This window comes from Schistocerca cancellata, chromosome 1 (assembly GCF_023864275.1).
Source record: "Schistocerca cancellata isolate TAMUIC-IGC-003103 chromosome 1, iqSchCanc2.1, whole genome shotgun sequence".
Taxonomy (NCBI): Eukaryota; Metazoa; Arthropoda; class Insecta; order Orthoptera; family Acrididae; genus Schistocerca; species Schistocerca cancellata.
In genome coordinates this window covers 476126518-476414875 of record NC_064626.1, presented here as the reverse complement: position 1 = coordinate 476414875, position 288358 = coordinate 476126518, and the positions used below count along the sequence as shown (strand labels likewise).

At 39.8% G+C, this 288358-nt stretch overlaps 1 protein-coding gene and 1 long non-coding RNA gene across 2 annotated transcripts; one reads left to right on the top strand and one right to left on the bottom strand.

Moving 5' to 3' along the window:
- Positions 1-79793: 79793 nt before the first annotated feature.
- LOC126177352 (pleckstrin homology domain-containing family D member 1-like) lies at positions 79794-280056 on the bottom strand. Its single transcript, XM_049924449.1, has 12 exons — positions 279871-280056; positions 270194-270380; positions 267270-267346; positions 266985-267076; positions 266843-266895; positions 253939-254115; positions 203974-204146; positions 175984-176074; positions 135739-135925; positions 121234-121383; positions 116056-116178; positions 79794-80051 (listed from the first exon to the last, which is right to left on the bottom strand). The coding sequence occupies exons 1-12, from the start codon at positions 279972-279974 to the stop codon at positions 79972-79974; spliced, it is 1494 nt and encodes a 497-aa protein (XP_049780406.1). The 5' UTR covers positions 279975-280056; the 3' UTR covers positions 79794-79971.
- Positions 280057-280212: 156 nt separating this feature from the next.
- LOC126177341 (uncharacterized) lies at positions 280213-281083 on the top strand. The gene is made up of 2 exons (XR_007535811.1): positions 280213-280414; positions 280832-281083. It is a non-coding gene; the product is annotated as an uncharacterized LOC126177341 (long non-coding RNA).
- Positions 281084-288358: the final 7275 nt, after the last annotated feature.

Below are 288358 nucleotides of genomic sequence, written 5' to 3'. Positions count from 1 at the left end.
AACTTTGATGTCCTCAGGGGTTGTTGCTTCAGAAAGTCCCAGCATTTGGCGATGCTGATGTATTAATTTTTTAAAATAAAACACAGAGTATATCACTTTTCCTGCCTTATATTGTGACCAATTGCATGTTCATTGGTGGAATAGACATTTCTCATCTGACAGCCTCGAAAGAGTCTCACACAAACTGCTTCTGGAAGACAATAATGCAGACTGACTGACTGACTGACCGACTGACTGAATCACTCTTTCTCTCTGCCCTCCTACTGACTTTCTCTTGTGGCTCATGCATCACTTCCTTTTATATTAAACTAAACAATCAAATACATTGTTAAGTATAAGATTTACAAAGTAACAATTATAAGCCATTAGATGATTTCAGTTAGTTACATCAAAAAATGGGCCACATATTGCCCTACATGATCTGATGTACAATTTGGAAAATGTTGCATGATTTCATATAAAATTCCAATGAATTTTACAGTACACCAATTTAAATTTCTTTTTAGTTAATTATAAATAAATCAATTTTGAATAAAATATTGTTAACAGTATTTTGGTTTGCTCTCAAATAGAGCTATCATTTTAGAGACCTCATTTTATTCACTAGAGGAATTCTTTCAGAGAAATAAGTAAAACCCAGATTGGAAAGACGTTTTTAAATTTTTTGACACTGTTTACTGTTAAACTAATGTAATAATGCCCTAATGTAAAAATTCCTGTTTTTCTCATTTCCATTTTTGGGTCACTTTTAAACCCAAAGTGGGAAGTTTTGATTACTGTTCAAGGTTAAAATAGATGCAATAATGCCCTAAATATGAAACTGCTATCTTCACATTTATGTTGACTAGTTTTTAAGCTAATAAGTATGACTTTTGTGCACTGTTATTAATACTATAACAATGTCTTTATTCTATGTATTTTATTATGTACATTGATATGTTCCACTGAGTGACTTGCTCACATGTACAGATCTATGGAACAAGTATATAAATAAATAAATAATAAAATAAATAAATACTCATAATGAATAAACATTGTAGCTTTTTGGAAATAGAGAAGAAATAAATTTGAAGATTATGTGGTGCAACATGGCTGCATAGTTTATATCACAAAATTTCAAAGTTAGATTATTAATAAATGGATTACTCCCATTAGTTGCTAATATAAATCAGGTAATATATTAAAGTGAAATTTAATCCGAGATATTAAACTACTTGGTACCAATTTTTTAAAGAGCAGGAACTGGGTGTACACATAACTGTATAAAGTCCAGAAAGTTAAAAATTAGAGCTAAATTGACCTCTTCAGAGAATGTTGATATGAGGAAGGAGTTTCAGTTAGGGATGCAAAGGTAGACCCATTTCAGTGTTGTCTAACAAACACTTCCTACCTAAGCGAACAAAGACCTCACAGCGGAGGGGAAATATACATCCCGCCAGCACTGTTGCTGGCAGTCCGCTAGCCAGGTGACAAACTTCCTGTCAGGCAGCTGTAGGTTGTGTTAAGGATTGATCATCCCACATATAAGAATGAATGGTTTTAACTGTCTGTGAACTGGTTTATTTCCCGTTATTACAACATGTCACACAAAGGACTAATCATTATCAGGAATATTTTATTTATTTTAACATTATTTGGTCCATGTGATCTGATATTACACAGTGTGAAACAGAATTTTTTTTTTTTTTTTTTTTTTTTAATTTACATGTCAAGTTCCATAGGACCAAATTGAGCAGCAAATTTCCAAGGTCTGGAACGTGTCAGTACATGAAATTACAACATAAAAGTAATAACAGATAAAAATAATTGTTTATGAACCCAAAAAAAGTCAGTCCATAAGTTTAAGTAAACACCATCAACAATACAATAAGATCAGCTTAATTTTTCAAGTAACTCCTCGACAGAACAGAAGCAGTGACCCATGAGGAAACTCTTCAGTTTTGATTTGAAAGCACATGGATTGCTGCTAAGATTTTTTAATTTGAGTGGTAGCTTATTGAAAATGGATGCAGCAGTATACTGCACGCCTTTTTGCACAAGAGTTAAGGAAGTCCGATGTAAATGCAGGTTTGATTTCTGCCGAGTATTGACCGAGTGAATGCTGCTTATTCTTGGGAATAAGCTAATATTGTTAACATGAAATGACAGTAAGGAATATATATATTGAGAGGCCAATGTCAAAATACCAAGACTTGTGTACAGGAGTCGACAAGAGGTTCATGAACTTACACCACTTACTGCCCGAACCACCCATTTATGAGCCAAAAATATCCTTTTAGAATGGGAAGAGTTATCCAAAAATATAAAACCATATGACATAAGTGAATGAAAATAAGCAAAGTAGACTAATTTTCATGTCAGATGATCACTCACTTCTGATACCGTTCGAATAGTAAAAATGGCAGTATTAAGCCTTTGAACAAGATCCTGAATGTGGGCATTCTGTGACAGCTTACTATCTATCTGAACACCTAGAAATTTGAACTGTTCAGTTTCACTAATCATATGCCCGTTCTGTGAAATTAAAATGTCAAAGTTTTGTTGAATTGTACGTTAGAAACTGTAAAAACTGAGTCTTACTGTTATTTAGTGTTAGTTTATTTTCTACAAACCATGAACTTAGGTCATGAACTGTACTATTTGAAACCAAGCCAGTGTTGCACCCTACATCCTTTACTACGAAGCTAGTGTCATCAGCAAACAGAAATATTTTAGAGTTACCCATAATACTAGAGGGCATATCATTTATATAAATTAGGATCAGGAGTGGCCCCAACACTTATCCCTGGAGCACCCCTACTTGACAGTACCCAACTCAGACCCCACATCACAGCTGTTATCAACATCATGAGTAATGACCTTTTGCTGCCTGTTGCTTAAGTAAGAGGTGAAACAATTGTGAGTTTCTCCCCGTATTCCATAATGGTCCAATTTCTGGAGCAATATTTTATGATCAACACAATCAAATGCCTTAGTTAAATCAAAAAGTATGCCCATCCAGTACCTCACAGAGAAAAGAGATTATAGCATTTTCAGTTGTTAAACAACTTATAAAGCCTAACTGTACATTTGATAGCAAATTGTGTGATATAAGATGATCAATTATCCTTACATACACAGCCTTTTCAATAACTTTTGCAAACAATGATGGCATAGAAATAGGCATAAAATTATCTACATTATCCCTTTCTCCCTTTTTATAAAGCGGCTTTACTACTGAGTATTTTAATCGCTCAGGAAACTGACCATTCCTAAAGGAAAAATTACAAACATGGCTAAATACAGGGCTAACATGTGCAGCACAGTACTTAAATATTCTGCAAGGCACTCCATCATAACCATGAGAGTCCTTAGTCTTCAGTGATTTAATTATTGCCTCAATCTCCCCCTTGTCTGTATCGCAGAGGAATATTTCAAACATTAATCTTGGAAAGGCATTTGTCAAGAAAGTTATATGATTTCCTGTAGAAACTAAATTTTTATTTAATTCGCCAGCATTTCTCAGAAAATGATTGTTTAATACTGTCATATATCTGATTTTTCAGTAAAAGAAATATTTTTACTGTGAACTGACTTTATATCATTGACCTTGTGCTGCTGACCAGACACTTCCTTCACAACTGGCCATATGGTTTTAATTTTATCCTGAGAATTAGCTATTCTATTTGCATACCACATACTCCTTGCCTTCCTAATAACGTTTTGAAGCACCTTACAATACTGTTTGTAATGGGCTACTATAGCTTGAATGTTTTATTTAGTCGTATGGTGATTTTATACAGTATACAGTTGAAATAAGGCAAATGATTTTATACAATATACCTATGATATAAGACAAGATTAAACCTTAAAGTCCATGTTTTTTAACCAGTTAATTAAGCTGGGTGTGAGAGTGAACAAATCATTGGGAATTCCAGGGTATGAATGAAGTGGACAGCGTTAGACTAAATGTTCAATTGTCTGCTCTTCTTGGTTACATTCACACATTGGTGAACTGACCCAGCCCCATTTGTACCTGAAGTAGCTACAACAACCATGTCCAGTCCTTAACCTGTTGAGGCGGCACCAAAGGTTCCTCGGTAGGTCAAAACCTTTTGGCTTGTTTGTGGGATCAAGGTGATGGGTTCTTGTTCCCAGTGTTTTTGTTAACCATTCATGCTTCCAGCTTTCATTTAGATCAAAACCATCCGTGATGAGTTGTCCTGCAGTAACACTTGGTGGTCTTCTTGATCGCAATTGTTGCTGTGGCAGATGTCAGAATTCCTGGTGCAATGGTAGAGAGGGTGATGCAGAGATTTTCTTGGCCTCCCTCAGCAGAGCTTGTTTCCACCTTAAGTGAGGTGGATGGATGTGACTCAGGACAGGTAACCAGTGGCATTGGGTTGCTTTGATGGAACCAGTAATGCAGTGCATTGTCTCGTTAAGTTTTGTGTCTACCTTCTTCATATGTACACTTTCCATCCAGACAGGTGCATAGTAGATATAACCTAAATTACCCTACACGTGACCCCTGGGTGGTGCTAAACGAGCAACAGTGTCATAGGTGATATACAATATGCACAGAAACATGACTAATAACTGCCCTTTTCAGGATCGTCCAACCACAGCTTGATTGTAACTACTTCTAACATTTTGATATAATTCCCACTTTGTTCTACAAGATATCCTTATCCCACTAGTCAGCCACCCGGGCTGCCTATTACTGCTAGCACCCTATATAGAATGTTCTAATGGAAAGCAACTCTCAAAGAGCATGAGAAATGTGTTAAGGAAAGCATTGTATTTATCATCTATCTTATTGGCACTATAAACATCCTGCCACTCTTGTTCTTTGACAAGGTTTAAAAATCTCTCCATTGCTGTTGGATTAACTTTCCTACATAGTTTGTAATTAAATATGACATTGGTTTGAGTACAAAAGCCTTTTAGTGTTAAATTTGTGCACCATGGTCTGAAAGGCCAGTCATGCTTTTACTAACAGATGTCCATCTAGTAATGAAGAATGAATAAAAATATTGTCTGTGGCTGTGCTACTGTCCCCCTGCACACTAGATGGAAAAAACACAGTCTGCATCAGATCATATGAATTTAGAAGATCTACCAACATCCTTTCTCTTGCACCATCATAAACAAAATTAATATTGAAGTCACCACATATAACTAATTTCAGAACTTCCTACAAAGCAAGTCAAGAACCCTCTCTAGCTTGAGCAGAAATGCTCTGAAGTCAGAGTTAGGGGACCTATAAACAACAACAATTAGAAGTTTACTTTCACTAAATTCAACTGCCCCTGCACAACATTCAAATATCTGTTCAGTGCAGTGTCATGATATGTCTATGGACTCAAATGGAATACTGTTTTTTATGCACGTAGCCACTCCCCCAACCTGCAAGGAACTCATTGAGAAACAGCCAGCTAATCTATATCCTGGCAAAGGAAACCTGAAAGATGTCAGATGAAACTGTGTTAATATTTAGATTGTGGAGATTATGGCTTACAATACATTGCACCAAGTTTATATAAAATTTGTGTCATGTTTCACTTAGTCATATCCAGGAGATTCACTGATCTAGGTATCCTTTTGTAGAGTGAAAATACTGACATAGTAAATTAGACTTCACAGCTTTACAAAACTGTGCATTGTCTTCATCAGACTTTGTACTTATGGGGAGCTTACTGAAGACACGAAGGCCTATGTGGTATATTCACTTTTGACGAAATTGTGTATCAATATATAACTTGTGCATCTTGATTCTAAAAGTTCTAAGAGCAGCTGCAGAACTACACCAGAATGTCAGAGATTTAAATAATGTATGATGAGTAAACAAAATTATTTACATAGTTAAGGGAGATGAAAATTTATTGTGATGATAGATTAGAATCCAGTGGTAGGAAAGGGAGAATATGGATGGGGGGAAATAAATGGGAGAGCAAGTCAGTTGCTAGAATTTTATACACAGCATAATTTAATAATCGCTAACACTAGTTTAAGAATAGTGAAAGGAACAATGAAAGAAGGTTGTGTATATGGAAGAGATCTGGGAAAACTGGGAGATTTCAGATTGATTATATAATGGTAAGACAGAGATTTTGGAATAAGATTTTAAACTGTAAGACATTTCCAGGGCCTTGCATTTAGTCCAAAACTTAATTTCAACCAAGATGGACTAGTAAAGGACATTCTTTCCTTTAACCATTCTTTGTAGTGGAAACAATTTCTTCGCCACACAGTCCACTAACAACAGCCAACCAAAACTCCACACAGAACCTGTTTAAAATAGTTCCAATCTACCTTGAACCATGATCCTCCTCTGCTTCCACCCAGTCATCCCCTGGTAACCTTTCAGGAATTCCTCATTTCTAAACTGGTCTCTCTTTCCTTCCTTTCTTAAACCCCCCACCCCTGTGAGTCCAACATCACTCCTCAGGAACACACAGCTATCCATCATAGCATGAAAACTAATTTAGACTGTACCATCCTTCCTGCAGACAAAGACTCTACCACAATGACCATGAAACATAGTGACTATGTGGCTGAGGGTCTCTGTCAACTTTCTGACACCTCTACATGCAAATCTTAAATTATGCTCCCATCTGAGAAGTCTAAAAGGACCTCTGGCATCTCATCAAGACCTTAGGTCCATCCCAAAACCTGACGCTTGAATCCATCTTCCTCCTCCTATCAGTAACTCTCCCTCCTTCCCCCCCTCAACCTTCCCCCCCCCCCCCCCACCCACCTCTCCTTCCTGCACTACTATGTTTTACCTACTCCATAAACCCAACCCCACAGGTCTCCCTACTGATCAGCCTCTTGTGGTTGGGTACAATGCTCCCACAGAATGAACCTCTGTTTTTGTAGACCAACACCTCCAAATTATTATCTGTAACTTCCTATCCTATCCTACATTCAAGACACTGCTCACTTCCTTCGCCATCTCTCCACGGTTCCTGTCCTGTCTCCCTGTTGGTCACTGTGGATGCAACATCATGTAAACCAACATCTCCCATACCCATGGCCTTGCAGCCATGGAACACTACATTTCCCAATATCCTCCTAATCCCAATACTATCTCTTTCCTAATGCTCCTAGTCAACCACAACCTGACCCACAATTATTTCACTTCCAAAGCCCAAATCTACAAACAAATCCATGGTACTTCCATGGGTACTTGCATGGCACCATCTGGAGAAATCTTTCCTATCCAGTCAATACCTAAACCCTCTTACAAAATTCAGCTTCATTTATGACATTTTCATGGTCTAGACTTACAACAAGGACAATCTTTGCTCTTTCCCAAATCTGGTCTACCTGGTCCTTCTCAACTCCTCAAGCTACCTTTCTAGATGTCATTCTATACCTCCTCTTGTTGTTGTTGTTGTTGTTGTGGTCATCAGTCCTGAGACTGGTTTGATGCAGCTCTTCATGCTACTCTATCCTGTGCAAGCTTATTCATCTCCCAGTACGTACTGCAGCCTACGTCCTTCTGAATCTGCTTAGTGTATTCATCTCTTGGTCTCCCTCTATGATTTTTACCCTCCACGCTGCCCTCCAATACTAAATTGGTGATCCCTTGATGCCTCAAAACATGTCCTACCAACAGATACCTTCTTCTAGTCAAGTTGAGCCACAAACTCCTCTTCTCCCAAATTCTATCCAATACCTCCCCATAGTTATGTGATCTACCCATCTAATCTTCAGCATTCTTCTGTAGCACCACATTTCGAAAGCTTCTTTTCTCTTCTTGTCCAAACTATTTATCGTCCATGTTTCACTTCCATACATGGCTACACTCCATACAAATACTTTCAGAAACGACTTCCTGACATTTAAATCCATACTTGATGTTAGCAAATTTCTCTTCTTCAGAAACACTTTCCTTGCCATTGCCAGTCTACATTTTATATCCTCTCTACTTCGACCATCATCAGTTATTTTGCTCCCCAAATAGCAAAACACCCTTACTACTTTATGTGTCTCATTTCCTAATCTAATTCCCTCAGCATCACGCGACTTAATTCGACTACATTCCATTATCCTCATTTTGCTTTTGTTGATGTTCATCTTATATCCTCCTTTCAAGACACTGTCCATTCCGTTCAACTGCTCTTCCAAGTCCTTTGCTGTCTCTGACAAAATTACAATGTCATCGGCGAACCTTAAAGTTTTTATTTCTTCTCCATGGATTTTAATACTTACTCCGAATTTTTCTTTTGTTTTCTTTACTGCTTGCTCAATATACAGATTGAATAACATCGGGGAGAGACTACAACCCGGTCTCACTCTCTTCCCAACCACTGCTTCCCTTTCATGCCCCTCGACTCTTATAACTGCCATCTGGTTTCTGTACAAATTGTAAATATCCTTTCGCTCCCTGTATTTTACCCCTGCCACCTTCAGAATTTGAAAGAGAGTATTCCAGTCAACATTGTCAACAGCTTTCTCTAAGTCTACAAATGCTAGAAATGTAGGTTTGCTTTTCCTTAATCTTTCTTCTAAGAAAAGTCACAGGGTCAGTATTGATTCACGTGTTCCCATATTTCTACAGAATCCAAACTGATCTTTCCCCAGGTCAGCTTCTACCAGTTTTTCCATTCGCCTGTAAAGAATTCGCGTTAGTATTTTGCAGCTGTGACTTATTAAACTGACAGTTCGGTAATTTTCACATCTGTCAACGCCTGCTTTCTTTGGTATTGAAATTATTATATTCTTCTTGAAGTCTGAGGGTATTTCACCTGTATCATACATTTTGCTCACCAGATGGTAGAGTTTGGTCAGGACTGGCTCTCCCAAGGCTGTCAGTAGTTCTAATGGAATGTTGTCTACTCCCGGGGCCTTCGACTTAGGTCTTTCAGTGCTCTATCAAACTCTTCACGCAGTATCATATCTCCCATTTCATCTTCATCTACATCCTCTTCCCTTTCTATAACATTGTCCTCAATTACATCGCCCTTGTATAGACCCTCTATATACTCCTTCCACCTTTCTGCTTTCCCTTCTTTGCTTAGAACTGGGTTTCATTCTGAGCTCTTGTTATTCATACAAGTCGTTCTCATTTTGCACTTCCTGTCGATCTCATTTTTGAGACGTTTGTATTCCTTTTTACCTGCTTCATTTACTGCATTTTTATATTTTCTCCTTTCACTAATTAAATTCAATATTTCTTCTGTCACCCAAGGATTTCTACTAGACCTCGTCTTTTTACCTACTTGATCCTCTGCTGCCTTCACTACTTCATCTCTCAAAGCTATCCATTCTCCTTCTACTGTATTTCTTTCGCCCATTCTTGTCAATGGTTCCCTTATGCTCTCCTTGAAACTCTGTACAACCTCTGGTTTAGTCAGTTTATCCAGGTCCCATTTCCTTAAATTCCCACCTTTCTGCAGTTTCTTCAGTTTTAATCTACAGTTCATAACCAATAGATTGTGGTCAGGGTCCACATCTGCCCCTGGAAATGTCTTACAATTTAAAACCTGGTTCCTAAATCTCTGTCTTACCATTATATAATCTATCTGATACCTTTTAGTATCTCCAGGGTTCTTCCATGTATACAACCTTCTTTTATGATTCTTGAACCAAGCGTTAGCTATGATTAATTTATGCTCTGTGCAAAATTCTACCAGGCAGCTTCCTCTTTCATTTCTTAGCCCCAATCCATATTCACCTACTACGTTGCCTTCTCTTCCTTTTCCTACTATCGAATTCCAGTCACCTATGACTATTAAAGTTTCATCTCCCTTCACTATCTGAATAATTTCTTTTATCTCATCATACAATTCTTCAATTTCTTCATCATCTACATAGCTAGTTGGCATATAGACTTGTACTACTGTCATAGGCGTTTTCTTTCTTTTGATAACGATGTCCTCTTGAGTAGTCCCCGCCTGGAGATCTGAATGGGTGACTACTTTACCTCTGGAATATTTTACCCAAGAGGATGCCATCATCATTTATCCATACAGTAAAGCTGCATGCCATACCTCCTGTATGGCTCCATAAATACATCTGTCCACATAAAGCACACCAACCACCAACAGTATCTCCACTTTGACAGCTGTCACCCATTCTATATCAAAAAGTCTCTTCCTTACAGTACCACCACCTGTGGATGCTGCATCTGCAGTGGAAAGCAGGAGTCATCAAAAATATTGATAACCTTCCAAACAATATCCTATCCTCCTCATCCATGAACAATACTCCCATTCCATCTTGTTCTCTGACAACCATAAGCCTGTTAACAAATAGTAAACCAGCACTCCACTGATCAACTAGTATCACCCTGGCCTTAAAAAGCTCAGCCGCATCCTCCACCAGGGCTTTGACTACATCTTATTATGCCCTGGGATTAGGGATATACACTCCTGGAAATTGAAATAAGAACACCGTGAATTCATTGTCCCAGGAAGGGGAAACTTTATTGACACATTCCTGGGGTCAGATTCATCACATGATCACACTGACAGAACCACAGGCACATAGACACAGGCAACAGAGCATGCACAATGTCGGCACTAGTACAGTGTATATCCACCTTTCGCAGCAATGCAGGCTGCTATTCTCCCATGGAGATGATCGTAGAGATGCTGGATGTAGTCCTGTGGAATGGCTTGCCATGCCATTTCCACCTGGCGCCTCAGTTGGACCAGCGTTCGTGCTGGACGTGCAGACCGCGTGAGACGATGCTTCATCCAGTCCCAAACATGCTCAATGGGGGACAGATCCGGAGATCTTGCTGGCCAGGGTAGTTGACTTACACCTTCTAGAGCACGTTGGGTGGCACGGGATACATGCGGACGTGCATTGTCCTGTTGGAACAGCAAGTTCCCTTGCCGGTCTAGGAATGGTAGAACGATGGGTTCGATGACGGTTTGGATGTACCGTGCACTATTCAGTGTCCCCTCGACGATCACCAGTGGTGTATGGCCAGTGTAGGAGATCGCTCCCCACACCATGATGCCGGGTGTTGGCCCTGTGTGCCTCGGTCGTATGCAGTCCTGATTGTGGCGCTCACCTGCACGGCGCCAAACACGCATACGACCATCATTGGCACCAAGGCAGAAGCGACTCTCATCGCTGAAGACGACACATCTCCATTCGTCCCTCCATTCACACCTGTCGCGACACCACTGGAGGCGGGCTGCACAATGTTGGGGCGTGAGCGGAAGACGGCCTAACGGTGTGCGGGACCGTAGCCCAGCTTCATGGAGACGGTTGCGAATGGTCCTCGCCGATACCCCAGGAGCAACAGTGTCCCTAATTTGCTGGGAAGTGGCGGTGCGGTCCCCTACGGCACTGCGTAGGATCCTACGGTCTTGGCGTGCATCCGTGCGTCGCTGCGGTCCGGTCCCATGTCGACGGGCACGTGCACCTTCCGCCGACCACTGGCGACAACATCGATGCACTGTGGAGACCTCATGCCCCACGTGTTGAGCAATTCGGCGGTACGTCCACCCGGCCTCCCGCATGCCCACTATACGCCCTCGCTCAAAGTCCATCAACTGCACATACGGTTCACGTCCACGCTGTCGCGGCATGCTACCAGTGTTAAAGACTGCGATGGAGCTCCGCATGCCACGGCAAACTGGCTGACACTGACGCGGCGGTGCACAAATGCTGCGCAGCTAGCGCCATTCGACGGCCAACACCGCGGTTCCTGGTGTGTCCGCTGTGCCGTGCGTGTGATCATTGCTTGTACAGCCCTCTCGCAGTGTCCGGAGCAAGTATGGTGGGTCTGACACACCGGTGTCAATGTGTTCTTTTTTCCATTTCCAGGAGTGTACTACCCAAAATCCTAACTGCAACTCCCAAAGTAGTGTTCTGCCACCCACACTACCTACAGAACATCCTTCTCAATCCCTATTCTAATCCTGCTCCCAATCATGCACCTCATGGGTCATTTTCTTGTCACATATACCGTACTTGCCCATCACCTCATACCAAGATCCAAGCACAGACATTTACTACTCAATAAAAGGTAGGGCCAAATGTGAAATCTATCATGTTATACAGCAATGCTACAATTACTGTACAGCATTCTATATGGGCATGAAAGGTCATCACCGAACTGCACACCACGATACAAATACTTTGAACACTACTACCCTCCAGCACAAGCTTCTGTGAACTACACAAATGGGAATTCTGTCTCCAGCATATCCTACACTCTTGCGATCTCCCTGGCCAAAATCTCTAACTGTTCCCACTGCCTCATCTTACTTTTTCCCTTCTCTGCAGTCCACACCACTCCTTCTCCATCCAGATCAGGTATCGGGCACTGCCTTCTCCAACCACACACCACTCTTACCCCCCCCCCCCCCCCCCACCGCCACACACTGGCACAATCTCTCTCCCCCCTTTTAAACTACTCCCCCTTTCTCCTTCTTTGTCTTCACATTTCCCTCTTCCCCCTCCCCCCTCTCTCCCTGTGTCTACAAATCTTTTTGCTCCACCCTCTGTACTCTTTTGTCTTGTGCGACAGTGGAGTCATCTGTCCAAAGGACATGGCTCTCTCCTGTCACCCTCTCCTTGCCTCTTTCCCTTTCCCTTATCCACCTTATTCCCTTATCCCTTCTCCAACTCAGGCAACAACTTTCAATACGTGAGTATCAAAAATCAGTCTTGCTGTGGTCACATGAATGTGTGTTTGGGTGTCTGTGTGGTTGTGTGTGTCTGTCTGTGTGAATGAGTGTACCTTTGTTAGAAAAAGGAGTTAGTCTTGAAAGCTAGTGTGAATGCTGTTTTCTGTTACATGTTTCTGTGCTCTGTGTATTGATCCACTATAGGTGATCAGTTGCCTTTCCCTTATTTACCTATTATTCTGACAAGGAGATTCTATTTTTGTTTGTGTACTTTACAAAAGTAGTCAGCAGTTGTTGCCTCTGCTTGTTAATGTATAACTTGATTCAATCCACATCCACAAAAGTTCTACAAGATGGGATTTACAGAGCACAGTATATGAATAAATGAGTGCAATAACTCCACATATCCTCACAATGGTATGGGACAAGTTTAATTATTGTGTAGATGTCTGTCTTTTGTCATGCAGATGGTGTACTGAATATTTGTGAAAGGTAACTGAAAACTTTAATCCTAAAAGTAAGTATAAAAAGTACCTCATGTTGTATGACCATGTATGTGAGAGATCTGCCTTTGTACCCATGCTCAAGTTAAAATTTACTTCAAGTTCCAGTCTTCATATGCATCGAAGATGTAGTCTTGTGAAGTCAGATGTACTGTTTTTTCAAACTCCCTGCACTTACACAAATTAGGTACAGAAAAATGAAATGCCTGGTAGAAGCCAATCTGGGGTAGGTCAGTATGGATGACAGAGAGATATTGTAACATGTGAGGCAATACTGACCCTATGACTTATCATACAACGAAAATCTCTAAGCTTGAACAGGAATTCGGTGTTCCAGTTGTATTTAGAAGCTTAACATACCACTGTGATTAGAATGGTGAAAGCATTTGATTATGTTACTCTTTGTTTGTCTACTATCAGACTTTAAAAATGTACATGATGTTCCTCGACAAAATCCATGAAACAATATGCAGAATGACATTCTTGAGTTGCAAAATCAAATGCCACATGAATCACATTCTTGAATTCCACAACACATGCAGGAGTATTGCACCCAGATGGTTATCAATAATAGAATGCATTTTCATTATGAATATTCTGTTTCCTAATTTAGTGTCGAATTCACTACAGATAATCTTTACAGAGTGTTATCTTTCTTTCATATATTTTATATTTTCAGGAGATGTAGGGAAGCAGCCTACTCACGCTGTAATAAATTCACATCAGTTTCCATTGTGTGCCAGCCAGTCTGCTGTAACTAGCTCTGACGTCATAAATGTTGCGCAATACCTTAAAATTCAAGCAAATGATCTGAAACTTTTCCAGCATGTAAGGAATAATACTAAATTAATGTGTAATAAATATCAGTTCGATAACTTCAGCCATTTTTGTAATTTGGACGTTTTTCTAAAAAAATAATTGGCGCAACAGAAAGGAGCTAGAGACTTCAAAATTTATATTTAGACTCATCTTTCATAATGATTTAATAAAAACAGTACTTTGGATTTCACAGGTTAAGACCTTAGTGGAAATTCATGATTTTCTGGTTTTCATCTCAAAACTGAAGGAAGCAAGATAGATTAAGTAGGCTAATGAATAAGACTAGGATGTTTAGATTTAAATAGGTTGGAGGTCCGCTATGACTATGAAGATGTGAAAAGTTTCTTTTGAATACCTATAAAATTATAGCGATAGCGGATCTCAAAAGGACCAGTTCAGAGCTCATCGGCTGCGTGCAGCGTAACTTAATTATTTCTCTCGCCCAAGATATTTAACTTAGCCACGTCATACTTTTATTATAAATACTTACCTGCGTGCTAAATGCACGATTAAATTAACAGCTTCATAAGCCATCAGCAAAAGAAGCTATAAATTATTATGTAACTTGAAGTGGTGCGTTACTAGCCCAGCGGCCAGTCGTGAGAGCCAAGTTAGAGCCGGCGTTCTCTTAGCCGTCCGCACCGAGGCTATATATATAAGAGCACTGCGCGAGTAAGGAAGGCCCCAGTTCTCTCCAGACGCTGAATAGCACGTCAGCTGTGTCGGGAGTCGCTTCGCTACGGTAGCGCTACTACAAACAGCCTCGGGTGCCGTATTGAGTTACGATGTATACGCGTAACTGTGAAAACATTTCAAATGAAGGATTATTTTTGGAATGATTTTCATTATCTAGCTTCAGTTTGCGTGTTGTTGTATTTTCACGTGCCGTCGCGGGACAGACATTCTACCAATCATTTTAGCGTGGCGTTTGATGAGATTTTCTCATCAAATTTTGGCGAGCATTCTTTTGACATTCAATTCGGACATTTATAGTTGCATCAGCGAATTAGACTCTGAACTGCTCTGTTTGTTAGGCTGTTGGGATAATTGTGATGTTATCAGTGAATTTCAGAATATACTCAACTATTTTGGAAAATTGTTTTTGATTAGAAATCCCGAACAATCTCCTACTTCTTCAGAGCTATAAGCTGCAGCTATAATAATATTCTCAGGTTAAGTGGGCACTAGGAACTCTCATTACAGGCTCCACGTTTCGTTAAATCACTTTCTGGGTGCTAAAAAGTAAAGAGAGAGCCAGTGTTGAGAACGGCGAAAGACAGCATTATACAACATTCCAAAAGCCGGGAAGTGCAGTGTTTTTCCCACGTTTAAATAACAAACTTTATTTCACAAGCAATTTGCTTATACACACTCGCCGCCCCACATATGGTGCATCGGCCGGGAAATCAACTAAGTGAAAGTGATTTTTAACTATTCGGATTCGCGAGTGAAATGCGACACGCAACTGAGTAATGGAACAGTGAAAGTGTGACAGGGGCAGGTGGACAACGCAGTTGAATTAACAACGCATCTAGATTGACGGAGCTGGCACTGAGTCTAGCGGTGCTGCCGGCATCGCGAGAAGCCAGTTTCGCCGTACCGCAGTCGTCCGCCGTAGCAGCCGTAGCCGCGCCTGCAATTGCGGGCCACGCAATTGCACCACAGCCGTCGGAGTGCCGTCTGCAGTTCAACGTGCCACGTCGCATTAGGAATCCTGGTACGCCGCGCCGGCAACAACAACGTCGTGCAGAAGGAACTAAGTTAAGTGAAAAACTGTTTAAAATTTTACTAACCTGCACTAAAAGACTGTCGGCGATGGAACCGCCAAAAGAAACTGGGGTTAAACTTAAATCAGAACCTATGTCTGCTGAGCAAACTGTAAATCCAGACAACGTTTCAAGTGTAAATATGCATAAAAGTGGTAATGTTAAAGTAAAATATGAAGTATTATCTCCTGACAGTAGTGTGGGAAGGGGTAATGATTCAATAATAGAGACCCCTGTAGTAAAGCAGAAAGTAGAAATTGTAAATTTATTGGATGATAGTTTCTCTGGTGAATTAAAAATGAAACAGTCTTCAGAGATGGTAGAGTTTAAGAAAGAACAGTTAAATAGGACTAATCAATCAGAAGTTTCATTTAGTTTTGATGATTCTGGTATTGGAGCTAGTTTTTCGTCACCTGAGTGTGATAAAAAGCCAGCTCGGGAGCAACCCAAAGGTACTGGGGCTGTTGATTTAAATGTTATATTACAAGCAATAGCTGCCAGTCAAACAAATTTTAATATGCGGTTTGAGGCAATGGACAATAAATTAGAATCCAATAATGCTGAATTAAAGTCTGAAATAACTGAGGTCAAAAATAGTAATGCAAAAATAGCTGCCAGTAATGCTGAATTAAAGTATGAGATTATGGCCAGTCAAACAAATTTTAATAAAAGATTGGAGGTAATGGACGATACCTTCAAGGCTGGTTGCAATAAGTTGAAAGAGGATCTAGACAGTTTGAATTGTAAAATTGATTGCAATCATGAGGATATTAAGAAAAAGGTTGCTCAACAATTTTCTGAAATGTATAAAACAGTTAAATCCGAAGTTGCTGAGGTTCGCAAAGACTTCCAAATGGAAGATGCGAAGCTGGAGCACAAGTTAACAGAAAAGATCGAGGCGGAATCTGAACTTTGCTCAGACAGATTTAAAGATGTTAACATAAAAGTAAACATATGTCAAGCAGACGTAGATGCAATCAAAAGTGATACTACTCATATTGTACAAAGAGTAGATAATGTTGAAATGAAAGTAGAAAATATCAGTACTAACATTGCTAACATTGAGAGTAAAGTAGCTTCAGCAACTTCTGGTAATGGTAACATACAACAAGTTGTAGCTGCAAACGCCGCTTTTATCGGGTATCGGCAGTTCTTGCGTTTTGATCCAGATAAGAATATCCACCCGCTGGATTTCTGGAACGATTTTGAAGATGTAATTCCACCAAATTGGTCTGAACGAGAGAAAATCTCATTTATTAAAAGCCATTTAGCAGGTGACGCCTTGCGTTGGTCCGCTGATGTTATGCTGAAGTGTAAAACTTTAGCGGAGTTTAAAACATCTTTCATTAATGAATATTGGTCTAGCAATAAGCAAAATGAAGTGTTAAGAGAATTTTGGAGTGGAAAACGCTTCGGTGCAGGCAAGGAATCAATTAAAGAGTTTGCTAGGTCATGGATCTCACGTTTGTCACATTTGTCGGAAAAGCTAAAGCCAGAAATGATTATATTAGGTCTTGAAGCCAAACTGCCATGGTATTGGCAAACCAGAATTATATCGGCCCCTAGAGACAATCTTGATCGTTTCATTGAATATTTGGAACGTGTAGAACGTGTTGCTGCTAATGAGGAGCAGGCACGTAATAACAGAAATGCCACTAACAATAATAGTAATTTTAGGAATGAGCAAAATGGTAATGTAAATATCAGAACAGTAGGTATTCGCCATCCTAAGAGAGGTAGGAATTGGGGAAATAATTATCAGAACCAACAATGGCGTCCAAGAGATAATAATTTTGTTCAAAACAGAAATATGCATGTAAACAACAGTACGGAAAGTAATGCTGTGCCAGTCGACTATAATGAAACTAAAGAAAACAGCAATAGGCCGAGGCAGGAAAACTAGTTCCCGTCTATGAGGACACTGGCGCTCACCAGGCGGTTACTTTTCCTAAGCCAGTAGTTAAGGGAATTGGTAAGACAGATCAGAATACTCAAACTGAACATGTGGATGAAGTGTCGGTAGCATCTAAGGATACAACAGAAATATTAGATCACTCACAGTATTTAATAGATACCGTGTTAGAGACGCTTTCTAAGTGGGAAGAGAAAGAGAAAGCGCAGCAGTGTAACAATAGGGAAGAGCTACAAAATATTGAATTGACAGGTGAAGAAGCAGAAGAAATTCATGCTTATATTTACGATGAAGATGATGTGCTCTTATCTAAAGTGCCTGTGCAGGATGTTGATAATGTACTAATAGATTTAGGACGGGAGATAAGTGAGAATGTAGAGGGTAGGCTGTTGAGGGTCGATGAACCCAGTAGCTGTGACCAGTTGTCACTTGAGAAGGAAACCGACGATAATGGTGAAAGTGGTTTAGCTGTAACTAGTGCTATGCCCGGTCTGGAGACGCAGAATCGCTCAGACTACAGTAATTTGGGTTATGTTCAGCAAACTAAATGTAATGAAGTTGTGCAGTGTTTCGATTTAAAATTAATAGACCGACTGGAAAAGGCAGCTGAAAATGTAATTCAGGAAACCCCTACACACTGTGACCTAAATGTAATGAAGACAGATGTCAATCACTTTAGTTGGAGACAAATCCAAAAGGAACTACTAGATGAATTTGAGGAACCACCTGTACAACCTAGAATAAGCCACCCTATAATAATAGTGAATATGTTGGGTATCAATGTACGTTGTCTCTTAGACAGTGGAAGTGAGGTGAGTGCAATATCTCAGTCCTTCTTTGATGCTTTACCTGGTAAAGACAAGCTTACCGTAATGAGGGTATCAGGACTAAGAATAATTAGTGCTACTGGCAAGGTTTCAAAAACGGTAAAGCAAGAAGCTTTACTACCCTTTAACATTAATGGTAATTTAATTGATCATCCATGTTTAATTGTAAACAATCTCAGCATTGAGGTTTTAATTGGCATAGATTTCTTGTCAAAATATCAGAGTGTTGTGGACTTTGAGAACAGCCAATTAAAAATGGTCTTACCAATAACCGGAGTAATTATAGTACCTTTTAGTGATAAGCATGTAGTAACTGATCATGAAACTTGGGAGTTGCCTATAAGAATTTTGAAAAATAGGAGGTATTGGGACGAAGGTGTTAATCTTAGTAACAATAAGCTGAACACAGAAGAAGAAGAAGCAATTATTTTGGACAAAATAGAAGCTAAATTGCAGGAAATAGATAAGATTTCAGACAATCAGAAGGAAGAACTGAGACAGGTTCTAAAAAGGCATTATAAGGTATTTTCAGATCGAAGTGGCGTGGTCAAAGGCTATGAATCAATGCTGTAGGGAGGAGGTTGTTCTGTAACCTCTACACAGTGTGGCAGCTGTGCAGTCCCAGCTGTGTGAGGTCTTCTTTCCCTTTCAGGTCTCACTCATTCTTCCTCTTGCCTGTCCTCAAAAATTTCGACCTTTTCTTTCCAAATACTAAAATTTTCCGTTATGACTATCAAGCCAGCATTCAGCCAATGAATGCTGTAGGGAGGGGGTTGTTCTGTAACCTCTACACAGTGTGGCAGCTGTGCAGTCCCAGCTGTGTGAGATCTTCTTTCTCTTTCAGGTCTCACTCATTCTTCATCTTTCCTATCCACAAAAATTTCGACCTTTTCTTTCCAAATACTAAAATTTTCCGTCATGACTATCAAGTCAGCATTCAGCCAATGAAGGCTGTAGGGAGGAGGTTGTTCTGTAACCTCTACACAGTGTGGCAGCTGTGCAGTCCCAGCTGTGTGAGATCTTCTTTCCCTTTCAGGTCTCACTCATTCTTCATCTTTCCTATCCACCAAAATTTAGATCTCTTCTTTCAGACATGAAATTTTTCTGTCATGACTATCAGGCCATGAGTTATGTTACCATTCTATCTACCGATCAGTGAAGAAAGATACCTAATGTGATAAACTGAATAGTGACAAACGATAGAGAAGTATGACGTAATTAAGATACAAATGTATTTGAGTAACAATTATGTGTAGTACCCTGGTAATATAGTAAGTACAAAGTGTTGTTTGGTTGGAAATGGTCCATCAACAGTAATTTACAAAGATGTATGAATTCGTGTACAAGCAGAATCTGAAGTGGTAATGAAACCTAGTGGATACATTAGAGCTAACTAATAAATAATAAGAAAGAGATTGCTAAGTGTTATGAAAAATATGCAGATAAGTTGTAAGTTTAAACTCACCTGATGTAGCAAGGAAAGGCAGTGTAATAGAAGTGAGCAGTGTTTGTGGTTGAGTCGTGAAGGACACGTCCCTGAAGTATTTATAAGGTTGGAGCTGGCCATTATTTTAGTGTAGTGTGTGACAGGATACACCTACGCGTATTGAGGTTATGAGTTGGAAGCGTGAATGCGACCATAGGTACCCGTATGTTAGATGAGACAGAGCAGCTCATGGTGTCCTATAGGTTTAAGGAATTTAGCATTATGCTCGTCCATAATTATTTGATGCACTTTAGTGGTAGGTCCGAGAGAGACTACCTGAGGTTTCAGCATCCGATCGAGTGGAAATGGATTGCCACGTGAGCAAACTAATCAGCCGCAATACACTATGAATATGAAATAAATGTGCTATCCTATGCTTTAAATATTAATAGAGTGAGTGGTAAATAAGTACATACACTAGCAATATAAATAAGAAACATAATAGCAGACGTGAAACAGTAATTTTAGCTCAGCATAAATACACTTCAAAGTAAGTAAGACCCTAATTGCAGATGTGGAACTGACAACAGCAGAGGACCAATAAGTGGATTTTGTAGGCAACTAAACGTAGTGTGTTTTGAACACTCAGGACTGTACTATTACCAAAAGTTACTCACATGTACAAAGAAGCTGAGAAAACAACCACTAATCATACTCATACTATCTCTAAGAATAAGGTAATCTAAGATGAGTCAGTTAAGTGCTTAATATACAAATGTGTCAGGAATGTACCGAGCATTGGTTCAGTGTTCCGGCCCAGAAATAATAAATTGATGTTAAATAGGATTCATGATTGTATGCCCTGAGCATAGATTTTCTCTAGTACGTGACTAACGGCGTTTTGAGCCATTTGTTTACCGATTTTATGACATTTAAGTAACCGCGAGAGTAATGTTGAAAAAGTTCTGTTAACTTTGTTCCAGCAAAATATTGAAGGATAAAATGTATATATACCCATTTCATTGTGACCCACCCTTAGATATTAAGTGAACAGAGTCTGAGGCACTCTTTTTGTTTGTTCTACAGGACAAACCAGATAATGGCAGCCTGGTAGCTGCGTGAAAGCGTGGAGTGACTTGGACACAACTCACAGTGACCCCTCCCCTTTCCCCAGGTAATTTAGAGAGAACGTGAAGGACGCACACCATAGCAACTTCCCCTCCTCTACCCTTGTGAATGGAAGTGTAGGATGCCAGCCAAAGCGGCTACAACCACGTGTGTAAAAATTATTTGTGAACTTTTCTTTCAGGTTTAGAAAACACTGCTAATAGATAATCATCTGTTTATGTATCATGTTATTTTCTTTGAATTTGTGTATGTAAAAATGTATTTAATGTATTTAATGGATCTAAGATTTTCATAATTTTTCAATTCGTATGTGTTTGTTTGTCTAAGGCAATATGTATGCCAAAATATTTCATTGACTTTGCTTAAAATTTTGAGTAATGACATTGTTTAAAAGGCAGTGACCATGCCCACAATTTAAATAATTAATTTAGGTAATCAGTTTTCTTTAATGTTTCTACATGTTTATATTTCAATTTTGATTTTTTTATAGGGAGTTAAACTGTACTCTTGCTTCCCTTTTTGTAATTAAATTTTTTTTCATTCATTAACATTCATAAACAAAAAATTTAAGTAGAGGGTGATGTAGGGAAGCAGCCTACTCACGCTGTAATAAATTCACATCAGTTTCCATTGTGTGCCAGCCAGTCTGCTGTAACTAGCTCTGACGTCATAAATGTTGCGCAATACCTTAAAATTCAAGCAAATGATCTGAAACTTTTCCAGCATGTAAGGAATAATACTAAATTAATGTGTAATAAATATCAGTTCGATAACTTCAGCCATTTTTGTAATTTGGACGTTTTTCTAAAAAAATAATTGGCGCAACAGAAAGGAGCTAGAGACTTCAAAATTTATATTTAGACTCATCTTTCATAATGATTTAATAAAAACAGTACTTTGGATTTCACAGGTTAAGACCTTAGTGGAAATTCATGATTTTCTGGTTTTCATCTCAAAACTGAAGGAAGCAAGATAGATTAAGTAGGCTAATGAATAAGACTAGGATGTTTAGATTTAAATAGGTTGGAGGTCCGCTATGACTATGAAGATGTGAAAAGTTTCTTTTGAATACCTATAAAATTATAGCGATAGCGGATCTCAAAAGGACCAGTTCAGAGCTCATCGGCTGCGTGCAGCGTAACTTAATTATTTCTCTCGCCCAAGATATTTAACTTAGCCACGTCATACTTTTATTATAAATACTTACTTGCGTGCTAAATGCACGATTAAATTAACAGCTTCATAAGCCATCAGCAAAAGAAGCTATAAATTATTATGTAACTTGAAGTGGTGCGTTACTAGCCCAGCGGCCAGTCGTGAGAGCCAAGTTAGAGCCGGCGTTCTCTTAGCCGTCCGCACCGAGGCTATATATATAAGAGCACTGCGCGAGTAAGGAAGGCCCCAGTTCTCTCCAGACGCTGAATAGCACGTCAGCTGTGTCGGGAGTCGCTTCGCTACGGTAGCGCTACTACAAACAGCCTCGGGTGCCGTATTGAGTTACGATGTATACGCGTAACTGTGAAAACATTTCAAATGAAGGATTATTTTTGGAATGATTTTCATTATCTAGCTTCAGTTTGCGTGTTGTTGTATTTTCACGTGCCGTCGCGGGACAGACATTCTACCAATCATTTTAGCGTGGCGTTTGATGAGATTTTCTCATCAAATTTTGGCGAGCATTCTTTTGACATTCAATTCGGACATTTATAGTTGCATCAGCGAATTAGACTCTGAACTGCTCTGTTTGTTAGGCTGTTGGGATAATTGTGATGTTATCAGTGAATTTCAGAATATACTCAACTATTTTGGAAAATTGTTTTTGATTAGAAATCCCGAACAATCTCCTACTTCTTCAGAGCTATAAGCTGCAGCTATAATAATATTCTCAGGTTAAGTGGGCACTAGGAACTCTCATTACAGGCTCCACGTTTCGTTAAATCACTTTCTGGGTGCTAAAAAGTAAAGAGAGAGCCAGTGTTGAGAACGGCGAAAGACAGCATTATACAACATTCCAAAAGCCGGGAAGTGCAGTGTTTTTCCCACGTTTAAATAACAAACTTTATTTCACAAGCAATTTGCTTATACACACTCGCCGCCCCACAGAGAGATATACATCCAAAAACTGTATATATTTTATTTTGGCAGAATGATCATGTGTTCCACATATTTACCAGCGAACAATCATTTTCTATTGTTTTATCCTTGTGCGCAATCCAGGAATCACAAACTTCTGGCTATTTGCAACATTGTCTTAACAACATTCATGAAAAAAGATTTTAAATAGTCTTTTGACATTTTCCCTCTTGTGGTAGCCTGCAGACGTATGTTGATGGAAGATTGTCTTCAATGGCCTTTTTAATTTTTGGGGCAAAAGTTTTATCCTGAAGTCAAATATAAAGTTTTCTTTTGTTAGGTGTCCACTCCCTGGAGGTCCTGTATCTATTGTATAACAATGAATTGTATTGTGTGCAGACTGAATCAAGGCAACTGTTGATGTTTCCTGTTTCAGATAGTTTCACATCAGAAGTTAGTTTGTAATTAAATCTGTTTTGATCACTGTTCCACATGAAGTGTGGCTGTATCTAGAAATTTGCAGCTTTCTAGTTTACTTCTTCAAAAAAACTGTCTCCAGACTGGCAAATATCTTGGTCTTCCTATACATCACAACATGTATTCTTTCTTTAGGTGTGCTATGAAAGCTGCAGAACATTTAAATTTGCATGCCAAATTTCTCCTGATTTTCTTATAGCCCAAAATTTCAGGTACCAATGATGGACACATTTTCCTTCATTAATTGCTTTGCCACATTGGGATAGAATGTGTTGTTTTGTATTCTGGTCTTTGATTACCTTGTTCCCCCAAAATGGATGTTCATTACATATTTTATTTCTCCGGATCATCAAATACTACTTTGACATTTGATGTGCTTTTTATAGATATATGCCTCTTCAATAACAAGCTGTATGTTGCAACTATATGTGGATATGTATGATAATCATAAATACATTCATTAGATTAGATTAGATTAGATTTACTTTCATTCCAATTGATCCATAGTGAGGAGGTCCTCAAGGATGTGGAACATGTCAGAAAAACAACAATACATGACAAATATTTACAATTCAAACAAATAAGCTAATGTACCATTCCACAGGTCCCAAGTGGCGTGGTCATCATTTTTTAATGAACACTATATGAAAGAATTATTTTACAAATACTAATGCACTGAATTTAAAATAAAAAAGTTTTTATTTATTTATAAGGTAATAAATGTGTAATACAACTACTATAATACTTATTTACAATGGACACATTATTGCACTGAACTGGTGCAGAAGTTAGATTGTACTTACACACACACACACACACACACACACACACACACACACACACACACACACACTTATTTACAATGAACACATTACTGCACACACAAATTGGTTGTTAAGCTTTTTATGGCTGCTGGCAAGTTATTGAAAATGTGTGTTCCAGAATAATGCACACTTTTTTGTGCAAGACTAAGTGACTTTAAATCCTTGTGAAGATTATTCTTATTTCCAGTATTGATTCCATGAATTGAGCTGTTGGTTTGAAAAAGTGATATATTTCTAATGGCAAATTTCATTAAGGAATAAATATATTGGGAAGCAGTAGTTAGTATCCCTAGTTCCCTAAACAGACTTCTGCAGGATGTTCTTGAGTTCACACCACATATAATTCTTACTGCATGTTTTTGTGCCTGGAAAACTTTAGCTTGGCTTGATGAATTACCCCAAAAAATAATCCCATATGACATTATGGAATGAAAGTAAGCATAGTATGCCAGCTTTTTCATTTTTATATCCCCCATGTCTGACACAATTGGCATTGCAAATAGAGATTTGTTAAGACGCTTCAGTAGTTCTGTGGTGTGCTCCTCCCAGTTGAATTTATTATCAAGCTGTAATCCCAAGAATATAACACTGTCCACTTCTTCTATCTGCTTGTCATCATATGTTAGGCATATACTCGTGGGATACCCCTTACAAGTTCTGAACTGCATGTAGTGTGTTTTTTCAAAGTTTAGTGACAAGGAATTGGCTAGGAACCATTGATTAATGTCCACAAATATTTTATTAACTGACCTTTCTAAGACTACACTTGATTTGATATTTATTGCAATGTTTGTATGATCGGCTAACAAAACGAACTTGGCTTCAGATAATGTTACTGATGAAAGGTCATTGATATACACAAGAAACAGTAATGGCCCTAAAATGAAACCTTGTGGGACCCCACATGTAATTAGTTCCCAATTGGATGATGCCTGATAGCTTGATACATGTCTCTTTCCTAATAACACCCTTTGTTTCCTGCCAGAGATATAAGATTTGAACCATTTTGCAGCATTTTCTGTTACACTACAATATTCTAATTTACCTCAAAGGATATTATGATTTACACAGTCAAATGCCTATGACAGATCACAAAATATACCAGTTGCCTGCAATTTTTTATCTAATGAATTAAGCACATTTTCACTGTAAGTGTAAGCCTTCTCAGTATCAGAACTCTTTAGAAATCCAAACTGTGGCTTTGACAGTATGTTATTTGAGATAAGATGGTTATAAAGCCAATTGTACATTACTTTTTCTAAAATTTTTGATAATGCTGGCAAAAGTGAAATTGGACGGAAATTTGATGCTGTTTCTTTATCTCCCTTCTTAAACAGTGGCTTAACTTCAGGATATTTCAACCATTCAGGAAATATTCCACTGATAAATGACTGGTTACACAGATAGCTTAATATGCTACTTAACTCAGAATCACATTCTTTAATTAACTTTGTTGATATTTCATCATACCCACTAGATGTTATTGATTTTAAAGATTTTATGACAGATATTATTTCTGCTGGGGTAGTGAGGGTCAAATTCATATTATGGAAGTTACTTGAAATGTCTGGTCTGAGGTATTCCATAGCAGCATCTACAGAACCTGACAACCTCATATTGTCAGTAACAGTTATAAAATGTTTTTTAAAAACTTCTGCAACACTATACATATCTGTCAGTAATGTATCATTTACTTTTAATGCTATTTGTCCCTCTTTATGTCTGGTTCTACTGGTCTCCTCCTTCACTATATCCCATATAGTCTTTATTTCGTTATCTGATATGACTATCATTTCCTTGTAATATATTTGCTTTGATGTCCATATTACAGTCTTTAATATTTTGCAGTATTTCTTGTAACGTGTTATAGCATCAACATCGGAACTGTTTCAGATTGAGAGATACAGTTATCTTTTTGTTTTACAAGATACCCCTATTCTTTGAGTAATCCATGGCTTCTTTGTAGACTTTGCTCTAACCTTGGTAAGTTTTGGGGGAAAACAGTGTTTGAATAAGGTAAGCACGTTATTACCAAAAGTGTTATATTTTTCATTCATGCCATGAGCACTGTAAACATCAGTCCAGTGAATGTCTCTGAGGAGTGTCCTAAAATAATCAATTTTTGGCTTATTGGTTACCCTCTTGAGCTCAGATTTAACAGATTTTATATCCTGTTCAGTATTAACATTTAACAGAAGGAACTGCATCTGATGATCTGAGAGGCTATTAACTATTTGTTTTGTAATATAATTTTGTTCATTGGACTTTTCTATAAAGATATTATCAATGGCTGTTTGTGAGCAATTGGCTACCCTAGTGGGGAACTTTACACTGGGAATTAAGTTGAATGATTGTGTTACTAACTCAAATAAGTTCTTATTGGGAGAGTCTTTAAGGAAATCTACATTGAAATCACCAGGAACCACTATTTCTTTGTTTTTTGTTGTTAAATGGGCCAGTACAGGTACAAGGTGGTATACGAACAGATTAAAGTTGTACCATTAAGTTTCGGGTGTGTAGCTGCAAGAAATCTCCTTCTTCTTCTAATATTTCAGCTGTATAACATTCAGCCATCTTCAGAGTGAGCCGCAAGACTGCCGCTTCAGTGCTCGCTTCGTCCCTTTATACTGTTGGACCGCGTGACTGCGCATGTGGCCACAGATGCAAATGCACCAGAGACGTTGGTCGGCAGCAAAGACATGCATAATGCGCGAGTTGTATCTATGACTCCGCAGTTGTTCTGTGTTGGCATATCGATGTATCATTGTGAGCTGCACTGTGACGACGTCTTTGCGAGTTTATTACAGCAAGTGCCGGATTCCAAGCTTTATCAAGATTGAAACCACTATCTCTGTTAATTAAGTTCGTCGTCAAGTGAATTTCAATTGCTTCCTTTACTATCGAGTCCCAAAAGTATGATGTAGTTGCCAAAATTTTGACATTGTCATACAACATACTGTGACCATTATCAATACAGTGCTCTGCCACTGCCGACTTGTTAGCTTGTAAACGTCGTGTGTGGCTCCGGTGTCCTGTAAATCTTTTTTGGACAGTACGAATTGTTTGTCCAATGTAAGAAAGGCCACATTCACATGGAATTTTGTAAACTCCAGATTTTCAGAGCAGCAAATCATCTTTGACGGAGCCCATGAGTGCAGCTGTCTTGGGTGGAGGACGAAAAATCACTTTTACTTTGTGTCTGCCGAGAATGCGTCCTACTTTTGATGAGAGACTACCCACATATGGCAGGAATGCCATGGATTTAAATGTTTCTTCATCTTCTTCTGCTTTCTTTGTGGCCTCTTTCGGTTTCATTTTCCGTGCCCTCTGTATTTGTTGTGGAGAGTTCCCATTGTCTTCAAACACTCTTTGTAAGTGGGAAAGTTCATATTGCAGACTGCTTTCGTCAGAAATAATATGCACTCTGTGAGTCAAAGTTCGGAGAACACTCATTGTCTGGGCAGGATGGTGGCAGCTATTTGCACGTAAATACATATCGGTGTGCGTCGGCTTCCTATACACTTCATGTCCCAAAGTGCCATCCTCTCTGCGCCGAACCAAAACATCCAAGAATGGAAGGCATCCCTTCTTTTCAATTTCCATTGTGAACTTTATTTGATCGTGGAGGGAGTTCAGATGTCTTAAGAAGTCTTGCACGTTGTCTTCACCATGGGGCCAAACTACAAAGGTGTCATCAACATACCTCCAGAATACCGTGGGTTTCAAGTCAGCAGATTCAAGTGCCTTCTCCTCGAAGTCCTCCATAAATAAATTGGCCACCAGAGGGGATAAGGGACTACCCATGGCGACTCCGTCTGTCTGTTCAAAAAATTTGTTGTTAAATAAGAAATATGTGGAGGTCAGAACATGTTTAAATAAAGCTGAAATCTCTTTGTCAAAACGTCTTTCAATAAGTTGTAGAGATTCTGGAAGGGGAACCTTTGTAAATAAAGCCACCACATCAAAACTGACTAATATATCAGACGGGTTCATTTTCAACGATTTCGGTTTACTAACGAAGTCAGCCGAGTTTCTTATATGGTGAGTACATTTTCCCACAAGAGGCCTCAACAATGATGCCAGATGTTTGGCAACGTCATAGGTCGGAGAGCCTATGTTACTCACTATGGGGCGTAGAGGAACATCTTTTTTGTGGACCTTTGGTAGTCCATAAAGTCTAGGAGGCACCAGACCACTTGGTTTCAATCTCCGAACAACTTCTGGTGGAAAGGGAGAATCATTCAGAAGTGAAACAGTTTTCTTCGCCACTCAATTAGTGGGATCCCTGCTGATCTTCCGGTACATGCTATCACTCAATAAATTGTACATTTTATCATGGTATTCGTCCTGAGACAATAAAAAGTAGCATTACCTTTATCTGCTGGGAGTACCACCGTCTGAGTATCCAGGCAAAGCTTGCGTAGAGCAGCCCTCTCTGCCACAGATATATTGCTCCTTTGTGGGCGAGCCTTCATAATTGCACGGCATGTTTCACATCTTATTTCCTCTGCCGAATCAGAGGGAAGTGGTCGAACAGCTTCTTAAATGGCGCTGATAAACGAAGGCAATGGCAGAACCTGTGGCGTGCACACAAAATTCAGTCCCTTACTCAAAACCATCATCGTAGCATCGTCCAAATCTCTACCTGTCATATTAATAACAAGGCATCGAATAACCCTTTCTCACTGCGATGTTGTCTTCAGTCGACTAAATTTTGCAGTCTGTCGGGATGTGGCCACCTCACAAATCCAGTCTGATTTGGCCCAAGTTGTACCATCAATCCAATTCCAAGAATCATACGGTATCTCCACAGACATCTTCAGGTGCAGGCGATAAAGTTCTTCAGAAAGCAGGTCTAATTTTCGGCGAGTAAAGTGGATCCTCTCCTTAACAATAGCAGAACCAGCTTTTGTTAAAATCTTATTCATAGACATTGTTTTTATAAAATGAACTAATCTGCCAAATTTCGGAATTATGCCCTGGTCACGGCACCTTAGTAATCTCCCTCTCAAGTGTCGAAGCTTATCCAATCGTCGAACACATAAAACCATCTCCTCTCCGCAGAGGTACTTGATGTGAATCTTCAGGTTTTGGCGACACAAACACTGTTCCATTAAGTTTTTGGTGTGCAGCCACAAGAAATCTCCTTCTTCTTCTAATATTTCGGCTGTATAATGTTCAGCCATCTTCAGAGTGAGCTGCAAGACTGCCGCTCCAGTGCTCTCTTCATCCCTTTATACTGTTGTATCACGCGACTGCGCATGCGGCCACAGGTGCAAATGCGCCAGAGATGTTGGTCGGCGGCAGATATGTGCATAATGCGCGATTTGTATCTATGACTCTGCAGTTGATCTGTGTTGGCATATCGATGTATCATTGTGAGCTGCACTGTGACGACGTCTTTGCGAGTTTATTACAGCAAGTGCCGGATTCCAAGATTTATCAAGATTGAAACCACTATCTCTGTTAATTAAGTTCTTCGTCAAGCGAATTTCAATTGCCTCCTTTACTATCGAGTCCCAAAAGTATGATGTAGTTGCCAAAATTTTGACATTGTCATACAACATACTGTGACCATTATCAATACAGTGCACTGCCACTGACGACTTGTTAGCTTGTAAAAGTCGTGTGTACCTCCGGTGTTCTCTACATCTTCCTTGACAGTACGAGTTGTTTGTCCAATGTAAGAAAGGCCACATTCACATGGAATTTTGTAAACTCCAGATTTTCAGAGCAGCAAATCATCTTTGACGGAGCCCATGAGTGCAGCTGTCTTGGGTGGAGGACGAAAAATCACTTTTACTTTGTGTCTGCCGAGAATGCGTCCTATTAAAGTTATCTGCAGGTGCTCGATATACACTTAATATTGTTGTTGTTGTTGTTGTTGTTGTTGTTGTCTTCAGTCCTGAGACTGGTTTGATGCAGCTCTCCATGCTACTCTATCCTGTGCAAGCTTCTTCACCTCCCAGTACTTACTGCAACCTACATCCTTCTGAATCTGCTTAGTGTATTCATCTCTTGGTCTCCCTCTACGATTTTTACCCTCCACACTGCCCTCCAATGCTGAATTTGTGATCCCTTGATGCCTCAGAACATGTCCTACCAACCGGTCCCTTCTTCTCATCAAGTTGTGCCACAACCCATCTAATCTTCAGCATTCTTCTGTAGCACCACATTTCGAAAGCTTCTATTCTCTTCTTGTCCAAACTATTTATCGTCCATGTTTCACTTCCATACATGGCTACACTCCATACAAATACTTTCAGAAATGACTTCCTGACACTTAAATCTATACTCGATGTAAACAAATTTCTCTTCTTCAGAAACGCTTTCCTTCCCACTGCCAGTCTACATTTTATATCCTCTCTACTTCGACCATCATCAGTTATTTTGCTCCCTAAATAGCAAAACTCCTTTACTACTTTAAGTGCCTCATTTCCTAATCTAATTCCCTCAGCATCACGCGACTTAATTCGACTACATTCCATTATCCTCATTTTGCTTTTGTTGATGATCATCTTATACCATCCTTTCAAGACACTGTCCATTCTGTTCAATTGCTCTTCAAAGTCCCTTGCTGTCTCTGACAGAATTACAATGTCATCAGCGAACCTCAAAAGTTTTTATTTCTTCTTTGTGGATTTTAATACCTACTCTGAACTATTCTTTTGTTTCCTTTATTGCTTGCTCAATATACAGATTGAATAACATTGGGGATAGGCTACAACCCTGTCTCACTCCCTTCCCAACCACTGCTTCCCTTTCATACACCTCGACTCTTATAACTGTCATCTGCTTTCTGTACAAATTGTAAATAGCCTTTCGCTCCCTGTATTTTACCCCTGCCACCTTCAGAATTTGAAAGAGAGTATTCCAATCAACATTGTCAAAAGCTTTCTCTAAGACTACAAATGCTAGAAACGTAGGTTTGCCTTTCCTTAATCTTTCTTCTAAGATAAGTCGTAGGGTCAGTATTGCCTCACGTGTTCCAACATTTCTACGGAATCCAAACTGATCTTCCCCGAGGTCGGCTTCTACCAGTTTTTCCATTCATCTGTAAAGAATTCGCGTTAGTATTTTGCAGCTGTGACTTATTAAACTGATAGTTCGGTAATTTTCACATCTGTCAACACCTGCTTTCTTTGGGATTGGAATTATTATATTCTTCTTGAAGTCTGAGGGTATTTCATCTGTCTCATACATCTTGCTCACCAGACGGTAGAGTTTTGTCAGGACTGGCTCTCCCAAGTCTGTCAGTAGTTCTAATGGAATGTTATCTACTCCCAGGGCCTTGTTTTGACTCAGGTCTTTCAGTGCTCTGTCAAACTCTTCTTCCATTTCATCTTCATCTACATCCTCTTCCATTTCCATAATATTATCGTCAAGTACATCGCCCTTGTATGGACCCTCCATGTACTCCTTCCACCTATCTGCTTTCCCTTCTTTGCTTAGAACTGGGTTTCCATCTGAGCCCTTTATATTCATACAAGTGGCTCTCTTTTCTGCAAAGGTCTCTTTAATTTTCCTGTAGGCAGTATCTATCTTACCGCTAGTGAGATAAGCCTCTACATCCTTACATTTGTCCTCTAGCCATCCCTGCTTAGCCATTTTGCACTTCCTGTCAATATCATTTTTGAGACATTTGTATTCCCTTTTGCCTGCTTCATTTACTGCATTTTTATATTTCCTCCTTTCATCAATTAAATTCAATATTTCTTCTGTTACCCAAGGATTTCTACTAGCCCTCGTCTTTTTACCTACTTGATCCTCTGCTGCCTTCACTACTTCATCCCTCAGAGCTACCCATATTTCTTCTACTGTATTTCTTTCCCCCATTCCTATCAATTGTTCCCTTATGCTCTCACTAAAACTCTGTACAACCTCTGGTTTAGTCAGTTTATCCACGTCCCATCTCCTTAAATTCCCACCTTTTTACAGTTTCTTCAGTTTTAATCTACAGTTCATAACCAATAGATTGTGGTCAGAGTCCACATCTGCACCTGGAAATGTCTTACAATTTAAAAATGTATACAACCTTCTTTTATGATTCTTGAACCAAGTGTTAGCTATGATTAAGTTATGTTCTGTGCAAAATTCTACCAGACAGCTTCCTCTTTCATTTTTCTCCCCCAATCCATATTCACCTACTATGTTTCCTTCTCTCCCTTTTCCTACTCTCGATGATGATGATGATTATTAGTGTTTTAGGGCGCACAACAACGAGGTTATCAGCACCCGTCCTACTCTCAAATTCCAGTCACCCATGACTATTAAATTTTCATCTCCCTTCACTACCTGAATAATTTCTTTTATCTCATCATACATTTCATCAATTTCTTCATAATCTGCAGAGCTAGTTGGCATATAAACTTGTGCTACTGTGGTAGGCATGGGTTTCGTGTCTATCTTGGCCACAATAATGCATTTACTATGCTGTTTGTAGTAGCTTTCCCATATTCCTATTTTTTTATTCATTATTAAACCTACTCCTGCATTACCCCTACTTGATTTTGTATTTATAACCAAAAGTCTTGTTCTTCCTGTCACCGAACTTTACTAATTCCCACTATATCTAACTTTAACCTATCCATTTCCCTTTTTAAATTTTCTAACCTACCTGCCTGATTAAGGGATCTGACATTCCACGCTCTGATCCGTAGAACGCCAGTTTTCTTTCTCCTGATAACGATGTCCTCCTGAGTAGTCCCCGCCCGGAGATCTGAATGGGGACTATTTTACTTCCGGAATATTTTACCCAAGAGGACGCCATCATCATTTAACCATACAGTAAAGCTGCATGCCCTCGGGAAAAATTACGGCTGTAGTTTCCCCTTGCTTTCAGCTTTTTGCAGTACCAGCACAGCAAGGCCGTTTTGGTTAGTGTTGCAAGGCCAGATCAGTCAATCATCCAGACTGTTGCCCCTGCAACTACTGAAAAGGCTACTGCCCCTCTTCAGGAGCCACACATTTGTCTGGCCTCTCAACAGATACCCCTCTGTTGTGCTTGCACCTACGGTACGGCCATCTGTATCGCTGAGGCACGCAAGCCTCCCCACCAACGGCAAGGTCCGTGGTTCACGAGGGATTTTTTGTTGAAATTCTACTTCTGTTGCACATGCTTGCATATGCTGTTCTTGGCAAAAATTTATGAGTGTCTACGTTCTTAAATTTATGACAGTTCCTGATGAATGTGGCAACTCCTCCTTTCTCCATTTCTGATCTACAAAAGTGAGATGCCATCCTAAACCCAGTAACACTTAAAAGTTCTATACCAGTGGTCATATGATGTTCAGAGAGGCAGATTATGTCAGCTGTGTTTGAAGACTCTAATTCATCTATGCAGATAATTAATTCATTAATTTTATTTCTTAGTCCAAGAAGTTCTTTTGAAAATTTTGTTAAAATACTAACAGTGTTATTTTTGGGTGAAGGTTCACAGTCACCAGAACTGTTAGTTTCTCTTTGAGGAGTACTTTCTCTGTCACTGCCACTAATACTACAATCTTGAACATTATTAATCGTGTCATCATCTGTGAAGTCATTTTCTTGATCCACTATCCTATACAGTGTAACTTCGCCTGAACAGTCAAGTGAATGCCCATGTTTCTGAATGATCAAATCCACCAAAAACATTACGAAAATGTCATAATACTTTCCTACAGTGTCTTCTGTTCGATAATACTTCCTTAACTTGGATGCCACAATATTTAAAACGTTCCAAACATTAATGGTTTGATTTACTTTTGCTGTATTTCTATGACAATAGTGACACACAAGTGCTAAACACGTCAACTGCTTGCTGAAATGACTGATTACTGACATGTTAACCCTCACCCTCCCCACCACCTCCTCCAATACTGGGTACAAACCAAGGGCAACACAATCACATCTTGTTGCAGGTGTGGTTCGAAATGTTAGACAGGTATCTGTAGAACTGTTTAAATACAAATTCCTGTTTGAACCAAAAGACTTCCCTTGGTAGAAGACAAATAGACAAATTAAAGAAAGACAAATCTGCATTTATAGTACTAGTAGATTTATAAAATCTTTTGACATCATTGACTAGAACACACTCCTTGCAATTTGAAGTTATCAAGGATATAATACAGAGGGCAACAAATTGGAACAGGAATTAAAGGTTAGGGAGAAGAAATTGGGACTCAAAGGTTCGCCAGTGACATTGTAATTTTGTTTTGACAGCAATAGACTTGGCAGATCGATTGAATAGAATGACTAGTGCCTTGAATAGATTTTATAAGATGAAAATAAATAAAAGTAAAACAAGGGTAATGGAATCATGTGGCACTCTAAGATGTAGACCGACATTACAAGTCTTGTTAAAAAAAATAGAAAAAGGTTAGATTTGGAAATGAGACGCTGAAAGGAATGTGAGAATTTTCGTATTTTGCCAGTGGAATGCCTGGTGATGGTAGAAGTATAGAAGATATAAAACAATAATGGAAATTCATTGGTGGAACTATACATAAAAGAAGGGAAAGATTACCACTCACCTGTATCAAACTGGTGTGTGGTGTATGGACACATTACCTTTTGAGCTCTTGCTCTTTTTGAGGAAAATATGTACATTCACACACAACCACAAAGACACCCAAATGCACACTCCTAAACCCATGAACCTCCTTGTCCATTCAGTTTGGATGTATCGAGGCCTCATTCAACATGTTGAGGAGACTGTTCTCAGCCACTGAGCAAACAGGGCGCAACCAGCTGCAAATTGTGACATACATTGTAACAAACAATGCCTGTCATCTGGTCTCAGTCTACAAAGAGGATTACCCTCCAGTGATCCATCATGAAATACTGCTCAAAATCCAAATGGCCGTAGGCTTTTCAGGCCCACAAGAGAGTGACACAGAAATGCTGAAAAACCTGAGTTGGTGGATGCTTAAGAATAGGTGTCAACTATTCCACAAAAGCCTACTTGCTGTTTCAAGACCTTGTATTGAGTGAGGAATATATAGAGCCTCTATTGTATCACTCCCATAGGGACACAATGACAAGACAAGACTAATTACAGTGTGCACAGAGGCATTTAAGCAATTATTCAAATCAAATCCAACTCCATATGCAAGTAGAATGGGAAGAAGAACTAATATGTGGTACATTGGGAAGTATCCTCTGCCATACACAGTGGTTTGCAGAACATTGGCTCCATCTAGATAGGAAATTGGCACTAACCCTCTTCAGCATCCACTGGTCAGCCGAAACATTATGACCACTGCGCCCAGCACAAGACTGAATTGTTCTTGGTGACACTGCAGTGATGTGATGTGGTAAGAAAAGTATATAACTGGAGCAGAGACAAATGGAAAATCATTCTAGCAACAACACAGGCTGCAAATGGGGGAAATCCACTGACACAGGTGGCTTGAAAACACGCGGCAGGTTGTTAAGACCCAGCCCCTGGGAGTGAGCGTCTTAGAAGTGACAGAGATGGTTAACTGTTTGATGATACAGTTGTGAGCATCTATGGAAAATAGTGACAGGGAAACCATGAGAAGATAACAAGATGTTGGACAGCCATGCCTTGTCACAGAACGTGGAGGTCGCAGTCTTGCCTGCTCGGTAAAGCAGGACAGGCAGCGATACGTGGCAGATCTGATGACATATTATTGATGCAGGAACAAGGGTTTTGAAGTAGGCCATTCAGTGCACATTGTTCAGTGTGGGGCTCTACTGCAGATAAACCCCATGTGATCCCATTTTGACCCAACATCATCATCAACTAAACTGCAGTGGGCGCATGATCATCGAGATTAAACTGTGAATTAGTGAAAATGTGTTGCCTGATCACATGACATACATTTGTTGTTGCACTAGGTTGACAATTGTGTCTAGATATGCTGTCATCCACGTGAACAGCTGCTTGAAACACATACCACACCGTGGACTCATGCTAGTGGGGACAGTATTATGCTATGAGGAATATTTACCTGAGCTTTAATGGGAAATGTCATAGTAATCAAAGACATCATGACAAGTGCGGACTATGTGAACAAACCGAAGTATATATTTTCAATCTATTGAAATAGTCCTAACAAACTTCCTCAACTTAATATCTGCATATTGTATAAGAAAAATTCAGCAAAAGCCCGATTACCAGTAAACAGAGATTTATTCTTTCCTCATGAGGAACCAGGAAGAAATTTACAGAAACTATGCAATGACATCAGTCATGGGAATTGCATGCATGCACTGCGCTCTAATTTGCAGGCGTCACTGTATCAATATCTAACACACAGTACAGGGTGTCGACAAAGCACAGCTATAACTTAAAAAAAGACATGTAACTTGGAAACAACAATATTATGAAAAGTATATATTGCTACTCACCATAAAGGTGACACTTTGAGTTGTAGACAGGCACAATGAGAGGACTTTACACATTTAGCTTTCAACCAGAGCCTTCTTGAGAAAGAAAAACACATGATTGGGGCAATGAAGGGGGAGAGCAAGGTACAGGTGAGGAGGGGGGAGGAGTCAGCAGTGCCTGGTGGAGCACGAAGCATGCAGGGACTAGATGGTGGCCAGATAAGGCTGCCAGGTGCAGAGGGTAGAATGGGAAGAGGAAAAGGAGAGGGGCAGAAAAGGAAAAAGAGACCAGAGGGTGCACTGGCAGAGAGAGGCACACATTGAGCATGAGGGGACATACACTGGGAGGAGGTGTGGGACAGAGGCATCAGAAACTGCTGGATGGAGATTGCGGGAACAGTAGGTTATTGTACATTGAGGCCAGGATGATTTCAGAAACAGAGGATGTGTTGTTAGAATAACTCTCATCTGTGTAGGCAGCCATTGAAATCAAGCATGTAATATTCATCTGAATGTTGTGCCTCAGTATGATCCAATTTACTCTTGGCCACAGTTTAGCAGTGGCTGTTCATCCTGGTGGGCAGCTGGTTGGTAGTCATACCAATATAAAAAGCTGTGCAGTGATTGCAGCAGAGTGGGTATATGACATGGCTGCTTTCACAGGTAGCCCAGCCTCCGATGGGGTGGGATAAGCCTGTGACAAGACTGGAATAGGATGTGCTGGGTGGGTGGATTGGGTAGAGCCTGGCACTGGGAATGGCATAAGGGTGGATTTGAATATTGTGGAGGTTGAGTGAAAGCCCTGGCAAAAGGTGTGGTTAAGTTGTTCCAATTCACACTGTTATTGAGTGACAAAGGGGGTTGCCCCTATGTACCTGGTTCTTGTGGGTGGCAAGAGGATTAGAGATGTGATACATCATGGGAAACCTGTCTGTGGTCTAGGTCTGGGGGTAGTGCCTGTCTGTGAAGGCCTTTGTGGGACTTCAGCATACTGGGCAAGGGAGTTCTTGTCACTGCAGATATGCCATCTCTGGGTGACCAGTCTATATGGAAGACATCTTTTGATGTGAAAGGGATGGCAGCTGTTGAAATGCAGAAGTGTGAATGGGCCCATGAGAGAGGAGGATATCAACCTCGAGGAAGGTGGCACACTGTATTGAGGAGACCATGTGAACCGGATAGGGAGAAGATGTTGAGGTTATGAAGAAATGAGGATAGGATTTCTTGGCCCTGAAGTTCTGTTTCATTGATGGTATCTTCATGACCAGACTCAGTGCCAAGACACTCTATCTTGCTCTTTCATAACTGATGCATCCTGACTGATTTTACCACAGACGTAATCAACTCCAGCAAAATCACTGTCTGGTCACTGAAGGAAGTATGCTCCATGGTGAGAAAAGGCTCTTAAGCAGTGCACTGGACAAAAACCGGGAGGTTGGCAGAAAGCTGGAGGTGGTGTGGAAGACTGTGGTGCCAGTGGCGGCTCTGTGTGTGGCAGTCATGGGAGATTGGTGAGACGATGGGAGTCAGCAATCACCAGGGGGTGGATTAGACACCTTGTTTTGATGGGAAGCAGTGTATCCTCATCTTGTGAGGTGCAAGGCATTCAGTAGCATTTTTTGACAGCTGTTGCTACAGTCAGCTGGAACTTTGGCCTACAGGAGACATTGATTGATTGATTTATTGATCCATTTCATCTGCAGCTGCACAATGTGCAAGAGACATTTGGATTTTTATGTTAATATTAACAATTTTATATATATTTATACCATTGTACATAAAATAACACACATTAGGATATCAATTAATAATGAACACTTTAAATAAATGTAGTTATGCTATATATATGGAGAGAATATACAAATGTTCTTCTGTATGAGACTACATTGGGTTTAACATAGAAAGATTTGTTTTTTTAGATATTCATTTACTGAGTAAGAGCAGTGATCAGCCAAGTATGACTTCAATTTAGATTTGAAGAGACCAATGTTCTGTATGTGTTTAATGATATCTGGTAATGCGTTGTATAGCTTGATACTAGTATGGACAAGACTGTTTTGGCCAGTTATGGACCACATACAACTTAAGACTTATGGTGTTTCTTTTTCTTCCTTTCTTCCCAGTACTTCTTCATTTCCCCTCCAACTGCTCATCTCTACTCATCTGTCCACTTTCTCATGGGTCGAGGTTTTGGCTCACCTTCTTCATAGTTTGCATTTCCTATCAGTGGCCTGAAGTGATTCCTGTCACATATTATTTCTTTTGTAACACCTATTTTGTTGGCACCTTTGTTTACTGCTTCTATCCGTCCTACAGTTTTTTTCCCCCTTGCTAACACAATTAAAAATTTTCTTTGTAATCCGTGTTTCTTCCATTCTTTTTAAATGTCCATAAAATTTTAGCCAATTCTTCCTCATTGTATCTATGATCTTTTCTGTATTTTTGTATAAATCTTCATTTTTCCTTTTAATCCACCTGTTTTCATTGTTTTTCTCAGGAGATAGAGTTTTTCTTAGTATTTTTCTCTCTCCCTTTTCTAGTTCTCTTAATTCGCCTTTCTTATTCAGTGTTAGGCAGTCTGAACCATATGTTGCTTGTGTCCTTATAGCTGAATTTAATGTCTAATCTTTGCTTGTATGAATATTGATTCCTTATTGTAATAGTTTTGTGTTAATTTATATGCAAAATCTAACTTTTATATTCTCTCTTTATTTGTTGTGTTATCCAGTCCATTGGCTTGGATCCATTCTCCAAGGTATTTGAATTTATCAACTCTTTTAATTTTTCCATACTTTGTTTTCATAAACTTTGCTGTATTATGTTTGTGTTCTATATACTCAGTTTTCTTACAGGATATTTTTGGCCCAGTCTCTTCAGCAATCTTGTGTAACAGATCAAGCAATACTGTTGTGTCTGTTCGGTTTTCAGTTATCAATGCCATATCATTTGCAAAGGCTAAACATTTCACTTCAAATTTGTTCTTTCTTTGGCCCATGCTTATACCCTTTGTGTCTTTGTTTTTTAACGTGCTTTCCCTTGTTTTTACTATTTTATCTAAAACCAAGTTAAAGAGAATTGGGGACAGACCATCTCCTTGTCAAACTCCTGTTTTGATTTTGAATGGTTCAGAAATTTCGCCTTGAAACTTAATCTTTGATATTGTATCTGTGAGTATTTGTTCAACAAGTCTTCTGGTTTTTTTGTCTATCCCTGATTCGTAAAGTATCTGGAATAGTGTTTGTCTGTCAGCTGAGCCATAGGCCTTCTTGAAGTCTACAAAAATAACTACTGTATTTTTATTTTGTATAGCTCTCACTCCCAAAATTGTTTTTATATTAAGAATCTGTTCTGCACATGATCTACCCTTTCTAAATCTTGCTTGATAATCTCTTATATTAGATCCTGCTTGTTCCTCTATTCTATTTAAAAGTGCTTTAGCCAGTATTTTGTATGTTACTGGTAACAAGGATATAGCTCTGTAGTTATTGGTGTCTGTTTTATCTCCTTTTTTATGGAGAGGATGGATTAATGCTTGTTTTCAGTCACTGGGTATGATTCCTTTTGTCCAAATGTCTTTAATTACTTTGTGAATTTTCTGCCATGCGGATAAGCCCCCAGTTTCCATATTTCTGCTACTATCCCATCCTCTCCTGGTGCTTTGTTATTCATCAATGCTTTGATAACCTCTTCTATTTATTCTGCTGTAGGTGGTTCCAATGGTGGATTTTCATGTTGTGGTTTTTTGAAATTGTAATCTGTTATTAGGCTCTTCACAGTTTAATAGATTTTCAAACTATTCAGCTAAAATTTGGCAGTTCTCTTTATTGCTTAAAACCATTTTTCCATTTTTACCTTTAAAATGTAAACCTGGTGACTGGAATCCTGTTAAAACTTCTTTAAAAGTCTCTAGTGTTGTTCCTTTTACAGTCGGGATCCATTTCTTCTAATCTGTCTGTGACATGTTTTCTTTTCACTGATCTGATAATTTTTGCTGTCTTTTTCCTTTCTTCTTTAAACTCTTCCCAGTATTTATGTTTCTTATTACTGTTCCATTTTTTCCATGCCTTCAGTCGACTGTCAATTGCTTCATCATACAGCTCATTCCACCATCTGTGTCCTGGTATTATTCATGGTTGTCCCAGTTCTTTAAGTGACTCTAGCATTGTTTCTTTAATTTCTTCCCAATCATCAATTTTTCTTGTGTTTAATATGTCACAGAATGTGTACTGATTTTGTGTGAGAAATTTAGTTTTTACTCTTGGAAATCTTTTTGGTTTTGGTTTATGTTTGTTCGGTTGCAACATGGTCTTTATTTCAGTCAGATAATGGTTTGAGTCTATGTTTAGGCACTTCCTCACTCTGACATCTAAGATTTCCTTGTAGTTACAAGTCGTTATTGCCACATGGTCTAATTGATATTCACCTTAATTTGGATTTGGTGATACCCTCTTTTTTTTTTTCTTTCTTGCAAGTTTCCAGAAAAATGTCAACATTAGTTTTAGATTAAATTGCTTACAAAAGTCTATGAGTCTTTCCCCATTTCTGTTGGTTCTTTCAAATCTCCAACTACTGATTTAAATTTTATTTCTTTGCCAGCTTGTGCATTAAAGTCTCCTACTAAAATTGTGATATGTTATTTTGGTAATTTGGATGTTTCCTATTCTAGCATTTCCCAAAAATCTTACACATTTTCAACATTTGTTCTGTTATGTTGGTTGACAGGTGCATGTGCATTTATAATGGTGTAATGTTTATTGCCTGACTTGACTGTCAGAAATGAAATTTGTTCTGATGGGGAGCTAATGTTAGTTATTGATTCCGTAAGTTGGTGTTTGACCATAAATGCTGTCCCTAATATAGTCGTAATATGTGAATTTTTAATGGCTGGTTTTCCTTTATAGATCCTGTACCCACCTATCTCAAATGCATTTTCGTCCAGATACCTTGTTCCTTGAAGTGTTAATGTAAGTATGTTGCATTGATTGAGAGCGTCCATTAGGTGTTTTAGTTTTCCAACTTTCATAAGTGTGTTGAGGTTCAGAGTCCCCAGTAGGTGTTTTTTCTTGGATCTTATCTTTGAAGAAGTTCTGGGAAGCTCCAACTTTTCCTTACATGATGTTCTAGGCTCTCCAGAATCCAAAGGCCTACCTGCATCAACATTAATAGTGATGGAAGATTGGTTACTTCCTGGAGTAATTTTCCTTTTGTAATTTACCTTCGTGTCTTAGGTTAAAGTTAAGTTTGGGGAAAGGTAGTTGAACCTTTCCATGATCAAAATTCAAGCATTAAGTGAGGCCGCCACTAACATGTGGAACAGATGTCTTTTGTAGCTGCCTTCTGTGGGAACACGTGCTACAGTCTTGTGATTTTATACAAAAGCCTGCCTCTTCTGCCAATCCCCCCCCACTCCAAGGTGCAAGGAAGAGGCAGGATCATCCTGTTTTGAAAAATGGTCTACATGGTTTGCAATTATCTAGCCCCTCCATTTTTTATGGCATCTGCAGAATTTTCCCCAGAACATAATCCCATACTGGAGGTGAGATTGTATGTCTGCATAATATACACACTGAAGAGTGTTGCAGTTGTACAATTTTTTAATGTCCGCAACACAAAACAAGAAGTACTTAATTTTTTATTCATTTGCTCAATATGTACTTTCCATTTCAAGTTGTCCTGTAGATGAAGTCCAAGAAATTTGGTACAGGTTGGTTTGGTAATTGTCTGTCCATATAGCTCTAGACTGTGTGACAAAGCAAGCAGGGATCTTTTTACTCCCTCTCTTGTTTTGCCATCTGCCTCCTAAATATTCATTTTCGCATTTTGACAAATTATCATTAAGATACATCAACATAATCAGCATTTTCATAAAAGAGAAAGGTTGGCTCTCAGTCTTAAAGAATATACCACCAAATCTAATTTTGTGCTTAAGTTTTACATATGTAATTGATTTTCTAATTTATTTCAACTATTCCCAGTTATACTTTTGCTATAGGATGAAATCAGTAATTGTTTCATAACTTAAATTCTATTGTTGACTTACAAGCAAATATAAATTCTGTAATAAAGATAAACATTTGCGAAAAGAATCACTATGATTCTTAATGTATTTATTTGGCTCTGTTCGTAAACATTTAAGCAAAGCCAGCTCTTAATGAATTCCAACGTAATTACCAGTTTAGTCAAAAGTATTGTTTGTGTAACTGTATCAGTTAATTTCATCATTTAAACAAATAATTCAGCTTAACCCTCATGGTATAAGAAACTGTTAAAAACAACAAAATTTTTGATGTATTCAGTTAATTTAATGATTCAGATTTTAATTGTAATTAAGTAAACATCAAACAATGTATAGTTTCAGTACCTATTATTGCGATGATTTATAAAGGCCCAATTTTTGGTCTCAAGACAGTCAGTCCACAGCCAATTTTCAGGCAAGCATGCTTAGATCAACAACAATGTGTCAACTTAAACGTGAAATAATTGTAACACAAATTGGCCATGTGTTAAAACAATGACAGTGTCTGTTCAATTTATTTGAATGACTGTTAATGTTTGGTTAAGTTTTTACTGCTCATAGAAGTTCAACTGCAAACTATTGTAGCAATATGCTGACGTATGGCTGCAAACTATTAATGAGGCTTACTGAAAGTTAAACAATAGTTGACTGGCCATATAACTGTGTATTATTGGGGGAAGGGGGTGGGGGGTTGAACAGAAAAAGTAAAGAACAACTATGAAATACAACTGTGCAACTGTTGGCTACATCATTTATAGTGGTCAGTGTGGACCTTCCACTCCCCATTTTTCAGCCAGTATCACAGCGCAGAACATCGACACTGAGCACCATCAACGAAGAAATAAAACAGGTGATCATCATAACTGGGTGATATCAGATTTTTTGTTTGAGCTGTGTGTATAACCATAGCTACAGTTTTCCTGATGTTTGTTATTAAGTCATTGTTATCAAAGTAACGTGTTAGCCTGTCAGTGCCTTCTCTTATGTTTTTACAAGGTTTTCTGTAATTATAATGCTTTATCATCAGCATACTGAAATAACGTATTTACTCGAATCTAAGCCGCACTCGAATCTAAGCCGCACCTGAAAAATGAGACTTGAAATAAAGGAAAAAAAAATTCCCGAATCGAAGCCGCACCTGAAATTTGAGACTCGAAATTCAAGGGGAGAGAAAAGTTTTAGGCCGCACCTCCAAATCGAAACAAAGTTGGTCCATTGTAATATGAGACACAATTTAGGTCGAATGAATGACGATACAGCTACAGTAGTTTGGTTTGAGTTGTAAGCTTAGCAGTTAAGCTTTACCAGGTAGCCATTGCTATGCGTCAGGCGCTCCGTCCGTATTTATACGGGTACCCCTCCTTTTTCACGTGCTTCGGCTGGTATGAATCGATTGTTTATTTTGTTTTGATTTGATAAGTGCCGTTTTCTTTGTTATAGGTGTTTGCGTCACTCTTAAGCTGAAAATGCATTACTGCACTGTGTCATGCATTGTTTGTCGCATTCTGATAGTGCGTGTTTACGGCCTGTTGCGGCATGGCTTGCTTTTGCGCGCGCTACCACCGCGTACCCCCCATGAACCATGGACCTTGCCGTTGGTGGGGAGGCTTGCGTGCCTCAGCGATACAGATGGCCGTACCGTGGGTGCAACCACAACGGAGGGGTATCTGTTGAGAGGCCAGACAAACATGTGGTTCCTGAAGAGGGGCAGCAGCCTTTTCAGTAGTTGCAGGGGCAACAGTCTGGATGATTGACTGATCTGGCCTTGTAACATTAACCAAAACGGCCTTGCTGTGCTGGTACTGCGAACGGCTGAAAGCAAGTGGAAACTACAGCCGTAATTTTTCCCGAGGACATGCAGCTCTATTGTATGATTAAATGATGATGGCGTCCTCTTGGGTAAAATATTCCGGAGGTAAAATAGTCCCCCATTCGGATCTCCGGGCGGGGACTACTCAGGAGGACGTCGTTATCAGGAGAAAGAAAACTGGTGTTCTACGGATCGCAGCGTGGAATGTCAGATCTCTTAATCGGGCAGGTAGGTTAGAAAATTTAAAAAGGGAAATGGATAGGTTAAAGTTAGATATTGTGGGAATTAGTGAAGTTCGGTGGCAGGAGGAACAAGACTTTTGGTCAGGTGATTACAGGGTTATAAATACAAAATCAAATAGGGGTAATGCAGGAGTAGGTTTAATAATGAATAAAAAAATAGGAGTGCGGGTTAGCTACTACAAACAGCATAGTGAACGCATTATTGTGGCCAAGATAGACACAAAGCCCATGCCTACTACAGTAGTACAAGTTTATATGCCAACTACCTCTGCAGATGATGAAGAAATAGATGAAATGTATGACGAGATAAAAGAAATTATTCAGGTAGTGAAGGGAGATGAAAATTTAATAGTCATGGGTGACTGGAATTCGTCAGTAGGAAAAGGGAGAGAAGGAAACATAGTAGGTGAATATGGATTGGGGGGAAGGAATGAAAGAGGAAGCCGCCTTGTAGAATTTTGCACAGAGCATAACTTAATCATAGCCAACACTTGGTTCAAGAATCATAAAAGAAGGTTGTATACCTGGAAGAATCCTGGAGATGCTAAAAGGTATCAGATAGATTATATAATGGTAAGACAGAGATTTAGGAACCAGGTTTTAAATTGTAAGACATTTCCTGGGGCAGATGTGGATTCTGACCACAATCTATTGGTTATGAACTGGAGATTGAAACTGAAGAAACTGCAAAAAAGTGGGAATTTAAGGAGATGGGACCTGGATAAACTGAAAGAACCAGAGGTTGTAGAGAGTTTCAGGGAGAGCATAAGGGAACAATTGACAGGAATGGGGGAAAGAAATACAGTAGAAGAAGAATGGGTAGCTCTGAGGGATGAAGTAGTGAAGGCAGCAGAGGATCAAGTAGGTAAAAAGACGAGGGCTAATAGAAATCCTTGGGTAACAGAAGAAATATTGAATTTAATTGATGAAAGGAGAAAATATAAAAATGCAGTAAATGAAGCGGGCAAAAAGGAATACAAACGTCTCAAAAATGAGATCGACAGGAAGTGCAAAATGGCTAAGCAGGGATGGCTAGAGGACAAATGTAAGGATGTAGAGGCTTGTCTCACTAGGGGTAAGATAGATACTGCCGACAGGAAAATTAAAGAGACCTTTGGAGAGAAGAGAACCGCTTGTATGAATATCAAGAGCTCAGATGGCAACCCAGTTCTAAGCAAATAAGGGAAGGTAGAAAGGTGGAAGGAGTATATAGAGGGTTTATACAAGGGCGATGTACTTGAGGACAATATTATGGAAATGGAAGAGGATGTAGATGAAGACGAAATGGGAGATAAGATACTGCGTGAAGAGTTTGACAGAGCACTGAAAGACCTGAGTCGAAACAAGGCCCCGGGAGTAGACAACATTCCATTTGAACTACTGATGACCTCGGGAGAGCCAGTCATGACAAAACTCTACCATCTGGTGAGCAAGATGTATGAGACAGGCGAAATACCCTCAGACTTCAAGAAGAATATAATCATTCCAATCCCAAAGAAAGCAGGTGTTGACAGATGTGAAAATTACCGAACTATCAGTTTAATAAGTCACAGCTGCAAAATACTAACGCGAATTCTTTACAGACGAATGGAAAAACTGGTAGAAGCCGACCTCGGGGAAGATCAATTTGGATACCGTAGAAATGTTGGAACACGTGAGGCAATACTGACCTTACGACTTATCTTAGAAGAAAGATTAAGAAAAGGCAAACCTACGTTTCTAGCATTTGTAGACCTAGAGAAAGCTTTTGACAATGTTAACTGGAATACTCTCTTTCAAATTCTGAAGGTGGCAGGGGTAAAATACAGGGAGCGAAAGGCTATTTACAGTTTGTACAGAAACCAGATGGCAGTTATAAGAGTCGGGGGGCATGAAAGGGAAGCAGTGGTTGGGAAGGGAGTAAGACAGGGTTGTAACCTCTCCCCGATGTTATTCAATCTGTGTATTGAGCAAGCAGTAAAGGAAACAAAAGAAAAATTCGGAATAGGTATTAAAATTCATGGAGAAGAAGTAAAAACTTTGAGGTTCGCCGATGACATTGTAATTCTGTCAGAGACAGCAAAGGACTTGGAAGAGCAGTTGAATGGAAAAGACAGTGTCTTGAAAGGAGGATATAAGATGAACATCAACAAAAGCAAAACGAGGATAATGGAATGTAGTCAAATTAAGTCTGGTGATGCTGAGAGTATTAGATTAGGAAATGAGACACTTAAAGTAGTAAAGGAGTTTTGCTATTTAGGGAGTAAAATAACCGATGATGGTCGAAGTAGAGAGGATATAAAATGTAGACTGGCAATGGCAAGGAAAGCGTTTCTCAAGAAGAGGAATTTGTTAACATCGAGTATAGATTTAAGTGTCAGGAAGTCGTTTCTGAAAGTATTTGTATGGAGTGTAGCCATGTATGGAAGTGAAACATGGACGATAAATAGTTTGGACAAGAAGAGAATAGAAGCTTTTGAAATGTGGTGCTACAGAAGAATGCTGAAGATAAGGTGGGTAGATCACGTAACTAATGAGGAGGTATTGAATAGGATTGGGGAGAAGAGAAGTTTGTGGCACAACTTGACTAGAAGAAGGGATCGGTTGGTAGGACATGTTCTGAGGCATCAAGGGATCACAAATTTAGCATTGGAGGGAAGTGTGGAGGGTAAAAATCGTAGAGGGAGATCAAGAGATGAATACACTAAGCAGATTCAGAAGGATGTAGGTTGCAGTAGATACTGGGAGATGAAGAAGCTTGCACAGGATAGAGTAGCATGGAGAGCTGCATCAAACCAGTCTCAGGACTGAAGACCACAACAACAACACCGCCGCGTACAAAAAAAGAGAGAGAGAGAGGAATCGTCTCATTAGTGAAACAATGGCAAGAGATGTTACTTACACTGCTGCTTTCTTTGATAATGATCAACAAGAATCAAATAATAGACTGCGTATGATGGAACATGTTCTGAACGAGAGTTAGGCGAAAATTTTCTCCCTTTGAAAATCTTTGCGGCCGCTTCTTTATTACATCAAATTCTGCACAGAAATTTGAGTCATCTTAGATTTAAAAATCTAGTCACTTGCCGTGCTTCATTTCTGACTGTATCACTATTAGGCATAAGAATAATACGAATATAAACATGACACGATACGTATATTCTTTCGCGTTTGCTGTTGTCTCACTCTAGTTTCGTAGTTTATTAGGCAGAAGGATTTAAATGAGATAGCAGCAAACACGAAAGAATACATGGCAAAATGTTTAATTCGTATTATTCTTATGGTGAAGAGAATACTGTATGTGATTCAAATTTCATCAGGTTCCTATTAGCAACCATCTCTTCTCACAGATAGGAAAAAATTCAGAACATAGAGTTGGCCATATTGACAAACATCCCAAACAGTCTTGCCAGTCAGATTTTCGTAGTACACTGAAATTGTGCTACATTCGAAGATGAACAACACGGAATTTGTATTTACTTTGTTGGATAATGTATGAAAATGCAGTGGTCGGAACTCGCAGCGGAGAAAAAAAGCTCGTCTTCCACTTTTTTTAAAAAAAATTATTTACTGACACAGAGGTTTTGGCGCCAGTATTTATCTTTGTGCCTACAAAGCATGCCCGCGTAGCGCTACATATATTCGACGGCAGAAGTTAGTTGTGGTGGCACGTACCAACATTTTTCATAACTTCCGCTTGCTTTGCACTCGATTCTAAGCCGCAGGCGGTTTTTTGGATTACAAAAACCTAAAAAAAGTGCGGCTTAGATTCGAGTAAATACGGTATTTTACTGCTGTCATTGGTTATTTTTAGGTAATTTACATAGAATAAGAACAGAACATGACCCATTACTGATACCAGTAGCACACCATATTTAACAGTCAGTCGCTTGGAGTTATCCATTTCCTGATCTATTTTCACATATTGTTCCCTATTTTTAAGATAAGAGCTGAACCAGTTGTTAGCTGTTCCTCTGATGCCAAGATTATCCAGCTTGTATAGCAATTTATCATGATTTATGGCGTCAAATTCCTTTGACAAATGTAAAAAATATGCCCATGGTAAGTTTTTTTTGTTGTCTAATTCTAACAATGCCTAAAATAGAAGGGAGTGAACTGCCGATTCGGTTGAACAGTTTGCCCTAAATCCATCTTGAGAATCTGACAGAATGTCATTAACCTCCAAGAAGTCTGTTAGTGCCTTATTGAAGAGCCTTTCATATATTTTTGGGAAAACAGACAAAAGTGCCAATGGTCTGTAGTTCTTGTGCATTTGCTTTACTTTTGCTATTTTCATACACAAAGGAAAAGTTCCTATAGCAAAAGATCATTTAAGTAGGTGAGTTAAGGGCTCAGTAATTAGGTCCCCAGATTTCTTTACAATAAAATCAGGTATATCATCTACTCATACAGCTTGTTTTATTTTGAGACTTTTTATTGTGAGCTGTACTTCTACATTTGTTGGGTACAAAAACATTGATTTCCTTGAGACTTTCTTTCCCTGTTTCTGTATGCTGTTTTCTATTGGAGTTCTGTTGAAGTAGTTCCTCTGTCAAAAATAAGACAATGGAAAACTGATGATCGAATGTAACAATATTATGAAAAGGAAAGTTGCATCTAGGTCTGTTAGAGGGGTATGAGCCATGAAGTATGGGTTTGGGAGCAGGGGTTGCTTAGGGAAGGATGAGCATATTGTGTGGCTCAGTGGACAGTAGAATACCACTGTGGGAGGGGTGGGAAGGATAGTGATGAAGCCATTTCTCATTTCAGGGCATGACAACAGGTAGTCAATACCCTGGCGGAGAATGTAATTCAGTTGCTCCAGTCCTGGGTGGTACTGAGTTAAGAAGGGAATGCTCCTCTGTGGCTGGACAATGGGACTTTGGAAGGTGGTGGGAGACTGGAAAAATAAGGCATGAGAGACTTGTTTTTGTACAAGGTTGGGAGGTTAATTACAGGATCTCATATGCCCCCCATAGCTGACAAAACCTGTCTCGCAGCTCTACTACACTTACCCCACCCTCCAAAACTCCCTCCCACCATCACAATGAATTCAGAACCTAATCAGACCCGTAACACAATCATGAACCTTTGGTCCAAAGCCTTAGCTCCACTGAATATCAGTCCTTTCCAGAGGCCTCACCTTTTGCCCCTCCCAAATTCAATCATGCATCAATCAGCCCAGAAGTTTTAACTGAGGACATGCATGGCTTGTTAAAGATCTTCTCTCCTCCTCCCAGTCCCTACAATGGAAACACATTTTTGCCACCAATGCTAACAATCACACTCAGCCTCAGACGAATATTGAACCCCATGTAACTCAGTTCACTCTTTCATCCAGCCGTAATCCATGCCCCACTGCCTCCAAATCACACCCTGTTAATTTTCCAGAATTTCTTAAACTTAAACCTTGCCTCACCATCATTTCCCAAATCCCTCAAAGATATATATATACAAAAATAAAAAAAAATGTTGCATCATCTTGGTTTTGAGAGTTCTGGAACCTGTGCAGAAAATTGGAATAGAGATCAACATAAACATTATTTCCGCCCTTTTTATTGCTCATGAAAACCGCACATTGCATGTTGTACCACCATACAGCAAGACCTTCAGAGGTGGTGGTCCAGATTGCTGTACACATCAGTACCTCTAATACCCAGCAGAACATCCTCTTGCATTGATGCATGCCTATATTTGTTGACGTACTATCCACAAGTTCATCATGGCACTGTGGGTCAAGATTGTACCACTCCTCAATGGTGGTTTGGCGTAGATCCCTCAGAGTGGTTGGTCGGTCACATCATCCATCCATCTATCCCAGGCATGTTCGATGGGGTTTATGTCTGGAGAACATGCTGGCCACTCTAGTCGAGCGATGTCGTTATCCAGAAGGAAGTCATTCACAAGATGTGTACGATGGGGGCGTTGAATTGTCATCCATGAAGAGAAATGTCTCGCCAATATGGTTGCACTATTAGTCAGAGGATGACATTCACATATCTTACAGCAATTACGGCGGCTTCCATGACCACCAGCGGCGTATGTCGGCCGCACATAATGCCAGCCCAAAACAACAGGGAACATCCACTTTGCTGCACTTACTGGACAGTGTGTCTAAGGCGTTCAGTCTGACCAGGTCACCTCCAAGCACATCTCCAATGACTGTCTTGTTTGAAGGCATATGCGGCACTCATCGGTGAAGAGTATGTGATGCCAATCCTGGGCAGTCCATTCGGCATGTTGTTGGACCCATCTGTACTGCACTGCATGGTGTCGTGGTTGCAAAGATGGACTTTGCCATGGCTATCGGGAGTGAAATTTCACATCATGCAGCCTATTGCACGCATTTTGAGTCATAACATGACATCCTGTGGCTGCACGAAAAGCATTATTCAACGTGGTGGCATTGCTGTCAGGGTTCCTCCGAACCATAATCTGTAGGTAGCAGTCATCCACTACAGTAGTAGCCTTTGGCAGCCTGAGTGAGGCATGTCATCGACAGTTCCTGTCTCTCTATATCTCCTCCATGTCCGAACAACATCGCTTTGGTTCACTCCGAGATGCCTGGGCACTTCCCGTGTTGAGAGCCCTTCCTGGCACAAAGTAACAATGCGGATACAATTGAACCACAGTATTGACCGTCTAGACATGATTGAACTACAGACAATATGAGCCGTGTACCACCTTTCTGGTGGAATGACTAGAACTGATCAGGTCTCAGGGACCTTGACATTGGTGGGGAGGCTTGCGTGCCTCAACGATACAGATGGCCATACCGTAGGTGCAACCACAACAGAGGGGTATCTGTTGAGAGGCCAGACAAACTAACCAAAACGGCCTTGCTGTTCTGGAACTGTGAAAGGCTGAAAGCAAGTGGAAACTACAGCCGTAATTTTTCCCGAGGGCATGCACCTTTACTGTATGATTAAATGATGATGGTGTCCGCTTGGGTAAAATATTCCGGAGGTAAAATAGTCCCCCATTTGGATCTCCAGCCGGGGACTACTTAAGATGATGTCGTTATCAGGAGAAAGAAAACTGGCGTTCTGCGAATCAGAGCGTGGAATGTCAGATCCCTTAATCAGGCAGGTAGGTTAGAAAATTTAAAAAGGGAAATGGATAGGTTAAAGTTAGATATAGTGGGAATTAGTGAAGTTTGGTGGCAGGAGGAACAAGACTTTTCATCAGGGGAATTCAGGGTTATAAATACAAAATCAAATAGGGGTAATGCAGGAGTAGGTTTAATAATGAATAAAAAAATAGGAATATGGGTAAGCTACTACAAACAGCATAGTAAATGCATTATTGTGGCCAAGATAGACACAAAGCCCATGCCTACCACAGTAGCACAAGTTTATATGACTACTAGCTCTGCAGATGATGAAGAAATTGATGAAATGTATGATGAGATAAAAGAAATTATTCAGGTAGTGAAGGGAGACGAAAATTTAATAGTCATGGGTGACTGGAATTCGAGAGTAGGAGAAGGGAGAGAAGGAAAAGTAGTAGGTGAACATGGATTGAGGCTACGAAATGAAAGAGGAAGCCGGCTGGTAGAATTTTGTGCAGAGCATAACTTAATCATAGCTAACACTTGGTTCAAGAATCATAAAAGAAGGTTGTATACATGGAAGAACCCTGCAGGTACTAAAAGGTATCAGATAGATTATATAATGGTAAGACAGAGATTTAGGAACCAGGTTTTAAATTGTAAGATATTTCCAGGTGCAGACGTGGACTCTGACCACAATCTATTGGTTATGAACTGTAGATTAAAACTGAAGAAACTGCAAAAAGGTGGGAATTTAAGGAGATAGGACCTGGATAAACTGAAAGAACCAGAGGTTGTAGAGAGTTTCAGGAAGAGCGTAAGGGAGCAATTCACAGGAATGGGGGAAAGAAATACAGCAGAAGAAGAATGGGTAGCTTTGAGGGATGAAATAGTGAAGGCAGCAGAGGATCAAATAGGTAAAAAGACGAGGGCTAGTAGAAACCCTTGGGTAACAGAAGAAATATTGAATTTAATTGATGAAAGGAGAAAATATAAAAATGCGGTAAATGAAGCAGGCAAATAGGAATACAAAAGTCTCAAAAATGATATTGACAGGAAGTGCAAAATGGCTAAGCAGGGATGGCTAGAGGATAAATGTAAGGATGTAGAGGCTTATCTCACTAGGGGTAAGATAGATACTGCCTACAGGAAAATTAAAGACACCTTTGGAAAAAATAGAACCACTTGTATGAATATCAAGAGCTCAGATGGAAACCCAGTTCTAAGCAAAGACGGGAAAGCAGAAAGGTGGAAGGATTATACAGGGTGTTACAAAAAGGTACGGCCAAACTTTCAGGAAACATTCCTCACACACAAATAAAGAAAAGATGTGATGTGAACATGTGTCCGGAAATGCTTAATTTCCATGTTAGAGCTCATTTTAGTTTTGTCAGTATGCTCTTCCACCTACGCTCAATGGAGCACGTTATTATGATTTCATACAGGATACTCTACCTGTGCTGCTAGAACATGTGCCTTTACAAGTACGACACAACATGTGGTTCATGCACGATGGAGCTCTTGCACGTTTCAGTCGAAGTGTTTGTACGCTTCTCAACAACAGATTCGGTGACCGATGGATTAGTAGAGGAGGACCAATTCCATGGCCTCCACACTCTCCTGACCTCAACCCTCTTGACTTTCATTTATGGGGGCATTTGAAAGCTCTTGTCTACGCAACCCCGGTACCAAATGTAGAGACTCTTCGTGCTCGTATTGTGGATGGCTGTGATACAATACGCCATTCTCCAGGGCTGCATCAGCGCATCAGGGATTCCATGCGACGGAGGGTCGATGCATGTATCCTCGCTAATGGAGGACATTTTGAACATTTCCTGTAACAAAGTGTTTGAAGTCACGCTGGTACGTTCTGTTGCGTGTGTTTTCATTCCATGATTGATGTGATTTCAAGAGAAGTAATAAAATGAGCTCTAACATGGAAAGTAAGCGTTTCCGGACACATGTCCACATAACATATTTTCTTTCTTTGTGTGTGAGGAATGTTTCCTGAAAGTTTGGCCGTACCTTTTTGTAACACCCTGTATAGAGGGTGATGTACTTGATGATAATATTATGGAAATGGAAGAGGATGTAGATGAAGATGAAATGGAAGAAGAGTTTGACAGAGCACTGAAAGACCTGAGTCAAAACAAGGCCCTGGGAGTAGATAACATTCCATTAGAACTACTGACAGACTTGGGAGAGCCAGTCCTGACAAAACTCTACCGTCTGGTGAGCAAGATGTATGAGACAGATGAAATACCCTCAGACTTCAAGAAGAATATAATAATTCCAATCCCAAAGAAAGCAGGTGTTGACAGATGTGAAAATTACCGAACTATCAGTTTAATAAGTCACAGCTGCAAAATACTAACGCGAATTCTTTACAGATGAATGGAAAAACTGGTAGAAGCCGACCTCGGGGAACATCAGTTTGGATTCCATAGAAGTGTTGGAACACGTGAGGCAATACTGACCCTACGACTTATCTTAGAAGAAAGATTAAGGAAAGGCAAACCTACGTTTCTAGCATTTGTAGTCTTAGAGAAAGCTTTTGACAATGTTGATTGGAATACTCTCTTTCAAATTCTGAAAGTGGCAGGGGTAAAATACAGGGAGCGAAAGGCTATTTACAATTTGTACAGAAAGCAGATGGCAGTTATAAGAGTCGAGTGGTATGAAAGGGAAGCAGTGGTTGGGAAGGGAGTGAGACAGGGTTGTAGCCTATCCCCAATGTTATTCAATCTGTATATTGAGCAAGCAATAAAGGAAACAAAATCCACGGAGAAGAAATAAAAACTTTTGAGGTTCACTGATGACATTGTAATTCTGTCAGAGACAGCAAGGGACTTGGAAGAGCAATTGAACGGAATGGACAGTGTCTTGAAAGGAGGGTATAAGATGAACATCAAAAAAAGCAAAATGAGGATAATGGAATGTAGTCAAATTAAGTCGCGTGATGCTGAGGGAATTAGATTAGGAAATGAGACACTTAAAATAGTAAAGGAGTTTTGCTATTTGGGGAGCAAACTAACTGATGATGGTCAAAGCAGAGAGGATATAAAATGTAGACTGGCAATGGCAAGGAAAGCGTTTCTGAAGAAGAAAAATTTGTTAACATCGAGTATAGATTTAAATCTCAGGAAGTCATTTCTGAAAGTATTTGTATGGAGTGTAGCCATGTATGGAAGTGAAACGTGGACGATAAATAGTTTAGACAAGAAGAGAATAGAAGTTTTCAAAATGTGGTGCTACAGAAGAATGCTGAACATTAGTTGGATAGATCACATAACTAATGAGGAAGTATTGAATAGAATTGGGGAGAAGAGGAGCTTGTGGCACAACTTGACAAGAAGAAGGGATCGGTTGGTAGGACATGTTCTGAGACATCAAGGGATCACCAATTTAGTATTGGAGGGCAGCGTGGAGAGTAAAAATCATAAAGGGAGACCAAGAGATGAATACACTAAGCAGATTCAGAAGGATGTAGGCTGCAGTAGGTACTGGGAGATGAAGAAGCTTGCACAGGATAAAGTAGCATGGAGAGCTGCATCAAACCAGTCTCAGGACTGAAAACCACAACTACAACAATATCATAATAATAAGTTATTTTGTACCAGCGATAATGTTGGGTCACAAACAAAACAATTAGAGATGCACTCTTCAGTTGATTAATCTCTGTACCTTCACCTGTTTGTCTCTATAAGTGGTAGCAAGTGGATGTATTATGAGTTCTGCCAGGTTAATATTGTTCAAAAAAAGTATTCTAACCGTATGTTAAAGAAGTGTTTTAAAAGTTATTATGAAGATGCAACTTATGTATGGCTATTTATATAATTATACCTAAAAACAAAGATGATGTGACTTACCAAATGAAGGTGCTGGCAGGTCGACAGACACACAAACGAACACAAACATACACACAAAATTCAAGCTTTCGCAACAAACTGTTGCCTCATCAGGAAAGAGGGAAGGAGAGGGAAAGACGAAAGGATGTGTGTTTTAAGGGAGAGGGTAAGGAGTCATTCCAGTCCCGGGGGCGGAAAGACTTACCTTAGGGGGAAAAAAGGACGGGTATACACTCGCACACACACACATATATCCATCCACACATATACAGACACAAGCAGACATATTTAAAGACAAAGAGTTTGGGCAGAGATGTCAGTCGAGGCAGAAGTGCAGAGGCAAAGATGTTGTTGAATGACAGGTGAGGTATGAGTGGCGGCAACTTGAAATTAGCAGAGGTTGAGGCCTGGTGGATAATGGGAAGAGAGGATATATTGAAGAGGAAGTTCCCATCTCCGGAGTTCGTATAGGTTGGTGTTAGTGGGAAGTATCCATATAACCCAGACGGTATAACACTGCGCCAAGATGTGCTGGCCGTGCACCAAGGCATGTTTAGCCACAGGGTGATCCTTATTACCAACAAACACTGTCTGCCTGTGTCCATTCATGCGAATGGACAGTTTGTTGCTGGTCATTCCCACATAGAATGCATCACAGTGTAGGCAGGTCAGTTGGTAGATCACGTGGGTGCTTTCACACGTTGCTCTGCCTTTGATTGTGTACACCTTACGGGTTACAGGACTGGAGTAGGTGGTGGTGGGAGGGTGCATGGGACAGGTTTTATACCGGGGGCGGTTACAAGGGTAGGAGCCAGAGGGTAGGGAAGGTGGTTTGGGGATTTCATAGGGATGAACTAAGAGGTTACGAAGGTTAGGTGGACGGCGGAAAGACACTCTTGGTGGAGTGGGGAGGATTTCATGAAGGATGGATTTCATTTCAGGGCAGGATTTGAGGAAGTCGTATCCCTGCTGGAGAGCCACATTCAGAATCTGATCCAGTCCCGGAAAGTATCCTGTCACAAGTGGGGCACTTTTGTGGTTCTTCTGTGGGAGGTTCTGGGTTTGAGAGGATGAGGAAGTGGCTCTGGTTATTTGCTTCTGTACCAGGTCAGGAGGGTAGTTGCGGGATGCGAAAGCTGTTGTCAGGTTATTGGTGTAATGCTTCAGGGATTCCGGACTGGAGCAGATTCGTTTGCCACGAAGACCTAGGCTGTAGGGAAGGGACCGTTTGATGTGGAATGGGTGGCAGCTGTCGTAATGGAGGTACTGTTGCTTGTTGGTGGGTTTGATGTGGACGGACGTGTGAAGCTGGCCATTGGACAGGTGAAGGTCAACATCAAGGAAAGTGGCATGGGATTTGGAGTAGGACCAGGTGAATCTGATGGAACCAAAGGAGTTGAGGTTGGAGAGGAAATTCTGGAGTTCTTCTTCACTGTGAGTCCAGATCATGAAGATGTCATCAATAAATCTGTACCAAACTTTGAGTTGGCAGGCCTGGGTAACCAAGAAGGCTTCCTCTAAGCGACCCATGAATAGGTTGGCGTACGAAGGGGCCATCCTGGTACCCATGGCTGTTCCCTTTAATTGTTGGTATGTCTGGTCTTCAAAAGTGAAGAAGTTGTGGGTCAGGATGAAGCTGGCTAAGGTAATGAGGAAAGAGGTTTTAGGTAGGGTGGCAGGTGATCGGCATGAAAGGAAGTGCTCCATCGCAGCGAGGCCCTGGACGTGCGGGATATTTGTGTATAAGGAAGTGGCATCAATGGTTACAAGGATGGTTTCTGGGGGTAACGGATTGGGTAAGGATTCCGGGCGTTCGAGAAAGTGGTTGGTGTCTTTGATGAAGGATGGGAGACTGCATGTAATGGGTTGAAGGTGTTGATCTACGTAGGCAGAGATACGTTCTGTGGGGGCTTGGTAACCAGCTACAATGGGGCGGCCGGGATGATTGGGTTTGTGAATTTTAGGAAGAAGGTAGAAGGTAGGGGTGCGGGGTGTCAGGAGGTTGATGGAGTCAGGTGAAAGGTTTTGTAGGGGGCCTAAGGTTCTGAGGATTCCTTGAAGCTCTGCCTGGACATCAGGAATGGGATTACCTTGGCAAACTTTGTATGTGGTGTTGTCTGAAAGCTGACGCAGTCCCTCAGCCACATACTCCTGACGATCAAGTACCACGGTCGTGGAACCCTTGTCCACCGGAAGAATGACGATGGACCGGTCAGCCTTCAGATCACGGATAGCCTGGGCTTCAGCAGTGGTGATGTTGGGAGTAGGATTGGCCTGAATTTTGACCGACACCATGATAATTGTTTTGTTCCCTTTTTTGAAAGTTACTATTTCCCCAATTTTGACCATTACCTTTCTGAGTAAACCCACTGTGTGTGTGTTGTTGTTGTTACCCTATCCAAGTTTTCAATATAATTGAGAAACTACTCTACATTACTATCAGGACAATGAACTAAACTCAACTGCATTGCTGATGGCAATCTTCTCTTTAAGGTATCAATTTTGATCAAGTCATCCAAAGGTTTTGTTAAATGAATAAGTTTTTGAAGTTCACTTTTGCAAAATTGTTTCATGCTCCCATCTGATTCTCTATAGATTCTCCCATTCAAAAATTCACTTTTGATTCTAGTTTGTTTAAGATCATCCCAAAAATTTTCCAGAAATTTTGATTCAAATTCTGAAAAGGTCATCCCAAAAGTTACAATCTGGTTTGCCCAAGTCAAAGCTTCCCCTTCCAAGAATTTTTTCACAAATTTAATTTTGATATCATCTGGTGAGTGAGGTAAAAACAATCCTTACAATACTGTATAAAATCAACGGGATGTAAGGGTCCATCTACCGAAAAGTGCTTCACTGGAATATTAGATACAAGATTGCATGTGTTGACATTGTGATTTTTGCTTTGAAATTCAATGTCAAAACTTTCAATTTTTTCGCTAATTTCTTAGACAGATTTTTTGTTTTCTAAATCATTGCACTTTACTTTTTTTTTCTAAAGTAACCAAACGATTGTCAGTTTTTTGTTCTACATTTTTTACTAAAACTTTTGTATTCTCATCCAAATTTTTAATTTCCCCTTTTATCTCATTAGAATCAATTAAATCTATTTCCCTATCTGCCAGTAACTCATCTTTTACAGTATTAGTTTCACCGCTCAATTTAGCATCAATTTCATTTACTTTTGCTTCCACAGATTCAATTTTTTCCTCAACACTGCCAACTCTGTTCGAAAGATCACCCACTTGGGTATTGACTGCTTGGACTTGCAACAAAATGTTATCAATTTTTTCATCCCAGTAAGTCATATTCTCGTCAACTGATTGTTTAATTTCTTTCGTGAAATTTATAAGAAAACTTTTTAAATCAAATTGATTGGTTCTTTCTGTTTCATTTGACCTGTCTTGATTTTCAAAGTCTATTAAATTACTACTTTCTACTTTAGGCACAATACTCTCGAAAATCTCTTAAGTCATTGTGAAGAAAAATATTTATACACAACAATACAAAACAAGAGAAAAATATTGTTTTAACAAAATACGAGGGTTTCGTGACTTATCTGGAGCACTCTTCTACTGTTGCGAATCCACATTTTCCATCCATGTGATTCTTTACCAAAATTCTTGAAATTACTTCTTCTGTCGAAAATTATATTTTTCGCCGAAACATTTCTTCTCCAAAACTTTTACTTCCCAATGAACACAAATACCGTAACACACATTCTGAAGAAACTGGTATTAACACACACAAATTTTCCTCCTCGTAGCACTGTTGAAGATCTCGTGAACACAATATCCCGGCTGATGCCCCCAATTGAAATACGGCATCCCGGCTACAGTCCCCAGTTGAAATATGTTTTCCCAGCCTTAATCCTACTCCCAACATCACCACTGCTGAAGCCCAGGCTATCCGTGATCTGAAGGCTGACCGGTCCATCGTCATTCTTCCGGTGGACAAGGGTTCCACGACCGTGGTACTTGATCGTCGGGAGTATGTGGCTGAGGGACTGCGTCAGCTTTCAGACAACACCACATACAAAGTTTGCCAAGGTAATCCCATTCCTGATGTCCAGGCAGAGCTTCAAGGAATCCTCAGAACCTTAGGCCCCCTACAAAACCTTTCACCTGACTCCATCAACCTCCTGACACCCCGCACCCCTACCTTCTACCTTCTTCCTAAAATTCACAAACCCAATCATCCCGGCCGCCCCATTGTAGCTGGTTACCAAGCCCCCACAGAACGTATCTCTGCCTACGTAGATCAACACCTTCAACCCATTACATGCAGTCTCCCATCCTTCATCAAAGACACCAACCACTTTCTCGAACGCCCGGAATCCTTACCCAATCCGTTACCCCCAGAAACCATCCTTGTAACCATTGATGCCACTTCCTTATACACAAATATCCTGCACGTCCAGGGCCTCGCTGCGATGGAGCACTTCCTTTCATGCCGATCACCTGCCACCCTACCTAAAACCTCTTTCCTCATTACCTTAGCCAGCTTCATCCTGACCCACAACTTCTTCACTTTTGAAGACCAGACATACCAACAATTAAAGGGAACAGCCATGGGTACCAGGATGGCCCCTTCGTACGCCAACCTATTCATGGGTCGCTTAGAGGAAGCCTTCTTGGTTACCCAGGCCTGCCAACCCAAAGTTTGGTACAGATTTATTGATGACATCTTCATGATCTGGACTCACAGTGAAGAAGAACTCCAGAATTTCCTCTCCAACCTCAACTCCTTTGGTTCCATCAGATTCACCTGGTCCTACTCCAAATCCCATGCCACTTTCCTTGATGTTGACCTTCACCTGTCCAATGGCCAGCTTCACACGTCCGTCCACATCAAACCCACCAACAAGCAACAGTACCTCCATTACGACAGCTGCCACCCATTCCACATCAAACGGTCCCTTCCCTACAGCCTAGGTCTTCGTGGCAAACGAATCTGCTCCAGTCCGGAATCCCTGAAGCATTACACCAATAACCTGACAACAGCTTTCGCATCCCGCAACTACCCTCCTGACCTGGTACAGAAGCAAATAACCAGAGCCACTTCCTCATCCTCTCAAACCCAGAACCTCCCACAGAAGAACCACAAAAGTGCCCCACTTGTGACAGGATACTTTCCGGGACTGGATCAGATTCTGAATGTGGCTCTCCAGCAGGGATACGACTTCCTCAAATCCTGCCCTGAAATGAAATCCATCCTTCATGAAATCCTCCCCACTCCACCAAGAGTGTCTTTCCGCCGTCCACCTAACCTTCGTAACCTCTTAGTTCATCCCTATGAAATCCCCAAACCACCTTCCCTACCCTCTGGCTCCTACCCTTGTAACCGCCCCCGGTATAAAACCTGTCCCATGCACCCTCCCACCACCACCTACTCCAGTCCTGTAACCCGTAAGGTGTACACAATCAAAGGCAGAGCAACGTGTGAAAGCACCCACGTGATCTACCAACTGACCTGCCTACACTGTGATGCATTCTATGTGGGAATGACCAGCAACAAACTGTCCATTCGCATGAATGGACACAGGCAGACAGTGTTTGTTGGTAATAAGGATCACCCTGTGGCTAAACATGCCTTGGTGCACGGCCAGCACATCTTGGCGCAGTGTTATACCGTCTGGGTTATATGGATACTTCCCACTAACACCAACCTATATGAACTCCGGAGATGGGAACTTGCTCTTCAATATATCCTCTCTTCCCATTATCCACCAGGCCTCAACCTCTGCTAATTTCAAGTTGCCGCCACTCATACCTCACCTGTCATTCAACAACATCTTTGCCTCTGCACTTCTGCCTCGACTGACATCTCTGCCCAAACTCTTTGTCTTTAAATATGTCTGCTTGTGTCTGTATATGTGTGGATGGATATATGTGTGTGTGTGCGAGTGTATACCCGTCCTTTTTTCCCCCTAAGGTAAGTCTTTCTGCTCCCGGGACTGGAATGACTCCTTACTCTCTCCCTTAAAACCCACATCCTTTCGTCTTTCCCTCTCCTTCCCTCTTTCCTGATGAGGCAACAGTTTGTTGCGAAAGCTTGAATTTTGTGTGTATGTTTGTGTTCGTTTGTGTGTCTGTCGACCTGCCAGCACCTTCATTTGGTAAGTCACTACCTCCTTGCTTTTAGGTATATTTTTCCTACGTGGAATGTTTCCTTCTATTATAACCATATTTATATAATTAGCCGCATCTGTTCGTCATTTCACCCGTGCTGAGAATCCTGCATCAAGAGCATTGAAGCAGACAAGAAGAACTTGCATGAGCAGAGGAGGGGTGATCCAGAACCAATATTGTCATACCAAGCTCTATGCACACTAGCGGTAAAACAGGAAAAAGAAGTACATAAATTGAAGTGACAAATGATCATCTAAAAATGTATTGAATATTGAAGGTCTGTTGATAGTAATGCCAGTTAAAGTTCACCACTCAGGATATGTGTACCTTCCAAATTATTTCAATTATTCTTTAGAATTTTTTAATTATTCAAGCAGCAATTATTAATCAGTTTCCATTATATATTATGACCTCCCCAATTCTAGCCACAATTCAAAAGAACTGCAGTCCACCGTCTAACAACTGATTCTGACCTTTTAATCCTATCTGGAGACAATAGCTCCACCACTTTTGTTTTGAACTGCAAGGATTACCTGTCAGAAGGACTCCGCCAGCTGTCAGATACTTCCACCTACAAACCTTGCCACTATGACCATAATCCAGAAATCCAGCAGCATCTCCAGCCACTCCACAAATCCTTAGGCCCATCCCAGAATCTTTCCCCAGAGTCCAATCTCTCTGCTCACCCCTACAGCTCACCGCATTCCTACCTTCTACATGCTTCCTAAACTCCATAATCCCAACCAACCAGGAATCCCCATTGTGGCTGCTTACTGTGCCCCCGCTGAGGGAATATCTGCTCTCTTAGACCAACACCTTCAACCTATTACCAGTAACCTACCATCCTACTGAAAAGATGCCAACCATTTCCTCCACTAACTCTCGACAGTCCTTGGCCTTTTACCACACAGTGCCCCGCTACTCACTATTAATGCCACCTCCCTTCACACTAACATCCCTAATGCCCATGGCCTTACCACTATTGAACACTACCTTTCCCAACTCCTGATTGATTCCAAACCAACAACCTCCTTCCTAGTTGCCATGACCAGCTGTATCCTCACTCATAGTTACTAGAGGAACCCCAGAATCCTAAATCCCTCACCTAATCCAGAGTCATCGATGACATGTTTGCAATCCGGATTGAGTGTGAGGACACCCTATCCTCATTCCTCCAGAACCTCAACAACTTCCTCCCACCCCACCCCCCTCCCCCATTTGCTTCACCTGGTCCTACTCAACCCAACAGGCCACCTCCCTAGATATTGACCTCCACCTCAAAGTTGGCTACATAAGTACCTCCGCCCATATCAAACCTACTAACCACCAGCAATACCTCCACGTTGACAGCTGCCACCCGTTCCATACAAAGAAGTCCCTTCCATACAGCCTAGCCACCTGTGGTCATCGCATCTGCAGTGATGATCGACCCTCTTGAAATATACCGAGGGTCTCACTGAAGCCTTCACAGACTGTAATTATTCTCCCAACCATGTACAAAAACAAAATCTCACATGCCTTATCTTTCCAGTCCCACTGTCCATCCACAGAGGAGCAATCCCCTCATAAGTCAGTACCACCCAGGACTGGAGCAACTGAACTACATTCTCTGCCAGGGTTCCAACTACCTCTTGTCATGCCCTGAAATGGGAAATGTCCTGCCCACCATCCTTCCCACCCCTCCCACAGGGGTATTCCACCGTACACAGAACCTACACAATATACTGGTCCATCCCTACACAACCCCTGCTCCAAACCTCTTACCTCATGGCTCTTACTCCTCTAATACATCTAGATGCAAAATCTGTCCCATACATCCTCCCATCATCACCTACTCCAGTCCACTCACAAACATCACCTAACCCGTCAAAGACAGGGCTACCTGTGAAACCAGTCGTGTGATATACAACCTAAGGTGAAACCATTGTGCTGCATTCTATGTGGGCATGACAACTAACAGGCTGTCTGTCCACATGAATTTGTGGCCAAGAAACAAGTGGACCATGCTTTTGCTGAGCATGCTTCCAAACATGACATCCTTCATTTCAATGACTGCTTCACAGCCTGTGCCATATGGATCCTTCCCACCAACACCAGCTTTTCTGCATTGCGCAAGTGGGAACTCTCCCTGCAATACATCCTTCGTTCCCGTAACCCTCCTGGTCTCAACCTTTGTTAGCCACTGTCCTCACTCATTCAGCCCCTTTCCTGTTCCCTTTCCAGCACTACACAGCTCTCATTCCACCATTGCACCCAGTCTTTATACTTCTCTCCTTTTCCGCTACTTCCCTCTCCCCCCCCCCCTCCCCCTTCCCACCTCTCTCTGACCGCTGTCTAACCTGCAGCACTTCACTGTGCACCACCCCTGCTCTACTATCCCTCCACCTCCCAAATCCAGCCTTCTCCTTATCCCCACCCTGTTGCCACTCCCATCATGCAGTGGTGGTGCTGCTCCCAGTGTGGTTTCAGTTGCCTGAGAATGCAGTTGTGTGTGTGTGTGTGTGTTTGTGCACGCGCGCAAGTGTGCGTGTGCATATGCGCACATGTGTGTGCCATCTATTTTGGTGAAGGCCTTACTGGCCGAAAGCTTAATTTGTGACAGACTTTTTATTTTGCCTATCTCTGATTCAGCATCTATGCGATATGGTTTGGTCCCTCCCCCCCCCCCCCCCCCCCCCCCCCAGACAGCTTTTCCTGAATCCTAAACCAGTGTTATTTTTGTAAGTTACTATTTTCTAATACATCACTGTACTCAATTTCCTTTCTTCTTTCTCTTCTTTCTGTGTTTCTCTTGTCGCCTGCCTTACAAACCTCACTGCATGCTCTACATACGAGCCACACCGTATCAATCGTCTCAGCCACACACAACAATTGACTACTAGACCACAATGATGGTTGGTGCAGTGTCTTATCTCCCACAGTATTCCCACCAGTATCACTAATCCTAACCTTCAAACTGAATTTTTTTCCTCCACCATGGATTCTTGCTCCTTCCATCTGTGTCAGTACAGAAAAGTTTCCTTGTCCCTAGCCAGAACACAGTCCCACATTCTGTTCACCCGTCATTGCTTGGCTCATGGAATCCCCACAAATGGCTTTACCATCAAATTACCCATCTCCGGCTGCCACCCCTTCTTCCTCAGTGACCTCCACCTCTTCAGCTTCCACCAAGCCTTAGCCCTCACCAACATAGTCCTACAAAACCATATCAACCAAGTCCAAACTTACTTGCAGTACCTAGCTCTCCATCTGCAAAATTCTCCTTCTATGAAATTCCAAATTCTTGGACCCAAACACACAATGAAGCTCTTGCCATACAGAAAGTAGAGCAACATGCACAACGCCACCTCAAAAAGCTGTCCACCCTGCTCACTTCTTACTCCCAACCTTGGAGTACCACTGTCCACCACATCTACATTACCCTCCAAACATCCCATGCACCCCCTCATAGCTGGCAAACCCTGTCTCACAGACCTACTACATTTACCCCATCCTCCATAACTCTCTCCCCCAACACACAGAGTCCAGAACCTAAACAGATCCATAACACAGTCATGAACCTTTCCCCCAGAAGCCTTAGCTCCACTGAAATATCAGTCCTTTCCAAAGGCCTCACCTTTTACCCCTCCCAAATTAAACCCCTCCCAAATTAAATCATGCAGGACTTGTTAAAGACTTCTCTCCTTCTCCCTGTCCCTACAGTGGGAACACTTTTTCACAACTAATGCTATCAATCACACTCAACCAAAGACGAATATAAAACCCTGCATAACTCAGTTCACTCCTCCATCTGACCATGATCCACCCCCACTGCCTCCAAATCACACTCTGTTAATTTTCCAAAATTTCTTAATCTCAAACTTTGCCTCACCGTCTTTTCCCAAATCCTGCACCATGCAAAGTAACCTTACATCCACAGAAAGACCTGCAGTCCACCATCTAAAAACTGATCCCAACCTTATAATCCTACCTGCAGACAAAAGCTCCACCACTTTTGTTTTGAACTGCAAGGATTACCTGACAGAAGGACTCTGCCAGCTGTCAGATACTTCCACCTACAAACCTTGCCACAGTTACCACATTCCAGAAATCCAGCAGGCCCTCCAGTCGTTCCTCAAATCCTTAGGCGCATCCCAGAACATCTCCCTGGAGTCCATCTCTCTCTTCACCTCTACAACTCACCGCACTCCTACCTTCTGCATGCTTCCTAAAGTCCATAAAGCCAACCACCCAGGAAGCCCCATTGTGGCTGGTTACTGTGCCCAACTGAAAGAATCTCTGCTCTCTTAGACCAACACCTTCAACCTATTACCAGGAACCTACTCTTGAATAGAAAAGATACCAACCATTTCCTCCACTAACTCTCCACAGTCCCTGTCCTTTTACAACGCGATGCCCTGCTCCTCACTATTGATGCCACCTCCCTTTACACTAACACCCCTCATTCCCATGGCCAACTGTATCCTCCCCCACAATAAATTCTCCTTTGAAGGCATTACCTACAAACAAATCCAGGGTATGGCTATGGCCACCTGGATGGCACCATCCTATGATAACCTCAATAACTTCTCACCCATTTGCTTCACCTGGTCCCACTCAACCCAACAAGCCACCTTCCTAGCTGTTGACCTCCACCTCAAAGATGGCTACATCACTATCTCCATCCATATCAGACCTATTAACCACCAGCAATACCTCCACTTTGACAGCTGCCACCCGTTCCATACAAAGAAGTCCCTTCCATACAGTCTAGCCACCCATGGTCATCGCATCTGCTGTGATGATCGGACGTTGTAGAAATACACCAAGGGTCTCACTGAAGGCTGTTAGACTGTAATTATCATCCCAGCCTTGTACAAAACAAATCTCCCATGCCTTATCTTTCCAGTCTCCTGCCACCTCCCAAAGTCCCACTGTCCAGCCACAGAGCAGCATTCCCCTCGTAACTCAGTACCACCCTGGACTGGAGCAACTGAATTACATTCCCCAACAGGGTTTCGACTACCTCTCATTGTGCTCTGAAATGAGAAATATCCTGCCCACTATCCTTCCCACCCCTCCCACAGTGGCATTCTGCCGTCCACTGAACCACACAATATACTCGTCCATCCCTACACAACCCCTGCCTCCAACCCCTTACCTCATGGCTCATGCCCCTCTAACAGATCTAAATGCGAGACCTGTCCCATACATCTTCCCACCACAACCTACTCCAGTCCAGTCACAAACATCGCCTATCCCATCAAAGGCAGGGCTACCTGTGAAACCAGTCATGTGATGTACAAGCTACACTGCAACCATTGTGCTGCATTCTGTGTGGGTATAACAACTAACAGACTGTCTTTCTTTATTAAAATCAAACTCCTCCAGCTGTTCTTAAGATTTTATATTCACTTGGCTACTAGTTTCGACGTTGTGTCAATGCCATCTTCAGGGCTGTACACTTTGATGAAATCAATTGTGTGTGGCTCAGTACTAGACTCCACAGTGAGACCAACATGTGCTCCACATGGATGGCAGTAACTAGTTACTGGCTACGGCTTGTAGTAAGGTTCATTTCAGTAGTCATCAGAGAGCACCAGATAACAGGCATCACCACACTTTGGCAGCTGCTATGATGCAGGAAAGCCCGTATGTTCGTATGCGTAAAACACTAAAAGATCTTACATTATGTCATAAAAGACAAGAGACAGAGGATACTGCAAGAGCATCGGATTTTCGTGAACCATACTAAAATGGCACATTTAAAGTGCATACTTAAAGAGCACATTCATATGTCCAGATTCCCAATGAAGCAGGCCTCGACCTGATATTAAGCTTTTCAGTGTGGGTTTCGGGATGTAAATTTTCTTGGAGTACCAGTACTGTATTAACTCATTTTTGATTCTTTATTATGGCACAATGCCATATGTATTTGAAGATGAAAACATGCACTTGAAATGCAGCGAGCAGTTGAATTTAGCCAATAGTGTGGAGCTAAACACTTCATTTCAAACACATTGACTGCCTCAATGTAAAAGATTAATAAAAACCAAATTTCTTTAGCAAACCGACAAAAATAACTTCATTGTTCTACAAGGCGATTGATGCATGGCTGTCAGAAAAGTGGAAATAAAATGAAATATGAAACTAACAAAGTATATTAGCCTTCCGTAATTATGTGAATGTATTTTAATTCACTTGATAGCTCCTGGCCACAGAAATCCATTTTATTTTCATTTGATGTGAGAACAGTAAACGAACAGGAAACAGCATAATCACTAAATGTAAACACGGGTCACATGGAGACTAAACACTTCCCCACTACAACACAGACTGCTCTGAGCATCAGCCCCAGATCTACGATATTTCTGAACTGGAGGAGTCTGATACATAAAACATATATGTTCGAGGAAATGTAAGACATGTTATTTGGTCTTAAGTATGCCAGAGTGCATTGCCACCCCTCTTCGCACAGCATTCTTCTATCGCATGTCACTGTATTTCCCTCCGTGGAATTGAAGCATGTATATTTTGTACTGGATGCCATTAAACTATATTCACTACAGTGGAAATTAAAATGTCCTGTGGTGCCTCTCCTGCTCCCTTGTAATCAGGAGAACAAGAACTCTTCAGAAAATTTGCACTCTTTATTGCCTGTTAGCTAATAAATTTCTGTTTTGGGTGACATAAAATTAAATATAGGGTACGTAAAACCAGTAAAGACAAGAGACAAGCAATACAGTAGACATTTCTTCAATCCTTAGCTCCTAGCATTGTTTTCTCTCTAATATTGCTACAGCTTTACATGGCGTGCTTTTCTTTCTACGAAAGAATCTATTACCTCATCAAACATTTTGCTACATGAAAAATTGAAATATCGTTGACTAATACTGCGTAAGCTGTTAATACAAATAGTACTCAAGACTGGTGTGGTTTCTCGATTTGATTCCGTCTATTTTGGTTAATGTCTGCTAGATAAAACAAAATAGGCCTTTCTAACACTGCAGAAATTGTAAAACATACACCAAATACCGTAAACGAGACTGTTTTGGGACAAATGGTCATTTTTATAACACGACAGAATGTAATTCACGAAGACCAACATAAAATTCCTATTAGGCCTACTACAAGCAAAAAGCTTTATGTTAGAAAACAGCTTCACATTTCATTCATACGCTCCAGTGTCTCGAGCACGAGATCGAAAATGAGTAGTACGAGATTTTTATATAAATTTGGAATCGTCATATTCTTCCCTAATTTGTGTGATGTCCCCGTTTCTTCTCCTTCCTCGTTCCAACAATCAATCTTGTCATGACTAATTCTGGAACTATTCCTGCCTTTGTCAAAACTTATTCGCCGATTAACTTCACTAACCCTGCCAGAATCACCGGTTTAGTTATCCCTGATTATTCTCTGGTTAGGTGTTGTTATGTTCGTACAAACCATTTTCCGTGCTACTTCCAGAATAGAATTTAAGCAACTGTTAGACGGGGTCTGTACAACTGGCCCTTACTAGTGTAGCGACCTGGCCAAAAAATTTCTGACAAAATTTCGTTTTCCTGGATACATCGAGAATATAATACGTAATCTTTCTTAACTGTTATTCCTGTTAGTCATTTATTTCCACTCTGGTAGTCTGAATCTATGGATTTCCCTAGTAATTATAACAATGCTGATTATTCGCAAACCCAATCAACAACATAATCAGACAGTGATTGGCGTTCACTCATTCAGCTTTACTCCGCTCAGCTTGTATAGCCCAGTCCCCTTTTGCCAGCAGGAAAGTTTATTTCTAACTGTGACGAGAATTCCCCTGACAAAGACATCACAAACACTATGCACCCATTCAAAAATCAACTTATGATTTTTTTTATTTATTTAACTATGGAACCAAATTGCTTATGTCATCGGTCCCTAGGCTTACTACTTAATCTAGCTTAAACTAACTTACGCTGAAGACAACAAATATCCCCAAGCCCAAGGGAGGATTCAAACCTCCGACGGAGGGAGCCGTGCAAACCGTGAAAAGTCGCCTTAGACCGCACAGCTACCCCGCGCGGCTTATGATTCATTCAGAAATCAACTTACAGAAGGTGTTCAGAAACCAACAGGGATGCGCATCAAAATCATATGAGTAATCGATAGACCAATGTGCGCTGGATGCTAGGTGCTTTGTGAAACAAGGTTTTTTCTCCACAAGAATACGTATTTGGCGTCCCTACCCCCCCTCCCTCATAGATCCGGGCCAGCTGCGCGTGCGTGAATCTGGCAACTTGGGCGCGTCAGTAAAATTTTTCCCAGATGCATCTAGCTGCTTGCTGCGACTGTTTACACAGCCAACAGCCCCATTTCTGTAGCCAGAAACGGAAGAAGGTACTACTCATACGCCACTCAACTGCGCAAGTGCATGAGCCTGCTCATAACTGCTAAAACGAATCTAAACAGTTGTGACGTCACGCTCATCAGAGGCAATTTGTTGTTATGAAGCATTCCATAGTCTTTCTAAATACTATGACACTTTTTGCTGTTGGCAGACGCTTGTATGAGCACTGTGTTTTGTTGTTGTATATGGCACATTTCCTTTGCGATTTATGTTTTATGTTTTTTTTTTTTTCTCATTCACATTTTATTGTTGCAGTATTATTCTGCAGTTGTGGGATACAGTAATATCCTTTGTTAGAGTATCCATTCATACCAGTCAAAACTACAAAAATTTAACTGAAAACTAAAACAACAAAAAATTCCCGGAATTCTAAAAAATTCCCCATTTTTTCCCAGATGAAAAAATTCCTGGGTTTTTCCCGGATCTCCCGGGTCATATACACCCTGAAAGTCCAAACTGACTGTCCGCATGAATGGCCAACGACATATGTGGCCAAGAAACGTGTGAATCACCTTGCTTTTCGGAATTGCGCAGGTGGGAATTTTCCCTGCAACACCATCCTACATTCCCATAACCCCTCTGGCCTCAACCTTTGTTAGTCACTGTCCTCACCCATCCAGCCCCTTTCCTGTTCACTTTCCAGCACCACAGAGCCCTCATTCCACCACTGCACCCAGTCTTTTTACTTCTCTCCTTTTCCACTACCTCCCCCCCCCCCCCCCCCCCTCACCCCGACCACTGTCTAATGTGCAGCACTTCACTGTCCGCCATCCCTCCCTTCCCCGCCCCAGCCTCCTCCTTACCCCCACCAAGTGACCACTCCCATCCTGCACCAGTGCTGCTGCTTTCAATGTGGTTTCAGTTGCCTGAGACTCCAGGCGTGGGTGTGAGTTGGTTTGCGTGTGCGTGTGCGTGTCTATAGTTTCTTTGTTACATTTATAAAATGGTTACTAAACATATTTGCTACTTCCTCTGGGTTATTAATGTTTTCCAAGCCAGCCTTTAATATAATTCAGATTGGGTTTGTTTCTTTACAACTTTCCAGATTGCTTTGGTTCTGTATGAAGGATTTTCTATGTAAAATCCATTGTCTCATTTCTTAACCTCCTTTATTATTTTATTTAAGATAGATTTATATTTTTTGATGTAACTACCAAACTCCAGAGTTGTGTTTCAACATCTTGCAATTTTGGGTAGGTACCAATTTCTAGCACACGATTTCCTTGTACCACTAGTATTCCACTTGTTGCACTTAGTAGTTTGAGTTGTTTTGGCTTTCAGAGGAAAAGCAAGATCAAAATAATATTGAAATATATTTATGGAAGTCTGAAACTTATCAGACATATTTTCTGTACTATACTCTAGCTCTAGCTTGTTGGAGATAATTCTGGAGAATTATACACAAATTAGTGTTTACACAAAAGCTTATAGCCTGCACATGATGGTCTGCCAGTCCCGCTTTAATTACTACAGATTTATATTTTGTTTTGGAGCTAATTGTTGTTTGGTCAGACAGGTTATACAGTGCCTTCATTGTAATTGCTGGATTTTGATTTTATATCCTTGTGGGCATTTCAAAATATTAATTAATAGCACTAAACTCAGCTCATGCTCCATTCAATTGGACGTTTGCACACTTTTTCGCTAGATGTTGAAATTGCCAAAGAAGCTATTCTGGAAGTGTTGACATATTTTATTGTCAAGTATGACATTTGTGAAAGACCCATTTTGGACTCTTGTGTTCTTGTCCATTGTTAACATTGCAAGCGCCAATTAGGCATGCATATTGAAGTGTATATTATTTGAGTTAACTAGTTTTACTTTTCTGTTTGTTGTAGAAGCCTGAATATATTCTGTGCACTAGTTTTCTGTGCTAGCACGGGATTGGTTTGTGATTTGTGTACTCTTGTCCAGTCAAATGGATAGTGCATATTCTGGCTCTGATCCTGACATGTTTAACTGATATGGTGGTACATAAATTCTTCCTAGCTTAAACTTACAAGGATATTTTTCTTTTTTGTTCTGTCTTAGTGTTATTGTACCCAATGGCCAATGATCAACTATTGTTCGTTGATGACACCATGTGGTTCTTAAATTGGAAGTTATGTGATTTTGTTATCTCCTCTAATGTACTATTAGAAAGATGGTTAAAGTTGAGCTTATGTGGTCATCTATTAGTATATGTTAATGATAAAAATTTCTGGTAAATACTTTTGAACTGCCTTTAATAACTTTATATTTTAGGAAAGGACCCGTCGAGATTTGTTTTATAGTGTACTATCATATAGTGTTTGATGTGGAAGGGAGTTAAATGAAACTGTTCTCTTTTAAAACTTAACTTTAGGTCATTAGTTCCCATTGACTGTATCATTCTGTTTTACATTAATGTTATTTGTGTTCGGACTTGGTCACATGTGTCCTGGCTTTTAAAGAATAATATATTTACAGGTTAATTTTTATCAATGTGTATCTTGCAAGTACCAAGAATTGAAAGCTTTTCTGTAATAAAGTTTGTGCTAATAAGTCTATGATTTTGAGTGAATTTTCAGCAGCTTTCCACTGATGGAACCCTGTTTCCTAGACAGCCTGCTCAATTGGTGCAAAACCGTGCTAGAAAATGTTTTCAACAACGTCAACAACTTTTCTCCTATCTGCTTCATTTGGTCCTCCTCAACCCATCGTGCCACCTTCCTGGACATTGACCACCTGGTCTGGTGGCTCCATCCACACCTCTGTCCATATTTAAACCCACCAACAGTACTGGCAAGGAGGGATAGGAGGGTGGGGGAAGGTAAAGTGTTGCTTGTTGGAGCATACAGGACCGAGGTGGGGAGAAGGTAGGGTAGCTAGCTGCTGTCATGCTCTTGTCTCAAGCAGATGTTGGCAGAGTGCAAGCTGCATTTCAATGCAGCTTCCAGAAGTCAATGCATCGTGCATCACACAATTTGCAGGAAGTGACATAAACTGTTACATAAGCTGTTATGACTTTTTGCGTACAACATATATATACAAGCACTGCAGCCCAATAATCATCCTCTGCTTTATGCATTCACATGTTCCACGCTGTCCACCATATGTCCAGACAATGACTACCTGAAAAAGTGCCTGTTTCCATATGAAACATATCTGGACATGTGAATCACAACATTAACCCACACTACACTCCTGAATGCATCCATCATAGCCCAAAGCTTTTAAGGTGGTAGACCCATTATTCTTTATCAGAAATCTGTAGTGGGGAAATGTTTGCTTTGACATGCTTGAACAGATCCTGCTACCAGACTGAAGACTTGCAGCCATTTGTCATCTTACAGCAGGCTGGTGCACCCCTATATTGGAGTCTGAATGTGTCAGATGTGCTAAATGACACGTTTCCCATGAGGTGGATGAGCTGTGATGGTTCCATTGCACGGCTGCCATAGTCTCTAATGTCATGCCACTAGACTTCTTTTATATGAAGATTGCATGTTCATAATACCAGTCACTTTGTGGAAAAATCAATGAAGGAATCAGAACCATTGCTGCTGAATGGTGACCCATACATGAGCAGAACTCAAATATGATGTTCGAGTCACAAGTGGGTACCCACTAAAATTCTCACATAGCAGAAAAAACTCTGAAAGCTGCAAGAAGTTTCACAACAAATCACAGAGCTACAGTACCTCATCTCTAATAGTGTCCAAATTATGATTTTTCTGAAATGGTAGCACAACTTTATGGACACCTTCTATTTACGAAGAGCAGCAACAAGGTGTCAGTGGAGTGTCCAAGTGACAGCACATGCACCCTATTCCACATACATACGCACATGCAAGCGCCTCCTTTCTCTCTCTCTCTCTCTCTCTCTCTCTCTCTCACACACACACACACACACACACACACACACACACACACACACACACACACACAGACACACACGATCGCATGCGCAAGTGCAACACTTTTAATTCAGTTTCACTATAAAAGATAGAATTACTTGGCAGCAATTCTCCTCTGGCACGGTTATGTCCATAAGGCAAGGGAAATTATTCAAATGAATGAACATCAGCTGTCACACAGGCAATGGCTTTCTCCAGTGAGACTGGATAATCAGAACAACTAAGCTATTTGAGAAGTTCTGTTAGCTCTAACTGCAGTCCATTTCAGTTCTATAGGGAAGAAGTAGGAATATCCCAGAAATGTGGACATCATCGTGACACTGCTTACAACTCAGCATGAACAGCAACAGATGTGTAGAATTGAAAGGACAGGTTTCACAGAGGTGCTGGGAGATCCAAAGACAGTCAAAGATGATGATGTTTCTTTTTAAACATAGCTCCTTGTGACCCTAGAGACGTATGTACCACCTCCCATAAGCTCCAGTGCACACAGTGCTTCACACCTTATATTCACAAGAGCAAAAATGCTGCATATGTGGCCCATTACTGAGTGAAAACTATTTGATTAAGTAATTTAGTATAGTGTTATTTGCTGTTTCCCTTTATTTCTGTTGTATTTCTATAGTGTAATCTAAATTAGTTTACTGTTTACTTTTGTTCTGTCACTTCTTTACCTTGTGATCACCACTACTTATTTTAATGTGATAAGTCTTGAAATATATAAAATTTCATCTCTCCTTCTGACATGAATTTTTAAAAAAGTGCAAAGATGTATCTAATGCTACAGTATGACCTTCATCTGATATTCTTGGAACTCTTGCTTCACTATACTGAAACAACAGGAAAAAGGCGACAAAGAGGCAGCCCCTCTATCCAAGAATAATTGCATTTGCTGTCTATTATGTATATTGTATTTAAACTGAAAGTTAATACATTCTAATTTGTTAACTTTTGCAATATACTGTTTTCTAAAATAAAAGGAAACAATCAAGGTTTCACAAAATGTACTGTATTTTACAAATGAAATAGTAATTTTTTCACAGGAATTAATTTTTATGAACATGGTGAAATGAAACGGCCACATTTTCAAATTACGGTAAATGTAAAACTACGTTACTGAGCTATATATGTAGACTTAACAGTGCAGTGGACCACATAATCTGATTGTACTTAGAGTACATGCATTTCCTATTAATATTGAAGAAACTATTTCAGAACTATGCATTATTCTAAAAATTTATACAAGTACAATAACTGAAAATTATAACATATATATTTAACATTACACTACAAATTCTGTGTAATTCCCTAAACACCTAAACCTACCATCACTGACAGATCCAAATGTGTGAGAAAAACAAAGCAGTTTATCTGATCTTAATGTGGAATTTACCTTTCAGCTGAGAACTCATTACACTAATCTTCACAGAAAGTGCAGAAATTAAGTGGTACAACGTTAAAATAAAAAGGCATGATGTCAATATGTCTTTTCATACTGTAGTAAGAGATTTATTAATAATATATTATACGCAATTATTTCAAACCATATTCCATAACTGTTACAAAAAAGTTTAACATTGCATTTTATTGTAATGTTTTATGCTTTTATAGTGTACATTATTATATACTTCTTGTAACAGTGAACCCCATGATAATCTGAATCTATGAATAACCAATAACAGATCGAGAGCTGAGAGGTACCAGCCTTACATCACAGAATATATCACACATAGCAATAGTCAATCAGTTTTTGAAAAAGATCAACTGTTTGATAATATGGTAAAATACATCACAATTCTTAGCACTTTAATTATATATGGAACTCTATCACTGAAGGCACAAAGAAAGTTATTGCAAACAACTGCTCCAAGTCATTTGTTAATTACAGCACAGTACAAAGCCTATCAGTGTAATTGATTTATTTCTCTATATAAAAAAGATGAAAAGCTCAGATTTTATTTTCAAGAGAAACACATCCTATCACACCACTCATACACAGACCAGTATAGGGCAGTCAGTCATTTTTTCTCACTTTGTATGTGAATCAAAGACAAAATGGAGCAACCAATGCTGTCTTCTGTGATTACTCCAACATTGAAAGAGCCATAGAGTTCTACAATTATCAGAGGCAAAATATCAGTGACAAAATTTGAAAAGTACTGCCTAATTGTTAACTTGCATAAACAGTAAACAGCTAAAAGCAAAAACCAGGGCACTCATCTCCGTGGTGCCAAATTCGTTGATCTGATCTCAGTTTTTATGTTTTTGTTTTTTTTTTGTATTCATTGTATCAAAATGAATGTTAAAACAATTACATGTCTTATCACACGGGTCTAGAGATAAATTACAATATTGCTAAATAGAAAATAGCCAATCTTAGATCCCATTTCCCTAATCAACACCACCAGAGTGGGAAACAGATGAAAATTTCAAATTCTCCATGCAACACTCCATTAGTATAAAGATATAACCTCCTCTTCAAAGAAAAGTGGGAAGAGCAAAAAAACACAGAAGCGTGATGAGAAATGCAACATGTGGGTGATAGGAACCATAATAAGGACGTAGAGGTAGTAAATGTAGGTTTTCATTTGACTACACGGAGAAGATAACAGAAAAATAGTACTAAATAGGAATGTTCAAATAAGAAACTAAATCATGATAGGGCATGGCAGCTATGTTCTTCTAGCATAGTTTTGAATCACAGTACTATGAATGTTAGGTGTAAACATTTTATCTCCATTCATGTATTCTTTCATCTTACTCAACACATATTTATCTTCAGGTCACATACTGTATTATATATTTTCATCACAATGGAAAGTAAAGTACAGACTAACACATTATAACAATATAATAAAAATTTCATCACAATTATTTATCCATAAATGTTTTTTGCCTTCCATCTTTGACGTCCAAATTTCTTTCACTAGCAACCTGTATCAATATTATCCCCTCTTTGAGCGTATTATGTGCCTCTTGATACATATCCTGAGCAATTTATCCTTTCCTCTGTCACCTCGCAACAGTTTTTTCTTAATTTCCCCTCTTTTCAACTAGCTCTCAAAGTAACATATGTAGGTCCTTGTAACATTTTATTTTCTTATTTATAAAGACTGTGTTAATTATAAGCTCATAAACTACTGCAACAAAATCACTCCACCACAAATAGCTCACATGGCTGCCAGACACTGTATGCTGCTCACAACTTTGTTCCAGCAATGAAGTGAAGTGTCAGGAAACCACAGTAACAATTTTTTCTCTGCATCTAGTTAATATAACAACATTAGGATTATTATTGCAGTGTTTTAGAAGTTTGTGTCTGCATACAAAAGGAAAGTCAACTGAATGTACGAGTTATGAATACTACAATTTAGAGGGTTAATTTTTTCCTGATATTTTTGACTGGAATGTAGAAACAGATAATTTTTTTTCAGTCTTGTTGAAAATATCAGTACTTTACAATATTATTATCCATCATGTCATTTCTATAAATTTCAATGTATTTCCTGTGGCATTAAATTGTTACATACCTCTCAGATACAATTTGATTCTTTTCATAATCCTGCATTCACATAAATATTCAAAACTTTAGATGCCCAAAGGATGATAGCTTCATTCATCATATATCCTCTGAGAACCATTTAAAGCACATGTAACATACTTAAACATAAAAAATATTAACAACTACAAAAATAGCTGCTCTACATCATTCACAAAGATTAAACATTTCATATTTCAATGATGGATCTAAAGACACACACTTATATCACAGGCTGTTTTATATAAATTGTCTTTTTAATATTATAATTTCAGATGACCAATACTGGAGTATTCTAAAACTCTTTACATTTATCTTTTTATGGAAATGCAAAGTATATAATCTCCCAAATTCTTAATTTCTTAAAATTATTGTTTTAGCATTGTTTAAAGCATTTTTGTCATGAAATAAATGAGTTATCACATTTACATACAGATTCACATGGAAAAGAATGTTTTACAATAATTTGATGGCAACAAAAGACCCATGAAACATGGCTGCAATATAATGGTACAGATGAAAATTATTTTATGAGGAACAATTAATTATTGTTGTCAGAAACAGGCCTACATTTATATGATGTTCCCACTTTTCAACTTGAGATACATAGTTTGCATCATATTCTTTCAGGTTGTAGATCATATCACACTGGAAGGAAAATTAAGTTTTCAATCACAACTGTAAGAGGCCTTCATTGGAGTATGTAAGGACAACTTAAAGGCCACTTGCAATAGTTGTCAAAATGTAGATTTACTTTACAAAATGACATAATAAACAACATAGAAGAATTTTATCAAAACTGACTTTGGTCATGTAAGCCTATGCACATACATCTTTACAAAATATTTCATAAAACTGATAAATAAATTCTCACAAAGAAAAGTCTACAACACAGCCATAATGGAATGTATCAGCAGAATTAACTTTTAAATATGATGTGAAAGGGTAATACTTCTAGTGGAGTACTTGTGTTCAAGCAAAATGCTCACATAGTTATAGAGAAGCACGTAGAATGTATTAACCTTTGTACTGTGGATCATCAATATTTTTGATGAAATGTACTACAGAAACTACAAAAGAAGAGACAAAAGAAAATACTGGGTAAGGGCTGAATGTAAAGAATATAAAAGACATGGACATCCAATATAAATCCTAGACGTGGAGTGGCTTGATCTAGGACAGAAAGGAAACAATGAAGTTACTTCAAGTCGAACCCACACAGAAAGTGTGCATCAATATGTTGGTGATGGTTGCGGGTAAAGGTATGAGAAACCATTCAATAATATTTCATACCTTCACTAAATGCTTGAACTTGCCTGACAGTAATAAAGATAACAAGAAGGTAAGCATGAATAAAACAGTGTCCTCAACTTGTGGTAAACTATGCTCGTATATTTAACAGTTTAGAATAGAAATATTATAAGATACCCAACACTGAGATGTCAAAAATGGCATTAAGTTAGCAAATCACTATAGGACTGCAATTGCACCATCTGCAATTTGCTATTTTTATAGTCTGAACATGCCTCACATTCTTCCTAATATCTACTAAGTACCAACCAAAGACATGGAATAACAAACTAAAATAAAAAGTTCCAGAATCCACAAAAATAAAAATAAAAGATCTATCTAAAAACAAAGATGATGTGACTTACCAAATGAAAGTGCTGGCAGGTCGACAGACACACAAACGAACACAAACATACACACAAAATTCAAGCTTTCGCAACAGACTGTTGCCTCATCAGGAAAGAGGGAAGGAGAGGGAAAGACGAAAGGATGTGGGTTTTAAGGGAGAGGGTAAGGAGTCATTCCAGTCCTGGGAGCGGAAAGACTTATCTTAGGGGGAAAAAAGGACGGGTACACACTCGCACACACACACATATCCATCCACACATATACAGACACAAGCAGACATATTAAAAGACAAAGAGTTTCAACTCTTTGTCTTTTAATATGTCTGCTTGTGTCTGTATATGTGTGGATGGATATGTGTGTGTGTGCGAGTGTGTACCCGTCCTTTTTTCTCCCTAAGATAAGTCTTTCCGCTCCCGGGACTGGAATGACTCCTTACCCTCTCCCTTAAAACCCACATCCTTTCGTCTTTCCCTCTCCTTCCCTCTTTCCTGATGAGGCAACAGTCTGTTGCGAAAGCTTGAATTTTGTGTGTATCTTTGTGTTCGTTTGTGTGTCTGTCGACCTGCCAGCACTTTCATTTGGTAAGTCACATCATCTTTGTTTTTAGATATATTTTTCCTTCGTGGAATGTTTCCTTCTATTATAACCATATCATTAAAATAAAAGATCTTCATCATAAATCTTTGTAGCTATATTTACACAATTGCTCTCTCTCTCTCTCTCTCTCTCTCTCTCTCTCTCTCTCTCTCTGCTGGTGAAGTAGCAACAACAGAGAAAATAAAATGCAGCACAGTTAATCCCTTTTCTCATGTCTAAGTACTACCATCTGCTTTGGGCCTTGATAAAGAATCTTCTTCTAGTCCGTCAGAGCTGGTTGAATTTCTGAAATAGCCTGCAAAATATAAAGTGCTGTCAGTCATGCACTAACAAATATGTTAATATTTGCATTACAGTATCATGTTACTGTCAAAATAAAAATGTTATTGTTTTACAGCCTTATATTGCCAGTTAGTTTTCTTATGTACCAATTACAATCTTTTATTTGCAACCCTGGATCAACTCAATCGAAATAAATGAAATAGCATGTTGATGACAGTGGTTCCTTTTGCTAGTGTGTGCCCAGTTGTCAATAAAGTACCAAGCAACAGATTTCTGTGTTTCATTACCCCACAAAATAAATAAATAAATCCTCTTCATTGCTTTACATGTTTAAGTCATTACCTTCCCAAATTCCCAAAAATAGCTTCCTGGCATTCACTCAACCTCTGTAGTATACTGGTAAGGCTATACAACATACCTTCCTGTTCTGATTCCATACAACATACATTTCTTACACTGTAAAAACTCATCATGCAAAATTTGTATTCTACAGCTTCAACTCTGAAAAATGAAGCTATCGTCATCTAGGAAGAAGAGCGTGTCCATGGTATACTTATCATTAAGATGTTAAAGAAAGGGAAAGAATTGAAGGAGTCAACAGAAGGGAGTGCTAACTGTCAATTTAACTAGGATTAATCAACCCAAGTTAACTGTTGGTTTTCAAATGCAACACTTTCCTGGTAACAAGCAGTTTCATATTTAGTGATAGACAATAAATCTACTAATATAAACTGCTCAGTCTTATTGTATTTATGTTCTTGTCTTTGAATTTAGTGAAAATATAACACACAATTACAGGAAATAAGCTCTTGTGGGTAAGCACTACTTCTGCTGATCCCTACAACCAGTCACTGAGAATGGTGAAGCAAATATCCTACTTCATGTGAGAGATCGAAGCTACGATCTAAAAAGCAGCCTGAAAACATCACAGAATCACATCTTTCACAAACTGTCAGTTCAACACCTCATCGAGTTGTCAGCGCATTCAGTTTATCGGACCATTTCTGGAGTGGGGTGAGAGTGAGGGGTGGGCCAAATGGCAACTTGTTGGGCCATGTTAGCGTGTGTCTACTTTCTGTGTTGTTTGACCCGCAGCAGACGCAGCTCTACGTGCCACTGTGGGCGACAGCCTTTCGTAAGGTACCTCACTTCAAATGTCCGTAGCGCACAGCTTCTTCTGCAATGTTCCCTCGAAAACTGGTCGAGATGTACCCACATCCGATGACAGCAGCTATATTTGTAAGATTTGGATCCAACTGTCACTGATGAGGCATCTCCAGTTACTGTCAGTTGAGATGTTTTTATATCTGCTGTTCTTATGTCATGTTACATACCTGTTGGTGGTATGTCATTCCTTGTAGATAGGTTAGACAGTGTATATTGAGATACCAGCAAATTGCACAACTTCATTTGCGGTGTGGTCATACGGGTACATCCAAATATGATGACTCCTTTCTGCCATTCTCTCCCATCTTCACATCAGACCACCTTCCTGTTCTGATTCCATACAAACAACTAGTATATGCTCACCACTTTACTGCCACAGTTTATGCCAACAGTGGAGGTCCACATGACTGCCCGGTACCAGTACTACACTACTCCAGCACTCCAAAGTGACTAGTGTGCTCTTGTAAAAATAGAATCAAGATTTTATCTGGAGAGCTTCTGGCACTAATTGAAGGCTGGCTCTGAGCACTATGGGACGCAACATCTATGGTCATCAGTCCCCTAGAACTTAGAACTACTTAAACCTAACTAACCTAAGGACAGCACACAACACCCAGCCATCACGAGGCAGAGAAAATCCCCGACCCCGCCGGGAATCGAACCCGGGAACTCTAATTGAAGTTCCAGGATGCAAATAATAAATAAAAATGAGGAAAGGCAACCTTTCAAATGCAAACACTTATGCAATAATATTATGTTGAGCTAATGACAATCTCTTTTAAAGGTCTGTTCAGGAACCTACTCTTACTTGCTGATACATTTATTCTATAGAGTTACTCACAGCAAATAACAAATATCAGTTTCAAATGAAGTATGCTTACACGTGAATGCAATAGAAAATGAAAAATAAATTCCATACGGATAATGTACCCCATGAACCATGGACCTTGCCGTTGGTGGGGAGGCTTGCGTGACTCAGCGATACAGATAGCCGTACCGTAGGTACAACCACAACGGAGGGGTATCTGTTGAGAGGCCAGACAAACAAGTGGTTCCTGAAGAGGGGCAGCAGCCTTTTCAGTAGTTGCAAGGGCAACAGTCTGGATGATTGACTGATCTGGCCTTGTAACAATAACCAAAACGGCCTTGCTGTGCTGGGACTGCGAACGGCTGAAAGCAAGGGGAAACTACGGCCGTAATTTTTCCCGAGGGCATGCAGCTTTCCTGTATGATTAAATGATGATGGCGTCCTCTTGGGTAAAATATTCCGGAGGTAAAATAGTCCCCCATTCGGATCTCTGGGCAGGGACTACTCAAGAGGATGTCGTTATCAGGAGAAAGAAAACTGGCGTTCTATGGATTGGAGCGTGGAATGTCAAATCCCTTAATCGGGCAGGTAGGTTAGAAAATTTGAAAAGGGAAATGGATAGGTTAAAGTTAGATATAGTGGGAATAAGTGAAGTTCGGTGGCAGGAGGAACAAGACTTCTGGTCAGGTGACTACAGGGTTATAAACACAAAGTCAAATAGGGGTAATGCAGGAGTAGGTTTAATAATGAATAGGAAAATAGGAACGCGGGTAAGCTACTACAGGGTGTTTCAAAAATGACCGGTATATTTGAAACGGCAATAAAAACTAAATGAGCAGCGATAGAAATACACTGTTTGTTGCAATATGTTTGGGACAACAGTACATTTTCAGGCAGACAAACTTTCAAAATTACAGTAGTTACAATTTTCAACAACAGATGGCGCTGTGGTCTGGGAAACTCTATAGTACGATATTTTCCACATATCCACCATGCGTAGCAATAATATGGCGTAGTCTCTGAATGAAATTACCCGAAATCTTTGACAAAGTGTCTGGCGGAATGGCTTCACATGCAGATGAGATGTACTGCTTCAGCTGTTCAATTGTTTCTGGATTCTGGCGGTACACCTGGTCTTTCAAGTGTCCCACAGAAAGAAGTCACAGGGGTTCATGTCTGGCGAATAGGGAGGCCAATCCACGCCGCCTCCTGTATGTTTCGGATAGCCCAAAGCAATCACACGATCATTGAAATATTCATTCAGGAAATTAAAGACGTCGGCCGTGCGATGTGGCCGGGCACCATCTTGCATAAACCACGAGGTGTTCGCAGTGTCGTCTAAGGCAGTTTGTACCGCCACAAATTCACGAAGAATGTCCAGATAGCGTGATGCAGTAATCGTTTCGGATCTGAAAAATGGGCCAATGATTCCTTTGGAAGAAATGGCGGCCCAGACCAGTACTTTTTGAGGATGCAGGGACGATGGGACTGCAACATGGGGCTTTTCGGTTCCCCATATGCGCCAGTTCTGTTTATTGACGAAGCCGTCCAGGTAAAAATAAGCTTCGTCAGTAAACCAAATGCTGCCCACATGCATATTGCCGTCATCAATCCTGTGCACTATATCGTTAGCGAATGTCTCTCGTGCAGCAATGGTAGCGGCGCTGAGGGGTTGCCGCGTTTGAATTTTGTATGGATAGAGGTGTAAACTCTGGCGCATGAGACGATACGTGGACGTTGGCGTCATTTGGACCGCAGCTGCAACATGGCGAACGGAAACCCGAGGCCGCTGTTGGATCACCTGCTGCACTAGCTGCGCGTTGCCCTCTGTGGTTGCCGTACGCGGTCGCCCTACCTTTCCAGCACGTTCATCCGTCACGTTCCCCGTCCGTTGAAATTTTTCAAACAGATCCTTTATTGTATCGCTTTTCGATCCTTTGGTTACATTAAACCTCCGTTGAAAACTTCGTCTTGTTGCAACAACACTGTGTTCTAGGCGGTGGAATTCCAACACCAGAAAAATCCTCTGTTCTAAGGAATAAACCATGTTGTCTACAGCACACTTGCACGTTGTGAACAGCACATGCTTACAGCAGAAAGACGACGTACAGAATGGCGCACCCACAGACTGCATTGTCTTCTATATCTTTCACATCACTTGCAGCGCCATCTGTTGTTGAAAATTGTAACTACTGTAATTTCGAAAGTTTGTCCGCCTGAAAATGTACTGTTGTCCCAAGCATATTGCAACAAACAGTGTATTTCTATCGCTGCTCGTTTAGTTTTTATTGCCGTTTCAAATATACCGGTCATTTTTGAAACACCCTGTACAAACAGCATAGTGAACGCATTATTGTGGCCAAGATAGATATGAAGCCCACACCTACTACAGTAGTACAAGTTTATATGCCAACTAGCTCTGCAGATGATGAAGAAATTGAAGAAATGTATGATGAAATAAAAGAAATTATTCAGATAGTGAACGGAGACGAAAATTTAATAGTCATGGGTGACTGGAATTCGAGTGTAGGAAAAGGGAGAGAAGGAAAAGTAGTAGGTGAATATGGATTGGGGCAAAGAAATGAAAGAGGAAGCCGCCAGGTAGAATTTTGCACAGAGCACAACTTAATCATAGCTAACACTTGGTTTAAGAATCATGATAGAAGGTTGTATGCATGGAAGAACCCTGGAGATACTAAAAGGTATCAGATAGATTATATAATGGTAAGACAGAGATTTAGGAACCAGGTTTTAAATTGTAAGACATTTCCTGGGGCAGATGTGGACTCTGACCACAATCTATTGGTTATAACCAGTAGATTAAAACTGAAGAAACCGCAAAAAGGTGGGAATTTAAGGAGATGGGACCTGGATAAACTGAAAGAACCAGAGGTTGTACAGAGTTTCAGGCTAAATTTACACTGCCCGCGATGCGATGCCGAGCCGAGCGGAGCGATGAAGCGCTGAAATCGTGTGACAATGGGCAGTCTTGGTTTAACAGTGGCAACAGAGCGGTGCCCGTTTAGACTGCAGGCTGGGCCGAGCGATGTGATGCGGTGCGATGCGATGACTCCGCTGTAGTCGCAACCGAGTTTGCGTTTCGCGCGAGTGTTTGGAGCGATTGCTTGTTTGCGCTTGCGTCTGAAGTAATTGATTGCTTGCAATGGACATCGAAAGACTAATTAACAGTGTGCCTGAACGCTCCATGTTGTGGGAGGAGAAAAATAAATATTACCACAATAGGGATTTTGTTCGTCAAGCATGGAATGAAATAGCTGAAGATTGTGGAACAGACAGTAAGTACAAAAAAGTAAAATAAATAGCTACAAGACTCCAAGAAATAAGTAACACAAACAACTTCGTTTATTTTCTAATTTTAATTGTGTATAGATACTATTACAGTATTTTGATAATGAAATGACGTTCACAATAGTTACAGTATTTGATAATTTCGACATGAAATGTATTTGCGTTAATGACTGTTGACGTAGTTTTTGAAGGCCTCTCCGACACTCCTCGCTCTTCTTGAAGCACTACTGTTTGCTCTGTCATTTTGGAATTTCACGTCAATATTTTCAGGCGAGGTACTGAAGAATAAATGGAAGAACCTACGTGACCCTTTCCGCTCTGAACTCAAAAAAACCCGTGCTGAACGTTCATGAGACGAAGGTGGCATGCCACATTTCCAATCCAATTGGCCGTGGTACGAGCTAATGACCTTCCTGACTGACATAATGACACCATGGAAGACCAAGACTGATGTTCATCACAGTAAAAGAACAGCATCGCAACATGACGACGTACCATTTTCACCAGCTCTTACAGAGAAAGAGAGTGTTTCACCTGATGAAACCAACCAAGCCAGGTCTTCAAGACTGTCTGTAAGTTCAGAGGGTAGCGTTTCGGTGCCTCCTCCCTCACCCATACTACACACAAACCAAAACAAGAGATCCAAGAAATCGACAAACTCTGAGTTGCTAAATATAGAGAAGCAAAAGTTGAAGCTAACTGAGCAACAAACGTCGAAATCAGAAACGCAAGATGACAGCTATCATTTTGTAGTGAGTTTGCTGCCAGCAATGCGAAAACTATCACCAGCAGCTCAGATGAGAGCCAGGATAAAAATTCAGCAGTTTCTTTTAGAAGAATTGGAACAATCAACCAGTTCCACTGCACATTCGTTGATGTCACCCTACGCACCTGAAAATCCAGTTGAAATCGTAATAGCTAGAAATCCGCAGAATAAAATAGTCATTTCTGAAATTGAACCTGATGACATTGTTATTTCAAGCCACCAAAATTCTGAAAACTTTGATACTTAAGTGAGTGAACTGTCATGGATTTTACTTCTCATTGTCAACTATGTCAAAATTTATTAAAAGAAAGTTTGAATCTATCACAATTTGTAAATTTTTCATAATAAAATGATTGCTGTAAACTTAATATTGTACTTACCTAATGGTGATCATAACTTTTTTAGGGGTAATAGCCATTCTGAAATTTGTGTTTTGCTTCTGTAATCTATTTGAAACAGACGGCACTATATAATCAAATGTCTCTGTACTCATTCTGGATAACTCCAAAATTTATCCTCATCTTTTCTCAAGTCACTGTACAAATGATGAAATTCTCCTAAAGCCCTCCTCTCCTTGTTGATTTCATGCACCCATTCATGACTGCGTTGAATTCTCAGAGCACTGTTTTCTAATAAAAAAGAATTTACTGGGTCGAGGAAACACGACATCGTGCCGAGACTGCTCAATTGCTGGCCAGATCGAGCGCGCGCGAGCCCGCGCGCTGTATCGTGTGCAATGTGAACGCTCCATCGTATTGCATCGCTTTGGCCATTATGCTTCGCATCGCGTCGCGTCGCAGGCAGTGTAAACACACACTCAGGGAGAGCATAAGGGAACAATTGACAGGAATGGGCGAAAGAAATACAGTAGAAGAAGAATGGGTAGCTTTGAGGGATGAAGTAGTGAAGGCAGCAGCGGATCAAGAAGGTAAAAAGACGAGGGCTAGTACAAATCCTTGGGTAACAGAAGAAATGTTGAATTTAATTGATGAAAGGAGAAAATATAAAAATGCAGTAAATGAAGCAGGCAAAAAGGAATACAAACGTCTCAAAAAAGAGATTGACAGGAAGTGCAAAATGGCTAAGCAGGGATGGCTAGAGGACAAATGTAAGGATGTAGAGGCTTATCTCACTAGGGGTGAGATAGATACTGCCTACAGGAAAATTAAAGAGACCTTTGGAGATAAGAGAACCACTTGTATGAACATCAAGAGCTCAGATGGAAACCCAGTTCTAATCAAAGAAGGGAAAGCAGAAAGGTGGAAGGAGTATATAGAGGGTTTATACAAGGGCGATGTACTTGAGGACAATATTATGGAAATGGAAGAGGATGTAGATGAAGATGAAATGGGAGATACGATACTGCGTGAAGAGTTTGACAGAGCACTGAAAGACCCGAGTCGAAACAAGGCCCCCTGAGTAGACAACATTCCATTGGAACTACTGATAGCCTTGGGAGAGCCAGTCCTGACAAAACTCTACCATCTAGTGAGCAAGATGTATGAAACAGGCGAAGTACCCTCAGACTTCAAGAAGAATATAATAATTCCAATCCCAAAGAAAGCAGGTGTTGACAGATTTGAGAATTACCGAACGATCAGTTTAATAAGTCACAGCTGCAAAATAATAACACGAATTCTTTACAGACGAATGGAAAAACTAGTAGAAGCCGACCTCGGGGAAGATCAGTTTGGATTCCGTAGAAATACTGGAACACATGATGCAATACTGACCTTATGACTTATCTTAGAAGAAAGATTAAGGAAAGGCAAACCTACATTTCTAGCATTTGTAGACTTAGAGAAAGCTTTTGACAATGTTGACTGGGATACTCTCTTTCAAATTCTAAAGGTGGCAGGGGTAAAATACAGGGAGCGAAAGGCTATTTACAATTTTTACAGAAACCAGATGGCAGTTATAAGAGTCGAGGGACACGAAAGGGAAGCAGTGGTTGGGAAGGGAGTAAGACAGGGTTGTAGCCTCTCCCCGATGTATATTGAGCAAGCAGTAAAGGAAACAAAAGAAAAATTCAGAGTAGGTATTAAAATCCATGGAGAAGAAATAAAAACTTTGAGGTTCGCCGATGACATTGTAATTCTGTCAGAGACAGCAAAGGACTTGGAAGAGCAGTTGAACGGAATGGATGGTGTCTTGAAAGGAGGATATAAGATGAACATCAAGAAAAGCAAAACGAGGATAATGGAATGTAGTCGAAGTAAGTGGGTGATGTTGAAGGTATTAGATTAGGAAATGAAACACTTAAAGTAGTAAAGGAGTTTTGCTATTTGGGGAGCAAAATAACTGATGATGGTCGAAGTAGAGAGGATATAAATAGAGACTGGCAATGGCAAGGAAAGCGTTTCTGAAGAAGAAAAATTTGTTAACATCGAGTATAGATTTAAATGTCAGGAAGTCATTTCTGAAAGTATTTGTATGGAGTGTAGCCATGTATGGAAGTGAAATGTGGACGATAAATAGTTTAGACAAGAAGAGAATAGAAGTTTTCAAAATGTGGTGCTACAGAAGAATGCTGTAGATTAGATGGGTAGATCACATAACTAATGAGGAGGTACTGAATAGGATTGGGGAGAAGAGGAGTTTGTGGCACAACTTGACCAGAAGAAGCGATCGGTTGGTAGGACATGTTCTGAGGCATCAAGGGATCACCAATTTAGTATTGGAGGGCAGCGTGGAGGGTAAAAATCGTAGGAGGAGACCAAGAGATGAATACACTAAGCAGATTCAGAAGGATGTAGGTTGCAGTAGGTACTGGGAGATGAAGAAGCTTGCACAGGATAGAGTAGCATGGAGAGCTGCATCAAACCAGTCTCAGGACTGAAGACCACAACAACAACAACATCTAAGCTACGAATTAGTGTTCTTGATTTTGGCACAAAAATTTGAATTTGCCTACAAATGTCAGACTATGAACTGGATATCTCCAGGAAATATAAAAACCTATACTATTAGCCAAGACCTTGATAAATTATCTAAAGCCTCAGATTATTACGTCGTTCAGAAAGAACTGCTTATAGCACTTCGAGAGTGAGATATTTGCCACCGCTTATAGACACACATAAAAGTGAAGGTTCATTACATTAGCTTAGCTTTGAGAACTACTAGTTTACTCAGTGGGGAAGGAGAGCAACAGGTTGGGGAAAGTTAAAAAGAAAGGGCAGGTCAATCAGACTACAGTATGAGAGGAACTCACCTGTAGTGAGGACAAAGGTAGACAAGAGACATCAGAGAGACTGAGAGTCAGAGAGAGTACATTCAGAAGACAGAGAGAATTGTGTACTTTTATTTTTGTATGTGTCTACTGGCAACACTAAATATTTCATCTCCTGAAACTGATCATTTCCCAGCAATTTTGGCTTATAATTAATGGTTTTCATGATAGAATTTTTCTTTTCAGTATTTGGATTCCACTTTTTAAACCCCTTTTAGCACTGTAGGGAACAATTTTCACTGTAAATAAGCTTCTGTTGTGCATTATATAATAACCATTATTGTTTAACAGTGATCAGTATACTCACAAACATGCCGAGTATCTTATAGATTAAAATCAGCAAAATAATATAATCTGAAATAACAGGCAAATTGCAGTATCTTTAATTCAGCTAACTGAACATATGATGTTACAAATTTCACACGTGAATCTTTATAAAATATTTATTTCTTACAATATAATCTAATATAACTGGATAGGTAAAAAAATCTACTTACCAAGCAGCGGCAGGAAAACACATATATGAAAGAGCTTTTGGAGCCAGAGGCTCCTTCTTCTGGCAGAAGGGTGGAGGGAAAGAAGAGGGATGAAGGAAGAGAACTAGTGAGGTTTAGGAAAAGAGGTAAAGTTTGGAGAAGTCACCTGAAAATCTGGGTCAGGGAGACTTACCGGACAGTATGAGAAGGAAAGACTGATTGTTGGAGACTGCACTGGGTGGTATTTGAAAACATGAGAGCTTAAAAGTGTAAAAAAGGGTAATACGCAAGACAGAGATTACTGCTGAGATCACGCATGAGTTAATAAGAGCAAAAAGCTAAGTATCTGATAGAGATGGAGGAGGATGTAGAAAACTGAGACAGGATGAAGAAAGAAATAATTACTGTGAATAAATTAAAATAAATTAAGGCCAGGTGGGTGGCGAGAACCGAGGACATGTTCTAACGCTAATTCCCAGCTGTAGTATTCTGAGAAACTAAGGTCCTGGGGAATAATCTAGATTGCATGCATCTTGAAACATGCACCAGGGTCACGACTGTCATGTAGTGCATGCTCTGCAACAGGATATCTTGTGTTTTCGGTGTACACTCTCTGGTTAGGCTCGTTCATCCTAACTGATAACTTGTTGGCAATAATGCCGATGTAAAAGGTCGAAAAGTGTTTACATAACATCTGTATATGATGTGTCATTTCACAGGTGGATCTCTCTTTGCACAGCATGTACAACAACATGACAGTAATGACCCTGGTGCACCTTTCACCACAGGTGCAATCTGGATTCTTCCACAAAATACCAATTTCTCAAACCCCAAAGGTGAGAACTGATGCTACAACATGTCCTTTGTTGTCTCCATCCACCTAGCCTGAATTTATGTTAATTTCCTTGGTCTCAACACTTTTTCACAGTAATGATTCCTTTCTTCACTCCATTTTAGTTTTCTACATCTTTCATTTTCTGAACCATTTATCTCCTTTCCACCTCTACAACCCACTTAGCTTTTCACTCTTATTAACTCATGCATGAAGTTTTAGCAGTAATCTCTGTCTTGCAAATTATCCTTTCTTCCACCTTTAAGCTCTCAGGTTTTCAGGTCTCACCTGGTGCAGTCTCCTACAGTTTGGCTTTCCTTCTCTTCCCATCTGTAACGTCTCCATTTACCTGGGGGGTTCTAGGTGACTTTTCGGAATTCTACCACTTTTCCTAAATCTTGTCAGTCCTTTCGCCTCACCATTCTTCCCTCTCCTTCAACCTTTCTGCCAGGAGGAGGACCCACTGGTTCCGAATGCTTGCATACGTAATACTTTTATATGTGTGTTTTCCTGCTGCCGCTTGGTGAGTTTTGTTTATCTATCCAATTACAAGAATGTTTGCAAACATTGATTTCTTTTGTTGTTACAATGCAGTCTATCACCTCTAATTTAAACTCAGGCTTACAAACTGTGCAATTCCCACAAATTTAAACTAAGGCTTACAAAGTGTGCAATTCCCACAACATGAGCATAATACAAGATGGCTAGTGGATGCACTGAATACATCCTGCATCCAGATCAGTGGCAAAATGGCTTAAGGATGGAAACATTAGGTAGATGGGCTTTATTCAGCACACATTTGTTTGTAAAACAGCTCAAGATCACTTTCAGCCCGCACTGAAAGACAAGGAACTTGTCCACTAATTTTTTTCTTATACCAGTACTCCTCAGGTATTCAATAATGTTTCTTTAGCATGTCTATTGTATCCTGATTTAATGGAGTAATCCAATGCCAATAACCCCTCTTCCCTTGGCCACTCCATTTCTGTGGCTCTAACAGCTGTCATACATTTCCTTTGACGAGTATTTTAATCACTACTTGCAATGATGAAAATAAGTCTGTCAGAAGAGAATTGTCACTATACTTCTTAAATACAGATATAAGAGAAGAAATTAGAGATATTCAGATGTTTCTAATGCAAATGAGATTGTATTGATGAGTTGTTAATTGGCAGCTTGCAACTTCTTATCCCTCACCAGTAAATTTATACACAATCATATGAAATGAACGTCACCTGTAACAGAGATTCAACTGTCTCTTTAGCTGATTCTGTTAACTTACTGAAAGCATCAATATGTGGTATGTGTATTCATTTCAAACGGATTTAAGTTCTCTTTATGTGAACACTAACTGAAACTAAAAGCTATGCTTCAATGATTTTAGAAAGGTAGGCTGAGTAATTTTAAGGCATATGTACAGTCTTAGACATAAAAACTGACCGCCGGCCGGCCGCCACAGATACTAAGTCCAAGTCGTTTACTTAAGGTGGCCAATAAAACTGACCGCCCCTGACAACTCTAAGTCCAGCCATCTGCACAATCTGGCAACACTGTAAGATGCGGAAGTGTTGTCTACTTCCGAGTTGATATGGCTAGAGTGAGCCCGTGGTCTTGCGGTAATCGTCGTACATTCCAAACATAGAGTCGCATGTTCGCGTCCAACTGTTTTTTGTTTTTGTTTTTTGACACATTTCGGTCTAAAGTTATGAGTCTAATTGAACATCTAAGACAATTCGCTTAACATTCTATCCACCCGCAATAACAAGTATTCCAGAAACAATTCCGCAGGACAGCTCGTCACTGCGTCCCGATCATAACAGCTTACGCTCGAGCGTTTCCTCACGCTGCAGCGGCTACCGGCCACCGGCCAGACGCCACCCGCCGCCCGCCGCCTGAAATCCGGCGCTGCCCATGTGAAGGCAGCGCCACGCAGTCAGTGTATGTATCAATGCCATTTTCGAATTTGAAGTTCTAGTTATCATCTTGCAGTTAAGCATTGGATTTTGCATACTTGAAAATCATGAACTACAGTTAAGCATTGTAAAATTGAGTCACAAGTGGAAAAAGGTGTAACATCTGCAACACAACGTTTACTTTTGGTATAACAGAGGGGTGAATGTAGAGGAGGCAGCTAGAAAGATTTGAACTGTGCGTGGAGCAAGTGCTTTTGGGAAAAATACGCCAGAAAAAGATATTCTTGTTTCAACAAAGATCGTTCTGGCATGAATGATTTTCCACATTAAGGAAGTCTCGACTACTGATATATGTGACATTTTACCATTTTACCATCATGCGACATTTGCATTCAACAGGCAAAGTTCAGAAGTCTGTTGTAGGAGTACTGCATGCTCTAATTCGAAACAACCAAAATCAAGGGATGACTATTATTGAACGTCATCAGGTGCTCATTGAGCATTCCTTTGCAGTACTGTTACTGTTGACGTGTTATGATGCCTTTATCGTTAACTTCCTAAGAAGAAATGAAAGGCTGAGCCCCACCAAAAGACGTAGACTAGAGCAAAGAGTAGTGTGTACATAATATTTTACATTTGATAGCTCCATAAGTGTGTTTTGGACTACGAATTCTGCCCCAAGGGGTGTGTGCAACACAGCTGGAATTTGTTGTCAACAACTGAGACACCTTTCGGTCGCAGTGTAAAAAAGTCGAGCAACAAAACTACATCACCTGTGCTACTGCGTGATAACTCACGCTGTTGATTTGAGAAACAAAACTACCCAGGAAATTGATAGGAAAGTCGTCTCTCGGACACTTGTATTGATAGGGAAGTCCTCTCTCAAGCACTTGTCCCTCTCGTCATATATTCGTAAAATATTACCTTTCCCGCTCTTGATCGATCAACCGTCAAGGCAATTCATTTCTAGACGAAAATACTCTTTAAAACTACTATGGTTTAATGACATCGTGAAAACAAGTAGGTTTCTACGGGCGTAGAAATTGTAAACAACTGTTGCATTGTCAGACTGTAGATCTCGTGAAAGAAAATTCAGCTGCTGATTAATTTCTCTTTGATGATTAATGTTGCGATTAGAAAACTAATGGAAAATGCAAATAAAATATTCACTGTGCCAATGCAAATTAAATTCAGCTTACTACAGAAACATCATGACGGCAATCTATCTTAAGAAAACATTATGTGTCTGTAAGACGATTGCGCCTATTTTAACACGAATTAGTAGAATATCACCAACTTTTGACTTCGAAACGATCCGTATTTACTTCATTTCCTGTATCACTCGCAAGTATTATGAATATGTGGCATTTCATAGATAAAATTATGTATTCACAACAACAAAAAATATGTCGGCAAAAAACAAAAGTGGCATTATGAAATTGGCAGTACCGTAAGGTTTCCGCTCTGACACTATGGGTTACTGTAAGTAACAAGCCGAATTTTGCTCGAGTGTTGTCTTACGATTCCCTTACTGAGTTTGTATCTGCCTGCTTGTAGCTCAGCTGCAAAAGAATTAAAAATCTGGCTTTCAGTAAGTCTCGAAAGGCGAACGAAAGCAGATTGCACCTGGCAGCAAAGCATGTTACCTGGGAACTGGGTTTTTCTAAAGTGGGAAGACATCCTTCTGTAGTTGAATTGTTGGCAAATATCAGTCAGAATTGTGCCGTTGGTCTAAGCGTTTTGGTATGTTGAATTTTTACCAATGATTTTTCTACAGGTTTTTATGTTCCAAATAGAGAGTTGAAGTCTCCCATTAGTATTTTCATGTCATCTTGGTGAATTTTGCTCATAGTATTTTCGAGTGTGTTCCAGAATTTTTTGACATTTTTGGTGTTTTTCTTATTTTCGATGTTGGTGGGGGCATCTGCATTGATGAGTGTATATTTTTTACTGCGGCTCTGAATGAGCACAGTCATATTTATATTGTTGATGGGTGTGAATTCTTTGACAGAGTTGATGATAGATCTGTGTTCGAGAAAAGCAATGCCGAAGATTGGCACGCCTTTAGCTACCTTTTGTTGTATTTTGCTCTTGAAGATGCAATGGTTTCCATAATGCAAGGTTTCACTGTCAGTTAGTCGTGGTTTGTTAAGGGCAAGGATGAGAATTTTTTGTTGGTCGATTTCTTTTGTGAGGTTATTTAGTTTTCGTGCTTGGATCAATGTACCGATATTTATTTTTCAAATGCATGTTTTCTGCTTGTAGGGAAATTTACCAGAGATCTTCCATATTCTCTGCCGTGCTAACTTGGACTCCCCAGAATCCGAAAATCCAACTGCCGCCTGTCGACAGCCAGGTTGTGTACCACCTGTGGTAAAGTTGACTTTGCTTGCACAGTTCATGTTTGCTTGTGTTTCGTTGGTTTGGCTTGGGTGATACCATGACCGGACAGGACCAGAGGGTGTTGAAGCCTTTGGAAGCAAATATTTTCAGCCGAGCTCATTGAGCTAACAGACGGTGCCCAGAGTAGCGGCGATTTTCACTCACACGTGCGTGGATTTTGGGTTCAACGGATTGAGTAGCCATTAAGGATTGTATTAGTATTTGGTTCACCCCAAGTATTTGATTTCCTCGGTATTACCCATATATGGGAGGGTATCCCCTATCGGCCCCACGGGATTATTATTATTATTTCCTTCCTTTCTCAGACGTTATGTCTGGTTAAAAATGGAAAGTGACGAGGACCTTGATCAAACGTGACTTCCTTTTAACTATACGGTATATGTTACATTGCATTTAGGAACTTTCGGGTAATTGAACATGTATCAATAATTACAGATTTCTGTAGTTGTATATATATGTTTGGATGTAGCTGTATTGTGTTGATGTACTGGTGGATATTGTGTGGTATGACTCCTGTAGTTGATAGTATAATTGGTATAATGTCAACTTTATCCTGATGCCACATGTCCTTGACCTCCTCAGCCAGTTGGATGTATTTTTCAATTTTTTCTTCTGTTTTCTTCTGTATATTTGTTGTATTGGGTATGGATATTTCGATTAGTTGTGTTAATTTCCTCTTTTAATTGGTGAGTATGATGTCAGGTTTGTTATGTGGTGGTGTTTTATCTGTTATAATAGTTCTGTTCCAGTATAATTTGTATTCATCATTCTCCAGTACATTTTGTGGTGCATACTTGTATGTGGGAACGTGTTGTTTTATTAGTTTATGTTGTATGGCAAGTTGTTGATGTATTATTTTTGCTACATTGTCATGTCTTCTGGGGTATTCTGTATTTGCTAGTATTGTACATCCGCTTGTGATGTGATCTACTGCTTCTATTTGTTGTTTGCAAAGTCTGCATTTATCTGTTGTGGTACTGGGATCTTTAATAATATGCTTGCTGTAATATCTGGTGTTTATTGTTTGATCCTGTATTGCAATCATGAATCCTTCCGTCTCACTGTATATATTGCCTTTTCTTAGCCATGTGTTGGATGGGTCTTGATCAATGTGTGGCTGTGTTAGATGATACGGGTGCTTGCCATGCAGCGTTTTCTTTTTCCAATTTACTTTCTTCGTATCTGTTGATGTTATGTTATCTAAAGGGTTGTAGAAGTGCTTATCAAATTGCAATGGTGTAGCCAATGTATTTATATGAGTGATTGCTTTGTGTATTTTGCTAGTTTCTGCTCGTTGTATAAAGAATTTTCTTCAATTGCCTACCTGTCCATAATGTAGGTTTTTTATGTCAATAAATCCCCTTCCTCCTTCCTTTCTGCTTAATGTGAATCTTTCTGTTGCTGAATGTATGTGATGTATTCTATATTTGTGGCATTGTGATCGTGTAAGTGTATTGAGTGCTTCTAGGTCTGTGTTACTCCATTTCACTACTCCAACTGAGTAGGTCAATATTGGTATAGCATAAGTATTTATAACTTTTGTCTTGTTTCTTGTTGTCAATTCTGTTTTCAGTATTTTTGTTAGTCTTTGTCTATATTTTTCTTTTAGTTTTTCTTTAATATTTGTATTATCAATTCGTATTTTTTGTCTGTATCGTAGATATTTACAGGCATCCATTTTTTCCATCGCTTCTATGCAGTCGCTGTGGTTATCCAATATGTAATCTTCTTGTTTAGTGTGTTTTCCCTTGACTATGATATTTTCTTACATTTGTCTGTTCCAAAAGCCATATTTATATCATTACTGAATACTTCTGTTATCTTTAGTAATTGGTTGAGTTGTTGATTTGTTGCTGCCAGTAGTTTTAGATCATCCATGTATAGCAAATGTGTTATTTTGTGTGGGTATGTTCCAGTAATATTATATCCATAATTTGTATTATTTAGCATGTTGGATAGTGGGTTCAGAGCAAGGCAGAACCAGAAAGGACTTAATGAGTCTCCTTGGTATATTCCACGCTTAATCTGTATTGGCTGTGATGTGATATTATTTGAATTTGTTTGGATATTAAGTGTGGGTCTCCAATTTTTCATTACTATGTTTAGGAACTGTATTAATTTAGGATCTACTTTGTATATTTCCAACATCTGTAGTAATCATGAGTGGGGTACACTATCAAAACCTTTTTGGTAATCAATGTATGCATAGTGTAGCAACCTTTGTTTAGTTTTAGCTTGATATGTCACCTCTGTATCTATTATCAGTTGCTCTTTACATCCTCGTGCTCCTTTGCAACAGCCTTTTTGTTCTTCATTTATATTTTTGTTCTGTGTTGTATGCGTCATTAATTTCTGTGTAATGTCTGAAGTTAATATTTGTATATTGTTGGTAGGCATGTTATGGGGCGATATTTTGCTGGGTTTGCTGTGTCTGCTTGATCTTTAGGTTTCAGATAAGTTATTCCTTGTGTAAGTGTATCAGGGACTGTGTATGGGTCTGCAATGTAATTGTTAAATAATTTAGTTAGATGTGAATGTGTTGAGATGAACTTCTTTAGCCAGAAATTTGCTATTTTATCTTTTCCAGGGGCTTTCCAATTGTGAGTAGAATTAATTGCTCGGGTGACTTCATGTTGCAAAATTATCACTTCATGCATCTGTGGTGTCATCTTGTATGAGTCTGTTTCTGCTTGTATCCACCATGCGTGTCGTATGTTGTACCGGGTTTGGCCATATGTTGCTCCAGAAGTGTTCAATGTCTGTTATGTTTGGTGGATTGTCTATTTTATTGTGTGTTCTATCTATTGTCTGGTAAAATTTCTTTTGGTTTTTGTTGAATGTTTGGTTTTGTTTCCTTCTATTTTCACTTTTTTTGTATCTTCTAAGTCGTTTGGCCAATGCTTGTAATTTCTTCTTCTTTTCATGTAATTGCTCTATTGCTTCTTGTTGTGAGATTTTACCTCACCTTTTTCGTTTTTTGTCTGATATTTCATTTCTTATAAATTGTGTTAGCTGTCCGATATCTTTTCTCAGTTTTTCTATTCTGATCTGTATCCTGTGTTGCCATGCTTTTTTTGTGGGTTTCTTCTGTGTGTTGGTTGGTTCTGATCTCCGCCTAGTGTTTAAATTTAGAGTAGTGAGTGCTCCTACATAAACCAGAAGTTGTATTTTCATTTATTTTGTTGTGTATGATTGTGTTGATAGTTGTTATTGTTGTTCCAACTTGTGGGTTATTTGGTGGTCTATGCAAGAATGGTCTAATGTCTGTATTTGTGTCTTTGTATTCTATATATATCAACTGAAATTTTTCTTCTATATCTAACATGTGTGTCACTTCATGTTGTATTTGTGCTTGTTCTGGTGGCTGTCTTAAGATTTCGTTTTCCTCCGACTGTTTAATTGATGCGTGTTGTTATTTGTTTGTTTGCTCTGGGGTGTTTGAGTCCATTACTGTATTTTCTTCTTCTTCTGATTGCACATTATTTTGTTCCAGTATTTGTTGTACTTGTTGTTTGATGTTTTCTAATTCTGACTGGGGTATCCTGTTATTTTTGATTATTTCACGAATCTGATCAGCTAGTCGTTGTTCTATTAAAAATTTTAATTCTAGGTACCTGGTAATAAATGTTGTGTATACTTGTGATCTGTATCCAGTTGTGTTGGTTCCTAAGTTTGTTGCTTGGTAATAACAGAACATGAAGTGTCTGTCAACTTCATCTGACCATCTCATCCTCTGTCTTTGTTTTCCTTCTAGAGTGGTTGCAGGAAGCATGTCCTGAAAACACCTCTATTTGGATTTAAATCATTTTCCGTGTGGCTAGCAGTGTCGTTACCATTGTGGACGGGCATAGGGTTCAAGCGTTGTCCCCGACCATGACAGCGCTTGTCCGAGGCTTCATTAGTTCTGTACTGCACCAAAAAATCACACTAAAAGGGGGGTTAGCCCTATTAGTGGTTTGTTCTCTTCGTCGCCTTTTACGACTGGCAGAACATACCGAAGGCCTATTCTTTTCCCGAGCCTCCAAGGATTATATTACTATTATTATCATTTGTGATTGTTGGGTTCAAATTAATGATATGAATATAATAGAGGGAAACATTCCACGTGGGAAAAATATATTTAAAAAGAAAGATGATGAGACTTACCAAACAAAAGCGCTGACAGGTCGATAGACACACAAACAAACACAAACATACACACAAAATTCTAGCTTTCGCAACCAACGGTTGCCTCGTCAGGAAAGAGGGAAGGAGAAGGAAAGACAAAAGGATATGGGTTTTAAGGGAGAGGGTAAGGAGTCATTCCAATCCCGGGAGCGGAAAGACTTACCTTAGGGGGAAAAAAGGACAGGTATACACTCGCACACACACACATATCCATCCACACATACACAGACACAAGCAGAAACACACGTGTGTGTGTGCGCGAGTGTATACCTGTCCTTTTTTCCCCCTAAGGTAAGTCTTTCCGCTCCCTGGATTGGAATGACTCCTTACCCTCTCCCTTAAAACCCATATCCTTTTGTCTTTCCTTCTCCTTCCCTCTTTCCTGACGAGGCAACCGTTGGTTGCGAAAGCTAGAATTTTGTGTGTATGTTTGTGTGTCTATCGACCTGCCAGCGCTTTTGTTTGGTAAGTCTCATCATCTTTCTTTTTAAATATATCATCATCATTTGATAGACTGGGTAAACCACATTCTTAATCGGACGGTTGAATCTAGATCACTTATTTATGACAGGGCCTGAATTCTTAAACACTGTGGAAAATAATAATACAATGTGCTTATTACTAATATGTTATGTAAATATAAATATATGAATAAATGAGATAACAGTTTATTTACAGGAGCAGAGCCCTATCCATCATAGCAGTGCAGTGCGAGATTGGTTTCAGGGCCAAGAGAGGATAAAGCTGTTGCCGTTTGTTCCACGATCACCTTACATCAACCAGGTAGAGAATATGTGGGCAGAAGTAACAAGGTCATTGCCATGTGGACCTACAAATGCAAGCGACCTTTGGACGAATATAGAAAACGTATGGTGGGAAGTAAACCATCACGCTACACTGTCAACGACTTAATGAAATCAATGCCCCTACACCTTCGAGAAATCTTACGTAATGATCGTGTGCGAGTTGGTTACTAAAAGTATACTCGTCCACAAAACCCATGTGGACAATTATCTGATAGTTGGTCAAGCTTTGGTTTGTCACAGCTGTTTAGATACTAGTCCATTTACTTTCAGTCTCCTCCTTACAACTCTTGCAATGCAAGGTAATTGAAAAATCTCATCCACTCGACGCCAACTGAGGAATTGGCTGCTGCATTTGTTCTTCAACACACAGTAGTTGTCACCCTCACTCGAATCAATGACTGTGTGTGTGTGTGTGTGTGTGTGTGTGTGTGTGTGTGTGTGTGTGTGTTTTCGTGTTCACGCACAATATGAATCAATACTATTAATATTAGAGATACAACCAACAATAAATATTGCATCAAATATGACTGTAAAGTATTTTAATGTGATGGGAAGTTACAAACTGAATTTTTACCCAACCCACGACGTGCACATTACGTTACGTTAAGTAAGATGTATTAACTCCATAGTATCGTTAGCAGAGACAGTGCGCTCTTGTTGTCGAGGCTCGCAACAAGTGCCGTGATCTGTTTATGTTGGCTGAGCGTGCACACTGCAGCAGACGCTTTGCCATAAACAGAAAGAAATCACCTTGGCTCTGACTGCAGTGAGCGGATATAACTGCCTGCGTGTTCTTATAGTAACCAATGTGAGACTCTACTCACACGTGCCATGGAGCAATTGCAACGGGTATCATGTCATTAGTCACCAGAATATTAGCCAGTGATGAAATGTCCACTCTGTTTGAATCCCAAGAAAATAGGGACCTTCTCACAAAGGAATGGGAGGTGATATCAAAATTTATCCAACATACAAAAATTAACTGCAGGGCTTTCATGTATGCAGTAGTAGCACACAAGGAAATATTATGTCTTGGAAGCGTATTTTTCATTCTCTCTTCTCAAAGTAGCGCCCTTGTTTTAGTACGAAGTGAGAAAAAAACACGAAAAACTCAAGTTCCTGAGAAGCATATCAGTCATTTCCTCTTATCATATCATAACTTTTATTTTAGTATGAAGTAAAAAAAGAAACAGTTTAAGGTTGTGAAGCATACTTGTATACTTCATAAAAGGTCCAAATGGCTCTGAGCACTATGGGACTTAACTTCTGAGGTCATCAGTTCACTAGAACTTAGAACTACTTAAACCTAACTAACCTAATGACATCAGACACATCCGTGCCTGAGACAAGATTCGAACCTGCGTCCACAGCGGTCGCGCGGTTCCAGACTGTAGCACCTAGAACAGCTCGGCCACCCCGGCTGGCATACTTGTATACTGACCATTCGTTATTTGACTAAATATGAACTACAATCTGATTCTTATATATATGACATGGGTTAGTGCCGGCACAAAGCAATGACTAAGGGTTGGATGCCGTTGAAGTCCCGTTACACTGATGGCAAGACAAATGTTCGCAAATCACCTCTATTGCCTCAAAAAACAATTGCATCTTAAATATCGAAGGACCGACGTCCACACTGTCACAGCGCGTTGAAATACAGCTAAGACGGCAGATGAATATTTGTGACCAACTGGGCTTCGAACCTGGACCTCCTGCTTACTAGACAGACGTGCTGATCACTGCACTATTATTATTTTTTTTTTTTTTTAAAGTTTGAGAAGACTTTCAGCACCAGGTAGGCGGAGGCAAAGAGGGCAGGGGTCGAAGATCCGAGGCCTGTCCTCAATGCCTCCCCCATACCTGTCACTGAGCAGCTGCATTATTCCCGTGTATTCCATGTTTGCACCCATATATACCTTTAAATTGTGGAACAAAATTGAAATAGTAATTAAGGTAAAATAAATTAGATTGCCGCCACCAGTGGCGCACGTTCCTTGTAGAACATAACTTATAACAGTGAAAAGAGTAACGGAAAAATACATAACAAACATTCATTCAGAAATATATTCAGAATTTAAGATATTTTGCACTGGATGCATATGAGGTCTGTAAGGAAGCCATATATTTTTCCACAAACGAAAAAAATTTCGGAGCCAAATTAGAACAGTTCTGATTTTAGAACCAACGTAAAATAATATTCCAGGAATAAAAAAAAGTGAATGAACAGTATTCTTTCTAATAAAAAAGACTGTCCACCTCTTCGTAGTCCACATAAAGCAATAGATAAAAAAATTTGAAACTATTCCTTATATTTGTTATTCTTCTTCAGCGTAAAATATTCTTCTGCAATATAAAACATGTACTCTTCTAAGTTCTGTTTGTACAACGTAAAACACAAACTGTCCCAGAAGCCACGAATAACTGTTATTCTTTGCAGACGGGTAACATTTCCAGTCGGGTTGTAAAGCTTCAGTTATCGGTATATGACTTTCTGCGGTTCTGTTGATAGTGCTAATTTCTTCCTAGTCCAGTTCCAAATTCTGATTCTATTTTCACATGAGAAGATGTGCGCTACAGTTTCTACAAGCCGACATTTGTCGTAGTATGGAGATGGTCTCAATTTGAATTTCCATAATCGTTCCGCTGAGGATATGGTTTCGTTTACAACGTCGCACCATACGGCACTGACTCTAGTTGGTAGAATTTTATTGCTGATATTTTTCCAGATGTTCCTCCAGTTTTTTGTAGGTTAATTTACCTGAATTGGTTTGTGAAGACAATGTGTGGTAATATAATCATAGACGTTTCTAGTGTTGGTTTGTGCTGGTGGAAGTCTTATACAGCTCCAATCGCCATTGTGCTTTCGGACGTAATCTAGGCTGCCAAGCTACATTAACAGGAGCGTTTCTATCCCCAGGATCTAACGAGAGGAACAGAAGTTTCGTGATGCCTGTCATAGTGGCATGTATTAGTTTAAAAGCACGTCTTTAATTCCGAGTCCTCCATTTTGCCTCTGGAAAGTCGCCGTGTGGAGGGATACTTTGAAGATATTTTGTTTCCACACATACCAAGAGGCTACAGTTAATATTTTATGTCCAGTGACCTGCAGTATCGGTAAGACTGCTGCGACATGATATATTTTGCTAAGTATGTATGTATTTATTAAGTGAACTTTCTGCAGTCGGTCTAACAATCGCATGTCATGGTCCTTCAACAAGGTTCCGATGACATTGCATTTCCGCTCCCAATTGTTCGTGGCCATGTGCTTGGGATTCGCCCTTAACCTCAAGCCGAGTTGGAGTCTCTCTTCAGTTACATCCAACCAGTGCGCACCTGTCGCACTATTGTAAGAACCGAGATGCAGGTTCATTTGGCTACAAGAATGTGTATGTTCCTCCAGCATAACGGGGCTCCTGCACGTTCTAGTCGTCAGGTGACAGATTATTCAAACCTAACATTTCCCGGAAGGTGGATCATTAGATATGGGCACTTTTCTTGGCCTTCAAGGTCCTCGGACTTTATCTCTTTGGAGTTTTGCCTGCGGGGATGGTTAAAGGGGAAGTCTACAAATAAAAAGAAAACCCAAGAGCCGATTTGATCGTTCGGGTTATGAATAGCACAGCCCTCATAAAAGAACGCAAAGAGGACCTCAGTAAGGCTACACGTGGTGTTATCAAGAGAAGTCAAATGTGCATTGAAGTTGGTTGGTGAATTTTTGAAAATCAGCTTTGAATGTCCTCATTTGCCTTTGCTTTGAGTTTTTTTAGCATTACGTACTAACAGCTGTATCTCTGTACTGAATAAAAAGTGGACGCATTTATATGGAATTTTTTTCGTCTGTACTACCACCTGCTAAAATATGTGCTATTCCTCCTGAAACACCCTGTATATGGATATATGTGTGGTGTCTGTTTTTCGGACATGTCCGAAAGAGAATGCTTCATGGCATTCTGCAACGACCTTCGATCTAGTTGCAGGGGCTGATACAGATTTCAGAGCAGCTTGGCTGTCTGAATAAAAGTAGATGCTACGATTTTTGTAGGGTCTACTCTAATTTTTCTCCGTGCACATGCTGACAGAAAAAAAACGTGTAATACTGTGGCCATCTTCCCTAAGAGATTCTAGGCAGTACACCAGACCTGGTACTTTCATCTGTTTTCGACCTGTCAGTAAACCACTATATTATGTCTCCTGCACGGTGTTGTGGTTCGTTTTTCCACTGCTCCCTGCTTCCAACTGTTACATGACAAAGTTTATTGAAACAGCTAGAAGTTATTGTGTAGTTAGTCGGCATTTCCCCAGCCATCACCTTACTGATTTGGGATTCCGTATATTCTAACTATATCCAGTTATTTCCAATTTTTAGCCTTTATGTCCCTGCTGCTGCCTCCATTTTAAGCCACAGGTGTAAGGCAGGCATGTCCAGCATAATATCCATTCCAAGAGTGGATGTCCTGCTAATTCCATCTGTTTGTGAAAGCAGGCCAGTCTCTGCACTTTGCCAGACTCCCTAGCAGCCATCTTCTGTTAGACTTTGTTCATATTATAGGTCAATAAATCATCATTGGTCTTTTTTCAGGGATGTATATCCAGTACGTACTGGGTTTATACCCCAGTTTACCCTACAGCAGCTTCTAGTGCTTATAAGATTATCTTTCGCAGTGGAACATATTCTTTATGCGAGATGTTCATAATACTTTCCATCCAGGGCTACCTCTAGATATACTACAACACTCTCTAAAGTTTCATCGAGAAACATGATTTTTCAGTATGTGTGCTGGACATGCTTCCCCATAAATAATACTACACCAATTTTCGTGGGGCTCACCTTTAAATACTTTTTCACAATGTTCAATGCACATAGGTTTAACAGTACTAGCAAATTTTCTGTCATACTGTGAATAGATCGTCTACTTTTTCTTTTCAAGAGTAGTCTCCCACATTCATCTCATCTACGAGTTCATTTACCACTAGGTTCTTCATCTCTAACCATTTACTCGAAGATCGTATTACTCGACATCCAGGAAGAGACAGAGAGCATCCAGAAAGGGTAGTGCTTTTTCCACCTTCCCAACAAGTTAGTGAAGTGTTACTTCACATGATTTGCTTCGCAAGTATTATGAAAATGTGGCAGTTCATAGATAAAATTATGTATTCACAACAACAAAAAATATGTCGACAGAAAACAAAAACGTGGCATTATGAATTTAGCAGTACCTCAAGGTTTTCGCTTTGACACGAAGGGTTATTACAAGAAGCAAAACGAATTTTGCTAGAGCGTTGTCTTAAGATTCCCTCATTGAATTTGTATCTGCCTGCTTGTAGCTCTGCCACAAAACAATTAAATATTTAGCTTTCGGCGAGGCTTGAAAGGCGAACAGAGGCAGCATACAACTGACAGGCAAGCACGTTACCTACGAGCTAGCAAATAGGCGCGGTGTCTGCCACTTACTTATTGACTCAGTAAGCGCTATGGCAGATAAACCGCAACATAAGAGGCGACAGTAGTTGTATTTCTCATGTGGAACGACTTTCATGGACTCACAAGGATTAACTGATATCCTTATGTCATGTCTCAAGCGAAAATCACTCAGTAGTAAATTGAAATAACACGATAATATCAAGTGAATTTAGCAGAATAGTTCTGTGCCATCAAGGAAGTAACTCGTCGATCACAGAATTGCCAAACATATTCTGCACTGTTGCCAAGTTTCAGTTATACCACCAGGAAGGATACCAGCTGATGTGTTCTGTGAGTGACCTCGGAAGTGCCTATAGCTTCGTTTCAAAGTTGCGGGTGGCAAGGGCCGCAAGATCCTCATTATATGTCAATGAGTCTTATTCGCATTTCTGTAACTAGGTTTAGGGGCTAGAGTGCAATTACTTGTAATACATCGATGCGCTGAATGCAAACTAAATGTCATAAATTAATAACTGCGGCAATTATTTGTGTTTTACTGACTTAATTGGACAGAAACCTTGAAAGCGTATTCACCAGACGCGATTCACATTTTTGGAACTTCTCCAGTGGTTGAGTTGGCAATGTATATTTGCTGTATTGTTATTGAGATCACTGTCATTGGCACATCCACCAGAAGACAGGCATGGCCTGGCTTATTGTTGTCAGCTTTCCTGACGGATATTCTGCCTTTGTTCGAAACGTGAAGACTTAGGGTGAATTCGAACATTCCATATGGTGAAAATTTGATGTTTCTATTCTTCCAACTCTAACATTCAAATAACAGTTACAATAAGCGGCAGAAAAGCACCTGTGAATCAATAGTTAACAATGCAATCATAATTAGTGGAATCTGACAAATTCCATCCGTCATCTCATAATTGTGAAAAACTACTTTTTTCATCTTCACAGCACCACAGTATGAACTCAAGGGTTTCATAGGATACCTATACTTAATTTCGTTGTGATCGTTTTCAGTGACAGTATGGGAGGAGCAAAACCATCTGACTTGAAACATACTTTTCCAGAGGGATTTGACTCTCTGGCTACAGTTGCAGTAGCACGTCCATTGAGGTATCAAGAATGTGAGCAATCACTCATTTGCTATACTATAGGCTAGGGCAGAGAGAAGCAAGTTTCCGACAAAGTAAACGATGAGAGACACTGTCGCTGTCACTTATTAAACAGGAATTGTTCAGAAAATTACAACTATATCTAGTGAAATGGGTAGGTTGATGCAGCTCCAGTCCGGCACTATCACTGAGTTGCCAAACATTTTCTCCGAAAATTGTGTGTGTGTGTGTGTGTGTGTGTGTGTGTGTGTGTGTTCTTTCGGACATTTCCGAAAGAACAGACACTACGAATCGAAATAGACAGCCTTGTTAATCAATTAAAGATTGAATGACAGATGTACAGGCTGTCATGGGCATTAAAATAGAACAACGGCGTCAAATGAAAATTTGTGCCTGACCAGGCTCGAACCCGGATTCGTAGTGTCTTTCCACTCGGACATTCCCGAAAGAACCGCACATGTGGTATGCAGCAAAGATGAGAATTCGCGTCTGACGAGGAGCGTGTGTAGATAGGTGTTGAAACGAGGTTGGCTGCTGCGTCCCGACAGTGCCTACCATTGGAGGTTCGAGTCCTCCCTCCGGCATGGGTGTGTGTGTGTTGTCCACAGCGTAATTTAGTTTGAGTTAGATTAAGTAGTGTGTAAGCTTAGGGACCGATGACCTAAGCAGCTTGAACTCATAAGTTCTGACAATGAATTTACAAAATTTTAAATCCAAAACACTGCATCTCGATTCTTACAATAGTGCAATAGGTGCGCACTGGCTAGCTGTAACTGAAGAGAGACTCCAACTCGAATTGTGGTTAAGAGCATATTAACTTAAATTGTGAATGTATTTCTGAATAAATGTTTGTTATGTATTTTTCTGTCACCCTTTTCACTGTTATAATTTTGTTCTACAGGGAACGCATGCCACTGGATGTGGCAATCTGTAATTTATTTTACCTTAATTACTTCTTCAATTCTGTTCCACAATTTAAAGGTATATATGGGTGCAAACATGGAATACATGGGAATAATGCAGCTGCTCAGTGACAGGTATGGGGGAGGCATTGGGGCCAGGCCTTGGATCTTCGACCCCTGCCCTCTTTGCCTCCACCTACCTGGTGCTGAATGTCTTCTCAAACTTAAAAAAAAAAATAATAGTGCAGTGATCAGCATGTCTGTCTAGTAAGCAGGAGGCCCAAGTTCGAAGCCCAGTCGGTCACAAATATTCATCTGCCGTCTTAGCTGTATTTCAACGTGCTGTGACAGGGTGGACGTCGGTCCTTCGATATTTAAGATGCAATTGTTTTTTGAGGCAATAGAGGTGATTTGCGAACATTTGTCTTGCCATCAGTGTAACGGGACTTCAACGGCATCCAACCCTTAGTCATTGCTTTGTGCCGGCACTAACCCATGTCATATATATAAGAATCAGATTGTAGTTCATATTTAGTCAAATAACGAATGGTCAGTATACAAGTATGCCAGCCGGGGTGGCCGAGCTGTTCTAGGTGCTACAGTCTGGAACCGCGCGACCGCTGTGGACGCAGGTTCGAATCTTGTCTCAGGCATGGATGTGTCTGATGTCATTAGGTTAGTTAGGTTTAAGTAGTTCTAAGTTCTAGTGAACTGATGACCTCAGAAGTTAAGTCCCATAGTGCTCAGAGCCATTTGGACCTTTTATGAAGTATACAAGTATGCTTCACAACCTTAAACTGTTTCTTTTTTTACTTCATACTAAAATAAAAGTTATGATATGATAAGAGGAAATGACTGATATGCTTCTCAGGAACTTGAATTTTTCGTGTTTTTTTCTCACTTCGTACTAAAACAAGGGCGCTACTTTGAGAAGAGAAAATGAAAAATACGCTTCCAAGACATAATATTTCCTTGTGTGCTACTACTGCATACATGAAAGCCCTGCAGTTAATTTTTGTATGTTGGATAAATTTTGATATCACCTCACATTCCTTTGTGAGAAGGTTCCTATTTTCTTGGGATTCAAACAGAGTGGACATTTCATCACTGGCTAATATTCTGGTGACTAATGACATGATACCCGTTGCAATTGCTCTATGGCACCTGTGAGTAGAGTCTCACATTGGTTACTATAAGAACACACAGGCAGTTATATCCACTCACTGCAGTCAGAGCCAAGGTGATTTCTTTCTGTTTATGGCAAAGCGTCTGCTGCAGTGTCCACGCTCAGCCAACATAAACAGAACGTGGCACTTGTTGCGAGCCTCGACTACAAGAGCGCACTGTCTCTGCTAACGATACTATGGAGTTAATACATCTTACTTAATGTAACGTAATGTGCACGTCGTGGGTTGGGTAAAAATTCAGTTTGTAACTTCCCATCACATTAAAATACTTTACAGTCATATTTGATGCAATATTTATTGTTGGTTGTATCTCTAATATTAATAGTACCGATTCATATTGTGCGTGAACACGAAAACACACACACACACACACACACACACACACACACACACACACACACACACAGTCATTGATTCGAGTGAGGGTGACAACTACTGTGTGTTGAACAACAAATGCAGCAGTCAATTCCTCAGTTGGCGTCGAGTGGATGAGATTTTTCAATTACCTTGCATTGCAAGAGTTGTAAGGAGGAGACTGAAAGTAAATGGACTAGTATCTAAACAGCTGCGACAAAGCAAAGCTTGACCGACTATCAGATAATTGTCCACATTGGTTTTGTGGACGAGTATACTTTTAGTAACCAACTCGCATACGATCATTACGTAAGATTTCTCGAAGGTGTAGGGGCATTGATTTCATTAAGTCGTTGACAGTGTAGCGTGATGGTTTACTTCCCACCATACGTCTTCTATATTCATCCAAAGGTCGCTTGCATTTGTAGGTCCACATGGCAATGACCTTGTTACTTCTGCCCACATATTCTCTACCTGGTTGATGTAAGGTGATCATGGAACAAACGGCAACAGCTTTATCCTCTCTTGGCCCTGAAACCAATCTCGCACTGCACTGCTATGATGGATAGGGCTCTGCTCCTGTAAATAAACTGTTATCTCGTTTATTCATATATTTATATTTACATAACATATTAGTAATAAGCACATTGTATTATTATTTTCCACAGTGTTTAAGAATTCAGGCCCTGTCATAAGTAAGTGATCTAGATTCAACCGTCCGATTAAGAATGTGGTTTACACAGTCTATGAAATGATGAAATTCGTATTCGGATATCCACATTAAGCCTGACTGGCTGTATCTGATTAGAACGATCTGGTATCGAAATGAAATCACAGAAATCGGATAATTTGAACATCTGTATTGCAACAATGCTGTGCACATAAATTACTATGATGGAGTAACAGGTAGCAACTGCCCAAGAAACAGTGAGAAATATGTCTACCAGCAGCAATGTAACATAATTATAACCCATATTTATGTGATGGAAATACTGAGTCGAACAATGCACATCTATTTCAGTGGTGGGAGATGCACCATATTGGATTTGCTGATGACATATTGACAATAATAATAATAATAATAATAATAATAATAATAATGCCATGGGACTGATAGGGGAAACCCTCCCCCATATGGGTGGTACCGAGGAAATCAAATACTTGGGGTGAGCCAAATACTAACACAATCCTCAACGACTACTCAATCCGTTGATCCTAAAATCCACGCATGTCTGAGCGAAAATCACCGCTACTCTGGTCACCGTCTAGGAGCTCAATGAGCTCGACTGAAAATATTTGCTTCCAAAGGCTTCAACACCCTCTGGTCCTGTCCGGTCCTGGAATCACCCTGGCCAAACCAATGAAACACAAGAAAACATGAACTGTGCAAAATGTCGACAGGAGGCATTTGGAATTTCAGATTCTGGGGAGGCCAGGTTAGCACGACAGAGAATATCGAAGATCTCTTGTAAATTTCCCTACAAGCAGAAAACATGCATTTGAAAACTACATGCCGCGCGGGATTAGCCGAGCGGTCTATGGCGCAGCAGTCATGGACTGTTCGGCTGGTCACGGCGGATGTTTGAATCCTCCGTCGAGCATGGGTGTATGTGTGTGTGTGTGTGTGTGTGTGTGTGTGTGTGTGTGTGTGTGTGTGTGTGTTTGTCCTTAGGATAATTTAGGTTAACTAGTGTGTAAGCTTATGGACTGATGACCTTAGCAGTTAAGTCCCATAAGATTTCACACACATAAGAACTTTTTTTTATAACAAAACATCGATACATTGATCCAAATACGAAAACTAAATAATCTCACATAATAAATCGACCGACAAAAAATTCTCATTGTTGCTCTTCAAGAGCCACAACTAACTGACAATGAAACCTTGCATTACGGAAACCATTGCATCTTCATCTTCAAGAGCAAAATGCAACAAAACGTAGCGAAAGGCATACCAATCTTGGCCATGGCATTTCTCGAACACAGATCTATCATCAGTTCTGTCAAAGAAATCACACCCGTCAACAATCGACTTATGAGTATGCTCATTCAGAGCCCCAGTAAAAAATAAACACTCATAAATGCACATGGCCAAACCAACATGGAAAATAAGAAAAACACTAAAAATGTCAAAAAATTCTGGAACACACTCGAAAATACTATGAGCAAAATTCACCACGATGACGTGAAAATACTAACGGGAGACTTCAACTCTCTATTTGGGACAGAAAAAACCTGTAGAAAAATCATTGGTAGAAATTCAACACACCGAAAAGCTTAGAGCAACGGCACACATCTGACTGATATTTGCCAACAATTCAACCACAAAAGGATGTCTTCCTACTATAGGAAAATACCATTTCTCAGGTAACATGCTTGGCTACCAGGGGCAAGGTGCTGTTGTTCGCCTTTCAAGACTCGCTGAAAGCCAGATTTCTTTTATTCTTATATAGTAGAGCTACAAGCAGGCAGATACAAACTCAATAAGGGAATCGTAAGATAATGCTCGAGCAAAATTCGGATTGCTACTTACAGTAACCCTTAGTGTCACATCGGAAACCTTACGTTACTGCCAATTTCATAATCCCACCTTTGTTTTCTGCCGACATATTTTTTGTTGTTGTGAATACATAATTTTATCTATGAAATGCCACATTTTAATAATACTTGCGAGTGATACAGGAAATGAAGTAAATACAGATCGTTTCGAGATCAAAAGTCGGTAATATCCTACTAATTCATGTTAAAATAGGATCAATCATCTTACAGACACATAATGCTTTCTTAAGATAGATTGCCGTTGTGATGTTTCTGTAGTAAGCTGAATTTAATTTGCATTGGCACAGTGAATATTTTATTTGCATTTTCCATTAGTTTTCTCATCGCAACATTAATCATCAAAGAGAAATTAATCAGCAGCTGAATTTTCTTTCACGATATCTACAATCTGACAATGCAACAGTTGTTTACAAATTCTACACCCGTAGAAACCTACTTGTTTTCACGATGTCATTAAACCATAGTAGTTTTAAAAGTATTTTAGTCTAGAAATGAATTGCCTTGACGGTTGATTGATCAAGAGCAGGAAAGGTAATATTTTACGAATATATGACGAGAGGGACAAGTGTTTGAGAGAGGACTTCCCTATCAATACAAGTGTCCGAGAGACGACTTTCCTATCAATTTCCTGGGTAGTTTTGTTTCTCAAATCAACAGCGTGAGTTATCACGCAGTAGCACAGGTGATGTAGTTTTGTTGCTCGACTTTTTTACACTGCGACCGAAAGGTGTCTCAGTTGTTGACAACAAATTCCAGCTGTGTTGCACACACCCCTTGGGGCAGAATTCATAGTCCAAAACACACTTATGGAGCTATCAAATGTAAAATACTATGTTCACACTACTCTTTGCTCTAGTCTACGTCTTTTGGTGGGGCTCAGCCTTTCATTTCTTCTTAGGAAGTTAACGATAAAGGCATCATAACACATCAACAGTAACAGTACTGCAAAGGAATGCTCAATGAGCGACCTGATGACGTTCAATAATAGTCACTCCGTTGATTTTGGTTGTTTCCAATTAGAGCATGCAGTACTCCTAAACCAGACTTCTGAACTTTGCTGTTGAATGCAAATGTCGCATGATGGGAAAATGGTAAAATGTCACATATATCAGTAGTCGAGACTTCCTTAATGTGGAAAATCATTCATGCCAGAACGATCTTTGTTGAAACAAAAATATCTTTTTCTGGCGTATTTTTCCCAAAAGCACTCGCTCCACGCACAGTTCAAATCTTTTTAGCTGCCTCCTCTACATTCACCCCTCTGTTATACCAAAAGTAAACGTTGTGTTGCAGATGTTACACCTTTTTCCACTTGTGACTCAATTTTACAATGCTTAACTGTAGTTCATGGTTTTCAAGTATGCAAAATCCAATGCTTAACTGCAAGATGATAACTAGAACTTCAAATTCGAAAATGGCATTGATACATACACTGACAGCGTGGCGCCGCCTTCACATGGGCAGCGCCGGATTTCAGGCGGCGGGCGGCGTCTGGCCAGTGGCCGGTAGCCGCTGCAGCGAAGGAAACGCTCAAGCCTAAGCTGTTATGAACGCGACGCAGCGACGAGCTGTCCTCCGGAATTGTTTCTGGAATACTTGTTATTGCGGGTGGGTAAAATGTTAAGCGAATTGTCTTAGATGTAAAAAAAAAAAACGCGAACATGCGACTCTATGTTTGGAATGCAAGACGATTACCGCAAGACCACGGGCTCACAACAGCCATTGTTGTTGTTGTGGTCTTCAGTCCTGAGACTGGTTTGATGCAGCTCTCCATGCTACTCTATCCTGTGCAAGCTGCTTCATCTCCCTGCTACCTACTGCAACCTACATCCTTCTGAATCTGCTTAGTGTATTCATCTCCCTACGATTTTTACCCTCCACGCTGCCCTCCAACACTAAATTGGTGATCCCTTGATGCCTCAGAACATGGCCTACCAACCGATCCCTTCTTCTAGTCAAGTTGTGCCACAAACTTCTCTTCTCCCCAATCCTATTCAATACTTCCTCATTAGTTATGTGATCTACCCATCTAATCTTCAGCATTCTTCTGTAGCACCACATTTCAAAAGCTTCTATTCTCTTCTTGTCCAAACTATTTATCGTCCATGTTTCACTTCCATACATGGCTACACTCCATACAAATACTTTCAGGAACGACTTCCTGACACTTAAATCTATACTCGATGTTAACAAATATCTCTTCTTCAGAAACGCTTTCCTTGCCATTGCCAGTCTACATTTTATATCCTCTCTACTTCGACCATCATCAGTTATTTTGCTCCCCAAATAGCAAAACTCCTTTACTACTTGAAGTGTCTCATTTCCTAATCTAATTCCCTCAGCATCACCCGACTTAAATTGACTACATTCCATTATCCTCGTTTTGCTTTTGTTGATGTTCAACTTATACCCTCCTTTCAAGACACTGTCCATTCCGTTCAACTGCTCTTCCAAGTCCTTTGCTGTCTCTGACAGAATTACAATGTCATCGGCGAACCTCAAAGTTTTTATTTCTTCTCCATGGATTTTAATACCTACTCCGAATTTTTCTTTTGTTTCCTTTACTGCTTGCTCAACATACAGATTGAATAACATCGGGGAGATGCTACAACCCTGTCTTACTCCCTTCCCAACAACTGCTTCCCTTTCATGTCCCTCGACTCTTATAACTGCCATCTGGTTTCTGTACAAATTGTAAATATCCTTTCGCTCCCTGTATTTTACCCCTGCCACCTTTAGAATTTGAAAGAGAGTATTCTAGTCAACATTGTCAAAAGCTTTCTCTAAGTCTACAAACGCTAGAAACGTAGGTTTGCCTTTCCTTAATCTTTCTTCTAAGATAAGTCGTAAGGTCAGTATTGCCTCACGTGTTCCAGTGTTTCTACAGAATCCAAACTGATCTTCCCCGAGGTCGGCTTCTACTAGTTTTTCCATTCGTCTGTAAAGAATTTGTGTTAGTATTTTACAGCTGTGGCTTATTAAACTGATTGTTCGGTAATTTTCACATCTGTCAACACCTGCTTTCTTTGGGATTGGAATTATTATATTCTTCTTGAAGTCTCAGGGTATTTTGCCTGTCTCATACATCTTGCTCACCAGATGGTAGAGTTTTGTCAGGACTGGCTCTCCCAACGCTATCAGTAGTTCCAATGGAATGTTGTCTAATCCGGGGGCCTTGTTTCGACTCAGGTCTTTCAGTGCTCTGTCAAACTCTTCACGCAGTATCATATCTCCCATTTCATCTTCATCTACATCCTCTTCCATTTCCATAATATTGTCCTCAAGTATATCGCCCTTGTATAGACCCTCTATATACTCCTTCCACCTTTCTGCTTTCCCTTCTTTGCTTAGAACTGGGTTTCCATCTGAGCTCTTGATGTTCATACAAGTGGTTCTCTTATCTCCAAAGGTCTCTTTAATTTTCCTGTAGGCAGTATCTATCTTACCCCTAGTGAGATAAGCCTCTACATCCCTACATTTGTCCTCTAGCCATCCCTGCTTAGCCATTTTGCACTTCCTGTCGATCTCATTTTTGAGGCGTTTGTATTTGTTTTTGCCTGCTTCATTTACTGCATTTTTATATTTGCTCCTTTCATCAATTAAATTCAATATTTCTTCTGTTACCAAAGGATTTGTACTAGCCCTCGTCTTTTTACCTACTTGATCCTCTGCTGCCTTCACTACTTCATCCCTCAAAGCTACCCATTCTTCTTCTACTGTATTTCTTTCCTCCATTCCTGTCAATTGTTCCCTTATGCTCTCCCTGAAACTCTGTACAACCTCTGGTTCTTTCAGTTTATCCAGGTCCCATCTCCTTAAATTCCCACCTTTTTGCAGTTTCTTCAGTTTTAATCTACAGTTCATAACCAATAGATTGTGGTCAGAGTCCACATCCGCCCCTGAAAATGTCTTACAATTTAAAACCTGGTTCCTAAATCTCTGTCTTACCATTATATAATCTATCTGATACCTTTTAGTATCTCCAGGGTTCTTCCATGTATACAACCTTCTTTCATGATTCTTAAACCAAGTGTTAGCTATGATTAAGTTGTGCTCTGTGCAAAATTCTACGAGGCGGCTTCCCCTTTTCATTTCTTAGCCGCAATCCATATTCACCTACTACGTTTCCTTCTCTCCCTTTTCCTACACTCGAATTCCAGTCACCCATATCAACACGGAAGTAGACAACACTTCCTCGTAACACTTCCGCATCTTGCAGTGTTGCCAGATTGTGCAGATGGCCGGACTTAGAGTTGTCAGGGGCGGTCAGTTTTATTGGCCACCTTAAGTAAACGACTCAGACTTAGTCTCTGTGGCGGCCGGCCAGCGGTCAGTTTTTATGTCTAAGACTGTACATTCCACAAGTAAATCTGTTTCAGTTACAAATTACATAACATATAAAATCTTAACTCAGATATTGATGGATACTAACACAATATTAGAGAAAGGACATGTGGCCTACAGTGCTGTGGTTTGGAAAGAACAACTAACAGACACACATGTACTTGCATTTCCATTAGCTCTCCTGCTTTTTCTTCCAGTTTTGGGATCTTTTAAGCAGATGCTTTGCGTCTACCTCACAATATTATTAAAATAAATACTCACCATTATTCATTCTTAGTGATTTTGATCTTGTGAGCTGTGGCTTTAAACTATTTTTAGAAATCATTATTGACAGTGATCTTCTGAGGGGTTGATCAGCAGATGGAGAGTCTTCAAAGTTGAGCCCTAAAACAGTTTTTCTGTAAAGCTTCACAGAAACATTTCCTGGCTATCACACTACAACACATTTAATATTATTTAACTATGAACACTATCTGTGCCAAAACTTTACAAAGGGCTATCTACACACTGTACTGTTTTGCAGTACAGAACCAATATTAGCAATTCATCTCTGTATTACGTTGGGAGGCAGCCAATGGCATGTGGTAGCCAATGAACAGTTGTTAACCAAATACGTCTTTATGCTGCTAATTTATCACTTTTTGTGAACGACCATTCCTTCATATTATGCTTTTGCCTCAGTTGATGTTTGTGCTATGGATATACAGGGGCTGGACAAAAATATAAGAACACTGCAAGAAATATGTGCTTGAGCATAAATCCAGGTGCAAATGTCAGTTGTGGTCAGAACAGTAGGTAGTTGTTGAGTGCATTATGTCGGAGATAAGTGAATTCAAATGTGGGCAAATTGTTGGTGCTTGTATGGTGGATTCTTCTATAAGCAAGGTACCAAAAATGTTTGATGTTTCAAGAGGCACCATAATGAAGATTTGTACCGTGTACAGAGAAAGTAGAAAAACATCTTGAGCTAAGTCACAATGAGGACAAAAGTGCATGTTGAGTGATCATGAGAGACAGTCATTGAAGAGGATTGAGCGGAAAAATAACACGATGACAGCTGAAAAAATCACTGCTGAATGTTGCACACGCGAACCCTGTCAGCACAAAAACAACCTGAAGGGAGCTCCATAAGCAGCGAATTGTAGCGTGAACTGTAATTCCAAAACAATTAATCAGTGATGCAAATGCCTGTAACAGGAAAACATGGGGCCAAAACCACAAAACCTGGACTATTGGGCAATGGAAGAAAGTAATTTGGTTGGATGAGTTTTGCAGCACACTGTTTACAACTTCTGGTTGAGTTTATGTCCCAAGAGTGAAACTTAGAGGGGGTTTGGAGATAATTAGTTTGGTGATGATTTGGGCATCCATACTGTGATACTCATGTGCCTCATGGGTACTCTGCAACGATGAATTACTGCCAAGGATTAGGTGACCATTTTGGTTGATCAGGTCCATCCCAGGGTACAATGTGTTCCTCATCACTGATGCTATGTCCCAAGATGAAAGGCTCCTGTTCACATAGCTTGTATTTTCCGAGAGTGGTTTTGTGAGCACAAGGGTGAATTATCAAACTTCTCATGACCACCAAGTTGCCAGAACTCAATTATTGAACCTTTGTGATCTACTTTGGAGAGAAGAATGCATAATCACAATTCACCTCCATGACTATTACCTGAAATCACTATTATTTTGCAAGAAGAATCATGTAAATTTCCTTTGAAAACTATGCAGGACCTGTATTTATCCATTCCAAGACAACTACAAGCTGTTTCAAAAGCCAATGGTTTTGCAATACCATACTGGGCATGGTAATCTGTTGTTTTTGGTGTTTCCAAATTTTTGTCCATATACATATATAGTGCATTTTCACTTCTATGTTGAAATATTATTGATGATTTCATCTTAATGGTGGAATCTATGTAGTACTGACAGACTGATCTGCAGTGCGCCTGGTGGCATACACTAGCTCAGAAGCTGATGGTTTCACTTCCCAGTGTTTCCTTTTATTTGCACCAAGAGTTCTGCAATACACATGTTAAGCTCACGTTTAGTATATTTGCTTGTGCAAATGAAAGTTTCCCTCTGAAAATCCAGTTTCATTGCACTTTACCTTTTACTATGTTAAAATTGTTGGTTAAATATTTCTCTCTGGACTGAATAGAAAAAATCCTTACATCATTAGCTATGCAAATTAGCTGTTCTGCTACCACAACTTCTCTGATCACCTGTGACAAAATTTACCAATATACATTTTGATATTAAAGAGTGAGAAGCCCCTTGTAATGGTTTATTCTATACGTTTACAAAAGAAACACAGTGTCATTACAAATGTGGTTAAACAACAAACTGGAGCTTGTTTCATTTCATGTGTCCAGCAGATGTAAACAATAACAGAATACCAGTACCAATAACAAATTTCGGACAGTCCAAAAGCACAAAAAAATCTAGAATACATTCAGTAAGACATTTGCCATGCAGGAACAGGCGCCTTCAAAAGTGTTAATAACATTATGAACTATGGCGTTAAACACTTAAGTATAACACAACTGTTCATTTGTGGGTAACAAGAAAGTTATTAGCACCCTTATACATATTAAAATAAACAAATATGGATAAACTGACTAAATTGTTGTCACACAGTGAGGAGGAAATCTGTGAAATGATAGTTATTTACTCTCTTCCATCTCACTCGCATTGACCCACACAAAAAGAACAATGGAAGGCAGTAACTAAGCTTTTAGACAACGTCCTCCTCAGAAGGTGACAGACAAAATAAAAAAAACACACACACACACACACACACACACACACACACACACACACACACAGAGAGAGAGAGAGAGAGAGAGAGAGAGAGAGAGGGGGGGGGGGGGGGGGAGATCTGCGATTTGAGTGGGATTAGAGTTTTGTTGAACTTCGGAGATGGGACCTATAATACATCTACATGGTTACTCTGCGACTCACACTTAAGTGCCTGGCAGAGGGTTCATTGAACCATTTTCATACTAGTTCTCTACCATTCCACTCTCGAATGGCATGTGGGAAAAATGAACACATAAATCTTTCCATTTGAGCTCTGATTTCTCTTATTTTATTATTATGATCATTTCTCCCTACATAGGTGGGTGTCAACAAAATATTTTCACATCCGAAACTGAAAGTTCGCGATTGAAATTTCACAAATAGAACTCACTGCAAAGAAAACCGCCTTTGTTTCAGTGACTGCCACTCCAACTCGTGTATCATATCAGTGACACTCTCACCCTTATTGCGCAATAACATGAAACGAGTTGCTCTTGTTTGCACTTTTTCGATGCCGACCATCAATCCTACCTGGTACGGATCCCACATTGCACAGCAATATTCCAGCAGAGGACGAACAAGTGTAATGTAGGCTGTCTCTTTAGTGGGTTTGTAAAATCTTCTAAGTGTTCTGCCAACAAAGCGCAGTCTTTGTTTCGCCTTCCCCACAATATTATCGATGTGGCCTTTCCAATTTAAATTCCTCATAATTGTAATTCCTAGGTATTTAGTTTAATCAACAGCTCTTAGATTTGTACGATTTATCATATACCCAAAATTTATCGGATTTCTTTTAGTAGCCATGTGCATGACCTTACACTTTTCTTTGTTTAGTGCCAATTGCCACTTTTCACACCATACAGAAATTCTCTTTAGATCATTTTGTAATTGGAATTGATTGTCTGATGATTTTACTAGATGGTAAATTACAGCATAATCTGCAAACAATATAGGGGGCTGCTCAGATTATCACCTAGATCATTTATGTTAATCAGGAACAGCAGAGGGCCTATGACATACCTTGCAGAATGCCAGATATCACTTCTGTGCTACTCGATGATTCACTGTCTATCACTACAAACTGTGATCTCTCTCAGAGGAACTCAAGAATGCAGTCACACAACTGAGACGATACTCCATATGTACGCAATCTGATTAATAGTCGCTTGTGAGGAACGACATCAAAATCCTCCTGGAAATCTAGGAGTATGGAATCGATCTGAGACCCCTTGTCAACAGCATGGATACGAACATCAGAGTATGCTTGAGTTATACTTTATCTGACTAATTTTCCTCCAGATCAGAGATTTCTAAACAAACATGGTCAACAATTCATTCTACTTTAATTTTCACATAATACTGGAAATTCTGAGTGGAATAAAAAGAATGGAAGGAGTATTTTTTCTCTCTGTCTAATTTTGTTCGCTTATCTTTTCATACATTTTCCTTCTCATGTTTATTTACAACCATAAACTACCACTTCTTACTGGCCCCATCATGCTGAACTTTGGTGTCCTCCTTGTGCTGGCTGCAGCTGATTATATTAGATTCAATTTTCGTTACATAGACCCAAAAATGAGATGATTCTCTTGGATGTGGAACATGTCAGAAAGTATAACATAAAAAAAAAAATGAATATAATACTTACTATTGTGATCATTTGTCATGAGATTGTCAAAATAGATGAATACATTACAGTAAGCTGTAACTGCTAATATTTACAGAATTAATACACTGTCACAATGAAACGTTGTTATGCACCTTTAATAAATTTATCATACACAAAGTACCTGATCTTGAATGTTGTGACCAAGTGCTGTCAAATTTGAAATCTAACAGGCATTTTTAATTAGGGTGGTCTAACATTCCTGTTAAGACATTTGTCTTATAAAGTAGAAGGAGTTGCCTATCAAAAAATCTTTCAAACTCTAAAACCTGCTTTGTCTGAAACCAAGTTTTTAATGGTTGCTGGCAATTTATTGAAAATGTGTTTTCCTGACTATCGGATCCCTTTTTGGACTGAGGTAAGTGATTTTAGGTCTCTATGTAGATTGTTCTTATTCCTGGTATTGATACTAAGTATTGAGCTATTGGATGATGGGAAGATGTGTTATTACTGCAATTGAACTAAATGATTTCATACGCCCATACCAGAAAATGAAATATCGTAGTGTTTTGCACTTTTTCTATGACCAAAAACACTATTAGTGGTAATAAGTAATAACAAAATGAGAAGAGGGAGGGGAGGGTAATAACACAGATTCCTTAAAAGTATTTGATAATATAAAAAAATAGCTGCTAGAACAGGACTTACATATTTTGAGAGATATGGTTTCAGTACAAGTGCACATTAATCTATGTTTAAAACATACGAACCAACAGAGATAAGGAAACTGAGGAATTTGTCAATTCTGTGTAACTGGAATACGTATGGTAACGGAATAATTCTTAAAGCAAATCTACACTTATTTAACTATTGAATAAAGCAGCAAATACTGAAGTGAGTCAGTATATTAAAAAAATTCTTTGGAAGCAAAAATCACAAGCATACATAATACTTACAGTTCTTGTGAACATAATATTTACGCATAGCACAAACACAGTTAGGAACAGAGTAGTTTTAGCTTATTTTACCTAAAGTTTTCGCTTTTTCCTGACGTGACTGCTCTATCACCTGTGATCTTGCTTTCTTAGCTAATTTCTTACGAGCATAAACAGCGTTCTTCATTATGACTGGCATGTTCGCATCTATCTTTGCTTCCTCAGCAACATGTTCAAAAAATTCTGTGAATAAATAATTGTATTTTAACAACTGAGACACAAATGAGGGGTAAAAAAAATCTATATACTGCTTCTGAAATGCCAAGAATGGCAATTCTAGTAATTCTTTTCTGAGGTAAATTTTCTGCCCCATATTTTCAGTTTTAGAGACTTTGCTTGATTTTGATACTGAATCCTGCAGTAGGAATGAAGGAAAACTTGATTAACATATTTATACAAAAGTCTGCAAAATGACTTTCTCTTCAACACTACACATGTTGAATAATGGTTCAAATACTTTAGTAATCTCAACAACACATTGTCTTTAAATGATGAGTATAACAAATATCTTGAATTACAGAAAGGCGAGTGATGAGTTTAACAAATATCTTGAATTACAGAAAGGCTGGTAATAAATTCCTTTGGCTCGCACTAGTAAAAACGACAAAGAGTAATTGGATTTTAAATTTACAGGTACTAGGCAAGCACAATGTGAAAAATAAACGACAAATATCATTAAAAAATCATATAATAATTAGCAAGACAGAATAAATGCATCTATGGACCAGTCACCAAAACCTGAACACTCATGGCTGGGCACAGTCAAACATTAAAAAAATATATATATAGTGAATATCTGATCTTCAGTATCAGTAAATGCTTTCTTGGGAAAGAACAACGTGTGCTAAGAAAATGGTCTGGGAAAAACATGAAGAGTGTAAAGAGAAAGGAAAGACACTAAAATATAAAAGGCAAAAGTGCACTCATTATGCATTTATCAAGAAAAAGAAATTCGTATTTTAACAATACCAGAGAGGGAAAGTTGCTACTCACCATATAGCGGAGATGGTGAGTCGCGATAGGCACAATAAAAAGATTCACACAATCATAGCTTTCAGCCATTAAGGCCTTTGTCAGCAGTAGACACGCATACACACACGCGCGCGCGCGCCCGTGCGCACACACACACACACACACACACACACACACACACACACGTGAACGCAACTGGCACACGCGTCTGCAGCTGAAACTACACTGCGAGCAACAGCACCAGTGCATGATGGGAGTGGCGACTGGGTGGAGGTAAGGAGGAGGCTGGGGCGGGGAGGGGGGAGGATAGTATGGTGGGAGTGGCGGACAGTGAAGTGTTGCAATTTAGACGGAGGGCAGGAGAGAAGGAGTGGAGGGGGGAAGGGGTAAGTAACGGAAAGGAGAGAAATAAAAAGAAATTAAAAGACTGGGTGTGGCGGTGAAATGATGGTTGTGTAGTGCTGAAATGGGAACAGGGAGGGAGCTGGATGGGTGAGGACAGTGACTAACGAAGGTTGAGGCCAGGAGGGTTACAGGAACATAAGATGTATTGGAGGGAAAGTTCCCACCTGCGCAATTCAGAAAAACTGGTGTTGGTGGGAAGGATCCATATGCCACAGGCTGTGAAGCAGTCATTGAGATGAGGGGTATCATGTTTGACAGCGTGTTCAGCAACAGGGTGGTCTACTTGTTTTTAGGCCACAGTTTGTTGGTGGCCATTCATGCGGACAGACAGCTTGTTGGTTGTCATGCCTACATGGAATGCAGCACAGTGGTTGCAGCTTAGCTTGTAAATCACACGACTGGTTTCACAGGTAGCCCTGCCTTTGATGGGATAGGTGATGTTAGTGACCGGACTGGAGTAGGTGGTGGTAGGAGGATGTATGGGACAGGTCTTGCATCTAGGGGGGCTCGGCTGTACGGAAGGGGCTTCTTGGTATGGAATGGGTGGCAGCTGTCGAAGTGAAGGTATTGCTGGTGGTTAGTAGGTTTGATATGGACGGAGGTACTGATGTAGCCATCTCTGAGATGGAGGTCAACATCTAGGAAGGTGGCTTGTTGGGTTGAGTAGGACCAGGGGTATGAGCCATGAGGTAAGGGATTGGGAGTAGGGGTTGTGTAAGAATGGACCAGTATATTGTGCAAGTTCGGTGGACGGTGGAATACCATGGTAGGAGGGGTGGGAAGGATAGTGGGTAGGACATTTCTCATTTCAGGGCATGATGAGAGGTAATCGAAACCCTGGCGGAGAATGTAATACAGTTGCTCCAGTCCCGGATGGTACTGAGTTACGAGGGGAATGCTCCTCTGTGGCCGGACTGTGGGACTTTTGGAGGTGGTGGGAGACGGGAAAGATAAGGCATGGGAAATTTGTTTTTGTACAAGGATGGCAGGATAATTATGGTCAGTGAAGGCTTCAGTGTGACCCTCAGTATATTTAGAAAAGGACTGCTCGTCACTGCAGATGCGACGACCAAGTGGGGCGAGGCTGTACGGAAGGGGCTTCTTGGTATGGAATGGGTGGCAGCTGTCGAAGTGAAGGTATTGCTGGTGGTTAGTAGGTTTGATATGGACGGAGGTACTGATGTAGCCATCTCTGAGATGGAGGTCAACATCTAGGAAGGTGGCTTGTTGGGTTGAGTAGGACCAGGTGAATCAAATGGGGGAGAAGTTGAGGTTCTGGAGGAATGTAGATATGGTGTCCTCACCTTCAATCCAGATAGCAAAGATTTCTCTCCTATCCGCTTCTTACCCCTCCCCCCTCTGCACCTTCTCTCCTGCCCTCCATCTAAACTGCAACACTTCACTGTCCGCCACTCCCACCATACTATCTCCCTGCCCCTCCGCACCCCAGCCTCCTCAACCCCACCCAGTTGCCACTCCCATCATGCACTGGTGCTGCTGCTCGCAGTGTAGTTTCAGCTCTCTGAGACTGCAGACGTGTATGCAAGTTGCGTTTGCGTGAGTGTGTGTGTGCATGTGTGTATGCATGTCTACTGCTGTCAAAGGCATTAATGGCCGAATGCTATGATTTTGTGAATCTTTTTATTGTGCCTATCGTGACTCAGCATCTCCGCTGTATGGTGAGTAGCAACTTTCCTTCTCTGGTATTGTTACATTCCATCCTGGATTTTTCGTTGTTTGAAATTAGTATTATAGATATACAATAATGATATAAGGCAGGAACAGGCAACAGAGTCATTCTAACAATAGAAACATCTACAAAGGAAAGTGTCTCTAACATGAAACTTTACTCAAATCAAACTCCTTTGTACCTACCAGGAGGAAATAAGACATGTAAAAAACCCTTGCTTTCAGAATAAATGTCTCACAAATAAACAGAAATCATCAAAAATAATCTTGACAATTACTGCAAAAAGAGCTCTGCCTATGAACATGGGACAAAATCTAGACTCAATTTAATGAATAAATATACAACTCAAAACAGTATTTTCTGCCAGGGGAAAAATTGTTAAAAAAATGCCAAAGGAGATTCCTAAAACAAAGTTTAAAATGTACCTGCTGAGCAATATATTTTATATAGTGGAGGATAATTGAGATGATACAGAGTAGAGGTTTGGTAAAAAAATGTAACATAAGTAAAAACCAATAATAACAATAGAACATTTATGTCAATTTATAATATATTTTTACATTATAATTTTTTCTTTTCTTTTCTGCGAAACCTTACACCATATCTCTGTACATGATAATAGTTTCTTTTTCTTATGTCTCTGCCCCAAATCAGTGCAGGGTTATTTACGGAGGTTAATTTCAGGGGTAGCCGGACACCCTTCCTGTTGTTTCCCTCATTACCTCCCCAAGACAGAATGTGTGTACCTCACGTGTCTGTGTAAAAGAGGGCAAAAGTTTTCTAAATGTCTGTGCTTCATGTAACTGAGGCAGGATGTGTGTACCAGCCTGGTGGGAGGTGGGAAACTGCCTTAAAACTGCATCCAGGGTGCACACTGATCCTCACTATTAATCTGCTGGAAGGATTGACTCTGGGGCCAGCGGAACTCCCCATCCCGAAAGTGGAACTCCCCATCACGAAAGCGGCACTTTAACATGCACAGCTTTACGGGCGAGTTCTGTAATGGATGATAATAATAATATTTTATACTCTTCCTAAGCTCAAAATCTTACTCATTACAGAAGGAAGCTGACTCAGTTTTTCAGGCAAGCAAATGTGAAGTTATAATACATAAAAAGGAAACCAAACATTTTCATAAAGGTCCTGCTGCCAACAGATAGTATGTAGTGTTACAACATTAAATAACATGCATGTAGGGTAGACAGTGATTGATATTGTTTTACATTATTAAATAATTTATTTGCAAGACTGCATAAACAAAACAGTATCAATAGTGATAAACTGAATGTGGGCACACGGTTTTGTGCAGAGTGGCTTTGTATTTGGGTGAATCCAGTCATCAGCCTGCCATCCTCATGCTGATATACAAGCTGTGACCAATAATAAAACTAAAAGGAATATTTTATTTTTGCGAGCTTTATACTTCTGATCTCCCCCCCCCCCCCCCCCCCCCCCCCAATGAACCATGGACCTTCCAATTGGTTGGGAGACTTGTGTATCCCAGCGATACAGATAGCTGCACCATAAGTGCAACCAGAACGGAGGGGTACCTGTTGAGAGGCCAGGCCAACGTGTGGTTCCTGAAGAGGGGCAGCAGCCTTTTCAGTAGTTTCACGGGCAACAGTCTGGATGACTGACTGAACTGGTCTTGTAATATCAACCAAAACGGCCTTGCTGTGCTGATAGTGGGAATGGCTGAAAACAAGGGGAAGCTACAGGCCTAAGTTTTCCTGAGGGAATGCAGCTTTACTGTATAGTTAAATGATGATGGTGCCCTCTTGGGTAAAATGTTCCCGAGGTAAAATAGTCCCCCATTCAGATTGCCAGGCGAGGACTCCTCAGGAGGACATTGTTATCAGCAAAAATAAAACGTTGTTCTATGGATCGGAGCATGCAATGTCAGATAGCTTAATCAGGCAGGTAGGTCAGAAAATTTAAATATGGAAATGGATAGGTTAAAGTTAGATATAGTGGGTATTAGTGAAGTTCGATGGCAGAAGGAACAAGATTCCTGGTTAGGTGAATACAGGGTTATAAATACAAAATCAAGTATGGGTAATACAGTAGTAGGTTTAATAATTAACAAAAAATAGGAACACGGATAAGCTACTGTGAACAGCATAGTGTATGCATTATTTTAGCCAAGTCGGACACGAAGCCCACGCCTACCACAATAGTACAAGTTTATATGCCAACTAGTTCTGCAGATGAAGAAGAGATTGAAAAAATGTATGATGTGATAATACAAATTATTCAGATAGTTAAGAGAGGTGAAAATTTAATAGTTATGGGTGACTGGAATTCACTACTTTTAGTAGGTGAACATGGACTGTGGGTAAGGAATGAAAGAGGAAGCAGCTTGGTAGAATCTCGCACAAAGCATAACTTAATCATAACTAACATTTGTTTAAGAATCATGAAAAAAGGCTGTTTATGTGGAAGAGGCCTGGAGACAATGGAAGGTTTTAGATGGATTATATAATAGTAAGACAGAGATTTAGGAACCAGGTTTTAAATTGCAAGACATTTCCAGTGGCAGATGTGGATCGTGACCACAATTTATTGGTTATGAACTGCAAAGAGGTAGGAATTTAATGAGATGGGACCTGGACAAATTTGAAGAACCAGAGACTGTATCGAGTTTCAGAGGGAGCATTAGGGAACAACTGACAAGAATGGGGAAGAGATATAGTAGAAGAAGAATGGGCAGCTTTGAGAGATGAAATGGTGAAGGCAGACGAAGATCAAGTAGGTAAAAAGACGAAGGCTAATAGAAATTCATGGGTAACAGAAGAAATATTGAATTTAATGGATGAAAGGAGAAGATATAAAACTGCAATAAATGAAGCAGGCGAAAAGAAATACAAATGTCTCACAAATGAGACTGACAGGAAGTGCAAAATGGCTAAGCAGTGATGGCTAAAGGACTAATATGAGGATTTAGAAGCAAGTATAACTAGGGGCAAGACAAATACTGCCCACAGGAAAATTAAAGAGACCTTTGGAGAAAAGAGAATCACCTGTATTACTATCAAGAGCTCAGATGGAAAACCAGTCCTAAGCAAAGAAGGAAAAGGAGAAATGTGGAAAGAGCATATAGAGGATCTATACAAAGGTGATGTACTTGCGGGCAATATTATGGAAATGGAAGAGGACACAGATGAAGATGAAATGGGAGATATGATAATGTGTGAAGAATTTGACAAAGTATTGAGAGTCCTAATTCGAAACAAGACCCCCGGAGTGGACAACATTCCATTAGAACTACTGATAGCCTTGGGAGAGCCAGCCACGACAAAACTCTTCCATCTGGCGAGCAAGATGTATGACATAGGCGAAATACCCTCAGACTTCAAGAAAAATGTAATAATTCCAAGGACAGCAGTTGTTGAAAGATGTGAAAATTACCAAACTATCAGTTTAATAAGTCACAGTTGCAAAATACTAACACGATTTCCTTACAGATGAATGGAGAACCTGGTAGAAGCCAACCATAGGGAAGATCAATTTGGATTCCATAGAAATTTTGGAACACACAAGGAAATAATGACCCTACAACTTATCTTAGGAGATAGGTTTAGGAAAGGCAAACCTACATTTCTAGCATTTGTAAAAATCGCACAGGGAGACCAAGAGATGAATATACTGAGCAGATTCCGAAGGATGTAGGATGCAGTAGTTATTCGGAGATGAAGAGGCATGCACAGGATTTCAAATTTTCAGAGTGTTCGGAATAAAGTTCCTGAATTTACTGCCCTTCAGGAAGCGTGTGGCGCGCAAATTATTCTCGGGACTGAGACCTGGCTGAACCCTGAGATAGGAAGTTCTGAAATATTTGGTGGGGATCGGAACTTGTATCGAAAGACAGATTAGACACCATAGGAGGTGGTGTCTTCATCGCAGTTGACAAAAATATTGTGTCTACTGAGGTCGAAGTAGAGTGTGATTGTGAAGTTATCTGGACATGTTTAACAGGGCTAGGGGAAATAAAAATTAATTGTGGGGTGTTATTACTGGCCACCAGGTTCCACCGTGACAGTTCTAGAATCATTCAAATGGAGTCTACATTCTGTATCGCAGAAGTACCCGATTCATGCTATATTAGTAAGAGGCAACTTCAACCTACCTAGTATAGACTGGGATGTCTATGGATTCATTACAGGTGGTACAGACAATCCGTCATGTGAATTACTTTTGAACACATTATCCGAAAACAGTCTTGAGCAGCTAAATCGACAGCCAACGCGTAATGGAAATATTTTAGATGTGGTAGCCACCAACAGACCAGACCTCATCAATGGTGTCAGTGTTGAGACAGGGATTAGTGATCATGATGTCATTACGACTATGGCTACAAAAGTTAAAAAGTCGGTCAAGAAGGCTAGGAAAGTATTCTTACTAGAAAGAGCAGATAAGCAGTTGTTAGCATCCCACTTAGTAAATGAATCGACTTCATTCACTTCCAGTACGATGGACGTGGAAGAATTATGGGCAAATTTTAAACACACTGTAAATCACGCATTGGATAAGTATGTGCCAAAAAAGTGAGTTACAGACGGAAAAGACCCACCGTGGTTTAACAGTGCAATTCGGAGAATGCTCAGGAAGCAAAGACAGTTGCACTCGCGGTACAAGAAAGATCGGGAGAATGAGGACAGGCAAAAGTTAGTAGAGATTCGTGCTGCTGTAAAAAGAGCGATGGGTGAAGCATTCAACCACTACCACTGTCATACCTTAGCAAAAGGTCTGGTCTTGCTGAAAACCCAAGGAAATTTCGGTCTTATGTAAAATCGGTAAGCGGGTCAAAGGCTTCCATCCAGTCACTCGCTGATCAGTCTGGCCTGGCAACGGAAGACAGCAAAACAAAAGCTGAAATTTTAAATTTAGCATTTGAGAAATCTTTCATGCAGGAGGATCGTACAAACATACTGCCGTTCGAGTCTCGTCCAGAGTCCCGTATAGAGGACATAGTGATAGACAACCCTGGGGTTGTGAAGCAGCTGAATGGGTGGAAAATAAATAAATTGCCAGGTCCTGATGGGATTCCAATTCGGTTTTGCAGAGAGTACTCTGCTGCATTGCCTCCTTACTTAGCTTGTATTTATCGCGAATCTCTTGCCCAATGTAAAGTCCTGAGCGACTAGAAAAAAGCACAGGTGACGCCTGTATATAAGAAGGGTAGAAGGATGAATCCTCAAAATTACAGACCAATATCCTTAACATCGGCTTGTTGCAGGATTCTCGAACATGTTCTCAGTTCGAATATAATGAATTTCCTTGAGACAGAGAAGTTGCTGTCCATGCATCAGCACGGCTTTAGAAAGCATTGCTCCTGCGAAACGCAACTTGCCCTTTTTTCACATGATATCTTGCAAACCAGGAATTGCTGAATGAAGTCAACGGTAATCCAGAACTTCTAAAGGAAGTTGTAACAGGTGATGAAACATGGGTGTATGGGTGTGATGTCAAAACCAAAGCCAAATCATCCCAATAGAAACTGCATGGGAAACAAAAATTTAAAAAAAATCGATCACATGTGAGGTTTCTATCCCTGGTTTCTTCAGTTACAATGTGATAGGCGTCATGGTACCTGTTTCATAGTTGTATGATCAATAGAGAATACTACCTGCAAGTTATGCACTGTTTGCATGAAGCAAACCGAAGAAGATGACCAGATTGTGGCAAAATGACTCATGAAGATTGCATCATGATAATGCTCCCACTAATACTTCAATGCTCCTTCCTGATTTTTTTTGGGGCAAAAAACAAAACCGTTATGTTGCTTCAACCACTGTGTTCATTGCCTCTTGTGACTTCTTACTATTCCCAAGGCTGGAGAGAACCATGAAAGGACATTATTTTGCCACCACTGATGAGATAAAAACAGAATCGCTAATGAAGCTGAACATCATAATGAAAACTGAGTTAGAGAATTGCTATCAAGATTAGAAAAAGTACTTCCACAAGTATATCATATCTCAGGGGGATTACTTTAATGGGACAAAGTTGATTTGATGAATAGAAAAAAAAGATTCTTTATGAAAAACAAACATTACCACTGCTATTCAATCACATCTCATATGTGGGTGGTGGTAGCTGCCTGGTGAGACAAAGAGTGGCAGGCCTATTCCCGTACAAGGTTGGGAGGTCTTTACAGACTGAAATTATTCTCTGAATCCCATACCGAAACACCACCTACCACCTTCCATAAACCCACCACCCAGCTACAAAGGAGCATTCCCCCTCTTGGCTCAGTACTATCCAGAACAGGAGCAAATGGATCTCCACCAGGTTTTCAACCACTCTCGCTGTGCCACAAAATGAGGAATACCCTACATACTATCAGCCCCACCTCTTGCACAGTGATATTCTGCTGCCCACCAAATCTATGTAATATTCTTGTCCATTCCTACTCTACCTCGGCTCCCAACCCCTTCTGTCATGGCTCATATCCTTGCAGCAGACCTAGATGCAAGACCTATGACCACACATTTCCAGTCTGGTCACAGGCATCCCCTATCCCATCAGAGACAGAGCAACCTGTAAAAGCGGTCATGTGATCTACAAGCCAAGCTGAAACCACTGTGCTACATTCTAAGTGGGCATGACAACTAACAAGCTGTCTGTCCACATGAATGGCCACCAACAATGTGGCCAAGAAACAAGTGGACCACCTTGTTGCTGAGCACGCTGCCAAACATGACATCCTTCATTTCAGTGACTGCTTCACAGCCTGTCTCATCTCACATGGATCCTTCCCACCAACACCAGCTTTTATGAACTGAGCAAGAGAGAACTTGCCTTGCAATATAGTCTATGTTCCAAAAACCCCCCTGGCCCCAACCTTCACTGTTCCCTGTCCTCCACTCGCCTACTCCCACTCCAGCACAACACAGCCTTCTATTCCAGCTATGCATGCACATCTCCTCCCCATGCTTCTTCCTTACTCCCACCACCCACATCAAATTTCTGCTCCCATCAGTCACACTTACAACTCAGTCCAGCTACAGCAGCCAGAGACAGTGGTCAATGCGTGCTTTCTACTTCACAAGAAGTAGAAGTTTGGCCAAACGCTAAAATGTATAGCAGTCTTTACATTGTGCCTGTCTCATAATATTGTTGCTATTCCACCCTGGACTTTCACATGAGCAATTTCTGTATCTGTCTGTAATATATCAAATCATCATCTCATTATATTTCACTTTCCAGGGCACTTCTCTCTCTTATTCCACCACAGAAGATATACTTGTGTGTGAATGGATATGCATGCATCCAACAAAGAAGTAGGTTTGAACTTATTTAGCACTTTTTTCAATTTTTCCTCTCAGTACCTCCTCATTCATCCACTGTGTTCCTTTAAGGTTTCTAAATTTCATTCTAACTTGATGATGCTTGTGCTTCTATCTGTAACTTGATAGATGTCTTGTGTTTTTTTTCCGTCCAAATTCCATTTCTGCATTTTTTTCCTGAGTATTTTCTGAGATTTTTCTTATCTTGTTTTTCAATAAATTTTATTTGTGATCTGCTACCAACTGCCATGGATCCAGTGCACAAACCGCTTTTGTTGGAACAACTGTGCTATAATGCTGTAAATTTTTCTTTTCGTGATAAATTTTTTTTGTTGTATCTGTTTTACAATTATTCCTTTGTCAGCTTTGTTAGCCCCCTCTTGTTCAATAATATCTCCTAGGCACCTGAACTTGTGTACTTAACAGATTTTGGTGAATTTGTTGATCAAAGATTGATTGTTGAATCTTGATCCAGTCCCTTCCATTCAATGCATCTCCTTGTATGAAATTTGGAATCTCGTTTTTGCTACTATTTCATTGAGTTTCTCTACAGACTGTATGGCTTTTGGACTATTATTGGAGATAACTGCAATGTCATCAACAAATGCAGTGAAGGTCAGTTCTATTTTGGGAATGTCTGTCAATATTTAAATCTCAAGTTTCATTTAGCCATTTCATTTCCTGAACTTAACTGTAAAGATAATGGCAAAAATCCATCCTCTTGTTTGGCCCATTTTGATTTCAAATGGCTCAAAAGTGATACAAAAAATTAAACTATTGTTGCTGTGTTGGTCAGTTTTTGTTTGACCTCTTTCTACCTTGAAATGTTTCTAGCACATTAAACAGTGTTTGTCTGCCAGTCTGTCTACAGAAGCATATGCTTTTTTGAAATCAACAAAAATGACCACTGTCTGTTTAATTTTGTGAATTTGGATGATTATTTTTAGGTTTCGAATTTGTTTTGTGAATGATATTGCCCAATTATGAAGTCTGTTTTTCTAATTGAGTAAGTAAGGCTTTTGAGAGGACTTTATAGCTAACTGAAAGTAAGAGAAAGTCTTTGTACACTACTGGCCATTAAAATTGCTACACCACGAAGATGACTTGTTACAGACGCGAAATTTAACTGACAGGAAGAAGATGCTGTGATATGCAAATGATTAGCTTTTCAGAGCATTCACACAAGGTTGGTGCCGGCGGTGACACCTAAAATGTGCTGACATGAGGAAAGTTTCCAACCAATTTCTCATACACAAACAGAAGTTGACCGGCGTTGCCTGGAGAAACATTGTTGTGATGCCTCGTGTAAGGAGTTTCCGACTTTGATAAAGGTCGGATTGTAGCCTATCGTGATTGTGGTTTATCGTATCGCGACACTGGTCGAGATCCAATGACTGTTAGCAGAATATGGAATCGGTGGGTTCAGGAGGGTAATACGGAACGCCGTGCTGGATCTCAATGGCCTCATATCACTTGCAGTCGAGATGACAGGCATCTTATCCGCATGGCTGTAACGGATCGTGCATCCACATCTCGGGACGTTTGCAAGACAACAACCATCTGTATGAACAGTTCGAGATGGTGTACTCAATGACAAACCTGGGTGCACAAATGGCAAAACATCATTTTTTTCAGATGAATTCAGGTTCTGTTTACAGCATCATGACGGTTGCATCCGTATTTGGTGACATCGCGGTGAACGCACATTGGAAGCGTGTATTCGTCATCGCCATACTGGCGTATCACCCGGCGTGATGGTATGGGGTGCCATTGGTTACACGTCTCCGTCACCTCTTGTTCACATTGATGGCACTTTGAACAGTGGACGTTACATTTCAGATGTGTTACGACCCGTGGCTCTACCCTTCATTCGATCCCTGCGAAACCCTACATTTCAGCAGGATAATGCACGATCACATGTTGCGGGTCCTGTACGGGCCTTTCTGGATACAGAAAATGTTAGACTGCTGTCCTGGCCAGCACATTCTGCAGATCTCTCACCAACTGAAAACGTCTGCTCAATGGTGGCTGAACAACTGGCTCATCACAATATGCCAGTCACTACTCTTTAGCGATTTTCTCACTACACCAGATGTCCTGTAATATTTCTGAATCAGTACGCAGACACCTACTCTCAACATTTCTGCAATTATTCAGTCTTTTCCTTGTGTCTTAGTGTTCCTCAAGTTGTGCATTATTTGTCTCATTTATTTGAATGTGAGAGGTGATCAGTCCAGCTAGTGGTAGATCTCTCAAAAAAGAATTGGTAAATGGGACTTTCACAATTTAGTAAGTTTTGAAAATAGCCTGCTATAAGATCACACTTTTTTTCCCCTAGTGTTCCATGTGCATGCCTGAAGCATAAACTTGTGGGCTTGATAATTATGGAGCTGTTCTTTAAATTTATTGCAGTAGTTTCTGGTAATAATTTTTTATGAAGTCTCTATCAATTGCAATCAGCATTGTGTGCTTTAATTTACATTTTTCTGTTCTGATGATTTTTTTATGTTTATTTTTGGATTTTGAGGAATTCTTACCAATTTGTTTTCTGACTTAAGAGAGATCCACAGCAGCCATGGTGTAAGTCTGTATCTACCTCTCTGTCAGAGGTACCCTTCCACAACGTAGTTTACTTTTCTTGATGGTATACCAACATTTGGAGATGTCTTCATTGAATCGTCTATCTTCTCTATCTCTTCTAATAATTCAACCTGGTAAGAGTCACCGACAGGTGAGCAGTATTCAAGAATCGATCAAGTGAGTGTTTTGTTAATCGGTTATTTCATGGATAAATCACATTTCTTTAAGATTCTACCAATGAATTTCAGCCTGGCATCTCCTTTTGTACTATTTGTTTCATTGGGTCATTTCAGTCCAGTTCACTCTGGACGGTTACTCCTACACATTTTACAATACTGTTGTAGTGTAATTTAACAGTAGTGTATCTCTCCACCTATTTGCACACAGTATATTACATTTATTTACATTCAGGGTCAGCTCCCTGTCTCTGCATTATCCGTTGGTCCTCTACAGGTCTTTCTGCATTTTACTAGTCTTCTGGCATTGCAACCTTCCTACAAATCTGACATTAGGCACCAGATATTTAACAGAAATTGTAAACAGCAACAGACTTGTAACACTTCCCAAAATTATACTTGCACCTGTCAATCGTTAAGTATGAGACGTTGGTTTCTGTCTGCAAGGAAGTCCTCAATCCAGTCACAAATCTGGCTCAATACTCAGTACATTTGTGTTGTCTTTGCTAAACAACAATGAAAAATTGTACTGAATGCCTTTTGTAAACTGGACATTTATAAAAATCATTTTAGATAATCCTGTGTATTTAAAACACACACACACACACACACACACACACACACACACACACATTCTGGTATGAACTGCCACAGTTGGCGGTTATGTGTGCACAAGTTGTGCTTGCTTGTGTTAATGCATGATGTGTGTTTCTGCTTGTCTTTCTTCTTGTGATGAAGGCTGTGGCCGAAAGCTAATGTGTAAGTGTCTTAATTGTGCCTGTCTGCAACTTAATAATGTGTCACCTTATGGTAAGTTCCTATCTACCTTTTCCTTATATTGTTGTATATAATTTACATCAATCTCTAGGAGGAATTGAGCTGTTCTATATGTCCAAAGCAATCCAACATAATATTATGTGTTAGTTTCTACTGTTTATCCAATTCTGTATATTATATAGTCTCCACCTGCCACAATTAATACAAGCCAAATAAAATTTTGTCTTTTAATTTTAAAGATTTGTGTCTAAAAGAGCGACTCTTTATAATGGTTCAATAACAACTGCACGCAAAATACTGTAAAGTAGAAAAATGGTTCAAATGGCTCTGAGCACTATGGGACTTAACATCTATGGTCATCAGTCCCCTAGAACTTAGAACTAGTTAAACCTAACTAACCTAAGGACATCACACACATCCATGCCCGAGGCAGGATTCGAACCTGCGACCGTAGCAGTCGTGTAAAGTAGAAACTGTAGTTATGGTTCATGCAGTACATATTTAAGAATTTAATTTTTTTATTTTAATAGTAACATAAGCCATAGGAGAAAAAATATATTGCATTCATATCATTACAAAACAATATGATCATGCAATAACACAAGTTTAGAGTTACGAGGAGAGAAATTCAGATAACATTATGACTTACGTCGCAACTTTTTCACATCAGGCAAAATTTTTGTGCGCAAGTCTACAGGGTTAATTTCTGTCTCAAGAGCTCCTTCAAGCTTGTAAACAGAATCTTGAGCAAGTTTTAACTGTTTTTCAGCATCTATACGAGCAGACATTTCTAACAACAAATCTGACTCTGGAAGATCCTTTTGTGTTAGCAGATCCTGGAAAGAAAGGGAAAAAAAACAGAGAATTGTTTAATATAAAGAGCAAAGCAATCCAATGCGGATAATATTTTATATCTTTTCAATGACAATATTATGAAATGGGAAGATTGCTACACACCATATAGGAGAGATGTTGAACTGCAGACAGGCCTCCTTCTAACATAGAAAACACACACAGATCCAGACATGCAAAACTCAAAACACACATGACCACTGGCCAGACTCTCTATATAGTGAATAGCGATCTATACTTTTCATAACATTGTTGTTATTAAATCTTTTCATATAGGTACGCAACCCCACATAAAATACAAGAACAAATATGTGTGGATCACAAACTGTCTGCAACAGACATTTTATACATTCTTTGTACTATTTTTATATATTGACTAATATAAATAGTATGGAATGATATACCACAATGGTGGCTCAATATTTGGGGCTTCAAAGATTGTTTCATTATCAAAGTGATAATAAAATCAGAACTCAGTAAATTAATTATTTAGACACTGCTGATTCAAGTTTGTAGTTGTAAAACTTTAATTTTAGTATAACAATCCATCCTGGATTTTCCATTGTTTGAATTCAGTATATTTGCAATTACAATGGTGTGCTTCTGTCACCAGGGCAAATATAATTTTTGTTTCCAATGAGTTCAAAATTGGTGATGAGGCATTGGTTTCTAGATTGAAAGCTGTACGTGCTGACTGCCATACAATACATTGTAAGCCTGTGGGACCTGTTAAGGTTGAGGCGGATGATGATGAGGCCCTCAACACGAGCACAGAGGCATGTCTTTCGCTTTCGCCGGAAAGTGATGAAGAAGAGGGTAATGAGGTGGTGGCATCCCCACTACCACCACGCAGTGGCTGTCAAAAGGCTTTGGCGACGGCGCCATCAGCTTCTGACAGTATTTCCTCAGAAGATTAAGCCAATGGCTAAGTTTGTAAAGCGATTTAGATACAATTGTCTTCTGCTTTCCGCTATGGTGCTACACATAACTACTCTCAATTTAAGCAAAATCCTGATATATATCCTACTGGTATAAAGTATAAAGGACAGTAATTTTTCATTCATGTTATCAGCAAATTTAATTAAGGTCAGATCATGCATGCCTGACACATGGGACATTCCAAGGTCAAGGTTACCAAGGCACAGGGTTACTCACATACAATTATGTTAAGAAAGTATGATAAGTTTCTCGATATGGAGAAAACTGTTATTAAAAAAGTCAACTGAAATAGGCATACACAAGTGAAGACATAGGTCACTGCCAATTGTCACAGACTGCAACAGTGAACAGATGGGCCTTGCTTGGTGCAGTAGACCACTCACCAATCCAATGCTGGACTACAGCTGGTGAGCAGCCATACCATCAAGGACCGGGTCCTTGCTACTAAGATAGACACCACCACCACACATGTAGTGCACCTCTGTTAATTCATGTCAAAATGCACAGGTGAGGCTCAGGCGTTTCATGCCCTGACACATCACCATTGTCATGATGAAAGAGGGTATAATTGTTAAATTGATACATCAGTCATAGTTTCATTCTCAATCAGCAAGGTCAACAACTATTTAACACTCAAACACATCACATGTAGCTTCTTGATACGTATCTCAATGTTTCTGCATGGTTACAACTAAGAAAAGCTACTAGCATGGTGAAACACTGCAAATTACACAAAACTGTACCTGAAAGAACACACTCATTTTGGATCATTCATAAAAGGATAACAAATGTTATATATAAAATATATTGGCTTCTAATACCAGAGTAGGAAAATAAAGAGAGTCTATGACCAACATGTTGAGGTCATCAAAACAAGACTTCAAGCCAATGAACTAGAAGAAGGCAGTGAGGTTAACATGATCAGTAATTTACTCTGACAAACAGTGTACACTGACAACAACATTAGTTCCAAGAGTGAAAGCCCTAGCAAGATTTAAAATATCATTAGCTAATTAAAAACTATTCTTTTTTCTGCCTATTACAAGAGTTTCTAGCATAGTATTAAACTGTTATGATGACGTGAATGGACCACACTTTAACAATGTTTAGAAACAGTCAACGACTCAAGATACATTTTGTGACAGAAATAAATATGTTGTAATAACAACTATCTACAAAAAAAAACAAGATTAACAACTTGTCTTTAATTTTAAGTCCAGTTTAATTATTTTGATCTTTCAAAAATTTTGAGAAAATGGCATACTATAAAAACTCACTCTGTGCACAACTTGCTTGCCGCCTCTCAGTTTGCCTTCTGTAAAGTCATATATGTTGTCATGAATGAAACCTTGACAGAATAAAATTTGCAAAATTATCCTGTTGGTATATTTTGCAATATTATGTGGACTATAAAATTCTGCTTGATAAAAAAATGTTCAGAATTTATAAAAAGATTACCTGAAATGCAACAAGCATTACGAAAATACGCTAAAAACGAAGTTTGAGAATAATATCTTGAAATTGCTCACAAGTGCAAGGCAGTAAATGTTATCATAAACTGAGAGCATATTTGATGAAAAAGAATTACTGATGTCAGCCACATGAGGTCACTGAAATCTAAAATTTGATGTTGTAAAGTGAAAATTAGTGCCAGACCAGGGATCGAACCACGATTTCCGACTTTACATAAGTGGTCATCTTAACTGCTCTGACTATCCAAATAAATTTTCCATCTGACCCAAATTCCCAACATATCACACACTCCTTCCATAGTGCTCCCCTGTACACCATCATCACTGCTCATAGCAGTTAGCGTGATTCCCGCAATAAGTCAGACCTATAATGCAGCCACATTGAAGATGTGTCATGAAATGCTGTCAAGGCATATAGATATTATTATTATATGTGTCATTCTACAGCGGTTTATATATGTGATGAAAAAGAATTAGCGACATCAACCGCATGATGGCACTGAAATACAATCTCTGACATATGTGACAAGGACATTACACTCTAAGACAAAAATGACACATCATGAAGGAATTATCTGAATGTAATGGAAATCGGTAGACATGATGTACATGTAGGGACAAACAAATGATTACAATTTAAGATAAAATTGGATGATTTATTCAAGAGAAACAGCTTCAGGGAGTGAACAAGTCAATAACTATGGTCCACCTCTAGCCCTTGTGCAAGCAGTTATTCGGCTCAGCATTGACTGATAGATTTGTTGGATGTTCTCCTGAGGGATGTCCTGCCAAATTCTGTCCAATTGGTGTAGTAGATCATCAAAATCCCGAACTGGTTGGCAGGCCCTGCTCATAATGCTCCACACATTCAAGGCAGGGTTTAGCAAGAACGAAAGCAAGTGGTAATAATTTGTACTGTGTGCAGGCAGCCATTAGCCTGCTGAAATGAAAGGACAGGATGGCTTGCCATGAAAGGCAACAAGATGGGGTGTAGAATATAATCAATGTACCACTTGTCGTCATACCTCAATCTGAAATGAGACTAATCACTGAAGACAATTCTACTCTAGTCAAAGAGATTCCAGGCTGAAGACATGTCTTGAGACATTCTGGAAAGCAGTGGGATACTGTCGCCCACCATATGGCCCAACAACCAGGTTCGGGCTGGCATTTCTTTTCATAACAGGACCCCTTTCGTTGTCATTCGCAGTACCCTTATAGCACAATTGCACGTTGGCCAGCAAGGTCACCAGATCTCTCCCTAACTGAAAACATTTGGAGTATTATGGGCAAGGTCCTACAACCAGCTCACAATTTTGACAATCTGACACACATATAGGACAATATTCGGCACAATATCTCTTAGGAAGACATCTAACATCTCTATCAATCATTGCTAAGACAAATAACTCCTTTCATAAGGGTCAGAGGTGGACCAACGTGTTAATAATTTGCTCAGTTTGTGACATTCTTTCTCTTCAATAAATCATCCTATTTTTCTGAAATTGTAATCATTTGTTTGTCTATACATGTAAATCACATCTACCAATTTCTGTCCCATTTGGGTAATTCCTTTGAGGTGCATTCTTTTGCTTTCTTGTAGTGTGATTCAATGGCTACAAGTGGAAATCTGTGTCAGACTGGGACTCGAACCTGGATTTCCCATTTTACGTGAACAGTTATCTCAACTACTTCAGCTATCTGAACATGTTTCCTGCTCAATCTAAATTCCCAATTTGTCACACACTATACTTCTGTAGTGCACCCCCCCCCCCCCCCCTCTTCCATCATATGTAGAAATGGTTAAGGAATCATAAATATGTGGTGTCTGTTATTTAAGACATGTCTGTAAGAACAGACACCATACACAATAACGAGAGTGTTGTTGGCCCCAGAATAATATTATGGATGGATATTGAAAAACTGTGTAAGTTCTTCTATGGCAACACTAGAGGAAGAGTATAAATTGTCAACAGGCAGATGGAATATCAGCAAGAGAGAAACGTAACAACAAACATGGAAACTATTCCAACGCCTTCAATGGGCTCAGTACTCAAGCAAGCAATGTGACAAAATGAGATCTTGGCAACAAACGGATATCGACATAATGGTGACTATACAAAATGTCACAAGAAAGCTCTGATCGAATGCAAGATTAACTACTCAGTTACTGACACAGCAGGAAAGAGCATTTGAAAGATGAAGTTGCAACATCCTGAAGTGATCGAGTGCACTGATGAACTCAGGAAAGTAGGGCATGTTCAGTCACATCGCTATAGAAGGATAATGTCATTGGTGTAGCCCAAAAAATACATATATCTTCACTACCACAGCTTAGTTCTCTGTTGTAGTTCAGTGTTGCAGCTAACTAGTACTAATGCAGCACTGGTGACTCTCCATACACAGTTTACCGAGATGACTATGATCTACGATACTAATGCACACTATATCTGCTACCATAAGTTGCTGCTGCCTTATTCGGGCCTCCGCTGATGGGAAGACTTTGGTGCCTTGCAACACGAGGATCCTGCAGGCCTCACTGATGATCCTTGGCAAGCTGGTCAAGCACTACTGCTTCAGACGAGTGCAATAATTGTTGCCTGTGAACTTGCAGCTATGAGTAGACTCCAGCATCGCAGTCCAGTCTCTCACAGAGAGGTCTTGATGCAGGACTCCATCACTACAGGTACCTCATGCACAACCACACCACCTACGTCAATGAGAATGCCCTGGTACAGTGCTATCCACTGAGGTGGCATGGGCAACAGCCTCCTCGTTACATCTAGCTTGCCATGACCTCACAAAGCACTCAAGTGAGCACCTGCCTCACCATAGCAACTGAGAAATGTTGCTGTCAATGCCTACCAGCATGACCAGCACCCTTCTGCCAACTGCATTGCTGGCAGTCACAAAGGAAGACAACTGTGTACCTATGATCAATAAATGTTTATTTTGATAACACTAAATGTTTATTTTGATAATAATGTCTTACTGTCATCTCCAGGTGTTCCACAGATCTCACCACCACATTCATCATGATCCTATCCTGACAACTGTAGAGGCCACAGCCCCAGTGCTCTATATCTGGTGTTATCGAGTGGCCACCAGCAGTAGAGAGACTATGTATGGTATGACACGTGTATGTCTACAGCATCATTTGCCGATGTCTGTTGCTATGCAGTGTGATGAATGAATGTCTTTTGTTGACCTCGAGACTGTCTTTTATTGACCTCTTTTTTGTATTTCTTTACTTACCCATATAGTAATTTGTCTCGAGATGAATTGTTGTGTATTCAGGCTGTGTTGAATACATGTAGGAAGTTCAGAAGGCTTGATCATGAGGCACAGCAGTGTACAGAATGACACTGGGTAATGATTCAGTGCAAGGAGTAATGTAGTTTGTCTCTTGTCTGTGCATTTGAGGTACAGTTTCTCCACTGTTTATTGTGTAACACCACATGGAAGTTACACAAATGCCAGAACTCTGCAGCAACTTTGCATGAAATAGTTGAAGCCTTGAAAGGGAGCCACAATGCTGAGAACTACAGCCAAACAGAGGAAGCTGCATGATGCATTGTAGTGTTTCAGGATATTTGTAAACACCACAACAGACAACTGGAAAGCCATTGACAAGAGATGCTTGCGAATAAATTGAATAAGGATAAATGTAATGGGAAAGAGAAACTGTGTGTTTTCCTTTCTTGCATGCAGTTAATGTGGAGCAGTGGTTGAGCCGGCAAGAAGAGACAAGTAAAAATGGTATTACAGTCACTGGTCGTCTGGGAGTCATTTGTGCCATGGTGCAGCAAGTGCATGTATCCAAGAGCCATGGAGTAAATGACACACCGACAACGACGTAATGAACAACTGAAGAGCGGTAGTTGATTTTCTGGTTTTTCTCTCAGGTCCTACAGTACACATGTACGGACGTTTGAATGTACTCAAGAGAGTGGTATTACCGTAGCAATTGTTAGTTGTGTTGAGAAAAGTAATAGTGAAAATGTTGGGCGAAATATTACCCCTGTTTTTGAGAAGTGTGGCTATTTATTTAGTAGCACAGTAGAGAGAACTTGCGAAAGCAATCCAGGAATCTTCACCACAATTGGATCAACAGGTAACAGTGAAAATGTTGGGTGAAATATACCCATGTTTGTCAGAGGTGTGGCTATTTATTTAGTAGTGTAGTAGAGAGAACTTGTGGAATCATTCCAAGAATCTTCACCGGAGTTGGATCGACAAGGAGGTGGCACGGAAGGATCCAGACCACCAAAAAACTACTCTGAGAAGAGAGGATAAAGGTAATACTACTTTCATCTGGCTGTATATTGGGGTGGGCAAAATATTGCCCTGTTATACTGGCCTGGGATGTAACTTCCTGCTAGTGCTGGTGTAACACCCACAACAAATCTTACAAAATAAACAACAGCAGGAAAAGAAGGAAAACTACACCCCAGCATTACTAACGAAAGTTGCAGTGTTGGAGACCATTAATGGGCAACCACAATCTGATTTGGGGGAGATGAAAGCTTCTTTAGATATAGCATTTGCTTCCATTAATCCCTTAACAGCTAATTAAACAATTCCTTTCTTGGGGAAAATGACTGGAATGTGTGTGTGTTTTTTATTAGTGGTGTGAATGCTGCCACTAAACTGGGCTGATTAAACTTCCTTAAATATGGCAAGGTTACAGTTAGCAAATATTGGAAGTATGTACATAGTGTATCATGAGTAAGGTGCAATATCTGATGAGCTGGCCAACAGAATTGTCCAGCACTCATCATAAGCTAAACTGTCACAGGTTTTTTATGGAGAAACTCAGTGGGCTGTTGCAGAAAAACAGCAAATCAGTGGAGCCCTTCTCGGACAAGATTAGGATGGTTAACACACATACTTATGAACAGATGCAGAATGCAGAGACTGACAGAGTCATCACACACGAGACGGAAAATAGGACTTCAGATGTATTTGTGAGCAGCATTTCTGCAGACATGTCAAGAACAGTCAGGGTAGAGAACATAAATGATTTGTCTCCTGCTATTAAGATCTTCACACATCAGAAAAATTAGTATCACCACATATCAGGGGAAAAATAGACATTGCTACTTGGAGACAGAGTGACCATAGCATTTTCTCCTCCGAGGTAGTGTGTTATAGGTGTGGGCATATGGGCCACATGAAAGCAATGTCATCAGCCGAAATGTTGTGTGTGATGTAAAAAGGTAGACATTAGGTGTGTGATTGCCGGTATAAACAATGTCCAAGTAAACATTAATTACATAGGAACAGGAGTGCCTTGTCTGTCAGAGACAGGAAAGGACTGCAAAAACATATTCAGAGGTGGAATGATACTTACTATTCACAGTAAATTGTACAGAACATAAATTTTTTGATGGACACAGATACTTATGTGTCAGTTGTAGTCTGGAACTCATGGACATAAAAAGTCTGAGGTCTCCATGATATAGGTTACATAGGGTGTAGAGTCATTGGAAAGCAATGAGGAATTGGATAAGTCACACTGCTTTATATGCAGAAGTGTAGTACATTTCAGTGAAAGGGACAGAGTTTTATGGTTCCGGACAAAGTCTGCCAAACGGGTGGATGATTACTATTTAAGACCTCCTACAGGAAAATGATGCACATAGCTCACGTGAATACCTTTGCCACAAGCAAACCCTCAATGCATCTGCATCACATAAAAAAAGGAAACAATAGGAAAGTGATGGAAGACTTGTTACTGCAGTTCATGTACACATTTAATCCAAATGGTCCATTACTAGTGGCGCTAGTCACGCAGCACAAGATACCAAGGGAAACAACGCATCCATACTGAACATAGCAGAAACTCTGGAAACTTGAGTCAGTGCGAATATTTCTTGACAATGGTTTTGAAAAGTGGATAACAACAACTAGAAGTAACAAGAAGGAACAGGCAAAGACCGTTTTTACTGTCTGCTGAGACCATTTCTAGTACTATCAAACACTGTTTGGAAGCATGATTGCACCAGCTAGTTTTCAAAGATTGTTGGATGAAACAACGTGTGCTTTATCTAGACAAATCACAGTGTTTTTGAAGGACATGGAGGAACAATTTTGTTGAGCAGAGGAGGAGTTTGAAATACTGTGAACAGCACAGCTAACACTGGGTACTTATAAATGTCACTTTGCGGCAACAGAAGTACACTATCTTGGGTGTATGATCAGTCATGAAGGGGTAAAAACTGACCCCTAGTTAGTATCGGCAGTGAGGAAGATCTTGCCACCACAGACAGCTAAACAACTGGAATCATTTTAGGCCTTTGTAACTGTGATACAAAAATCATCAAAAATTTTGCTGAGATTGCTGAGCCTTTGAACCAGTTATTTAAGAAAGGAGCTAAGTTTAAATGGTCTACCAAATGTCAACCAGTATTTGATATCTTGAAACAGACATTGGCATTAGCTCCAGTTTTAGTACTTTCCAACTTCGAAAAGGAATTCATTTTGTCTTGTGATGCGAGCAATGTGGTGGTGCAATGGATTGCAAGAAGAGTATTGATGACAAGAAACATCCAGTAACATGTACTTCCAGACAACTTCTGTTTTTATTTGTATGGCCAAAAGTTTAAAGTTGCACAGATCGTGCCATGTCAAAGTGTTTGATAGGATTTAGGATTAAAAGATCCTTTCAAGTAAGTTAACAAGGTGGGCACTAAGGTTAAGTGAATTTGGTTACAGGGTAATGCACAAAACAGGGAGAGAGCCTATTAACATCGATAGTTTAAGCAGGAAAATTGTAGTTTTGCAAGCACTGGACAAGAACATTGCTGAGTGGCAAAGAGCAACACATATAGCTGACATTAGTGTTAGGTATTCAGATCACAGCTACAATTTAGAACACATGATGGCTCATTGTGCACAACAGCAAGGTGTGGAGCATACATGGTGTGGTACCCATAGCATTCTGGGATGAAGTTTAGAAACAAAGTACTTGTGGTCCCAGGGCAACTGACGGTGGGTGGTTGAAAAAGTTTGGAGGACTAGGAAGCTGAATGTTGGGCAATATGTTAGAAACTGTGTTACCTCATGCACAATGGGCTGATCTTTAAGTCACTGACCAATTCTATTACAAAGTCTACCAGAAAGGTCCAAACTATTTGAAATGACAGGACTGTGTATTTTACGACCATTCAACACAGGCCACACCAACTCAGATGCTTCACGAGTGCCTGCCGGCACCAGTAAAAGCACCTGTGCTCTGCTGTAGCGCTGGTGGGGTTTGGGAAGGTGAGGGAGCCAGACAATGCACTTGTTGTGGCGCGCGCACACACACACACACACACACACACACACACAGACAGGTCATGTGTTGAGGAATGTTTATTTTCATAGTGACGGCGCATTGTCGATACTTAGATATTTACAGTAGAACGGCATATTAAGAACAGTGCTTTCCCATCAGACTTTATAAACAAATATGGACCTTCCCACCGAGCATTCAAAATGGCATACCTAAATGTGAACCTCTTCTGTTCAAGCTGAATGCTCGCAAGACAGATGAAAATTGTCCCATTTAATAAGATTTCGAACAGATACTTCAGTGCACCAAAGACGATGCAAGAGCAAGTGCTGTCGCTGTCACACAAATGCAGCTACAACCACTACATGAGAGGAAAGTGGGGAGGGAGGTGGAAAGCACCGGCGCCACTCGGCACAGCACTGGGGCATGCAAGCACTAAAACCCTCGAGCTGACATGGCCTGATTTCACGGGACACCAGTGAGTAGTTGGTACATATTGAGCGTAATAGGCCACTCCTCATGGTTCATAGTGATGACTTCAGTTTCTGACAAGCAAGCAAGTATGGTAGCACAAACAATGGTGAATAACTGGTTGTCACGTTTAACATTCCAAATACTTTAATTACACATCACGGCATTAATTTTGTGCACAGTTTTAGAAGACAGTTCTGTCCATTGTTTCACATTCATATGCTTAGAACAAGCCCTTTCCACCCTCAAGCCCATGGGAGCATGGCGAAACAGTTCATCACGCTATTTCTAAGATGTTAAGCTATCATGTGAATAGTGATCACAACAGTACATCACTTCCACATACAATTCCAAAGTGCACACAGCTACCAGCCTTCAACCGTATGAGGTAATAAATGGTTGGTCAATTGATTTTGATAATGAACCTCAGTGTAAGATGAGGAAAATCTTAACCCAATACCATGAACAGTAACCAAGTGGTGGAAAAGACATTGCCAGTCAATGTTAATGTACAAATGCCTACAAAAACTTCTGCAGTTCACTTTGGGCACATTATGTCATTTACAGGAGCTGTGGATGCATTACCACTTTACCACATCCTTTACAGTATGGGATACTAGGTCTAAAAAGGTAAAAAAGGGACCAGCCAGTAATGAGACCATGTTTATAACTAGGGTTTTGACCAAATTTTTAGATTACTTTATACGGTTATGTTGCACACCAATTTTTCTTTTGTCTTGTTTATCAAAAAGTATTACAAGTTTATTTTTATCCTATATATCACGTGTTTTAGTGGGTAGGTCTGTTTTCTCTCTCATTTTTTGTTGATAAATTGTGTCAGAGAATGCAATGAAAGTTACTTTTATTGTATGTTGCAGTTGTGTTGTTCATTCCACGTAGCCTCATCTTTCGGAAAAAGGAGAGAAAGTGATGAAAATTCCTTCCTCTCAGGTGGCCTACCAACATGGGCTTCCAGGAGAAATATTGTGATTCTGATGATTGTACACCTCACCAGAGCCATAATAGCAATAGCCTTGCAGACCCTGTCTCTCAAATCTGGAGACGACCTTCAACGCAATGAAAATGAGGACTGAGCTGTGTAGATTGCAGGATGCATTTTTGGAACTGCATCAGGATGTGCAGAAAGAAGGAGTCTTGACAGAAGTGTACAAAGGAGTCTTGACAGCTTGACAGAAGTGCAAGGTTAATAAACTTTAGGAGATAAAAAAAAATCAGTCTCCTTACTTTTCTCACATACCTCATACATTCTGACACGATTTGAAGACTTGTGGAGATGTCACAGGGAAAGTATTATAATCTTCCCAAGTAGAACAGTACAGACCGGTACATAATCATGCAAGGGGCAGTTGTTCTTGGGAAAAGCTGAAGTAACTCAATGCCAGAGAGTGGACACACACAGAATGACCAGAATGGAATTGTGGGGCAACAGAATACCGTATTTACTCGAATCTAAGCCGCACTCGAATCTAAGCCACACCTGAAAAATGAGACTCGAAATAAAGGAAAAAAAAATTCCCAAATCTAAGCCGTACCTGAAATTTGAGACTTGAAATTCAAGGGGAGAGAAAAGTTTTGGGCCGCACCTCCAAATCGAAACAAAGTTGATCCATTGTAATAAGAGACACAATTTCGGTCGAATGAATGACGATACAGCTACAGTAGTTTGGTTCGAGTCGAAAGCTTAGCAGTTAAGCTTTACCAGGTAGCCATTGCTATGCGTCAGGCGCTCCGTCCGTATTTATACGGATACCCTTCCTTTTTCACGTGCTTCGTCTGGTTTGAATCGATTGCTTATTTTGCTTTGATCTGATAAGTGCCGTTTTCTATGTTATAGGTGTTTACGTCAGTCACTCTAAGCTGAAAATGCATTACTATACTGAAGACATTGAAGACTTGTGGAGATGTCACAGGGAAAGTATTATAATCTTCCCAAGTAGAACAGTACAGACCGGTACATAATCATGCAAGGGGCAGTTGTTCTTGGGAACATTGTTTGACGCATTCGATAGTGCGTGTTTACGGCCTGTCGCTGCTCGCGGCATGGCTTGCTTTTGTGCGCGCTACTGCCGCCTACAATTAAAAAAAGAGAGGAATCGTCTCATTAGCGAAACAATGGCAAGAGACTGCTATTTGTTGTTACTTACACTGCTGCTTTCTTTGATAATGATCAACAAGAACCAAATAATAGACTGCGTATGATAGAACATGTTCTGAACGAGAGTTTGGCGAAAATTTTTCTCAGTTTGAAACTCTTTGCCGCCGCTTCTTTAGTACATCAAATTCTGCACAGAAATTAGTCATCTTAGATTTAAAAATCTAGTCAGTTGCCGTGCTTCATTTCTGACTGTATCACTATTAGGCATAAGAGTAATACGAATATAAACATGACACGATACGTATATTCTTCCGCGTTTGCTGTTGTCTCACTCTAGTTTCGTAGTTTATTTGGCAGACGGGATTTAAATGAGATAGAAGCAAGCACGAAAGAATACATGGCAAAATGTTTATATTCGTATTGTTCTTATGGTGAAGAGAATACTGCATGTGATTCACATTTCATCAGGTTCCTATTAGCAACCATCTCTTCTCACAGGTAGGAAAAAATTCAGAACGTAGAGTTGGCCATATTGACAAAAATCCCAGTATTACCAGTCGGATTTTCGTAGTACATTGAAATTCGAAGATGAACAATACGGAATTTGTATTTACTTCGTTGGATAATGTATGAAAAAGCAGTGGTCGAAACTCGGGCGGAAAAAAAAAAACTCGTCTTCCAATTTTTTTTTTTAATTTTATTTACTGACGCAGAGGTTTTGGCGCCAGTATTTATCTTTGTGCGTACAAAGGATGCCTGTGTAGCGCTACATATATTCGATGGCAGAAGTTAGTTGTGGCGGCACCTATCAACATTTTTCAGAACTTCCGCTTGCTTTGCACTCGATTCTAAGCCGCAAGCGGTTTTTTGGATTACAAAAACCGGAAAAAAAGTGCGGCTTAGATTCGAGTAAATACGGTACTATAAATCATTTGGCTTGTGACATAGTGGGCTTGATGTTCCATCTTCCAGCTACTGTCACTGGTATGACTATGCTCAAGTGTCTTCAACTGTGAGCGTTCATCAGAGACAAGGGTACTGTCAGGAGTGTCCCAGGGAAGTGTGATAGGATTGTTATTACTTATCATATACATGAATGATCTGGTAGACAGAGTGGGCAGCAGTCTGTAATTTTTTTGCTGATAATGCTGTGGTGTATGGGAAGATGCTAAGCTGAGTGACCATAGGAGGATACAAGATCACACAGACAAAAATTCTAGTGGGTGTGATAATGGCAGCTAGCTCTAAATGTAGAAAAATAGAAGTTAAGGCGGAGTAGCAGGAAACACAAACCCATAATGTTTGGATACAGCATCAGTAATGTCCTGCTTGACACAGTCATGTCATTTAAATATCTGGGCGTTACCACTGCAAAAGCGATACAAAATGGAACAAGCATGTGAGGATTGTGGTGGGGAAAGTGAATGGTCAACTTCAGTTTATTGGGAGAATTTTGGGAAAGTGTGATTCATTCATAAAGAAGATTGCATACAGGAACTAGTGCTACCTATTCTTGAGTATTTCTGGAGTATTTAGGTTCCATACCAGGTTGGATTAAAGAAAGACACAATTCAGAGGTGGACTGCTAGATTTGTTAGTGGTAGATTAAAACAACTCACATGTGTTATACATGTGTTATGGAAATGCCTTGGGAACTCAAATGAGAATCCCTTGAGGAAAGGTGACATACTTTTCAAGGAATACTACTGAGAAAATTTAAAGAACCAGCAATTGAAGCTGATTGCAGAACGATTCTACTGCCACTACAACATACATATTGCATAAGGACCACGAAGATAAGATATGAGAAATCACAGCTCATACAGAAGCATAAAGACTGTCATTTTTCCTCACTCAGTTTGCAAGTGGAATGGGAAAGGAAAAGACTAATAGTGGTACAGGGTATCCTCCACCACACATCGTATGGTGGTTTGTGCAACATATTTTCTAGATGTAAATATAGATATTGAGGTGCTGCCAACCAAAAAACCTAACCTTCCTGAATAATACACTGAACCTGGCATCCTATGCCCACTACATGAACTTGCAGCAACACAGAAAAGACAAATGACAGCAGAGAAAATGATCCATCACATGCAGGAATACTGTCATAAACAACACTATAACCATAAGTGTTACACCTTCCAGTGTTGTAGTGGTTCTGATTGTAATTTGTGTAATCTAATTTTGTTTTACATGAAGATGTACACACAGTTCACAGTTACCTGTACAACAGATACCTATTGTTTGGTTTGATAACAGAGCTATGGCTTATTAAGCAATTATGTGTAAACTAGTAGAGAATCTTGTAAATTTATGAAAGACTGCGTTAGTGATAACTTAATTAAAGGTTAAGATGATAAGTGCAATGGACTGAACATAGAATGTAATGTTACAGAATTGAGAGTCAACACAAGAGCTGTGTGGTCCATCTCTGTAGGCACAGAGTGATATATAAAATGTACAGTGTATAATTATTTTTCTCAGATATATACGACAAGATTGTTTCAGAGACACCCCAAGCAGAAAAATACGATATGAATTTTGTAAAGGAAGGAGGGATTGTTGCACCCAGAATAATATTTCAAGTGGATACAATAAATTGTTAAAGTTCTTCCCCAGTAATGCCAGAGACAAGGCAGAACAGATCAGTGGTCAAACAGAATGACAGTGAGAGAGAAATGTTGATGGAGTAAAACCAAACACAGAAGCTACTGCAACACTCTGTAAGGGCCGAGTGCCTACACAAGTAGTATAACAAAATGACATAATGACAACAGAGGGATATCATTGTAACAGTGAGTTGTCACAAGAAAGCTCAGCTCAAATGCAAAAGTAATAATCAGTTACTGACACAGCACAAAGGAGAGTCTGAAAGGTGAAATTGTGACATCCTGAAGTGACCAAGAGAGCTGACAAGCTCACAAAACTAGAGCACATTTGGCCATAGAAGGATAACATCATTAGCATAGCCGGACAAGTACATATATCCTACCTTTCACAGCTTAGTTATCAGTTGCCGTTCAGTGCTGCAGGTATCTAGTACAGAGACCAAATCTGTTACACTCCATCCTAGGTTGACTGAGATGACTACGGTCTATGATGTCGCTGCCAACTACAGCTGACGAATTCTGCTGCCACTGCCTCATCCCCCCATCCTCATCTCTTCTAAGTGTAAGACTACAGCTGACTTCAACACTGCGGGCCATCTCACACAGACACACAGTGACATAACTCTCCACGACTAAGGCCACCTTGTGCGGAGCTGTTGGTCACCTTGCCAGGACACTGTCTATGACGTAAACAAGAGCACACTGGTAACTCACAGTGCACACTGTTGGCCACTGAGCCAAAGTGGCCAATGCTGTCCTTGTGGGCCCGCATCTCGTGGTCGTGCGGTAGCGTTCTCGCTTCCCACGCCCGGGTTCCCGGGTTCGATTCCCGGCGGGGTCAGGGATTTTCTCTGCCTCGTGATGGCTGGGTGTTGTGTGCTGTCCTTAGGTTAGTTAGGTTTAAGTAGTTCTAAGTTCTAGGGGACTTATGACCACAGCAGTTGAGTCCCATAGTGCTCAGAGCCATTTGAACCATTATTTTTTTTTTTTTTTTTTTTTTTTGTGGCAACCAGCTAGCCATGACAGCAATAGCAAGACATACTGGTGTCAGCTCATATAGGTGTGGTCAGCGCCTTCTGCCTGCTGCACATGTTGGCAGCTTTGAAAGAAAGACAACTGTATGTCTCTGGTCAATAAATGAGTATACTGATAATAATGTCACATTAGTGCCTTTGGCCATTCGAAAGATCCTCATTTCTATACGATCCTCATTTCTATATGATGCTATCCTGACAACTGTAGAGGCTGTGGGCCTGGACCTCTATAATACTCAAAGCCACATATTTGATGAATGCTTGATCCATATTATTCAAATAATTATTTTCAGATTTCAGGCAACAAACTGAGATCCAGATCAATCTAACAGGGAATGTACAACACATTTAGTGGCACAAAACTTAGGGAAGAGAAGTTACAGCCCACAAAGGACAACATCGAGACAATCATATGCAAGTTTCCAAACCTTTGAAGTATCTCCAGGTGTTTCTTGGCAATATTACCTATTATGCCTGGTTTACTCCTGGGGGCAACTTACATTGCTTAACCTGTGATATATGTTGCACTATAAGAGTATTTCTTTTCAGTGGTCCACGGCTTGTCAGCAGGCATTTCAAACTTTCAAATCTTGCCTACAGTCAGCCTCTTTTAATAATGAATGAGTCTTAGTTACAAATCATTTTGGCAAAGGTAGTACGACTGTGTTGGTGCTGGGTGCTACGCTTGACAGGCCAAGCTACCATATGCCATCCATGTGATGTCTTCATCTGTTTGTGGCCAATACACATAACGGCATAGCAAAGGATGCCTTTCTTCATGATATTGGGGCCATCCTATCCCGTAAGTTCTCAGTCAGTTCTGGAAAGTGTGCAGCATTCATTTCTAAAACATTAAATATGGTCAAAGAATATTATTCACAGATAGAGAAGGAAGTGCTGGCTATCAATTTTTGAGTGCATAAATTTCGTACTTTCCTTTCTGGCTACTAGTTACACATAGTTACCGAACACAAGCCTTTGCTGCCTTTCTTTGGGCACAAGGCCAGACTGCTGGATGGACAGCTCCCAGTCTTCACCGATGGGCCTTCAGGTTATTGAATTATCTGTTCCTCAGAAATTATTGCCTCTCTCATCAATATTCTATTACAGATGCCATCTCCAGTCTCTCTATGAGCCCAGATTTAGAATTTGACAGATAGAGAACTGATTATTTTCAGATTGATCCACAAGTTCAGTAGTCTCTGGAGGACTTCACAATTCTACGAAACTCGCAGCAACATGTCAGTGGGATCCACTATTGCAGCATGTTTTTCAGCCAGATGATCGAACATAACTGGCCGTGAACGGACAATGACATTACACGAATGGTACATTGTTGTTTGGCCTATAAGGTGTAGCAACCAGCAGTATTACAAAGAACAGCTGATGTTAACAAACAGCATCATAATAACAAACAGCATCATAATAACAATACAGCTTTGTTATGTATACATGCAATAAAATCTAGCAGTTAATTATCCCTTGCTCAAATTATCATTTCATTCTCTATGAATTCTTTCATTGAATAGTAGCATTTATCCTATAGAATTCAATGTAGTCTCATTTTTAATATTTCTGGATTCATATTAAAAATGTTTTTCCCCATTAACTTGTTATATATTGTCATTACCATATACTGTGGAGTCAGTGCATATAATTTCAACTGGTGTGTGGGAATCATTAAATTATTTTTATTCCTTTTTTTATGTATGGTTAAAATCATTCTCCTCAAATAATTTTTGTCTGCTGTGTGGGAAGATTATAATTTCATAAATGTATATGGGGGGAACAGTTAGGATTCCTAGTTTCCAAAATAAAGGGCAGCAAGACTCTGTTTGCTGTGCAGTACACATGTATCAGACAGTTTTCTTTTGCAGTTTCAGTATTCAACATACATTACTAGAACTTCCCCAGAAAATTATCCCATAGCTATGATAAGCAACTATTCATGTACTCAAGTCAGTGAAATTTGCTAGTATTTGCATTGCAAATGCAAAACTGCTTAGATTATTTGGTAGGAAGTAAATATGTGTATTCCAGCTTAAGTTCTTGTCCACATTTAGTCCCAGGAATTTGACCGTGTCAACTTCTTTCATAGGTTGATTATTATGTTGTATTTTGAATGTTTGATTTTGAAACCAAAATACATAGTCGTATTCCCATTGGCCACCACTTAACTGTGGGAGATGGTGCATGGTTCCTTGCCACACACAGTTCTATACCCCTTGGTTGGAATCCACCAAGCTGTGTGATTGCCTGTATACAAATTTTGACGAATCTTCCTCAGGAGCCATGCAGCTCAACCTTGGTGATTTTTTTCATCACTTTTCCTTAATTGAAGATAATGGGCTGAATTTTACAGTGGTTGCCTGCCACAATTTCTGCACTGTAATAGCATCAAACATGTCACAATTTCTTTGTTTCACTCTGCCTCCAACAGCCTAGATGAACGTCGTCCGCACCTTTAAGACACAACTGGGGGTGGGGGGCGCAGGTGGAGGTGTGTGTGTGTGTGTGTGTGTGTGTGTGTGTGTGTGTGTGTGTGTGTGTGTGTGTGCGCGCGCGCGCGCGTGTAGGGGGGGGGGAGTGTTCCAACTGAAGGGTACTTGAACTTTTACTACTGCCACCTGCTTGTGCCAATTAAGAAGGGTGCTTCAGTGTGGGCATGTTTGTTTGGGTGCAACAAGGCAGACAAATGATCCTGGTGCTGATCGCATGGGGGCTGCGCATCATAACCAGTTCCAGTTGCAGCATTCTGATGAGACATCTCAGCCACACAAAGGGTTACCGCAGTACCATTATCTCCAACATCTTACTATGGATGACAAACATTTGGTCCTTCTATCTCCTTTATGCTTATTGCTGGAGGTTCCTATGGACTTAGGTCCTATTCCCCTCCTAGTGGGGTAGCGGACGCTGGTGACACTGAAATTTAAGGAGCCAGCTCCCTCCTCTTCACATCCTCCCACAAGCCAGAACTTCAATGCTCTGGAGGTACCAGCTGGGTCATCATCCAGCACCTGCCCACAGCCACCACACTGTTCTCCCCAACACTGGTCAGGTCATTTCCAGTCCTACACACTGATTCAAGGGGGGAGGGAGCTCATAATCTATTTGCAAAGCTTGAACAATGCATGACTAATAACTTGCCTTAACTGTAACTAATTTGCATTTAAGCAACAGGAGATGATTTGTCTCAGTTCCTCTTGCAATCTGGCGAGAATGAAGCAAAAACAGGTGTGTCACAGAACTATGTTCTGGGACCATTCTTCCTCAATGTTGATACCAATAATTTGTTCAACTTTGTATGCTCTCAGTCACTAATCTGCAATGGTGATGACACAACATTGGTTAATGTACATCATGTTCCAACATAATTGGCCATGATGTGTAGGAAATGTTGGACTTAGTATGGAATTCATCTGCATCTTATAAATTATTCATGGAAAAACACTGCACCTTCCTTCTCCTTGGGTTAACCAAGGACAAAGAAACTAAATCATTAAAGCTTTTAATATACAACAATTTTTGACAATATAAAGCAATTGGATGGACAAAGAAACCTACTCACCAAGTGGCGGCAAGAGAACACATATACACAAAAAAAGGTTTTAGGTATGTAAGCTTTTGGAGCCAGTGGCTCCTTCTTTAGCCACAAAAGTTGAAGGGTAAGGGAGGGGGCTGACACAAAAGGACTGGAGAGATTTAGGAAAAGGGGTAGAGTTCAGAAAAGCCCCTCAGAACCCTGGGTCATCGGAGACTTACAGGATGGGATGAGAAAAAAAGACTAATTGTTGGGGACTGAACTGGATGAGATTTGAAAACCTGAGAGCTTAAACGTGGAAGACAGGATAATATGCAAGACAGAGATTACTGCTAAAATATCGTGAATGATTTGTTTTGAGTGAAAAGCTAAGTGCACTAAAGGTGAGAGGCGAAAAATAGCTGGATCAGAAAATGAAAGATGTAGAAAACTAAAATGAAGTGAAGAATAGAGTAGTTACTATGAAGACATACTGAGACAAAAGAAATTAGCATACATTAAGGCCAGGTGGGCGACAAGACCCAAGGACACGTTGTAGTGCTAGTTCCTACCTGCGGATTTCTGAGAAACTGGTGTCTGGGGGATGAATCCACATGGTGTATGGTGAAACAGGCACCAAGGTCAGAACTGTCATGCTGTAGAGCATGCGCTGCAAAAGTTATTTGTGTTGCCAGTGTACACATTCTGCCTACGTCCATTCATCTTAACTGATAACTTGGTGGTAGTCATGTAAATGTAAAATGCCAAACAGTGTTTACATAACAGGTGGTATATGACGTGTCATTTCACAGGTGGCTCTCCCTTTGGTAGCATATGTTTTCCAAGTTACGGGGCTGGTGTAGGTGGTGGTAGGAGGGTGCGTAGGGCAGGTCTTGCAGCAGGGACGGTCACGGGGATAGGAGCCGTAGGGTAGGGAGATGGGTGCAGAGAGAGTATAGGGTCTGGCAAGGGTATTGCAAAGATTGAGAGGGCTACATAACGCTTTTATTGGTGTGATTGGCAAAATCTCCAACAGAATGGATCTCATTTCAGGGCATGATATTAGGAAGTCATGGCCTTGTCGAAGTAGCTGATTAACACATTCAAGACCAGGATAATACTGTGTGACAATTGGTGTGCTCCAAAGTTGTGTTTTAGAGAAATCAGCATTACCAGGATTGGATATGATGGCCCAGGAAATCTGTTTTTGAACTAGGCTGGTGGGGTAATTATGTCCAGTGAAGGCTGACGTGAGAATGGTTGTGTATTGCTGTAAGGAGACTGCATCCAAACAAATATGTTTGCCTCGAATGCCTGTGCGGGAGAGAATGTTTGGCATGGAAAGGATGGCAACTGTCATAATGTAAGTACTGTTGCTTGTTAGCAGGTTTCAAGTAGATAGAAATGTGTAGCTGGCCTTCGATGAGTATGAGATCAACAAGCAAAGCAACAAGGAATTCTGAATAGGATCACGTGAAATTTAATTGGGAGAAGGTATCTGAGATTCCAGGAATTTTAACAGGTCAGCCTAACCATAAGTCCATATGGCATTGATGTCGTCAATGCATCTAAACCAAACCCGGAGCTGAAGGCTGATATGTGTGTTCTCCTGCTGCTGCTTGGTGAGTAGATATTTTTTACTTATCCAGTTACTTACACATTCAACTCTGGACTGGGGGAAGGGGAAAATTACAATATATTAGCAATGTCTGCTGGAAAATAGTATGAGTCTCTTGTCTCAGGTGGAAACTGGGAGGTTTAGTCAATTATAAACCTTTCCATTTCACATTTCTGATGGTCTTTTGTTATGGAACACTCCAACCTTATTAAAAAAAAAATTTCTTTCTGATGCTCAATTACATTTCTTTCTTTCATCTCCATACATAAAAAAAATCATCTTGACATTATAATTTTATCCATATTTCGCAGCTACAAATGTGACTGTATTCAATACACTGGAGGTACGAATTACAAAAAGCCTTCAGTCACAACTTTTTGTATTTGATTACGTGCACAATGCATTTTGGACCCTGTGGGTCCATCATCAGGTGTCATTTGTCGTAATACATGCTTTATTTCTTCTCTTGAATGAGGTGAAACACATATTCCTGTCTCGAAAGGGTTTAATGTTAGGTTATGAATTTTGTAAGTCAAATGCGGAAAATGTGTGCAAAATAGTAGAAAAGATGAACAGTGTAAACTTACCACATAATCCAAGAAAAGCGTTTTTAACATTTTAGCACCAGCTAACATTCTTTTCTCCACCGTTTTCATACATGTCACTCCATTCAAGAGGCACAACAAGGGATATGAAGCCCTTCTGACACCACTGTTTATCGTTATTAAACCTACATATGTATTCTTTTCAAAACAGTAAGAAATTTTGTCCATAGGTTTGTTATAAACTAGTATTTATAATCAATTGAAAGAAATACATTATCTAAATATTAGCATAAAACCTAAAGTGCAGCAACATTTTGACAATTATGTATTTCTTTTTTATCACCAGGATGTATCTGCTCTACTTCACCTCAATTGTGGAACTAAAAAGTGAATTATAATTTCCTTTTCATTCTATAAAAAATATCCCAAATCTATCCCCATAATAGCACTCACACACAGCATGATTTATGTGCTTATTTTCATCAAGCAGAGAAGTGAGTCACAATAAGATTGTTATTGGTTGAACATCACCTTCTTCCTAATTTTCCTTGAAGTCAAATAAACTATAGAGGTATCTCTTTAATCAGTGTTGTGGGTAAAATCTTCTCAGGTATTGTTGAAAGGAAAGTGCGAGTATTAGTTGAGGACCAATTGGATGAAAATCAGTGTGGGTTTAGGCCTCTTACAGGTTGTCAGGACCAGGTCTTTAGCTTACGGCAAATAATGGAGAAGTGTTATGAGTGGAACAGGGAATTGTATCTATGCTTTATAGATCTAGAAAAGGCATATGGCCGGGTTCCTAGGAGGAAGTTATTGTCTGTTCTACGAGATTATGGAATAGGAGGCAAACTTTTGCAAGTAATTAAAGGTCTTTACATGGATAGTCAGGCAGCAGTTAGAGTTGACGGTAAATTGAGTTCATGGTTCAGAGTAGTTTCAGGAGTAATACAAGGCTGCAACCTGCCTCCACTGTTGTTCATATTATTTATGGGTCATATGTTGAAAACAATAGACTGGCTGGGTGAGATTAAGATATGTAAACACAAAATAAGCAGTCTTGCATATGCGGATGACTTAGTTGTGATGGCAGATTCGATTGAAAGTTTGCAAAGTAATATTTCAGAGCTAGATCAGAAATGTAAGGACTATGGTATGAAGATTAGCATCTCCAAAACGAAAGTAATGTCAGTGGGAAAGAAATATAAACGGATTGAGTGCCAAATAGGAGGAACAAAGTTAGAACAGGTGGATGGTTTCAAGTACTTAGGATGCATATTCTCACAGGATGGCAACATAGTGAAAGAACTGGAAGCGAGGTGTAGCAAAGCTAATGCAGTGAGTGCTCAGCTACAGTCTACTCTCTTCTGCAAGAAGGAAGTCAGTACCAAGACTAAGTTATCTGGGCACCGTTCAATCTTTCGACCAACTTTGTTGTATGGGAGCGAAAGCTGGGTGGATTCAGGTTACCTTATCAACAAGGTTGAGGTTACGGATATGAAAGTAGCTAGGATGATTGCAGGTACTAGTAGATGGGAACAATGGCAGGAGGGTGTCCACAATGAGGAAATCAAAGAAAAACTGGGAATGAACTCTATAGATGTAGCAGTCAGGGCGAACAGGCTTAGATGGAAGGGGTCATGTTACACGCATGGGAGAAGCAAGGTTACCCAAGAGACTCATGGGTTCAGCAGTAGGGGGTAGGAGGAGTCGGGGCAGACCAAGGAGAAGGTACCTGGATTCGGTTAAGAATGATTTTGAAGTAATAGGTTTAACATCAGAAGAGGCACAAATGTTAGCACTGAATTGGGGACCATGGAGGAATTTTATAAGGGGGCCATGCTCCAGACTGAACACTGAAAGGCATAATCAGTCTTAAATGATGATGATGATGATGATGATGATGATGATGATGATGTCAAATAAAAAATTTCCTACGCCAACTGTGTTCACTTTCCACTCACAACTTAATAGCCGCACGATGCAAGCTAAACACCATACAATGTAAGCTACACACTGAATAAAGAAAGAAGCCTATGTATAGCTGTGAAATAGTTGTACGCTTCACAAAATTATTGCAACACATTCAGAGCAGGATTTACACACACACACACACACACACACACACACACACACACACACACACACACACACACACACACACACACACACACACAAAAGGACGGCCAGGCTCGAACTCTTACAGGAATCAGTGAAATGTTGCGAGTAACGAGGATAATGAGCAAGGGGCACTAAATTAGTAGTGTGTCGATAAGTCGAGTATCTGCGTCCAACGGGACGCGGGCTAGAGTAGTCCGTGCAGTTGCAATGATCACTGTGCCCCAATGGCTTACTGCTCAGAGCATCTGCCTAGTAAGCAGGAGACACAGATTTGAATCCTGCTCCAGCACAAATTTTCAACTTTCCCCATTGATTTAAATCAATGCCCATTTGCAGTGAATGTCTGTAATTCCTTTGTGTTTTAATTTAAAGGAAATGGGTCACTAACATCCTCTACTTCCTCTGAAGGGTGCTCATGGTCCATAATAATATTTACTGCTGATATTAAGAACTAGTTTCAGTGAAAGTGTGGTTTATATAACACAATAGAAGACACAGAAATTGTCTTCATGTCAACTTTCCCTGCTTGTCTAAAGTTCAGAGTGGGATTCTGATTTCTGGTCTTTAGCAGGATCCCATCATACATAATGCAAGAAACTGAGGATTCCTACAAATTAAAATTTAAAGTGAAAACATTGATCTGTTTTAAAAATCTGGTTAACTTGATTACAGGTTTGAAGACTCATGTTGTTTTGCACAAAGTAGAAACCTTCATATCAAACAGGATCTATAATTATCGTCTCTGATAAATATCAATGCTGCCATGTAAAGATTGCTCTAGTAATAGCTGTCAAACAGCAGCTGTTTAATATAACTGAGAGGCATCAACAATTTTTCCCTACAAAGTAGCAGCTTTCCTATTTACTCTGCTGTGTTAAATTTAACTTGTCTAAGAACTAACACAACTACTACTACTAGTAGTAGTAGTATTAGTAGTAGTAGTAGTAGTACTTTCACTATTAGTAGTAGTAGTACTTGTTGTTGTTGTTGTTGTTGTCGTTCATTGTTAAGGCCATGTCAGGTTTATCTTTTAATCGCTACTTCAGGGATATGACAGAAACGATCATTTGAAGCAAAAAACTTCATATGAGCATATGCCCTATCCCAACTGGTTTACATGCATTGTTACTTATTTTCTTTACCATTCAATGCAATGTCAGGTATACACAGGTACACATGTACAACAGTTAGTAAACCTCACAAAATGCATTTTACAAAGTATGAATTAAAAAATATATATTTTGACACATTCATCTCTAAGCATTATCACACACAATACATTACAGTTGTTGTATAGTTCACAATAAATGTTCAAGTATCGAAGTCTCAAATACACTGTGTTTTTGCACTCTTGGGACAACATGTGTTCAAGTGTTGCTTGTTTGAGGCCTATGCATGTTACGTAATGACGCTAGCAGCATCTGTGATGCAAACCAGCTATGCATCTTCCATATTCACCTTTCATTTGTACACATCAAACTTCATCCAACCCCATAAATAAAAATCTAAAGCTGTTAGGCCGGGGGATCTGGATGGTCAGTTGATTGTACTACTATGACCAACCCAGTATCACAGGAAGTGCGGCTGAGATGTTCCCTCACCCACCTGCTAAAATTTGGAGGGGCTCTGTTGTGCTGCAAATACATTGCAGTCTGAGTGGCCAAAAGAATGTCCTCAAGATGTGCAACAAAGGAATTTTCTGTCCTATCATTTGCTCTTCTAAAATGACTACAACTATCAACAAGTTACCAATCATGCTGTACCAAACACTGACTGAAAAACAAATTTGAAAACTGGTTTCCAGTGTAGCATGTGTATTTTCCATTGACCATAAATGATTATTACATGTAATTTTGATTCCATTCCATGTAAACAAGGCTTCATCAGTGAATAGTATTGGAAGCAAATGAAGATTGTCATTTATTCAAGTCCTTTGGTATTGCCATCAATGTGAAGATTGTGGACACGCTGTATGTGAAATGTGTATGAGTTTTCCACATGTAATGTTTGTGGGACTTTGATATGAGCAGAAAGTCACTGTGTGCTAGTTGTATTACTATGCTGCATCATTTCAACAATGAGTTGCTATTGCTGCATATGCTGTTGAACTACATGTTCAGAAGAAAAATGTGACTTGGAAGAATACTTGTTTCACACAATGTGTCAGAAAGTGCCAACAGTATTCTTTAACAGCAGCTGCAGCACTACAGTCGCAGAAGCCATAAACATACACCATATCTGTATATTCGTAATCAGTGCATATGTGTGGCATTTTTGCAGCATGTTTACAAACATAGCTAATTAATGCTTCTCTCTGACATACACTCAATCCCTCACACCACTTCACTCATAATACACCATAGGCAACTGCACATCAATGGGCTACTTTTATAGTAGAAAGACATCTTGAGCAATGAAGCTGAAAGCAATGAGATAGGTTCAGATAGAATAAAACATCAAAAAGATTAGGTGGGTAAGACACATACATGCATGCCACTAGTCCAAAAACAAATGTAAATTAAATGTGTTCTATCTCAGAAACCATTCAAGAGTAGGACAGACATATGTCCATACAAAGATTTTTGCTTCAAGTGAGCATTTCTGTCATACCCATCACTGACCATTCCTCCTGGGCTGCATATCATGACCCATTTCACATTTATGAAGGTGGCTCTTCATAATTAGATTTATGGAACATTATAAATAAATCACTCATATAGTGAGATGCAAATAAATATAGTTCTACTTCAACCTAAACATTTGAGAGATGAATGTGATAGTTGTTTAATGCACCCTGTGCAGTATTTTGTCTCCATACACACTTCAGTTCACTACAGTTTATATCCTAGTTGACATAAAAGTTTTCTGGGTGCGGTACCGTGTAATGTTATAAAAAACTATTACTGATGAAATCAATGATTTGGCCATGCCATGGTTACAGAGGCTTTCTTCCAGTTTTTTTTAAATAATATGATGCAGTACCATACCCAGAAAACTTTTATGTCAACAGACTGGATGTGGAAGCCCGTGCAGTTTACTACTGTATTCTATTTCTAATGGACTGGTGTGGGGATGAGTGGAGGGAGGGAGGAAGATATAATATAATAACTTTTCAGGTGTTGATGGTCCAACATTTGCTACGTGACTCGTGATAGTTGTCCCCCTGCATAGGTATCCTCTCTGGAACCTGGCGTACATGGTTTTTACTCACTATAAAACTCTCATACACTTCTAGCAGTGATTTTCTACAATACCTCTAAAACTCTCATTTAGCCAAATGTAGCATTACATGGCTGTTTGTTGGGAGAAAATACTATGGCGTTAGCAACTGCTGCATAATTTATGTTTGTTTGCTGGTTGGTTTTAAGTATCAAAATAATTTGCTTATGACAAATATTCAGTGGGTACCATCAATTCTCTGTGATATAATAAGCTTTTTTTGCACCTGTAAAATTTAATTTTTGTGGCATGACTTCTTGAAACTGACCAACCCAATAATATAAAAAATAGCAATCTTAATATTCTTCCCCCCATCCACACCCCTGTACATAAATTTCTGCAGACACCCTTATCTTCTTGATCAAATAACAAAACACTACAATGGCAGATTCATATTTGAACAAGTCAGCGCCTCTCTGTTATACTATGATACCATGCTGCTGGTAATTCTTTCAAAGACTTGAAACTTACAAGTGCAGTTCCACTTCAAAGTATTTGAGCTTTGTATTGATCAAATTTTTTATAATCATTTTCATTCATGGCTGTAGGGTACCATTCCCTTTATTTTGTGAGCAACCTATCATACGATTTGATTTATTCTCAATAATTCTGTTTTTTTTTTTTTGTATTCATCTGCCCTAACTTCCCACAATGCTGGCAATGATTTATACATTTGATGCATTCTAATAAGAACACTCTTTAGTCTTGTTTTAAATTCATTTTCAACACAACAACAACAAGCAAACAGAAAGGTGCCCAGAAACCATAATGTGCAAGAGACTGGCAATACTGACCACAGATGGCACACTGCTTCCAGGCAGCACAATATATTTCAAAAGTTTTTGATGTGCTCAGTATCACTGCACATCCTTACAATCTAACCACCACACTTTCAATATTATTGCACATCCGGAAATATTGTGTAACAATATTGATCATGTAGGGACTCCTAGTAGAGAGCAACTGGAGGAGGAGGAGAACAGACAGATTATCTGCTGTGAACCAGAAAAGAAATGTGTAATAAAATATTAGTGAATTACAGATAGGAAGCCCAGAATGTGATAAACCTTGCCTAATTGTTGGGGATATTACTTTCAAAGTGTCTAATATGCTTCTTGTTAACATGTGTGAGCCTTCAGGATCAGAGAATAAATGAGTCAATTTTTCACTACCAATGCATGCCAATCACTAAACAGAAACAAACACAAACTAAAAGCTTTCGTGAGATTTTAACTGCATGCTCAAAAGTGAAGCTCAGCATCCTATGCCAAACAAACATCCAAGTATAAAAAAAATATCTATTTTTTCGTACAGGACAATACTGAGATCTTCAATACACAATTCCCATATTACCACAGAAATGGACAAACCAGAATTGGTTGTGTGTACACATCTCTACACACAATAACAACAAAACAAGTTTATGTGGAGTAATTTTATACTTCTGCAGTTACTTTTTACCAATATTTTATTAGCACAATGCATTTCTGCAGCATGCTGCCATAGGTTATGTACATAACCTATCAGCTGATGTATAAGTTACTGTACAACGCACCTGATGGTGGCATTATGCTGCCGAAACGCATTGTGCTAGTAAAATATTAGTAAAAATTGACTCAGCAGTATAAAATTATTCCACATAATCTTATAATACAGTCACAGACCTCAAACAACATCCATATAACATGGATAAATTTAAACAAAGCTAGTAACAACTCCACCTAATCATTTGTGTTTCAGGATCACTACTGCTTTTTACTTTTTCTACAACTATCATACAAATACAAAATGACACAACGAAGTTTCATAATCTGTAAACTAAACCAATAACGTCCATGAGAGCCTGCCCTTCATGTTGTTAGTCCCTACACATGACAAGAAGCTGTCATGAACTGCAACAGCTTTTGTAGTACATGGATGGATGAAACGAATTATCCAGTGTGTTCTAATAGAATATAACACAGAGAAAGTTTTTATGAAAACTTTTACTAATGTGCACAACACCACCTGAAAGAAGAAATGACATCATTCCATTCTTTTTTTTAAAGCACTGAGGTTAACAATTAAACAGTATGAGCTATCCCATTCTTATAACAAAGAAAAAAGACTGGTTCCAATGCAAACAATAAATGGAATTCATGGAACAAATGGACAATGAATTGTCACACAGGGTACCACTGGAAACAACATTCCATAATTCTTGCCAAAGATCACTGACTCCACTGAAATTAATGTATTCTGAAGAGACAGATGCACTGTTTTGAAGACTACTCTAAGAAGAAATGCTACTCAAACAGACACTAATACAATTTTCCAAACAATATTGTGAAATCATAAAGAGATTAACAATGATAAATTAAATTACGACTGATACTTCGATATCAACAACTGTTCTAGAATGAATCATCATCCTCATGCAAAACTTCTGCTGAAGATCTCTGGTTTTCCTCCATCACCTTGTACCAACATTATGGAACCCTTGTATTCTTTGAAATAAATGTAATATGTTAGGACAGTAGATCACAAAATAACTGTGATATTCATGACAACTTTACCAGACAAAACAAAAATCACCCAAATCTACACATCCCTATGCTGAAATGGTACTGTCCACATGGGAGTTAAACATTATAACAAACTTTACAAAAACATAAAATAAAATACTGAGATCAAAAACTTTGGAAGTTCTTTACAGTCATATTTACAACGTCATTGGTTTTACTACAGTGAGGAATACTGAAATATATGAAATAGATTATTTGTAATTTTAAATATGTATGCATAGAAATCACTTTCACCTCTGTATACATATAAAGTGGCTTGTCCAAAGTACGAGGGCTATCCACAAAGTACATTATGTTTTGGAATTAAAAATAAATAAAGTATTGGAATTTTTTTTATTATATACAGATGAAAGCCACACTTAAATACTACTTTTCTACATAGTTGCCATTTAAATTAAGGCACTTATTGTAGCGATGGACGAGCTTGGAAATTCCTTCGTCGTAAAATTCGGCCGCCTGCGCCTTCAACCATGTGGTTACCTCTTCTTGAAGCTGTGTGTCGTCATCAAAACGCTGCATAGCCAACCACTTCTTCATTGCTGGGAATAAGTGGAAGTCGCTCGGTGCCAGGTCGGGACTGTACGGCAGATGAGGAAACAACTCCCACTTAAAAGATTCGAGAACTACACGAGTGGCATTTGCTATGTGGGCCCGGGCGTTGTTGTGAATCAGCAAGATCTTTGAGCCCAACTTTCCCCTGCGCTTGTTTTGTGTTGCTTTTCTGATGTTGTGCAGAGTTTGGCAATACCTTTTATTGTAGTGCCTCTTTCCAGGAAACCCACAAAAATCACACCTTTTCTGTCCCAAAAGAGGTAACCACGTGGTTGAAGGCGCAGGCAGCCAAATTTTACGACAAAGGAATTTCCAAGCTCTTCCATCGCTACGATAAGTGCCTTAATTTAAATGGCAACTATGTAGAAAAGTAGTATTTAAGTGTGGCTTTCATCTGTATATAATAAAAAAAATTCCAATACTTTATTTATTTTTAATTCCAAAACGTAATGTACTTTGTGGATAGCCCTCGTATTATGTATAAGCTGCTTTGGTAGACAACAGACCAATAAAAATACAATATAATCCTAAGACTGAAAAGTGGTGAATATTTTATCAGACACTGCAGGTATATAATATTTTTTTAAACAAACGGTAAGATTACTCTCACTGTTTTGCCACCCACCTATAAATGATTATGGGCAAAGTAATCAGCAACTGTCAACCCTGTGATGTTTCTGAAAGATTCAGCTTTGATGCTTCATTTGCCTATTGTGATTGCATAGCTTATGCAGAAACAGATGAAAAATCCACTAGCTGTCCTTTCTTTAGATTCTCAGAAGGCTTTCAATAGGTGGGCCAAGAATACTTCAACATGTGGCAACGAAATCTGGTATTAAATGTTTCAAGAAAGTAAATATAAAATTCTCAATAACTGGTGCTTGCAAATGGTCAACTTATGAATCCATCGAGATACAGAGGTCAGACAAGGGCCCCAATACCAATGGCACTCGGATAATTACATTAAATCAGTTATTATGAAAACATGCTACAATATGCAGAATCAAGACTGGAAAAATATACACAGCAAGCAAAATACATTAATGCTCAACATATTTTTATAAGCTGTCCAATCAAGACTGGATAACTCATCTAATACTTTGAACGTACGAATGCACACAAGCTCTTTGAAAATTATGTCTCACATTAAAACATTCACGTTCTTCTCACTTAAGACAGCAGCAAAATGAAGTACCACAAGAAATTTACTGTTCTTGCAGAATATTGAATTAACAAAAAAAATCTATTTTCTCTTAAAACACTGGAACATGGCACATATTTTTAGCATCACAAAAGAAATGGTAGAACAATGGCATATGTGATATATTGTGGAGTGGAAACACCTTTAAAGTCTTTTATGCAACATGTACATTAAAGAAAGAGAAAGAGGTCTTGATCTCACCCATATTAAGTTAAAATGTTCAGCATAATGATCCACCAAACATCACCTACAATAACAACATGACATATTTTGATCTACAGCTTAAGGTATTCAAAAGTCAATAATCCGAAGCAGCACCAAGAAACCCTTTTACGCATCCCACATAAATTAAGGTTTCTCAGACAGTTCTATGTACAAAATAGCTATGCATCTGAAGAAATATTCACTCAGAACCCTTGAGAGTGAAAATATTATATGAACCATTGAGAGGAAGCACAGCAAGAAATAAGTTGTAAACAAAAAACGAAACCCTCACAATTTCAAAGTCCGCAGCTCGTGGTCCAGTGGCGAGCACTGCTGCCTCTGGATCACGGGGTCCAGAGTTCGATTCTCGGCTGGGCTGGGGATTTTTTCTGCCCGGAGACTGGGTATTTGTATTGTCTTCATCATTTCTTCTTTTTCATCATCATCATCATCATCATCATCATCATCATTGTCATCATCATCGTCATCATTGTCATCATCATCATCACCACTCATGACAGTGGCTAGATTGGATTGGGTTAAAAAATACTGTACTGTGTAAAAATTGGGACTTCGTATGAGCACTGATGACTGCACAGGTGAGCAGCCCACAAACCAATCATCATCATCATCATCATCATCATCATCATCATCACAATTTCAGTGAAAAAGTAACTGAGAAAATATTTCCAAATCATGTGCTAAACATCTGTAACAATGTGTGAGGGTGCATAAATAATGCTCAGTCAGATGAAGTGAACTATGCCAAATGAAATAGACATCCACACAGCAAGAGAATAGTGATATAGTGAACCATGGTTTAACCAGCACACGCAAAATTTTGGCTTGTACTATAAAAACAAACTCCAGTTCCTAGTACACCCTGTAAATAACATCCAAAAAAGTGTTAGGAGATACACAGAAATTCTGAACAACATTAAGATTTCTTCTTCTTTTTCATGAAACTTTCTGCTTATGCAGTCATATACAGAGCCTCTTCCAAGCTTCTCTTTTCTCCCACAGGCTAGCATCCAGCATCTCCTCCCATATCAGACGCATTATTAAGCGGCTATTAGCTGTGGTATATTAGCCTACAACTTTTTTTCAACTTGATGAAGCCTAACACAGCATTAGGTTGAAAATGTTGATAAGTGAAGCTAAGCAGTAAATGTGGTCAGCACAGACCATACTAGTATTTGAGGGTAGTGACCGAGTTTGCTCCAGTTTTCCCTACATGAGTTTTCCTTTTTGTTTCACTCATGAAACATTATGGAATAAATTGCCATAATTTTCCCTCTTAGATGTGTGTGTATGTGTGTGTGTGTGTGTGTGTGTGTGTGTGTGTGTGTGTGTGGTGTGTGGTGTGTGTGGGCGCGCACACTGTAACATTATGGGATTTCCATAGTATGAAAGCTGTGAGTACCCTTGGAAAGGCATTCACCTATCTGTATATTAAATGATCAACTTATGAGACGAGACCTATTCTTTGAAAGACATTTGTTTTATATAATTTACATAACTGTAAAGATGCGCATCTAGCGCGGACGCTAATACATCGATTGCGCAGTCAAAGAAACATTTTAACAGAAGCTGAACTGAACGTTCCGCTTCGATCTAAATAAAAGATGACAGTAAAAGCTTTTGTGGATCTTAAGATTTTATCATACTTCTGCTTGTAATGTGAAAGCGTAAAGAAGGTCATCTTTAAGCCATAAAAGTGAGTGGTTTTGCCAGCGTGCAGACAACAGTTATTAATTTATAAAATTCAAGTAATTTATGTTCGATACTGTAAATCGGCAAGTTATTGTTATGAAGGTGTTGCACGGTTCAAGAATTGTCTCGAAGGAAGGAGAAAAGTAATGACTGTAATTTGTGATAAAAACGTGAACCAAGAAACTAGTACAGGACAGGCTGAAATCTGATTGCACCATACAGTTAGAAAAGTACTTATGTAAGTTATACTGTTTATAAATAAGCCCTAATTGCTTGTGAGAATTATTAGAATATACTTGGTGTTTACTAGGTTTCTTATTCTATTCTTTTCCTTTATTTTTTTTTTTACCTCCATGTCATATTATTTTTGTAAATATCAAACAGCCTTTTACTACAGCAGAGAATACTGTGCCATCCTGGTCGTAGACAGAAGGCCGCTCCTTGTCTTCTATACAACTCATAGCTGCCCCATTTATTAATGATTTCATTTGCAAATACAATTTTTTTCTATTGTTCATTGTTAAAGGTCCCTTAGGTGATTATAAATTTCATACTAACTACGTAAAGAAATCCGGGTTGTTCTTTTCCAAATAATAGAAGCCTTTGCGTAATCAAAAACTAGCCTCCTCCTGACAACGATCATGAACCGACCAGAATACGGACGTCTTCGACCGCTTTCGTGTTTCCTGTGGCAAAGCTGTGCCAAACTGGGAACATGACATTCTAGTATGAAACACAATATATATATCTAAAAAAAAGATTCTGAAACTTACCAAATGAAAGTGATGGTACATTGATAGAGACAATAACAAACACAAACACACACACAAATTTCAAGCTTTTGCAACCCATGGTTGCTTCGTCAGGAAAAAGGGAAGGAGAGGGAAAGACGAAAGGATGTGGGTTTTAAGGGAGAGGGTAAGGAGTCATTCCAATCCCGGGAGCGGAAAGACTTACCTTAGGGGGAAAAAAGGACAGGTATACACTCGCACACACACACATATCCATCCGCACATACACAGACACAAGCAGACATTTGTAAAGGCAAAGAGTTTGGGTAGAGATGTCAGTCGAGGCGGAAGTACAGAGGCAAAGATGTTTTTGAATGACAGGTGAGGTTTGAGCGACGGCAACTTGAAATTAGCAGAGGTTGAGGATTGGTGGGTAACGAGAAGAGAGGACATACTGAAGAGCAAGTTACCATCTCCGGAGTTCTGACAGGTTGGTGTTAGTGGGAAGTATCCAGATAACCCGGACGGAGTAACACTGTCCAACATGTGCTGGCCGTGCACCAAGGCATGTTTAGCCACAGGGTGATCCTCATTACCAACAAACACTGTCTGCCTGTGTCCATTCCTGCGAATGGGCAGTTTGTTGCTGGTCATTCCCACATAGAAAGCTTCACAGTGTAAGCAGGTCAGTTGGTAAATCAGGTGGGTGCTTTCACACGTGGCTCTGCCTTTGATTGTGTACACCTTCTGGGTTACAGGACTGGAGTAGGTGGTGGTGGGAGGGCGCATGGGACAGGTTTTACACCGAGGGCGGTTACAAGGGTAGGAGCCAGAGAGTAAGGAAGGTGGTTTGGGGATTTCATAGGGATGAACCAAGAGGTTACGAAGGTTAGGTGGACAGCGGAAAGACACTCTTGGTGGAGTGCGGAGGAAATGAGATCCATCCTTCATGAAATCCTCCCAACTCCACCAAGAGCGTCTTTCCGCCATCCACCTAGCCTTCATAACCTCTTGGTTCATCCCTATGAAATCCCCAAACCACCTTCCCTACCCTCTGGCTCCTTACCCTTGTAACTGCCCCCGGTGTAAAACCTGTCCCATGCAACCCTCCCACCACCATCTACTCCAATCCTGTTACCCGGAAGGTGTACACAATCAAAGGCAGAGCCACGTGTAACTGCATCCACGTGATTTACCAACTGACCTGCCTATACTGTGAAGCTTTCTATGCGGGAATGACCAGCAACAAACTGTCCATTCACATGAACGGACACAGCCAGACAGTGTTTGTTGGTAATGAGGATCACCCTGTGGCTAAACATGCCTTGGTACACGGCCAACACATCTTGGCACAGTGTTACACCGTCCGGGTTATCTGGATACTTCCCACTGACACCAACCTATCAGAACTCCGGAGATGGGAACTTGCCCTTCAATACATCCTCTCCTCCCATTACCTACCAGGCCTCAACCTCCGCTAATTTCAAGTTGCTGCCGCTCATACCTCACCTGTCATTCAATAACATATTTCCTTGTGTACTTCCGCCTCGACTGACATCTCTACCCAAACTCTTTGCCTTTACATATGTCTGCTTGTGTCTGTATATGTGTGTGTGTGTGTGTGTGTGTGTGTGTGTGTGTGTGTGTGTGTGTGTGTGTGTGTGTGTGTGTCTCTATCGACGTGCCAGCGCTTTCGTTTGGTAAGTCACATCATGTTTGTTTTTCCCACGTGGAATGTTTCCCTCTTAATATAATATGTTTCACTCTTTTTTTATATATATAACAGAGCATGTGTTACTACCATACTAAGAGGGAAACATTCCACGTAGGAAAAATATATCTAAAAACAACGATTCTGTAACTTAGCAAACGAAAGCGTTGGTACGTTGATAGAAACAATAACAAACACAAACACACACACAAATTTCAAGCTTTCGAAAGCCACGGTAGCTTCGTCAGTAAAGAGGGAAGGAGAGGGAAAGGCAAAAGGATGTGGGTTTTAAGGGAGAGGGTAAAAAGTCATTCCAATCCCGGGAGCAGGAAGACTTACCTTAGGGGGAAAATGGACAGGTATACACTCACACGCGCGCGCGCACACACACACACACACACACACACACACACACACACACACACACACACACACACACACACACACATATCCATCCGCACATATACAGACGCAAGCAGACATATGTAAAGGCAAAGAGTTTGGGTAGAGATGTCAGTCGAGGCAGAAGTACACAGGCAAAGATGTTACTGAATGACAGGTGAGGTATGAACGGCAGCAACTTGAAATTAGCGGAGGTTGAGGCCTGGTGGGTAACGGGAAGAGAGGATATATTGAAGGGCAAGTTCCCGTCTCCGGAGTTCTGATAGGTTGGCGTCAGTGGGAAGTATCCAGATAACCCGGACGGTGTAACACTGTGCCACGATGTGTTGGCTGTGTACCAAGGCATGTTTAGCCACAGGGTGATCCTCATTACCAACAAATACTGTCTGCCTGTGTCCATTCATGCGAATGGACAGTTTGTTGCTGGTCATTCCCACATAGAAAGCTTCACAGTATAGGCAGGTCAGTTGGTAAAACACGTGGATACTGTCACACGTGGCTCTGCCTTTGATCGTGTACACCTTCTGAGTAACAGGATTGGAGTAGGTGGTGGTGGGAGGGTGCATGGGACAGGTTTTACACCGGGGGCAGTTACAAGGGTAGGAGCCAGAGGGTAGGGAAGGTGGTGTGGGTATTTCATAGGGATGAACCAAGAGGCTACGAAAGTTAGGTGGACGGCGGAAAGACACTCTTGGTGGAGTGGGGAGGATTTCGTGAAGGATGGATCTCATTTCAGGGCAGGTAAGTCTCTCCCCCCCCCCTCCCCAAAGTAAGTCTTACCGCTCCCAGGATTGGAATGATTCCTTACTCTCTCCCTTAAAACCCACATCCTTTCGTCTTTCCCTCTCCTTCCCTCTTTCCTGATGAAGCAACCGTGGGTTACGAAAGCTTGAAATTTGTCTGTGTGTTCGTGTTTGAAAAAAAAAATTCAAATATATTTAACCTATTTTTTTATCATATCTGAGCGTGCGCGCACTTCCTCGTGCATGCTCTCTAGCTGATTAAAGTATTTGGCCAATGAAGTTTTGAGTTTTTGTACTATATTCAGGGCTAGCCATAGCGCACCAGGCATTGCACTCACAGATGTTCTATGTGGGCTAGGTATGGCCCCTGCTGTACCTTTTATAGTAATCAGTTACTGGAAATAATTTTGCTTATCTCTTTAAACACAAACCACGACCCACTGCACATTCGTAAAACATCCCTTTCATGATGTGACTCACAGATGGAAGTGTACGAATAAATGTACTGCAGCCAATTGACTATAATTTGTTGGACACAACAGCCAAATTTAGTTATAAGGATCAAAGTGTCATTTATAAGAATAAATAGTAAAGTACAGTAAATAAATAATAAATAGTAATAAATACTTAATAGATCAGAAAGGCCATGGTCAACAAAAAATCTCTTCCACAACAACATTAACAATCGAAATATGGCAATATAGATGCCATAATCAGTAACTGTTTCACCTATGATACATGAAAATGAAGAAATCATTAGCCAGTGGTAGCACCAATCGACATTTTATGGGTTAGAAAACAGCTAGATGTAAGTACTATTGTACAGTCACCCAATATTATCAATAGTTAAACATAATAACAGAAACAAAGATAACTAAGTTAAGTAACACAGGCAGCTGTGCCACCTTCTGTCAAGTTTCTTGCAATGTTTCATACTGTGTGTCACTCTGTTTCTCATTCACAGAGTTTTCTGATAGGAAACTCTATGGTATCAGCCCAGCCCTTGCATGTGACATCATTGGGCACCATCTTTCTTTTGTTCGCCCTCCGGCTTCAGTCCAGTCACCACCAGCAGTCACAGCTGCCCGTCCTGCCATCACCAGCCCTGTTGACACCGACACCTGCTGTCTTGCTGGCCCTGTCATGGGTGACTCGACCAACCGTGCCTGCTAATGCCACAGCCACCATCTATGCAGTCACTTCTGCAGTCAAGGCCAGCCCTGTTGCGGTTGACCCTCCCAAGGCTGTTCCTGGATATGTTGTTGCCACCACCATCACAGCTGTCCTGTGGCCGGCCTGACCGTCTCTGCTGATGACACTGATAGTGTCGTGTGTTCCAACAGGCCTCGGCACGTGACTTCTTGAAAACTCTGCCACCAGTCCTGCCTACTCCTGGCTTTCCCTGTCATCACCTACAGCAGATAGTGGCCATTCGCATTTGTCCTTTTATCAGGAGGATCTCTCTCTCTCTCTCTCTCTCTCTCTCTCTCTCTCTCTCTCTCTCTCTCTCTCTCAATCTTTTACTGGTTCGGTTCCACATATTCATGCAACTTGTGCTGAACTTTTGAGTCTTTTCTGCAAAACGTTTTGGTTGTGTTACAATACTTGGCAAGATGTGGTTGCTTCTAAGTCACTTGTTTAACCCCGTTGACTGATGTCCTGTTGTTTCATTCCAATCTGCTGTGGTGGCTGCTCGGTGTCTCCTCACTTGCGTACTGCACTTCTCTATGATGGTTGCACTGTCTCTCTTTGGAGAGGAGTGTAGTGTATGCAGGACTGGGCCCCTGCATAAGTGGCCACTACCCTCAAGGGTGTGCTTTGCAGGTCAGGTACACACCCTGCTTTACCTCAGGAGGTTGTTTGTAAACAGAAGGTTCGCTGGGTTGTTTACCATCAAGCCTCATGAAGCCACCACAGCATCTGGAGGCACAAACCACAGCATTATATGGTGCACAGGTCACAGTAAACTGTGTTGCTGTTGCAGACATCTATTTGCATCTGCATGATCAGACGTCCATGTGACACCACGGCTGCATACCTCCACTGATGGGTACTTAGGTCACCGCTAAGCTCCTCAACAGCTAGTTACACTAAAAGGCACCAGATTTACCTCCCTGTCTCATGCCTTCACTGGGATAATCAGCCTCTAGACATTCTGTCAGCTGCTCCTGTACCTCGACCAGCATCTCGATCGCCCACATGTTTATAGCCTCATGGTACAGTGGCGCTAATCGTCCACAGCACCTCCCAATTCGTCACCACTCCCAATGATCATTGAAATCAACACAGTGGGCACCCACCACACATCATCAAGATGGACCTTTTTGAGTTTTTGCTATCATATAAACCACTTGGCTAGGGATATAACAGTATTCATTCTTTTTTGTGTGCTTGTCAACAATTCAATACTTCTACTACTCAGTACATTATTTACATTCTACCATAACTTTCCTTGCCATTTTAAAAGATAATATTACACTTTATATTAATAAGTTATTTGAAATAATTCTACTTACCTGCTTAAACATGAACCATGACTCATCGCACAGTACTAATACATTCATTTCATGGTGTGAATCACAGGTGGAGATGCATGAATAAATGTAAGAGCCAATTGACTATAATTTGTCGGACATGATAGCCAAGTTTATTAGTAAGGATCAAAGTATCATTTATATGATTTAAAGCCCTCACATTTAGCTACAACTGCACAGTTAGCAAACTGGACCCATAATACTGGAAGATTTCAATATTCAATGTAAATTAAATATTATTAACATGTTAAGTTCTTTTTTAACATGTCACAGGCTACAATAGTTTAGATTTCCAGTGGTATGTCTATATTATTTCATGGAAAAGTTTACTATTTAATTTTTTTTCACAGAAGTGATGTAAGTTTCAACTATAGTTCTACGTATCTCTGCTGAAGGGTCGTAAATTCTGTCAGGAAGGTCCCCCCTACAGCCACATTATATTCACAGTCAATAACTATTAAAGAAAATTTTGTATATCTGTTACTTTTTTCAATAAAATGCTACGATTTATTCTAGAAAGGTAAGTGGTGAAAGTGATAACTTTGAAAAAGTTTAATCTGATGAAGTTGTAAACCTTATAAATAAAAGATCAACCTTTTGAAAGACACCAAAAGAAGCTTGAGCATTTATACTGGAATATGATTATAAAATACACATTTAAATTTTGCTTAGTATGGTAGTAACACATGCTTGTTCTATAAGATCCTGAATAACATACATAGTGTCCAGCTGGAAACATACATTCAGTGAGGATAGAAGTTTTGACGATTCTTCTGAAATTAGCTGTTTTTCTTCCTCCAATAACTTTGCTCGTAATTCATTTTCTTGATACCTGTAAAAATAATCAACATAATTACTATATTTGTGATGCATCAATTACACTTCATGTTGTTTATGTTTATGTAACTTCAAACTGAATGATACATTTATTAATCAACAAAATTTGTCATAAATAATACTTCTCTTTTCAAAACCAATGGTTCAGGTCATAGAATAATAGACCAGAGATAAGAATGATCTGCATAAAGATTTAGTCAGTCACATCAGTCCACAAAGGTATCAATTATTCAGAAACATGTCTCCAATAATTTACTTGCAACCATACAAAAATTGTGACTAATAAAGTTCAGTTTAAGAGAAGACTATAAATTATTTGTTAGTGGTCAACTCCTCCTGTTCTATGGACAAGTTTCTTAGTATAAGCAACTGATGTACGTGTTATTAATAATATAAAACAATGTGTTGCACAAAATCCATCTTCTTCACATCTGTGGAACAAAAATCAGCATTTTTTCTTACACTGTTGAGGATCTCATTATGAATCATCTGAACAAAATGCATATTTTATCTAGTTATTTATTTTTTATTATTTATTTTATTTATGTATTGGTCCTGCGAATCTGGGACTGTACAGTGTACAAACAATATTGGATCATTCATTAATTACAATACACATTCCTTGATTTTTTTCTTTTTCAGACATCGTTTTAACAAAAGATAAAAGTATACAATATTTTATTACTCTATACATTTTATAAAAACAGTCTTAATCGGTGAGGCAGTTTTGTTTTTCTAGGTATTTCCTTACTGTAAAGAAGTAGTGCTCGACAAAGTAATCCTTCACAGTTGATTTGAACTTGGTTAAGCCCATTATTATTTTTGTGGATTTGGGTAGTGCATTGTACAATTTGATGCCAGGGTGGAGTATGCCTTTCTGTAATAGTGCTGTGTTTGTCTGTTGTACGTGTACATCATTTATTTGTCTTGTGTGCTAGTTATGTACAGATTCATTATGGGTGATGCTCGGACTGCTGCTGTTTAGTTTTCCTTTAATAATAATTGCATTTTCAAGTATATAAATACATGGAAGTGGTAAAATTTTATTTTTCCTAAATAGCTGCTTGCATGAAGATCTTTGATCTAACCCTTCCATTAATTTAATAATCTTTTACTGCTATCTAGGTGATTTCTGACTAGCTCCACAGTTTCCCCAAAAACCCTACACAATATTTCAACATTGAATGAACATAATCAAAATACATGGTCCTGAGATTATCGTGTGATATGCACTTTCTTGTTACACTCATTACAAAATATTTTTGCTCAGTTTTTTGTTCACATAGTCCACTTGTGTATCCCATTCCATGTTTTGTTGACTCCATATACCAAGAAATTTTGTACTCCCTGTTTTTTCAACTTCCAGATATATAATCAAACTGTCTGCATCAAAGTACTGTACTGTCTTCTTTGTTACGGTCTTAATGCCATTTTCAAAGTTTTATTTGCTACTTCATGTAATTAAGATGCCTGTGTCATCAGCAAATTGATACAGCTTACTGTTTTCACTGTTTATATGTAAATCGTTTACATATAGTAAGAACAGAATTGGACCCAATATGGAACCTTGGGGAACTCCGTGTTTGACTGCTAATAAATCTGAATGATGGGTTTTTACTGAGCTGTTTTCTTTCATGGAGGTATGATTTAATCCAGTTATGCGCTGCTCCCCTAATACCCCAGTCTTACCTAGTAATTTATCATGACCGATGGCATCAAACGCTTTTGACAAGTGCGGGAATATACTTGAGGTATGTTCCTGCCTATCTAGGGCCTGAAGAGTTTCATACAGAAAACGAAAGATTGCTGTTTCAGTAGAATGATTTCTCCTAAAACCATGTTGAGATTCCATTAGTATATAGAATTTATTTCTGAAATTTGACAGTCTTTTATAAAAGAGTTTCTCTAGAATTTTAGAGAACACAGACAGTAGAGAAACTGGTCTATAGTTTGACAACTCTTCCTGGCTTCCTTTTTTGTGTAGTGGTTTAACTTAAGCAATTTTTAAACATGTTGGAAAGCTGCCAATTGAGGACAAGTTTATAAGATATCTCAATGGTTCAGTAATCAAGGCTACACATTTTTTTACATCAAACTCTAGCATGTTAGCTATTCATTATGAATGTTTTGATTTTAGAAGCTTGATTTCTTGCTGTACTTCTTGTGTATTAGTTGGTATGAGAAATATTGTGTTTTCTACCTGTTCAATTTTTGATGTTATTTGTGAGGGATGTTTATGGGTAACCTTTTGCTCGATAAGTTTTTCTGATACATTTACAAAATAACTGTTAAATGTATTAGCTACTTCCTTTGGTTTGAAAATGGTGTGTGAATTTTCGTTCTAATGTATATTATTAGTTTTTGTTTTGTTACTTCGTGTTTCTTTTTTTGTACTATTCCAAACAGCTTTCATTTTATTAGATGCATTTCTTATGTATCTGTCATTTTCCATCATTTTGGCACTTTTTATTACTTTCCTGAGAATTATTTTATAGTTTTTAAAATACCTATCAAATTCTTTTGTGGTATGACATGTTTTTGTAACTTTGTAGAGGAATCTTTTCTCCGCTCACGGTTTTCTGATACCCGTAGTGATACATCTATCTGTTTGTGTGAGTGAATTTTGACCTCCTGATTTTTGGTGGAAATGTTAAATCAAAATGATATTTAATTGTATTCATAAGGATATTAAATTTGTCATATATATTTCCAACACTATAAATTCGTTCCCTTGATTCTTTCTCTAAATGATTTCTAAATATTTCAATATTCTGATCATTGTAAGATCTAGTCTCATGTGTACTTGTCATTTTGTTGGTCTTATCACATTCAATACTGAAGCCTACTGTTTGTCCATGGCGGTCTCCAAGTCCAGTGTTTATTAATTCTGCTTTCTAATGTTGTTAATTAGAGTTAATTATTATTTGGTCTACTGTGGATTTTTTAGAGCAAGTTTCTTGTTTTGGGGACTGTATTGTGATTTTCAAGTTATAAGAAACTAAGATATTCAATAGTTCTGTTCTTATTTTATGGGGTTTGCTAAAGTCTATATTGAAATCACTGCATATGAGGAGTGTTTGTTTATTTTTTACAGTTAGAATTAATGCGTTTCCATGTGTTTAAGAAAGTTTTTTATGTCTCCATCAGGAGATCCGTAAAGGTATACTGCAGTTGTTTTATGTGATGGTAATTCTATGGATGATATGTCATAATCCTTTTCCCTATTTAGTCTCTTTAGTTTTTCTGTATTTTTGTAAGCTATTCCTTTTCTGACAAAGATGCAGTTTTTACCACACTGAAGTTGTTTTCTACAAGTGTAGGCGGCCAATTCACAGTTTTTCATATTCACTGTTTGTAATATATCCTCTCTTAACCAGTGCTCATTAAGACATAGTACAGAAGTGCCACTTAATTCATTTGAAAGCATTATTTCCAATTATATCAATTTATTGCACAGAGACTGAACATTTTCATGGAACAGCATAAAATTACAAACAACTTTTTCTGAGTAACTTGGCTGAGCACTTACCTTTGGTTTTCTTTCTGACTTCTGTTCTTTGTTATTTTCTAGTACCAGTAGATGATCTTTTTTACTGGCAGAAACACATCTAATATTTTTTGTAGTCTTATGTAAATTATCACCTCTCTTACTAAAAGTCTGTTTGATTGGGGTAAGTTTAGTTTAGTAGTTACATAGAACAGAAGGATTAATAATTCACTGAATACTGCACAACCGAAATATATATACATATATTGCATCTCCCTTTGCTAAACCTATTCATAGATCATCTAAAGGAATCATTCTGCACCTTAAATCATTTGTCTATTTCAGATACATCTTAATGATTATGGTGTAACATGTCAATTCTAAGGAATAGCATGTTCCACATCTGACCATTTAGGCCAATGAGTGATGTTCATGTAAACTGAAAACATTGTTTAGGCAGTTCTTAAGTGTGGAACATCCCACTGTGCTTCCTCTGATTTGCCATGTATTCAGATGGATGTAAAAGGTGGCTGCTCAGAATATCAAGGCACAATGGCAAGTGTGCTTCTCCACCTGCTGTGGAGACCCACTTCTGCTTTGGTGTCATGGCTTGACAGTGTCTTGGAAGCCATGGAGCAAAGGGTGTGGACAACAATGTCAACTCACAAATAACTGAAGATCATAAATGAGGACTGTCATTCTGTTCTGAAATGTCAAATCAGAAGATCAACGCATGTTGTAATCTGTTTGGAGCTACTAGTTAAGAGAGATTTTTTCACCCACAATTGTAATGGGAGCTGTACATGGAAACACTGTGTGTAAAATACAGAAGAGTTACTGCAAAACCATTTACATAATTTACTAGTCTTAACAGATCAAAGTTCTTTCAGCACCAGCCCCAACTACATAAGATGAAGAAGTCCCACAGCACAGTCTAGTGGCATTGCACAGCAAGCCCACTACATCTTTGTAACTTCACAAAAGGCAACTGCAAGGTAATTATAAAGTTGACATGTATCTCAACCACATGACAGATAGCCCCTCGAGTGGAACACACCATAACCAAAACCACACCCATAACACTCCATTTTAGCACCCTACAGTTTGATTAAAATAACTTTTCAGTTGACGTCTGTACCTTGCAGCTACAGTGCTACCAATCAGCTGCCGGCTAGACTCAGTTATAGGTGGCACACAAACATGGCAGGTCATTTCACAAATACTGTTAAATGTGTAACACAGATGAATGTTGGAAGCAGCCACATTGAGGTATGATGGAAATAAGATATGCTCTGTCAGCAGCTGATTTTTACTGACCATGACTGAATAGCAGCAGACAATGCATGTCGAAGTCCTGAATTTAAAGTCAAGTCATACCCTAACAACAATCTCATGATGTGCAATGGATCCAAGAAAATATCTGTGAACAATCTGCAGCAGAACTAAAATCATGATTGCTTTGTTCATGGTGATTCAAGCTAATCTCTGTGAGCAAACTCAAGGCAGAAAATTTTCACTTTTAGTGCTAAAAGCAAACTGTAATTTCTCACTGTCACTGGTTACCACACCTTAAACTATTCTCACACTGGCTACACAAACTGCCATGTTACCAACTGATGAGCAGTCCTGGTTGGCACTTGACTGTGGGATACAGGCAGCACTGGCAGATTCCAAACAAAAAATGAATGACAGTAAGAAAAAGAACACCAAATAAAAAGGTCAATATAATGATGGAAATGGTGTAGAAAAGTTTCACACACACACACACACACACACACACACACACACACACACACACACACAAAAGGAGCACACACATTTTAAAGCATTTTGTGAAATTTAAACCTATGTCCTCCTACACACTAGATATATATGTTAGCCATGGCACTATACTACTCAACTGCATGAGATTTTAATATTTATAACTCAGGTGATCCAGTGACAACAATATATTGCAGCCTTCAAAAATTCAGCTTCACACAATGCCATGTGACTCTTATCTAATGTAAGCTGATCTCTGTGTTTATAACAACAGTATAAGCAACACTGATGATACAACGACTACACCGTCGCTCATTGCTGTGTTCATTCATTCACCTATGTATGAAGCAGAGGCAGCCAGTGGTAGGTCTGATTAGATGAGCTGTAAACAGCACCAACATAATTTTTTTTATCAGTAATTTATTCTGTAAAGAGTAGAACAGACTCACCGTGCTGGGTTTGAGTAGTTGAACCAGAATCTAGTGACATTGTTTAAATACAAATGAGAACATCGCTATTATTGTTAAAGTTGTGTATCAGTTTGGACTAAGAAAATGGAGGCATTAATGGCCCTCATTAAGACTTAAAAGGAAGAATTAAAAAATAGCACTAAGACTCAAGGACTAGTGCTGCCAGATTTAAAAGGACAAAGGGGGGGGGGGGGGGGGGAGGGGGAGTTAGCTACAGAGGCAGATAAAATCTGTAATATAGAGAAGATCTTATGGAAGTTAGCAAAGGGGTTGAGATAGAAAAACAGAGCGAGTTAGGAAGGAAGGAGGTTCAAGAACTGTTAAGAAAGGTAAACAAGAAGAAGCAACAGTTAGAGGAATTGTCAAATCATGAATTAGAAAGCATACATAGTGAAATCTTGGATACACAATGCCAAGTACAGGCATTAGAACAAAGTAGAGAATTTGGTGAAGTAATTAGTGACCCAAACATTTTGACTAGGTAGGAGGACCATCTACAGGAACAAAATGAACAGAAAGCACAGAAAAAAAGTTGCATCTACCACTGGTACATGTAATTTTATGGGCAGTGTAGTAGAAAACCAAAAAAGAATTTCTGTGTCAAAGTGAATACATGAGAGTATATGATGACTGTAAACCTGATTATAAAAAATATTTAAAAGGTAAAGAATATTCAGAGGAGGAATTAAGTTTTGAATTCTGTGTGTGTGTCAGGGAAGTCAGAGTACCAGTAGAGACTTTAACATGTTTCTTGTGTTTAAGCATTATAGTAATAACTATATAAAAATTAATGAGTAGAGCATTAAGTTATGAATGTGTTTCACATAATGTATTATGTCAATTATCGACTGCTGAAGGAGGAAAGTTTATTGGTAATGGACTGTGCATGATATCATACTTACTACGATTTGCAGGTGCAATGAATTAAATGGTGAAGAGAGTATTATTTTACAGATATGTAGGGGGGAACGATTTATGATGCACCTTCTCTCCCATCTGGGAGGAGGGTGTAGTAATTAATCTAGAGTAAATCACTGATTATTACTGACATAATATCAGCCTGGTACACTGTGTGTAACATATTTATTTCTTGAGGGTTACAGAAATATTTTCTTTATATTTGTTTTGTTATAATTAGTTACCTGAGGTAAAATAGCGACCTTTTGTAAGCAATTAATCTTAGAGAGAGCGATGCTAATATTTTGCTTGAGTGATAAAAAAAGGTCAGTCATTCATTCAATTGTTACAGATTAGCTGTTATGATAAGCCAGTTACACATTATAACTGGAATAGCAGCCGTAGTGTTACCTCAACTGCGGTAGCAAAGATGTGTGTCGTGGAGTTATTATTATATATTACACTATAATATGTTAGTAATATAATAAGTTACAAGTTCAAGTGAAGAAATATGATATTGAGATGTTAAACAGTTTTATATCCCCAGGAGAATCTGTGTTCCTTGCAAATTTGGAGAGATGATGGCTATCAGATGTCCGAGTTAATAGTTTCATTATATCAAATTTCATTTTCCCTGGAACAGTTTCTTCTACTCTTTCTGTCTGTTGTCTTTAACTTAAATCTATCTTCTACTGTCCTATCTTAATTTTAGTGTCAGAACAACATTGGTATTGCCAATGTGCTATTACAAAGGGTCTTACCCTAGTTCTCTTGTAAATAAAAGAAATGGCTGGGGTAATAGAAACAAATCGCATTACAGCTACAGTATATGACATTGACAAATATAGATGGTGTGTTTCATATGTTATGTATAAGAAACAATTATATACTTTCTATAAGGGAGGTTACCTAACATAGGCCATAGCAGCTTGTAGAGATAGTGATAATGGATGGACATGTTAGTAATGGCAACTACTTGATGATTTATGAATGTGTTGTTGCTTCCTACCTTCATGCTTGTCATGGGGGTATGTTAGGATCAATTTTTGGGGCCTGTGTAGGTGAAGCCAAGACGAGTCCATTATGTACGAATATGTCAACCACTCATCCTTCAGCGTCTCAGTGGAGAACCCATGGGGGAGGGAATCCTGTGATGGGGGAAGTATGGAACTCTCGTCTTTGGGGCTCTATCACCCTTCTCTCTTGGATCCTAGCAAACCCATTCTTCATTTTCTTTTCTTGCTTCTCTGTCAGGAGAACCAATTTCGACTCTGTTTCCATATGCATATGTTTCTATAGCTGAAACCTTTCTCTTCTGCAGACTGCATAGTGGTAATTATAACCTACTAGTGTAGGAAAGCTGGAGGACATACGACAACCAGGTACATATGCTGTTAAGTGAGGCAGACAATACATTTCCTGCTAACAGCATGTTAGCCATAGCACCTGAACAGAAGGAAGGGGATGGAAGAGGAAACCACTCCCTAACTAGAAGACGACACACTAACATGCAAGTGAGAAAGAAATATTTTGCAACTAAAACACTTTGCTGTCGTAGCTAAGATTATGGTTATCTCTGGTGAAAGCACACTAATGAACTGTTTAACAGTCAATGCATGAAAATGATATGAAATACTTGAGTTATCTCTGATGAGAAGGTGATAATGAATGAAGGATTTAAGTTAATTAAAGAAAAGGCTATAGTTATAATATATTACACTTCTTACTATAAAATTGAAGGATTGGTGAGCTATTAAATAGTTACATCTTATGTTATAAAAACTGCAATAAGTAAGTAGAGAGTAAGAGCAAACTTAGACTTGTTCTCAATAGAACTTGAGAAATATATGAATGCGTGGTGTCTGTTCTTTCAGACAAGTTCAAAAGAGCAGACACCACACATCCATATAATTTGACAGGCCTAGCTGGGCACGGGATCATCTTTTTCAGTTTGGATGCACTAATATGTCCACCTGTGGGAATCTCAGAGAGTGAACAAGAAGGAAATGGATAGGGACTGCAGATATGATGATGTATGGTTTGCGGGATGCTCAACTGCACAGTTATCAGCACCCGTACGAATTCCCAATCATTACATAGTCCAATTTCGCCACTTTCACAAATGATGAGGGATTGATGAGGACAACACAAAACCCAGTGCCCAGCTGGAGAAAATCCCCAACCTGGCCGGGAATCGAACCCGGGACCCCGTGATCCAGAGGCAGCAAAACTAGCAACTAGGCCACGAGCTGAAGACAGGGACTGCAGATAGGTGGCGCTTGATGGGGCTGTGAATCGGCCGTGAGGCGTGCCGAGATAGTCGATGCAGTTGCGGTAAGGCTGTGTCCCAGATAGCGTGGTGGTTAGTGTACCTGCCTAGTAAGCAGGGGATCCCGAGTTTGAATCCCGGTTCAGTACCCATTTTCACTCATCGCTGCTAATTCCGCATAATGTCTCAATGCAGCTGACAGCAGTGATACCCTCCCTACTTATATATAATAGAACTTGAGAAACTACCTTCAATATATATCATGAATATTTGACTAAAGAAATAAAGAAAAAGATTGTTCAGTCATTGCAAAATGCACTTTTGCATGGTTTTTGGTGTGGACAGAATGCACCCACTTTGATAGTAAAGAAAGATAAACCCTATAATATCACAACACTGAATAGAATCCCATTGGACAGTCATTAACAACAAGTGTTTACGGGAAGGCGAAGACTACTTGGAGAAGTGGTAATAATAACATCGGAAGCAGCACAGGAAGAAGGCTTATTATCAGATGATTTAGTATGTGTAAGCCATGGTGTTGCAAGAAGCAGAGATAAAAGAATACAAAAACAGGAGTCAAGAAACATGCATTTGTAAAAACCAGGCAAAGGTAATATGCTATGGGAAAGCTTTGTAACTGGCAAGTATAAAGAAGAAGGTCAGAGACCGTGCACACTGTTAAAAGATTTAATATGGGGTGTACTCAACTTTACATAGGTATTGCAGAGGAGGTAGTTTGGCAAACCCAGGGAAGGGATGGTCTAATCCTTTGTCAAGTGAATCCATAAATTTAACGGCCTGAATCTTATTTTTTAAAAGGAATTAAAAACAGGGGTACTCACATCAAAAAGCTGAAATGGTATTTACACAGTATCTGTCCATAGGATAAGGAGTAAGTGCAGCTCTTACAGAAGTAGGAAGCTGTACAGTGACTGTTAGTCATGCTATGGAGTGTTCTCCAAAACAGTTAAAGGAAAAGTGACTTACCTGGCCACTGATGTTTCTTTGCATTCACATTTCCGCTCATTTGACATAGCACAAATCTGAGATTTAAAACTGTAGTGTGTGTTGTGGGTTAAAATGTCAGTACATAACTCCTTATGGTGAAGATGAACCTAAACATTTTTCAATGTCCAAAATTTGAGATACTTATGTTGTTGTGATCAATAATTTAAAAGCAAAGAAAAGGAAGTTACACTATACAGCCCGATCAAGCAGTTCACCCGTTTCTCATATTCTTCTCTGCGAAAAGGAAACAATGTATATATACAATGGTTGGATCATAATAAAAAGTAAATCCCATACAAATAAGAGTAATAAAACACAAAATGGGAAAATAGTTTTCTTGACTGCAGAGTCTAGACGTACACCAGTATCTGGAGCGAAGTGAGTTAAGTATGAAACAAGGCTATTAAAGAAACACACTATCTTTTATCTATGCAAGGTGAATTACAAGAGAGATATTTTCTAAAATGAAAATGCAGAAAGGATAGCTAAGCACTGGCCAATGTGATTGTGCTTGCAGAAATAAAAGCAGATGTAGTGTTAGGGGATCTTATGATCACATAATAATAGAATTGAATGAATGTTGAAAATGATGTTATTTGATTGGTAGTTGTTATTGTTATGAGATTTCTGTAATTAGTCAAGTAAGTTGGATTTCACACAACGCCTTCTGTCCTGGTGGGGACATCTGTGGTGAAATACGTTGGTTCTAATGAATAACATGTTCCACTTCTAACCATGTAGGCTGGTGAAAGATGTTTGTGCAAACCGAAAATGTTGTTCTTAAGTGAGGAGCATCCTGCTGTGTGTGCCCTGGTTTGCCATACATGCAAATGGTTCAAATGGCTCTGAGCATTATGGGACTTAACATCTGTGGTCATCAGTCCCCTAGAACTTAGAACTACTTAAACCTAACTAACCTAAGGACATCACACACATCCATGCCCGAGGCAGGATTCGAACCTGCAACCGTAGCGGTCACGCGGTTCCAGACCGAAGTGCCTAGAACTGCACGGCCACACCGGCCGGCCCATATGTGCAGATAGATGTAAAAGACATCATCTCAGAACATCGACAAGCAGCACCTACTGTGGAGGTTGACCTTATGCTTTGGTGTTGCAGCTTGGAGATGTCTTAGAAGCCACGGAGAAAAGGGTGTGAGTGACAATGTCAATGCTTCAACAACTGAAGATCATTGTAAATGAGAACCATCTTTCTGTTCTAGAGTCGATTCTGTAAATCAACATATGTTGTGATTTGTTTGGAGCTATGACTTAAAGAGTGATCTGTTCACCCGAAATTGTAAAGGAAGCTGTACATGAAAACACTGCAGGTAAAAAGAAGAGTTACCACAAAACTGTTTACATAATTTAGTAGCCTGAATGGACTGTAGCTTTATTTCAGCTCCAGCCCCAACTTCATAAGGCAAAGAAGTCACACAGCACAGTCTAGTGGCACTACAGAAAACAACTTCAAGAACAGTGACTGGAAAATAATTATAATGTAAAAGTTGGCCTGGATATTGACCAAGTGACGGATCGTCCATGGAATGAAATGCATCATAACCAAAACTGTGCCTGTAGCACTCCATGGTCTGATTGATGGCAATGACACTGTCCGATCTTTCACAGAGAAAACTCAACAGTCACTTCCAAATAAACTCCAATTGGTCATTCTCAGCTCAGCAAAATACACTTCCTGGTTGATGATTTCCATGTCTATAATGGCCCAATAAAAGCCACTGCACATAAAAAACCAAACCACCTCAACTGTAAGAGCTATCACCCACACCATAAGAATAAGGTCCACACCTGGAGCCTCGGAATCTGTGAATACCACATCTGCAGTAAGGAGCAGCAGTTATCCAAATTGTTGACAGTCTGACCAAATTCGGCCAACATCCCACTCAGTTAGCCCATCAACAGATTTCCTGCACCATTCCTTCTTGTACGTTTTACAGGTTGGTTGCCACTGATTGTTGTTGTTGTTGTTGTTGTTGTTGTTGTTGTTGTCTTCAGTCCTGAGACTGGTTTGATGCAGCTCTCCATGCTACTCTATCCTGTGCAAGCTTCTTCATCTCCCAGTACCTACTGCAACCTACATCCTTCAGAATCTGCTTAGTGTATTCATCTCTTGGTCTCCCCCTACGATTTTTACCCTCCACGCTGCCCTCCAATACTAAACTGGTGGTCCCTTGATGCCTCAGAACATGTCCTACCAACCGATCCCTTCTTCTGGTCAAGTTGGGCCACAAACTTCTCTTCTCCCCAATCCTATTCAATACTCCCTCATTAGTTATGTGATCTACCCATCTAATCTTCAGCATTCTTCTGTAGCACCACATTTCGAAAGCTTCTATTCTTTTCTTGTCCAAACTATTTACCGTCCATGTTTCACTTCCATACATGGCTACATTCCATACAAATACTTTCAGAAATGACTTCCCGACACTTAAATCTATACTCGATGTTAACAAATTTCTCTTCTTCAGAAACGCTTTCCTTGCCATTGCCAGTCTACATTTTATATCCTCTCTACTTCGACCATCATCAGTTATTTTGCTCCCCAAATAGCAAAACTCCTTTACTACTTTAAGTGTCTCATTTCCTAATCTAATTCCCTCAGCATCACCCGACTTAATTCGACTACATTCCATTACCCTCGTTTTGCTTTTGTTGATGTTCATCTTATATCCTCCTTTCAAGACACTGTCCATTCCGTTCAACTGCTCTTCCAGGTCCTTTGCTGTCTCTGACAGAATTACAATGTCATCGGCAAACCTCAAGGTTTTTATTTCTTCGCCATGGATTTTAATACCTACTCCGAATTTTTCTTTTGTTTCCTTTACTGCTTGCTCAATATACAGATTGAATAACATCGGGGAGAGGCTACAACCCTGTCTCACTCCCTTCCCAACCACTGCTTCCCTTTCATGTCCCTCAACTCTTATAACTGCCATCTGCTTTCTGTACAAATTGTAAATAGCCTTTCGCTCCCTGTATTTTACCTCTGCCAGCTTTAGAATTTGAAAGAGAGTATTCCAGTCAACATTGTCAAAAGCTTTCTCTAAGTCTACAAATGCTAGAAACGTAGGGTTGCCTTTCCTTAATCTTTCTTCTAAGATAAGTCGTAAGGTCAGTATTGCCTCACGTGTTCCAGTATTTCTACGGAATCCAAACTGATCTTCCCCTAGGTCGGCTTCTACTAGTTTTTCCATTCATCTGTAAAGAATTCATGTTAGTATTATGCAGCTGTGGCTTATTAAACTGATTGTTCGGTAATTTTCACATCTGTCAACACCTGCTTTCTTTGGGATTGGAATTATTATATTCTTCTTGAAGTCTGAGGGTATTTAGCCTGTCTCATACATCTTGCTCACCAGATGGTAGAGTTTTGTCAGGACTGGCTCTTCAAGGCCGTCAGTAGTTCCAATGGAATGTTGTCTACTCCGGGGGCCTTGTTTCGACTCAGGTCTTTCAGTGCTCTGTCAAACTCTTCACGCAGTATCGTATCTCCCATTTCATCTTCATCTACATCCTCTTCCATTTCCATACTATTGTCCTCAAGTACATCGCCCTTGTATAGTCCCTCTATATATTCCTTCCACCTTTCTGCTTTCTCTTCTTTGCTTAGAACTGGTTTACCATCTGCGCTCTTGATGTTCATACAAGTGGTTCTCTTTTCTCCAAAGGTCTCTTTAATTTTCCTGTAGGCAGTATCTATCTTACCTCTAGTGAGATAAGCCTCTACATCCTTACATTTGTCCTCTAGCCATCCCTGCTTAGCCATTTTGCACTTCCTGTCGATCTCATTTTTGAGACGTTTGTATTCCTTTTTGCCTGCTTCATTAACTGCATTTTTATATTTTCTCCTTTCATCAATTAAATTCAATATTTCTTCTGTTACCCAAGGATTTCTAAGAGCCCTGGTCTTTTTACCTACTTGATCCTCTGCTGCCTTCACTACTTCATCCCTCAAAGCTACCCATTCTTCTTCTACTGTATTTCTTTCCCCCATTCCTGTCAATTGTTCCCTTATGCTCTCCCTAAAACTCTGTACAACCTCTGGTTCTTTCAGTTTATCCAGGTCCCATCTCCTTAAATTCCCACCTTTTTGCAGTTTCTTCAGTTTTAATCTACAGGTCATAACCAATAGATTGTGGTCAGAGTCCACATCTGTCTCTGGAAATGTCTTACAATTTAAGACCTGGTTCCTAAATCTCTGTCTTACCATTATATAATCTATCTGATACCTTTTAGTATCTCCAGGGTTCTTCCATGTATACAACCTTCTATCATGATTCTTAAACCAAGTGTTAGCTATAATTAAGTTGTGCTCTGTGCAAAATTCTGCCAGGCGGCTTCCTCTTTCATTTCTTAGCCCCAATCCATATTCACCTACTACGTTTCCTTCTCTCCCTTTTCCTACACTCGAATTCCAGTCACCCATGACTATTAAATTTTCGTCTCCCTTCACTATCTGAATAATTTCTTTTATATCATCATACATTTCTTCAATTTCTTCGTCATCTGCAGAGCTAGTTGGCATATAAAGTTGTACTACTGTAGTAGGCGTGGGCTTCGTGTCTATCTTGGCCACAATAATGCGTTCACTATGCTGTTTGTAGTAGCTTACCAGCATTCCTATTTTCCTATTCATTATTAAACCTACTCCTGCATTACCCCTATTTGACTTTGTGTTTATAACCCTGTAGTCACCTGACCAGAAGTCTTGTTCCTCCTGCCACCGAACTTCACTAATTCCCACTATATCTAACTTTAACCTATCCATTTCCCTTTTTAAATTTTCTAACCTACCTGCCCGATTAAGGGATCTGACATTCCACACTCCGATCCGTAGGACGCCAGTTTTCTTTCTTCTGATAACGACATCCTCTTGAGTAGTCCCCGCCCGGAGATCTGAATGGGGGACTATTTTACCTCCGGAATATTTTACCCAAGAGGACGCCATCATCATTTAATCATACAGTAAAGCTGCATGCCCTCGGGAAAAATTACGGCCGTAGTTTCCCCTTGCTTTCAGCCGTTCGCAGTACCAGCACAGCAATGCCGTTTTGGTTATTGTTACAAGGCCAGATCAGTCAATCATCCAGACTGTTGCCCTTGCAACTACTGAAAAGGCTGCTGCCCCTCTTCAGGAACCACACGTTTGTCTGGCCTCTTAACAGATACCCCTCCGTTGTGGTTGCACCTACGGTACGGCCATCTGTATCACTGAGGCACGCAAGCCTCCCCACCAACGGCAAGGTCCATGGTTCATGGGGGGGTTGCCACTGATAACCAGCCACCAATTTTTATTGCCTCTATCCCACCACTTAGTTTCTTCAACATTTATGTTAGCTGAGAGCCTGTTCCCTTCTACACAGTGCTCAGGGAGGTATTGCCCTCCAGTCAAACACTCTCCATTCCCACAAGCTCCTTAGCCAAAAGCTTTAATAGTACTCATTGTTGATCAATCCCTCATCACTTCCTTGTCCTCACCCACTATTCTCTCTTGTTTTCTGCCCTAAATTCCTGAACTGACAATGATCCCATTTTACTTTCTTTTTGATGCAATATACCTCCTCAATTTCATGACTGTTTACGAACAGTAGAAATTCACATTTCTTCACATGCAGACGGGCCATTGAGCAGAAAATCACTTACCAATTTGAAGCTGGACAACAACACTTGGTGAGCAGCATACTAGTCAGAAATACCTCCCTCTCCCAGTCTGCAGCTTGTGGTCTAGTGGTTAGCGTTGCTACCTCTTGACCTCGGGGTCCTGGGTTCGATTCCCGACCATGCTGGAGATTTTCTCTGCCCGGGGCCTGGGTGTTTGTGCTGTCCTCATCATTTCATCATCATCATATCACCATCATCATTCGTGACAGTGGCTAGATTGAATTGTGCAAAAATTGGAATCACCACCACCACCACCACCACCACCACCACCACCACCACCACCACCATCATCATCATCATCAGAAACACCTCCCCACTATCAGCTGAAGATACAACTGCCCTCATATGTATTTCTACTAATCACATGTCATAAGGCATATTAATTAGCAAGAACAGTGCCACTGGATGCTTAAAGTATAGAACTATAACTGAACTGGCAAAACTTTGTACTTGATGGTTTGTGTTATGTCAAGTTATACCTGGGCCAATGAGACAAGTCACTTCAGTGTCATTCCACAAGCCCTTAAAGTTGGCAGCAGAACTGACAAATGAATGAGGAACACAAGCAGCTGCATCTTCTGAACCACTTACAATACATCGAAAAAAAGCTGTTATGTTGGCGGTTTCTACATAAACAACGTGTGTTAGTGTCGCAACTGGCTGCTTCTATACACTGAAGTGTCAAAAGTCAGGGGACAGTGATATGCACATATACTGATGGCAGTACTATCACATACACAAAGTGTAAAATGGCAGTGCATTGGTGGAGCTGTCATTTCTACTCAGGAAATCACTTGAAAAGGCTTCAGGTGTGCTTATGGTCACATGATGAGAATTAACAGACTTTGAACAGAGAATGGTAATTAGAGCTAGACGCGTGGGACTTTCTATTTTGGAAATCGTTATGGAATTCAGTATTCCAAGATCGACAGTGTTAGGAGTGTGCTGAGAATACCACATTTCACCTCTCATCACAGCCAATGCGTTGGCCTATGGCCTTCACTTAACAACCGGAGTATTTGCATTTGTGCAGGGTTGTCAGTGCTAACAGACAACCAATACTGTGTGAAATAACCACAGAAATCAATGTGTGTCATATGACAAATATATTCATTAGGATAGTGTGCCAAAATTTAACATTAATCAGTATGGCAGCAGACAACCGATGCAAGTGCCTTTGCTAACAGCATGACATTGCCTGTAGTGCCTCTACTTGACTCATGACCATATTGGTTGGACCCTAGATAACTGGAAAACTGTGACCTAGTGAAATCAGTCCTGATTTCAGATGGTAAGAGCTGATGGTAATGTTCAAGTTTGGTGCAGACCCCACAAAGCCATTTGGGTCAAATATCAACACAGTGCTGTGCAAGCTGGTGGTGGCTCCATAATGTTATGGACTGTGTTTACATGGAATGGTCTCGGTTCTCTATTCCAATTGAACCGATGATTGATGGGAAATAGTTATGTTTGATTACTTAGAGGCTATTTACAACCATTCATGGACTTAATTTTTATGGATGACAATGCTCCAAGTCACTGGGCCACAACTGTTCACAATTGGTTTGAAGAAAATTCTGGACAATTTGAGTAAATGATTTGTCCATCCAGATCACCTGACATGAATCCTGTTGAACATTTATGAGAAATAATCAAGAAATCAGTTTGTACACAAAATCCTGCACAGGCAACACTTTCTCATTCATTAACGGCTATAAAGGCAGTATGGGTCAATATTTCTGCAGAGGACTTCCAACAGCTTGTCGAGTCCATGCCCATGTCGAGTTGCTGTAGTTTGCCAGGGAAAAGGAGGTCCGACACGATATTAGGAGGTATCCCATGACTTTTGTCACCTCAGTGTAGAGTCGTGTTTTGTTACCGCTTGACTACAGTTTTTGTTTACTAAAAAATGTCACCAAAATGATATCATTCACCAAACGTCAAACCATTGTGTCACGGAATGATGTTAAATAGTCCGGCTTTAGAACTGCAGCTAAGGACATATGAGTTTTTACAAGCAGGAAAAAAAATTGTTTCTGTTCTTAGTCATCCATTGATTCCTGCTGATAAAGTTCTAGAGGGTACCTCAAAAAGTCTAGGACTCAGTCAAACAACTGTTATAAGGAAAAGGGTGCTACTTCAAGACTTGAAACATACTGAAGTAAACCGCATGTAACTGTGGAGATACAGTATATTTTTAAGTACTTTTGGAAATAAAAAAAGCAGCCTCATCAAGTTACAGATATTCATTCCAGATCAATGCAGTTTGTTGGCACATTTATGGATATTATAGTAGGAAAGTATACCCCATAAAGTGAAGTTGCTAATTTCTTTAAAACAATGTGAACTTTTCTCAGGAGGGAAAACATCACTTATAATGGTGTTACGAAATATGGCCTTCCACTTTAAAAAGTTAGACTGATGAAAACACTTTCTCGAAAAACCTCATGTTGTTGTGGCTCATAGTATCTTCTTACATAAAATTATACAAAAGCATATACATTCAATTATATGATTAGATTAATCCTGGGTCAATGATAGAGAAACAGTTGATAAATAAATGCTGAACATATGATACTCCGAACAGAAGCGGTCATCAGCCAACAGGAAGTGTGGCTAAATTAATTGTGGCCCACGCATGTCCTTCAAACAGTTTTGTATATAAAGGACTTTTAGTTTTCAACTGAGAAAAACCTGTTATGACCATGGGGATATGGACCACCCACAATTTCTACAACAGTTTAAAAATTTATTTGCTCCAGTTTTGTGTTCTGAGTGTTTGTAACAGATAATGAACATTACTATCTAGTAATATTAGACAAAAGCCCTACAAGGGATGACCACAAAGATACCTATGGTGCACTGGTTGCTGGCAGGAGACATTGCTGTAGACATGAGTATGACAAAGCTGCTGTTATATACTCTCTTGTGTAACAAAATAAGCCTGTGAAGGCTACATACATTGTAGGTGAGGTTGCAAGGGAACAGGTTCACACGGTAATTAATCTACTGCCATATCATTACAATTTTAACCCAACTGAATAAGTTTGGAATGATGTCAAGACTTACATTCAAAATAATAGCAAGTCTTTTGCATTGACAGAAGTGGAAAGGTTGTTACATCAAGGGTTTGCTGTTATAGAAGCCACTTCATACAGAGAAAAAAGTATGATAATGTTGGTAAACTTGTTGGAGAAGCACAGGCTTTAGATGGTATTATAAATGAGAATAAACATTCAATGATTTCTCTTGATGATGATGATGATGATGATGGTTTTGGTGCCAATTCAAATGGTAGTGATGATGATTAACTAAATGGAATTGTGCATGACATCGTAAACAGGTGAGAGTAAATGTATTCAGAATTAATTCTTTCATTCTGCAACAGTGTCAACTGTGCACCTTTTTCTTTATTTCATTCTACAATGGTGGATAGCATGTTCTTTGTTATGCTTAGGTTTACTTGATTAGATTAGATTAGATTTACTTTCATTCCAATTAATCTGTAGTGAGGAGATCGTCCAGAATGTAGAACATGTCACAAAAACAACAATACGTGACAAATATTTACAACTCAAACAAATAAGCTAATGTACAATTCCACAGGTCCCAAGTGGAATGATCGTAATTTTTTAATGAACACTATATGAAAGAATCATTTTACAAATACTAATGCACTGAATTAAAAAAAAAGTTATTTTTATTTATTTATAAGGTGATAAAGTGTAATACAACTACTATAATACTTATTTACAATGAACACATTACTGTATTGAAATGGTGCAGATGTTACATTGTACTTACACACACACACACACACACACACACACACACACACACACACACACACACACACAAAAAAAATCAGTTGGTTCTACTAAGAAATTCATCAATGGAGTAGAAGGAGTTGGCCGCCATTAATTCCTTTAGGCTTCTCTTAAACTGAATTTCATTGGTTGTCAAGCTTTTTGTGGCTGCTGGCAAGTTATTGAGAATGTGTGTTCCTGAATAACGCACACTTTTTTGTACATGACTAAGTGACTTTAAATCCTTGTGAAGATTATTCTTATTTCTAGTATTGATTCCATGAATTGAGCTGTTGGTTTGAAAAAGTGATATATTTTTAATGACAAATTTCATTAAAGAATAAATATATTGGGAAGCAGTAGTTAGTATCCCTAGTTCCCTAAACAGGCTTCTGCAGGATGTTCTTGAGTTCACACCACATATAGCTCTCACTGCACGTTTTTGTGCCTGGAAAACTTTTGCTTGGCTTGATGAATTAGCCCAAAAAATAATCCCATATGACATTATGGAATGACAGTAAGCATAGTATGCTTCTTCTACCTGCTTGTCATCGTATGTTAGGCATATACTCGTGGGATACCCCTTACAAGTTCTGAACTGCATGTAGTGTGTTTTTTCAAAATTTAGTGACAATATTTTATTAGCTGATCTTTGTAAGACTACACTTGATTTGCTATTTATTGCAATGTTTGTATCATTGGCAAACAATATGAACTTGGCATCTGGTAACGTTACTGATGAAAGGTCACTGATATACACAAGAAAAGGTAAGGGCACCAAAATGGAACCTTGTAGGACCCCACACGTAATTAGTTCCCAGTTGGATGATACCTGATAGCTTGATACATGTCTCTTTCCTAATAACACCCTTTGTTTCCTGCCAGAGATATAAGATCTGAACAATTTTGCAGCATTTCCTGTTACACTATAATATTCTAATTTACTTAAAAGGATATTGTGATTTACACAGTCAAATGCCTTTGACAGATCACAAAATATACCAGTTGCCTGCAATTTTTTATCCAATGAATTAAGCACATTTTCACTGTAAGTGTAGATAGCCTCCTCAATATCAGAACCCTTTAGAAATCCGAACTGTGACTTTGACAGTATGTTATTTAAGATAAGATGGTTATAAAGCCGATTGTACATAACTTTTTCTAAAATTTTTGAGAATGCTGGCAAAAGTGAAATTGGACGGAAATTTGATGCTGTTTCTTTATCTCCCTTCTTAAACAGTGGCTTAACTTCATCATATATTAACCATTCAGGAAATATTTCACTGATAAATGACTGGTTACACAGATAGCTTAATATGTTCCTTAACTCAGAATCACATTCTTTAATTAGCTTTGTTGATATTTCATCATACCCACTAGATGTTATTGATTTTAAAGATTTTATGATGGGCATTATTTCTGCTGGGGTAGTGAGGGTCAAATTCATATTATGGAAGTTAATTGAAATGTCTGGTCTGACTTTTATATGAAGCTATTATGGACACTGCCATTAACTTTGGTTGTTTTTATTTCATGTTTTCATATACTATCAAACACTTTTTCTCTGGGATTGTTTTCTGCAATGTTACAAACTTGTCATTTACTATACTGATGTATACATTATTATGCAAAAGCATGTATACACGGTGATTGTAGCCAAGATTTACAAAACATACTTTGGAGCTATCAGTTGTGGGGGTGTGTGTTTGCAGCTATGGCAACTTCACAATTGCAGTATAGCCAACTACACACGAGCTGTCAAGTGTATTGTTTCGACAGCACATGTATAGGCTGCCTATACAGGAATAGCAATATTGCAGCAGCAGCAGCAGCAGCAGCAGCCGCCTCTATACACACAGCAGGTGATATAACTTTCCTTTCCTTGTAGTAAATGTAAGCTGTTGCGCAATAAAAGTGTACATGAAGATTTCGTTTTTGAGTTGCAATCACAATGACAGCAAATAAACAGCCACATAATTATGTAGATATAAGTAAAACAAAGGAAATGCTTTTGATAATGGAGCAAAGCACTTAAAAAAAATAAGCATCTGATGGTGACTAATATCTTGAAAATGATACAGTACATAGTTTAAAAAAATAAACAATAACTGAAATTATTAGTTCTCATTCCACAGTATATAATAATAATGATGCAATAAATAACCAATATTCATAGCCTTTCATTCACCAATTTATGGTGACAATGGTGTAATTCCATCCAGTTCCCCATCGTCACTGTTATTGGAATTTTCATCATTGTCATCACCAAGACATATCATTAGCTGTTCATGGTCACTGATGACACCTTAAGCCATTGTCTGTGCTGCTTGAATAAGTTTTTTGACATGCTCGACCTTTTTCCTCCATGAGGCTGCATCTACAGTCTCGAGACCTTCACTCAATAGCCTTTCCACCTCGGTTATTGTAAAGGACTCATTACTATTCTTTATGTACATCTTCACATCACACCACACTAGCTCAATGGGTTTGAAACGGCAGTGATATGACAACAGCCTTATTACAGTATGTTGCTGCTCCATGGCAATTTTGTCTACTACATATGTAGGAAGCATAGGCTTATTTTCATTAAGAAGTGAATATAGCAGGAGCTTCATCATACTCATATCTGTAGTAATATTTTGCACCAGTAAACAATGCACCATAGCTTCTTTGAGATTGTTTGTAGCTGTGGCTTTGTTCAGTGTCACTGAATGATGTGGAGCATTGTTCATTACAGCTGTTATAGGAACAGGAAACTCTTTTAAAATGGCCCTAAAATGCACAACAAATCATGTATGATCCATACTCTCATGGCAATCACCAGTCTTTTTGAAGCATAACAACTAAAATTGCATCATGAACAAAACCACTCAAATATCCTGAATGGACCAAAACTAATTTAGCTCCTCTTCCCCATGGCTGATGACTGCTAATGCTTGGAGTGTTATCCATTTAGAGTTTACTGACAGCTTCCCAAGTAGTGACTCACGTTTTGTCCAGCTGTACTATTGAATGAATGGCTCTGCCCACAATTTTGCGCAAGAAAATGCTGCAAGCTGTAACAATATTAATAACTTTTCCCACCCCTGAAAAGTTCACTTCTTTTAACAATGCTAGTAACTCTGCTATGGTAGGAGACTCCTTCCTGCTGTAGTAAGCGGGAAAATGCTTGTGAATTGCATAATTCTGGAAAGAATCTAAATCGGTGAAAGCTGAGGCTGCTTTTTCTTCTTTTCACTTTCTGTCACTAAATTACATTATCTGGTCCACATGGGTCAGAATCGTTACACTACATGTCTACATCTTTCAACTTTTGCAACAACCCTACCTTACTTACTACTGTACTTGCACTAATTCCAAGAGTTTTTAATGTTTGTTCTACAATGTTATCATCAGGAATTGATGGCTGTCCACGAGTACTTACAGATTCTTTCTTCTGCTTGTAAAACTCATGAGTTCTCCACAGTTACTCCAGTGCCTGGCTATTTAATGGCACTCATCGACGCAAAGGATTGTCATTTAGGAGAACAGTCTTTTCGGCAGCATTTTCCAATTATCAGAGTTTTCTAAACCACAGCACAAAAAAGCAAACTACAATGCAAGCACACAGTAAAAACCATACACAACAAAAGTTTATGTTCGCACAAAACAAAGCTGGCAACATGGGAACATTAATATCATGACCAGCAGTGATTACCGGTTTGCTCTCCAGTACCAGTGCCTCGTGTTTCTCGTTCTTCACTTGTTAAACTGCTAGGCTGTCAACTTAAAATGCATCTGTCAAGTACACAGTTTCATCAGCCTGGGTGTAGGTCACTTGGACTGATGAGTCAAGGTTCACTTTAGTAAACATCAATGACAATACAAATACATCAAAAGGCACACAAGGTAATGGGACATGATTGCCAGCATACCAACATTCAGACAGATGGTGGAGGTTCTCTCTTGCTGGTAATGTTTGTATAGAACAAAATGGTGTCAGTAATACTTTTGCTATTGCATCTCATCTCACTGTTAGAAGACAGAGGGACCTACATGTGCATCCATTTGTTGTGTTCGAGTAGGCCATCACTAGGTAATTTGCATCATCAATAAAACAACTTGTGCCACAGCAGTTTGAGGAACACTCCTCAAACAAGACTGTGCTTGGGTGTCATCCCCTGCCACCAGACATCAACCCTTTGTGTATTTCTTGGCTGTCATCAAGTGAGATGCGAGAGCTTTTAACCAAGCTTCAATTAATCTCTTTGAATTGAGAGGAACAATCACAGATCCAGATAACTCCCCAATAATTTCAATATCTTGAGAAGTGTCACCACTATTATCAGGACAAATGGGGATGGATGCTGCATGTTTTCATGGTTTGCTATTACAAGCTGTACACACGGACAAGGAAAAGAAATTCCCGGATTTTTCCTGGATCTCCCAGTCAAAACTTTATTTTCTCCTGGGTGAAAATACACTTTTTCCGTGTTAAATGACAGTATACTTTCCCTTGGAACTGTAAAACGTATCCTTTGAATGAATATGGTTTTATACAGCAGTGTAGAATTTCCCGGTGCTTTAGAAAACGAAACTCAGGTCATAAAAACACGTTTTGGAAAGATCTTTGATATGCAGCAACATGTAGGCTGCATATTTTCGTATTATGAAAGTATAAATTCGAATTCCACCAACAGTAAAATTTAATGGTTTAAATTAATATACATAGCGTTGCTACAAGAAAAGCAAAGCTTTCGCATATAATATTTTTCTTGAAGAGTAATAAGCTACAAGAGCAGCTAAGCTTTCACAGGTATTGTTGATTTGCTTAGCGCATGTTACACTTTAAGATACATCACACAAATACGCCAGTAAAATTTTTAATACCAACATAAAACTCTGATCATCTGGGCAAGAAATTCTTCTAAATGGCTCGTCATCAAAGAGTTGATTTTTAAAGAGATTTAGGAAATTCATCATACATTCTCGCACATAGTTCATCTTGCGTAAAAGGAAATTTACTTTGAAAATAACGCTTTTCAAACAACAATTCGCAATATTTTCCCGCGACTTGTTAGAAATAGATTCATTTCAGCAGTTGCCAGACAGCGCCAGGTAAGAGGCGTCACCGCGCTTGCGCAGCTATAGTGACGTAGGAAGCCCGTATGCTCGTATGTGAAAAACATTAAAAGATCTTACATCTTGTCATAAAAGAAGCAAGACATCAGAGGACACTCCAAGAGCGTAGGAATTTTGTGAACCATACTAAAATGCATAGTTCGCCTTACAGTGCACATTCGTATGTCCAGATTCCGAATGATGTAGGCCACGACCTGATATGAAACTTTTCATTTTGGTTTTCGGGACGTAAATTTTCTTCGAGTACCAGTACTGTATTATCTCATGTTTGGTTCTTTGTTATGGCATAATGCCATACGTGCTATAAGATGAAAACGTGCTCTTGAAACGCAGCGAACAGTTGAAACTAGCCAATAGTGTGGAATTAAACACTTCGTTTCAAATAAAGTCACTGCCTCAGCAGGAAACCCTGATAAAAGCCCAATTTCTTTAGCAAATCGACAAAAATAACTTTATTGTTCTGCAAGACAATTAATGCTTGACTGTCAGAAAGGTGGAAATAAAATAAAATCTGAAACTAGTAACATATTTCAGGCTTCCGTAATTATGTGAATATATTTTAATTCACTTGATAGCTAATCACTAAATGTAAACATGGGTCACATGGAGACTACACCCTCTCCCCCCCCTCCCTCCCCCCCTCCAACAATAACTCAGACTGCTCTACACATCAGAACGTAAAAAAAAAATAAAAAAAAAAAAACCATATGTCTTCGAGGAAATGTAAGACACGTTATTTGGTCTTATGTGTGCAGTCCAGGGACACGCCTTTTCAAACAACATTCTTACAGTGCACGTCACTATATTTCGCTCTGTGGAACTCAAACGCGTATATTTTGTAAAGGATGCCATCAAACTATTTCAGGAGAGTGGAAATTAATATGTCCTGTAGTGCCTATCCTGCTCCCAGTCGGCCGGTTTGACATTCTGCCCAACCCCTCGCAATTAGTATTGTATAGGATTATTTGTAACCGGGAGAACAAGTACTCTTCAGAAAATCTGGACTCTTTATTGCCTGTCAACTAATGACTGCTCTTCTGCGTAACATAAAATTAAATATAGGATACCTAAAACCAGTAAAGACAGGAGACAGACAAGACAGTACACATTTCTTCAATCCTTAGCTCCTAGCGGTTTTTCTCTATAATCTTGCTACAGCTTTATACAGCTTTACGTGGTGTTCTTTCCTTTCTGCGAAAGAACTATTACCTTATCAAAGTTCATCAAACATTTTGCTACGTGAAAAATGGAAATGTCTTTGTCTAATACTGAAAAAGCTGTTAATATAGTACCCAAGACTGGTGTGGTTTCTCGATCTGATTACGTCTATTTTGTCACTGTGTGCCAGATAAAACAAAATAGGCCTTTCTAATATTGTAGCAATTGTAACACACACCAAATGCGCGACACTGTTCTGGCAATAATGATCATTTTTATAATACAACAAAATAATTCATGAAGTACCAATACGAAATACCTATTTGGCCTACTAAAAGCAAAAAGCTTTACGTTAGGAAATAGTTTCATATTTCATTCATGCACTCCAGTTTCTCATGCATGAGGTCGAAAAATAGAATGAAATTTTTGTATAAATTTGGAATTGTCATATTCTTCCATAATTTGTGTGGTGTCCCCGTTTCTTCTCCTTCCTCATTCTAACAAACAGTCTCATCATCACTAATTCTGTAACTATTCCTACCACTGTCAAAAATCATTCTCCGATTAACTTTACTACCCCTGCCACAATCACCAGTTTAGTTATCCAGAGATTATTCTCCGGTTAGTTGTTATTACGAGTTCGTACAATGCATTTCCCGCGCTACTTTCAGAATGGGACTTCAACGGCTGCTAGCCGGGGACTGCAACTGGCCCTTTCTAGTGTAGCGACCTGGCCAACATTTTTCCGTCAAAATTTCACTTTCCTGGATACACCGAGAAGATAATACGTAATCTTTCTTACCTGTTATTCCTGTTAGTCATTTATTTCCACTCTGGTAGTCTGAATCTACGGATTTCCCTAGTAATTATAACAATGCTGAATATTCGCAAACCGAATCAACCACATAAACAAGCAGCACTTGGCATTCTTCAGTTCGGTTTTATTTCGCTCAGCTCGTAAAGCCTCGTCCTGTTTTGTCTGCAGGAAAGTTTGTTTCTAGATGTGACGACGATTCCCCTGGCAGAGGCATCACATACAATATGCACACATTCAAAAATCAACTTATAATTCATTCAGAAATCAACTTAGAATGTGTTCTAGCCAGCAGGAGTGTGTCAATAGACCGACGTGCGCTGGATGCTAGGTGCCTTGTGAAACAAGGATTTTTTCCTCAATAATATAAATTCCTCCCCCCCCCCCAAATTACCAGCCAGTTCTGATACCCCGGTTTGCCCTCACCCCCCACTAGATCCGGGCCTCCTGCGCACGCATGAATCTGGCAGCTTGGGCGCGCCAGTAAAATTTTTCCACGTACCATGTGGCTGGTTGCTGTTACAGCTAACAGCCACATTTCTGTAGCCAGAAGTGGGAAATAGTACTACAAAGCCTTTGACACATTCTGCTGTTGGCAGATGCTTGTACGAGCACTTTGTTATTTTATATGGTGCATTTACTTTCCAATTTAAGTTTTATTTTTGTTTTTTCACTCGTTCATGTTTTAACGCTGCAGTATTATTCTGCAGTAGTGGGATACAGTAATATCCCTTAGTTAGAGTATTGGTTCTTACCAGTCAAAATTACAAAAAAATTAACTGAAAACTTAATCAACGAAAAATTCCCAGAATTCTAAAAAATTCCCGGTTTTCACCCGGATGAAAAAATTCCCGGGTTATTCCCAGATTTACCGGTTGTCCCGGGTCGTAGACACCCTGTTATTAACAATCTGAACTTCTTTGAAGTCTGTATTATGTTATCCTACTTAGTATTTGCCAACAATTTTAAAAAGAAAAATATCACTCCGCAAAGGTACAAATGAGCATCATTCCTGATGAAAAACTGGGCTTTCCTAAATACTGGTAAAACAAGCAAGGTAGATAACAAGAGTAAATATCATCCAACAATGCTGCACAAAGTTGAAAATAAAATTATATTAAGCAAATTTAATAATGGATGTTACAGAAAAAATATTAAATGATGAATAAGGACAAACTATGCTCACAATTACTTCACAACACTTCATGTTAACAATATTAGGGCTGTATCACAAACCACCTGGCAAGCAAGCAAGCGCACGCGTGCACACACACGCACACACACACACACACACACACACACACACACACACACACACACAAAACACCTACCTTTTATGGCTGGCTATTAGGAATACCTCAAAACATCACCATGTAAACAGATTTGCACATAATCATGCAGGTTATCTTATTGACTAACCTTATTTCAATTTCAGTCTTTTCCTCCAACAGGCATCTTGTCTCTTCCTCAATATCTTGTAAATCTTCATGTAACTTTTCCGTTGCTTTCTCTTCTCCATGACAATTTGTGTCTTTCCTGTTCAGATGCTCATGGATTCTCAGCTTTTCTTCTTCTAAATCAGCAAGATTTTTCTGGAAGACATAAAATACCATATGCATAAAAGATATTTCAAAGAAACAGTCAACCACTTACATAATGACCATTCAGTACAGTGGTACTAACAGCAAATAAGCTACCTGTCAATTGAAGTGAAAAACTCAGAAATCATAGTCAGATGTCAATGTAACTTTGTACATATGTACACACGATAGGCAGATGTGTATACATGAGATACAGTTCTCGTGACAAGTAGAATGGTCACCAGAGTGCACTATTTTCAATGTTGTTACCAGGGCTCACAGGATACATAAGGGACACAAACAGCATCGGATGTGAATGATCACTGTCAAAAACACAGAGATGCTGCATAATCATGTAAGATAGTGTTATCAGCAACCGACAAGAGTTTGAAATGGGCCTCGCTGTTGGTTTCCATTTGGCCAGGTGGGGAATTTTTCACCTTCCAGATTTGTGGAGCATTGAGTTGTGAGAGTGGCCCGATGTTGGACTGCATGGGAATATGAGAGCAGGCATATTTGTCATCAAGGTTCTAGTCAACCGTATCTGACCATCACAAAGGAGGATTACTATATTTTGGCACCAGCACATCATAATGCCCTCACAATCACTTCACATCTGTGCCTGCCTTCTGAGAACAAGTAATGGACACCTTGTAACAGTCTGTGCCATCCTGCACCACTGGTCAGAGACTAGCAGCACCTGGGCTACAAAATTACCATCCCACTGTATGCTGCCATTAACACAGTAACACAAAAAGCAGCATTTAGAATGGTACGGAAACACGGAATGCTGACGAATGGCATTACATCGTGTTCAGCGATGAATTGCGGTTCTGTATTTCCCCTGATGACCATTGTCAGTGAGTATGGCAGCAACCTGGATCAAAGTTCCCTCTTCCAACGTCTTGCAGAAGCACAGTGTTGCTACTCCTGGCACTGTGGTGTGGGGAGACATTGGGTATGACTTCAGGATATGGCTGGCAGTGATTCAAGGAACTCTGACGGCACAATGGTGCATCACATGTATCCTGCATCCTCATGTATTACCTCTAAAAGCAACAGTACCATGGTTTCATCCTTCAACAAGATAATGCTCATCCTCACATGGCACATGTCTCTATGTACTGTGTGTGATGTTGAGGTACTCACATGGCCAGTAAGATTCTCAGATGTGGCCCCTATGGAACATGTGGGACCAACTCAGAAATCAGCTCTGCCCCATTGCCAGTATCCAGGATATCAAGACCAGTTACAACAGTTATGGGTTAGCTACAGTGCATGTAACCAGGCCAGAAGAGGTGCAATGTCACACTGATAAGTCAACTTATATGCCATGTTCTTTGTAAGTTTGACTTGATTTGTAGCCGTTGAAATACCAACACAAGTTCTCTCAAAAATTGCGAAGCTTCATTTCGTTTCCTCCACCCCTTCCAAGTGGTTGACTTTTTTGTCAACTAGCATATTTACAAGACCACCTTTCATATACATCTACATCTGCAGACAACAGTGAAATGCCTGGCAGAAGGTACATCCCCATTGTACCTGTTATTAGGATTTCTTCCCATTCCATTCACCAATGTAATGCAGGAAGAATGATTGTCTGAATGCCTCTGTGCGTGCAGTAAATATTCTAATCTTATCCTCACGATCCCTATGTGAGAGATACATAGGGGGTTGTAGTATATTCCTACAGTCATCATTTGAAGTTGGCTCTTGAAACATTGCTAATAGATTTACTCGGTAATGCTCTCCCACAGAACAAATAAACCTGTGACCATTTGTACTGCCCTTCTCTGAGTTATGTTCAATGTCGCCTGTTCGTCCTATGCACTACGGGTCCCATGCACTCGAGCAATATTCTACAACCAGTCGCACGAGTGATTTGTAAGCAACCTCCTTTATAGACTGATTGCACTTCCCTAGCATTCTACTAATAACACGAAGTCTACCACATGCTTACTCAGGACTGAGCCTATGTGATCATTTCATTTCATATCCCTACAAAGTGTTACACTCAAGTATTTGGATGAGTTGGCCGATTCGAACAGTGACTCATAGACATTAAGGTCATGGAATACAACATTTTTTCACTTCGTGAAGTGCACAGTTTAACATTTCTGAACATTTACAGCAAGTTGCCAATATTTGCACCACTTATAAAAATCTGACTAAAATTTATGTAGTTTCTTTCAGACAGTAGTTCATTATAGATAACTGCATCAATTCCAAAAAGTCTGAGGTTTCTGCAAGGTCATTAATATATATAAAATGAACAGCAAGGGTCCCAACACACTTCCCCGGGGCACACCCAAAGTTATTTCTACATCTTACAATGACTCTCCATCCATGATAACAGGCTTTGGTAGAGAGGACACAAAGTCCTCAATCCAGTCACAAATTTCACTTGATACCCCATATAATCGTACTTCTGACAATAAGCATAGGTGTGGCATTAAGTCAAATGATCTTCAGAAATCAGTAAATACAGCATCTACCTGATTGCCTTGATCCAAAGCTTCCAATATACCATGTGAGAAAAATGCAAGTCGGGTTTCACATGACCGATGTTTTCGGACTCCATTCTACTTGGCATTGAGAAGGTCATTCTGTTCAAGGTACCTCATTATGTTTGAACTCAAAATATGTTCTAAGATTCTACAACAAATTGATGTCAGGTTACTGAACAGTAGTTTTGTGGATCAGTTCTACTATCCTTTTGTAGAGGGGTGTGACCTGCACTTTTTCCCAAGAACTGGGCACAGTTTTTTGTTTGAGGCATCTACAACAGGTTATAGTTACAAGAGGGGCTAACTCAGCTGCAAATTTACTATAGAATGTGATAGGGATTCCACCATGCCCAGGATATTTGTTCAATTTTAATGACTTCAGCTGTTTCTCAACACCACTAACACTTACTTCATTCATCTTTTCAGTGGTGCAGGTACTAAATTGGGACAGTACTCCTGGGCTTTCTTTTGTAAAGGAACATTTCCTTTATAAACAAAGGATTTCTAATAAAAATTTCAGTTACTGCATCATTCAATAGGGACTGTACACTAACTTTGGATCTACTAACAGCCTTCACACACAACCAGAATTTCTTTGGGCTTTGTGAAATATCATTTGACAACATTCTACTAGGGTAGGCATTGAAGGCATCATGCATTACTCTTTTGACAGACAAACATGTTCCATCTCTCTCTGCTTTGCTTTACACCTATTATGCAGTAATCTCAGTTTCTTTAGAAATTCCTTTACAGTGACTGTATATCATGAAGGTTCTCTCCCATTATGAACTATTATACTGGGTACATATCTATCCATTGCATGGTCAACTGTTCTTTCAAATTTGAGCCATAGTTCCTCTACATGCTCCTGCCCTGTACTGAAAGTTTCAAGTTTCTCATTGAAATATGACACTACTGATTTTTTATCTAGTTTACTGAACATAAATATCTTTATGCTTGTTTTAGTTCTCCTTATTGTTGATAACTGTGTCACGGTCACTAATACCAATTTCAATGTGAACATCCTCAAAGAGGTTAGGTCTATTTGTTGCTATTAGATCCCATATATTTCCATAATGGGTGGGGTTCCTAACTGCACAGGATGTCTTATAATGCTCACCATAAACAAAACTGTAATTTTTCAAATTAATTGTGGTATGATTAAAGTCTCCAATGATGATTACAGTATGACTGGGGAACTTACGTACAAGCAAACTGAGGTATTCTCTAAAGTTTTTGGTTACAGTGGGAGACGAGACTGGTGGGTGACAGATGGATCCAATTGTCATTTTATGCTCATCGCTGATGCTGAGTCTTGTCCGAACAATCTCACATTCAGCCTCAATTTCTATCTAGGTGGGTTTGAGTTTCCTGCCCACGGTGACAAACACATGACCTCCATTTCCCTATCATTTCAATAAACACAAATTTTCCCCAGCCATCTCAGTGCTATCAATTACAGGTTTCAACCAGCTTTCTGTATGTTGTATTATGTAAGCTTCACTGCTTTTCAGGAGCGCTTCAAACTCTGACACTTTGCTGCAAATGCTTCAGTATTTAACCATTAGAATTTTAATCCTCTCACTTGTGGGAGGCATTTCTTTCAATCTTACATTGATACTTATGGGTTTCCTGCAGCTATCGTTATCTGGATTGTATGGAGAGCTGCCTAATCTAAATAACCATTGTGTGCACCCTACACACAGTCAGCTACTGGAGTAGCGGCCTCTGATGTGTAGTGCACACCTGATGCATTTAGGAGGAGCCTAAGTTCTCAAACCCATGGGCCAAGTCCAGAAAGTCACAGCCTGGCTTGTCACAGAACTGTTGAAGTCTCTGGTTCAGTTCTTCCACTTGACTCAGATCCAAAGGGCCACAATCAGTTCTGGGGAAAATGCTGAAAATTGTGAGATCTGTCGAAACTCCATGCACAAGGCTTGTCTTCTCATTCTTCTCTGCCATTCACTGGAATGACCTAAGGATGACCTTGGAGCCCAGCATAAAGGCATCATTTGTTCCAAAATGCGCCATAATCTGCAGTTGGTTGCAGTCTGTTCCTTCAATGGCTGCTGGAACAACAGCCTCTTCAACACGTTGAATGGGGCCCCCTGGCGCGCACTCACACACTGAGTGCACCTGGTGTCCTTTCATGTCCCTTCATGCCATTTCCCTAAGGAATACCATCGTTCACCATACATTTTAACTGCCAACAATAAACAAACACTTAGTCTTTTGCATCTGCCTTCACTTGACACTGGACAAAACAGATTTCCCCAGAACAGGTGAAGTGACACCTACTGGCTCAGTTTAAGTGAAGGACAGCACCTCAAACGTGTTGCTTAGGAGGATCGACAAACACCCTGAGTCCATTAATGTCTCCAGTTATGGTGATTATCCAGATGGCAAATGTTGCTGAACTAATCCTTTTCAGGGTTTGGTGGATTTTATGTTCCCCATTACACCTGTTATTTATATTTATGCCCACAAATTTCAAACAACCTACCCTCTGTAACTGCTGGTTCTCATATGCAACATTTATCTCCTGTGGGCTTTTATGTGTAGAATTGAAATGAGTGTAACTGAGTCTGCTGAGATTTATTGATAGAAAATTTACTGTGAACCAATTGAGAATGTCCTCAAGTCATTGGTTGGCACGTCCTCAAGTCATTGGTTGGCACTTAATTCTAAGTCAGGGGATGTCATTGTCTACCACAATATTTGTGTCATCTGCAAACATTGTAAAGTTGCTTGCTTGGACAAAGACAGGTCATTGATATAAATGAGAAATAAAAGGGGACCAAAGACAGAATCATGTGGAACTCCATAATTTATTGTTCCCCAGTCAGAATCTACCCCTCCTACCTGCGCAGTGTTATCATCTAACACTATTTTCTGTTGTCTGCGCTGTAGATATGATTTGACCCAGTTGCCCATTTGTCCTTGGAGCCCAAAGTAGCATGCTTTCTCTATATGTATTCTATGACTGACACAGTTGAAGGCCTTTGACTGATTGCAAAAAAAGCCCACAGGTAAAGTCTTCTTGTCGAGACATTCCAAAATGTTATTGGTACATGAAAATATAGCTTCGGTTGTGGAGATGCCTTCTGTGAATCCAGACTGGTTGTTAACAATTATTCCAAAGTTTTCTAGGTGAATGACTATCCTACCATGTATTAATTTTTTGAGGTCTTTTAGAAAATGTAGTCAAACGAGAGTTAGGATGAACATCTGAGGCATCACCTTTTTTGTAGAGGGGCTTTACAATAGCCTACTTGATCCTGTCAGGGAAGATACCTCGTTTCAGAGAGGCATTTGAATATATGATCTAGGACTTCACTTAACTGATTGCAGCAGGCTTCTAGCAGTTTGCTGGAGATGTTGTCATCACCAACTGAATTTTTGCTTTTTAAAGAAATAATGGTTAATCTTGCTCCCTGTACTGTTATGGAGGCAATACCTACAATATGTGATCAAAAGCATCCAGACACCTCCCAAAACATACACTTTTCATATTAGGTGCATTATGCTGTCACCTATCACCAGGTGCTCTATATCAGTGACATCAGTAGTCATTAGACATCGTGAGGGAGCAGAATGGGGCACTCCAAGGAACTCACAGACTTTGAATGTGGTCAGGTGATTGGTTGTCACTTGTGTCATACGTCTGTGTGCAAGATTTCCACACTCCTAAACATCCCTGGTTCTACTGTTTCCAATGTGATAGGAAAGTGGAAATGTGAAGGGACACGTATAGCACAAAAATGTACAGGCCAACCTCATCTGTTGACTGACAGAGCCGCCTACAGTTGACAAGGGTCGTAATGTGTAATAGGCAGACATCTGTCCAGACCAACACACAGGAATTCCAAACTGCATCAGTTTCCACTGCTAGTACTATGACAATAACATGGGAGGTAAGAAAACTTGGATTTCATGGTCGAGCGGCTTCTCATAAGCCACACATCACACCGGTAAATGCCAAATGATGCCTCATTTGGTGTAAGAAGTGTAAACATTGGATGATTGAACAGTGGAAAAATGTGGGGAGTGACGAATCAAGCTACACAACGTGGCGATCCGATGGCAGGGTGTGGGTATGGCAAATGCCTGGTGAACGACATCTGCAGCGTGTGTCGTGCCAACAGTAAAATTCGGAGATGGTGGTGTTTTGGTGTGGTCGTCTTTTTCATGGAGGAGGCTTGCACCCCTTGTTGTTTTGTGTGGCACTATCACAGCACAGGCCTATACTGATGTTTTAAGCACCTTCTTGCTTCATACTGTTGAAAAGCAATTTGGAGATGGTGAATGCATCTTTCAACACAATCAAGCAACTGTTCATAATGCACAGCCTGTGGCGGAGTGGTTACACAACAATAACATCCCTGTAATGGACTGACCTGCACAGTATCCTGACCTGAATCCTATAGGGACGTTTTGGAAAGCCGACTTCGTGCCAGGCCTCACTGACCAACATCGATACCTCTCCTCAGGGCAGCACTCCATGAAGAATGGGCTGCCTTCCACAAGAAACCTTCAAGCACCTGATTGAACGTATTCCTGCGAGAGTGGAAGCTGTCATCAAGGCTAAGGGTGGGTCAAACCATACTGAATTCCAGCATTACTGATGGAGTGCACCACGAACTTTTAAGTCATTTTCAGACAGGCGTCCGGATACTTTTGATCACATAGTATACCTGCTCTGTGGAATTTGGGAAATGACCTGTCAGTATTTTTAAGGCCTCTTCTAAGGAGCCATTGTGTCCTGTTTTCTAAGCAACACTTAAAAAGTGCTCATTAAAATTTTTTGCCATACCGTAGTCTCTTGATTTTGTACTTGTCTACCTTCACTATCAAGAACAATGTCTTGGAACCTACTGGGGCAAGTCTCACTCCCTATCACTTCCCATACTATTTCGATTTTGTTACAGGACTCTCTGGAGTTCTTCCAGCACACTGATTCACAGCAGCTGCCAATCGTTTGACAGAAGTCACGGCGATTTCCAGCTGCTTATGAATGTCAACCAACTCATCCTGTTTTCGAGAAAAGCATTCACAGTCGGGCTTCATTTTGGCTGGTGTAATGTATTGCAGGGCAGTGAACAAATAACTTTAAATTAAGCCTGCTGATCATCTTTTAATCTGTTGAGCTAACAATTCCCTATAGGCATTGAAGCAAATATACAGAATGAGAATTCTATTAAGGCAACACAGAAGCCTATGGTAAAAATTACTAATTTCCTTAAACATTTGAGGTTAATTATACTTGTTAACAAACCCAAAAACAGATTTACTTTATGATAAATGCAAATTATATATGTATTACATATGGCTACTCCTCTTTATGGGAAAACTTGCTCTAACACAATATATTTGTTAGAATATCTGCTACAGTAACTAAATCACAAACACCAACTTATTGCTAATTACTCTTAGATTATGCAAAGAGCACTGGTTGTTGTTGTTGTGGTCTTCAGTCCTGAGACTGGTTTGATGCAGCTCTCCATGCTCCTCTATCCTGTGCAAGCTTCTTCATCTCCCAGTACCTACTGCAACCTACATCCTTCTGAATCTGCTTAGTGTATTCATCTCTTGGTCTCCCCCTACGATTTTTACCCTCCACGCTGCCCTCCAATACTAAACTGGTGATCCCTTGATGCCTCAGAACATGTCCTACTAACCGATCCCTTCTTCTGGTCAAGTTGTGCCACAAACTTCTCTTCTCCCCAATCCTATTCAATACTTCCTCATTAGTTATGTGATCTACCCATCTAATCTTCAGCATTCTTCTGTAGCACCACATTTCGAAAGCTTCTATTCTCTTCTTGTCCAAACTATTTACCGTCCATGTTTCACTTCCATACATGGCTACACTCCATACAAATACTTTCACAAATTACTTCCTGACACTTAAATCTATACCCGATGTTAACAAATTTCTCTTCTTCAGAAACGCTTTCCTTGCCATTGCCAGTCTACATATTATATCCTCTCTACTTCGACCATCATCAGTTATTTTGCTCCCCAAATAGCAAAACTCCTTTACTACTTTAAGTGTCTCATTTCCTAATCTAATTCCCTCAGCATCACCCGACTTAATTCGACTACATTCCATTATCCTCGTTTTGCTTTTGTTGATGTTCATCTTATATCCTCCTTTCAAGACACTGTCCATTCCGTTCAACTGCACTTCCAGGTCCTTTGCTGTCTCTGACAGAATTACAATGTCATCGGCAAACCTCAAGGTTTTTATTTCTTCTCCATGGATTTTAATACCTACTCCGAATTTTTCTTTTGTTTCCTTTACTGTTTGCTCGATATACTGATTGAATAACATCGGGGAGAGGCTATAACCCTGTCTTACTCCCTTCCCAACCACTGCTTCCCTTTCATGTCCCTCGACTCTTATAACTGCCATCTGGTTTCTGTACAAATTGTGAATAGCCTTTCGCTCCCTGTATTTTACCCCTGCCACCTTTAGAATTTGAAAGAGAGTATTCCAGTCAACATTGTCAAAAGCTTTCTCTAAGTCTACAAATGCGAGAAATGTAGGTTTGCCTTTCCTTAATCTTTCTTCTAAGATAAGTCGTAAAGTCAGTATTGCCTCACGTGTTCCAGTATTTCTATGGAATCCAAACTGATCTTCCCCGAGGTCAGCTTCTACTAGTTTTTCCATTCGTCTGTAAAGAATTCGTGTTAGTATTTTGCAGCTGTGACTTATTAAACTGATTGTTCGGTAATTTTCACATCTGTCAATACCTGCTTTCTTTGGGATTGGAATTATTATATTCTTCTTGAAGTCTGAGGGTATTTCGCCTGATTCATACATCTTGCTCACCAGATGGTAGGGTTTTGTCAGGACTGGCTCACCCAAGGCTGTCAGTAGTTCCAATGGAATGTTGTCTACTCCGGGGGCCTTGTTTCGACTCAGGTCTTTCAGTGCTCTGTCAAACTCTTCACGCAGTATCGTATCTCCCATTTCATCTTCATCTACATCCTCTTCCATTTCCATAATATTGTCCTCAAGTACATCGTCCTTGTATAGACCCTCTATATACTCCTTCCACCTTTCTGCTTTCCCTTCTTTGCTTAGAACTGGGTTTCCATCTGAGCTCTTGATGTTCATACAAGTGGTTCTCTTATCTCCAAAGGTCTCTTTAATTTTCCTGTAGGCAGTATCTATCTTACCCCTAGTGAAATAAGCCTCTACATCCTTACGTTTGTCCTCTAGCCATCCCTGCTTAGCCATTTTGCACTTCCTGTCGATCTCATTTTTGAGACGTTTGTATTCCTTTTTGCCTGCTTCATGGTAGCTTACAAAAAATTCTTAAAAATACACATTTATTTCAGTTTATATACATTGAAATTCCAGGGTGATGCATTTTTTGGCCGTAGTTGTGAACTGCAAACACTAATTTGCTATGAAGTAAGTTACGTATCCAGGAGACACTAGTACTATTAACTTACGAAAATATGGTTTTGTAAGCATCCAAAATTTCTCAAAAATAACATATTTCTCACATGATTTCACAATGAAATTAGAGAATGATTGTTTTGAGCGAGGATAGGCCTACTGTTCTCAAAGGTTTTAAAAAAGCACAATTACAATTAAGCCTACAAGTGATGATAACAATAAGTGTTTATCATGGCACTTGCATATGTTCAAAATTTCATAATATATCACAATACAAAGGGGTATTGATATGAACTGTATCTCCAATGAAGTGTCCATTTCATTTTTATGCTTTGTAGACAATGCTATTTAAACACAGAGAGCAAAATAATATATAACAAACATAAACACACACACAAATGGAATGTTGTTTTGTGAAATGTAGTGAAGCTCTTACAGCCATTAATAAAACCAGGTACAGGGAAAAAGTATATCCTGGTTGATCAATGAGTTATCAGACAATTCAAGAGGTTTTGTGTTCTATCCCCTTGTTGGTTCTGGGGCTTTTTCTGAAACTTACATGTATTTAATTCTGACCGTGAATTGCATTTGAGGGAAATCCCAATATGCACATTTTTTCATATTCCTCATTTAACTTCCAAGTTCCCACAAATGATTGGGTGGGCCAATTTTCATGTCAGTAGAAGGTTAGAGCTGATCCATTTCATAAGGCCCTAACTCAGTAAAACACTGGGTCGATCAAACCAACATTCAGATTGATGAATGTTTTACTTTATGGAAAAAAGGGCAATTTGCAGATAAAACAAAGAGAATATGTAGAATAAACAAGGTTGCAAATCGTTATCATTAATATAGCTGGCTTCAACTACTTATGGCTGTGGATGTGTGACAGTGAGATAGTGGAGATTGAGGCCAAGAAGGCCACAGAACAGAAAAGCATATAGTACGGAGAATTCCCATCTATGTTATCCAGAAGAGGGCGTGTGGGGGAAATACAGAATGGCATAGACCGTGACGCAGGCACTGAAGCTGATCATGTTGTGCTTAGTAACATGCTCTACCACTAAGTTGGTGATCATGTCACATAAAAGTTAGTGCAGAAGTTACATTAAAGTTGGTATATGATGTGGCTTGCATCAGGTAGCCCTGTCCCTGATGGAGCAGAATATACTATGACAGGACTAGAATGGACTGTAATGGTTGGGAGCATGGGACAGGTTTTACACCTAAGTCTTTTACAAGAATAACACTCATGGATTGGGAATAATTATGGCTTTAGGATGAACCAGAATATTTCATAGATCAGATGGGCGGTGGAATATTACTCTGGAAGGAATGGGGAGGATTTTAGAAACGTCAATCCTCATTTCAGGGCACAATGAAACATAGTCAAAGCAGAGGTGGAGGATGTGGTTTAGTTATTCCACTATGGGGTGGTAATGGGTCATGGGAGTTGAGATGGGAGGGAGAGGGGTGATACTGGGCAATTGGGGTGGAAAGGGGGGGGGGGGGGCTCCTTGCGGCTGGTTCTTGAGAGTGGTGAGAGAACCAGGCGCATGTGCAGCTACAGCATGAAAAGGATGCAAGTGATGAAAATGGAGGTATTGTTGTTGGTAGGTTTCTAAGGAGTGGTTGAGAGGGTAAAGCACAGAACTGCTCTGCAGTTGAAGCAGACAGACTCATCCTATAGGATGCTTAGTAACAATTTCTTTCTTTATGTATTTGTTGACCACATAATGTCTCAACTGTATGGTGAATGGTTGCTTTTTCTCCTTCAAATATAGATTTTCTACAACTCTTAAATTTTATGTGTACAAACAAGTGAAGCACTCACTAACTTAAAAGATAGTTTAGACAACACTGTTGGGGCACTTTCTGCCCAATGGTAAAGACAGTACTCCAGCTTTGGAAAAGAGAGGACTATATTTAATTACTTTTAATTGTGGCCAATTATATATAGGTCAGTCTTGCAGGTCTACAAGCACTCACTTGAAAGAACACCACAAAAGTTGTAAACTTAGAAAAGAAGACTCTGCTTTTGAATACTATTTGTTTATAGAAGGCCACTGTTACTAGGTGCAATAAGTAATATTATCCATAAAGGAAGGAAGGAAGGAAGGAAGGAAGGTAAACTACCTTGAAACAATGGAAATTAATAAAAATGTCCATCTGCCCAAGCTCAGTACCGCATGACCAGACACAGTTCCCTTACCTGTCTTACAGGATCATCGTGCAAGGGTTTTACAAAGCAGGATCATGTTGTGATAGTGGGTGGAGCAGGAAACAGTATTGATAGGGATCAGGGTTACAATATTTAGTATGACCTCGTAAAAATAGAATTTGCAATGAACCATACAAATGTTGGCTTAGTTCCTGCTTTCATGTGGTATTATCGGCCCCAATTGAAGAGCTCTGTTAGGAGTGTCAATACAGAGCTAGATCAGCTGTTTTGGGCAGCTACTTCGTCAGGCATACGTGTGTTCCTGTTGATGGTATTGTCAGGTGGGACTTCACAAGACATGGCCTGTATCTCAATGTGAAAGGGAAGGATAAATTTTCTGGAATGATAGCAAAATCTTTAAAGGGGGCACTCCAACTCATGGTGTGTACCTCTTTTTGGACTATGATCAGTGTCCAATGACTCAAAATTAAATGAAATTTAGCTTAATGAGAAGCTCAGACAGACAGATATATTAAAAAATCACAAGATTCTCATAAAAGTACAGTGAAAAATAATGTAAGTTGCATCAGAATATCAGGGGATTAAAAAAAAAAGTATTTGAGCTTCTTGTTTGTTTAGAAGATTTTGAAACTGAAGGTAGAATAGATGTAGTATACCTTTCTGGACATTATATAGCCACAGATATGGAAAAGGTATATGTAGGTGGATATAAGCTTTCAGCACATGTAAGTAGACACACTACAGAGAGAGGAGGAGTTGCTATATACGTTAAAATTTATCATAGCATGAAAAATTTCTAAACTAAAAAAAAATTGTGAAGAGTAACATATGAGCATGTGAGCTTAAACTAAATAATGCTATAACTGTATCTGTGTACAGGTCCCCATTGGGAAATTTTCAGCTATTTTTGAAAATGTTGTTGTCTTTCTTGTGCTATCTGTATGACAGAGGGAAGCAAATTATTGTTTGGGGGGGGGGGGGGGGCATCAGGGGTTTCACTGTAGATTTTCTGAAAGACTTCGATAATAGAAAGCATAACCTTGAAGTATTACTTGGTTCTTTCAATTTTAGCCAGTTATTGATCTTCCTACTCGTGTGATACAGGAAAGCAGCACACTGATAGATAATGTTTTTATAGACCAAGATAAATTTAATCAAATAAAAAATTTTCCTGTTCAGAATGGTCTGTTTGACCATGAGGCACAGTTAGTTACAGTATATGACATAGCTCCATACAGTAATGCAAAACAGTCCTCCAAAGTAGTGCATTCAATTAATGATTTAACAATTGGAAATTTTAGGGAAAGTATGTGACAGTTACACTGGGATGAGGTGTACAGAGAACCAGATGGCAATTTAAAATGTAACCTCTTGCTTGATACCCTTGTGAGTTAATTTGAAAATAGTTTCCCTACGAAAACAGTGAAGTGTAATTGTAAGACTCCATCTAAAAAGCCAAGACTTACTAAAGGGATAAAAACATCTTGTACACAGAAAAGGGAAGTGTATCTTACACTTAGAAGGAGTAATTATCCAGAAACAGCAGAATACTATAAAAACTACTGCACTGTATTAAGAAAAGTTATTAAAAAGTCCACAAGTATGTGCATTATGTCTGACATTAGCACCTCTGATAATAAAATTAAAACAATTTGGTTTGGAATATTATTAAAAGGGAAACAGAGCAACCGAGAGCACAGGAAGACTGAATTTCTATCAGACTCAATGCAAAGTTTATGAACAAAAAGTCAAAAGTAGAAAACATTATTATTGATCATTTTTAAGCACTGTAGAGAAAATGGGATCTATCTAGTCAATAGAAAATACAAGGCAGTATACAAAAGAGGCAATACCTATGCAGTTTGATACAATTGAAATTCAATGCAACCTTCCTACTAACATTAGGAAAATAATAAATTCGTTCAAAAAGTAAAAGCTCACATGGAATGGATGGCATTTTCAACAGAGTATGAAAAGCTTGTTCCCAACAAATAAGTAGGACTCTCAGCCACATATGTAGCAGCTCAATGAAACAGGGCATTTTTTGGATAGACTGAAATACACTATTTTTAAACCACTGCTTAAAAAACGGGATAGGTCTGATGCTAACAACTACCGCCCAATATCACTTCTGACAGTTTTATCAAAATTCTTGAAAAAGTAATATAATCAAGAGTAGCATCACATATTTGTGAAAATGAAGTACTAACAAAATGTCAATTCAGTTTACAGAAAGGCTTTTTAACAGATAATGCTATATATGCTTTCACTGATCAAATACTAAATGCTCTGAATAGCAAAACATCACTTTTGACTGTTTGAATCATGAAATTCTTCTAGATAAGCTTAAGTATTGTGGTACGAGTCGGACCGTGCACAAATGGTTTAATTCATATCTAAGTGGAAGAATGCAGAAGGTTGAAATTAATAGTAAAGATAGTCTGCAAAAATCAGCAGAATCCTCTAACTGGAGAAGTATCAAGAATAGTGTCCCACAGGGTTCAGTCCTGAGTCCCTTCTTGTTCTTAATACACTACTGGCCATTAATGTCGCGATATGATAAACCGCAATCGCGATAGGTTACAATCCGACCTTTATCAAAGTCAGAAATGTGATGGTACGTATTTCTCCTCTTTACACGAGGCATCACAACAACGTTTCACTAGGCAACACCAGTCAACTGTTGTTTTGTATGAGAAATCGGTTGGAAACTTTCCTCATGTCAGCACGTTGTGTGAATGCTCTGAAAAGCTTATCATTTGCATATCACAGCATCTTCTTCCTGTCAGTTAAATTTCACATCTGTAGCACGTCATCTTCGTGGTGTAGCAATTTTAATGGTCAATAGTGTATATATTAATGATTTGCCACTTTATATTCATGAAGATGCAAAGCTAGTTCTCTTTGCTGATGATACGAGCATAGTAATCACACCCAACAAACAAGAATCATCTGAGGAAATTGTAAATAATGTTTTTCACAAAATTATTAAATGGTTCTCTGCAAATAGACTCTCACTAAATTTTGAGAAAAAACAGTACATACAATTCTGTACAGTAAAGGGCATAACACCATTGTAAATATAGACTTTGAATAAAAGTCTGTTGCTAAGGCAGAATATTAAAATTTTCTGGGTGTGTGCATTGATGAGAAATTGAATTGGAAGAAACACATTGATGATCTGCTGAAACAGTTAGGTTCAGCTACTTATGCTATTAGGGTTATTGCAAATTTTGGTGATAAACATATCAGTAAATTAGCCTACTAAGCCTATTTTCATTCACTGCTTTCATATGGCATCATATGGGCTAATTCATCACATTCATTGCACAAAGGCATGTAATCAGAGTAATACCAGGAGCCCACCAATCACCACCTTGCATACATCTTTTTAAGGAACTTGGGATATTCACAGTACCTTCGCAATACATATATTCACTTATGAAATTTGTTATAGATACCCTATCCCAATTCAAAAACAATAGCAAAGTGCAGAGCTGCAACACTAGAAGAAAGGATGATCTTCACTATTCTGGGTCTGGGTTAAATCTGTGACACAGAAAGGGGTGAATTATGCTGCTACAACGACTTTTCGTCATTTGTCAAATAGCATTAAAAGTCTGACAGATATCCAACCAAGATTTAAAAACAAATTAAAAGAATTTCTGAATGACAACTCCTTTTACTCAAAAGATGAATTTTTAGATGTGAAGTAGTAACTGCAAAAATTATATTGTGTAAAGAAAACTTACATTAAACTGGTATGTTACAACGAAATGTCATATTCATGATCTATGAAACAAGTATTAATGTAATAATCTGTGTGTGTGTGTGTGTGTGTGTGTGTGTGTGTGTGTGTGTGTGTGTGTGTGTGTGTTTGGGGAGGGGGTGGTTGCTAAGAAAACAAATACTGGATGAATGTAGTCTAGTCAATTTGTAAGCCATGATCTGCCTAATAACATGTACACAGTTTCTAATTGTAATACTTGACTACGTGCATTAAACCCATAACGTAAGATTATAGCTCTTAATCAGTAGATTAATAGCATTTTAAAGTTTTAAATTTGGTCAATAATTGTATGAAATAATTGAATATCAAGGTTTTGTTGTCCCTGAAAGCCTTTAGATAGACAACGTGAAATGGTTTGCGCCCTGGGTTAGCTGCTTAGTAATGCACGTATATCCATGCCATATATACAAACTAAATTTTCAACTGATTATAATGCCACAAAATTGTTCATTTCTTACAAGAAATTACACATAGAAATAATGTCAGAGAAAAAGCTTTAGAGAAAGGAAATTTTTACTGCAGTGTTACTGAAAACGTGACAGAATCACTGAAAGAGAAAGAAAGTTCATAAGGTAATGTAACCACATTACTGCACCATTACTCTCAACATGAGTAAAGTTGAAGGGCTGGGAATGTTTGAGACTTTGTTAACTAAAGTTCTAGGTGACTATGGCCACCTACAAGCCTAGAAAGAAGAGAACAATAGCATCATCTTTCTCCAGTCATCATTTTTTTTTTAAAAAAAAGGGGGCAACAAATACCTCATAAGATATAAATTTCTCTCATATTTTCATTGGATTGTGTAACAGTCCAATGGAAGAAATACTTCGCAAAACTATAGTCTCAAAGATGATGATCCTGACTGCAGAGCTTAATTCTGTCAGATGTGTGGTAAATGGAGTGATATGGGCACAGATCTGCATCTACTGGAATTCTGAGAATCTGCATATTACTTTGAAACAACAAATGAACATACTGCTGGTTGCAATAAGATATAGATATCAGCAGTGGGTCAACTGTACCTTCACAAGAGTTGTTGCTAGGGTTTATTTGGAGATATTCCAAGAATATACTAGGTCATACATTCAAACAATATTTTGTGATGAAGATATTTACTTCCAGAATGATGAAACACCTCTGTATTACCTTTCTTGATGTAATTTTCTTAGAAATAAGGATTGGCTGCATAGGCTCTATTTTATGCTCCGCATATTCATTAGACTTCACGCCTACCTAGTACAACCAAGACCTGCAAATTTTCAAATCCTTAGAAGTCCAGGTGTGGCTATACACAAGAGGAACCACAGAGAAATACAGAATGTCAAAGTACTAACAGGAGCTAACCTAGGCTCTGATCATTACCTCTCACTAGTAAAGACGAATCAACAACCAATGAGGAGATCACTGAACATTACAAAGAGCACTACGGTACCGAAGTTCTACAGCCTATGACTAAATGGTGAGGACTGCACCTTTATTACCACATTATGGAAAGACACACAAAAATGGGGATATGTCAACCCACAAAAAAACTCTTCTGGATGCTACACAAGAACTCATCCTTGCTTCATCCAACAAAGTCAGGTAGCCCTAGTTGGTAAGAGAATGTGAACAGTCTATACAGAAAAACTGCAGAGCCATGAACTAGTTGAACCAGCATAAGGATAACTGTGAATACTATCTGCAGTACCAAGAGAAACTACACCAGGTCCCTGATACAACAGGCAGAGGAGGAAGAACAACAACTCAAGAGGTCTCTATAGGAAACTCCAGAAGCAGGCTGCGCCATTCACAGCCCTCAGACTACAGTTTTGCGGTCCTAATGGGAAGTTTCAGTCAAACAATGAAGACTGTACCAATACCCTTGCCGGATACTTCCAAAAGCTCCTCAATGCTGAGGAGGCTACAGAGGGACTTACCTTCCAAGAACCCCCTTCTAGCAATTCAGACTTCACACCACCGACAAGGAAAGAAATAGAGCAGTTTATCAGGAGCCTCAAAAACAACAAGACCTCAGGTGAAGACTGTACAGGAAAGGAAATGTGGAAAAATGCATATGAACAATCTATACAGAGCAACCGTCGGATGATACAGAACATGGACCTCATCTATGATCTGTCTTCTTCACAAGAACGGTAGTAACACCAATCTCAGCAATTACAGATGCATATCTCTGGTATCTGTCACCTAAAAGTTTTTTCTAAAGCTCTGCTGGACTTCCAAAAGGCACATGATTTGATAAGACAGGCAGACACTGATCTCCATCTTACAAGAACTAGGCATAGATGAGAAGACTATCAGACTAGTCCAGACCACTCTGAGGAACACCACTGTCAAAGTTAAAATTTAGGGGTGAGATCTCTGAGATTTTCACCATCCAAATGGGAGTTAGACAAAGTGATGGCCTCTCATAGATGCTCTTCAACTGGACGCAGGAGAAGATTATCAAGGAATGGACTTGTTCATTATCATCAAGAACTGGAATGAAGATTGGATACAAGGAAAATATCCTCAATGTACCCTTCCTAGCCTTTGCAGATGACCTTGTCTTAGCCACCAAGATAGAGGAGGCTACTCACCAACTACAGAACTAATAGAGCATAGCAGCTAAGACCAACTTGAAGGTCAGTATACAAAAATCTGAGTTCATTACTAACATGAATGGAACCAAAACTGCAATTCCACTAAAAAGCACCACCATTTGTAAAGGCCCTGCAGTCAAGTATTTAGGAGAGTGGATTTCAGCAAATGAGAGTGAGAACTTGGCAACAGATATCAAACATGCCACAATGGAGAGGGTCTACCACTCACACAATGGCATTTACATCTCCAAGTACCTTTGCAAGAACCTTAAACTCAAATATTACAACTCAGCAGAAGCCCCTCTATATTATATACCTCTGAATGCCTCTTGATTAACAGGAAGCATCCACTCAGGAAACTAAAGAGCTCAAGGAACACTAAATCCCAAGGAGCATACTAGGGACAATAAGGGAAGAGGATGCCATCTGCAGGATCTGGCATAGCAGTGACTGTGTCATCCCCAAGAAGACATAATCACATCTGTGAGGAAAAGGCAACAGCCTACTATGGACATTTGACCTCCATGAACCCCTGCAGACCCACGAACAGCATCTTCACCATGACAGGTAGAAGTAAATACATTAAGAACAAATGGATCATCAGTGAAACCAGCCCTGGAGCAACTTGAAATTCCACTAGAAACCACACAGGACTGGTCCAAATTTTGGCAGAGTACTCTGCAAAGGGTATTCCAAGTGTCCCTTGCCACCGAAAAAGCACAGGGACCAGTGACTAAAGTGGGCAAAGGTCAGGAAGCTTGGCCACAACCAGAAAATGATAGCTTTCTAAGCTAAGAAGAAACAGAAGAGCTGTGTAAACAGTTAAAATGAGTCCTATGGTCAGAAATAGGTCTGAAGAAGAAGATCTCATACCCATTGATTTCTTTTTAGGCAGATACTTCACAGATAAAATTTATGCTGAAAGATCAGCAAAGATTCAACAATAAAATCAGAAAGACAGTGATGACAACTACAACCACTAATTGATTATAATTAGTTCAAAAGCTATAGAACACCCCTGAATCTTTACGTTTATGGGCAAAACAATTAATCATGATAAATACTCTGGTTTCCCAGTTGACAATGACACTCCTTAATACATTGTGAGGTGAAATACCCATCAAATAGTGTCTTCAAATTTCAAATTAGATGTTTTGTATAGCATGCAGTCCAATTGGGTATCATTATCAGCTCTGCCTAGCCACTAATGGTCATGGATCTAAATATCTACAAACATAGAAGATTCACCTGACATTTTCCTTCCTTTAAATTATTTACTTTATATCTATGTTAATTAACAATGCACTTATGTCACTGAAAGTGTGAGTGCATTTTTATAACCTGTAGTTAAAATTTACCAACTTGGGATGAGTCTACCTGTTACATATGTATGGATAAATTAAGACACAAAAATCAGCTGCAAAAAATAGTTTTTCCACCAAGATTCCCAAAGAGGGTGTGGTGTGACCAAAAGTTCCCCTCTACAAAAAATGACTCACCAAACACCATTGGTAGTCCACCAGCTCAATCACTGACAATCCTGATTCTCATCAAGGGTTGTAGTTCACAAAACAGTGGAAAAAAGTCTAGAAGGATCTTTCATTTTACATTACAGCAGCAAATGGACACCTGCCTCTATCTGAAATTTTCCTAATGGTTTCATGTGCAACTACAGGGCTAGTGGAACTGTTCACTGTGTTCAGAAACATGCACCATGCTCTTGTTCTCGTTATTAATGCTGTGATATTCTGCCTCTACTACCCAGGAGGTTTTGAGATGTTAAGGACATTGTAAGTCACACAACAGTCTTTGGGCGAAAGGATACATTGCAATCACAATTGAGTAATATGCAGTTTGGACCTGCCATTATAAAAGACAAATTGACTGCCAGCCAGCATACACTATACCGTGAACACTAGGGAAGATATGTGGTCCAGGGAAGATATGTGGTAGTAATCTCCACATACTTCTCAATGATAATAAAAATTTGTAGATTTGTATCCACTAAATAAAGCAAACAGCCAACTAATGGCATTAAAGCTACATGACAAGAAATTCAGTAACCATATCAACATGGACAACATACTGACAGATGAAAAATCACAATTTACTTATGGATCAGCAGTCAGTCAGGCATGTATCCATTGAGCCCCAAGGTACACATTTATTAACAAATAGCTGTTTCTGTTCACACATTGCTGTGGCTCAGTCTGGTTAAAAGGAAAAGAAAGAAAAGAGAAAGCACCAATGTCTAATTTGGATGGGAATGTGATGTACATTCTAATCTCCTCCCCCCCCCCCCCACCTGTCCACATAATGCTCCTTCTCTCTTTATCCATCTCCTGCCCCTTCTCCCCCCCCCCCTTTTCTCTGCCCATCCCCATCTCCACCTTCTCTGCCATCCTCTCTCTCCAATTCCTCCTCGCCCCTCCCCCCCTTTCTTCTTTGCTCCTCACCTTCTCCCCCTTTCTCTGTCCACCCTCTCCTCCTTTCTCCCATCTCTCCATCCCCTCCCCCCCCCCTTAAAAACCCCAGTTTCCGTGTCCATTTCCTCCTATCCATTTGTCCATATCTTCTCCCCCCCCCCCCACCCCCCACCCCCTCTCTCTGAACTTGGGCCTTTTTACTGTTATTGAAAGTTTAGAGTTTGTGGCAGTATTCTAATCATAATCCGATAATCCATTAATACAATTTTCCTGTTTTCTAATAATGCTTCACCACCATATATTTTATATGTATATTTAAATATTATATATATTAAAAACATATAGCCTACATCCATCCAAATGTTTGTTAGATTATTTTGTACAAATCTAAAGTAAACAGATCAAGAACTGTTTTAGGATATGTCTGCTTGTGTCTGTATATGTGCAGGTGTGTGTGTGTGTGTGTGTGTGTGTGTGTGTGTGTGTGTGTGTGTGTGTGTGCGCGCGCACACGTGCGAGTGTATACCTGTCCCTTTTCCCCCCTAAGGTAAGTCTTTCCGCTCCCGGTATTGGAATGACTCCTTACCCTTTCCCTTAAAACCCACATCCTTTTGTTTTTCCCTTTCCTTCCCTCTTTCCTGATGAAGCAACCGTGGGTTGCAAAAACTTGAATTGTGTGTGTGTGTGTGTGTGTGTGTGTGTGTGTGTGTGTGTGTGTGTGTGTGTGTGTGTGTGTGTGTGTTTGTTAGTGTCTCTATCAACATACCAACGTTTTCGTTTGGTAAGTTACATCATCTTTGTTTTTAGATATATCTTTCCCGCATGGAATGTTTCCCTCTATTATATATACACCTTTTTGGACAGACTTTGTGAAAACAATTCAGAAGGCAATGTGATGGGGGCAACCTCCTAGAAAACGAAAACATAGATGGTGGAATGTGAATTGTGATCTAGCCATTGAAAGAAGAACACAGGCATGGAAGAAATTCATCAGTAGCAGAACATCAGAAACATGAAGGAATTTCATGAGATTCTGAAACAATCAACAAAGGAAATCAGAATACAAAAATGGGCATATGACAACAACAGGTTGAAAGAAATTGATGAAGGTATCAAGAGAAATAACACTAGAAATTTTTACAGAACATTCATAGAAAATATGAAGGGTTATCAACCTACTAGCTTCTGCTTCTGAAGAACAGATGGATCCCTTGAAACGAACACAAACGAAAATTGCAAAATCTTCAGACAATACTTTGATGAACTTCTGAATTGCATGAAACCCACAGAAAAATTAACCTTCCAAAAGGCCACAGCCGACCCAGATTCTAATCCTCCCACAATACGAGAGATAGAGAGAATCAAACAAATGAAAAATAACAGAGCAGCAGGAGAAGATGGTATTATTGCCGAGATCTGGAAGCTCCAAGATGAAAACATCACCAAGCAAATTTGTAAGATTATTTCAGAAGTTTGGGTCACAGAGAAGTTGCCAGAGAAATGGAAATGTGCTTCGATCCATCCCCTACAAAAAAAGGGTGATAAGTCAGATCCAAATAATTACAGAGGTATTTCTCTAGTACCAGTCACATACAAAATTCTCTCAAAGATGTTACTAAACAGACTATAACCACAAGCTGAGCCGCAAATAGGGGAATACCAGGCAGGCTTCAGAAGAGGGAGATCAGGCACAGAACAGATCTGGAACTTGAGAACACTTTTGAAGGTCAGACAGACAAGAAACATTGTAGTTGCCTTTGTTAGCTTTAAAAAGCATACGACTCCATACACCAACAAATGCTCATTGACATACTGGAAGAATATGACATAGACAGAAAAACCAGGGCAATTATACAACAGACGCTCACAGACACCACCTCGAAGATTAAGTTCATGACCCTTCCACATACACACAGGTGTTCGACAAGGAGATGGGCTTTCACCAATCCTGTTTAAAATAGCCTTAGACAAAATTGTCAAACAATGGGAAGAACAAGTTAAACGAATACAGCTAGGAAGAACATGTGAAACAAGAACAATCATAAAATATCTGGCAAAAAAAAAAAAGTAAAACCTGTCTTTGCAGCCCACTCCTCCAGCCTCTTCACTATAAGCCGCAAGTGAAGAGCCGCTGTTGTGTTAGAGGAGCCTACAAAAATATCCACATATAAGGACCAATGTACAGGATGACTCCTTACCATAGACATTATGCTTTTTATGGCTTGATAAAGAAACTAATACTTGAAAGACTTACTTGGGGACCACAATTCTACCATTCAAAACTATGTGAAAGCACAACAACAACTCGGTATCTAAAAAAGTGCTTGGATAAGAAGGACCAGATGTATATTGGGAGTTGGTCATGGAAGCCCAATCAGTGGAGCTTCCCTAGAATATTGTGTCTCCAAGTAGCGTAGTATGCCTTACTGATGTTGAAGAATATATCTATACACTGCTGTTTATGTAAGAAAGACTGCTGTACAGCCACTTCTATTAGGGTCATGCCTACACAGCATTTTAAAGCGATGCTCCAGTAAATACTGGAACATATTCGGTCAATTCCTAGTACGAGGAAAGGTATACAAATTGCCTACCTCCACAAGTTGGGAAATTGGCTTATCTGCCATAATCAATTAGAGCATTGTAAGAGGATATCCTTTGATGAGTTTTCAAGTTCCAAAGCATGCTGTATCAAATTTGGTTATGACCAAGTCAGTATCACAAGCTTTAGACCAGGGCTTAACAACTGGCCGGTTTTGAGCGCGAGTACTCGCGTCTGCTCAGACACGTCCTCGCGAACAGGTGCAAGGTCACGGAGTAGGGAGGGAGGGGAGGGAGGGGAAATTCGCGCGCACGTTTGAATGTGATCTCGCGTTCTTAGCAGATTTAACTAGCCATCTGAATGCTCTGAACATTTTACTACAACGTAAAGATCTGCTAATTACTCATTTCATAGATCGAATACGAGCTTTTAAAATGAAATTCACACTTTGGGCGAGTCAGCTGGAAACAGGAAACCTAGCTCATTTTCCTAAAGTATCATCCATGCAAGATGTTCACAAAGACTGTGAACGTTATTCACATAGTTTAGTTGATCAGCGCTTTCAAGATCTGATAGCACTAGACAGTGCTTTTGATCTGTTCTCTCCATATTCAGCGAATATTTAAGAGATTCGTCCTGAGCTGCAGCAAGAAATTATTGACCTGCAGTGTGACAGAGAATACAGAGACAAATTTCAGAACAAGAAAAACATTTTGGAATTCTACAGACACTTCCCTCAGGATAGATTTCCTCGTTTGCACAAACTGGCAGCTACAATAATATCAATGTTCGGTTCCACGTATGTTTACGAACAACTATTCTCTGCAATGAAATGTAACAAGACGTGCCTGAGAAACGCATTGTCTGATCGAAATTTAAACTGCACGCTGTGCCTCCGAACATAGACGCAATTGTAAAGGGCAAAAAGTACAAGATAAACCGAGAACCCCACACTTCAGTGACACCTTTTATTGTGTAACAGTTCACAAATTAATGCGGATGTAGAGGCATACACTAAGCTAATAAAATTATGTGGCATGTGTACATTCTCCTTTATTTTTTTCATTTGTCGCAGTAATAATTCGTGAGTGATATCCCTGCAGGTGGCCGCGGATTTACGTTGACTGGAGGCAGCTGTTGTGTGCCCCACGTGACTTTCCCCACTCTCCGCTCTGGTCCGGTAGTGGGGGTAGCGTGCTCGCGCTGCTCCGTACTCGCGCCTTGCTGCTCACAGCTTGCTCCGCGAGCACGTACATTGTGAAGCCCTGCTTTAGACAGTGCCAAATCAGTTGTAGGACTCAGAAATGCTGGACCCGAAATCCAAACCCTCTCCACATAGCATGGTAACAGCAGAATGCTGAACTCAGGCTGGCAGTGGCAGTAGTCACTGCAAAATGCTCTTCCATTGTCTATGTGATATTTCCAGGCACTGGAGACACCTCTGCCTCAGAACCACTGCTGTATGTAACCGACTGCGTTTACCACAAAACCTCCTGATGGTTTCCCATACTTTTGTAGAAAAAGGGGAGTGGTTGAGATGGTCCAGGAATGCTTGCCATGGATTTTTCTTGCATTTACCTTTGACTCTAGCCGTTTGAAAGGCTGTGACATTTTCTGTCATTAGGTGTCACTTAAACCTTTGCAGAGCCGCATACCTAACCTGGGTTGGGGAGATGCACTCATAGGACTACCGAGATACAGGTTGCCTGGATAACTCAGACACATGGTGCCATGTGGTCTACCCATTTTTGGATGCTGCCTTGGCGTGGAAACACAGCTAGCTGTGGAACAGCATCCAGTTTGCTCTGCTGATCGTCATCCTTCCTGGTGATGCCCTTTCAGGGATAGCTCCATCCAGTATGTGTGTGAATACAGTCATAGTGGGAATTGGTTAATGAAATGAAGGTCATCAAGGGGCATTTGTGTGGTAACAGTTTCAGTTTCTCCACATCCATCCTGAACTCACTAATGTTCCTCTATAGTATGGAAGCCATTTATTGAGGAGGGGGGGATTGTACTTTCATTGTCTCTCTCCACCAGAGTGGGGACTGCAGCAGATGGAGGCTTGATCTTGGGATGGGATGATTGCCGCAAGCATGCATCATGGTCCATTTGCTCTGAATCCAAATCATGAGAAATGTCAAAATAGACGACAGAGGGATAGAGAAACAATTAAAATCGCTCCAAAGAGGAAAGGCCGCTGGACCTGATTTTACACAGAGTACGCGAAGGAACTTGCCCCCCTTCTTGCAGCAGTGTACCGTAGGCCTCTAGAAGAGCGTAGCATCCCAAAGGATTGGAAAAGGGCACAGGTCATCCCCGTTTTCAAGAAGGGACATCGAAGAGATGTGCAGAACTATAGACCTATATCTCTAATGTCTATCAGTTGTAGAATTTTGGAACACACATTATGTTAGAGTATAATGACTTTTCTGGAGACTAGAAATCTACTCTGTAGGAATCAGAATGGGTGTCGAAAAAGACGATCGTGTGAAATTCAGCTCGCACTATTCGTCCACGAGACTCAGAGGGCCATAGACATGGGTTCCCAGGTAGATGCCGTGTTTCTTGACTTTTGCAAGGCGTTCAATATAGTTCACCACAGTCGTTTCATGAACAAAGTAAGAGCATATGGACTATCAGACCAATTGTGTGATTGGATTGAAGAGTTCCTAGATAACAGAATGCAGCATGTCATTCCCAATGGAGAGAAGTCTTCCAAAGTAAGAGGGATTTCAGGTGTGCTGCAGGGGAGTGTCGTAGGACCATTGCCATTCACAATATACATAAATAACCTTGTGGATGACATCGGAAGTTCACTGAGGCTTTTTGCAGATGATGCTGTGGTGTATCGAGAGGTTGTAACAATGGAAAATTGTACTGAAATGCAGGAGGATCTGATGCGAATTGACGCATAGTGCAGGGAATGGCAATAGAATCTCAATGTAGACAAGTGTAATGTGCTGTGAATACACAGAAAGAAAGATCCCTTATCATTTAGCTACAATATAGCAGGTCAGAAACTGGAAGCAGTTAATTCCATAAATTATCTGGGAGTACGCATTAGGAGTGATTTAAAATGAAGTGATCATATAAAGTTGATCGTCGGTAAAGCAGATGCCAGACTGAGATTCATTGGAAGAATCCTAAGGAAATGCAATCTGAAAACAAAGGAAGTAGGTTACAGTATGCTTGTTCGCCCACTGCTTGAATACTGCTCAGCAGTTGGGATCTGTACCAGATAGGGTTGATAGAAGAGAAGATCCAACGGAGAGCAGCGCACTTCGTTACAGGATCATTTAGTAATCGCGAAAGCGTTACGGAGATGATAGATAAACTCCAGTGGAAGACTCTGCAGGAGAGACGCTCAGTAACTCGGTACGGGCTTTTGTCAAAGTTACGAGAACATACCTTCACCGAAGAGTCAAGCAGTATATTGCTCTCTCCCACGTATATCTCGCGAAGAGACCATGAGGATAAAATCAGAGAGATTAGAGCCCACACAGAGGCATACCGACAATCCTTATTTCCACGAACAATACGAGACTGGAATAGAAGGGAGAACCGATAGAGGTACTCAAGGTACCCTCCGCCACACACCGTCGGGTGGCTTGCGGAGTATGGATGTGGATGTGGATGCAGATGTAGATGTAGATGTAGATGTTGATACATGGTCTGATGGTTTAAGACCTGCCCTCTTCTGAGGCCAGTACATCTCATTTGATTTGTTTACCAAAGAAGGTTTTGTAGGAATGACTGCAGCAATGGTAGAGTCAGCACTTGTCTGTTCACAGGATTTAGCCATTTGAGGTGCTGGAAACTCCTCAATGTCAGCAACCTTAGCCTTTTCAGATGTTCTACGCGGGATGTGGGGGGCAAGGATTTGGGCTCTAGAATAAAACCACCTTCACAACTGCACTGACAAATGCAGGTAGTAGTGCTGGCACAAGCAACACATGTTTGTGTGAAGGCAACGGTTTTCACAATAGGCTTTTTAAGAGATGAAGTGAAAGTAGTGAATGTGGGAGGCTCCCCAGCCTTTCATATCTTTCTGGTCTAACTGTATATGGTTGTTTCCTTCCTTTCTTCAAGGTAGATGCTGAAATCTCTACCAGATAGGGCGACATTCATTGCAATTTACACACTTTGGAGAAGATGAACAAATGACTCCTTCATGGGAGGCTTTATCACATGTTCTACGAGTAGCTTTTCCCTTACATGCTATAGACTGGTATGCCCAAAGTGCTGGTATTTAAAACAGAGCACTGGGTTGGGGACATAATGCTTCACATTTAAGAGAATGAAACCTGCCTCAATATCCTCTGGACATTCTGTCCTATTGATTACCATCCACCCTTTTCATTGCATTTTGCACATCAATGATATCTTATTGAGCCCAGTCATCTTCCAGTTCCTCTTTGGGAATATATACAAGATCTGCGCATGACACAACATCTTTGCTGTAATTCAACATCTTGTGTAGCTCTGTTTCAATTGCATATTCCCTGAGGGATTTAGCTTTCTGGAGGTTCAGTGCTTGTAGGGAACTACAAGTTTTAAACAACAGCATTGCATTTCACAGTTGCTTGACAGATATTAAAGTCCCACAGCAACGCCCTCTAGACCCTTTAGAATGAGGAAAGGTGAAACTCTCTCAAAGCTGCCCTCTTTCTTTTTCACTATCAAAAGCACTTTTTTTTTTAAAAAAAAGCAGCATGTGTTCGGTTACTATGAGGGGCATTCAATAAGTAATGCGACACTTTTTTTTTTCATGGTGAATTTCAGTTGAAAAAAAGTTGAATTTGTTGTGGGACATCATGAAATATTACCACTTCAGCCTCTATACTTTCATGAAGTTCTGAAACATGGTGGTGCCATACATAGCATTCAAAATTGTGTCTGTAATGGAGGTGTGTTCCAAGCAGGGAGCTGTCATTGAGTTTATTTTGGTGGAGAACCAGAGCATCACAGATGTTCATAGGCACTTGCAGAATGTCTGTGAAACAAAAGCACAGTGGGTCATTCAGTGAGGCATTTGTGATCAACACAAGCTGTCTAGTCTCCCTTGTGCTGGCCAGCCACACACAGCTGTTACTCCTGCAATGGTGAACATGCAGAAACTTTTATTCAAGGCAACTAATGGATCACAATCTAACATCTCACTGTGCACCTGAAACAGGACGTTGAAAAATTTACTCTGTTTAATGTTCTCCCTCGTGGTCCAACGATCAGTACTGAAGTATACTGTACTACTGTCAGGAGGCTGAAAAAACAACTTCAGCATGTTTGTCATCACAGAAATGCAAATGAACTTCTTCTCCATGACAATACAAATCCTCACACAAGTCTGTGGACCTGAGAGGAGCTCACAAAACTTCGCTGAACAGTTCCTCCTTATCCACTTGACAGCCCAGATCTCGCACCTTCTCACTTCCATCTGTCTGTTCCAATGAAGAGTTCACTCTTTGGGCAGCAGTATGGGGATGAGAAGGTTATTGATGCAGCAAGACATTGGCTTCAACACTGACCAGCAGAATGGTATCATGTGCGCATACAGGCCCTCTCAGTAAGGTGGCATAACGCCGTCACATTGAATGGAGATTATATTGCAAAATAAGTTAACATGTCCAAAAGAGTGGGGAATAATACACTGTATTGGAATCCTGAATAATCCTGACATGCTTTCAGAAAAAAAATTTGTTGCATTAGTTATTGAATACCCCTTGCAGAAACAAAAGCCTCTGAATTAATTCCTGTATCAGGAAAACTGGCTCAAAAATGGCTCTGAGCACTATGAGACTTAACATCTAAGGTCATCAGTCGGAGAACTGGCGACACAAGCCCTCTTGTTGGACTGGGTGGTGACATCCACCAGCAGTACACCTATTTCACTGGGAAGTGAAAGAGTTAAGTTCAAGGTTGCCATCTTCGTCCCAACAACAGCTAGGGAAATAAGGGCCCACCCAGACAGAGCCCTACTTGCCTGGGTAAGCTTCATACAAATGAGACATGGCAGGTTCCCCAGAGCTTGCCCACTAATAACTTTTCCATCTCAACAGCCATGTGTCTCATCAGTGTGCAGCACACCTTGAGATTGAAGTGTTTTTTTTTCTTCCTTTTAATAAAGGTTTTTTACTATCGGCATGATTCATATTGTTAAGCTAAGAACCCCATTCCCTGTGGCATATAACGTTCTACTGCCAGACTGTAGAGTGGTCACTGAAGTGTGCCCACAACTTACGGTTACAGAGGACTGACAGTGCTCACCAGTCCCCAGCTCAAGAAACCCAGGTTCACCAAGCACACACCCAGCAAACAAAAGTTGAGCTCTGTGAGGTACTCGTTGTTTACCATGACCTGAACAGAGGGAGGTGGGGAGGGGGGGCAGGAATGCGATAGATGCAGAAAGCAATACCCCCATGTGTGATAAATACTACTAGAAATTAAGAAGTAATGAAAAAATAAATCAAAATACACAAAAACTGAAACAATTATGTAAATAACACTTATATTTGTTGGATAGTTACAGTGAATGAATGAAAATAAGATAACAAAGCGAGTCTTTAATAATTTAAGATGAAGAAGCAGAAGAAAAAATGGTCTCGGAAAGAATGGCACATGTTTCCAAGGCGCTCACAAGGAAAAGAAAAATAAACAAACAAGTAAATATTACAAAAAATAATGATAAGATGACAAAATGGAAAAGAAAAGCATTTCAATGAAATAAATTAAAAGTAATAAATGTCAACTTATTGAGTAGTCTCTATTACGGTTCACCAAGATTCTCTGGTGAAATTGAGTAATGTTTGCTGCAGATCTGTAATGATCTTTAAACATGTGAGGTGCAATGTAGTTTTCACAAAGTAACAATGATTTGTAAATGGGTATGAGAACCATATATAATTTCGTTACTATTTCGCGACTGTGAATCTGCTTTAGGGAACCACCTAGCTTCCCCCACGTAACAATGCAGGTGTACCCTTTACAGATGCTATGCCCCCCCCCCTCCCCCCCCCCCCCCAAAAAAAAAAATTAATTTTTTCCAAATTATGTGATATCTTTGATATGCTCGCCCATACAGAATATGCACAGCACATAAAAATCTCGAATGTTGACTCAGGGCTTATCCAACTTAACTTCATTTTCTATTACATTCCTTTGCTTATCAGGAGCTAATGAGCAGCTCGTTTGCCTGAAAACTTTGCTAATTACAAAACACCAGTAAATTTATATTTCACTGTCACTGTTCATCTGTAAATATATACTTGATTACTAATTGCATAGATGAAAAAATACCTATGAATACCAATAGCATTTTAAAGCTAATGTTGATAATATTTTAGCATCTCCTGCACTTTTTTAGTTTCAGGGTAATCAACATCCCTAGCAAAATCACTGTTACTGAAACAGAATCCCATATTTAGGCAATCTAGCCAGCATAATTCAATAAAAAATGTCATTGTGTCTAAAACATTTCATTCAACCAAATATTTTCCCACTATTCATTTACTCAGAAGCGTAAATCTTTGATCGTAATTTATAGGTAAACCCATCAGGTGCATTCCTAGCATTCTTGTGACACTTAGACATTTCTTATGCTGTTCGTGACAGCTGTGGCTCTCTCTCGTGGCCATATCATCCTCCTGGATTCTGAATTCAGCATGCGCCTATGAGGTGCGCTTCCTGTGGGATCAGGCTGCTGTTGAAGTTGTATATTATGTCCGCACATGCTGCAGTAATGTCTTGTGGCAGTAGGTGCCATTTGGTGTTCCACATTGTGTCTGCTCCCATGTTGACAGTTGCCATCTGGTGCTGCATATGTCAGGATTCTGTTAATTATATCCCCAGTCACCTGAAGTTCATTACTGGAGGAGAAAACTTTTTTCTGGCCAGTCGTAAAGCCAGGTTTCATGCCACACTGTCCTGTTTGCTGGGTAATCGGTTTCCGGAAACACCTGATGAAGACGCCAAGCAGTACACCCAGTTCTACGAGATGGCAATGAACTGCCAGGATACTCTAAGCAATTCTGTAGCAGTAGGTTTTTATTATTGTAAAAGTATGAAAGAGGTATATTGGAAGCCATTTTAGTCAGTTTGCAGTGAGCTGTGAAACAAGTAAGATCTGTGCCCAAAAATATGATATAATGTACCACAAATTTAGTACAAATTAGAAATCAGAAACTGTACTGACTGTTATCTAACTTTCACGTCTGAGAGATTACTCAAAGATTCAGTGACTGTTATTTAAAAATTTACAGCAAACTTCTAACTATTCACATTGGCAGTGTTTGTTATGGTTAATGCTCATTGTGACAATAGTCTCTGAATAAGAACAGCATTATTTCCAAATGTGCATGAGTATAGTATGTGGATACCTGTTTATCTGCCCATAATTTAGGTAAATCAGACTTGATCAGGCCATAAACAATAGATTAGTCAACAGTGCAAGTAAAGTGTTTCAACTGCAAATCTGGTGCGGATAACACTATTATTAGTAAACTGTCACCACCACAGTCTTTTCAACCAGTTTTAAAGGAGGTGCAGCTATGGAGGGCACAGTTGTACAGGTAACGGTTACACTACAACCTTCAATCAACAAAGGGAGTAATAGGTAACTTTCACTGCTGCAGTACATCATGGGACTACACTCAGCATTGACCTATCATGTGTTCTGTTGGAGCAGTTGTGACACCAGAGATGGTCCAGTTTAAAATAAATTTAACTTCAAGAAAGAACAATGGAGACTTTCATGCAAGAACTTGATATGGCAGTTCCATCTCCAGAAATGTATGATGAATGTGTCCACATCATCTCTCACTTAAATATATTCCTACAGGAGGCAGACCTAACTACATCCCAGAATCTGATGAATATTACAAGTCTCTCCCACAGAGATATGAGTAACTATTTAACAGTGAGCCATTCCCTGAGGAAACAACCCAAAACGAAGAATATCTCCTATATGCTGTAGCAATTTCCAGAAGTACAAAATGGTGTGACTTACTATAAAATCTACATATGAAACAGAATAGGCAAAAGGCATGGGAATTATTGAAGATCCATAACAACAACAACAACAACAACAACAAAAATAAAATAAAATAAAACAAAATAAAACAAAAATAAATAAAAGGAATGAAAAGGGTATACAGTGCTGTGGGAACCAAGGGGGTTAATAGCAAATACAGGTGCATGATTGGAAATAGTTACACATGTCAAGTACACATGGCTGAATTGATGAAAAGAGTGAAAAGGCTGTTAATGATGCTGAATTAATGGGTTGCAAGAAGGAATAGATAGCAAAGTGATGGATTATTCGATGTACAATGATTATAATTAGACTGGAAAGAATTTGTCTGTGCCAGTAAATGCCACCAAATTATTGGAAAGCCAATAAATCCAGCTTTCTAGGAAGTTGTTATGCAAAGTACATCAGAACAGGTCATGGAAGGAGACATACATTAAAAATTACTTGAAGGTCAACTGGGAACAGAGTCACTGGAAGAATAACACAGAACAGCAAACATAGAGCCAGCTCCTTATAAAGATAACTTTTTAGTAAATTTGTTATGAATTGTTGGTGGAAAGAAAACGGTTGTAAGAGAAGAAAAAGAACAGTAAAAAGGTGGATGAGACAAAGTGTGACAGTGAGACTAAATTTAAACTACAATTAAAGGAATTGATATATATCTTTAGGTTTATGAAAGTAATATAATTTGCTGGGTGTGAATGGAGTGCATATTAATCATGATTCTAAGCGTTTAATTCTGTGTGTGTTTTCTCGATTTGCAGTTCTATTAAGCCTTTCACAGCTGTGGGTGTGTAAACACATTCTGCTGCACTGTTCCCCTGGTGTTGCGCCAGATGAGTTTTCCTACAGTGCTATGTGCTACGAATGCATCTTGAGCCGCTGACCTCTCCCTGCTGCGGAAGAGATAATTCCATATCTCAGTGAATAAGAGTTTTGAGTATTTATTATGCAACGTAGGTGCTGCATTGCATGCTATCATATGGAAAAAAGAAGAAGAAGAAGAAGAAGAAGATAGCTTAAATTGCTAATGAGATATGACAATTGTTATGACTACATGATTCGCCATACGCAAGGAAATGAAGGTGTATTACTTCTGACTGTCCTTCAGACATAAAACCCAATAACTCGAGAAGGAAATGAGATATCATTCGGCTCTCAATTTTAAATAAAATTTCGATATATTATCTACTTTTCACTGCTGCAATGTATGAGCTAAAATTAACCATACACAAAGTTTAGACGACAAACTCTTTAAAATTTTGAACAATGTTTTATATAATTTAATTCAGCACACTCATTATGACATATAATGAAAAGGAATTCACTTCTTTATCGAGTGAAAATATAAGACTATAAGATATGAAAAAATCAAATTTTTTCTCATCAAAGTTTACAAAAATCAGATGATAAGTGTTTCATATTGGCCAGAATACCATCTCTCATCACAGACACCAGCATTTGGTGAGCAGTAAACCCACGACAAAAGCTGCCACAGCCTGGAACGCATAGAGCATGCCTGGAGGAGAGAAAGGGTTAACTAATAATGTTTTGTTGCATTTAGGAATGTTTACTGAAGAATTTTGTTTTTTTATCTATTGTTACAATTTTACAAGGTGATGATAATTTGTCTATTCAGCAGTTAGGTAAAAGATAAGCTGGTTCATGGGAAGTGGGAGTAGAATATGAGATTTGTGAGTAATGACTCACGAAATGTGGGGTAATATTTGTGTGTGGATCACGTAGACATAAAACGTTCTTGTCCCTATTTATAATAATTTACATTATCAGTATATTGTGAGGAGGACAGGGGTAACATTTTATAACTTGAAGAGTTCTGGCTATATAACGACTACGATGTGTTTATTTGCAGATGCTAGTTAAAACTGCAATTGGTCAGGATACACACTGATCAAATTACATATATCGCCATTGCATAACTGTGGATATCAAATTCTGAACTAAGGCAGTGAATTGGGCATTTAATTTTATGCATTTAGTTTATTTGTAATGTCTGGATAGTTTTCAATTTTTTTTTGTTATAAAAGTTGAATTTAATTTGGTAACTTGTTTTCAATTTTATGTCAGAGTGAATGTGACGGATGAAAGTGGTGAGTGAGTGAGTGAGTGAGTGAGTGAGTGAGTGAGTAGTAGACGGGATGCTATTTTTGGCTCATTTGCATCTTATGTCAAGAAAATTGAAGCTGTCTTGCACCAGAGCACTGGATATCACAATAGAGATTCAGTCCTGGTACTGCATAATCAGGCAAAAGACAGTGATGGCAGTCAAACAAGTTAAGTGACTGTGGTGGAAGTACACTTATGAGTATTTAAAATGAAATTGTTTCATACGAACCTCTGTCTCTGTGGTGAGTACGGAATGACTGGAATCTGTGCTCAACTGAGTAACTTTTTTATCACAATTTTTCTTGTAAAATTTGTTTGGGATGCAATACTTATTCCCATTGTAATAGTTTTTAAGACTAAACAGTAAGTTACAGATAAATAAATCCAAATGCACTGGGTAAATACAATTTATCTGATACTCTACAAAACTCACATATATGTTACCGTGAATGACTGAAATTGGAGAAAGTCGACTTTCACCAGAGAATGTCAAAATATACCAAATACGTCGGTGAAAGATCAAATATTTCATTACATTGTTGTACATTCGGACCCTCTCCAGTGTGTGTCAACAATCACAGATATGCTCTGGAGGAGGTCCAAAACAGAAGAGTCAAAAAACAAGCGACTGGCTCTCTCCCGCCAAATCCTTTGTTCTGCTCGAGTCAATCAGCTTTGTCAGTCTTATGCAAGCTTTGATAAAGCGAGCAACGTTTTCTCAATTTTTTTTCCAACATCCTAATTTATACTAAATGGATACGGCAGTAAATTGTGATCTTTTTCACAAAAAGTTAAATGCATTAATTGTGGGTAAACGAGAAGAAAATTGTTTTTATTTTTCTCAAGAAAAGTATTCTAAAATACTTTCTGAAGTGGTTTCTGCTAAAATTAAATGCAACACACCTTTGGATTACAGACAATTAAAACGTTTTGATGTTTTAAAAATTAATGATGAAGAGAAGTTAATTGTACCATTAAAACCAGAGGAAACGAACATACAGTATTATGTTACCAATGAAGAATTTTACAGTATACTATAAGAAACTCACATCAGAATAGGCCATGGAGGAAGAAAACGTATACTTGAAGAGTTGCAAGTTAAATACAAAAATATTACATATGAAGTTGTAATGTTGTATTTAAATTTATGCAAACAGTGTCAAATGAAACACAGTGCACCTATGAAAGGCATTGTTGTGAAGCCAATGGTTAGTTCTGAATTAACCTCAAGATGTCAAGTTGATCTGATAGATCTGCAGTCAAACAGAGATGGCGAATATAAGTTCGTAATGGTGTATCATTTACCTACGTTTGTCCAGCTACGATCTTTGAAAACTAAAAGAGCTGAAGAAGTAGCGCATCACGTTCTTTCAATATTTTTAACATTTGGTGCTCCAGCAATATTGCAATTAGATAATGGTAGAGAATTTAGTAATCAAGTCATATCTGAAATATGCGCTATGTGGAAAGATGTAAAAATAATTCATGGAAAGCCTCGTCACAGTAAAACACAAGGCTCAGGTGAAAGGGCCAATCAGGATATACAGATTATGCTAACTGCAAGGATGAACGATAATGATACAAATAAATGGTCAGACGGCTTATCCTTTGTTCAATTTACCAAGAACACTACATACCACAAAGGAATATGCCGAAGTCCTTATGAAGCCATGTATGGCATTAAAGCAAAAGAGGCATAGCATCATCTTTTTTGCCTGGCGAACAAATTGCAAATATTGAAAGTGAAGAACAACTCGAAGAAATTTCCAATACTTCTGAAACCGAAGAACAGCTTGAAGAAACTGTTAATGCTCATAAAAAAATTTAAAAAAAAATTGAGCAATGGTCACACCAAAAAACATATACCAAAGAAAAATATTGAAGAGGACCTACAACCTACAATGTCTTCACATCAAATTCTGTCTGAAAAACACAAGTTGATTTCTACAAAAAGAGAGGCCGCGAAAGAAAATCTTCTACAGCAAGCAACAAAGATGTTACGAACCTCACAAAAGCAATTTCTTCCTGCTCAAATTGGTGATAATGTATGAATACAAGTACCTGATGTCGACCGTGGTTGTACAGATAGCCGTAATGTGTTAGCGGTTGTTGCTGGAATAGAAGACTCCGACTTCTATAAACTGACAAATAAAAATGGTGCCCTCAAGCAGCTTTACACACGTAATCAGTTCATAATTTGTAAACAAAAGTTACTTTCCATTGATGAGATTTCTTTTTAAGAAATGTCGCTGAGAGAAGCAACTGCAGCTAATCCGAGAAGTGGGAGACAAGGCTGTACATGCTGTCATTGCAAAAGGAAGTGTTCCACAAATAAATGCAGTTGTAAAAGCAAGAGAGAGACTCTTGTGCAATTCAAAGTGTAATAATAGTTTAAGTTGTTGCAATAAATAAGAGTTGAATCACATTAGTAAGTAATTTTGTTATAACTAATATAGTCTTCAAATATTAATGTTGTTGAACAGCACACTTAGGGCTATGGCCATAAACTAACTATTGCTACGAAACTGGTGCTAAGGTTGGTTTAAAAGAGGGTGGGGGGAGGGGGGACCAAACTGCTAGGTCATCAGTCCCTCATTCTGATTAAAATAATTGCACAAGAGTGGGAGTAAAATAATCGAGACATACAAAACACAGCTGGAAGAAAGGAGAAAACCACAAGAATGACAGAAGGGCAAACAAACACTAAAATGGACATAATCGGACAAGAAAACCATAGAAACACGCAAGAAACATGTAGAAGAGATCAAAACAAGAGAGCAGATTACCATGGCTGGCTGACCATGAGAATAAAAACGAGAAGCCGGCCATTCTGCAACACATTAAAACCTCCACCCTAAAAGCACTAGTGTGGGGACACAGGAGGACAAAGGACATGTCCAAAAACTTAGTTCAAATGATAAAACCCACCCTCACAAATACAATGAAAAACTAAAGCTGCTCTTGAGGCACTGTTGCCCAACATCGAAGGTAGGGTGCTGGGATAGTTAAAAGTCCGCCGCAGAACAGATAAAACTGGACAGTCCAACAAGAGGTGGACGACCATCGTTTGTGAGCCACAGAGATGGGTCCTTGCAACGGAGGAGGTAACCATGCATTAGCCACATAAGGCCAATGCGGAGCCAACAGAAGACAACTGATTCCCTGCGAGAGGACCGCATGGATAAATTCCACACATTCGTAGTCTCTTTAATGACATGCAGTTTGTTGTGCGTACTGTTACACCATTCTGTCTCCCAAAGCAGTAAAACCCTGCGGTGTAAGACAGAATGCAGGTCAGTTTCAGTGATGCCCATCTCCAGAAGCAGCAGCTCTGGAAGTGGTTTCCGCGTAGCCTGTTTGGCCAGCCTGTCAGCAAGTTTGTTGCACGGGATTCCAATGTGTCCTGGGGTCCACACAAACACCACTGAACGACGGGACTGTTCCAGGGCACAAATAGATTCCTGAATGGACACTACCAAAAGATGGCGAGGGTAGCACTGGTCAATAGCTTGTAGGCTGCTCAAGGAGTTCGTACACAGAAGAAATGAATCGCCAGGGCATGAGCGGACGTGCTGAAGTGCACGAGATATGGCCACCAGATCTGCAGTGAAAACACTGCAGCCATCTGGCAAGGAGTGCTGCTCAATGTATCCTCCATGAACATACACAAAGCCCACGTGACCATCAGCCATTGAGCCATCAGTGTAAACCACTTCATGGCCCCAGGTCATGTCAAGAATCAAGAGCAAGTGACAGAGAGCTGAAGGATTAACATAGTCCTTAGGGCCATGCAAAACGTCCAGAAGAATCTGTGACCTAGGTTACACCATGGAGGTGTATATGAATGGACCTTGAGGAGAGGTGGCAATGGGAAGGACTCCAGTTCAGACAGAAGGGACCGGATGCGAACCGCAATCATAAGCCCTGACCTGGGCCGTCGATACGGGAGATGAACGCCCTGGTTGGGAAAAGGAGACAGTAATTCAGATGCTCAGGAGAACTACGAACATGTGCAACGTAACTAGTGAGCAGCTGTGCATGCTTAACCTTCAATGGAGGGATTCCAGGCTCCACCAGAATACTGGTCACCAGATCCGTTCTAAAAGCTCCCATTGCTAGGTAAACGTGACGGTGGTGCACTGGGTCGAGTAAATGCAATGCTGAGGGTGCCACCGAACCTAAACCAGACTCCAATAATCAAGGTGGGATTGAAAAAGGGCTCTGTAGAGCTGCAGCACCGTAGAGTGATCTGTACCCCCAGTTGGTGTTGCTCAGGCAGTGGAGGGTATTGAGATGCTGCCAGAACTTCCGCTTAAGCTGACAAAGGTGAGGCAGCCAAGTCAACTGCGCATCGAAAACCAGAATCGATATGTCTCCACTACAGTGAGTCAATCTTCATTAACGTAAAGTTCTGGACAAAAGGTGCAACGCCGACAGAAATGCATGACACGACTTCACAGCTGAAAACTGGAAGCCATAGGCTAGAGCCCATGACTGCACCTAGAGAATCGTTCCCTGCAGGCGCTGCTCAGCAATACCAGTACTGGAGGAGCAGTACGAAATGCAGAAGTCATCCGCTTACAGTGAAGGCGAGACCGACGGCCCTACAGCTGCTGCTAGAGCATTAATAAACACTAAAAGTACAGAGACACTCAATACAGAGCCTTGAGGAACGCCATTCTCCTGAATATGGGGGGAACTACGGGAGGCACCGACTTGGACACAAAAAGATGGAGCGACAGGAAGATTTCGATAAAAATCAGGAGCAGGCCACGGAGACCCCACTCATGCAATGTGGCAAGGATATGATGTCGCCAGGTCGTGTCGTACGTTTTACGTAAGCAAAAAATGAAGCGTTGATTGTTTATTACACTAGCCTCAACTGTTGTATCCCAGGCAACCTAGAAAACATATCATTGAATGTGAGCGAATAATGTTTTCCCGCTCTTGTACTGCTTATTGTCGTATCCTGAATTATCCCCCTTTCAATCACACGTGTTTGTAGGATCTTTCTGTGACTTTTGTAATCAGCTTTCTGGAGTAAACAAGCTGTTAAGTTCTGAAAAAACTGTAAAAACTGTTGCTTTGGTGGAATATGGCCGCAGTATGCATTATGTTGCAGAAGTGTTGAAGACTACACCTTCCACGATTTCGAGAACCGTGCGAAGGTACAGGGAAACTAAAGGCTTTGCAAGGAGATCCAGGAACAGGCCCAAGAAGAGAAACATAGAAAAGAAATGGCTGCTTCTTAGAACCTCAAGTTCTCCACAACCATCACACCACCACTATTGAAGCACAAAATCGACTCCACCACATCCAAGAGGTCACCTGTTAGTAAGAGTTGAAGAAGACTTGAGGAAGCCAATCTTCAGTCCAGTCCAAAAGACTTGCTACAGGTAGTGCTGTTCACCGATGAGTCACGATTTGGCCTCCGATCACCTGACGGGAGAGAGAGAGTCTGGAGAAGACCAGAGGAAGGGTATTACCCTCGCCTTTTCATGCAGGATGCCTTTTCAGGGTGGTTCTGTGGTTGTGTGGGCACGAATCAATACAGCTGCAAGGGTGGGTTTGGTCCTTGTGGAGCATGGGAACCTTACTGCACATTGGTATGTAGAGGAAATCCTTCTGGACCATGTCATACCTTTCACTCCATTTATTGATGGTAATTTTACACTAATGCTTTACAATGCACACCCACATTTTGTGAGAATTGTCCAAGAGTTATTGGATGAAACAGAGATTCAAGTTATGGGTTGACCAACTCAAAACTTTGCTTTGAATCCTACTGAGTGCGTTTGGGACCAGCTGGGGAGAAGAGCCCGTCAGTAGTATCCAGAGACCCTACAAGACCTACGGAACGCCCTCCTGGAAGAATGGAGTATGGTTCATCAACAGGACATTACCGCATCAATCAGGAGCATGCCTGAAAGATTAAATGCTGTCACTGGTGCAAGAGGTGGCAATACACACTTTTGAAGATGCGAACAGAGGTCTGCAACTGTAGTAGCCACCAGAAAGATCGCGGGAGGCGCACATTGGCACGGCGCGTCATGGACGGTAGTTGCCGCAAGTAGAGTCCCGTCCACCAGAGGGCACGCGAGAATTCGGACGCGCCCTCTGCCGGCGTAACAACAAGAACAACAACAACAACTCCGGCAGGACAGGCTGAGCGCAGTCAGTCAACATCGGGCATGCCTAGGACACAGTCCCGGTCTACACTAAGTGAAGTGTGACGTAACGTGAACAGTGTTACTACACAATTGGCGACGAGTAGGGTCGTTCTTTCGCGTGTTGCGTCGTTGTTCCGGTTTCGCAGTTTCTCCACGGCATGGAGGATTTGGTGCAGGTTTTGGTTGCGCAGCAGACGGAGCTTATGGCCACCATGAAACAAGTGCTTCCGGCGTTGCTCTCCACGCCGTCTGCTCCGGCGCCGTTCCCTCCTCCCTTTCCCCCGTATGACGAGACGGCGGAGGATTGGGACGCATATGAACATCGCCTTCGGCAGCATTTCCAGGCGTTTCATGTTGCCGATGCGGAGGTATGTCGTGCTCTCTTCTTGCCTTGGATATCTCCCTCGCTGTATCAAGTTTTGCGGCAGCTAGCGCCGTTGAAGGAACCCTCGTCCTTGTCTTTTGACGCATTGTGTTCATTGCTGTCTTCATATTATCGCCGCCGCACGCATGTTGTGGCGGCTAGGGTCGAGTTCTATCAATGCAAGAAACAGCCCCATCAGTCTTACCGGGCGTGGGCCGCAACCCTGCACGGTCTTAGTCGCAAGTGTCATTTTGTCACGGAGCAGTCGCGGGAGTCTTATGCCCATGTTATGGTACGCGACATCATTGTTCGTTCGGCCCCTGATAGGGAGGTCCGGCAAAGGGCCCTGCAGTTAGAAGACCCTTCCCTCGAAGAAGTCCTGTCCATTGCTCAATCGTATGAAGTCTCTCATGCAGCAGGTCAACAGCTGGAAGCGTGGTGCGACGTCGCGGAGGTTCAGGGCGGCGCGGCCGCGTCCACTGTATCCGGGGTGGACGACGTGCGAGCGGTACAATCCGGCCGTTACGGCCGCTCCCGCGTGGCGCGTAAACAGAATTCCGGCCGCCGGCCCCTGTTGCCGTCCTGTGCGTCGTGCTATATACATCACGATCGGTCGAAGTGCCCCCAGCGTTGGGCCGTTTGTCGCAAATGTAATAAACACGGTCACATTGCTAAAGTTTGCCACTCAGCCTCAAAAGAATCGAAGGAAGCAAGTACAGAGGACGTGGACGTTGACGTTGACATTCAGGAAGTTTCATCGGGCCAGGCTCCCGACGCATCGGCATGCAAACTCTTTATCGAGGTGTCAGTTCGGTCGCGCCGGTTACAACTGCAAGTAGATACGGGCGCGGCAGTTTCGTTGTTGAATGCACAAACGTATTCCGACCTTGGATCGCCCCCATTGGCGCCCGTTTACCGGCATCTACGCGGTTATGGTAAACAGTTCATTCCCCTACTGGGTCAATTCACTACCGACGTGACTTACAAATCAGTCACTCGGCCTATTACTTTTATTGTTGTTAGTGATGCGAGCTCCGCTAACCTTTTTGGCCTGGATGCCTTTCAAGCTTTCGGTTTTTCTATCGCTGACACCATACAGTTGGTCTCCGAAGACGTTCCCTATCACTCATTGGAATCTTTGATCTCAGACTTTCCAGATATTTTTGAGGAGGGCCTGGGGCGTGTTTCAGATTTTGAAGCTCACTTAACGTTGAAGGCGTCGGTTCGCCCGCGTTTTCTACGCGCGAGGCAGATCCCCTTGGCTCTCCGCCCTCAGGTAAAGGAAGAGCTAGACCGGCTGACAGCCCTAGGGGTCGTTCTTCCCATTTCTTCCAGTGAGTGGGCTTCGCCCCTCGTTATTGTCAAGAAGCCCTCGGGAAAATTACGTCTTTGTGGTGATTTTAAGGCCACCATTAATTCCCAATTGGTGGTGGACACCTATCCTTTGCCTCGTGCTGATGAATTGTTCTCCGCCGTGGCGGGAGGCCACTATTTTTCGAAAATCGATCTGTCAGAGGCTTATCATCAGATACCACTTGATGAGGACTCCAAACGGCTGGCAGTCGTCAACACCCCGTTTGGCCTTTACCAATACCAGCGGTTGGCTTTTGGAATATCCAGTGCCCAGGCGATATTCCAGCGTTATCTTGAGCATGTCACGTCGACAATCCCTCATTGTATTAATTACCTGGATGACATAATTGTCACGGGCCGCAGCACGACGGACCACTTGCACAACCTTCGCACCCTCTTTCTCAAATTCAGGTCTGTGGGCTTGCGTTGCAACCTGCAGAAGTCAACCTTCTTCCAACCGTCCATTGAGTATGTGGGCTACACCATCTCTCGGCATGGCATCCAGCCACTAGGAAGTTTGGTCCAAGGTATCGCAACCTTCCTCGGCCCACATCGCTGAAGGAGTTACAAGCTTTTTTAGGCAAGATAGCCTATTACCACCGGTTCATTCCCAGGGCTTCCACTATAGCCCACCCCCTGTACTGCCTTCTGCACAAGGGTGTTCCTTTTGATTGGTCGCCTGCATGCGAGCGAGCGTTCACCTCGTTGAAGGGCCTCCTCACGTCAGCCCCTTGTTTGGCTACTTTTGATCCCCATAAGCCGTTGGTCCTGGCTACGGATGCTTCGCAGTATGGGGTGGGGGCGGTCCTGGCCCATCGCAACGCAGATGGTTCCGAGCAACCACTGGCGTTTGCGTCGAAAACGCTTAGTCCCACGCAGGCCCATTACTCCCAGGTGGAAAAAGAGGCTTTGGCCATTGTCTACGCTGTTACCAAGTTTCACCCTTTCTTGTATGGCACGAAGTTTCAGTTAATCACTGACCATAAGCCGTTAATATCGTTATTTGGCCCCGCCTCTCAGATTCCGGATAGGGCGGCCCACAGACTACAGCGCTGGGCCTTCTTCCTCTCTAAGTACCATTATGACATTCGTTTTCGCCCTACAGGCCAGCATGCCAACGCCGACGCTCTTTCCCGTCTTCCGGTGGGCCCGGACCCTACATTTGATCAAGAGGAGATTATGTGTTTTCATTTGGATGTGGCGTCCCGCCAGGCGGTTGATGGCTTCCTGATCACTAGTTCTCGAGTCGCCAGGGAAACGGCGGCTGACCCGGTTCTCCGGCAAGTAGTTCGCCTCATTCAGCAGGGGTGGTCGTCCCGCCCTCCGGGCCGGGCCTCGGACCCTCTTCGTAATTATTTTCTTCTACGAGACTGTCTCTCGGTCTTGGACGGAGTTCTCCTTCTGGCTACCGATGATACAGCTCCTCGCGTGGTTGTTCCTGCAAGTTTACGACGGGAGGTCCTCAAGTTATTACATGCGGGGCACTGGGGTGTTTCCCGTACTAAAACCTTGGCTCGCAGATATGTGTACTGGCCCGGTATTGACAGAGAAATTGAGCACTTGGTGGCCGCCTGTTCCCAGTGTGCGAGCCAACAAGCATCCACCAGGGCAGCGTTCTCTTCATGGCCGCCGGCAACCCAGGTGTGGGAACGTATTCACATCGATTTTGCGGGGCCGTTTCTCAATGGCTTTTGGCTCATTGTCATTGATGCTTATTCCCGATTCCCATATGTGGTTCGCTGCTCCTCAACCACTTCAGACGTTGCAATCCAGGCACTAGCAAAAATCTTTTCTGTGGAAGGTCTGCCAATCACCCTGGTCTCGGACAATGGACCGCAGTTTCTTTCGCAGACCTTCCAGGATTTTTGTAGGCGCTTCGGTATTCGGCACGTTTGCTCTCCCCCCTTCCATCCACAATCGAATGGGGAAGCTGAGCGCATGGTGCGCACCTTTAAGACGCAAATGAAAAAGTATGTGCACGAATTTCCTGCAGAGGAAGCATTGACGTTTTTCTTGACGGCATACCGGACCACACCAATGGGAGACCGCAGCCCAGCAGAGCTCCTCCATGGGCGTCAACCTAGGACTCTGCTGCACCTCCTCCAGCCTGGTCCTCGCCAGTCTTCCCAAAACGGAGTACCTGGCTTTCCACTGGGTATGTCAGTCTGGGCCCGGGGGTTTGGTCGCAATCCACGTTGGATACCGGCGGTGGTCCTGCACCGACATGGCCGCCGGCTCTATACCTTGCAGGTGGGGGACCGGGTGGTACGTCGTCACCAAAATCAGCTACGTCCACGTTCGGGCACCCACCCTCCGACCTCTCGGACACCGGCTTCCCCATTGCCGGCACCTGTATTGGTTTCACAGGGGACGTTACCTCCTCTCCCCGCAGTGACTCTGCCGCACTGTGGTGGTTCTCAGCCTTGGCAGCCTCCAGTGGCTCCAGCACCGGCATCGCCGTCATTCGAGCTGCCCCAGCGAGAGCCGGCCCCCCTAGCCGGCCCGGTTTCGCAGGGGGCTAGTTCCCCTGTGGTCGTCCCTTCCCCTTCGTCCCCGCCACTGGGTCTTGCCCCTCCTGAGGTGGAACAGGATCCAGAGTTCGACAGCTTGTCGCCCGTTCTGTCCCGGGCTCCGGTTGTGGGACGATGGGGGCCTCTTCGTGTGGGTCACTTCCAGCCGTATTCGAAGGTTCCGGCTCGAGGGTTGGTAGATTCCCTCGACTCCGGCCATCCCATGGATGTGGAGGTCATCGCTCCTGCCCGATGCTCCACCTTCCGACGCAGTGGATCACAGTGGCTTCACCCCCCAAAGGAGGAGGAGTGTAGTAGCCACCAGAAAGATCGCGGGAGGCGCACATTGGCACGGCGCGTCATGGACGGTAGTTGCCGCAAGTAGAGTCCCGTCCACCAGAGGGCACGCGAGAATTCGGACGCGCCCTCTGCCGGCGTAACAACAAGAACAACAACAACAACTCCGGCAGGACAGGCTCAGCGCAGTCAGTCAACATCGGGCATGCCTAGGACACAGTCCCGGTCTACGCCAAGTGAAGTGCGACGTAACGTGAACAGTGTTACTACAGCAACATTGTCTCTGAGGTCTGTGAAGTAAAGCATAATGTGTATAACATCATAACAGACGTGCATTACTTTTATGAGCTTACTCAAAATTTCCTCGAAGTGTGCGTCCCTGACTTAATTTGTTAAATTTGTTTATAATCGACCTTCTTCCTTCATTGTTGGACATTTAGATAGGACTGTACCACAATATTCCATCATATGACAGTGGATTAGGGTCATAAAAGTGTCATAAATTTAAAATAAAATTCAGTTTTTGTAAGAAATTTAAGTGTATTTTTCATGCTGGTTAGTGCACAATGGTAAGACAGATTTTGAAACCAGAGTTCAAACTGTAAGACATTTCCAGGAACAAATGTGGACCCTGATCATAATTTATAGGTGATGAACTCCTGATTAAAGCTGAATACATGGCAAAAAAGTAGAAATTTAAGGAGATGTAATCTGGATAAACTGAAAGAACCAGAGGTTGTTGAAAGTTTTAGAGGGGGTATTAACCAATGTTACACACTAGCAGGGGAAACAAATACAACAGAAGACAAATGGTTAGCTTTCTGAGATGAAATAGTGAGGGCAGCAGAGGATCACATAGGTAAAAAGACAAGTCCTAGTAGTAATCCTTGGATAACACAAGAGATATCAAGTTTAACTGACAAAAGCAGAAAATATAAAAATGCTGCTCATGAAAAAAGTGAAAGGGTATACAAACATCTAAAACCTGAGTGTGACAGAAAATCTTTGCTTTCCATATTGTGGGAGGAGGTAGTATGGATGAAAACAAGAACAAAATTTCAAGTAAATATGGACTCTAAAACATATACTTAAAGAGCTATGAGGCATTCCTCATCTTCGCTAATGTGAAACACATCTCTTCTATTAAATAAATGCTCATGGCTCTTAAGGCACGCATTTTCAAGCCCATGATAATTAGACATTTTTTCCTTATTATGGTGTAAGGAACTTGTCCTCAGAGTCTGTAAAAGGAATTTATTTACATCCTGTAGAGGGTCTACATGTGAGAAATAAACTCAAGGATAATAGTACAGAAAGACAAGAGGATCTAGGTGAAAACTGGAGATATGATACTGTAAGAAGATTTGTCAGAACACTGAAAGACCTAGGCGGTAACAAGGAGCATGGAGTAGACAATATTCCCTCAAAATTATTGAGATCCTTGGGAGAGCCAGTCATGCAAAAATTTTCCGCGTAGTTTTCAGGAACTGTGGGACATGCAAACTACCCTCAAACTTCAGGAAAAATGTAACACTTCCACTTTCAAAAAAGGCCACTGCTGACAAGAGTGAATACTAACACGCCATAAGTTTAATAAGTCATAGTCGAAAAACACTGACATGAATTAATTACAGAAAAATGAAAAAACTGGTGGAAGCTTACCTGGGGAAAGATCTGTTTCAGTTCCAGATAAAAGCAGGAACACACAAGGCAATACTGGCAGTATATCTTATTGTAGAAGATAAACTGAAGAAAGACAATCTTGGAAATTTTGAAGATAGCAGGGATAAAATACTGGGACCAAAAGATTATTTACGACTTGTACAGAAACAGACAGCTGTTACCAGAGTCAAAGGTTGTGAAAGGGAAGCCACAGTTGGAAGGAAGTGCGACATGGTTGTAACCTATCCCCATTACTGTTCAATCAGTATATAGATCAAGCTGTGAAAGAAACCATGAAAATATTTGCAAAGGGAATTAAAGTTCAGGAAGAAGAAATAAATCTTCGACGTTTAATGATGGCATCATAATTCTTACAGACAACAAAGAAATTGGAAGAGCAACTGAGTGAAATGGATAGTGTCTTGGAAGGAGATTATAAGACGAACATTAACAGAAGATTTGATTACCCTTGTTTTCAAGGGTAATCGAATGCAGTCAAATTAAATCAGATAATTGCTGAGGGAATTTGATTAGGAAATGAGGCATTAAGAGTACCAGATGAGTTTTGCTATTTGGGCAGTAAAATAACTAACAATGAATGAAATAGAGAGGATATAAAATGCAGATTGACTACAGCCAGGGAAGCATTTCTGAAAAAGAGGAACTTGTTAATGTATAATATAAATTTACGTGTTGACAAGTCTTTTCTGGAGTGCAGCCTTGTACAGAAATGAAATGTGGATAATAACCTTTATTTACCAAGGAAAATGAACACACAGTGGTATATTTTTCAAAGTTATTTTATTTAGACAACCAGTTTAGGCACCTCAGTAATGCCATCTTCATGACCAGATGACCATTAACAAAATGGTGGGCACATCATAATGAACTGGACATATAAAGCTACAAGTAAAGCAAAAATGAATTCTTTTTTACTGAACAGTTTCTGTAAAATCATTTGAGAAAGATTGCAGGGCATGTGTGTCAATTCTGTCATGGCAGATGATTGTTGACCTCCCCTTCTGAACAAACGAATGAACTGCCCCAGCTGTCTGGATGAAAACTGGTCATTGCATATAGCCCACAGTATCCTGCTCAACCTGTACACTGAACAAGCAGTAGAGGCAACCAAAGAAATATCCGAGTACGAATTGAAGTTCAGGGAGAAAATATAAAAACTTTCAGATTTGCTGATGACATTGTAACTCTGTCAGAGACAGCAAAGGACTGGGAAGAGCATTTGAACAGAATGTCTTCAAAGGTCGATACAAGACGAACATCAACAAAAGCAAAACAAGGATAATGGACTGTAGTTAAATTAAATCAGGTGATGCTCTGGTTATTAGATTAGAAAACAAGACACTTCAAGTCATAGATGATTTTCACCATACGGGCAGTAAAATAACTGATGATGGCTGAAGAAGATGATGTAAAATGTAGACTGGCAATGGCAAGAAAAGCATTTCTGAAGAAGAGAAATTTGTTACCATCGAATATAGATTTAAGTGTTAGAAAGTATTTTCTGAAGGTATTTGTCTGACTGTAGCCATATCTGGAAGTTAAACATGGACCTTAAACAGTTTTGGTCAAAACAGAAGTTTTCGAAATGTGGTGCTATGTAAGAATGCTGAAGATTAGATGGGTCGATCACGCAACTAACGAGAAGATACTGAATAGAATTGGCGATACAAGGAATTTGTTGCACTATTTGACAAAAAGAAGGGATCAGTTGATAAGACACATTCTGAGAAATGAAGGGATCTCCAATTTAGTATTGGAGGGAAGTGTGGGTGGGAAAAATCATAGAAGGAGACCAAGAGAGGAATACATTATGCAGATTCAGAAAGATGTAGGTTGCAGTACTTATTTGGAGATGAAGAGGCTCGCACAAGATAGAGTAGTTGGAGAGCTGCATCAAACCGAGGGATGGCGCATACTTTGCAGTACTACTAGTGTGCTCTCTGGCCCATGCCACATGCTACAGCCACTGCCGGTCTTGGTAACTAGAGATGCTGAGGTAAGTGCAACACTCAAGCCACTGTTTCTGCTTCTCACTCTCCCTTTGAAAATTCATTTTCTCAGGAAACTACCACTGTTGCTTGTTAACACAATGTTTACTTTATACCACCAATAATGAACATTATTGTGGCTAAGTACTTTCACCACCAATATTGAACACTACAGTAGCTAAGTACTTTTAACACAGCTAAACTAACATGAAAGACAACACTAAAAGTTCTACACACATCGCAAACTACACACTATAGACGGAAGCAACAGAATGATCGTATGGGCTGGAGCACAGTGTGGAACAGTGCCCCTTGCCACTACACACTGCCCCACAGCCCTCCTCCCTACACATACATCACTATGGCAACTTGCCAGGGCATAAAGAGTTTGCCAAGATATGTGAACAGTATTAAACCTCACAACAGTTTGAACTTGGAACTCGGTGCTTGAAATATCAGAGCCTGATATCAACAAAACTAGAGTGCAAGGCCAATCACGTGTCAGCAAAAATTCCTAAACTTTTAGTCATGCAAGTAGCAGATCTTGTTATCACAACAGTCTGTAGTACAGGCTGGTGAGCAGCCCACTCATGTGTGTTCTCCATAAAACAATCCATCATGACTACTGCCTTACTGCTGCTACAGAACAACAAAAAATTCAGTTATGGGCAGTAAGGCTTTAGAATTTCTACAACTAAATATGGTAGGAAACAAAGAAAACACACACACACACACACACACACACACACACACAGAGAGAGAGAGAGAGAGAGAGAGAGAGAGAGAGAGAGAGAGAGGATAATAACATTATTGAAGTATCACTATAAGATCGTCTTGAACTTACCATCAAATCACTTGTGGTTTGTTCCAAAGCTTCTTTGTCCTGCTGTACTAATCGCAATGCTGATATGGTTTCTTCATATTCTCTCTTCATAGCTTCGTGCTCCTTTTTAAATTCTGCAATGGTTTCCTGAAGTCGGCATTTTTCTTCATCAAGGATTAGGTTCAATTTCTCTAATTCCTAGCACCAAAAAGTTTTTCACATCACCCAGATAATATAACACTTACATCTCAAAACACAGCAATAAAAGTATCACTCTGTGTCTAATGGCCTTGATGGGGACAGAAAGTTAAACTATGACCTTACTTTAACACAGATGTCTACTACATGGTATGTAACAGCGCATTTAAAGTCAAGAAATAGGACATCAATTGCACTGTCACACATATAAAATGAGTAAATCTCAAATTTTTGTATATGCAAGCTGCTTCACTTGTAGTGCTGAGGGCAGGATACCAACAAAGGATTGAAAGGTATGATAAACATAACAAATTTTAAGAAAAACTAAGTTTTCTGAATTAAATATCAAAAATATTATTCTCCATGAAAATGATACAGGAAAATATTAAGACAATAAAAGTTCAAATAAGATAGTTATCTATGTCAGTCACTCATTTTATTTCATCCCATTATGCATTTCGAGAGTTTACATTCCCATTTTCTGGTGGAACAATATCATGTTACATTTTTGCTAGTTGGATGCAGCCAATCGTTTGTTGTTGTTTCATTTCATTGCAAAAACATATAACAGGCACTCGTTAGTGCAATATGGCCCTAAGATTATAAATTTTAAACAGTGATAGAATTACTTACAATCTGCTCCAGGGCACAGAGCTCTGCGGTTTGTCATAAGTACAGATTGCAAATAACTCTACCACTGTTTAATATTTATAATCTTAGTTCCATATTGTGCTAACGGGTGTCAGTTATATGTTTTTGCAATGAAATGAAAAAATAACAAACGATTGGCTGCATCCAGCTAGCAAAAAAGTAACATAATATTGTTCCATCTGAAAATGGGAATGTAAACTCTCAAAACACATCATGGGATAAATAAAATGAGTGACTGACATAGATAACTTTTTTATTTGAACTTTTATTGTCATAAGCAGTCGCAGTTCCTTACAATAATCCAACATGGACGACATAAGGCTAAAGTATTAAGAAATGTAAGGACTACTGAAGAAATTCTCTTGAGTCAGACTCAATTATATGAGATTATATTGTTTATCAGTAACAACAATGAAAATTGTATTAGTGTGCTGTGTGCAGTGTAAGATATCACTATGGGAAAGTGATGTGCTACAAGTGTATAGTATAGATGAATGATGATTGTGGACATAAAAATATTTGTTAGTTTGAATAGTGAGTGTAGAATTGTGTACTGTTTGGAAATTTCACTTGGTTTGCGCATGAACTGCAGATGGATGCAGCGTTTCTGTAAGGTGGCATGACAATAGCTGCTTCATCACACTTCAAGGTAACTGCTGATTAGGGGGTTTATTCCATATAGTCTCATCCAAGATTAGAGATGCACTGCACACCACAGGGCAATGAGTACTTTGATGACTGGTATCACGGAAACAAGAGAGGAAGCTGATCTGTCATTCTAAAGAGAACTGTTATTCAAGTTGTTGTGAGCACATGTAATATCATAAATCAAATTGCATACAAATATGGTACGAGGTGTTTAAGTACTGTAATTGATGGAACAATATAATCACTTATGAGAGGGAATGCTTTCCATTAATTTAGTAGGACATTAAAAATTAGATACACACTTTCGTACTTTCAGTATAGATATAGTAGCAGTGGAGAAATCCTCATCAAAGGATGATAATTCAAATGATATTGGTCCAGAATTTAAGGATAACAGAAATAGTAACCAACTCATATACAATTACCACACATAGAACACCTTAAATACATATACAGACTGATTAGCTTATACATACTTTTGTTCCATACACTGACAGTGAGAAGATCCTAAAGGGGTGTGTGTGTGTGTGTGTGTGTGTGTGTGTGTGTGTGTGTGTGTGTGTGTGTGTGTGTGTGTGTGAGAGAGAGAGAGAGAGAGAGAGAGAGAGAGAGAGGAGGGGAGGGGGGAGGATACACAATATATATTTACAAACATAAATATTATACAAATCTTCTTCCACACATCCTAAGTGCCTTGATCCTCATCTGAAGTACTTGACCTAATGTTACTATGGAAACCGTGTAGCTGGGACAATACTGCTGTCGACCGCTGTGGCACCACTACTCAGCTGACTTTTGTCATCATGAGTGCCCTCTGACAGGATCGCAGCAGAATTCTATAAGCCACATGCAACTGGCATGAGTCAATTGTGATGCAATCTATGGAGTGTGCTGCCTGCTAAGCTTAGGTGCTACAATTTTCGATTCAGTTTGTCACAGGATTGAGTGAGGTGATGCAGTGGTTAGCCGACTGGACTTGCATTCAGGAGGACAATGGTTCAAACCTGCATCCGGCCAGCGTGATTTAGGTTTTCCGTGATTTCCCTAAACTGCTTCAGGCAATTGCCGGTATCATTCCTATGAAAGCACGCGGCCGACTTCCTTCCCCAGCCTTCTCTAACCTGATGGAAAAGATGACCTTGCTCTTTGGTCCCTTCCCCCAAATCAACCAACCAACCAACCAACCAACCAACAAGTTTGTCATAGGCAGAACTTCGGAATATGAACTTAATTTAGCTTGCACAGTTTCTGAAGAGTATAATGTAAATATATATTGTTGTAAATTAACCAGGACACATCCCTGCTAGTTCATATGCAACTTGCCTTGACAGAAGTGGCAATGACTTAATGCACATGACACATGCAAATCAAATCTTAAAACATTTTTGTAATTAGGTGGGAATGTAGGTTTTTCTACCATGGAACACTTACAACTACTACTGATACAAATCGTGCAGGTTTGTCAGGAGCTAACGACAACTATATCAAGCAAGGAAAGCGTAGTAAATGTAGCAGGGAAGTCTCCCCCACCAACCACATTTACAGCTTTTCCACAATTTGAGAAACAAAGTGTGGGATGCTTACTACTGACAACTGCTGTTATAACTCTTGGGTTTGACAAATTTCCAACTTGGAAAAACTAACAGCCATGTTCTTATTAGGAAAACCTGAACTGTATCACCTAATATTGAAATTGGAGTTGTCTAGAATACTTCCTTTATTACAAGAACATTTTCCACATGAAATATATTACTGCAGTCAAGTTAGAATTAAGAGAAGAAGAGGATACTAATCAATCTTATGTGGACTTAGCTGCCCACCTGCTTGGCGGGAGGGGGGAAAGGGGGGGGGGGGAGAGGGAGAGGGAGAGAGAGAGAGAGAGAGAGAGAGAGAGAGAGAGAGAGAGAGTTAGTCTGATCTTTGGGGGGGAAGAGGGAAACAGAGAGAAGGATTCGTCTCCATCCATTACTGTCTCATAATTGATAGATCCTGTCAAGGAGAAGAATATTAAGAAATGTGGGTCAAATCAAACTAATTCCACAGGTTGTATTAACAATGAAGTATCACTGGATTGCTATTTTCACTTTGTGCTTACGTGTACTATACATGAACATACTAAATATGTGTAGGAGGAAATCGGGCTACATTGAAAAAAAAAAGAAAAAAAAATGCTACTGCTGCTGCTGCTTAATTTGTGCCATGGCGTTGCTCCTCATCTGCCTACTTGTTCATTATTTGTGTCAATAGACACAACCTATTTATTTGGTTTTGAATATGGATACATTTGAAATGAATATTGTTTACAACCATGATGTTAATGGGATCCATCAGTCCTTGAATTTAAGTGTCCAGGTAATTTTAAAGTAATATTTGTGATTAATTTCCTTTTGACTGGCAGAGATTCTCACTTTCTCATTTCCTGTCCACTTATCCATAGTCCAGTAAATCTGGTACCGTACCGTGTAAACAGACACTAAACCAGTCCTCAAGAACTATATAAACATACTAGACAAAAAATACTGGTCACCCCCAATAGACATCAGATTCACACTGGGTCTCTAGCCCTGATAATTATCTCAGTTTGGTGAAGCTGAAATTCAACATGCTTCTTCACGTATGCCACAGCCTGCTGAATACACTTATTGATCAATAGCATTACATCCCATAGACTGCAGGGATTTTGACTCCTACATTTCAACTGACACTGTGAGAAGTAACAGACATTTTTATGGATTTTGGATCGGATACCTTAACGATTTGTTGAGGTGTGCTAGGGTTCTAGAGTCTTCTTCAGATTGGAAATGTATGTGTGCAGGCTTGTGTTATCATCTTGGAAGGTAGAAGTATCCTCAGCGCATTCATTATGCAGACGTGAAGAACAAGCAACACTTTGGCACCAAGAATTTTGTAATAAACATTCTGGTTCATAGTCACATGAACCTGAATGAGAGGGCCCAAATCATGGTTTGGGAAACATCCCCACACCATAACAGAACCACTAATTTCTGAGCTACACCCTCCACCCATTGCAGGGTTAAATCACTTGTCGTACTGTCAGTGCACTTGACTCTTGCATCATTTGACAAAATGACTAAATCGAGAATTTTGGAACACACTACATGCTTCCAATCAGTTACTGTCCAGTTTGGTCCACTGAAAGCATGCAGCCTTTTTTTTGCCACTGTGAGCAATGCCTTTTGCAATATACCTAACTCTAAATGCCGATTAAAATCAACCAGATCAACGGGACATGCAGTGCCATGGTAATACAACTAGTTGGGGAATTGTTAAGAGGAGATGGACCGACACATACTATGTATACAGGTCCCATATTGTACATCAAGGAGCATTATCCCATACGTCAGTTATGGAACAAATCATAACATCAGGTCACCATCCAATGGTTGCCATTATTGTGCCACACAAAAATATAACTGACAAAAACACATCAACTGTGTGACGAGCATATGGTGGTAACACAAATTGTTACTGCCTTCACAAAACTTTACATAACGAATCAATGTTTTCAACACAGTCAGGAGATACAACGACATATAGAAAAGTTAAAAACAGCAGCAGTACTGGGTGGACAGAACTGACACATTTTCATGAAGGAGGCAAATGTGAAACCAACATTGCGGAGGAGCAGAGTTGTTGATGAAATAGGACTTTGCCTTCAGGATGCCACACAAGAGTTTAGCCTTCATGTCACGATTAGATCTCTCAGCCCTCCTACTTTTCAAAATCACAAAGGTGCAGCAACAAATATAGCTATGAATGGTGGGCTCCATGTGGTTCCCAAGTCGTGCAGTGACCGTAAACCATAAAATTACCAAATATGCGAATGGTTGCTGCATATTTGGTAAATATAGCTATCACCCTTTCAAAATTGAAAGTCAGTAACTGCATTGCAAACTGGAAGGACTGTGATGCATTTTCAATAAGTGATCATAATCTCATTTATATTACAATTACAGGCATAGATAAATGATTTAGACACTAACATCCAGCAACCACGAGTGACTATACAAACCACATAAAACGAATTGGGAACTTTTAAAGGAAGAATTCAAGACACAGCCACAGCACGAAACTAGATTTGATGTTGATGCAAAGCCAAAAAATTCATGCGAGTATTGCAAATGGTGCAACACAAGGCAATACCAACATATGTGAGCAAGTCAAAAGAGTTAAAAATTCCCCGAGTCCCACCCTACAGTTCTTACAATGTGGAGCAAGGCAGGCAAGAAGATACTACCAGAGATCCTTAGGGGAAACAGAACACTGAGTTTCTATCAAACGGCCAAACAACAATATAAAATACTGTTACACCAAATACAATTAGAGAGGCGGGAGGCACACACTAAGACCCAAATGGTAACAAATATTTGGGGTTTTCCATACAAACTTACAAACAAGGTTTGATAACCCACTCTATTATCAGCTTCAAGATGATCCAATGACACATTAAATGACAGACTGAGAGACATTAATACAGTACCTACTCAGAACTCTGATGCCGGTTGATTCAAGATGGAATACACAGAGTACCGTCAGCATCTTTGCTCTGTATTAGTAGAAATGAAATGATCATATGGCATTTATTGGCTGGGATATCCACTTTGGGGTTCGGCCGCCATATTCCTAGTCTTTTAGATGACGCCACTTCGGTGACTTGCTTGTCAATGATGATAAAGGACACACAACCCTCAGTCCATGGTAAGCGGTAACCCTACCACTGCGCTACAGAGGCGGACTGTATTACTTAAGCAGCATGTGAATAACAGTGTTGTGATTGCAACTACCCAAGAGGAAGTAAGGCTGACAATAATGTAATTAAGGTAGAAGAAAGTACCCAGGCACCAGGGCCTCATAGAATGGTTGCGGAAGTGTTGCCTCAGCTAGTGGACCAAATTGTATCATATATAATAGTGTTATTAAATGAATGTTTTTTTCAGTGATGGGTGCAAAAATCTGGAAAATCTCAATATCATTACGCTAAAAAATGGTAAAGACAAAGACTAAAGAGAACTGAAATCTTACAGGCCAATTTGTTTGGTAAATGTTTTAGCCAAACTACAGGAACAGCTTCTGGCCGCTGTCTCACAGATCGCAGACAATTAAGGGGCATTTAAGGGGCATGAGCTCCCTGCAGTGCAGTTTCAGGAAAGGGAAATCCACCAAGGATGTGATAAATCACCCAGTGCATATTGTGAACACCTCAGATGATAAGTATGCTATACATATAAGACTGATACAGCCGGAGCATCTGATAATTCATGGTGGCCCGCTGTGTTCAAAAGACTGAAGCAGATGGATTGCCCCAATGTGTCTACAACACCCTACAAGATTATTGCACAAACAGGCAGGTGCAATTGGAATAACTGGAAAGAAAGCTATGAAAAATGTCACCAAAGGCTGTCTGCAGGGCTCTGTCTACTGTTCAGAGCTCTAGGATGTTTCCATAGAGCCATAACTGAACCAGCTTCAGAGTATAACAAACAATAACAAACACTAGAGGCTGGATCGCCTATGCAGACGAACTGCTAATTATAGTATCTACCCACACAAAGGCTAAATGAGAAGAAAATAGTTGCATAGTTCTTGAAACACTAAGTAATTACTGAGTAGAAAACAAACTAATGATAGCTGCACATGAAACAGTTTGTATGTTATTGAAAAAACATTTTCAAAAGCAAGAAATCCCACAATACTAACAAATGAGCAACCTGTGAAAAGAAAAGTAGCGTATAGGTATCTTGATAAAAATATCAACAAAAAGCGAAACTTTCATGCACATGTACAAATAGTCTGCCACAGAGTCATTTAAAATCCTGAACAAACTACCAACAATTGGCCAAATAAGCCCTCAGCTGCTTTTTAAGTGTAATAAGAACATACAATAACGCAATCTTAATCACTACTGTATGCTACTGGTTGAGCACTTGGGCTCATAGGACCAGAACGGTAATGACAGCACAGGCTCTGCAGTGAGCACAGAAAAGTGTGCTCTTGCATCTGACAGGCGCTCATAGACCAATACCCACAGAGGCTCTGCTGGTGATACTGAGCTTAGTAACTCACGACGTAGCTGCAAAAAAGAGAGGTGCACATTATTGGCTCAAAAAGGGGCAATATCATAAGTTAAAGGAGATAGTGGGCACAAAGTCAAGTTAAAAAAGGAATGTCTTTGGCAATCCAACACTCCATAACACAAAAAGGAATGAGGAGCTGAACTCAATAACAGCCAAGATATTAGCCTATCATCTGCAAGCCTGCAAAGCCGAGAGACAACCAAGAAGAGCCCATACATCATGACAATGTTATGTACCACCACCTTCCAGAGGCAGTTAGGAGATGAGCATTGTAGATGACCAGGAAGGTCTTGCTCAGACTCTGACAACCATCTCCCAATTTCCACAACTTGGATAGCAAAGCAGCACTGCCTCAGCATGAGAGGGACTAACTATCCACACAAATGAGGAAACCTAACTTGATTGTTATACTAAGTACAGTAGTGTAGTTTAGTGTTGTAGTAGTGTAGCATGCATTTATAGAGAACAGCAAGAAACATGAGACAGGACAGAAACAGGGAAGAGAACATCCCAGTTCCTTCCTAAAATAAAAGAAAGATCCATACTGGCATAGTTCTATCCAGCCAAGGGAGCTAAGCATTACCTGTTAATGAAAATACAACACTCCACCACCAACAGTTGCAAATGTGGAGCTTTTGACGAGATGTCACAGACCAAGATAGGAATGTCTTTGGCAATCCAACACTCCATAACACAAAAAGGAATGAGGAGCTGAACTCAATAACAGCCAAAATATTAGCCTATCATCTGCAAGCCTGCAAAGCCGAGAGACAACCAAGAAGAGCCCATACATCATGACAATGTTATGTACCACCACCTTCCAGAGGCAGTTAGGAGATGAGCATTGTAGATGACCAGGAAGGTCTTGCTCAGACCCTGACAACCATCTCCCAATTTCCACAACTTGGATAGCAAAGCAGCACTGCCTCAGCATGAGAGAGACTAACTATCCACACAAATGAGGAAACCTAACTTGATTGTTATACTAAGTACAGTAGTGTAGTTTAGTGTTGTAGTAGTGTAGTCCGATTTTTATGAATTTTATATGACATTACACGCACTACTTGCACACTTCTTCTTCAAAGAATTTAGAGTGGGTTGTGTGTTGTGAAGGAAGTCAGCTCCACCCAAAATATGATTTTTACAGGGAGAGGACTAGCAAAGCTAAATCTCTTTCATGACATACAGCTGCTATATAGTGTTTGTGTTCTGTACTAAACCTCAACAAAACTGGCAGTGCGACTCAAGAATTATATGTAGAACCCATGATGCACTTTAACTGCTTTGTCTCTAATTTTAGCAAGAAAACCAACATAGCACAGTAAAATAAAATTCATTGTTTCCCACTAGCTGCTAAGAGCTACTCCACTGCAGTACCATTTGATCACTAGTGCTGGCTGGAACAGAAGACCAGACTTTTGTGGTGGAGTCTCCAGTCTTCTCACTTCTAAATGTTCAAAATTAAGGATCTATTATGTCGAGGAAAATGTGTAGATACTAACAGAATACATATTTATTTTACAAAAAATGTGATGTAAGTGAGAAACAATCCTATTTAGATTATGAGACACTACAACTGTGTGATTGTAACATGATGGTATCCCCTCTTTAACCAGATGCATTATGAGCTGTCACAGAATTATGTTTCACGTGGAAAATGAATTCTGTCCTTCAGGGAAACAACTCTGATGAGGTGAAATGTCTATCATGTGGTGGCAAATAACATCAAAAGACCTTATCTACTGGGCATTTCCTTGCCCACATTGCTTATTTTCATCTGTTTAGATGTGACTCAATCACTCTCAAAGCTGAAGTCTTCTTGTCGAGCCAGGAACAAAAAACATGAGATAAAACACACACACACACACACACACACACACACACACACACACACACACACACACACACAGGTGTCTCTCTTAAGAATCATGAGGCGAGTTTCCTCTGGTGTTCCAGCAGGTATTTGCAGGTTTCTTTTTCGTGTAGCTGGAATGAGCCGACGCAACCAGTGCTCATCAGGTCTTTCATACGATGCCCAGAATCAACGAAAAGCACTTTGTTTTTCCACTGCAAACAAAATAATTTTTGAAGCAGAACTGGTCATGGCCATGCGATACAGTGATCCCAGATTAGTCCAGTGCCCTATTTGTTTTACCGAGCGAGGTGGCGCAGTGGTTAGACACTGGACTCGCATTTGGAAGGACGACGGTTCAATCCCGCATCCGGCCATCCTGATTTAGGTTTTCCGTGATTTCCCTAAATCGCTCCAGGCAAATGCCGGGATGGTTCCTTTCAAAGGGCACGGCCGACTTCCTTCCCTGTTCTCCCCTAATCCGATGAGACCGATGACCTCGCTGTCTGGTCTCCTTCCCCGAAACAACCAACCAACCTCTATTTGTTTTGTACACATATACTACCAGGGACAGTAAAGTTCTAAGCAGTGGCATCACCACCTGGCCCACACTACCACCAAGCATACACAGCTATTAAGTCACTGTTTATTCTTTGTGTTTTACTGTCACTATTAATACATATCAATAAAACAGATATAGGACTAGACTAATCTGGGAGCTTTCTGTCAAATGAGCACATAAAATCACAATTGAAAAATAATTTTTTTTGTGATGGGAAACAAACTAATGCTTTCTGTTGACACTGGGTGCCGCATAAGACGTGACAAGGCTCACTCCAGCACACAATGCAAAAAGGGTGTTAATTTTAACTGAAGACACTGAAATATCTCAAAAACAACACATAGGATAACAAAAGTTATAATTCCAATTAGTTTGTCTTGATGTGTGTGTGTGTGTGGGGGGGGGGAGGGGGGGGGGGGGGGAAATCCAACGATACCGCATACCACATTCAACCCGTCACCCCACCCCGTGTGCAGATGGCAGTGAGTAACTTTGAAATCTTCAATGGGAACCCCTGTATTTTACTGTAGATTACAGTTCTATGGCAAAATCTACATACATTCTGTCTGAAGCATTTTCTTCATTTTGGCACAGGTGGCGCTGTAATCAGAGGAATAGTAATGGGTACACAATCATTTTACGGCATGCTATTCAATGGCCCTTGAATATACAATGGCGCGTGGGACCTCACGTCCATGCTGCAAGGGTAGGACAGGCCACTATTTCATAACTTCTAACTGAAAACCCCATTCGCAACATTGTTTTCATACACTGCATTCGGAGCTCACATATCGTGCAGATATAGAACAGAGAGTGGCTCATTACAATATTTGAGCCGTGTTTACTGCCCTTCAACATACCTATCATTTGAAGAACAGAAGTGCAAGTGGACAATGAGTGGTACAACCAAACAAGAAAAAATTGAAATGATCCTGATTTACAGAGAATTTAGGAGAAATGTTGAGGCTTCTGTTGTCTTGCATGCAGAGTGTTTTCCAGAGAAAGCTCTCTCTCATTTGTTCTTTTGCAAGGTTGTAAACACCTTTACGTCTGATGGCAGTGTACAAACTGCCAAAAGAAAAGAAAGCGAATATGTTACAGGAGAAGCTAATGCACCACAATCCATGGATAAGCACCTGGCAATTACACCACAATTCTGCCATGTCTCTTGGTGCTACTGCCACAATACTGCATCATCATATGTATGATCCATATCAAAAGTGGTGTATCAAGAATTTCATGGCACCATTTTCCTTAACTGGGTAGCATTTTGTGAGTGGGCAGGTCAACAAATGATGATGATGATGATGATGATTCAGTTGAGGGGGCACTCAACATCATGGTCATCAGCACCCTGACGAAAAGTCAACATGAAATCTCATGGGTGGGGACGAAGTCTATCCCCACATGCGGAGCAGATTATAGTGTATTAAAGTTTGCCGACCTTCCCTACCAGTTTAGGGATGAGGCCTGACATTCACAAAATTTCACCACTCTGTTAACGCTGGTATCGGTATCCGCGAGGATGGTGGGCAGATCTCCAGCGAAACAGAGGGCTGCCCTAATATCAGTATACAGGACACACATAGCCACAATATGCTGAACTGAAAGCGGCACACCACAAACTTCACATAATGGTGGATCCTCCTGCCGGAAGAGGAAGCCATGTGTGAAAGGGCTATGTCGAATGCACAGTCTGCTAAGCAAAACCTCCTTCCAGCGGCGAGGCTGACACGAATTCCACCAAGCCTTTGTGGTCGATTTGAGCGACCACAGTTTGTTGTCTGACACCTATAACCATTCAGTCTCCCACTGACGCACGATGCATCTGTCAGAAAATGAGATAATGACGTGCAACGGGATGGAACATTGATGGACAGCACCATCCCAATATGCTTCCTTGGCAGTTTTGTCAGCCATGTCGTTACCCTATATCCCAAAGTGGCCAGGTACCCAGCAAAAGATCACCACCTTGCCATGGCATTAGATCCGCTGTAAAGAGTTACGGATGAGTTGAATCAGCAGGTCTACCGGATAGGTCAACAAATCCAAACAACCCCCACATTTTATGCCAAGGTACTATTTTCTGATGTGTCTACATTAAAAAACCATGGTAACGTTAATCAGCATAAAATGCGTTACTGGAGTGTAGATAATCCCCACTGGTTATGACAGTTGACCATCAGTGTTCTCTGTCGGTTAACATATGGTGTGGCATTATGGGGAACAAACTCATTGGTTCATTAGTTTATTGATGGCACACTGAATGAACACAAATATCAAACATCTTTGGAACAGGAAGTACTGGTACTACGGCAGGATGTTGCCAAGGACATTTGGCAACATATGTGGTTCCAGCGCCATGGTTGCCTCGCCCATTACACAACTAAAGCAGGGCAGGTATTAGATCATGTTTACCCTGGTTAGTTGATCGGCAGAGGTGACTCTATTATTGGCCTGCTAGGTTGCCAGATTTGACATCACTGAACTTCTTTCTGTATGGATATTTAAAAGATAAGGAGTACTAGCACATGCCAATAGGCCGTGAAGACATGGTCGACCACATCAGAAATGCCCATGCTGACATTCTCGCAGATGTGCTTTTGTCCTGGGTATGGTCACTTGAAAAGCAGATCAGGATCACTATGTGTACTGACGTTGGTGGAACTGCATCTGAATACTTACTCTAATTGGGAAAGTAGAGTAGCATTTGCCTCGAGTCATGGCCACAGTGGGACGTCGAGTAGCCCCTATCTAATTGCAACAGAATACAGAACATTCCGCTATCTCATACTAATAACCTATCCAACAGCGCCCTTCTACAAAATTGAAACTGATGCTGCCAAAAAATATTTTTTTATTTTTACAGAAATTATGTACTTCCTAAATATGATTATAAACATCATTCTGTATACATACCTCATTTCTATCTATTTCATCCTGTAATGCAATTGTCTCCTCATGTAACTTCTCTGTTCAGGAAAGAATTCAAATAAATTAGTAACAGATACTTGATTTAAAACATTTTTTCCTGGTAAATAATACTGTTTGTATAGCTTACCCACATAAGACTGCTTTTCTTTGTTCAGCTTTAGGCCCTGAGATTCTAAGTCCCGAATGATGGATTCTCCCATTCGTGAATTCTCCCATGTTCTGAAACATTATAGTTAGATAATTTTCCATTGTATTAGAATAAAATAAGTGAAATACTATTTGTATATATTTCAACATACCTCATGCTGTCGTCTGCTGATAATAAAACTTAACAGAAAATTACATTACTGCAATGTGCTAAAAATTTGGGATTAAATGTACAAAATTAATAGAAGCAGAATACTACACTTACATACGAGCTGCCTCTTGCAAACCTTGAATCCATCGTTCTTGGTCAAACTGAGTTTCTGCTGCCAATATTACTGGGCCCTGAGGAACAGTGGCATCTCAGTGAAACAGAATGACTTGATGCACACATCTATTTACAAAATCAGAGCTACCATCATAGATATCACTTAAACAAATTAATTTCATTTATAGGTACTGCAGATGATAAAATAATACATACTGAAACATTCCTTACTCAAACGGGAATAAAACACTGTTGTACAAACTTCAATGCTAAACCAAAGTATTGCTTTTAAAAAAGAAAAAAAAGAAAAAAAAGAAAGAAATAAAGACCTACAGAGACTGTATGCACACAGCTCATGTACAGTGCTACACAAATGAAAATGAATTAACAACTGAGCAGGCAGGATCTATGGTACACATATCATTAAAATTACCGAACATGTGTGACAAACATTCATCCATAGGTATGAAAAGAAGAAGGAAGGATGAAAAGGGTTTAGCACCCTGTTGACAATGAGGTCATTGTAAGCAAAGCACAAATTCAGACTGGGGAAGAAACTAGTCTCATTCTTTTGAAAGGATCATAATGGCATTTGCCCGAGTGACTGAGGGAAATCAAAGAAAATTTATATTTGCATTGACGGACAGGGATTTGAACTGACATGCTCCTAACAGTAAATACAATGTCTTAATCATCATGCCACCTCACTTAGTCATTTCCATTACTAATACATTAACTGAGAACATTTTGCAATAAAACCATAACATACCAAAAAAGATACCTAGATTCATTTTGCTGTTTACATTAACTTTTAATTAGAGAGATTGTTCTTATTAAGTTATTTATAAAAGGGAATAACTAATTAAGTACCTATAGTTGTAAACTTCTAAAACCTTTTTTCATTTCATCTTAATTTCTAGTTAGACACAAGGCCTATTAAAAATCCTGCACACCTTAATCATTATTCTCTCAAAGATAAGCTGCTGGTGCTAATTAGTTACCTTGGAAACACGGGGGAGAGGGGGGAGGGGCAATTACTAATTCTAATTTCCATTGGACAATTGCAGTAGGGTCAAAAAAGCAGTAATTATTGAGACTATTCTGTAGACATACAAGGTTCACAGCTGAGAGAAACAGTCACCAAAAAGAAGGTGCCTTTCCAGTACAGCTAGTGGCAGGAGACTTTTAATTGTGACGGTTATAAGGGAAAAAGAAAATAGGATGTGCAAATGGTAAAGGGCAAGAACCACAAAACTGGAAAAATGACATAACCTACTACATGAGATAAGAGATGAAGTGCCTCATCCACTTGCAGAAAAAACACAAGAGATTGGAAGTAAGTGAAAAGTAGTATGAAACTTAATGATAGAAGGGAGAACTGTGACTCTTGATTAGATTCTACAGTGGCTTGATAAGCTCTGATTTAATAAAGATGTACAGTACATTAACAGGGAACTGAACAGGTTAATGTCAACAATGATGTGGAAAGGGGAGGAGCTCAATTTGGGGTTGTCATAGGTTGTGCTATTGGGAGGTGAGATGGAATACACCTCAATGACATTAGAGGAGTCATGAACGTTCATGGTAAAATTCCTGTGATTACTTGTGTAGAAGGAGTACTGGGGGAGGGGGGATTTGTTTTTCTTTTGTAGATAATAGATTAATTTTTTTATTCAGGTAACATTTAAGTAACTAAAGTTCTGTGTAACGTAAAAACGAGTCAAATAAAGGCACCCCAATAAATGTTGAGATATTATGTATCCACGAGTGGTTGTTCGGACAGATAAGTTTGGGAAGAAGAGGAAAAGGATAGAGGGAGTGGCGAAGAGGGCAGGGCAATATGTGCAACACTATGAGTGTGTATAGAAGTACTGTGAGACGGAGGGAGGGAGGGAGGGAGGGAGGGAGAGAGAGGGGGGGAGGCACTCACAGTAACAGAGGGCAAAATAAGGATTAAATGTAGCTTAGCAATACTGGTCAAGTTTTATGTATGTATGTATGTATGTTTTATGTATGTATGTTATCATTTCTCCTCCTTCAAATGGACTGCATAAAAATGTTCAAACTGAAATTTATTTGTTAGACTGTAAGGATAATGGCACAGCCTCACTGACACATCATGAAATTCAAAGTGTTTTCAGTGACTATGCAGACTCGCAACTCTTTCAGTGTGGGTCACAGTTCACAAGATACTGTAGTATTGTCATTAACAAAACTAAGCTACATTCAGTTCTTGTGAGATTTATTTCCTTCAGCATTATACCACTGGCAACATTTTTGTGCACACTCAAGCTCTGGAGTCTTTGGCAGAGTAGCTTCTGAAAAACACAGTAGGCATCTAGCAATTTCCAATGTATAGAAGGACATATGACCTGCTTGCTCATGGCTCCCACTCTGTCTTATGATGAAATTTCTAGGCCTTCTGTATATCCCTACATACCTGCCACTAACACCACACACTGCAATAGGCCTTTCCAGCATCCATGGCACAAAATTTCAGTTTATATTTGAATGACTGTTATGACCACTGCTAAACCCACATTTATAATAAACATTAACAAGCTCCACAGTACCAACAGATATCTGATTGTCAAAAATACATAACATTTTACATGTTCTTCTTGCTTTAATATTCATCCCATGCCTTCAGATTTTTCAGTTCAGCATAGGTCTTTCAATTACATTTGACTAAGACCGAACATCTGACGACAATTTACATTAATTTCATATCATTTTACTTCTCACTTTCTTCCTGTATTACTGTATGTTTATCAGCCTTTTTGTATTTATCAGACTTCATCCTATTTCTACTTTATTTTTCACTTACAAAACAACTGTTAGTTTACCTTTATGTGCTTTCAAGAAAATGTGGAATTATTTTGATTTTATCAATTTCACTCTTCTTGAAACCAATTAACACTTACATTTATGAAGCTGTCACTACCAATTTTGATCATATACTCCTGGCCGACATCAGATGATGGTTGAATTATACATCCTCCAATTGGTAACACACCCTTTGGATGAATGTTGAAGTAGCCTCTTTTGTCAAAGGACTTCTTTTCATTTTCTGAGTAATAGAGCAGGAATCCTTCCTTCACCATAAAAAACCTGCAACGATAATATATTATTTGAAAGTTAATGAGTAATATGTACACTGGTAACAAAAACAACAATGCCTCATCTGTGGTCAGTAGCAATCTATCGTTTCCATATTGTTGTTAACAATGAAACACTATTTCATTGGAAGCAGAGGGAGGATTAGCTAAAAACACAAACAGTGACAATCTGAAAGGGGTGGGCAAGGGGAAGGTATTGTGCAGCATGAGTGGAGGGAGAGAAGAGTGCTGTCTGGCAGAGTATGCACAGACTAGGGTGCATTGCAAGACTGCCAAAGGTGCAGTGCAGTGTCGGGAGGCTGTGAGGCAGGGCTGTGGGGTGGGAGGAACAGGGAGCAGAAAATGAGAGGAGCAGGGAAGGAGGAAGATGGGTGGGTGCACTGGCAGAGGGCAACACACAAAGAAGGTGAAGTGATGTGAATAGGGACGAGTAATAGGAAAACCTAAGAAAAAAGATAGGTTGCTACTCCCTGTAAAACACAACAAAGAGACTGTTACACATTTAGCTTTCCGTTTACACGTCTAGTTCTGTATGACCAAATTGAGGAGCAAATCTCCAAGGTCAGTCAAGGAATGTGTCAGTACATGAAATTACAACATAAAAGTAATAACAGACAAAAATAAAGTGTTTATGAACACGAAAAAAGTCAATCCATAAGTTTAAGTAAACGCAATCAACAATACAACAAGAATCAGCTTAATTTTTCAAGGAACACCTTGACAGAATAAAATGAGTGATCCCATGAGGAAACTCTTCAGTTTCGATTTGAAAGCACGTGGATTACTTCTAAGATTTTTGAATTTGATTGGTAGCTTACTGAAAATAGATGCAACAGTATGCTGCACACCTTTCAGCACAAGAGTTAAGGAAGTCCGATCCAAATGCTGGTTTGATTTCTGCCGAGTATAATATTGTTGACAAGAAATGGCAGTAAGGACTATATGTATATATATATTGAGACACCAATGTTAAAATACCCAGACTCATGAATAGGGGTCGATACAAGGTTCGTGAACTTACACCTAAAGCCCCAAACCACCTGCTTCTGAGCCAAAAATATCCTTTCAGAATGGGAAGAGTTACCCCAAATAGTATAATACCATATGATATAAGCGAATGAAAATAAGCAAAGTAGACTAATTTTCACATCAAACAATCACTCATTTCAGATACTGTTCGAATAGTAAAGATGGCAGCATTAAGTCTTTGAAAAAGATCCTGAATGTGGGCTTTCCATAACAGTTTACTATCTATCTGAACACGGAGAAATTTGAACTGTTCAGTTTCACTAATCATATGCCCATTCTGTGAAATTAAAACGTCAGGTTTTGTTACAATGTGGGTTAGAAATTGTAAAAACTGTCTTACTGTGATTTAGTGTTAGTTTATTTTCTACAAGCCATGAACTTGGGTCATGAACTGCACTATTTGAAACCGAGCCAATGTTGCACGCTCATTCTTTACTGCCAAACTAGTGTCATTAGCAAACAGAAATATTTTAGAGTTACTCGTAATACTAGAGGGCATATCATTTATATAGATAAGGAACAGGAGAGGCCCCAACACTGATCCCTGGAGCACCCCTACTTGACAGTACCCCACTCAGACCCCACATCACAGCTGTTACCAGCATTGTGAGTAATGACCTTTTGCTGCCTGTTGTTAAAGTAAGAGGTGAATCAATTGTGAGCTACTCCCCATATTCCATGATGGTCCAACTTCTGGAGCAATATTTTGTGATCAATACAATCAAATGTCTTAGTTAAATCCTTAGTAAAATAAAAAAATATGCCTAGCATTCGAAACCTTTTGTTTAACCCATCCAGTACCTCACAGAGAAAAGAGAATACAGCATTTTCGGTTGTTAAATAACTTCTAACACTGAACTGTACATTTGATAGCAAATCGCGATCTTCAGAAAAGGAAACAAACACTCAAGCAAGCAAAGCATTGCACGCATGACTGCCATCTCTGGCAGCTCAGACAGGAATGCAACTGTCACATTGAATGGAAACGGTAGCCTGTAGGGGATAGGGATGGGGAAGGGATAGCAAGGTGGGGGTGTGGGTAAGCAGATTGCTGTCTGCCAGCACATGCAGGGACTAGGAGGCATGAGAAGACTACCATTAGGTGCAGCATTGGGAGGCTGTGGGGGAGAACCGAGGAGTGGAAAAGGAGCGGAGCAGGGAATGGGAAGGCAGGTGTGTGCTGTGGCAGAGGGCAGCATACAAAGAGGGTGATGGGACATGAGCAGGGAGGAAGTGATAGGACAAAGGAGGCAGAAAGTGTTGGGTGGAGGGTGTGCAGACAGTGGGATACGTAGGTTGAGGCAGGAATAATTTAGGGAGCAGAGAATGTGTTGCAAGGGTAACTTCATCTACCATTTCAGAAAAGTTGGAGATGGAAGGGAGGAATGAGATGGCCCAGGTTGTGACATGCCCTTGAACTCAAGCATGTTATGTTCAGCTGCATGTTGTGACACAGGGTGGTCAACTTTGCTCTTTGTCACAGTTCGGCGGTGACCATCCGTGCTGGTGGACAGCTGGTTGGTAGTCATACCATTAAAAAAAGTCATGCAATGATTGTGGCAGACATGGTATATGACATATAACACGGCTGTTTTCAGAGCCGGGACATATAACGTGGCTGCATGTCATAAACCAGCTCTGCCACAGTCATTGTGTGGTTTTGTATTTTGGTATGACTACCTACCAGCTGACCACTAGTAGGAACAGCCACCACCAAACTATGGCCGATAGCAAAGTAGAATCCCCTGTGACATAGCACGCTTGATTTCAGGGCACTTCACAGCCTGAGCCATCTGGATCCTCCACTCCACCACCAGCTTTTCCGAATTGCACAGATTGAAGTTATCCTTTACAACACTTCCTCCACTCCCAAAATTATCCTAGCCTCCGTCTATGGTAACATAATGTCCCCACAGCCTTCAACTAACAGTTTGGGCCCCTTAATTTACAGCTTCCAGATCATATTTATCTCACTACTCTCAAAAGGCAGTTAAAGCATAATTAAAAAAAAAAAAAAAAGGATCCCAATCAGCAGCTTTGTATTGTCATCTGGTCAATAAAGAACATTTGTATGGTTTTAATCTTCAACCAGATAGAGAAACAATAAATGTATAGTTCCCAGCAGAAATGAATTTTACAGGAAATGAGATGTCACACAAATGCTAATTTCACAATCATACAGTTTATTTACCTGGTTATATAGAGTAAAAACTGCTTACAAATTAAGTAACACAGTGAACAAGCACTCATGGTCTAAAGAGATACAATGGGACAAGAGAAGAATGGAAATCAACAACAGTGAACTGTTTAAAACATACAAGATTCAGAAACCTGAAAAGTTTGGGGTGGTACAGTGAGCAGATGATAAATAAGAGAAACAGGAACATGAGATGAAACAAGGCAAAAAAGAAGTAAAAGGATTAAGATGAGTCCCAAAATATTTATGAGAAGATGATATAAGAATAAACAATTAAGAAATGATAGCACTATGATAGAAACAATAATATGTGGAAGGGCTGTAGTGAGCCTAGATAGGTGGTAACAACAAAACCCATGTTTTATAGCAAGCTACCTCCTGCAAAGTTTTGAGATAATGGTGACAAAAATAAGAGTGAAAATTTACTGTGTATACATACACACAGTCACACAGTAAAGTCATGGCTAATTGTGCTCTGGTATGGACTTCCATGCATTATGTGAACACAAGGCATAAACTGTGATCAATGTACACTAATCTAGGATGAAAGTTTACTACTGATATGCCGAATTAACATCTAAATGATACTTACTACCACTGGTAACACACAGGTGATGTTTACATCTGACTTTCCCCTTAATGAAATAGGTGTTACCAACTGCACAGCAGAAATAAATACTGTTAAAATTATGGGTAAGCTAACTTAAAAAAATGCATCTCTCTCAGAAAAAATTACATTCCAGTCCAATGAAATATTGAATGGCAAGTTGTTTCAGGGTTAACCAAGCCGAACAGACATTACGCAATCAAAAGTATCCAAACAACCCCAAAAACATAGGTTTTTCATATATTAGGTGCAGTGTATTGCCACCTACTCCCAGGTACTTCATGTCAGCAACCTCAGTATTCATTAGACATCATGACAGATCAGAATGGGGTGCTCCGCAGAACTCACAGACTTCGAACGTGGTCAGGTGATTGGGTGTCACTTGTGTCATATGTTTGTATGCAAGATTTCCATACACCTAAACATTCCTAGGTCCAATGTTTCCAATGTGATAGTGAAGTGGAAATGTGAAGGGACACGTACAGCACAAAAGTGCACAGGCCGACCTCGTCTGTTGACTGACAGACCGCTGACAGTTGAAGAGGGTCGTAACGTGCAATAGGTAGGCATCCATCCAGATCATCACACAGAAATTCCAAACTGCATCAGGATCCACTGCAAGTACTATGACAGTTAGGCGGGAGGTGAAATAACTTGGATTTCATGGTCGAGAAGCTGCTCATACACCACACGTCACGAGAGTAAATGCCAAATGACATCTCGCTTGGTGTAAGGAGCGTATACATTGGATGACTGAACAGTGGAAAAACATTGTGTGGAATGACGAATCACAGTACACAACATGGCAATCTGATGGCAGGGTGTGGTATGGCAAATATTTGGCGAACGTCATCTGCCAGCGTGTGTAGTGCCAACAGTAAAATTCGGAGGCAGTGGTGTTATGGTGTGGTCATGTTTTTCATGGAGGGGGCTTGCACCCCTTGTTGTTTATTGTGGCACTATCATGACACAAGCCTACATTGATGTTTTAAGCACCTTCCTGCTTCCCACCATTGAAGAGCAATTTGGAGATGGCAATTACATCTTTCAACACAATCAAGCACCTGTTCATAATGCACAGCCTGTGGCGGAGTGGTTACACGACAATAACATCCCTGTAATGGACTGGCCTGCACAGAGTGCTGATCTGGATACTATAGAACACTTTTGAGATGTTTTGAAATGCTGGCATCGTGTCAGGCCTCACTGACCGACATCGATACCTCTCCTTGGTGCAGCGCTCTGTGAAGAATGGACTGCCATTCCCCAAGAAACCCTCCAGCATCTGCTTGAACATATACCTGCAAGAGTGGAAGCTGTCATCAAGGCTAAGGGTGGGCCAACATCACATTGAATGTGTAATAAAATTTTAACTTAATAAAGTAACTGATGCACTGTGGTGTTTCAGAGGGAAGGAAAGACCTTTGTTGAAAATATAATAATGTAAAACTAATTGGGACACAAAAAGAAAGAACTGGATCAATTTTATTTATTGTTCCCATTTTTTAATTACAGGTATCCTTTTAACCTAAGATGTAATATTTATCCTATTAATATACCTTATGCAAATAATATTTCCGTGAGCAAGAGGAAGTTTTAGAAAGCTCTGATAAGATTGACCATTTCTTTATCTCGTGGCAGTGCAATGCATTTATGAGAAAATGAGGACAATAGCAAACGTTGCAAAATATGTTATCCTCAGTATCAAATGGTTGGGCTCATTCCAACCAATGTTTCACTGAGCTTCCTACATACAAAACAATCCAGTTTTCATTCAATATCTCGTTAACTTTCAAGTGCGGAGGTAAAGGACATGCAAAAGGTTGATAGCAACCAATGGAAAACCCAGTACGAAATGCTCATACGAATTTCAGGCACCTCAAATGAGAACTGAGGTAACATGTTGAGGGAGATTGTACAACAGCTGCAGAAATCTGGTTAAGCCATCTGAAATCTCATGCCACTGGTAAAGTTTTTCACACAGCTGAATACTGGAACAAGTAAAATGTAAATGTACACATTATGTCTGGGTTTCGAATGTCAGTTGTAACTTAAAGCTTATAAATTTTTCATTCACTATTGTGTTTCAGGTTTCCCTAAATTAATAAATGTATAAATCTACCATGTACATAAGTTACAAACAATTGCTAATTTGTTTTTATAACAAAAAGACGTACTACACTGATCAACAGTTTGTACAATATATAAAAACATACAGAAAAATATACTGGAAGGTAACAGCAAAAGCAAAGCAACTATTTAATGACTGTCTAATCAGGAAGTCTGATTATAAATCTAAAACTATATGGAGAATAGTAAAAAATGAAACTGGAAGAATTTGTGATAATGAAGAAATAACACTCAAAAACAGTGAAACCCACAACACAGAGAAAAATAAAATAGCAGCTTTTTTTTAATGACCACTTTTTAAATGTACCACACACACTAAATTTAAATTTCAAAGAACAAAAAAATAGTAGGGGCTCATACATCATAAAAGAAACACTCAAGGAGACCAAATCCAAATTAAAATTTATGGGAGAATTGAGCACAGAATTTGAAATAGACACAGGAGTACGACAAGAGGATGTACTGTCCCCAGTGCTCTTCAATTGTGCTCTTGAAAAAGTTGTTAGAGAATGGAAAAAAGGCAGGTGCACCAGCACACAGACTGGGACCAAGACATAAGGGCATAGAATTAGACTGTTTAGCATTTGCTGATGACATGGCACTGATCGCACAAGACATTACCGATGCACAGAAACAGCTAGAATTATTACAAGAACAGGCAGCTAAAATAGGATTACAAATTTCATTTGAAAAAACAAAATTTATGACTGACGTCAAAGATGCACCTTCTGATCTCAAAATTGGTAATAACTACATCTCTCGAGTAAAAGAATTTAAATATTTAGGTGAATGGATTGCAGAAAATTGTAATGAAAAAAAAATCTGTCAGATCAAGAGCCCAGAAAATGGAGACAGTGTTTCAGTTAACAAAAAACATTTACAACAAAAAGAGTCTCTCATGGAACTGCAAAATACGACACTATACAACAGTAATTAGACCCGAAGCTCTCTACGCATCTGAGACACTAAACCTTCAACACAGAACACTAAAAGAGGAATTAGAAGTGAAAGAACGTAAGATAATGAGGAAAATCCTAGGACCAAGAACTAAAGTTGGAGTACATTATCCAAAACCCAATGCAGAAATATATAAAAATATCTCCAAAATAACAGACACAATGCGCATGAGAAGAATCCAATTCATGGGGCACTTAGAAAGAATAGACTCAAACAGGTTAACGCACAAAATCCATACATTTTTAAAGAACAAAACTACAAGAACGAACTGGTACAAACAGACGGAAAAAGACCTGAGAGAATTAATGTCTCAAAACCTACATGATAGAAATGAAAACAGAAAAATCACAAACACACGGGGTTTTGAGGACGAAGAGAGAAAAACTAATCGACATACATGGTCTACGCAACGAAAGCTAGCCCATTCGGTGTTTATGAAGGAATACTGGGCGAAAAGGAAGGCCAACAAATGTTGATTACGCGTGGTCCTAAGTGATCCATCCGCGAAGAAGAAAAGTAGAGGCTCCATGGGCTGACTGTAACATGAACATTCCCCCAACAAATGAACAAGAAGTAAATAGGAAGATTAGGAGCCAGATGAAGTACCTGTTATAATTATAATAATGGCTGCTGTGCAGACTGTAAAACCTATAGCTCACATTGCAAATCTATCATTTAATGAAGGTGCTGTTTCCTCCGCGGCTAAAGGACTCAAAAGCGATACCACTCTAACAATGGAGACAGAAATAAAATAGAAAACTACCATCCTATATCACTTCTCTCTTGCTTCCTCCAAAACATATGAGAAACTAATGAAATTAAGTCACTAGTTACCTCAACAAAAATAAACTTTGGAACTGCAATCAACATGATTTTCATGCAAAACACAGGACAGTAAGTGCAGTCACAGACTACATCCAAAAAAATTATAAAAAAATTTGGAAAATGACAAAAGTGGAATAGGAATTAATTTAGATATGAATAAAGCAGTTGATACTGTCTGTCACGAAATCCTCCTTGATAAGTTGGAAGCAATAGGTATTACAGGAACAACAAAAATGTGGTTTCTATCTTATCTCAAGAACAGATCTCAGATCGTAGAGCTCACCACTGTTAGCTTGAATAAAAAAATAAGGCTAGCTTCAGAAGCAAAAGAAGTAGCCATAGGTGTCCGACAGAGAAGCAGCTTAGGCCCACTACTTTCTTATTTATGTGATGATTTGCATTTACCACATAATAAAGCCGAACTTGTATTATTTTCTAATGATACAAACCTATAAGTGAGTGACATTAAACGCTCATTACGTATCACTTGAAATAACATCTTGAAAAGTACTGAGATTTGGTTGTATGCAAAAAAGCAGTCACTGAATGCAAAGAAATCAAACTACCTACCATTTGTACAAACAATTCAGGATGTGGGGATTATTCTAGAATTGGATGATAGTTTGTAGATTGTATTTTATTGGTCCTGTTGTCTACATAGCAGCTTATGCATAAGACATTGGACAAGTTAAATAGTAAGCGTGCAGTTTGGATTTCCACATGGATGAAGCTTTAAATTGGAAAAACCAAGTTAGATACGTTTCACACAGACTGATTTGCCTTGAGAATTATTGCAAATGTTCGAACTTCTGGGGGACAAGAATGGCATACTCTGGATACTTTCATTCTGTTGCTTCATATGGGATAACTTTTTGGGTAAGCTCAAAATCTAATTTAAAAGAAATTTTTACCCTACAAACACCGGACTGTTCAAATAATTACACACAGCCATGCACAAGCTCATTGCACACCACTCTTTCAGAAATTAGGAATTCTATCGCTATTCACATTCAGGCGTGTGCTTGTAACCAAGGCGAGCCTCAACAAGTATAAAATTTAGATTAGGACTTAAAAAAACACTTAAAAATGTTACTTTTTAGTAAATGACTTTTATGAACAAATTGGAAACTAATCATCACAACAAATGTAATGGGCTTGTTTGTTATAAGTTTTGAGATATCTTTCTTTTGTTGATGTACTCCTTCAAAACTCCAACGTTTAATGATGATTAAAATTTACATCATTTTTGAAATAGAAGGTAAATTTACTGTTAATTTAATGTAATCTCATTTCTGTAATTGACCAGGAAATTAATCGCCACAAAAGAGGAACTACAATTGTGTGTTAACTACTGTGATAAATTATATATTTTGTATTTACCATGTTGCAGTTTAAAGGACTTTAGCCTATTATCTATAGTTTACTTTAAATGAATTATCTCTGTAATAGAGATTAATTTAATCTGATTTATCTTTTGACAAAATGTAGATTTATGGTTTTATTTTTGTATGCAATTCAATTCTGTACTGCATTGATAACCTATTTCTATTTGTGACGGGTCCAATATCGTTTGTACGATGGAATGGAAACTAAAAAAAACTAAATATTAAATATCCCATATATTTTATAATAGAATCCACTAAGGTCAGCTGCGGCCTACATTGTTTTATAAAAGCTTAAACCTTGTTTCACGCACAGCAACAAGTTCAACTGTGTCGTGTATTCCTTTCATTTTACCTTTTGTTCCATTTGTTGGAATGGGGAGAAAAAGATTTTTTTAACAAAATTCCACTCAACTGTACTTTGGTTACTATGTTAAACGGCTCATCAGCATCGATCATTTTCGATCATACGCATCGTAAAGCATACTTCTGCAGCTCATGACATCATTTGACGTATACAGACTTTACGCTCCGTTCCCGGAAGTCGATACATATATTGTACATACACACATCGTATGCATCCGCCGATGGAGTTTTCTCCTATGCAATAAGATATCCTACACTCTGATAATAAACAAGTTATTCTAGTGTTTTAAGTCACAAAAAATGGTATTATTATAAAAACATGCAACACGCTGCGGAATTTCTGATTATTTATTGTGAAAGTTAATAAATACACTAGAACTATTTCTTCAGTGCTATGCGGAAGGAGACATTTTGAGAATTATTCAGCATTATGACGTCACGGGAATTGCATTGTGAAGGTATACGTATGACGGAAGATAGTTGCGAATCAGTACTGTTCGGGAATTGCGTTGTGATGGTACGAGGAAGATGAGGTACGTTTAAATATTATTTTAGTAGCTGTAGGCGTTGCGTTACAGAGTAGACACATGGAAAAAAAAACTAGGTGGTCAGACAGAAGAGTTCGTGAAATTCTTTATTTAAGTTGAAAGAGCAGCCTTGAAGGTGGAAGAACAAAGATTACAAGCGATTTTATCAATCATGCTAGCGGGACTAGAAACAGGGCTGTAGTAGAAACAGCAGGCACCGCATGGACTAGATGCTCAAAAGTTGCAAGTGTAAATGGATGGAAAAGAGCACTCCAAACGTGGACGTGTTAAAGAGGGACTGTCATACGTGTGGAAATCACGGAAGCTTTAATAATTTCATTTCAGTTGAAAGACCATATTGCTTTAAAGATAATCCTCGTGTGTTGTGCGTGTAAATTAACATGTGATTTTTTTTTTTTTCAGTCCTTCGTGAAATCTGTTATGGCGTCTGGAGGGTGCGAATGTGAGAAGAGAACTTACGTGACAGCGGGGGAGAACTGATAGTAGCAGAGATCTGATAGTTGGAAACAACGCTTTGGTTTGTAAATTGCTTGATGTAATTTTATGCTGTTGAATTACTGTTCTTGATTCGTGCTGAATTGTATTTACATTCCACGAATATTGCTTGTTCTATTGTAACTTTCCAGTGTGTTGTAAAATAAAATAAAAAATATTGTTTTGCTTCTTTATTTGATCCTATGATACCTCTCTTCATATAATGTGTGTATTCATGTACAGACGTCATGGGGAAAGGAGTCTTAAGGGTTTCGAATGCCACTTCGTCTCATCGGCCGTTGTGAAGAATGTGACGTAGTATTTGTAAGTGATTATTATATACAGAGCGCTATGATTTAAGTGTATTGTGACATCCTTACAAACTGCATTTGTACATGAAATTTTCGTGATTTATATAGATCATATTGCCAAGTCTTTTTACTACTTTCTTACTCGTCGAACAAATGTGTCACGTATGCTGTATTTGGCAGGAGTCTGGAAGTGCTTAAGGAGACTGGACTCCTGAAATATCTGGTGGTTCGTCAGAAGTACGTGCCCACTCATTATCAGGTACAAGGTTTTTGCATATGTTGTTTTCTTAAAATTCTACTTAACGAAATTGTTTTCTGCTTAAACAGTGGGTAGAAACTGAGATCATGAGAGGATGCCAATGGGCAATTTGATATTTTCAAGTAATGGTGGATTATTAGATTTTATCATTTTGCTCGCTAATAAGTGAATTTGAATTGTTTTATCAAGTCGCGACTCTCCTTAATTGTATGGTTCCAGATTTTTCACTTCATATTAGTTTAATGGTGTGGTAATATCACGTCTTGCGTGCATTGTCGTGGTTGGTGTAGGAAATTCTACTATCAGTATGTTTTGAAGTGTGACCTATTGCGTTTAGTTGTTTATTTTGAGTTGTAAGATTGGGCAATATGTTTTTGATAGTTTTCTTTTTCCTGTATACATAACCTCTCGTTTTTATTTTTTTAGCATTTGTTGCTAAATGGTGTCAGGTATATTCTTTGGTTACCTCACCACACTCTGTTAGGATTTTAATGTTTCCACATTCAGTATCGTGTTGAGGTATTGATAGCATAGGTGCTTTTCCACCCTTAATTTCTTCTCATTAGAAGCAAATCTGTTGTTCCTAAAACTGCCTCTTATGCAATTAATGTGTTGTATCTGAGATCCTGCAGAAAATTGGAAATTGTAGTAAAACTTTCATTTTGTACCTGAAGCTGTTAAGATTGTTTCTCCTTGCTCAGTAAAAGTCTTCACACATTTGTAACAGTTTCATACCATGCATTTTATTTATAATTATTAGCTTGACCAAATAGTTTAGTTGGTCTGCTGTAAATAGGGAAAGTGTTGTGTATGTATGTAAATATGCCCGGGGGGGGGGGGGATTTGGGTTATCTGCTACAGTTAATGGTCTGTAAGGCTAGCCCCCCCCCCCTCCCAGATGCATTTGGCTGATGTCTAGTTGCTGACAACAGAGCTAAATGTAGTGTTGTTTAGTCCACTTTCATGAAGTGAAGTGAACTGACTACTGTCCACGATGCTCTGAATCGGAGCTCCCTAACTTGGATGGGCACATCTGCGCAGATAGGTACAGCTGCCAGGGCATGTGGGTATTAGGGGGAACGAACTGGCGGATGTGGGTGCCAAAGATGCATGTTCCCTCCCTCACATTGTTGAATGTGCTGTCCCCCTCCATGCTGTTACCTCCCTTTTGCGTTTTCGTGTTATGTGTCAGTGGGAAGAGGAGTGGCTGGTCTGGTCAAGGCCACCACGCGGCCATGGCGTACGTCCTACCAGTCATGCAGGCGGGATGAGGTTCTCCTCACTCACCTCCGCACCGGGCACAGTCCCTTAACGCACAGTTTTTTACTCCGGCGGGAGGACCCCCCCAATCTGCAGTGCTTGTGGCGTCCAGATTACAGTCCGCCACATTTTACTTGACTGTCCTTTATTCTCTGACCAGAGGGCGGTGGTTTCCTTGCCACCGGATTTGCCCTCTATTTTGCAAGACGACGCAACGACTGTGGTTAAGGTCTTACGGTTTTGTGTCGTGTCCAATTTGTTGCCTCGGATTTTAGGGAGAGGATTTTCATGTGCTGTTGGGTGACTGGCTCACCCAGGCTTTAGGTAAGAGGTCCACCAGTCACGATTACCTACTTGTTTCACTTCGATTTCTGTTCTCTTTTCCTTGTTTCCTTTCCTCTTTTAGTGCGTTTTTTCTCCTCTTGTTTTGCCTCTGTATGTGAGGATTTGACAGAAGAGAGATTCTCATCTCCACCTTGGCTTCTCATGTTTAGGGACCTTGTAGTCCACTTTGTTCAGAACACTGTGATCAAACATTTGAGGATTTTTTGCCATTTAGTCTGCGTTCTGCCTTGTTGAAAAGTTTCTATTTTGTGGAATACTTGGAGTTTTTCTCTTTGTTAATTTAGTTTGTGGTTAAAATTTTTGTTCTGAGAGTTTAGTAAACAGCTGAGGTTTCACCGTAGGTTAACTGCATATACTGTTGTTCATGTGCATTTAGGACCAGTATAGCATGCAGCAAGATGTTATGCAGTACTGATCTACAGGGCCCAGCTTAAGATGTTGAGGAGCTCCCTATAACTGTTGATAGTGCAGTAGTTACTTGGATGCATGCAGTATCCAGTGAAGGTAAAGTACATTGTAAAGCTGCATTTTTTTGATGATCCAATATGAACTAAAAGTATTTTTATTGATTTCATGCCCAGAGGACAGTAAATAATTCTGGAAGCAGTGGATAATATTTGAAGTCTCCTTTGTCATTTGTGTAAGATAAACTGTCTGCAGAAAATCTGGAATCAAAATGATACATTGCTACTTACTACAGAGAGTAGTTGGATCTTGAGCAAAATTATGGCGAGACAAGATGGTAAACATATGAACAAATTAATCCACTTGGTGACTTCACATATACCCATTGTATCTTCTGTTTGCAAAGGCATTCACTTTGCAATATTTCTTGAGTCAATTCTAGTGCATAAATCTTGCAAAAGAATGCCTCGTAGCACACGTAAGTAATGCGTTATGACTGGCCAAATACTTCCTTGATATTGAATGAGCATGAACTTTTTTAAAAAAAGTTTGACTTATAGTGATCGGGTTATCAGAATTAGATGTATTCTCTACCTTACACAGGTTACTTTCTTCCCTAAAATATGGAAAGATGTAAAAATGAAAAATTGAATATTTGAAAGAAAAGATGTCTTCACTACCTTATTTTGTCAGACCTGCAGCTGTTGACACACTTGGTAAGTCAATGTACATATAGTGTGAACACTTTTTTAGTATACTTGGTTTCACTTTAAAAAATTAAATGTATGGAGCTACAAATTGGAACAAAAGTTTTGAATATTACCACTTAAACTTACTATATACGTAGTTAATAGATATCCACAAAAAAAAAAAGACTTTTGGATCTTCCTTGTGAACATACAGTAATGGACCTATACCGAGGAGGGATTAAATGTATGTCCTTCAATAACTGAGCAGTCTTAGTATTTTGTCTGGACTTCCTGCCAAGTATCTAAAACCAAAGGTGCACTTTTACACAGCACCCAGGATTTAGATACGCTGTACTTCATTAGTGCTTAGTGGGACACTATCCGATTACACTGCAAGTTGAGGTGGTACTCTGTGCCAGTCACTGAACAAAGGGTTAGCTCCATGTAAGTTGGGCATTAGTATGTTGGAGATGAGGTGTCACTTTTTTACTATCCAGTCAGTAAGTACTACTGCCTTACCCTTGTTTGCATGGACAAAACATTGCTGTGTGTTACGAGGGAGGGGCAGACTAAATTGAGCTATACAGAAGTAAGCCAACATTATCTGTACTTGTTTTTGGTTGTCATGGTTCCTTAATTTAGAAGAGTGATGAACATTCCTTAGATCATCATAAATGCAGATCGTGCACTGGCAGTGAAAGACAGCCACGATTGCCTATGTTGTGTGCTGTGAAAGAGGTAAGTGCCATGTAAGAATAAGTAACAAAGCACTGTTTGTAACTGAAAAATTGAAAACCATCAGTTTAGGCTGTAAAACAAAATTAATATTTTTGATGAGCTCGAGTGCCAATTACAAATTATTACATTTTAGCACATCATACAACAAAACAGACTATCAGATGATTGTTTCTAGCAATCTCTGTGCATTTTGTGAAAGTACAGTAATTGTTGTACAGATGCTTACATGGTGACATTCTCATAAAGTGATTACTCACAGGACTTCATTAAGACAAAGTACGTGGCACCAAACTATGCAATATACTTTGAAGGGCATACCTTGGTTAGAATGTACATAAAAATTGAACCAATGCATTGAGAACTTCACTGGTTAGTAAGTCCCCTTTCATAGTATTTGGTGAAAACAATAACTTGTTCAGCCCCCTTTTATTTGCTTGATATCCTTGCTGAGATCTTGAGTGATTGCTTGTAAGCCATTGTGGTGTAATTGTCTGCAAATTTAAATGCTTTACAAACTTTGTAATAGTTTGTGGTTGAAGCAGGTTTGTAAGTCAACTGGTGTTCAAAATGTCTGAGTCTCTGCATTTGGGTTGAAATTGGGGGGGGGGGGGGGGGGGGGGAGAGTGAAGACATCTAATATAGAGCCTGTAATGAATTGGAAGAAGTTATTGCCACCTTTATCTGCTTAGGCATAGTCCATACCAGTTCAGGCAGGCTAGGACAAAATGACTTCAGATGTTATTGAATTTTGCATACGTTAAAATGGACTAAATAAGGAACTTTTTTTCTTTTCTCCCAAAAAAGAATCTGCTCTGAGATAAGCCCTCCAAAGATGATGCTGCACGTATCACTTTGAAGATGTGAATTTTGGAAAATTTTAAAATGGCATATATCTGGAATAGTTCTAGAAATTTTGTTGGTTTTTTATTTGGAAGTTAGTTGCTTTACTATTAAAAAAAGTCCTCCATTTGGACTTCTGTCAAAGTTCTTTTACTGTCGTGTTCTGAACTTTTTATAATTTACGGGAAATTTTTTTTGTAAATGCCAATCCATAAAACTTTTTTCCCCTTCATTCCTCCCTCCTCGTTTTTGTTGGTTGGTACCATAGGAGAGCTGCCACTTTTAGGTTGAACAGGTTTTATAAAAAAAAAATTGAAATTCTTGCCATACATAAAACCTGTTTTATCACATAACATGCTTATAAAAATCAAAACCTAGCCTTATTTAACACAATTTTAGTTTTGAAAGATGAGTAAGAGCCTCATTTTTTAAGTGGTTCCAAAATGTATGTGAAAGGTCCAAAGACAGTTTCAATTTATACAACTTCTGTGCATTTTGTTTTGTACTGAAATTAGCCATAAAGTTGTTGCATTGCTTCAGCATCTTCCTTTGATATAGAGGGATGCCTTGTTGTTGAACCAATAGGAACTGAAGCACTTACAATCTTCAAAACATTGTGAACAGGAAGTGAGCACTGATGGTGGTGTTTGTGCTTCAGCTGGAAGCCTATATCCAGAAGCTAGTCCATGTGGTAGCTTAAAGTTCCCTACAATTTCGTTTAGTTCATAATTGGTGTCCATAATCTCGACAATCCACCTGTCATGTCATGCACATGCGCCACGAACATCCCCCTTCTAAGGTTTTGAATTTTGAATATTATCCTGGTGTTGGCCGAACGAATGAAATTTCTTTTTTCTTGCTCTTTGAAGTGGGTGCAATATGAGTTAGCCCATCACTTTGTGTCCAAAAATGTGCCCCTTTAGTTCCTTTCATATGAGTAGTTTGTGTGGACCATTCTTCTTTCTTCTGCTCACGGTGTTCTTAGATTTCCTATTTGGACAAAAGAATGAGGGCTGTGGATATGTAAGATTTCATGACTCTCATAAAATCCTCAGCATTCTTAATCACAGCTGTATTTGGTCTGGAAAGATTGTTTTGTAGCATGCATTCAGCAGGCCTCCTACACCATGAAAAGGCATCTTCCTGTGACCAGTAGCACTGTATACCAGTCAATTGTCACTAGTGACTTACTCAGTGCAAACATCTGGTAACAATTTTTAAAGTCTGGGAGCATCCTATCAAAAATAATGATCTTCTGTGCTCCTGTTTGCAGTTTAATTTTGTGCACTGCTAGCAAAATTTGCTATGTCATGTACTGTGTCATTGCTTAAAAGTGCAACACTTTTCTTGTTTTGAAAATGTCACTCCTATACCCTTGTACTTCTTGTAGGAAAGATACAGATCAGTTTTCAGCAAAATCATGGTGAAACACTAAACTTAATTCTTCGGCCTGTACACTCTTTCACTTGTGCAACGTGATGTTGCAAATTCTTCAGATGCTGGTGTCTTACTGCTTTCACTGACCGTTTACCAATGAAACTTACCATTGTAATCATAAAGCAATAATCTTTCAAATAAAAAAAGAACAGCATTTTAAATTTTTTTCCGAAATTTGCATCTTCAAAATGGTGTTTCCAGTGTCATCTTTGGAGACATGTATCTCAGGGCAATATGAAGGTAATCCCCCCCACCTGAAGTCACACAGATTATGCCCTCAGTAAAAATACACCCGCAGAATAATTGTGATAAATTAAAAAAAGAGTCCAATACACCTGGTGGCTAGCAGAAATAGGCTATTCTTTACATTCCTGCTCTGTTACAAATCAGTTGGAGTGGCCTACATTTGGCAATCACATTTGTTGGGTTTGCAACTCATAACATTACCTTGCCACCTAATGTAGACCTTAGACAATGGTGCAGATCACAATTATATTGAAATCTCAGCTAAATGCTGCTTGTGCCACACGTTAGTGTGTTGCCAATTACTGTGGGATGTAACAATGTCTTTTGACACCCCCAAAAAGCCTGGCAGTGAGAGAAATTACACTGCACAAGAGCGTTAACATAATTTTGTGAGAAGTGTCTCTGAAACTAAAATGCCTGTGGGTCTAATGTCTTGTGTAATAGGCAAACTTCTCCCTCCCTAAGTCGCTATTATAGGTTGCAGACTTTTGTCTGCAGCAGGGTAGGTTACTGATCACATGCAATATACCTTGCTTGCAGAGGTAGTTCTAAGATTTAATGATCTAGGTGTATAGCTGGTTTCAATCCACTCAAATCTCTTTCAGTAATTGATGTATGGAGCAACCTGATGTACATTGCTATGAATACTGCTTCATTACGGATGTTTGCTAGCAAAATACAGGTATGTGCTGGGATAGGCGCCAGTGAGTATTGCACTATTTTGTACAATTGAAGTGGTTGTGGTACATTTGATAAAGTATAATGGCACCAAATGAGTCATCCTCCAAGTAAACATAGAGTACTGTCTTCATGGATTCTATGTAAGTAATTATTCTACAGTAGACGAAATTTGAAATACATTTCTAGTTTATACATGTACATACTTTGGACATCAGTTTAAAGTTATTGGTGACATTGGATATTC

What these genes read in the sequence shown, in the direction of transcription:
- LOC126177352 (XM_049924449.1), bottom strand. Translation starts at nt 279,974, where the DNA reads ATGATCGATGCTGATGAGCCGTTTAACATAGTAACCAAAGTACAGTTG. An exon ending in AAACCACAAGTGATTTGATG is followed by an intron (nt 204,147 to 253,938) that starts GTAAGTTCAAGA and finishes TATGTCTTCCAG; the next exon opens with AAAAATCTTGCTGATTTAGA. An exon ending in ATCACTAAGAATGAATAATG is followed by an intron (nt 80,052 to 116,055) that starts GTGAGTATTTAT and finishes TATATTTTGCAG; the next exon opens with GCTATTTCAGAAATTCAACC.